We start from the raw sequence: 288,358 nt of genomic DNA, 5'->3' as shown, positions 1-288,358 counted from the left end.
CTCTGTTGCATTCTGTTTCTTCAAAACAACTATAGCAGATGTCAGTACCCCATCACTGTATATCCCCCTATCGTTACCACATCAGTGCATATCTGCCTAGCTTCTAACTGTCAACATCTGAATTTCTTTGTATCAGTTTCCAGAACCCACTCTGCTACCCATGTGGCAGGTTAGACATGTCTGACAATGTTTTCACGGGAACAATGATTGATAGCTCCCTTGCCATTGGATGGAGTAACTCTGAAGTATGTGTTCTAGATTGGTTTCCAGAGCTTCCAGTGGTAGTAATCTCCACTTGTCCACAGTGGTAACCTGGTAACCGACTTGATGATAAATCCTTGACTGGCTGCTTTGCCTTCCCTGTTTCATTTACTTATGTCTTCACTGGTGTTTCTTTCACTTCTTAAAGAAATTGTTTACACTCAAATCCTTGCCTTTCAAGGTCGACTTCAAGGGGAACTCTAAATAAGATATGTCTTCCAGTTCACGAATTCTCTCTTTAGCTGATCTAATCTGCTGTTTAACTTTTCATTGAGTTTCTAATTTCAGTTATTTCATTTTCATTTCTAGAAGTTTTATTTGGTTTCTTTATTAAGCTGCTTGGCGAACTTTGATAGTCTCTGAGTCTCAATTAATCTTTCAATTTCTCTTTATCCATCTCTTTTTTAAATTGAACATTGTTATTTTATAGTCACTATTTGATAATCCAACATCATCATTCTGATAATGTTGTCTTTGCCATTCTTTGTGGTTTGTTGTTTCTGTCAACTCTTACTCATCGTGGTTTCTTTCCTGTTGCTTTTAGTGACTTTTGATTGTTTTATTTGTAAGACTTATTCAAGGCCTGGTTTAAGAATTCATTCCTTCAGGGGCGCCTGGGTGGCACAGCAGTTAAGCGTCTGCCTTCGGCTCAGGGCGTGATCCTGGCGTTATGGGATCGAGCCCCACATCAGGCTCCTCTGCTGGGAGCCTGCTTCTTCCTCTCCCACTCCCCCTGCTGTGTTCCCTCTCTCGCTGGCTGTCTCTATCTCTGTCAAATAAATAAATAAAATCTTAAAAAAAAAAAAAAGAATTCATTCCTTCAGATAAGATGTGCATTTGGGTCTGCTAGGTGGCTGAGGACACTGTCTCCCTGAGACTACTTTAAATTCCATTTTTGGCTTGAGGTTTTCTCAGTTATACAGGCTGTTTGAATTCTGACTGAAACCCCCTTAAGGGGGATTTATGGTTAGGAATTCTTAGGGGTGAATTCTCCCTTCCTTTTCTTTTCTCATTTCTTTTCTTTTCTCACTTCCTTTCTTTTCCCTCCCTTTCCTTTCCCTTCCCTCCCTCCCTCTTTCCCTTCCTTCTTTCCTTCCTCCTTCTTTTCTTTCTTTCCTTCCTTCCTTCCTTCCTTCCTTCCTTCCTTCCTTCCTTCCTTCCTTTTCCTTCTTGCTTCAGCTTCACCTAGACCCAAGATTGAGGTAATAATGTATGCTACTGACACCCGCTGTGGGGAAGTTCTTTATAGGTTATCCACTTAGAAAAGGATGTTTACCCTCATGGATACCAGCTTTGAAATATGAACATCTTTAATTCAGCCTCCCACTCTGGTAAGGCCATGGGCTTTATCTTCTTAGCTCCCAAAAGCAGTCCCTAGCTTCACACTATTTACTTTTCTGATTTGAGTTTCCTCATTTTTCTGGCCTCCAGAGATACTATTACTTTCTCGCTAGCTCATTCATGTGTTTAAAACATTTTTATTAGGACTCTGGGTGGCTCAGTTGGTTAAGTGTCTGCCTTTGGCTCAGGTCATGATCTCAGGGTCCTGAGATCCAGCCCCCACGGGCTCCCTGCTCAGGTCATGATCCTGGCATCCTGTGATCAAGTTGCGCATTGGGCTCCTTGCTCAGCAGGGAGCCTGCTTCTCCCTCTGCCTGCCACTCCCCCGGCTTGTGCTCTCTCTCTGACAAATAAATAAACAAAATCTTAAAAAAATTAAAAATTTTTTTTTTGTATTCAACCATTTTTAGGGTATTGTGTTGGGAGAGTTTTCTCTAAACACTTGATCTACGATGTTGCCACTTAAGGCTCCAATGTTGTTTTGCAACAATGGGATGTATTCAACTCCTTCCTTCTCTTTCTCTCTTTTATATGTTGAACATTTTTATTTTGTATTGTATATTTGACAATTCCAATATCCATTCCTTCAACAAGTACTGAATGGTCTTGACCATGTGCTAGGTACTCTCCTAGGGCTTCAGTGTGAATGGATCAGACAAGATCACCACTCTTGTGGGCTCACATCCCAGAGAAGAGTGTAAGCTCAGGACCTCACAGCTAGTATCCCATTGTTCTAAGGGCAATTTTGCGATGTATAATGTAAACAATTGTAGAAGGGTGAGAAGTACAGTAGGCAGTGTTTTGTCTTTGGTTGCTGATATCTGCAAGTCAAATAGGGAGAAATTGTGGTATATTAATTTTCTACTTGGAAATGTTAATGATTGTATCTGGGTCTGAAGATGCAAGGTAAACAGCAGATACATGTGGATAAGTTGATTTTTGTGTCTATAAAGAGGAGAAGGAAGATTGGGACTCTCATTCATGAAGCTTTGTGTAAGGTGCTTAGTATATATGTTCTCATTTAATTCTGACCCCTCCCAAATAAATTCCATGTAATAGATATTATCTTTATTTTAAGATAAACTGTAGTATGGTTATCTCCTATTTTTTTCTTCTATTCTATTCTTCTATTCTATTCTTCTATTCTTCAATAGCAATAGATAATTTTGCTGGGCACCTTAGTGTCAGTCTAAAGATGACATTTTCTGTACTCCCCTGTAATTAAATGTGGCCATCACTAAGTTCTGGCCAGTGGGATTTAGAGTGGGTATCAGGTGGCAGCTCATGGCAAACTTCCTAAGAGACAGTTGGTGTATATCTTTTACTCCTGCTACGTATCTGTTCTTCTATCCTGCTACTTAGAATGTGCATACTGCTTAGGACCACAATGGTGAGGCTACACCCTCAAACATATTGAGAATGGATGGCGTTAGGTCCCTGAGGACTTTTCAGCCAGACCTCCATACCATCCTTGGACTGCATATCTCTGGAATTCCTATACTAGAGAAGAATAAACTTCTATCCTGTTAAGGTCTACTACTATTTTTTTTTTTTTAAAGCTTTGTCATGCTCCGGGTTTTTGTTTTTGTTTTTTAAGATTTTATTTATTTATTTGACAGAGAAAGAGACAGCGAGAGAGGGAACACAAGCAGGGAGAGTGGGAGAGGAAGAAGCAGGCTTCCCACTGGGCAGGGAGCCTGATGCGGGACTCCACCCCAGGACCCTGGGATCATGACCTGAGCCGAAGGCAGATGCCCAGTGACTGAGCCACCCACGCGCCCCAGGTCTACTACTACTTATTAAAAAAATTTCCTCCTAAAATCTGCAGTCAAATCTAATCCTAACTATATATTAAGGCTCAGAAAGATTTTGTAACTTGCCCAAGGTATTATGTCTGGTAAGAGGCAAAGAGTTGAACCTAGTGCTTTACATTTATGTAATAATGACTAGGTGAATATTTGGTATAAGGGAACTGGTGTATTTTATAAAGCAAGTCAACTTACTTAGTTGGTTCTTAGGGCTCCTTTAATCCCCTCCCACCTACTTTACCCACCTATCGAACATTCCCCCCCAGTTTGTGACATATGGATCTTCATTTAGGCTGGCCTCCTTACATCCCTTATTCATACTGGTCTAGCTTATGCTTCTAGGCTCACTCTGAAGCACTAGGAGTTCAAGCATGAAAAAATCATGGAAAAACAGGAATATTTCAAGCAAGAGAGACAGAGCTAGAGCTTGGATTTAAAGATAAACAGGAAATACACATGAATGGAGGGGCCGCAGGAGAAAAGACGTGGTTACTCTATCAATTTCCCATCTGAGGCGGGTCCCTAGGCAAGCTATTATGTCTCTCAGTAGTTAAATTTTATGTGCTAGGGAGACCACTTCAACATTATGAAAGAGACTGAATGCGCCACTCCTTTAATAGTAATGAAACCTTTCAAGACTTAAATTTGTCTTCAGTAAGCCATTTTAAATGTTATAAAGACAGTATAGATTATTGCTGTAGGATATCCTAAAGTTCGCCCTTACAATTAATTGCTTGCTAAAATGGACAACAGAGCAGTGCTGATATGAATTGCTTATTTAAAAATAGTTTTTTCGGGATGCCTGGGTGGCTCGGTCAGTTAAGTGTCTGCCTTTGGCTCAGGTCATGTCCCGCATCGGGCTCCTTGCTCATCAGGGAGCCTGCTTCTCCCTCTGTCTGCTGCTCCCCCTGCTTGTGCTCTCTCTCTCTCTGACAAATGAATAAATAAAATCTTTAAAAAAAAATAAAAATAATTTTTCATACCTTATTTCATTTGTATCTATGGTTCTTGTTTTTGGCTTTAAATACTACTACAGACACTGATAACTGAAGCTTTGGCTAACTTTTTGAAATGTAAGGAATTACTTTTGGAAGGAGCATTTAAAAAATTGGCTATTTCTCCTGAGATGCCTTCTTAAAGAACTGATTTTTAGAGAGTGATAACCTGAGAGTAACTGTGTATGTCAGATAGGGCTGAAATCTGAAATCTGACTCTGCTGTGTGCCTATGGTTGAAACTGTAAGTGGGTAGATGCCCCTGTCTGTCTAGAATGGTGGGTAGTGGATGGGGTGACTCTGAAAGTCTTACTGTCTTTGAAAACATGCATAATCTAAGAATTGGCTGTCTGATGGCCACTGTTCTATGCTGATGATGCTTTGGGGCTTGTAAAGAACGGAAGCCTCAGTGAAATAACTGTTGTTAATTCAAGTCATTGCTGGACAAATATCTGTTGGCAGGTATTTAACACAAGGGTGTAGTTTTTAAAAAAATGTTAATCTGAGCAAAATGATATTGGTCTCTTTGTTGCAGGACTTTTCAGGTTCCTTGATACAGTGATATTGTGAGTCTTTAAGAGGAGAGCAGAATAGGCAGCATTCCAAACTTTGATTCCAAGACCTGTAGCTAAGTGAGCATCTCACAAAAAGAATGCCCTATGGAAAACCCTTGGGTCACACTGATCCGGGTGATACAGAAGTTGCGGGCTGTGTTGTAATGAGCATTCAGGGGCTGTGTGACCACACTATCAATAATCTGACCTGTGGGACAGGAAGATTATCGGGCACAGAATCATTTCACTTTTCAGCCCAGATAATCCATAGAGATCTTGGTCCAAGGACTATGGTCATTTTATAGGTCAAGGAACTGAGGCCCAGAGAGGTTGAGAAGCTTGTTCGGGGTTGTACCCTAGTTAGTGGGGAGCTGATAATAGCACCTCAGTCCTCTGATTCTCAGAGCCTTCCCTACTGCCTCAGTAAGTGTGGTGGATTGTGAGTTCAGCTAGTGGAGTAGACATTGGTGAGTGAGCAGGGGGGATGGGCTGGATCAATGTTTGGGGGGATATCTCCATTCCTTCAATCATGTCTTGGGTGGCATAGTACAAATTTATCACCATTCTGGTCACCTGGATCTGGATGAACTCTAGTTTGTCAATTTCCTCTTAAAACATGGAGCCCAGATCTAGTTCTGATTTTTCCAGTGTGCTTTGACCATTGCAGTGTATACTGGGATATCTTTATTCTTAGATCACTGCTGGTAAACTATTCTTGAGTTAATGAAGGCCAAGAACAAGAAAATTATTGTTCCAGGATCCATGCATCACTTTGGCTCATATTAAGCTTGTGGTTAACCCTAGATCTGTTTGATATTACTTACTGTCTAGTCAAGTTTTCTCTTAAGTTAAATTAATCGAGTAGGATTAGTTTTTCAAATGTAAGTGTAGGTTTTTACATTAACCCTGTTTTATTTCATCTTGGTAGTTTTGGCCCAGTACTTTTGACTATCAGGATTAATTTTGAATCTTGACTCATTTGTTCTTCCAGCTCTTTCTTCTAGTATGGCAATAGTGGCAGATGTAGTATGCAAGCTTCTGATTTCTTTATTTCTCAACCCGGCTATGTTTCTCTGTAAGAGGAAGGAGTGGGAACTGAGTAACATTTACTTACTATCTATTATTTGCCAGGTACTATGCCCAGTACATTATTCGTATTTTATTATTTAATCCTCATAATAACCACATATGATCATAATTTCCTCTTCTGTATAAGAATGAAAATTCTCATCTCAAAGAGTTTTGGAGAATAAATGAGATTATTTATTTATTTAACTTACATAATAAAAACAGTATGTACTTATTATAGTGCCTGGCAGATAGGAGGCTCTTGGTATCCATTAGTTGTCTTTACTTCTGTCCCTCTTCCTTCATCTCTTCTTTGAACAGACAGGGGCAAGGACAGAAAACTATGATATTCCATTAAAGAGCCCTCTCTTGATGCCACAGAACCACCAGTCAGCTCCTACTAGTCTTGTTAGTCAGTTTTCATACCATGGGAATACTATTTATTGCTGCATTACAAATTACCCCCAAACTTAACAGCTTGAAACAAGACACTTCTGTTCTCCCTGCCCCATAGTTTCTGTGGGTCAGGAATCCAAGCATAGCTTACCTGGGTCCTTTGCTTTAGGATTTCTTACAGGGCTGCAATCAAGGTGTTGATTTCCAACCTGAAAGACTGACTGGGAAGGCATTTTTTCAAGCTCACTGATGTGGTTAATGACATGAATCAGTTTCTGGAGGGTTGTTGGATTGAGGGCCTCAGTTTCTTGCTGGCCATCAGGGGGAGGTCACCCTCAGTACTTGGGCATGTGCGCCTCTCCAGCTTGCTTCCTCAGAGCAAGCATGTGGGAAGAATTAGAGAGTGTGAATCAGGCAGAAGTTACAGTCTTTTATAACCTAATTTCAGAAGTGACATCCCATTACTTTTGCTGTGTTCTATTTATTGGAAGTGAGTCATTAAATCCAGCCCCCACATAAGTGGAAGGAATTACACAAGGGAGTGAAAATCAGTAGGCAGGGCCACTGAAGGCCATGTCAGCAGCTGCCTGTTACCACATGTCATAATCTTTATCAGGCAGACCTGGGATAGAAATCCAGGTTTCTTTTTTCTTTTCTTCTTTTTTTTTTTTAATGTGTCTTTCTCTTTATTTATTTATTTTTATAATAATATTTTTTATTATATTATGTTAGTCACCATACAGTACATCCCTGGTTTTTGATGTAAAGTTCCATGATTCATTAGTTGTGTATAAATCCAGGTTTCTGAGTCCTTCTCTTTCCCGAAAAATCTACCCCGGAGGAATCTTGAGTGTTGGTTTTTTTTTTTTAATTTTTAATTTTAATTTTATTTTTTTGATGTAAAGTTCAATGGTTCATTAGTTGCGTATAACACCCAGTGCACCATGCAATACGTGCCCTCCTTACTACCCATCACCAGCCTATCCCATTCCCCCCGCCAAAGCCCTCAGTTTGTTTCTCAGAGTCCATAGTCTCTCATGCTTCTTTCCCCCTTCTGATTACCCCCCTTTCTTTATCCCTTTCTTCTTGGTTTTAGTCGTAACTGTGAGCTGATTATGTAGCCATGTTTTCCTCCTGGCTTTGTTCTGGAAACAGAGCAGTTTCGTTGTAACCAGATTGGCATGGTGAGCTGGGGGACTTTCTTCACGTTTACTTGTCCTTGATCCCCTCCCTCTTATTCCTTCAAGGCATATTTCATCCTCTCAAGACCTCAAGTCCTTGGGTCACCTGGGTGGCTCAGTCGGTTAAGCATCTGCCTTCAGCTCGGTTCATGATCTCAGTGTCCTGGGATGGAGTCCCACATCAGGCTCCCTGCTCAACGGGGAGTCTGCTTCTCCCTTTTCCTCGGCCTCTCTCCCCACTTTATAAGCTCTGTGAAATCAGGGCCTATGTCTTATCCACCTTCATATCTCTGTGCCTAACATTTTGTGGAGTTCAATAAATATTTGTCAAATCAGTGAATCAATTATTATTAGCCCCCAACCATATACATAATAATAGGTGAAGAATAACAGTAATGAAAGGTACTTTCATCAGATATTGGAGTGTCTAGCAACTGAAGTCATCCTTGGCTTCTTCCTTTCTCTCATACTTGGTATTATGCCATTAGCAAGTCCTGTTGGCTCTAACTTCCAAATAACCTATTTCACTGAATCTAGGATGACATTGATTATAAGACATAGTATTATGTTGCAAGATATTATATATATAATAGTGTTACATATTGTGTATATTATATATTATATTGTACATGATATATATCGACTATAGTATTACAGTACTACTAAGAGAAAATGTTGCTAATGAAACTATGGCATGCCACTGACTATAGAATGCATCTTGATTGCATGGGTATAAAACATGAAAAAATGAACATCTTAGAATTGCTTAAATATGTACACAATACTTTTGAACACTTCCCACCATTTCCATGGCTACTACTCTTGCCTGAAGCGATGCATGTCTCATGTAGAATGTGCAGTAGTCTTGTCACTGGTTTCTCCAGAGACTGTTCTTCATAGAGCAGCCAGAGGAATTATTTATTTGTTTACTTGCTTACTTATTTTTAAATTTTTTAAAGAGGAAATCTTATTTTATTTTATTTGTTTATTTTTTTGTAATAATTTTTTAATATGTTAGTCACCATACAGTGCATCCCTAGTTTTTGATGTAAAGTTCCATGATTCATTACTTGCATATAACACCCAGTGCACCATGCAATACGTGCCCTCCTTAATACCCATCACAGGCCTATTCCATTCCCCCCCCCCCCCCCGATGCCCTCAGTTTGTTTCCCAGAGTCCATAGTCTCTCATGGCTCATAGAAGTTGCACTTCTATACACGAACAATGAGACTGAAGAAAGAGAAATTAGGGAGTCCATTCCATTTACAATAGTGCCAAAAATCATACATTATCTCAGAATTAACTTAACCGGAGACGTAAAGGATCTATATTCTAGAAACTACAAATCACTCTTGAAAGACATTGAAGAAGACACAAAAAGATGGAAAATATTCCATGCTCATGGATCGGAAGAATTAACATAGTTAAAATGTCTATGCTACGCAGAGCAATCTACACTTTCAATGCCATCCCAATCAAAATACCAATGACATTTTTCAAAGAACTGGAACAAACAGCCCTTAAATTTGTGTGGAACCAGAAAAGGCCCCAAATCGCCAAGGAATTGTTGAAAAGGAAAAACAAAGCTGGGGGCATCACAATGCCGGATTTCGAGCTGTACTACAAAGCTGTGATCACAAAGACAGTATGGTACTGGCACAAAAATAGACACATAGACCAATGGAACAGAATAGAGAACCCAGAAATGGACCCTCGGCTCTTTGGGCAACTAATCTTTGACAAAGCAGGAAAAAACATCCAGTGGAAAAAAGACAGTCTCTTCAATAAATGGTGCTGGGAAAATTGGACAGCTACATGCAAAAGAATGAAACTTGGGGCGCCTGGGTGGCACAGTCATTAGGCGTCTGCCTTCGGCTCAGGGCGTGGTCCCGGCGTTCTGGGATCAAGCCCCACATCAGGCTCCTCCGCTAGGAGCCTGCTTCTTCCTCTCCCACTCCCCCTGCTTGTGTTCCCTCTCTCGCTGGCTGTCTCTGTCAAATAAATAAATAGAATCTTTAAAAAAAAATGAATGAAACTTGACCACTCTCTCACACCATACACAAAGATAAACTCCAAATGGATGAAAGACCTCAATGTGAGACAGGAATCCATCAAAATCCTAGAGGAGAACATAGGCCACAGCAACTTTTTTCATGACACATCTCCAAAGGCAAGAGAAACAAAAGAAAAAATGAACTTGTGGGACTTCATCAAGATAAAAAGCTTCTGCACAGCCAAGGAAACAGTCAAAAAAACTAAGAGGCAGCCCACGGAATGGGAAAAGATATTTGCAAATGACACTACAGATAAAAGATTAGTATCCAAGATCTACAAAGAACTTCTCAAACTCAATACACGGGAAACAAATAAATCAAAAAATGGGCAGGAGATATGAACAGACACTTTTCCAATGAAGACATACAAATGGCTAACAGACACATGAAAAAAATGTTCAAAATCATTAGCCATCAGGGAAATTCAAATCAAAACCACATTGAGATACCACCTTACGCCAGTTAGAATGGCAAAAATTGACAAGGCAGGAAACAACAAATGTTGGAGAGGATGTGGAGAAAGGGGATCCCTCCTACATTGTTGGTGGGAATGCAAGTTGGTACAGCTACTTTGGAAAACAGTGTGGAGGTCCCTTAAAAAGTTAAAAATTGAGCTACCCTATGATCCAGCCATTGCACTAGTGGGTATTTATCCCAAAGATACAGACATAGTGAAGAGAAGGGCCATATGCACCCCAATGTTCATAGCAGCATTGTCCACAATAGCTAAATTGTGGAAGGAGCCGAGATGCCCTTCAACAGATGACTGGATTAAGAAGATGTGGTCCACATATACAATGGAATATTACTCAGCCATCAAAAAGAATGATTTCTCAACATTTGCTGCAACATGGATGGGACTGAAGAAGATAATGCTAAGCGAAATAAGTCAAGCAGAGAAAGACAATTATCATATGGTTTCACTCATTTATGGAACATAAGAAGTAGGAAGATCGGTAGGAGAAGAAAGGGAAGAAGAAAGGGGGGTAAACAGAAGGGGGAATGAGCCATGAGAGACTGTGGACTCTGGGAAACAAACTGAGGGCGTCAGAGGGGAGGGGGGGTGGGGGAATGGAATAGGCCCGTGATGGGTAGTAAGGAGGGCACGTATTGCATGGTGCACTGGGTGTTATACGCAAGTAATGAATCATGGAACTTTACATCAAAAACTAGGGATGTACTGTATGGTGACTAACATAATATAATAAAAAAATATTATTAAAAAAAGAAAAAAGAAAAGAAAAAAGACAGCTCAGGTATGCCAAGACTGGCCCCATGGTTTTTGCTACGACTATCACAACTGCATTTTTGCAAGCTGCCTTCATGGGCCAGCTCCATCTTTTCCTTTCTGCTTGATGCCTTGCATTGAGTTCCCACTAGTACTGCCCTGAAACTCTGGCAAGTGGGACTCTCGCACTGGCTTTTTTGGTTTAGAGGGCTCCACTCCGGTCCTCCTTTGCTCCTTCTCCCCCTCACAGAGTAAGGAGTCCTTGGGATCAAGAGGATATAACCACCTGTAATGTGTATTTCTTACTTCGGGCACACATTTTTGGTACATGAGACTTCAGAATTTCCTACCCAAGGCTGGTGGCCTCTTTCTTGGTTCTTTTGTCACTAGGGTGGAGGATGCTGACTTTGCGTGCACATGTGGGCCAAGGATGGCCAAGGTGCTGATTGTTTCAAGGCTAGATGGAGCTTTCATGTGTGGCCTGGGTTGTCTCTATGTGTGTGCTCTAGGCTGCTTGTGGTATAGGAAGGGACTAGGGGTGGAAAGAGAAGGAGGAGAGGGCCACTTTCAGGCATGGATTTCTGGGAATCTGAAGATTCTGAATTTAAGTATATTTGTTACGGTGGAAGTATAGTTGTTTTCACTAATGATGTTGGTTTGAAATATGACTTTTGTAAAAAAAAAAGATTTTATTTATTTGAGAGAAAGAGAGAGAGAGTAAGCACGCAGGGCAGGAAGGGCAGAGGGAGAGAATCTTCAAGCAGACTCACTGTTGAGCACAGAGCCGGATGTGGGGCTCAGTTCCACGACCCTGAGACCAAGATCTGAGCCAAAATCAAGAGACGCTTAACGAAATGAGTCACCCAGGCGCCCCTGATGTATTTTTAAACATTTACATGTATGGTATATGTGGACTTCCATTTGTACTCTTGGCCAAGGCTCTTATAAATATTAAGGGGTGAGCTTGGTTCCACCATTGTATTAATAGTGCTGCTGCCTTAGACTTATGTCTGTATGGCCTCACTGACTCAAGATGAAGTGTTTGCAGTTTTTTTTAGAAATAGAAAATCAAGAAATTAAGCAGAATTTTTAGATAAATGAAGTCTTATCTGGAACCTCAGCATGTAAATATAGAGACGTAGGATTATTCTGGCTGCAACAAGAATAAAAGCTCAGAACTCTGTTGACTCAGGGCCTTCTACCTCCATCCCCTCCCACCCTCAGGGTGGCCTTGAGGCTTTGGAATGCCAGTACTTCACAGACAGTTTGAAAATTTTGGTTTCTTCATACTGGTGTTGGGCACACTTAACGTTCTGTGAACCTACCTTGAAACACTAGTACATAATCAAACAAGTGTGGGAAAAGCAAGGCACTCTTAGACCTCTTTGGCAATCACAGTGCACAGAAACGTGAAATTTCTTCCCCTACCCCAGCTTGTTGGGATATAACATTGTGTAGGTGTCAGGTGTATGAGATGATGGTTTGATCTACATATATATTGTGAAATGATGACCAGAGTAATGTTAGTTAACACATCCATCACTTCACATAGTTATCTATTTTTGGTGTGTGTGTGTGTGTGTGTGTGTGTGTGTGTGGTGAGAACTTTTAAGACCTACTCTTTTAGCAACTTCCAAGTATACCGTACGGTATTGTTAACTATAGTCACCATGCTGTAATTTGGATCTCCAGAACTTACTCATCTTGTAAGTGGAGTTTGTACCCTTTGACCACCTTCACCCACGTCCCCCACCCCACTGCCCCTGGCAACCATCAATCTACTCTCTGTTTCTAGGAGTTTGTTTGTTTTTTTAGCTTCCAGGTATAAGAAGATCTGTCTTTCTCTGACTTATCTCACTTAGCACGATGCCCTCAAGGTTCATTCATGTTATAACAAATGGCAGGATTTCCTTCCTTTTGAAAATATTTCATTGGAGGTCATGTACAGCAGAGCGATTTGACGTATGTATATATTGCAAAATAACCACAGTAAGGTTAGTTAACACATCTATTACTTCACATAGTTATCTTTTTTTTTTGTGGAAAACTCTACAATCTACTTGCTTAGCAACTTTCAAATATATATATTTGAAATATATGTATATATATGTATTTTATTTATCCTTGTTATTTATCTATATATATTTATTATGTTATTATATTATTATATAATATATTATAACATATATTATTATATATGTTATTTATCTATCTATATATTTGAAATATATATGTATATGTATATGTATATACATACATGTATATATGTATATATATATGTATTTATTTATCCTTGTTATTTATCTATTCATCCATCAACAGACGACACTTAGGTTGTTTCCATATATTGGCTATTCGTGAATAATGTTATAGTGAATATGGGCATGCAGATATCTCCTTGAGATAATGATTTTGTTTCCTTTGGATATATACCCAGAAGTAGATTGCTGGAACATATGGTAAATCTATTTTTAATTTTTTGAGGAACCTCCATCCTATTTTTCATAGTGACTGTACCAATTTACATTCTCACCAACAGTGTACAAAGGTTTCCTTTTTCCATATCCTCGCCAACACATTATCTCTTGTCTTTTTGATAATAACCATTCTAACAGGTGTGAGGTGGTATCTCATTGTGGTGTGTGCTAATGTATACTAATCTGATGATGAGTGATATTGAAACCTTTTCGTGTACCTGTTGGCTATTTGTATATCTTCTCTGGAGAACTGTCTGTTCAGGTCCTTTGCCCATTTTAAAATCAGATTATTATTATTATTTTTGCATTAATGTGTTATGTGAGTTCCTTCTATATATTGGATATTAGCCCCCTATCAAATATATGGTTTGCAAATATTTCCTCCCATTCCATAGGCTGTCTCTTCATTTTGTTGACTGTTTCTTTTGTTGTGCAGAAGCTTTTTAGTTTTATGTCGTCCTAGTTGTTCATTTTTGCTTTTGTTGCTTGTACTTTTGGTATCAAATTAGAAAATCATTGTCAAGACCAATGTCAAGGAGCTTACTCCCTGTGTTTTCTTGTAGGAGTTTTACTGTTTCAGGCCTTATATTTAAGTCATTCAATTTGAGTTAATTTTTGTAAATGGTGTAAGATATAGTGGTCCAGTTTTGTTCTTTTGAGTGCAAATATCCAATTTTCCCAACACTATTTATTGGAGACCATTTTTTCCCATGAATATTCTTGGATCTCTTGTCAAATATTAGTTGGCTGTATATTAGTGGGTTTATTTCTGGGCTTCTAATTATGTTCTCTTTGTCTAGGTTTTTATTTTATGCCAGCATCATACTGTTTGGACTACTATAGCATTTAGTATAGCTTGACGTCAGGAAGCGTGATGATGTCTCTGCTTTGTTCTTTTTCTTAGGATTGCTTTGGGGACTTTTGTGGTTCCATACAAATTTTAGGATGTTTCTTTCTATTTCTGTGAAAAATGCTGTTGGAATTTTGATACAGATTGCCCTGAATCTATAGATGGCTTTGAGTAATAGAGGCATTTTAACAACACTAATTCTTCTGATTTATGAATACAGGATATCTTTCTATTCATTTGTGTCTTAGTTTCTTTCATCAAAGTCTTAATAGTTTTCAGTGTAGAGATCTTTTACCTCCTTGGTTAAATATATTCCCAGGTATTTTATTCTTTCAATGCTATTGAAAATGGGATTGTTTCCTTAATTTCTTTTTCTGATAGTTCATCATTAGTGTAGAGAAGTGCCAAATGATGTTGTTTTTTGTGGGGGGAGGGGGAGAGGAAGAGGAAGAGAGAGAATTTTAGGCAGTCTCCACGCTCAGCATAGAGCCCCACATGGGTTCAATGTGGAGCTCAATCTCACGTCTCTGAGATCATGACCTGAGCTTAAATCAAGAGTTGAATGCTTAACCGACTGAGCCACCCAGGAGCCCCACAACTGATTTTTGTATGTTGATTTTATATCCTACAACTTTACTAAATTCATTTATTAGTTCTACCAGACTTTTTTTTGGGTGGGGTCTTTAGGGTTTTCTGTATGTAAAATGTCATCTGTAAAATAGACAATTTTATATCGTATCTGATTTGGATGCTTTTGATTTACTTTTCTTGCCTAGTTGCTCTGTCTAGGACTTCCAATACTATGTTGAATAAAAATGGCAAGTGTGGGTAACCTTATCTCATTTCTGATCTTAGAAGAAAAACTTACAGCCTTTCACCTTTGAGTATAATGTTAGCTATGGGCTTGCCAAATATGGCCTTATTATGTTGAAGTAGATTTATTCTATACCCAATTTGTTGAGAATTTTTATTATGAAAGAATGTTGAATTTTGTCAGTGTTTTTTCTGCATGTATTGAGATGATAATATGATTTTTATCTTTCTACTAATGTGATGTACCACGTTGTCTTAGAACTGAATCCCACCTGATCCTGGTGTATGATCCTTTTAATATGCTATTTAACTCAGTTTGCTATTATTTTGTTGAAAATTTTTGCATTCATATTCATCAGAGATATTGGTCTGTAGTTTTCTTATCTGGCTTTGGTGTCAAGGTAATGCTGGACTTGTAAAGTGGGTTTGAGAGTATTCCCTCCTCTTCACTTTTTGGGAGAGTTTGAGAAGGATTGGTGTTGATTCTTCTTTAAATATCTGGTAGAACTTGCCAGTGAAACCATCTGGGCCTGGGCTTTTCTTTGTTGGGAGGATTTTGGTTCCTGATGCAGTCTTCTTACTTGTTATTGGTCTGTTTAGATTTTCTGTTTCTTCATGATTCAGTCTTGGTAGCTTGTGTGTTTCTAGGAATTTATCCATTTCTAGGTTCATGATAGTTTCTTATAATCCTTTGTATTTCTGTGGTATCTGTTGCAATGCCTCCTCTTTCACTTATAATTTTATTTATTTGAGGCTTTTCTCATTTTTTTTTGGCTTAGTCTAGCTAAAGTTTTGCCAGTTTGTTTATTTTCCAAAGAACCAGCTCTTAGTTTTGTTAGTATTTCTTTTTTAAAAAATTTTTTATTATGTTATGTCACCATACAGTACATCATTAGTTTTTGATGCAGTGTTCCATGATTCATTGTTTGTGTATAAGACCCTGTGCTTCATGCATTATGTGCCCTCCTTAATACCCATCAGTGGCCTATCCCAATCCCCCACCCCCCGCCCCTCTGAAGCCCTCAGTTTGTTTCCCAGAGTCCATAGTCTCTCATGGTTCATTCCCCCTTCTCTTTACTCTCCCTTCATTCTTCCCTTCCTTCTCCTACTGATCTTCCTACTATTTCTTATGTTCCATAAATGAGTGAAACCATATTTGTTAGTATTTCCTATTCTCTCTTTTATTTATTTCTGCTCTAATGTTTATTATTTATTTCTTTATGCTGACTTTGGGATTAGTTTGTTCTTCTTTTTCTGGTTCCTTGAGGTGCAGTGTTAGGTTGTTTATGTGAAATCTTTCTTTCTTCTTGTTCTATGCATTTATAGCTATAAACTTTCGTCTTAGGACTTCTCTTGCTGCACCCCATAAGGTTTGGTATGCATTGCCATTTTCATTTGTCTCATTCAGCTCAGCTTGGGGTACTGGATAGGTCAGTTGATAGCACCTGCTGGCAGGCGGGCTTATTATTAGGATCTCTGGTTGTGCAAAGCCATTGCATGAGCTCTGAGGTTGGAGGAAGAGGGTGTTGCTGGCTGGGCTTCATGTTGAAGGAGGTGGGCTTCCTTGTCAGGTGGGGCTGCTGGCTGTTTTGTGAACAGGTAGGGCCACTAGCTGGGCTCTGCAGTCATCTCTGGTCAGGCAGGGTTGCAGGTTGTGTTCACTGTCAGGGCAGTTCCACTGACTGGACTGCGTAATTGGACAGGACTGTGGGCTAGTGCTCCGCAGTTGCTCCTGGTAAGATGGCCTCAGGTTGGGCTTTGTGGCCTCAGGCTGTGCTCTGTGATCAGATGGGGCCACAGGTTATATCCTGAAGTTGGGCTGGGCTGCTGGCTGAGCTTTATTGTCCAGTAGGCTGTTGGCTGTGCTTTGCTGTTGGGAGGGATTGTTGGTTGGGCTATCCAGTTGGGCAGGCCCTCTGGCTCTATCCTGAAGTTGGGTGGGACTGGAGACTGTGCTTCACAGTGGGCAGGGTTACTGTCTAGAGCTCCCTTGTTGGGTTGGGCTGCAGATTATGCTCCAGGATTGGGCACAGTCATAGGCTGGGCTGCCTGCCTAGGCAAGGCCGCAGGTTGTGTTCGGCAATTGCGCAGGGCTGTACTCTCAGCTCTGCTGTTGTAGGCTGGCCTCCGAGGCTGCTCAGGATGACTGTTCAGGTTTCTTCATTATGTGGGGCTGGAGGCTATGCTCAACAGTTTTGTGGGTCTGCTGGCTTGGCTCTCCTCCTGAATGGGCTGTAAGTTGTGCTCCAAGTCTTCCAGGCATCTGTGGCCATACTTCCTGGCGGGATGGGATTAAAGGTTATGCTCAGCCATTGGGCAAGGCAGTGAATTTGTTCCCCTCCTCAGACAGGGACTTAGAATTAGGTCCACACTGGTATAGCCTGTTGGCTTGGGATCCAAATTTGGCAGAACAGACAGCCAAGCTTCCTGCCTAGATGGGGGCCACTGGCTCAGGTCTGCACATAGGCAGAACCACTGGCCAGTCTTTGGGCGCTGCTTCGAGCAAGAACTTGGTCTACCAAGATTTGAATGCTGGTGCTATAAGCCCCACCTCCTGCTCCATCTCTATCTGATCCCCAGTGGTTTACCTTGTTTAATCCAGAGTTTTTAAGATTTTATTTTTAAGATGTAATCACATCTTACCAGGAAACTCTTCTCACAGAGGCCCTTTTAATATCTGTGTAATCCACTTTGAGAATTGTTGTCTAAGATGATTCCCTAATGTGAAACAGAGCTAGAACCCCTATAGTCTATTCACTTGTGTTCTTTACGGAAATTTGGTAATCATAAATGATTAATATAAAATTTATATTTAAAGGAATGTAGCCTTTATAGAAATATTGTGGTAAATTTCTCATTACATTAAAACTTATTTATTGTCACTACATTAATTTTGTATTACATATTTTAATAATGTATTTAAAATTGTTGGCACCTGGGTGGCTCAGTCGTTAAGCGTCTGCCTTCGGCTCAGGTCATGATCCCAGGGTTCTGGGATCGAGCCCTGCATTGGGCTCCCTGCTCAGCGGGAAACCTGCTTCTCCCTCTCCCACTCCCCCTGCTTCTGTTCCCTCTCTCACTGTGTCTCTCTCTGTCCAGTAAATAAATAAAATCTTAAAGAAAATAAAATTGTATTTTGCTCTAAGGAGAAATGTTTAACTGTCACTCATTTATTCAGGGTATAAAAGGTCCTAAGCCTTATTCACAACTCTTGACTTATTCTTGCCACTATGTTCTGTTGCTAGAGTTAAATGTCTCTGCGGCAGATTCTAATGACAATAGCAAAAGATTCTAATCTTGTGTTCTGATACTCTTAGGCTGCCAAACTTTCTGAATATTTTTTGGGTGTATGAGAACTAATTTTCTATTCAAACAACTGCTGTCTGCTTCCTTCAGCTTGGCATTAATTTGGAAGGTAGAGAGTTTCGAGCACACAGTGTTTAGATTGGCTGTGGGGTGGGTCTCTCATGATGATCTCTTTCAGATAGAAAATTCTTAGTCACCAGAATCCTTGTCATACCAGCAGCGATGTTATTCATTAATTTCATTTCATGCTTACATCAAACGCAATGGGATTCTTCTGTTCCAGCTGTTCTCTACTGCTAATGTCTACTTTAGTATTTGATTTTTAATCTCACCAATGCTTTGTGGACAGACTGCCTTTTTTTTTCCTCTCTCTCTCAAGTTTTAAAAGGATTCTAGACAGATCAGGAAAAAGAAGTATAGTTGTTGTTTTTTGGTTTATTTTTCATACGTTCCCAAGAATATGACATCGTGGGCCATAATCAGTTCTGCAAGGGCTCTGACCTGCTTCCTGTAGATGCCTCTGGCCCATTCTCTAGTGCCCCACCCTGGGGATTCTCTGTTGGTGGTGCAGCATGGGTTGCCATGGAAACCCAGTGGGCACTCACACACATGCAACCTGTAAATGTTGGGGCATGAACACTGGTGGGATGAACTTTGATCAGTTGGCATTGGGTAGATACAATTTTTTTCTCTCTACTGACAGTTCTAAAACATATTTCATATGGTTTGTCAGACGGTCCTTTAGGACCAAGAAGTCGATTGTCAACAGTGGAGGCCAGCTTGATGACGTATATTTGTAATGGCTCTTCCTCCTGGCCTGCTGTGCTGACTCATATCTTTTCCATGGTTTCATATATCTTCCTGAAGGACTGACACACGAGTCTTTGTCTCCAGCTCTGCTTTCAGGGGAACCCATGTTAAGATAGTGACCAAGTTATAGTTTTGGTTACCATATTTCACAAAAATATGGGTTAATAAAAACAATAATCATTTTATGACTCTGAGTTTATTTCTGAAATAAGTTTAGAGAGCTATACACATTGAATCGAATTTATTTTTACATTTAACATTTTTACTTTTAAACAAGTAGGAACTACCTCAAAGCTGTATCCATTAGCTCTTTCTTCCATGCCTGGTCTTTAAGATGATTCTGAGGATATACGTTTAAGACATTTGGTAAAACTCAGATTCAGTGAATGACCCCAAGCATGTGGATCCTGGTACCAGACTCACTGGGTGCTGTCACAGGCTTTCTTTCCAGGGTCACTTGTTTTCCAGTTTATGGTGATGCCATCTACTGACCAGCATAAATTATAGTCAGATATCTCTCAACATTTATTCTCTTTGGCTGGGCTTTTGTTTTTTATATCTTACAGAAATAGTAAAAGAGGCTAAAGAATAGATGAATAATGAAATAAGGGTGAAGAAAAAAATGAGGGTAAAAAAATAATACCAAATATATGCCATAGGTCTTGGGCAGTGGCTATAAGGACGTTTCGGTTGTATGTGTGCTTCCTGGTAGCCAAAGCAAAAGTATAAATAGGATAAATAATGATAGTCAAAGTGTCCATATTTTTTTTTTTTTTTTACCTTCTTTCCAGGAGATTCATCTGTCTCTACCAAGATCTAAGAAAAATTTCTCTGGACGTTCCATGGAAAAGGTGAGAATTGTATGATCAGTCAATTAACACTCTCCATGACATGCCTGCAGTACAGACAGAAAGGATTTTATAGGACTGTATCTTTTAACAAGAATCTTTCAATGTTGCCTATTTAGCTCTCTGATGGTCACATTCACTGTGTAAGTGGAGGGCACCTCATCTTTGAAGCTATCTTCCACAAATGTGGTTTTCCCAAATGAACTTTTGATGAGAATTGAGCTAGACTGGAGTTTGCGCTGGGAGGACACGTTAGGTCTAATTGGGCACATCACTTAAATATACGTCTCTTAATGTGATAAGAGCTTAACTTCTCTCTGCTGTTTTAAGTTTCGGGGTGAAAAATAAGTGATTTGTTCAACAATGAAACGGGACCACATTGTCTGGACAACAGAGAGTCCTTTATCCCTTTTAGTATCTCTCACATTCAGATAGACTGCCCCTCTGGGACCATGTGGATGAGCTTGCTCTTGTGTTTAGTTGAATATTATATGTTCTCTGTCTTTGTGACGTATCTGTGGGGATCGGGTTGTCAAACAGGATCCCTACCTAAAATATTTCCTCACTGTTTCTCAGAGGCTTGGGTAGTGTGGTTGGTGGGGATCCTCCCTGATGACAGGGCAGTCATTAGAGGAGTTGTCTGGTGGAAATCTGTGCTCTGACGCTGTGTTGCCAAGTGCAGCCTGGAGGAGTGGGTGGGATGCAGGGAGCATGGAGACATATGTTGCACTCCTGGGTTGGTAATGATTTCCATTTTATCAGGAGTGTCACAGTCATTTCTCACAATATCTGTGTGAGGGGAGGTGATGTCAGGCCTGTTTTACAGATAAGTTGTTGACAGATATTTATATCGAAGGAGACTTCTGAAGTCAAACTTCTCATTGAGAAAATTTTTAAAAATTTTCCAAGATAGCCCTTTTCTACACTTTTATCTGTGGTTTTAAAACTTTTCAAGACTAACTTAAATCTCAAATTTTCTGTAAAGTTTTTCCTGACCTCTTCTGATTGAGCATAATTTTCTTCCTTCAGGAGAAAGAAGCTTCATGCAAACCTTTATTTTAGAGTGCATTGTAGTTATTTGCTATTGTGAGATCCTTAAGGTCAGGGGCTAAACCTTTTTCATCTCTGTAAGACTGTTGCTTTGCATGACATTTGAACATAGAGTTCCTTAATGTGACCTTCCCCTAGTGATTAATTTATTCTGGAACTTTCCTTTTCCTGGAAGGGATTACCATATATATGAGGTCCCATTTTAGAAACCACAGTTATTTTTTGATAGACAATAAAAACCAGATTTGACCTTCTTTAACCTTTTAGAAAACCAAGAAATTTCACTGCTCATATGAGAACCCCAGAGGAATCCTAATGAAGTCATGTGTTTGCAATGGGAAAGGTAGACAGTTCCATAGAGCTCTTCCCTGTCTTGACTGATACCTTAAAAGTAGATATAACTAAGATACAAATATTGTGTTTCTAAAGAGTATTGCTTTGTTGTGCCGAATCACTGCATATGGTTAAGTGCTGGAGGTCATGAAGAGCTATAGTAGTTGCAGAGTAGTCCCTGTGCAGACACTAAATGGACCTTACTATAAGCAGTATTCCAGTTATCAGCTTGCCTGTGCCAAGCAGTAAAGATTACCTTTATTGAGGATTAAAGCTATTTACCATAAGTCTTTGGTTTGGAATAGCTATGTCCATCTCCTCTCCCCTCTACCAACTGAGTAGAGTGTATAGCATTACGATGACCTGAAAGTTGATGGTAGGATTAGTAGGTGAAAATGGTTAGGATCTTTCAGATTGGAAAATTTGGGCGGATTAAGTGGCTAGTCATTGTTAGAAAATAAAAGACTGAGATAAGAGAAGCAATTTCCATAAAGAAAGATGGAAAAAGGCATTCTAGCTCAGCTCAGTTGTACCTATTCTTAGACTGTTACCTTGAGTTCTGAGACTGCTGGAAATAATTTAAGAGATTCTCAAAATCAGGGCCATGTTTTCTTCACCTTTGCATCCCTGAGATTAAGCAGAGATTATCAAGCAGGTGGTAGACATTGTGAAAGATGTATGCAATGGTACAACAGAAAGTCTTGGGATTTGGATCAAACAGATCCATGTTTAAGTCTTGGTTCTACCACTTATCATCTGTGTGTTCTCGGGAAAATTACTTAACTTACCTGATCTTCAGTTACCTTGTATATAGAAATGAGGATAGCACATATTGCATAGGTGTATATGAAAATTGAACGAGATCTTGTCTGTAATGTGCCAACATAGAAAAAGCACTCAATAAATGATAATTTATTTGATGAGTACACCTTTTAATGAAGATTTTATTTATTTATTTGACAGAGAGAGAGAGTGAGCACAAGCAGGGGGAACGGCAGGCAGAGGGAGAGGGAGAAGCTGGCTCCCCATGGAGCAAGGAGCCTGATGCGGGGCTCGATCCCAGAACCCTGGGATTATGACCAGAGCTGAAGGCAGATGCTTAACTGACTGAGCCACCCAGGTGCCCCAATGAGTAAATTTTTGATGAGTAAAAATAGAGGTCAGTGCCTCAGTTCTTCCATATGTGTGAAATGTTCTTTTGTATATTTTTTTGTGAGGGATAAAGTAATAATAAAAAATGTCTGCACAGGACCTAGAATAGCTGAAACAATTTCAAAAGATGAAGAATAAGGTGGGAGGAATCACTATACCTATTTTTAATACATATTAAGTATCTATTATAATTAAGGCAGTGTGCTTTGGTGAAAAGATAAATATATAGATCAATGGAATAGAATAGAGAACCCAGAGTTAGGCCCACACAGATATGCCCAACTAATTTTAAAATTATTTTTAAAAGATTTTTAATTGTGGCAAAAACTCATAAGATTTACCACCTTAAATATTTTTAGGTATATAGTCCAGTAGTGTTAAGTACATTCATATTGTACGACAGATCTCCAGAACTTTTCCTGCCCAAATAATTTTTGACAAAGATGCAAAAGCAATTCATGGGAGGAAAGTTAGCCTTTTCAACCAATGGTACTAGAGCAATTGGACATTCATAGGCAAAAAAATAAACTTGACCTAAACCTCACACCTTATAATTAACTCAAAATGGATCATGGACTTAAATGTAAAATGTTTAAGTATTAAATTTTCAGTTAAAAAATAGGAGAAACTCTTTGGGATGTAAGACTAGATGAGGATTCCATATATTTAACACCCAAAAACATGATATATGAAAGGAAAAATTGATAAATTGACCTCATAAGAATTAAGAACTTTGGAAGACCCTGTGAAGAGGATTAAAAGTTATAGGCGGGCAACTTTTTACTAGACACGTCTCCGGAAACAAGGGAAACAAAAGCAAAAATGAACTATTGGGACTTCATCAAGATGAAAAGCTTCTGCATGGCAAAGCCAAAAGGCAAACTACAGAATGGGAGAAGATATTCGCAAATGACATATCAAATAAAGGGTTAGCATTCAAAATCTATAAAGAACTTGTCAAACTCATCACCCAAAAACCAAATAATCCAGTTAAGAAATGGGCAGAAGACATGAATAGACGTTTTTCTAAAGAAGGCATCCAGATGGCTAAGAGACGCATGAAAAGATGCTCAGCATCACTCATCATCAGGAAAATACAAATCAAAACCACAATGAGTTATCACCTCACACCTGTCAGAATGGCTAAAATTAACAACACAGGAAACAGCAGGTATTGGCAAGGGTGCAGAGAAAGGGCAACCCTCTTACACTGTTGGTGGGAATACAAACGGGTGCAGCCACTCTGGAAAACAGTATGGAGGTTCCTCAAAAGGTTAAACATAGAACTACCCTACAACACAGCAACTGCTGTACTAGGTATTTACCCAAAGGATGCAAAATACTGATTTGAAGGGGCACATGCACTCTGATGTTTATAGCAGCATTATCAACATAGCCAAACTATGGAAAGAGCCCAAACATCCATCAACTCTTTTTTTTTTTTTAAAGATTTATTTATTTATTTGACAGAGAGAGAGCCAGCGAGAGAGGGAACACAAGCAGGGGGAGTAGGAGAGGAAGAAGCAGGCTCCCAGTAGAGCAGGGAGCCTGATGTGGGGCTCGATCCCAGGACCCTGGGATCACGCCCTGGGCCAAAGGCAGACGCTTAACGACTGAGCCACCCAGGTGTCCCCCAAACATCCATCAACTGATAAATGGATAAAGAAGTAATATATATATATATATATATATATATATATATATATATATATATATATATGTATGTATATGTATATGTATATAAAGTGATGGAATATTACTCAGCCTTAAAAAGGAAGAAAATCTTGCCATTTGCTATGATGTGAATGGATGTAGAGTGTATTATGCAAAGTGAAATAAGTCAGTCAGAGAAAGACAAATACTGTATGATTTCACTCATATGTGGAATTTAAGAAACAAAACAGATGAAATAGGGGAAGGAAAAAAAAAAGAGAGGGAGGCAAACCATAAGAGACTCTAAAGGATAGAGAACAAACTGCAGGTTGATGGAGGATGAGGTGAGTGGGGGATAGGCTAAGTGGGTGATCGGTATTAAGGAGAGCCCTTGTTGTGATGAGTACTGGGTGTTGTATGTAAGTGATGAATCACTAAATTCTACTTATTCCTAGAACCAATTTTACACTATCTGTTAACTAACTACAATTTAAATAAAAACTTAAAAGAAATAAAAGCCATAGGTTGGGGAAAATATATGCTAACAGTGTATCTCACAAAGACTAGTATCTAGAATATACGTAAAGACCCTCAAATGTCAACTGGAAAAAACGCACACGATCCAATAGAAAATGGGCAAATGACATGAACAGGCATTTCACTGAAGAACACCTGGCAAACATGCACATGAAAAATGTGACGCGGGGCGCCTGGGTGGCACAGCGGTTAAGCGTCTGCCTTCGGCTCAGGGCGTGATCCCGGCGATCTGGGATCGAGCCCCACATCAGGCTCTTCTGCTATGAGCCTGTTTCTTCCTCTCCCACTCCCCCTGCTTGTGTTCCCTCTCTCGCTGGCTGTCTCTATCTCTGTTGAATAAATAAATAAAATCTTTAAAAAAAAAAAAAAAAAAAAAAAAAAAAAAAGAAAAATGTGACGAGCACCATTAACCATTAGGAAATGCAAATTAAAACCACAAGAAGATACTACTACACACCTATTAGAATGGCAAAATAAAGAGTAGTGTGAAGAGCAAATGTGGATGAGGATGCAGAGAAACTGGATCACTCGTACATTGCAGATAGGGATGTAAAATGGACAGCCACTCTGGAAAAGCATATGGCAGTTTCACACAAAACTATACAAGCATTTGCCATATGGCCCAGCAATTGCACTCTTGGGTATTTTTCCCAGAGAAAGGAAAACTTATGTTCACACGCAAACAAGTGTTTATAGCAGCTTTATTTGTAATAGCCCCAAACTGGAACCAACTCATATATCCTTAAGTGGGTGAACGGTTAGGCAAACTGTGGTTCTCCATACCTTGGATTGGTACTCAGCAGTAAAAAGGAATGAACCACTGATACACTCAACAACTTGGATGAATCTTAAGGGAATTATGCTGAGTGATAAAAAGCCAATCTCAAAATGTTACAAACTGTATCGTTTCATTTAGATAATATTCCTTAAAATGACAAAGTTATAGAGATGGAAAACAGATTACATGTTGCCAGGAGTTAGGGAGAGGGGAGGAGGTATGGTAGTTGTAACTATAAGATGGTAGTGTAAGAGAGTCTTGTGATGGAACTCTGCTGAGTCTTGATTGTGATGTTTGTCCACAAATCTACACATGTGGTAAAATTGCAGGAACTAAACACACACATGCACAGACATAAAACAAATAGTGCGTGCAAAACTGCTGCAATCTGAATAAAGTCAGTGGATTATATCAATAGCAATTTCCTGGTTATGATATTGTACTATAGCTATTTAAGATGCAACCTTTGGGGGAAACCAGGTGGAGGGGATGTGGAATCTCTCTGTATCATTTCTTAGACTTGCATTGGAATCTACAGTGATCTCAAAACAAAAAATAAAAAAATAAAAATAAAAATAAAAGGTCTGAGCTAGGTTGTAAACTCCTCTACAAATAGAATGCAGATTTAGTGGAATCCCATTTTGGCTGGGCTTAATAGTCAATAAGCAGTTGGGTTTCAGAGTTGCAGGGTTTGAGAAGATTCCGGAATTCACTGTCTAGTTGGGAAGAAATCTGCATCTTCTAGAGCACTGCTGAGCAATAGACCTTTCTGTGATGCTGAAAATGTTCTGTATCTGCACTGTCCACTATTGTAGTCATCGTAGACATGTGCCTAATGTAACCGAGAAACAGAATTTTCAATTTTGTTTAATTTTATTATTTTATTTTTTGAGTGATATTCCTTATTTTTTAAAAGATTTTATTTATTTATTTGAGAAAGAGAGAGACAGAGCACAAGCTACAGGCAGAGGGAGAAGCAGGCTCTTTGCTGAGCAAGGAGCCCGTGCGGGACTTGATCCCAGGACCCTGGGATCATGACCCTAGCTGAAGGCAAATGCTTAACCGACTGAGCCACCCAGGCGTCCCATCAATTTTACTTAATTTTATTTATTTATTTATTTATTTATTTATTTATTTATTTATTTATTTTTAAAGATTTTATTTATTTATTTGACAGAGAGAGACAGCCAGCGAGAGAGGGAACACAGCAGGGGGAGTGGGAGAGGAAGAAGCAGGCTCCCAGCGGAGGAGCCTGATGTGGGGCTCCATCCCAGAACGCCGGGACCACGCCCTGAGCCGAAGGCAGACGCTTAACTGCTGTGCCACCCAGGCGCCCCACTTAATTTTAAATAATTAAAATTTACACTTACATGACACATGTGGCTAGTGCTACTGTACTGGATAGTGTAATTTTGGAGAAATGGTAGGTTCCAAAAATAGGAGGAAGTTTTTAGAGCACAGGCAGCTCAAGGGAGTTAATACAAACCATGTTTTGTCTTTGAAACATGACAAGTTTAGATCAGAAAAAGACATTTTTGTTTAGACTTTTGGAAGTCATTGAGTCAGATGGCTTTAAAGGAAAACAGACCTGGAGTGGAAAGGTGGACGTAAGAAACATTACTTTTCCTGTGACCTAGGACAGTGGCTGTTCACTGGGGTTGGGCATCATGGTAAACTCTGGAGGAGAGCTGAAAGACCATCTGAACATAAATTATATGTAGGCAATTCTGGTCAAAACTGAATAGCATGTAACTTTGAATTCCCTGGTCGGTACATCCCATGTGTCCTGAGATTCTTTACTTCTACAGGATTAAGGAGTCTGGTGCATAGAAAGGATTCTGGTCTGCCGGTCACCCAAATCTGAATTCCCGGTGCTTGGTGACTCAGGCCCTAACCATGAGATTCTGGGCCCTTCTCTGGGCCTCAGTAAGAAGGTTTCACTAGTGACTTTTAAGTTTCTTTCCAATTCTCAGGTTTTATTTCTTTTTCTTTATATAGCATGCACACTTTAATCCATCAAATCTGAGAATCATCTGTTTGGGGAATGTTTCAATGGGTGAGGTGCTGAACAATGACTATGAATTTTAGATGCAGAAATGCTTCTCCCCATCCCACTCCATTTCAAAGTGATGAAAGTGGAATTTATACTACTAATAAAAAAATCAGAGAGAAATCTTGTTTGGGGTCTTATCTGGATTGCGATACCATGAATGCAATATTTGATTATTTTTTAAAATTATAAGATTGGAAAAACTCAATGATCCAGGGATGATTTATGGTAAAAGATGACTTTTTCCTCCAGTACCTTTGAGGGTCTTGGTTTCACAGAGAAGTGTTAAGCTTACTGGAAAGTTTGCATATGTGGGACATATTTAGGTTCCTGGGATAAGAAACTCTGTTCCTGTGTCTCTAAATGCCTCTGGGGTAGCTCTAAACAAGTTCTCTCAGGGTCTGTAAGACTTGACAGCATGAAGAGACATCTTATAATTTCTGCTGGCTTTGAAGGTGACATTTCTGGGATTTGGTTTTCTAAGGAGAATGCTTTCAAAAGAGAATGAGTGCATAAGCTTCTTTCCCCCAAGGATCCAGAGGACATAATCGTCAGTTTCCTGTGAAAGGCACAGTGGGGCTGAGGCTTTTCCCACTCAAGGTGAACTCAAGGCCCCCAGCCTCCAGGCTGACTTGTTCAAGGTCCCTCTGCTCTCTTGACTAATTAGACTGCCTCTCTTGAGTTAGAAGTCTGGGCATTTAACAAATAAGATGGTGAGCAGATGGAGAAGACTGAACTCTTTGATGGAATTAAGTCCCAGAGATCCCCAAGGAGAGTTTTGGTGAGAGAGCCTTTGGTTGTCACTCAGGAGTTAGCAGATTCCAGTTGGAAAATTTCATGGCTAAAAATCCTTACTCAATGGGAGGCTGTAAGCACAGCAATCTGTTCTAGATCAACAGAGCAGGGAGCAAATTGATTTCACATGTGCTGCTTGATTTGCGTTCTTACCCCTCCCCTGACATGTAGTTTGGTCGCCCCAGGAGCTGAGTGCATGGATAGCTGAGGGTCCTCATGTTAGTGTAATATCACACATAGCTTCATGTAGATTTAGGGTTTTATTTTAGACTTTGGCAAAGACAACTTGTAGGTTCAATATAACATGTTAGGTCAAACTTTTACCCCATTCAACTGCTCTACCAACAAAAACGGATGCCTTTAAGTGAAGAGAATTAACTATTCAGATTAGCAAAAGACACATGGGATTTGGCCTTATGTTTCCAGCTGTGGTTTTGTGGGTTTTTTTTTTTTTTTTTTTTTTGGTTTTGGTTGTTTTTTTTGTGAAGAGCAAAGGTCAGGTGAGACATTGCTGCTTTGTCATTCCTATCTTGGACTCTGAAGTTCTCTTTCTTTTGGCTTGAATCACGTGTGTGCATGTATGCATGAATGTGTGCGTGTGTGCGTATGCCCGTGCGTGTGTGTGTGTGTGTGTGTGTGTGTGTGTGTGTGTGGTGTTGGTGGGAGACAGAGACTAAGAGGGGATCTCTCTGTGTTTTTCTCTCTGAGCTTGCTGGCTTCCATCTCCTGATCTATTGATTTCTTCAGGCCAGTTTTTTTCTTGGCCAGTGTATTATTTCTGTCCAGTAATTGATCTTTAGACGACACAGGGAATAAAACCATGTTATGAAGGAATCCAGTTATTTTAATGGTGCAAAAGCCTTTTTAAGATCTGACTTGCTTTCATTAAGTCATTTTACAGGTTATGAAGAAAGCGTAGATTTTTTTGGAGGGGGATACCCTCAAGTTGTGTTCTTTTTTTTTTTTTTAAGATTTTATTTATTTGAGAGAGAGTGAGCGAGAGAGAGAGAGCACGAGCAGGGGCAGAGGGCGGGGGACAAGTATACTCCCTGCTGATCAGGGAGCCCAACGTGGGACTCAGTCCTGGGAACCCGGGATCATGACCTGAGCCAAAGGCAGATGGTTAACCTACTGAGCCACCCAGGCGCCCCTCAAGTTGTGTTCTAATAATGAATTTTTATGCTGAAAATGGCCAGCAGCGATGTGCCATTGTGAATTGTGGGCCTATGCACATTTTCCACCGGTTATTCTTTTATGTAACTGTCACACATTTTTTATTGTGTCACTGGAATAAAGCTATGTGAATGTAGGGACCACATATTCAGCTCAAGCTATTAATTTTCATTGCTATTGACCTCCTTAATTAATTACCATTTTAAGAAGTGAACTTTCTCCTGTCCATTTTTAATCTCACAGAGAATTGCTGATGGAGTTTTAGGAAAATTTGCTCAGTTCTTTGGGAGATATCCAAATGCAAAAGCAGAAAAAGTGTTTGTCAGCCATTCAAAAAATTATTCAGATTCTCTGTTGTACTCAGAAACCTTGAAAATAGATCAATTTACATATGACATTTATTATAGCTATTTATAGTTTGATTTACAAAATATGCTCAGCATGCAAACTTGCTAGATGCATACTGAATGAATGAATACTTAAAGGAATTTTTAACTAAAGAGAAAAGTTCAAGCTGAACTCTTGCTTAGCCAGGCTTGGTTGAAACGTTTGTGTTCTTGGATATGTCTTGTCTACAAAAAAGATAAATGAATATGCCTTTATTAAACTAAAGTATTATATATTAAAGGATTAAAATATAGGGTTTTTTTTACCTTTAATTCTATTACTTCCCTTATTAAATTCTAATTTAGAGTAGGTGACACCAGGCACTGCAGGAAATACAAGAAAAGTATAAGACATAACCTCTTTGTTTGGAATCCTACAGTTTAGTTAGGGAGATGCGGCTAGCATGTGTGAAGCCATTGTCGCTGTCAGCAAGACAGTATGTAATTAGAGGGTACATTGTGATGTATGGATTGTAATTACCCAAGAACTTCAGAGAAAAGAGGGAAGAATGTAGATTGGGATAATCAGAGAAGAGTTAGTGTACAGTTGTTCCAACTTGAACAATTTAAAATTTAAGCTTTTTTAGGTTCATTTGGGTCTTCAAAAAATAAAATCTATTCCATATTTCCTTTGGTTGAATCCCCTTCTAGAACTCCATTTAGGTATATGTTCATACTTCTTATTTTATCCTCTGCCTCTAATCTCCTGATACTTTCATCCTTTTTTGTCTCTTCGAGATTCATGTTGAGCAATTTCCTCAGATCTATCTTTGTGTACATCAATTCTGGCTTTTTTCTATGTTGACTCTGCTATTTAATGCATTTGCTGAATTTTATAATTTCAATGGCTATATATATTTTTTATTCCTAGAAATTTTACTTATTTGTATTCAGTGCATCTTCTTTCTGAGTTTTCTTTCCTGATTTTAATTTTTAAACAATATACCGCTCTTAAGCTTTTTGCATATCTTCTTTTATGTCTTTAACCATTTAAAAAATTTACTTCTTTGTTTTGTCCTTAGCCATTTTAAACACTTTATTTTCTAGTCTTATTCAGATTGTTTAATTATCTGAATTTATTGAAGATCTAATCCTATGGTTTATTATGCCCATTGTGGATAGATTTGTATTTATAAAATATTGCTCATTTTCCAATTAGTAGGCTCAAGTGTATCTTCATTGGTACTTTACCTGTGGACTCCTGTGTGGCCGGGTTTGGAAACATAGCCTTTCAGAGTTTTTTGACACTAGTATTCCACGATATTAACAACCTGGGACATATTTTTATGTTGATTTCTTGGATTGAGGGGTTAGCACACGATGTGGCTGGTATAAACTCAAACCAAATATCTGTGTATGGCCTAGACCCAGATCTATGCATTTATAGGAGAAGCTATTTTTTCCACTCAAGGTTAGTTCTGGAAAAAACAACCTTTTTAAAGGTGTTTTCTGTGCTTCTGGTTGGCTTGTTTTTTTCCCTAATCCTCCTTTCATGAGAGTTCATCTTTAAACAGGCCTCGGTTGAAGCAGAGCCTGAATTCTAATTCCAACACAGACAAAAACATCGAAACCCCTAGGGTACCCAGAACAACTGTGTTCCCCTTCCTCCGCCCTCACAGAGTGATGCCAACTGGGAGTCCCGGCTTACCTCTCTGGTTTTCAGGAGCTTCTTGTTTCTGGAAACGGAGAATTTTGTTTTCTTGCAAACTCACCTACCCTTTGAAGGAATGCTTGTAATATTTTATGCAGCATTGTAGAAGAAAGATTTGCAGGATTTTTTCCCCCTCAGAAACAGAAATCCTTAATTCCTTACTAATTCTCCTCATAAGGGACATTCCAAATCTTGTTAACCTTTTGAGCATCATGACTGCAGTTAACCCTTTGCTTTCTAACATTATCAATAAATCTCTCTTTTGGGGGCATCCTTCTGTCTCCCAGAAATAAGCAAGGATCTCCTCCATTTGGAAAAAGTTTTTGTTTGACTGCCTTTTCTTTTTCTGTTAATTCTTTTCTGCTTTTTACAGTTGAAGCTATTAATAGAGTTCCATTAATGTATTGCGATTTGGGGCACCTGGGTGGCGTAATTGGTTAAGCATCTGACTCTTGGTTTTGGCTCAGGGAGTGATATCAGGGTCATGAGATCTAGAGCCCTGTGTTAGGCTCCACGCTCAACGTGGCGTCTGCTTAAGACTCTCCCTCCCTCCCTCTGTCCTCCCCTCCTCCACTCCCCCTGCTCTGCTCACTCTCTCTGTCTCTCAAATAAATAAATCTTTAAAAAAAATATATTGCGATTTGTATTGTCTGATTATCAGCTCATTTCTGAATGTCTTATGATACAATTTTCATCTCTGTCATGGTACTGACACTGTTCTCTCTACTGTCACCTGGGACAACATACATGTTACACCCAGCAGGCTTTTCTCCTCTGCCAGACCTCACACTCTTTTGCTTCTCTGGGGTTTTTGTGTTGACCATCTCCTGCTTTAAACTTTATTTCTTTGAGCTTCATGCCGTAATATTGTTCTGATTCTCCTCTGTCCTCCTCTTAGGTATCTAGCCCCTTCTTCTGGGACTTCTTCTTTGAATTCTTCTTCTCATCCGTTAAATAGGGGTGGCTTTTCTTCTCTGGATTCTACGGTGTTCTTTCATTACATTATCTTTATTCCCATGTCATTTTTTTTTTTTTGCAGATGATTCACAAATCTCTACCTTTAACCTACAATTCTTATTTTTCAGTTGTCTCTCAAATACTTTCCCCTGACTGTCCTGTTGACATGTGAAAATCATTGAATTTAAAATAAAACTCATGCTCTCCCCATCCCCAATAACCTTGTAATGTACCTAATTCTGTCTGGGTTTTTGTCTCCTGTGCTTAAAAATGATTAGAAAAATTTTTTTCCAATTTCTCTCTGATTTATCCCTGATTTGCCAATCTTTTTATATCTCTCCCTGTGTGTATCACTCTGAATTATTTGTCTTCTACATGGTTTGTCTACCCATACACTCACTTTTCTAGAATTCATTCCACACACCAGGTTGAGAATTGTCTATTTAACTCACCAATGCCATGCCATTACCCAGCTTAAAAACCTTCAGTGATTACAAATATTAACAGGATTAACCCCAAACTCCTTATTCTGGTGATTAAAAAAAAAAAAAAAAAAAAGCCTGGAGAATCCAGTGCTGTTGTGCTGGGCCTGACTTTTGCTCTATGACTCAGTAGTTTTGTGAACATGGGGAAATCACTGGTCACCAGGTAAAAGGTCTCTTTCCTCTAAAATGAAGTACTAGCAAAAGAAAAATAACCAAAAGAGACTTTTCCAAAGGAGGAGAACCAGATGGCCAATAAAAGATGAATAGATGTTCAATCACAATGAGATATGACTATACACCACCAGGACAGATCAAAGAAAAAAGATAGACAATACCCTCTTTGGACAAGGATGTGTGTGCAGCAACAGGAATTTCTGTATACTGCTGGTCCGCGAACAAGCAATTCTATTCGTAGATATAGACACCACAGAAATGTTTGCATATATTCACCAAAGGGCATGTATAAGCATGTTCACAACAGTACTACACAAATTAGCCAAAGACTTGAAATTACCCGCAGATCATGGGATGGGGTAAATAACTTGTGACACGAATGGAAAAACATAGATGAATCTCAGAAACTCGATCTCAGCAGCCAGACACGTAAGAGTACCTGCCATATGATTTCATTTCTAGAATGTGCAAAAACAGGGAAAACTCATCTGTGCTGTGGTTACCCTTGGGGTAGGATACCAGCTGGAAAGAGCACAAGTTGGTTCTGTGGTATTGGTAAGGTCTTTTCCTTGGTTCTGTGTCTGGATACACAGATGTGTTCAGTTTGTGAAAATTTTTTGAGCCGCATACCTACGCTATGTGCACTCCTGGTATGTATATTATCCTTAAATAAAAGATTTTAAAATGATGACTCAGGGGAGCTGTGAACAATGGCAGCAATGAGGTAAACAACCTCCCCAAGTCTCTTCCCCAAATGATGTGAAATAATTTTATATCAACAAAAATTTGATGAAAACCACTTCTCAACATTAACGTAAATAATAAACTGTAAAGTAAGTGTGAGTAAAAAGAGAAAAGTCAATGAGTCTCTGTGCTGTGGCCCATGCGGTCCCTTCTTACACCGTGGGTTTTCATGGTGAGGCAGATGGAGAGAGGCCTTAGGGCCCACAGGAGGGACTCTAGTGGAGGGACCTGTGGGTGAGTTGAAGTGACCACCAGAAAGATTGCATATACCCTAAATCTGAAAATCCTAAAAAGGTAACCAGACAGATCAGAGCATAATAGCAGAGAAGGCATTTCAAAGTATTCAGTCCTTAAAGGACCAGAAAGACTAAAAAAAAAAAAAAAAAAAAAAAAAGGACCAGACATACAATTTAAAGGGATAGACTCTATTTTAAAGGAAAAACCTGAGATGGCTGTCTGGCTCAGTTGGTTAAGCATCTGCCTTCAGCTCAGGTCAGGATCCCAGGGTTCTGGGATCGAGTCCTGCCTCGGGCTCCTTGCTCAGTGGGGAGCCTGCTGCTTCCCCCCTTTGAAAAATAAACAAATAAAATCTTAAAAATAAAGGAAAAACCTGATTTCAAAGCATTGTGGGGGGGGAAAAGCTTCTGGGGGGAGAAAAGGCAAAAAAAGAAGGAAGAATCACCCTTTGGAAATCAAGTGGTAAAGGGCAAAAGATGAAAAAGGGAGAAATTTTGTGTCCTATAAGACAAAAGAGAATAAAAAACTGGAAGCCTCACCACTAAAACAGTCCGACAAAACCCCACTAAAGTACTTGGACATTTCTAAGTTGAAAAGGAATTAGACTAGGAATTTTCTGAAATGCTGCAATACCATAAAAATGAACAAAAGGGAAGTTTACAGAGAAATATTTCAGAAAATCAGGAAATGAATTTGCATGCAAATCAATGGAAGAAAATTCCCCTCCTGAAAAACAGCCATGAAGCAGAAGAAAATTGTAAGTCTATGCTCCCATAATGAATGAAATATACTGAAACAAACATTTGGTGATATAAAAACCACTTTAAATCTGAAACCCAAAAACTAAAAGCAGAAATGGACCAAAAAGGAAAAAAAAAAAGAAAAAAGAGTGAGTAAAGAAAAAAAAGGAGAGACAGATAAAAAGAAAAAAGAGTTAATTAAACTCAGGAAAGAAATGGAAGAAAAAAATTATCTCAGAAATGAAGAATAAATTACAAGATGCACAAGGGAAAATGGACCAAAAGAACACTTCATTAAAGGCAAGGAAACAACCAAGGGAATAGTAATGAGTAAAGAAAAAAGTAAAAAGGCTCAGAAAGTTGTAGAAATGGAAAACAGGCAAATGGAAGACAGGCAAGTTATCTGAGGCCCTGAGGAAGAAAATTATAACAATGGAACAAATCTAATATTTAAAATTATAATCCAAGAAAACTTCCAGAAGTAGAAAAAGACCTAAATCAACACACGAAAGGACTCATCTGGCAAAATTAACCCAGAACTATCAATTCTCAGACACAGCCTGGTCCAACTAATAGTTCTCAGAAATAAAGATAAAATCCTCAAGGTCTCTCTCTAGACAAAAAGATCAAATTACTTACAAAGACAAAAGAATTAGAGTAGCATCAGACTTTTTTTTTTTCCTAAAGATTTTATTTGTTTACCAGAGAGAGAGAGAGAGAGAGAGAGAACACAAGTGAGGGTGGGAGGCGGAGGGGGGAGGCAGAGGAAGAGGGAGAAGCAGACTCCCCACCTAGCAGGGAGCTCAGGTACTCAGGGCCTGAGCTTGATCCCAGGACCCTGAGATCACTACCTGAGCTGAAGGAGATGTTCAACTGACTGACCACCCAGGCAGGCACCCCAAAACTAGCACAGACTTTCAAAACCAACATACAAAGCAAGGCAACAATGGATATTTCTGTATTGCTATATACATCTCTTTCAGCTTTGTGCTGGGATGCAGTTAAAGTTGCTTAGAATACTTTGATCCTTTCCAATCTTGCCTTTATAATTTGCTAGGTGGGTCTGGAGCAGTGTTTAGGGCAGGGCTGGTTAATTTCCCACTACTGAGGCTAGATCTTTCTGAGAACTCTCCCTAGTTTGTCCCCAGGGAGTTTGTCTGGCTTGGCTGGTGGGGACAGGCTCTACCCTCTGCTCTGTATGAGCGCTTCCTCCCCTAATCTTTTGGATGATCCTTTTTCTTGTCTTGGGTGGTTGTTCATTATGCATGCACTGATCAGTACTCTGCCAAACAGTTGGGGGGACCCTCTGCAGACTTCTGGGGTTCTCTCTCTGTGCAGCTCTCTCTGCTCTAGCATTCTATCCAATGAACTCCAGCTGCTTTGATCCCCCAAACTCTAGCCTGTCTCAACGCAGAGCATCCCCTGGCTCTGCGTCAGTTACCCCTCCCCAGGCTTTGGCCTGGAAATCCTCTCAAGGCAGTAAGCCCAGACAATTGTAGGGCTCACCTCATTTGTTTCTTGTTTCTTGGAGATCTCTGTCATTCATTGTCTGATGTCCAGTGTCTTGAAAACCATTGTTTCTTGTATTGTTTCAATGTTAATTTTCTGACTTTGGGAATTATACTATGGCTATGTAAGATGTTAACATCAGGGAAAGCTAGGTGAAGGTACACAGAAATTTTCTGTGCCACTTTTGCAACTTTCTGTAAGTCTAAATTTGAGATAAAAAATTAAAAATATTTAAAAGTGAGGGGCTTCACTTAAATCTTTTAAAGTTATTTAAAGCACTTAGATTCTTTTTATCTTTTTAACTCTATTTCATATTATTCTTTCATCAAGTCTTATAATCGAGCATTATGTTTTTAAATTTCTATCTCTACTCATGCTTTCAGAAGAATGCCATTCTTTTCTTTTTTTAGAAAAATGCCATTCTTAATATAATTTTCCCTTCTGCATATTCTGTCTGTACCTTCTCACCTTAGACCCAACTCAAACATCACCTGAGCTACGGGGTCTTAAATCCCAGTAAGAAGAGATTTAACTTCGTGTAAACACTAGAAATGCTTTGCTTATATCATAATGTGGAATGTAAGACTGTAATTTAAATCTGTAAAAGGGGTTCATAAATGAATAATCCCTCTAGTCACCTCTTTTTATGCTTGTTAGGTGTGTAGTTAAGTGACTGAGCCCTAACTGAATCTTGAGGATGGATTAGATTTGGAAGGCTAGAGAGAAGGAAAGGAGAGATCTCATGTAAGGATATTATCATGGGCAAAGGCCTGGTACAGAAATAAGCATGGCAGAAGCAGGCATAAGGAATGCTGAGGAGAGGACTCTATTGGTTATATTCCCATCTCTTGAGAAGGAATTTTAGAAAGGAAATTCTGATTTGGAACAGGAGCAGAGAGATTTTGGATTTATTGGTTATGTAACCTTGGAAAGCCACTTAGTTGTCTCCGAGCCTCAATGTTCTCGTCTGTAAAACATAAATAATAGAGCATACTTCCCAGGATATTTGTGAAAAACAATGTTTAAAATATGAGTTAAAGTACTTTGGCAACTAACTGTACTATGATACATGGTTTATTTTTCTTAACTTCTGGTTTTATATCTAGAATAAAATGTATGCAAAATGATTTGCTTAAAAAATGAGTAAGCTGTTGAGTCTTGTTTGAAGATAGTTATTTTCTTGGAGTATCTGATTACAGCAAAGTGCTTGCAAAGATTAAAATTCTCTTTTCTCTGCTTCTTGTCTTCTTTAGTAAATGAAGAGCTAAGAAATCATATCACTCTAGAATACTTGATATTAACCACTCCCCTGACCTAGGACAACAAGTATAAGCATCTTGAAAATACTTAGTGTTTCTCTTGGGGCAGTAATTCAATTTTGGGTCATAGAGTGTAGTCTTTTTTAGAAGGGTGGGTGAGGTCTCCCCTAGAGTTATCAAAGGTAGGGGTATGACAAGTAGCCTCCCTATCCAGGGACATGGAATGCAGTAGAGCTCTCTGTGTTTTGTGGGTTAAAAAGAAAACCTGCCCAATACTTATGATAAATCCTTGGGAATCAAGTTGGAAAATGGAGGCCCTGGAATCAGCTGGGATACCAAGATGGCTGTGGATGTAGATCACAAGAGCTGAGCGTAAAGAGCCCCCATCTGCGGACCAGAGATGAGGTCTCTGGCCAATCCAGCCCTCAGACTATAGGGTTATTTTCTGTTGAAGAGCTGTGCTATTTGCCTTATGCTGGATTTTTTTTTTTAAGATTTTTATTTATTTGACAGAGAGAGACACAGGAAGAGGGGGAACACAAGCAGGGGAGTGGGAGAGGAAGAAGCAGACTCCCAGCAGAGCAGGGAGCCCAATGCGGGGCTCAATCCCAGGACCCTGGGATCTTGACCTGAGCCGAAGGCAGATGCTTAATGACTGAGCCACCCAGGTGCCCCTTATGCTGGAATTTGAATCAGAGAGGAATCATCACCAAGTAGATTAGCATCCCCAGTGGCCATGAAGAATCCGTCTTCATCAGTGACAACTGTGGCAGCAAGAAGCAATGGCGTCAGTTCATTGGATTGTGCCCATTCTTTTCTTGCCTGCCTCTGTAGCTAGACTATTTCCTCCACCCCCAAAAGTTTTGGGATGGCATAAATCCAGTGATGTGCTGATAAATGTTTAACAACTGGCTCTGTGGAAAGAAAAAGCCCTTATTTATAACATTGCCCATCTTCATGGTGTAAATATTCCCACCAATGTGGATTTCAAGGTACCAATATGGTGTCACTTAACATGCTGTTAGGAAGGGATGTGACACAGTCCACGGTTATGTAGTATTTCCACCATAAGCAGAAATAATCTCAAAAGCATTTATGTAACAGTGAAATGTAGTACAATAATTAGGAATTGATGAGTTTTGAATATTTATTACATTTGTTTTCAATATACAGTTGACCCTCGAACAACACATGGGTTAGGGGCACTATCCTCTTTCCCCCACCCCATGCAGTTGAAAATCCACATATAACTTTTGAATCCCCCAAACTTAATTACCAGTAGCCTACTGCTGACCAGAAGCCTTACTGATAACATAAACAGTTGATTAATACGTATTCGTATTACATACAAATGTATATTACATACTGTATTCTTCTAACCAAGTAAGCTAGAGGAAAGAATATGTTATTAAGAATATTGTAAGGAAGAAAAAATACATTTATCATTTATAGTACTGTACTGCATTTATCAGAAAAAAATCCACACGTAAGTGGCTCTGTGCAGTTCAGACCTGTGTTGTTCAAGGCTCAATTGTCCTTTACTTCTTAATTTACATAATTTAATTTTGAATAATGGCTGTATTTGACAACAGCCTTGAAAAACTCTTGAAAACGTAACAGTTCGCCCTCATGAGCTGATGAGAGCTAGCTCTCGCATTTCACTGGATAAATACACGAGGATTTGGGATGCAAGGGACCTCAAAGTTGAAATAATGGGCTTGAGGTAAAATTGGAAAAATGACAGGTAAAATCGCTTTTGTATCCTGGGTTTATATTCATAAAGGTTGCACAGTACTGGGTCCCAAAGCCCCCAAACCTGAGACAAAATAGTGAAAAAAGGACATGGCTTTGAAGATTTAATGACCCCAGAAGTCTAGATGTGCTTTTTCTTAAGTTCAGAATGTTCAGAATCCCTGAGCTTTTAGACAGAGTTGGATCGTTTCCCTCATTGGAATGAGGTCTCTTTATTATCGGAGTTGCTATCCTGTTTATTCAGACTGTTTTTCTGTGAAGGAGACATGGCAGTGCATATTTTTGTTATGGCTAATGTCATTGCTTCCTTAGGACAGGGGCCAGAGAGATAAATTAGCTGATTTGACTGAGCTGGAGCCAGTGACGTATCCGCTCAAACCCATGTGGTTCTGTTCAGTCCTTCTTTCATTCACTCAGCAAAGATCAAGAGCCCCTACTATGTGCCAAGAATTGTATTAGCATCAGAAATATAAAAATAAACAAGATGTGAATTGTGCCTCACAGGTGTTGGCAGTGTCCCATGCAACCTCCATTCACCTTGTATGGGAATGAGCACCCCAAAGAAGCAGATGTGAAGCGATGGAAATGTTTTCACAGAAAAGGATCTTGGTTTGGGTCGCCATTGTGGTCCCGTTAGAGCATTGTGTTTTAAACATCGGGATTGAAATGTCCTGCTGTCTTCAATAGCAAACTTCCCTTCATTCTATCATAGTGACTCTTCTTAAAATGCTACCCTTACACCTCTGTTGGAGTATTTGGAGCAAGTATGAATTAAGTTTTTAGAGGTTAGCCAACCAGGTCATGGAGAAGTAAGGCAAACGGGGGAAGGAGGCCAAGGATGAGGGTTCTGTCTGGAGCAGGGAGCTAAGTCTGGGAAAGGCGGGTCCAGACCAGGTGGTGTTTGGGAGCCTTGGATAGTTATGGACCATAGGAGGGTGCCAGAGGTGTGTGAAGTGGATGGGGAGAAAGAATGGGGAGACTGGTAATAAATCTGCCCATTTCTCATTGTTTGCCTAACCCAGGGTCTGCTTTTGGTTCATCAGTGCGATATGATGCACTGATTAAGATCTGCTTTGAAACTTAGGAGATGTGTTCAGAGCCCTGAGTTTTTATTTAAGAAACTTCATGGCCTCTGCCAAATCATGCACCTCTTTGAACCTTTATTTCTTCATCCATAAAATGGGAGTGATAGCAGCAAAGGATTACTGTAAGAATTAAATGAGGGTGCCTCTATAAGGTACCTAGTATGGTGCCTAATTCACACTATAAGCTCAATAAATGTTTGTTTTATTTCTCTCTAGACATCCAAAAGGACAAGCATTGGGGCATAGGAAGTAGTCTCGAATTCTCCACCTACATAGATAGTACCATCTAGCAGCTATCCACGTAAGTAATTATATGTCTGAAATCAACTGTTCACTTGGCTAGGATTGCTGCTCAGTCAAGTGGCTATTAGCAGAAATGTGTTACCTGCTATTGCTTCTACTGAAAAGGACATCTTGATTGTGGTGCCTGTGAGTTTCCTGATTAAATAAACCGAAGTGATTATTGTCATTAAACTGCTCCTCTTGTGCTCTATTATCATGGGCATAAGATGTAGGGAATCAGATTTGGACTGAATATAACATAGCAGAGATTTTCTAATTATTACTGTTCTCTGAAAGTACAGTGCACTGAATTAAGTTGAGGGTCCTGGTTGTCTTCAAGAACTTGGGTTTCCACTTAGCCAAAATGGAACAGAAAGTTCATCCAAATTACTTTCTGACTATGATGTTTCTTAGGTGGATAATTTGGGATTTATTAAATCCACAGGAGGAGAGTCTAGCTATCTTTTGGAAAGGTCTTCCTGTCAAGTAAAAATTATTATAAATAGCCAATTTTCAGCCAGCAAGTAATATTTTTGGAATGCTTATGAAGAATCTATGTTGTCATCTTTGAAATGTGTGAACTTGGTAAAAAAAAAAAAAGCATTTCTTTAAGTGTTAAGAAAAATTTCTGATGTTTCAATAACTTAGTCATGGCTAAACATTTTTGACTTTGCTTCTGATTTACTTTACTTCTGGTTTCACCCAGAAAGTAGGAATAAGAAGCTTTGATTCTCTATCAAAGTTCTATGGTGTCCAGTATAAGGAATCAGGAGAAGATAGTGGGAAGATAGTGGACTTGGGATCAGGAGTTTTGAAGTTATGTCTTGGTGCAATCTTTGGCAAGTCTTTCAATGTGGCTATCTCATTTGTAAATATTACCTACTTACTAAATAATAATGAAGATTGCTCTACTGTCTTACCCAGTAGGATCACTGTCTGATCAAAGGGGCAAATCTATATGGAAAAACTCTGTAAATTGGCTTGAGCTGTACAAATGGTGGTTCTGCCATGACTTCAGCCTCACACTTCAATAAATTAGCAACTAAACAAATATTATCTTCCAGTCATGCCCCAGGCAGATGGTTTGGTTTTATCTCTCCTGTTTTATTGATTTATATTCTTTTTTAAAAAATTAAAAGCAATTAAAAATTTTTATTTATTTGAGAAAGAGAGAACACAAATGGGGGTGTGGAGGGGCAGAGGGAGAGGGAGAAACAGGCTCCCTGCTGAGTGCAGAGCCCATTGTGGGCTCGATGCGAGGCTCAATTCCAGGACCCTGAGATCATGACCTGAGCTGAAGTTAGGCACTTAATGAACTGAGCCACCTAGGTGCCCCTGGATTGAGTACTTTTTTTTTTTTTTTTTAATGATTCCACTATTGGATTGTTAGTTATACCTCTTTTTCATTTTTTAGTGGTTGATGTAGAACTTTGAAAACACCTATTAATTTATTATGGTCTACCTCTAAATAACATTATGCCACTTCTCATTTAGTATAAGAACCTCACAACAGTGTATGTTTGTTTTTTCTCTCCCATCCTTTGTGTTATTTTTTGTCATACATTTTACTTCTACATATGCTATGAACTCCACAATATATTGGTACAATCAATTTTAACAAGACTAAAAATAAGAAAAACTACTTTTACATATATTTTGATTTTATCAATTTCATTGCTGTCCATTTCATTTAGTGGATCCAGATTTCCATCTTTTCTCATCCTCCATTTTTCTGTAGAAGTTCTTTTAACTTTTTTTTTGAGAGAGAGAGAGAGAGAGGGCATGCAGGGGGTTGAAGGGAAGGGCAGAGGGAGAGGCAGAGAGAGAATCTTAAGCAGGTTCCATGTCCAGCACAGAGCCTGATGTGGGGCTCAGTTCCATGACCCTGAGATCATGACCTGAGCCAAAATCAAGAGTCCAAGGCTTAACTGAGCCACCTAGGCACCCCGTTTTAACTCTTCTTTTAATGCAGGTCTTCTTGTAATGGATTCTTTCAGATTTCGGCTTTTTGAAGTGTTTTTATTTTGCCTTTATTTATAAAAAGATATTTTTGCTGGGTGTTGAATTCTAGGTTGACATTTTTCTTTTGGCATTTTAAAAATGTTACTCCATTGTCTTCTGTCTTACATGATTTTTGATCAAAAGACCACTGTAATTTTAAGCTTTGAATTTTTATATGTAATATTTCTTTTTCCTCTAGCTGCCTTCAAGATTTTCTGTTTATTTTTGATTTCAGCAGTTTGAACATGATGGGTCTAGGGATATATGCATGCGTGTGTGTGTGTGTGTGTGTGTGTGTGTGTGTGTGTATGTGTATTTATCCTGCCTGTGTTTCTCTGAGCTTCTTAGATCTGGTGTTGTCTTTCAGGATTTATGAAATATTATCTGCCCGTAATCTCTTCAAATATTTCTTCTGTAGTGTTCTTTCTCTCTTTTCCTTCTGGAATTTCAAATATATGTATATTAGGCTGTTTGATATTCTACCACAGTTTTTTAATGCTCTGCTCTGTTTTTTTACCTTATTGTATATATTTGTGTGTGTGTTTTTGTTTTGTTTTTAGGTGGGGGGTGGGGAGAGGCAGAAGGAGAGGGAGAGAGAGAGAATCTTAAGCAAGCTCCACATTCAACATGGAGCTCATGCCAGGCTTGATCACGACCCTGAGATCATGACCTTAGCCAAAATCAAGAGTTCAATGCTTAACTGAGTGAGCCACTCAGGTGCCCCTCCTTTATTGTGTTTTAATTTGGATAATTTCTTTTGGCTTATCTTCAAATTTACTTATTCTTTCCTAAGCTATGTCCCATTTCAAGAATTTTTTTGTTTTCAAATTTATTTTGAAATTTTTATTTCAGGTATTTCAAATTTCAGATCTATTGAAAGTAACGTTAACAACAAAGTCTAAACTCAACTCAAATCATACTTTTTATTTCTAGCTTTTCTACTGGACTCTTTTTTGTAGTTTTCATTGCTCTGCTGAGAGCAATGAAAGAGAGTTTCCATCTCTTCATGCATTTTCCTTATTTTATTAGATTATTTAACATATTAATCCTTGCTATTTTTAAGACAGTAATAGGACTAACATCCAGATCACCCCTGGGTCTTGTTATGTTGATTGCTTTATCCCTTGATAGTGGTTTGCTTTGTCTTGTTATTTCGTGTGTCCCATTTTTTGATTGACTGCCAGACATTATGTGTAGAAAAATAGTGAGTCCGAGATAACTAGTATTTATGTTCTGAAATGAGCATGCCTTTTCTTATTTCATGCTGCTAGTTTGGAGGCTTGAACTGGTGCTGTCAGTAGCTAAGCTGAGTTTAGGCTTTGTCGTCACTGTAGTTAACTTCAGTAAACAGTACACTTCCAATTACTTCAGTGGTGGATTGCCTTACCTTGTGCTTAATATGGGACTTGGCCTACTGAGGGTTTTCCTCAGTTTATGCTTCACTTTCAACTTTTAGTAGGCCCTACACATTTGCATCACAGATAGGGTCTCTTTTCATACTCTGGCCCTTTTCCCCTCAGATATAGACTGTTGTTACTTGTTATTTGGTGTGAAGCTTGTGGTGGTGGTGGCAAGGAAGGTTCTTCATTCTCTTGGTTCAGCTTTAGTGTTAAGCAGGCTCTGTGCCCTGTCCCTTTCCCATTGCAGCCAAACTGTGCCTTATATCTGTGGGAGCTCTTGTATGAGACATATCCCCTCCCCCCTTCAGTGATAAGAGAATACTACTTTGTATCAATGCAGGATCCTGGGCTAGAGAGGGTTTCTTATTCCTCCCACAGTAGCAGAAAGCTTTTGGTTCCTTTTCTCTTGAGAAGCAGGGATCTTTGCCAGGGTTCTGAGAGTGGGAGGGTTTCCTGCCTTTCTCCCAGCAGCTTTAGGGTTTTGTTTCTCATGGAATAAGAATCTAGTAAATGGGTGAGGCTTTGTTCATAACCAGAACATTGGCACCACTGAAGGGCACTCACTCAAGTTTCCTGTTCTGCCCTGAATCTTCCTCAAGTGTACCTGGGAAAGGTTCATGAAAAAGAACTGGTGAGTGGGTATAGATTCTGCTTGTATATGGGGTTCCAGGAATTCCATACTATTTCATTAACCCACACTTGACCTTTAAGAATTTGTTAAAATTTTAGCTGTTTTTTTTTTTAACCCACTTTACAGCAGCTGTCTCTTCCTTTCCTGCTCTGCCAAAAGGGAAACAGTTTGTGAATTCTGTCTGTCCTTGGAGGGGTTTATTACTCATTGGAATTTCATTCACTTGGTTGCTTTGTATTCTTAGCTCTCTGATGGGCTCAAGGAAAGTTATAATTGTATAGATTGTTTGGCTTTTCATCCTTGTTAGGGTGGGACCAATGTTCTCTTGTGGCTTTCTATATTCTTTTTTTTTTTTTTAAAGATTATTTATTTATTTGACAGAGAGACAGCCAGTGAGAGAGGGAACACTAGCAGGGGGAGCGGGAGAGGAGGAAGCAGGCTCCCAGCGGAAGAGCCTGATGTGGGGCTCGATCCCAGATCGCCAGGATCACGCCCTGAGCCGAAGGCAGATGCTTAATGACTGCGCTACCCAGGCGCCCCGTGGCTTTCTATATTCTAAGTGGAAGTGGAACTCCAGGAGACTTTAGTACAGGAAATATTTATAGGAACGCATGTAGAATATATGAAAGTACAAGAGATAATACAGCACTTTGGGCATAGTGATTGCAGAGCACTCTTACCACCCTATTATAGATTGAATTGTGTCTCTCAAAAAGATATGTTGAAGTCCTAATCCTTGGTTCTTATGAATGTGATCTTATTTGGACAGATCACCATTGCAGATGTAACCAAGTCAGGGTGAGGTCACTAAGGTGGGCTCTAATCCAATATGACTGGTGTTCTTATTAAAAAAAGAAAAGAAAAGAAAAGAGACAGAAAGAGACACAGAGAGAATACCATGTGACAACAAAGGGGGAGAATGAAGTGATAGATGTATCTACAAACCAAGGAATGCCAAGGATTGCCAGCAAACACCAGAAGCTAGAGACGGTTAAAGAAGGATCCTCATAGACGCATCAGGGAGATCATGATCCAGCTAACACCTTCATTTCAAACTTCTAGTCTCTAGGACTATGAGACAAATATTTGTTCTTCTAAGTTACTCAATTTACCGTAGTATGTTACGGCAGCTCTAGGAAGCTAATACACACCCTTAGGCCTGAAGGAGCAAGGGAGGGAGACAAAAAGCTGTGTAGAGCTGTAAACCTAGGGTGACACCCACACAGAATGGACCCCAGAGATAAATACCCTCATCTCTGTTTCTTCTATCCCTTTATCCTGCTGGGGCTCCCTTTGACTAAACTCAACTGGAAGCCAGAGGGCAAAGGGAGCTAGTTTAGGTAGTCCATAAAAGTCAGCCTCCTGGGGTAGAGAACAGAGTGGGGAGTCTGGATAGGAAATATGAATAGCTGAAGAGAGATAGCCATTCCAGTAGGGCTTTGTACAACAGACAATGTAACTTTATATGTATGTTTTGGGTAGGTGGCGTGGGGTCATTGGAAAGATCACAGAGTTATAGCAGGTCTGTGGTTTTGTCCCAGCTCTGCTCTGACTGACTGTGACCTTGAATATTTCACTTAACTTTTCTGATTCTCTATTTTCTCATCTGTAGGCAGGGGTTAGACCTGATGACCTTTGTGGTCCCTTCTCGGCCTTGTGTTGGGTGTATGGGAATGAATGCTCTTATATCAGACAAAAAGAGGTCTAAAATAAATTTTTTGAGATTTAGAACTTGAGGCTTTTATGATTTTGAGCCAGGTTCAGTGATGAAAACTATCAGTGCTGCTGCTGCTAATTGTACCATTACTTGACTTGTTTATAAAATAAAGAAAATGTTTTCAGGGCTCCTGGCTTAGTTGGTTGGGCGTCCAACTCTTGATTTTGGCTCAGGTGCTGATCTCAGGGTCATGAGATCGAGCCCTGCATTGGACTGCATGCTTAGTGGGGAGCTTGCTTGAGACTTTCCCTCTGCCCCCCTGCACCCCACTCATGTGCATGCTCTTTCTCTCAAATAAATAAATAAAATCTTAAAAAAATGTTTTCATGTCTACATTCTCTTTTTAATGTAGCAAGAGATTCTGTGAAAATTTTGTTGCTTAGGGGTTAAAATTCTTTGTGTCTGTGTGTTTGCAGTGCAAGTAGTCTAAGAGAAAAGTTGCATTTCTTATCCATACCATTTGCTTTTGTCAGGAAACTCACCACTTTATCACTTAGTATTATTATTATTATTTACAGTCGTTTCAGTTATTTGTTCAGCAGAGAGAGAGAGAGAGCAAGAGCGCGCACACTTGACCTTCTCTATTCTCTCATCACTAAGGAGCCAAAGAGATGCTTATTGATTTTCTTTTGGCCTTCGAAGTCAAAGGTGAAATGTGCTTTACACTCTCTGTTCTTCCACATGGGTCACAGAATTCTTGGTATGGTGATGTCCCCAGGGATCCTGATATCATTGATCCAGATGCTAGACTTGGCTTTGAGCAAACACAAAGGCTAATGATTCAGTATTGTTACACATCATAGACAAACCAGATGGAATTAGTTTTCAGATTTCCCGGTGTCTGCAAGGTGAGATTTTTTTCCCCTTGTGTGAGGCCCAGCTTAATTCATAGCTCCTTAACAAAGCCTTCTTATCACACAAATCCACTGTTATCATTTTTCTTCCACTCTCAAAATAGTCTCAGTTAACAGTTCATCACAGAAGACCTTCTGATGTCAATTTATTTCTCAAGGAAAGAATCAGGAGAAATCCCAATATGCTGACATGGGGAAGATTACACTTGTTTAAGGACAAACAAAACAACTAAATTCATGACAGACACATACTGGCGAGAGTATATGACTATGTGCTTTGTTTTGCATAGGTATAACAGGACTGTAACACATGGATGTAAAGTGGGTGACTGAGGAGTCAGAAATAACTTTGTAGGAAGCAATAGGGCAGGTGATGTTGGCACAGGGCAGGGGAAAAGCGTGAGAGAAAGGACGGAAACAAAGAGAAGGAGGGAAGTTAGTATTGTTTTATGCAAGTTCACTCTTTTTAACTTAGCTTGCCTCTTGGGAACTTGGTGATGGCTCATCTGATATGGAGTAGTGAATTGTCAACTATGTGTATGTCAGTGGGAAGGAGGCACTGAGGCAGAGGGAAACACAAGATTCAGAGAAACCACCTCATGGCAGTAGAGAGAGCCTATCCATTGGGGACGGTTTTGTATTTGCCTCCACAAAGCGTATTTGGAATGTTAGGAGAAAGTCTATTGCCGTACCACCCCGAATGTGCCCCATCTCATCTGGAATATCAGGAGAAGGGAGGAAGTCCCAGGTAACCTGGGATCCATGCACCAAGGGTGTCTTTGCATAGAACTCTATTTTCATGTATTGGTTTCTTTTGTAATCCTATGTATTTTAAGAACACTATACCACCAAAGAAGTAGAAAGAAAGGTTAAGAATCCCTGAATCAGGAAAATAACTTAATAAAGAAGTACCTAGGTGACTGACGTCAGTGCATTTATTACATCCCACGTCAGCAGATGAACTGAGGCCAGAATCAGCAAGCTGCACATGATTCAAGGTCATCATGTAGGCAAAGTGAAGAGCTGGTAAAGGTTGAGTGGCCCAGGCACACACTCAATATGTGAGATATGCGCCATATATATTTTTTGTTACTTGAACTTGGTAAGGTTTCCTGGTAAGAGGAACTGTTCTATCTAGTAAAGCTTGATACCTACTTCCTTTCTCGCACCGAAATAAACTCAAGAAGGATCAAATGTTGAAATGTAAAAATATGGATAGACACAAACACTAGAATACAGCTTTTATGAATTTAAAAACGAGTGGCTATGGCTCTTCTAAACACGATATGAAACTTAGAAACACAAGGAAAAGAATAAGCAGATTACTTACGTAAATATAAAGAATTCTACTTGAAAAAAAAATACTGTAAAGAAAGGCAAAAGACAGCCTAGAAAAGAAATAACAGCAACACTTGTAACAATAGGACTCATTTCCCATAATACCCAAAGAGCTCCTAAAAACAGAAAAGACAACAAAAATTCAGAGAAAAATGGGCATCAGCCATAAAGAGAGAGATCACATTGGAAGGATGAAAAGAGACTCATGGTCACCGAAATGAACTACAAAATAAATGGACAGATGTTCATTTTACCTCCACTGGATTGGCAAAGATTAAAATGTTTGATACTCTCCTCAGCTGGCAAAGATCTACATGCAAACAGATATCCTTGTACACTGTTGTTTGTGGGAGAACAAATTGGTACAAGTGTTTGAAGATAAATTTGGCAATATCTATAAAAACCTAGAATGCTCACTTCCTTTGACTCACCATCTCTACTTTTATGAATTTATTTCACAGATAAACTCACAGAAATATGCAAAGTTATATGTACAGGATGTTCCTTGCTGCTTTCTAATAATAACAGCAACAAACACATAGACAATAAGAAATAGCCTAACGCCCATCAAAAGGTGGCAGTGTGCATTCATTATGGTACGTTAATACAATGGTTTGCAGCTATAAAATGAAGTAGAGATATATGTATTAATATGGAAATCTGTCCAACATATATGAAATAAAAAAACAAGTTGCAGAATAGTATGTATAGAATGATCCTATTTGTGTTAAAAAAAAAACATTCAGAATATTCCCGGCACATGAAGCTGTTGGCAGTGATTACTTTGGTGGTGTAGACTAGTGAGTTGAGATGCCGTGTGGGAGGAGGGTGGGGGAAGATTGGAGAATTGCAGAATCTCCCCACCCACTCCCACTTTATAGCTTTCTCTGCTGTTTGATTTTCAAAATTTAAATTTATAAAATATTTTGAAAAACATTCCTAAGTGTTTCATAAGAAGGGATCACTTACCAAGAGGACAACGAATGCCTCTCATAGAGTAGATATTCCCATTTGTGTGATGTTGAAAGGTTGGAGAGGGACCTATGAAGGGAAGGTTGGTGGCTTTGGGTAATGCCTTTAGATCCCCCTCGCCGCTTGCATTTTTGGAGAAGGATAGGCTGGTGTTTAAGAGGGCAGTCTCTTGACATCACTGAGGCTTTGATAGAATCTCAGCTCTGCTATTTATTCGCTTTTTCATCTGGTCAAGTTACTTCACCTTTCATGGAGGAAATAATAGAGCCTGCCTGAAGGATGCATGTAAAACAGATAGCAAAGTACGTTGCACTATTTGGGTTAATTCAGTGGAAAACTGTGAAGAATTTTGGCATGTTATAATTTTCAAGGTGTTTTTACTAGCATTATCATATTTGATTCCCAAAACAGTCCAGTAAAGTAGGTAAAGAAGGTATTCATCCTTCTTTTTTTCCAGGTAAAAAGAGAATATGGAAAGGGGACTTGTCTGAGTTATGGAGGTAATATCAGGAACATACCGCAGATTCCTGACTCCTATTTCAGACCCTTTCCTGTACGTCTCAAGGCCTAGAGACCATTATGGGGCAGCATGAAATAAAGAGAATGAGAAATTTCATGTGGCTAGAAGCCAGAACAGCCTTCATACGGTATGGGTGGGATGGTCTCCTATACAGGCCATTACCAGTTTCCCCTCAGCTTTGTGCACTGTGGGAAATCAGACAGATGAACACGTCGAATGGGAAACAGGTAGGCATCTTGCGTCTTGTTTCAGTGTGCCATTCTGTGACTTTCCCAGACACGGGTTGTTTCCTTCTGGTTTCAGGGGCATTTGATTTAACTGTATTTGTGTTGAGTGAAAATTGCCACGTCCCCAGCACCAACATCCACTCTGGACTCAGACATGTATTTCTTTGGCTTAGTGTTATCGACTAGTTCGGGAGTGGGCAGTGCTCTAGACTGCGTGTTTATGTCCCCTCCAAATTTCTGTGTTGAAGCCTAACCCCCAGTTTGGTGGGATTAGAAGGCAGGGCTCTTAGGAGGTGGTTTGGTCACAAGGATGGAGCCCTCATAAACAGGATTAATGCCCTTATAAAAAAGAACCCAGGGAGCTCCCCTGCCCTTCCACTGCGTGAGGTTGTAACGAGAAGTTGGCTCTCCATGAACCAGGAAGCACCCTCCCACCCGATGCCGAATCTGCTGGCAACTTGATCCTGGACTTCCCAACTGTCAGAACTGTGAGAAATACATTTGTTTTGTTTTGTAAGTCACTCATCCTATGGTATTTTTTGTTACAGCGTCCTGAACTCAGGCAGCATAAGAGAACTTTAGAATTGTTTTTTGGAGATAGGACTGTAGCCAAAGGAGTGTATACAGAATTGGGGAAAATGTCAGTGACTTTTAGGCAGTGGTAAAATTTGTTACCTAGGGAAAAAAAGAGTAAGAACTTGGGGATGTATCATGCTTTAATAAGAGTCTTTGAGACAGATCTACCTGACTCTTCCTGAGCAGAGGGGGGAAAAAGCCTCTATTTTCAGAGTGAAAGGAAAGGAGAAAAGGCTGAATTAGCTTCTCATTCCATCTAACCATCCTTTAAACAGCTTTGTCAAGCATCTGGAAGTTGACATAACGTTGATCCATTCAATCTGGTTCTAAATTGTTCTATTAAATGCCAGACAACTTTTGTCACAGAAGCTATCCCCCCTCCTTCAGAATGATTGTCTATAATTAAGGAGGAAACCAGAAAATAATGATAGGGTTCTCTTTTGCTTTTCTAATGGCTTTCTTATTAAGTATGTCTGAAAAAGCTACTGAGATGTTGATTTCCCACGTAACCAAAAGAAGTCAGCCATTATATAATTATTTCTTTTTAAAGACTACAAAGAGAAGTGTATGAGAAGTGCTTTCAATGGGCTAAAGACACCATGAAGCACAAAGGGGAAAAAAATCCTTTCCTAAAAAAAAAAAAGCAGTGAATAAATTAGTTATTAAAAAATGTCTTTGCTGACAACCTTGAGGTGCCGATGCCCATCACCCATGGTGTGGTTGTTGAAACTGTGCTTGTGGTGGGAAGGGGAGGTCAGGAAGGAGGCACACAGAAGAGGGCAGTGGGGCTGTGGGTAGGATAACAGTATTCATGCTTTTTAGTGAAGCCGTCACTTATAGAAAGAGTCCTCGCTTATATTTTCTCTACTGGAGGAGACCGAAGTGTTCACAGGCTGAGACTTGATTCAGATCCCTGGTGATGTCATTGCCGCTTGTCACATTTGTTGGGAAGGAGTAAATACCCACATTCTCATCTACCAACTTATTACTATACTGGGTGCTTGAGGGATTGGGATAAATGGGGGGCAGAGTGGGCTTCCTTCCCCGATCACTGCCACCTTCTTTTCCCCCACCCCTCCTCTCAAACAGAAGAAAGAGAGAGACTGTTAGTATGGCTACCCATTGAAATGGAAGGCGGCCGATAGTAGCAAGAACAAGGTTTGCTCGTCTTATAGATGTTTTCTTCTGGAAAATCTGAAGGGTAGAGATGCCTATCTAACCCACAGGTTCCTTTCGCCCAAGGCCATGTGTTATGAACGGCTGGGATTCATTCCCAGGTTCTGCCGTAAATTCCTCTCTGCTGTTGTGGGCTTCTCTTCTTTAGATCCCTTTCCCTTGGACCCCATTACGGGCCTTTCAGGTTGGTCATGATGCCGTGCCAAGAAAAGGAGAGTTGATCCAAGAGAGCTTTTGTGCTAAGTCCAGCATAAAATGGATCCTTTTCTACAGTAGGTCCAGTTTAATCTTGGGGTCCGTTTTGTCATTTACTCATATAGGAGTTGCTCCTGTTTGGGTTGATGAGTAGGATAGGGCAAGGGACTGGCTTCTAGAAGTGAATAGTGTGTGGCCTGTGATTATCTTGAAACATCTGCTTAGCATCTTGGATCATATTATAGTGGAAAGAGTCTGGACTGGAAGCCCTAGATTCCACTCCTAGTACTGTAACCATATTACCCCCTTAAATCTCAATTTCTTTGTTCACAAAATGGGGTGGGGGAAGGGTAAATTATTTAGTACTTAAGATTCCTTGCATTTAAAAGTAGTTCACATGAATCAGCTGTATGAATCACACAATAATGGGTTATTAGAATCAGGAGAATATTTAGAGATCATCGGAAATCCCATGATCCAACTTCCTGTGAAGAAAGTTCTCTTCTGTGTAATATCCCTGACAGGTGCTCATCCGGGTCAGTTTGAGTGTTCCTGGGACTAGGAGCACATTGCCTCACAAGCGAGGCATTTCAATGGTTTTTCTTTTTGTTGTTGTTGTTGTTTTGTTTTTGTTTTTGTTTTGAGGGAGAGAGAGAGAGAGAGACCACATGTATATGGGGAGGGGCAGAGGAAGAGGGAGAGAGAGAATCTTAAGCAGGCTCCATGCTGGGTGGATGTGGGGCCTGATCTCACGATCCTGAGATCATGACCTGAGCCAAAATCTAGAGTCAGATGCTTAACTGAGTGAGCCACCCAGGTGCTCCTCTATTTTTTTTTTTAAGATTTTATTTATTTATTTGTCAGAGAGAGAGAGAGAGAAAAGAGAGAGACAGAGAGCACAAGCAGGGGCAGCAGCAAGCAGAGGGAGATGCAGGTTCCCCACTGAGCAAGGAGCCGGATGCGGGGCTCCATCCCAGGATCCCAGGATCATGACCTGAGCGGAAGGCAGACACTTAACTGACTAAGCCACCCAGGCACGCCTCCTCAATTTTTTTTTTAATAGCTCTATCACATAGCAAAATGTGCAGTCCTGCTACAGTCACTTATTGGTCTAATTCTTGCTATTCCAAGAGTTCCATTTTGATAGTTGATTTTATGTGTCAGCTTGGCTAGGCCCAGATACCCAGATATTTGGTCCAATATCATCTAGATGTTGCTGTGAAGGAATTTTTTTTTTTTTTAGGTGAGATTAACATTTAGATGAGTAGACTATGAGTAAAGCAGATGACCCCCCTATAGTGTGGGTGGGCCTCTTCCAATCAGTTGAAGGCTAAAGAAAATATGGGTTGAGGTCACATCTGCCTGCAGACTGTCTTCAGACTCAAGCTACAACATCAAGTCTCTCTCAGGTCTGCAACTTGCTAGCCTACTCTGCAGTTTTTGGACTTGTCAGCCTCCACAATCATATAAACCTTAAGAAGGCACAGTATGTAGCCAATGGTTATCTTGAAACATCTCTCTCTATATATATGTGTCTCCATATATATACAGACCATATATATATATGTATACACACACACACACACACACACACACACACACACACACACATATCTCTCTCCATATATATATGTTCTGTTTCTCTGGAGAATCCTGTGTAGTACACCCAATATGTGAGACCTTCAAATATTTGAAGAGGGCCTTCATGTCATGCCATATTAAGTTGGGTCCTGAGAATGGGTAGGTAATTTGATGGACTTCTTTCTGGGCAAATAAGAGCATACTTACCTCTGGATTCAGGAGGGGTCGAGACAAAACGCCAAGAGATTAAAGAGAAAAGAAAGAACTGGAAGTACAGAAGGTGTTAGCACAGAGCTTTGCACCTATTCGATCCTCCTTTAAAATGAGAATTGTTTCAATTACTAAAGGAAGCAGCGGGCCGGGGAAGACAATCGTCCCCACCAGCGTCCTCTAACATTTGTAGAGCTTGTTGGGCTATCACAATATTTGCTTTCACGCTTGGGAGATAATTGGCACTTAGCTGTCACAGCAGCAGCAGCAGGGGGAAAAAAGCCACGAGGAAGAGGGTAGGTCTGGTTCTCATCTGCGAGATCCGGCGCATGCCTATGTGAGTGAAAAATGACAGCTCCGGGATGGCTCAGAGCCTGGACATGTGTTATCACCCTATTCCATGGCTGCGCTTTCTTCCTTAAGCATGAATGAGGTGACTGAGGGGGAACTGGAAAAGCTTTGCTGTGTGGGAGCCAAGGCCGTCTGATTCTTTGTATGCGAGCTTATGGTGGAGCGCGTGTACCCACAATGGGGATGGTGGCTATTTTTGCTGATGCTTCCACGGTGGGCTCCCCCTGCCCTGGTTGTGTCTCTGGTAGCAGCACGTGGAGAATATGACAGAAAAACATCAGATAACAATCTCACAAAGTCCACAGCCCAAGCACAACTGTTTGGAGTTTTTTTCCTTTTTATCCACCTGCAGATATACTTTAGTGTAATTACAATCAGTGGATGAATGGAATTTTGTATTGTATATTTTTTTCGCTTAGCATTCTATGATAAACATGTTCTTACATTGCTTCTCTTCATCAGTCCTATTTTATCGCTGTGGTATTATGGTGCCTCAGGGCCGATGTGCTATGGTGTCGCTAACCATTCCTCATTGTTAAACATGTCCAGTACTTGTTATAACAAAGCCCTACAATGGATATCTTTTTGTGTGTAGCTTTTTTCCTCTTTTGAAAAACTTCCTTCAGCAATTCCGGAGAATGAGTCAAGAGATGTGAATATTTTAATGTCTTGATACACAGTTGACCCTTACACAACACAGATTTGAACTGTGCAGGTCCGATTCCATGCACATGTCTTCCGAATATACAGGACAGTCCTGTAAATGTATTTTCCTTTCTTTATGATTTTCTTATTAGCATGTTCTTTGCTCTGACTTACTCTATTGTAAGAATACAGTAATATAATACATATAACATATAAAATACGTGTGAATCGGCTGTTTACGTTCTCAGTAAGGCTTCCGGTTAATAGTAGGCTGTTAGTAGTTAATTTTGGGGGGGGTCAGAAGTATGTGGATTTTCGACTTTCACACCCCTCATCCATATGCTGTTTAAGGCTCAAGTAAATATTGCTAATCGTCTCCTGAAAGGATTTGGATTGGTATAAATTACAAAAGCAATATGCAAATATATCATTTCTGCCAGAACATTGCCAGATTGAGTATTAATTATAATGAATATAGAGTAAAATTCTAGTATGGTTTTCTTTTTTTTTACTAACAACGGTAACCATTTTCCATATATTACTTATTGATTATATTTCTTCTTGTGTGTATTATCTGTGCCTGCTGGGGTTTTTTTGGGGTGTTGATTTTTACAGATTAATTTAAATGCCCTCTTTACATATCAGTCATAATTGGTAGAAATATTTCTCTAGTGCATTATTTTTAATTTTATCTTTATTCTTTCTTTCTGTGTTATAGAAGTTAAATTTTTTTCTTATTCTTAGTGAGCTTTCAAATTTTTTATTGTCTTATTAAGAAAAACCCTTTAATCAATCCTGTGTTGTCTCGAACTTGTTTTTTTGTTTGTTTGTTTTTATCTGTGACTTGAAGTTGGTGAAATGTTGCCTAACTTTTGAGAACATTTTGAAACTCAAGTTCAGTTCCGGTTCACAATGGTTCTGATGATCTCACACTCAACCAACCAACCAACAAAAAACTTCAAAAATAAACTTTGGCTCATTTTATTATTCAGTATACGCAATTAAAAGTTTAGTTTCTGAACGATTGAAGTGAGGTTCATTCCTATTTTTTTGTTACACAGAGTGCTTGAAGTCCTCGAATCGTTTTAGTATCTTTCATATGTGCTCTATATGTATCCTCCACGAGAGGAAACTATCCTTGAAGACAGAGTTTCTGTGCTCCATGTACTTGGTGGTGAGCCCCAGCTTAAGCAATTTCCAGCTGTATTGCCTGGGATGCCCTTCAACCTGGTTACTGTCTGGGTCAACACCTGTCCCTGGCCCTGAAGCAACCTTTGCATTAGGGCTTCCATTCTGGCCAGTTGGTTTGTGTCTTGCCTCCCTCCCACATGGCACCTGTAAGGTTGGACAGGTACTCTGTCCCAACTTGGTGGGCTCCTCTGCTCTTCTGGGCTAAGGCCAAGAGTTTGCTTTTCCCAAGAACGGCTATGGTTAATTTGCAAGTGGACTCCAGAATGGAAGGTTGGAAGACAGTGCCCTATGGTGTATTCTGCTCACAGTGTCTTGTTTGTAAGTGTGTCACTCATCTGTTGACAATCTGGAGATCCTTTCATGTCTTAGCCTGCAGACTTTCTCAGAACCCTATGGTAGCAGGACAGACATGTAGCCCAGACATGTAGCCCAGAGAGCAGGATCCCCAAAAGGCTCTGTAGTTCAAGTTAAAATGTTCAGAGACTATAGTAAGCAGGTCCCAGCCCAGGTTGGAGTTAGTACCTACCTTCTCGTGGATGAAGACAAAAATTCTGGATTCTCTGGGGTAAAATTACTCATCAATGGGCAGGTGCTGAGCCATGTATGTATCTTTTCTTTTTCTTTCTTTCTTTCTTTCTTTCTTTCTTTCTTTCTTTCTTTCTTTCTTTCTTTCTTTCTTTCTTTCTTTCTCTCCTTCCTTCCTTCCTTCCTTCCTTCCTTCCTTCCTTCGGTAAGCTCTACGTCCAATGTGGGGCTTGAACTCATGACTCTGAGATCAAGAGTTGCATGTTCTACTGACTGAGCCCGCCAGGCACCCCTGAGTCATGGTTCTTGATTGAGTGGGAAATGGGGAAGGGGAACATCTAGATGAAGCAAAATTCAAGGCCCTGGAGGGAGTAGGTTTCTACAATCAGGGGTGAGGCTGTAAATCGAAGCTCAGATACATGGTCTGGGTTTAGAAAGACTCCGACTTCCAGCAGGGAATTGGAAATCAGTAAGAACCCAAGATCTTGACAAAAGTAGAGTCAGTTAAGCGGGAAGCCCACTGGATAGGGTAGAAGGACAAATTGGTGCTCATAGAGGCTCACCCAAGAACTCTGGATAGCAGGGCTAAAACTGCCTGCTTGGGTTCTTGCCCTTTTTCTCTGCCCAGGCTGTCTCTCTTGCTGATCTGCCCCACTGGATTTTTTGGCGAGGACTCAGACTCAGACTCCTAGGCGAGCATTTTAGTTCTGGTCTTCTTAGAGGAGTTGTCAACTCCTGCCTTTCTTTCCAGACTGGATATGTGCCCTGTCTATGCACTCCTGCACTACTCTGTGCAGATTCCTAACATTGCTTTTACCACGTTTTTTATCATCATCACCATCATCATCATCATCACCATGTCTCAGTTTTCAAGATAATAATTAACTATGAAGTATTTGTTACAGAATAAAGCAGAAAAATAATATAGCATATATCCACGTACCTCTCATCCAGATTTAACAAATGTTAATATTCTTTTAAGTAGGTTTTATAAAGAAGCAAAACATTACAGATACAGCTAAAGTCTCACCTCTCCATCACATCCCTTCCCTCTCTTTCTGGACAGAGATCAGCACAAAATGATTCACCATTTTAGGATATGAGTCTCTGGAGTGCGTGTTCTTAGAGGAAGCACCATACCTTATTCATCTTGAATTCGTAGCTAATAGTAGCGCCTCATGTGAGCTAGAGATACATAAATATTCAAACAATGAAAGAATGAATGAATGGCAGAGAGTGTTTATTATTATTATTATTATAGTTACTATTTTTATTATTTTATCCTTCACTGTACCTAATAGGGGCTCTATAAATGTTCGATGAGTTGCAGAATAAAAAAAATCTTGGTCTCTTATTGAGGATAATTTTCCGTTCTTTCTCGTGTTCCTTTCTCCTTTGTGTTGACTAATAGCACGCATCTACCTCTCGCTCTTACAAAGAGATAATGTTTGAACTTTGTAGATATGTGACACAGAAACATGATCTACTCTGAGGAGCTTACAATGTACATAAAGACCAACTTGATTTCCTCAGAATTAATTTCAGGTGCAAAAGAGAAAGGAGAGAAAAGAAGAATATGCGTGAAGGCATGTGAGGTATCAAGGAAGAAATCAACTAAATTAAGAAATCAACTAAATCATTAGAAACTACCTGCATTTAAGCTGAGTGGAAAATACTCCAGCCTACCATTTCACATAATCTCTTACCAGAAAATGCCAGCCCCATTAACGTGACACACACAGATATGGAAGCATACACACACAAACACACACACTCTCTTCGATTTTGTCTCTCTTTTTTGTGTGGGGCTCCATGAAATCTCTGGGGAGACTTCTATGGACTGGGATGTATCATGTAGAAAAACCAGACTTTTAGCTCTTATTATAGGAAGCTTCTCATGATATGTTAACACAACCAATCATATGAGATGCACATTTTTCTACGGGATACTGGCAGTTTCTTCCATGCTTCCAATGTCTTCTTAACTACCTTTTTTTTTTTTTTTTGATTGAAGGATATTGATGTTTCCATACAGATTTGGAGCAAAGGCTTGGTTTTACTCATTTTCCCCTCTGAATGAGTGATGTTTTTCAAAATGAACAAACAGAACAGCAAATTATTATCCCATTAAGTGCTTAAAATTATAGACTGCTGAGCCAAACGTGCTATCCACTCCTTTCTCTGGATACAGTCTAACGAGCCAGCTACAAATTCCAGATGATCAATTTGCCTACCTGTAATGGTAATTTACAAAACCCAGGGTTTTGCTTCAAAGTCATTGAGAGGCAGTCTTGAATGATAAGCTATGCCTCAAGCACTCTTTGGCAAAAAGCCTTTTACTGGGGCTCTTGCATTTTTCATGATTTTGATGTTCAGCCCCAGCAGTTCTTGATATTAGAAAGGAGACTCCTCTATTGTTGGTTCCATCACCACATTGACCATTAGTACAGTGTCTCCCTATATGAAATGCAGTTGGTGTCTGGTACCTTTTTCACAATATGAGTGGCCATGAGGGATGCATGATCATATCCATTAACTCATTTATTAATTAATTCACTCAACATTTAGTGAGCATCCACTGTGTCCTAGGCACTGTGCCGAGTACTAAGGATTAGAAGTTGAATAAGAAGCAGTCACTGCCCTCACGGAGCTCACAGTCTAGCAGGAAAGAGAGACACATAAAAAGAGAAGGCAATGCAATGGCCTCTAATAGAAACAGGGACAAGGTGCTACTATTAGAACTATATTGATCGAGCAGCTTCTGAAGAACATAAGGAGCCCTTCTAACAACCATGTTTCCTCCATTCTTGCAGTCCACGGTGTTGCGAATTGTTGGCTTCAAAGGTAAGCGAACACCCATTCATGATGGACAGAGTCTTCAGGAATTCCAGTTCCCCAGTGTTCCCTCCATGCTCTTCCACATAGTATACTCCAAATGAATTGGATTTACTCATTGTCCCCAAATACACATTGTCCTGCCTTCTTTCTGCTTATGTTCTCTCCTCTCCTTCCTTGGGATGCATCCTCCCTCTTGCTTTATTTAGAAATCTGAGATACTTCAAGGCCAGGCCCACTTTGCTCTGAGCCCCTGAAGCACTTGGAACTATGAAGCATAGAGTATAAAGCCTAGGGCATGCAACTGTGCTCCACGGTTTAAGTCCATTGGAGTCTCCACAGTAGACCGTGAGCTCCCCAGGGGCCCTTAGTTCCAAGGATGGCATGAAGTGCGTGATGCAATTTACAGAAGAGGAACATTTTGATATCAAGGAGAGAAAATTCAATTCAGAGTTTCCTTCCTGAGCTGTTATCAGGAAGTCCCCTAGATTCACAGTTTGAATTTCATCACCCTTAAAGTGAGGAATATTTACAAGCCTAATTATAAAATCTCATTGTCTGGAGACATGACCTGAAGGGATATCAAAAAGCTTGCTTTCTGTGTTCTGATTTTTTAAGGACATAAATATTCCAATTAATTGTATGCCACGCCAGAAAAAATAAAAGCCTCGAGTTACATAAGGGAGAGTGCCTCCAAACAGGGGTTTTGACTCACAGATCTAAAGTTGCATGCATTGCCTTGGAAGTCACTTGTCACTAGCCTGACCTGTGCAGCTGTAGCATGAGAGTCATTCTATCAGCTAAGAGGGATTCTCTTCCTGAGACTTGGTCGATAGAGGCAGGATCCTTCATCCTTTAGATCCTGATGTGATCTTGATTAGGATTTGCTGCGGTCATGCAGTCCAGGTCCCTGATATCTAGTAACCTCACAGGCATTTGGTTACCTTCCTCTGAGTTGGCATTTTCATAGTTAGTGTAGTAATGATGTTTGATAAATTATAATGAGACTACACATGGTTTTTAGCTCAGAGTCTTACAATTTCACAGGGGGAAAAGACAAGAAAAACACGTTTCAAAGGCATGAGAACAAAAAAACCAGATACTAAAAATTCCATTCAGCTTTGATGCTCTGCACTTTGGTCTTGGCTGAGCCAGATGGTCACTCAAGTCAGTGCGGTCTGGGTGCCTGGAACATCGGCCAGGGACCATCTCCATTTTGTCCTATAATGCTGTTAGATCCACAGAAAGTTCTAGTTTTGAGGAAACCAAAAGGATCATAGCACAGTAATGGGTTCAAGCTGGTATTGTGTTGAAGAAATCCCTTGGCTGATTTTATTGGCATGTATCAGGCATATCCAAGAGTAGATATAGGTGAGCTAGATATCTGGATGTTAGCAGGCATGATGGGTGGTGATGCTGACCATTTTAGGTTTAGATTATCTCATAATAAGATCTTGGGATGGTGGTCCTGATCCAAGGGGGAGACATCTGTAAGGTTAGATCAAAAGTCCACGATGTAAAGGCTCAAAGCATGGGGTCCAGGATCCTAGGTTAGGAGGTTAAGGATTAGAATTTGAGTTGATAGCTAGAAAGAACCTTCTACAGCTTCACAGAGTGGTGAACTTTAGCAGGGTTTTGGAAGAAAGAAGGAATATCTTTATCAAGAGGATGGACACATGTGAAGCAAAGGAGAATGGCCAGTGGTTCCCATCCTGCTAAGTGGGAAGACTGGTCCCAGTGCTGCTTTGTTCTGGGGAAATCTGAAACATCAGCCCTGGGGCCTCAGGGACGACCTGGAAGTCAACAGATCAGGATGACATTGCCATGCTAGTAATTGGGCATTTACTTCTCATTTCAAAACCACTGTTGGGGATTATTTATTTGTCTTCCTTGGCAGTCAGCAAGAGTTGGCAACCCCCTTGGCATGGCATAGTCATGAGGCAGTCTTGAAAAATCTGTTACATTTAAAAAATTGCATTTGAAATTCTGAGATATTTTAATCAGTTTAGGATCAATCCACCTCAGAAAAAGAGGATGCAAATTTGAAAACCATGCCATCAAAGCTCTTTAAAAGCTAATTACGCTATAGGCAAGGAAATGGTTGGGCAGTGACCGTTAGAATGAATCATGACATGAGATGAAATACAAAACAAATCCATACCGGTTTTATTGGATTGGAAGTAAGAGACAGAGACAGGATGAAAATGTACCCAAATCTGATTAGGGAAATAAACCCTCAGACAGAGCAACGATGGATGGTGTGAGCTGATTAACCTGAGCCCCTTTGGGAGGGAGATACCCTCAGACAATGCACCACTAGGTTTCAGAGCTGGAGAGAGTTCAGACATTTCATCCAGCCATGCTCATTTGTACAACGGAGAAAAATGAGGCTCAAAGGAATAAACAACCTGACAAAGGTCCTCCCAGCTAATGAGGGATAGAGTTTGAACTTGAACCCACATCTTTTGACTGTTAAAGGGTTTTGAGGCAATTTGATGAATCACAGTGCTTAGCCCATTGATAGACCTGACTGTAAGAAGTCCTCAATAAATATGTCAGGCTATGCGTCAGTTTTCCTTGCCATCTAAGTCCCTTTGTCACCTTGTGAAACACTTGGATTGCCAGTAGGAGAGCAGCTAATACCATGTACCATCCTGTGCCCTTTACTCTTTTGGGGTGTGACAGGACCCTGAGCTGGCTCTTGGTTCCCTTAGTTTTCAGAGAAAGCTCTCCATTTTCAAACTGACTCATTTGACTTGATTCTATGTGCCTCTGCCTTGCGGGGCACCCAGTGGGCTTGCAGCTGCCGTCAGCTCAGAGAGCAGATGTGGAAAACTGGGCAGCACTGTCCCTCCTTACTCTCACCTGGGCTCACGTTGCTTCTCCAGGAATGATCAAGCTACCATGTTCCTATAACCTCCAGCCGGGGAGCCTTCAGGCATGTTTGTCTCTCTGCGTCCTTTATTTTGTGTGTGGAATCACTGTTAAATTCAGATTCTTCTTAAACTAGGCATTGGCATCCCAAATACCCCTCGTTCTACTTCTTCGGCCACTATCTTAGATCAGGAATGAATTGTTTCCTAAGCAACCTCCATCACCACGGATAAAATAATTTTCTCTGCCATGGATCTGGCCATAGCATCTTTTTCATTAGGCTTGAATATGGGTTTCCACTCCCTTTTGGATCAAGTGTAAGATTTTATCACACCCATTTTTTTTCCTGTCACCTTTTATATTGAATTTCAATCTCTTCCAGTCTTAGAAATATGAATCTATGGAAACACTTGGGACTCACAGGGAGTAAAATGTGGGCATGTTAATATCAAAGCAGGCTCAACCCACAGTGGCTGGTGAATTTCTTTTCTAGTCCAGGAGCCTGGAATATAATTCTGTGGGGTTTTTTTGACATTTCTTAAAAAGGACCTCTAGAAAGTGAAAAGTAGTTAGCTTTCTATTTATGGCACCTTATCTTTGTTTTGATAAAAAATGCCTTATTTAAAAAAGATTTAAAGTAGCACTTTACTCTCCATGCAGTCTGGTTTTTTTTTTTTTTTTTTTTTTTTGTAGCTGTAGATGCCTTTAGATTTCTGGAAGCTTTTTAGTCTCCAGACATGTATGTTGGAATGTGAAATGGCTAAGCCTTTCCCAAGATGACACGTCTTTAATTATAATGGTCAAAATGAAAATTCTGAGGTTTTGGCTTCTGGTTGAAGATGAAGGAGTGGGTGCAGAACTATTGGTAGTTGTCCGTGTAGTGGGCGGGCAGCAACTGGAGGTGAGGACACCCAGCACACACGATATACTCGGGGGAGGTTTGGGATGCCACACAGCCCTGGCCCCGATTTTTTAAAAAGATTTTATTTATTTATTTGAGAGAGAGAGAGAGCAGGAGCAGGGGAAAGGACAGAGGGAGAGGGACAAGCAGACTCCCCACTAAACAGGAAGCCCGACTCAGGGCTCAATCCCAGGACCCTGGGATCATGAACTGAGCCAAAGGCAGACACTTAACTGACTGAGCCACCCAGGTGTCCCAGCCCTGGCCCAAATTTTGCTTTTCCCTTTCATGTCTCTGCAATGCTATCTCATTCCTTAATTCAGACAGTATTAAAGATCATTGGATTCTGTATTTGGTGCTAGGGATTGAAAATTGAATAATATCCTACCTTACACTGTGAACACAAATCAATTTTAGATGGTTTGCAGATTGAGTTGTGAAAGATAATGCAGCTTTTACCTGGTAACTGTTTTGTGATCTTACAGTAGGGAGTTTTTTTCCTTCCAAGATTTTATTTAAATTCAAGTTAGTTAACATATAGCGTAATATTAGTTTCTGGAGTAGAATTTAGTGATTCATCACTTACATACAACACCCATCCCAACAAGTGCCCTTCTTAATGCCAGTCACCCACTTAGCCCATCCCCCACCCCCCGTCCATCTCCCCTCCAGTAAACCCTCAGTTTGTTCTCTATAGTTAAGAGTCTCTTATGGTTTGCCTCCCTCTCTGTTTTTATCTTATTTTCTTTTTCCTTCCTTTCCCCTATGTTCATCTGTTTTTGTTTTTTGAAATTCCACATATGAGTGAAATTGTATGGTATTTGTCTTTCTCTGACTGACTTATTTTGCTTAGCATAATACACTCTAGCTCCGTCTATGTCATTGGAAATGGCAAGATTTCATTCGTTTTAATGGTTGAGTAATAGTCCACTGTGTGTGTGTGTGTGTGTGTGTGTGTGTGTGTGTGTGTACCACATCTTCTTTTTTTAAAGATCTTATTTATTTATTGCAGAGAGAGATAGCACATGAGTGGGGGGAAGGGGAAGAGGGGGAGGGAGAAGCAGACTCCTCGCTGAGCAGGGAGCCCAACTCAGGGCTCGATCCCAGGACTCCGAGATCATGACCTGAGCAGATGCTTAACTGACTGAGCTACCTGGTTGCCCCCACATTTTTATCCATTCATCAGTCGATGGACGTTTGGGCTCTTTCCATAATTTGGCTATTATTAATAATGCTGCTGTAAACGTTGGAATGCATGTGCCCCTCTGAATCAGCATTTTTGTATCCTTTGAGTAAATACCTAGTAGCGCAAGTGCTGGGTCATAGAGTAGTTCTATTTTTAACTTTTTGAGGAACCTCCATACTGTTTCCCAGAGTGGCCGTACCAGTTTACATTCCCACCAACAGTGTAAGAGGGTTCCCCTTTTTCCACATCCTTGCCAACATTTGTTTTTCCTGAGTTGTTCATTTTAGCCATTCCAACAGGTGCAGGGTGGTATCACTTTGTGGTTTTGATTCATATTTCCCTGATGATGAGTGATGTTGAACATTTTTTATGTGTCTGTTGGCCATTTGTAGGTCTTCTTTGGAGAAATGTCTGTTCATGTCTTCTGTCCATTTCTTAACTGGATTATTTATTTTTTGAGTGTTGAGTTTGATAAGGTCTTTATAGATTTTGGATACTAACCCTTTATCTGATATGTCATTTGCAAATATCTTCTCCCATGTGGGTTGCCTTTTAGTTTGTTGATTGTTTCCTTTGTTGTGCAGAAGCTTTTTATCTTGATGAAGTCCCAATAGTTCGTTTTTGCTTTTGTTTCCTCTGTCTGTGGTGATGTAGCTAGTAAGAAGTTGCTATGGCCAAGGTCAAAGAGGTTGCTGCCTGTGTTCTCCTCTAGGATTTTGATGGTTTCCTCTCTCACATTTAGGTCTTTCATCCATTTTGAATTTATTTTTGTGTCTGGTGTGAGAAAGTGGTCTAGTTTCATTCTTCTGCACATTGCTGTCCAATTACCCACACCATTTGTTGAGGAGACTGTCTAGAGTAGGCAAAGATTTTTAAAAAATTATCTATTTATTTCAGAGAGAGAGAGAGAGAGACAGTATGAGTGGGAGGGGCAGAAAGGAAGGGAAAGAGAATCCAAACAGACTCCACATTGAGTGCAGAACCTGATGTGGGGCTCAATCCCAGGACCCTGAGATCATGACCTGAGCTGGTGGGGCTCAATCCCAGGACCCTGAGATCATGACCTGAGCTGAAACCAAGAGTTGAAGACTTAATCTACTGCACCACTCAGGTGCCCCTAGGCATAGACTTTTTAAAAATAATTCACAAAAAGGAAAAATAATAGATAAAGTGATAAAAAAAGACTCTATTAAGAAATTCTATTCACGAAAAGACACCATAAAGAAAGCAAAAAGATAGGTGAAACAGATATTTGCCATACATATATCCCCCTAAGGACTCATATTCAGAATTTATAAAGAGCTCTTATAAACCAATAAGAAAAAAGACAGAAATGCAATAGAAAAATCTGCAAAGTACTTGTATGGGGAATTCACAAAACAGGATATCTAAAAAGCTAATAAATGTGGGAAAATTTGCTCGTCATTAGTCATTAGGGAAAAGTCTATTAAAACCACAATGAAATACTAACACATATACACCAAAATGGCTAAAATGAAACAGACAAAATATTTAAAATTGGTAAGGATGTAGAGCAGCTAGCACTCTCATACAATGTTTCTAGGAGCATACTTTGGAAATTGTTTTGGAAAACTGCTTAATGCTATCAACTGAAAAAACACTGAACTCCGATCCAGAATTTTCAATCCTAGGTAGATTGAACTCTTACACCCAACAGATGATCCATTGTAAGGGTCTGTTGTAAGGCATTGTAAGGGTTGAATGAGGAGTAACTAGGGAGAAAAGGAATGCAGATGGAAAGTGCAGACTATTCTTTTGGCTGTTCAGGTGGGAGAGATGGCATAGCAAGAGGTCAACTCGAGGTTAAGGGAGAGCTTTTGTAAGAGAGAGATGATCAAGAATAGGGGTTAAAATATAGGAGAGATGATAATTAATTTATGAATTCAATCCCCATTTGAGAAGAGATTTTTTTAAAGATTTTATTTATTTATTTGAGGGAGGGAAGGAGAGAGAGAGAGAGAGAGATAACCAAAGGGGTGAAGGGGCAGAGGGGGAGGAGAAGCAGACTCCCCGCTGAGCAGGGAGCCCGATGCAGGACTTGATCCCAGGACCCTGGGATCATGACCTGAGCTAAAGGCAGACTCTTTTTTTTTTTTTAAGATTTATTTATTTATGTATTTGACAGAGAGACAGCCAGCGAGAGAGGGAACACAAGCAGGGGGAGTGGGAGAGGAAGAAGCAGGCTCCCACTGGAGGAGCCCAATGCGGGGCTCGATCCCAGGACTCTGGGATCACGCCCTGAACCGAAGGCAGACACTTAATGACTGTGCCACCCAGGCGCCCCTAAAGGCAGATTCTTAACACACTGAGCCACCCAGGCATCCCCACAAGAAGAGAATTTAAGTTACCCCCTCCCACCCTAATTTAGGAAAGAATGTAAGAATTAACGTAGGCGTGGGTATGCTATCTGCGTGTTGCTGAGTGGAGGGAGTTTTCTATGGATAGCTTCTACTTTCTTGGTGAAATAAGATGCTAGTTAATTTGGAAAGTGAGATGGAAGAGGAGTTAAGTTGGGGACTGAACTTTTAGAACCGTATCATGGGAATGGGGGAAAGAGGTGGTCAGGAAGAGTAAGACTGGTAAGTGGCATCCAGGACTCAGCTGCAGTGGGAGAACATACACTTTCAGGGCTGTCAGCTGACATTCCTCCATGTCTTCCTCAAGGACCCACAGAGAGAAATTCAAGTGAGCTGTGCTTGTTGGCAGAAGGAGTTGAAGACGTGATTTCTGGGAATGAGGTGGGATAAGAAGGGATGAGTAGTGAGAGAGGGGTGGACTGGTGGAAAAGAGAGCAGTCGAGAAACCGAAGGTCTTGATGGGATGTAGTAACGAGGAGAGAGCCAGACCTGAGGGAGTGAACTGGCTGGAAGGAATGGTGGTTTTGCTCAGACAGAGGCATTTTGGCCTTTGTTTTCCTACAGTGATGAGGTCCCCTATGGCTGTGATAATGGGTGACTGATATAAGGGCTGTTCTCTTAGACATCAAGACCAGCAGGACGATGGTGGCAGCAGGACAGGAGAGGAAGACCAGGAGAAGGACGCTAATGTTCCCAGTGGAATTAGGGCTAGCGACCAGGTGGCCGGGGAAGAGGGTGCAAGAGAGGCTCAGTGCAAGTGGGAAGCAGGGGGTCTGGAGGAGGGAGTATTTTTACATGTGGATAAAAGAGGAAAGTCTTGAAGAGGTGTAAGGAGAAGGAATAAAGCAGAATCTATTGCTAACCACGTGCATGAAGAGATTCAGAAAAAAGAAGAGGCTGCATTTGAGAGGATTCTTGTCCCCAAGAATTCTCCAGAGCGATCCTGTAACCATGCTGGCAGCACCCAGCATCAGAAGAAGGCGTTGCACTACTAAAAATAGGTTACTCGGTGCAGTTCACAGAGCAGTGGGCAAGAAAAACAGTACACAAAGGAAAGTCACACTAGGCTGTAAGCTCCGTGAAGGCAGGGACCGTGCTTTATCTCCTGTCCACTGCAGTGCCTGGGGTGCACATATGAATGTTTGTGTGTGTGTGTTTACATATGTGTATATGTAGATACACATACATGACTGGGTGTATATACGTCTGTACGTGATTATACACCTATCATACATGTCTCATTTGAATTTCTAAACATCACATACATTGTCTAAGTATTGAACCCCCTTTAGAGGTACGGAAACTGAGGCTTAGGTAGGTTAAGTATTTTGTACGAGTTTGGAAAGAGGGGTAGGACTAGAATTTGAACCTGGGTCTTCTGACTCAACTAAGGTAAAAGCACTAAAAAAGGTGGAATGCATACATTCAGAAGAAATACATTGCTTTAGTGGGTTCTGTTTTATGTGGGCTTGGACCTTGTTACTTTTTAGACTACACTGCAAGATATTTTAAAGTGGTCTTAAAGTGAAAAAAAACCCCTCCAGAACAAAACCCAAAACCTATCAGCCCATATTTTTTTCTCTTCTTGATAGCTCTATGGATATTTGCACTTGACTGTGAGGAAGTGAGAGAAATCAGTTTCCCCCTGACCTATCATAAATTTACTGACCTGAGGCTGCTATAGAGTGATATGAACACTTAAACCATACTGCGATCATTACAAATTAATAGGGCCACTTTGCCACTTTCCGACATACAAAAGTGGTTCAATTTGAATTAATCATTGTGATATTAATAATAAGAAAAGTTCTGTGAGGTGCTCTCTTTTGAGCACATCCTGTATAAAGGGCTTCGATTTTCAGGGAAATGACATCTTTTCCTCCAAGAACCCCAGAGTGCATTGCCGCTTGGTTCTGAATATTTTGTGAAATGGTTCACAAGCTGACAGGGATACCTGGTACCGTGTTCACTCAAATCCCTTCCCTGAATCTATTGGAGATTTTATTGCCCCTTGGAAACCCTGACATTCTGCAAATTGTATGGTGAACCCTTAATGATTTCTGAAACAAGAATGAGGTAATCTTCACAGCCATTTAAAATATTACAAAGTTCAAGGGGGCATTTATGGTTTCCTTAATCACAGACTGAATTGACTTTTTCAGTTAATCATTTAAGCAACAAATTGCATATATTATATATATTATCACACAGGAATCTGGTTTTTGCGTTCCTTCTAGGTGCTTTGGGTATCTGTCAGGAAGGCAGGAAAGTCAGACCAGATGGCATGGATTATTATTGGAAGCAGATCATTGATTCATGCGTGCCTTTCTCCTTTTCCCCTTCCTCTACTCCGTCTTCGGTTCTATCAGCAAAAACAGTAATTGGCTATATGGAAAAAAAGGGAAATTGACTCTCTTGGAATGGCTGCCTGAGTAGATGACCATATGTGTGCTTTGTTCTGGGCTTGGACTGAAAATAATTAGCTTTTGTCTATAGCGTGATGGAGGTGCAGATAAGAAGAGGATTTGAATGTACCTTTGTGGGTTAGAATTTCTGCGTTAAGCCTCTGAGGCTTGGATGGTTTAGGAGTCCCCCCCCCCACCATCGGAAATGTCTTTATGAATAGGAAGTATTTGTTCATCAGGTCATTTTGGTCTTTGTACAATTTTGGAAGGCAGAAGTAGGAACATACCTGTGTGGCACCCGGTCCAGGTGGTTTTGGATAATAATAACGATGATGTGAATAAAAACAGTGAGAGGTCACACTTTCTGAGCACTAACCTGAGTGTGAGAGGCCTGGGGTTTTCAGATGATTGTCGAGGCAAGGCAATGACATTGCTTTATGAGGTGGGGTTCTGTGTCCACCAGTCCAGCCCTGCTGCATTTGTAGCTGTAGGAGTTGCTTTCATAGTCCTCTTTGCAAATACTCCAAACACTTTCACTCACAAAACTTGCAAAACCTGGTCATTAGGGAAAGGTTGTAGAGTCAGCAGAGTCAGGAGTTGGTGTGCCGAGCTTGCCTGCGGTAACCGTCATGGCCTCAGGGCACTGTTTGCTAGGGTTGCTTGGCTTGAGCCGGGAGGGAGGGGTGTGTGGAGGGCTTCCTCACTATGTTCAACATTTCCTCACTATGTGCACTGGTTTCACTTCAACAGGCAAGTGAAATGGAAATTTCATGAAAGCGTCTAAGGAATCGAATCCCCCCATTCCTTGGGGTCTGAATATAATTTGAATAATCGAGGTGGGGTGAGGGTAGGGGGACAAGACTAAGAAAATACCCAAGCAATTGCCTCCTCTCCCCTCTCCACTTCGCTTTCTTAATAGAAAGCTGACTTGTGATGGGTTCTTTTAGTAACCCTCCTCCTTTGGTCCTCCTCTCCCACCCCCAGACTAACGTTCTTTTCCAACCGTGAACCATCTGTGTGCGTAGGAGCTGCAGTGCCATCACGAGATGATGGTGGGGAACCAAACGTCCTCTCCCCTCCACCAGAAGACACTTCATATGAACAGCTCTGCAGGGCCCTACGTCCTTTTCCTCCCTGGTTGGTACCATTTGCCGCAAAGAGGACATGAAGGCAACAATTGTCGTTCCAGCTGCTCACTGTGGCCACTCTTAGTAGAATCAACCAACTCCCCATATTAGAATGAGTTTATCTCCCTGGAGAATCGGCCCGTGTTGGGGCAGCCATATGTGTTCTTTTGTGTTTTGTTTTTTTGTTTTGTTTTTTGAATTGTCAAGGCCTGAGCCTCTCATTCCCATGCGTCTGATCTGAAAGCAGGCCTCTCCGAGTGGGTGGTGGCTGCGGGGGAGATATTTGCATTTCTGACCTGCTGCATGCCTTTGCTGAATGAAATTCATATAATTACTACACACCATGACTTCCTCTGGAGTTGTATCCGTTCTGGTTGGCTTTTTTTCTTCCTCCACTTCATCAGCATCCAATTAATTAACGGTTGCCATAGCGACTGTTGCCATGACAGCATAAAATTCTCCCCAAGGGCTTCTCATTCATATTCTAATGAAATACAGGCGGAGAGCTGGGTGGCTGGAAAAAGTGGTCGGGAGAATCCAAGAAAAATGGAAGAGGAAAGAGGAAAAGTCGGCTTTCTCTTGAAGTCTTCCCTTCTCTGGCTTCAGCCTCAGACTGCTTTACCTTAGGAAGCGTATCTTTATTTTTCTTTATACTTTTCCCTAATTTATATTTTTTTTCCTATTTTTCCTCCCGATTTTTAATGCCTGGCTGTTCCTGGGGCCAGAAGTAAGTATTATTGGGTAACATGGGCTTTTCCTGCCTTAGGGCCAGGGTCTTCTTTTTTTTTTTTTTCTTTTTTCTGGTTCGGAAAGTGAGGGGCACATCGATTGTTTAGCCTGGCAGGTCTGCTGGTGGGATTTCTAATGGACTCTTCGTAGATCACTTAAAGGAAGTGGGGCTTTGTCACTTACACTGGCAACTTCCTCCTCTCAAGAGAGGATCATATCTGTCACCTGCCCACATAAAATTTCCCAGAAAGTAATAGTTCTAACAAGATTTCTTCACTGCCCTTGCAAATCTGCCCACTGATTACATACCTCTGTTTGATATCACACTGTATTCATTCACTCTTTAGTTTCTTAGGGCTAAAAATCTTCGCCCACCACCTTCTCCTCACAGGTGTGCCTCATTCATTGGCCTGAGGTCCTCAGCACCCATGCTGTAGCCTCAGGTCCCCTCATCTTGCTTGCTTTCTTGCCTCTAGGCCCTACCCCCTACAACACATTCTCCATACAGCTGTCTCTTTCTAAATCACAGTCTTTTTTGACTGTTTCCTTGGCTGTGCAGAAGCTTTTTATCTTGATGAAGTCCCACAAGTTCATTTTATCTTTTGTTTCTCTTGCCTTTGGAGATGTGTCATGAAAAAGGTTGCTGTGGCCGATGTCGTAGATGTTGCTGCCTATGCTCTCCTTTAGGATTTTGATGGATTCCTGTCTCACGTCGAGGTCTTTCATCCATTTGGAGTTTATCTTTGTGTATGGTGTGAGAGAGTGGTCAAGTTTCATTCTTTTGCATGTAGCTGTCCAAAAATTGAGCTACCCTATGATCCAGCCATTGCACTACTGGGTATCTACCCCAAAGATACAGATGTAGTGAAGAGAAGGGCCATATGCATCCCAATGTTCATAGCAGCATTGTCCACAATAGCTAAATCGTGGAAGGAGCTGAGATACCCTTCAACGGATGACTGGATTAAGAAGCTGTGGTCCATTTATACAATGGAATATTACTCAGCTATCAAAAAGAACGATTTCTCAACATTTGCTGCAACATGGACGGCACTGGAGGAGATAATGCTAAGTGAAATAAGTCAAGCAGAGAAAGACAATTATCATATGGTTTCTCTCATCTATGGAACATAAGAACTAGGAAGATCAGTAGGAGAAGAAAGGGATAAAGAAAGGGGGTAATCAGAAGGGGGAATGAAGCATGAAAGACTATGGACTCTGAGAAACAAACTGAGGGCTTCAGAGGGGAGGGGAGTGGGGGAATGGGATAGGCTGGTGTTGGGTAGTAAGGAGGGCACGTATTGCATGGTGCACTGGGTGTTATACGCAACTAATGAATCATTGAACTTTACATCAGAAACCAGGGATGTTCTGTATGGTGACTAACATAATATAATTAAAAATATATGATTATAAAAAAAATAAATAAATCACAGTCTTTACTCTCACCCTTTCAGTGTGTGTCCGGATCGCCTGTGAAATATGCAGATCCCTGGGCACCCCTCCCAGTGGTGATGATCCAGAGTGAGTCCAGGGCATATAAGTCCAGGGTAGAGCCAAGGACCTGCTTTTCTAACAAACATTCTAGGTTATTCCAGTGTAGACAATCCATGGACCCCATCATGAGAAACACCAGCCCAAAGGTGAAGTGTGAATTCTTAGCAAGGCATCGAAAGCCCACGACAATTTGATACCAGTCTGTTTCTACCTTTTTAACTTCTCTTCTAGGAATGATCCTTCCTCAGATTTTCCACCCCCGTATCCCTGGGGTTCTAACCATATCAGATTCTTCGTTTTTCCCCCATGCATGCTGTACACAACTCAAGCTCAGAGACTTTGCTCAAACTGCCTTTGCCTGAAGTGACCTTGCTCTTGAAGGGGATCAGAATATGCCACCTGAAAATAGGCCACTTTGGTATAAAGATTATTTTGGCTCAAGGCAATGAAGTAACGGCAGATACAGAAGGAATTATCTGTCCTCCCCCCTCTGCCTAAAAGCAGAGCAGAAATTTCCCTTTATGATGTTTCCCCTCCTCTCTCCTACATCAGGAAGAAGAGAATGACTCAATCACCAGAGATGACTAGACTCATATCACTGGAGATAAGATTTAGTAATATTTCATTTAAATTTAATTTTTAAGATTTAATTTAAGATTGTAGGAAGATTTAGTAATGCTTGTCATGCAGACTTGAGTCTTACTTACAAACCTTGCTAAATGACCCTTATGTTCCATTAGATTTTCTCATATATTTACCTTCCCACAATTTACTGCCCTTAGAAGCTCAACCCGCTTTGTCTTGTCTTGTCATTTCTCCAGAATATATTGTCCTTTGTTAACATGGTATATAAGTTTGCAGGCCTAAGCACCCCTTGGGGCCTCCTTTCTTTTCATGAGGCTCCCCCCATGTGCATAGGAAATAAACCTTTCTCTTATTAACCTGTCTTTTGTTGGTTTAATTCACAAGCTACTGAAAATAGAGGGTGGAGGAAAGTTTTTCCTCTCTTACACTCTCTGTGACCCTGGTCAGACTCCTCAGTCCAATGTTACTTCCTTCTCAAAGCTTCTTTTCTCTTCCAGATAGAGTCACCCGTTCTTTGTGCCCCATAGCACTTTATGAGGCCTATGCTTATACTTACCACATTTGAATGTTCTCTTTAAGGGTTGTATCCTTTGCTCCTTGAAGTTTCCTGCTGATGAAAGAAAACAAGTAATTACTCAGCATCTACTAAATACTGGTCCTGATGTCAGTTAACTCTTCTCCCCATAAGCTGCTTTTTAATCAAAAACAACAAAACAGCAGAACTACCTGAATTGAGTCTCCATTCTGGGCAGTGTGCCAAGGGATATACTCCATGTTCTCATTACATAGTCACAGTAAATTTATGAAACAAACCGCCATTAGGATTCCCTTGTTTGTTTGTTTTTTGTTTGTTTTTTGGTTTTTTTTTGGTAAAGATTTTATTTATTTGAGAGAAAGAGAGAGAGCACAAGTCGGGGGGTTGGGGGGAGGAGATGAGGGCAGAGGGAGAGGGAGAAGCAGGCTCCCCATTGATCAGAGAGCTGGATGCAGGGCTCCATCCCAGGACCCTGGGATCATGACCTGAGTAGAAGGCAGATACTTAACCAACTGAGCCACCTAGGTGCCCCAGGATTCCCTTGTTTTACCAGTAAGGAAAGGCCAATAACTTCCCCAAAGTAGACAGCTAGTAAATGGCACAGTTGGGATTTATTCAAATTAGTCTGATTCCAGCTGGCCGGGTTATTGACTTTAAGGTGGAGGAACTTGGCTGAGGGTACCCAGCTGCAGAACGGGACAGCCAGGCCAGCGGGATTCCAAAGCTTGGTGATAGATACCCTTCACACTTTGAACCTCGAGCTTTTCCTGTAGTTCTTGACAAATGGCTCTTTGTATTGAAGTGGGCCTGTTGGGTACTAACATGATTCTTATTTTAAGGCTCAGAGACGTGACTTATCCAGGGTGCTGTAGTTAGAAACTGGCTGAGCAGAAAGGAACACAGGTGTTCACACACTAAAGTGAAATTTCTGCTAAGTCACAGTTGCCACCACAATACAATGGGTACTTGGAATAATGTGGGATACTGACCACCACTTATGATATTCTCTCAAGGGAAAAATAGATCCTGGGGTTATCATTAATTTTTTTAGACCATTTAGTGAACATTGGGCTATGTGGGGCCTGTGAAACAGACATGCATCTCAGGGAGCTGCCATATTTTTGTGCCCATCATTGGCAGCATTTGAATCCAGATCCAAGCAGGTATCTGCAAAGTAGTTATGATCTTCAGAATTAGGAGACTTTAGTCAAGTGTTTGCTACTTAGTCTGTAAAAGACCATTTGGAAGAGGATTCAACAGCACCCAGCAGCTGATGAAGGAAGGAGATATTTTCTCACCTAATTTCCACACATGGTTTCCACAACCTCACCTTCAAACCCTTTGCCAAACACAGTCTGCCTGCAGAGAAACAACAACAACAACAACAACAACAAATGTTCTTAATCCCATGTGTTCTATTTAGAAAAGCATCTGGGTGACAGCATCTGTCTCTCAAGCATCTGAAGTCAGCAGGACTTCACATCCTTGGTACCCATTTTTGCTTTTGTCCCCTGCCCCATGGTAATGCTCCTAACCCAGCCTGGAATAGCTGCTGGCCTGTGGCTAGAGTTTCGTTCTGCCTGGGCTTTTGGGGGATGGGCGGCTGTTGGCTCTTTTTCAAGGTAAAGGCTGCACTGGGAGGTCACTGGCTGCTGAGGAGAGAGACGGCCCTGTGCGGGTGATGGAGCTCTATTGATTTCCACCTTGCCCAGCTGTATCACGCCGATACACCTGCTGCCGGCTGCCAGTGTGATAACATATCCTTCTCAGGCGCCAGGGGAAGATGGTGTGAACAATTCATCTCCTGGATGACTCATCAGGCCCCTGCTTCCCGATCCACTCCTGCCTTCCCCCCACTCCTCCCACCCCACAATGTTATTAGCAGGAATAGCAAGGCATCCGATTTTGAAGAGGTGGAGGTCAGAGGGTGAAATTATTAACCTCCACGTCAATTCTAATTAATGCAGCAAGCCACCTGGATATTTAGTGACTGGAAATGAAATCAATTTGAGTTTTAAAATTTAATTTACATACAGCTGGTATGATAAATCAGTGACCCATTGCTAGGTAACTCACTTCTCTGTAGTTAAGGGAAGAATTTCTGTCCTCATTGTTATCTGGGTATTTTGCAAATTCAGAAATTAATCTAGAGCTGTCAGCCTCCCCAGAAAGGGCATGCTGGTGTAATGGCTTTGAAAAATTTAACTCACTACAGCTTGGATATGACGAGGAAATGTAATTTCTTTATTTTGTTTATAGCTGTTTTAGTTTAATTCATGATTCCCCCTTTCCCTACCCCATAGTGGAAAAAAATAACTAAATGTCTAATTTGGTTTGAGCGAATGTCTGATTTGAGTATTTAAACAGAGCCTTCAAGGAAGGCTCAGTCTTTCTAGGAAAAAATGCTTTGAATCTCAGATTGCCTCCATTCTCCTACTGCTTCTTTTCCTAAAATGGCATCTGGTGTATGGGAGGCATCCGGTGGATGGGGGAGGGACTGTGGTTCTTATGACCTCAGCTGCGAGGGGAGGAGCTGGGATTCTCAGTTATGGGGGCTGCGGAGTCAGGTCGAGTCAGGTTGTTGCCTCTTTATACTGGTTCCTGCCTGCTTAGGGCATTCTGCAGCTAGTGTGCCTGGTGTAACCTGGGCTGGTCAAGGGCCCCTCCTCTGGCTAACCTCTGACCCCCGCTGCTGTAGTCATCAAACATAGGTCCCTGACAGGCCCCTGGCCATCAACTCTGTATCAGTGCCAGGCTGGAGGGAAGGTGGCTTGGAAAAGTGAAATCTGAGGGCTCTCCTTGTTTCCTCCTTGTTTCATGGCCATACTGTTGCTGCCTGATCCTAGGTTGGTACAGGCAGCTTGGGAGTTGTTCTTTAACCAGAAATCTCTATGGGGCCAGGGGCCAGACCTTTTACTCTGTTAGGTTCACTTACTTAATGCTGAAGCTCAAAATGGGGAATGGGGCACACGGGCCCGACAGCTTTGCTCTCCTCACGTCCTCTTCCAACAACCTCCAGGCTGGAAAAGGGATGGATCTCTCCTGTATGATGGTCTCCTTCTTCCCTGGGGTGGCAAGCATTCTGGCCTTCCTGCCACGGTGAAGGGGGCATATAGTCTAAGCGACCATTGGGTTTTTATGCATTAGTGTCATCTGGGCTGGGTCCTTGATAATTTTAAGTGGGGGAAGGGTACAAAGGAGGTAAGGGGATAGTGGCAGAATTGGCAACATTTTTTAAAGACAAAAGCCTGGCCTTAAAGCTAAGGCTGTTTAACGTGGTTTCTGAATGCCATAAATTGATAATTAATCTTGCCATTCTTTTTGTATTCTTTCTGTAAAAATTCTGCCTTTTCAGGTAGATGGGAGTCTCTGGGTGCCTTTGGTAATTCTAGGGCGATGGCAACATATTCAGAAATCCGGAAGAAAAAACCACATGACTTTAAACAAAATTTAACCTTCATTACAGTAGTACTGTGTGAGGTTTTGTGACATGTTCTCATCTGACATAGTTCATAGAATGGGGACCCTTAATAGCATTTCAGAAGCATCAACAGCAACTTGTACATGTCAGTGCATATGTGTGTGTGCATATGTGTGTGTGAGAGAGAGAGAGGGAAGGGGAGAGAATATGAGTGAGAGGGAAAGAGAGGGAGGGAGAGAGAGGAATGGAGAGGGAGGGATGAAGAGGGAGGGAGAAAGAGGGAGTGAGACAGAGGGAGAGAGGGGGAGAGAGGGAGAGGAAGAGAGGGAGGGAGACAGAGGGAGAGAGAGAGGGAGGGAGAAGGAGAAGACAGGTGGGCAGTTATGGACTGAGTAGTATGGCAAAGGACATCAAAGATAAAAAAAATCCCGGATTAAACTTACAAATAGAACCTAAAAATTAAAATATTTAAGAAGGTACAAATAGGCAAGCGAGATTAATACAGCCGCAAATTAATATAGGAGTTCCGAGGGAACACAGGACAAAGAGGTAATTGGAGTTAGACATTTTTCACCAGAGAAGGACTTCCTAAAAGAGGCGAATTTGTGCTCAGACTTGAAGGTGGTTATTTAAACATAGAGAAACAAGTCGGGCTGTAAACACAAGGATTAGATGAAGGGCGCTAAAGTTCCCGAGAAGGAGATGGGACTGGAGAGATCAGTGAAGGGAACAGTTTTGTGAGAACAGAATCGTCTGAGGAATGAGGAGACCCCCCTCAAACCGGTCCGGATGAGCTGTGTGACCTTGGTTAAGCTCCCTGACCCCTGCAGCCTGGGTTCTTCGGCAGGTGCAAGAGGGGCTAGAGGGTTTCTCAGGTCCCTTCTGGTGTGGCCGGCTCTCACTTCCATTGCAGAGGGAGCCTGATCCAGGTTTCAAGCTGTGGTGGAAAGCGATGACAAAGTTGTTGACATGGGTCCTTCCAGCCACTGTAGGTGGAATACATTGGAGCCCAGGGGAGCCGCGACCCAGGCAGGCAATGATGTAGACATTGTCTAATGGCCTAAATGGTGGCCCCCCAAAAGCAATATGTAGGTCGCATCCCTGGAACCTGTGAATGTTTCCTTAGCTGGCAAAATAGGACTTTATAGATGGGATTAAGTTAGGGATCGTGAGATGGGGAGATTATCCTAGAGCAGCTGGGTGGGCCCTAAATGCAGTCACAAATACTCCCCTAAGAGAGAGGCAAAGAAAGTTTTGAGGCAGAAGAGGAGACAGTGTGGCCCAGAGAGACTAGAGTGATGTTGGCCACAGGCTAAGGCATGCATGGAGTTATCAGTAGCTGGAAGGGGCAAGGAGGGATTCTCTGAGGGAGACTCTGCAGGGACCATGGCCCTGCTGACGTCTTGACTTTGGACTTCAAGCTTCTGGAACTGTGAGACAATACATTTCTGTTTTAAGCCTCCTACTTTGTGGTAATTTGTTACATTAGCCACAAGAAACTAATACATATGGATTAGAGGGGAAATAGAAAAGGAAGTGAGGGCTTAGGAGATATTTTCTCTGATACCTCCTTATGGAGGATCTGTGAGAGGGAAAGACAGTAATCGGAAATGACTGCAACGTTGTGAGCCACAAGGGTGAGGTGTTCATGAGAGTGTCTATTTTTGACAGGGAATGTTCTATGCTTCTTACACATGTGATCTCATTTCATCATCCTGGGGTTACATATTTTTGTCCCCAATTATAAAAGTAAGCGAAGTGTTACTTACCTCGTAGTCGCAGACACACACATAGAGGAAAACAGTCGTAGAGCTAGAAGGTTTATGATGAACAAAACCTCAGACCCTACCCCACCCTCCCAACCTCCAGTCCTACTTCAGAGTTACTTTCAAATCTACGGTCAGGTTTTTATTTTGTTTTTGGTACTTATTGTCACCTATTGCTCTTTTATCATTTATTGATTTTAGACCTTATCTACTGATTTTCTCTTTTGATTCTTAGGGATTTCCTTCTCTTCCAACCTCTCCTCTGTCTGTGTCCCCATCCCTTCCAGTATGGTTGAGGTGACAGGATGTCATCTCGGAAATTTGGATCAAGTCACCATAGTAGACTCTCAAAGGAAGTGACTGATCGCTGGACAGCTGACTCTGAAACCCATAAAATGGACAGAAAGTTGAATGGTGTGAGCATGTTGTGAAGAGGTTTTCTTCAGGGAAAGTTGTGCTGACTCCCCAGCAGGGGTGTCCAATCTTATCTTAAGCCTGTGAGGGGGCGTCTCTCAGGATTGTCGGACAGGCTCCCTGGGGTCCCCTTCAGCAAGGGCCAAGTGGGCTTGTGTGGGTGACTCCCCTGTGGACATCTGGAGGCTGAGAAATGGGCTCACTGATTTGATGGGAGAAACTTGCTTCTGGTTGAGATGGGCCTATACTCTAAGAGTCTGACAGGACAGAAGACTACTGTCTGTGGAGGGCACCATGGCGAACCAGAGGCTGACAAAGGAATAAATGAATACATGCCGTTGTTGTGGAAGTTGCCGTCTGACCAGCAGGGAAGTCTACAAAGAACCAGTGAATGTACCCTTGAGAAAGAAGAGGAACCATCTCAAAACTATTCCTTCAGGTATGAACCTTCTGCTATCCCTTCCCTCTTCCTCCCTCCCAATTGCAAGGAAGAGATGAGTGACAGAGGGAAAGCTGATCACGCCTCCCCTCTGGTGGCAGGGGCCTTTTTCAACTGGCCCTACCTGAGGAAGAGAGACTATTTACCTCTAAATCAGCGAGGGAGATTTGATTATTACGTGGGCATTCTGATTATGAAATGGGAACTGTGTTTGACATAATGTCTTTAGGACTGAACATCATAATGTCTTTAGGACTGAACATCAGCAGGAAAATCTCGGGCCCTACTGGGGCTTTCATCCAGGGTCAAGGGAAACTTTCCTCACTGAATGCAGTTTTAATACTTAAAAAAAAAATTGTGCCTTTTGAGGTAATTGTAGATTCACATGTCGTTGTAAGAAATCATGCAGGAAAAAAAAGAAATTATACAGAGAGATTCTTTGTACCTTTTGCCTGGTTCCTCCCCAGGGTAGCCTCTTGCAAAATAATAGTACAGTATCGGGGCAGGACTGTGACATTGATGCAGACCATTTGCAACAGCACAAGGATTCTACCTGGTGTCATTTTAGCACAGATAAGAAGTTCTTTCCTTTTACTGCTGATTATATATTCCATGGTATGGATATACCACAGTTTGTTTAAACCATTCACCTGTTGGAGGACATCTGGGCTGTTGTGCATTTTGGGCTATTACAAATAGTGTAGCTGTCAATATTTGTGTCCATGTTTTTGTGTGAACCTGTCTACATTTCTCTGGGATAAATGCCCAGGAGTGTAATTCCTAGGTCATATGGTGGTTGCATGTTTAGTTTTTTGAGAAATTGCTAAATTTTTTCCAGAGTGGCTGAGCAGTTTACATTTCCATCAGCAGTGTATGAGTGACCCAGTTTCTCTGTAAAGATGTTTTAAAGAGATGGGGGGAGATAAAAATAAAGTTGCATTTTGATGGCGTCTTCTGGGGGATGCCACTCTGGCCTGGGTCAGTAGCCAGTTTGACATGCCCAACCGGTGCCAAGTCCGCAGGGTCTGCAGCGGGTCTGACGGGGGTCTGGTGCGGTGGTACTGGAAATTGGCCAGAACTGACCACCAATCCCCTTGGTGGGAGAGCTTCGAGAGAGCCCTGCTGTCTCTCAGGGATCTTTCACATCCATTGGTCAGGGCCATGGTGGTATCTGGGATTTGGGCTACTTTTCTCATGGTGGAAACCAGATTCTCTTTTTTTGTTTGAGCGTAGTAGTTACTATTAAAAGCTGCAGTCACACGGCAGGCTGGAAGTGGTGATTCAGGGAAACTTTCACATTCCCCTCCCTGAGTGGAGCCAGATGGAGGAGTTATGTCGGTGTGGAGAGGAAAGAGAGGGGCTCGGATCAAAGCCAGGAAGGAGGATGTTTCTGAAAGGAAGCCTGTGCGAGTCAGTGGAAGCTTCAGTCGCTGGGGTGGCGGGATGGGGGGGGGGGTGCCTTCTAGCCCAGCGTAGCGGCTGTTATAAAGCTCAGCTATGAGTCTGCAAGGCTTTTATGCTTAAGCCTGGAGCCGAATGCTTCGGTCCAATCCCAGCTTGATCCCTTACTAACTGTATAATCTTAGCCGAGCTTATTCTAACCGCTCCAAGTCTCAGGAATCTCCTCTGTGACATGGGGATATAATAGAACCCCCCACGTTTATTATGAGGACAAAGGGAGACAAAATATGTAAAGTCCTTAGAACAGTGGTTTCAGACTTGGCGGCACATACCTGGACATGTTTAAAGAACATTGGTGCCTGGGTCCCATTTCCAGAGATTGGGATCATTACAATTGGCCAATCGTGCAGATTGTAATGAAGTCCTTAGGTGATGTACCGAGTTGAACTAGGTCCCCTCCCAAATTGGTGCCCTTCCTGGAACCTCAGGCTGTGATCTTATTTGTAACTAATGTCATTGCAGATGTAATTAGTTAAGATGAGGTTATACTGGTGTAGGGTGAGCCCTTAATCCAATATGACCTTAATCCAATAAGAAGAGAAGAGGCACAGAGACAGACATAGCGCAGAGACAGAACAATGTGAAGAGACATGGGGACAGCAGCACGTCACGTAGGAGGCAGAGTTGGCGCAGTGCATCTATGAGCCAAGAAATGCCAAAGATTACCAACAACCCCCGGAAGCTAGGGGGACAGCATGGAACAGACCCTCCGTCAGAGCCCTCCAGAAGGACACTTTGATGTTGGACTCACTGTTCTCCAAACTGGGAGACAATACTATTTCTGTTTTTAGCCATCCAGTTTATGGATACTTTGTTACAGCAGACCTGGGAAATAAATATGTGTTATTATAAGGCACAGCCACCACTGTTGCTCACAGCTGTAGATGGTGCAGGAAGTGCTCAGTTCGAATCAGCTTTTGTCATCGCCTTGAAGCAGTTAGGCTTAGCCACGTTCAGGAGTCCGCCAACCCTCAGAAAAGCATCCTGGGGAGTACCTGGTGCTGTTTGAGGGAAAGAGTTTTTCCGAGTTTTTCCCGCGCAACCCTGTTCTCTGAGGAGGGGCTAGGGTAGCACATCAAGGGGAAACAGTAGATTTGACCACTGGGAGGCGAACACAGAACATTCTGTCTGCCCTGCACTGCATGTTCATGACAGTCTGGTAGAGCACGGGCTCCGTGTCACTTTGGGTTATAAAAACTTGGGAAGCTCTGTAGTCTGCAGTCCCTCCTTTGAGGAATCATAGTGCACATTGGAATTTTCAAGGCTCTGGGAAGTCCCGCCGTAAAGAGACCTTTTTCACTTTCCTTATCCCAGAATTTTCCAAACTTATTGGACCACAGGAGGCCCCAGCTGATTTTTATATAACTTGTACTATCCCAGCAGAATCAGTGCTTGTGACTCTCACTTGGGAAATCCAGATTGAGGCCACACCGTCACAACGTGCCTAGAGGGAAAACCTAGAGGAAAATGATCCCTTCATTTTGTCACGAGGCAGGGCTCCGCATGGTGTGGGGCGTGGAGCTCACAGATGTTTGTGGTTCAAGGGCCCAGGGGCCGGGTCGCACACAGAGGTTAGCTGTGCCCATGGTGGCTGCTGTCTAGAATAAGAATCACTTTCCCCTGCCGTGAAAGGGGCTCTCGGTCAGGTTTTAGGTCAGGATGCCAGCACCCAGTCAAGCTGTCAGCCTTGAAAATAGTGGACACATGCAAGCTGGGCGCATGAAGCATGGTTTTCAAAGAGTAGCATTGTTTGGTCTTCAGGAGGTTGAGGGAGGACTTAGCTACAGGCGAGTGGGAGGCGGGATGATATCAGCGGTCCTTCCTCCTCGTGGAGGGCAGAATGAGAGAAAGTGGAGTAGAGACGTCTTGTGAGACGTAAGGAGGAGTTTCCCAATAATTAGCACAACACTGAAGTGGTGGAGTTATTACCCGGAGCCAGGTCCCTCACTCTAAATCCTGTGTTCTTTCCATTGTGGGATGCTGGTAGGGATGAACCCCAGCTTATAGACTCAAACATGTAAGGAATGCAGCTCTTTTCTATAGCTCAACTCTTTCAGATCCCCATTGTGACAGAGTGGCAGAAACTTGATTTTAGTCCCTTTAAGGGTTGTTCTTACCCTTGGGGTTATACCCACTTCCAGCGCTAGGGTACCATATAAGGAAGTAGAGCAGAGCTGTGGTCCTTAGTGTCTTTTGTCTGTGTAGGTGTCCTGTGGGGTATCTATCTTCCTGTCTGGTCCTTTGTCATCTGTTCATAACGATTGTCTCTGTAACCATGGCCACTTTAGCTTTGGTGGCTGTACATGTGTGCCAGGTGAGGGCGTGGGGCTCTGACAGGCTTTCTCTGCTCTTGTTAGTTTCAATAACTTGCATAGTCATCTTCTCTCTGGTATCTTGCAACCTCCCTAAGACTCACCAAGAGGCAGGGTATAGGGTCTTGCTCTCCTTTCCCTCCAGGGCATCAACTTTTGGAAACTCAAACCAAAAAGGTAACCTTCCTTCCTTGTGTTCCACTCTGTCATATCCTCTCCCTGGGTAAATGAAACAGAAGAGCCAAGGGAGGAGAGGGAGGAAGAAAAAACTCTTAAGACTCTGGGAACTATTGGACTATTGGAAGGAAAACACCCATCACTGAATACATGAGTAACAGTTTACTTCCAGAGCTCTCGCCCATTCAGTGGGCTCTGGAGGAAGGATGCAGAGTCTCCTCTTTCCCTACATGTGTAGGTGGACAATTTCTGGGGCTCTGGGTCTCTACAGTGTATAAGTATTGAGGTGGGGGCAATTGACTTTCAGTTTTTAGAATTAAAAGACTTCCCAAGCTAGGATGACTGACTGTTCTGGTTTGTCTGGGATTGAGGGGTTTCCCGGGATGTGGGACTTTCATTGGTAAAATTGGTATAATCCAAAGCAAACTGGGTCTATGGGTCACTGTACAAGACCCTTTGATTGTTTTCTGCTGGGATTAAGATTCTGCCTCTGTGTTTCTCCGGTCTGTCATGCCTTCTCTCTGCTGTCCCTTTAATATGGTAGGGACAATCATTCATGTATTGAGTGCTTGTTAAGAATCAAGCACTTTGTCTCCTGGATTAGTCCGACTTCCTTCTTCTGATGGCTATAGGATTCACCTTTCAGGGTGAGTGTCATGGTTTAGAGCTGATCCACTGGGAGCCTTGAAGGCCCTCCCTATATCATTGCTCATTATCACCAACTTGCTATCACATCTCATCTGTTTTTACTCAAATAATTATTAATTTCTGCGTCTGCTCATACTCATGCCAAGGGATGGCCTTCCAATTAACCACTGAATATGGGAAGGAGACAGATTTCTGTATCAGTGGATGAGTTGTCAGTACTGACAAGCAGCAGGGAGCTCATGAAGTATGTGTGTGCATGTGTGTACACTTGGATGAGTGGGTGAGTGGGTGTAGGAAAGAGAGAAAGGAAGGTGGGAATTCAGTAGAGAAGACCATCTGTTCCTTGTCGCCAATTTTAACTCTTTCTCCCCTTCCTCCAGCCTTTGCATACTTTCCTGGTTACCATTGTCTGAATGTAGACTTTCAGTATTAGATGTTTCTGACTTACTGAGCTGTCAAAAAGAAAAAGTGACTCCTGTTCCCATTCTCCTTTAAGATACCTAGCCAATAGCTGGGACGATAGAAGTCCTACAATTGAAGGAAATCAGGATTCTGTTACATTTTCACACTGATTTCCCATGCTCCTTTTCTTGGTTTATAGCTTTGAGAAAGTCAGTTGACCTCTTTGATCATTAATTGTTTTGCAATGAAACAATAAAACCTCTCTGATCATTAATTGTTTTGCAATAAAACAATAAAACCTCTCTACCCATAGTAAGGGTAGAGACCCCAGACATATTGACATATTTTCAAAATATACTTTCGATGATACTGATTGTAGAATCTTTATTATACCATTCCTCTGCTCAAAGGCCTGTAACAGGTACTAGGAAAGCCCCATATCCTAATAGAATAAAATTTAAACTACTTAATATGTCAGTCCATGACCTATAAATTCTGGACTCTGAAAGCCTGAGCTGTTTATCATCTATTGCCTTATTTGACCCTCTAGCATATATTAATTAGACTTTAGTTACTTTTAATGAGTATTTGTCTTACTTTTTAATTTATTTAGAAATTTCTTGACAGATGGGCTTCTTCTTACCATTAAAAAAATAAAATCTCCAACACCCAGCAACTGTTTTGTACCTAGTAAGTACTCAATAAATGTTATGTTAAATTCAAAGTGTATTTGGGATATACAAATATTTTTAAAAATACAAATAGCTTATGAATTTAAAAAAATTACCCTGGACATATTCCCAATCTTAGGAGGAAATTCATTATTTCACCAGCAAAAATTATGTTAGCTGTGGGTTTTTCATAGATTCCTCCTTTGCTTAGAGTGTTTATTAGGAATGCATGTTAGATTTTGTCAAATGTTTTTTCTGTACCAATTGAGATGATAATATGATTTTTCCCCCTTTATTCTGTTAATGTGGTGAATTAAATAGATTGATTTTCGATTGTTGAGCCAGTCCTGCATTTCTGGGATAAACTGTACTTTGTCAATCTCTATTATCCTTTTTATATATATCATAAATTGTATTAGTCTGTAATGTTCTTTTCTAGTTTTGGGATCAGGCTTCTGCTGGCTTCATAAAATGAATTGGGAAGGGTAGCTTCAGATTTATAAAAAAGCTGCAAGGTTATAACAGGGAATAGCCATATACTCTGTGCCCATTTTCCCCTCTTGTTACCCACTTACATCACTGTGGTATATTTGTCATAACTAATGAACCAACATAGGTATATTATTATTATTAACTAATGTCTGTTCTTTGTTCAGATTTCCTTAGTTTTTAACTAAAGCCTGTTTTCTGTTTCAGGATCCCAACCAGATGACTACATAACATTTGATTGTCATGTCTCCTTAGGCTCTTCTAGGCTGTGACAGTTTCTCAGATGTTCCTTTAGCTATTGTTTGTTTTATATTTTATTGATTTCTGCTCTTAATTTGTTATTTCTCCTTTTTTAAAGTTTTTTTGAGTATATTTTTATCATTTTAGCTTCTTTTTTTCTTTTTTTTTAAAGATTTTATTTATTTATTTGACAGAGAGAGACAGCCAGCGAGAGAGGGAACACAAGCAGGGGGAGTGGGAGAGGAAGAAGCAGGCTCCCAGCGGAGGAGCCTGATGTGGGGCTCGATCCCAGAACGCCAGGATCACGCCCTGAGCCGAAGGCAGATGCTTAATGACTGAGCCACCCAGGCGCCCCAATCATTTTAGCTTCTTAAAGTGGAAATTAGGTAGCTGATTTTTAGACTTTTTATTTTCTAATATCAACATTTAAAACTATAATTTCCCTCTAAGCCTTCCTTTAGCTCTATTCCACAAATTCTGATTTATTATTATTATTATTTAGTTAGAAATATTTTTCTGGCATTATTTGTGAACTCTTCTTTGGCCCATAGATTATTTAGGAGTGTGCTGCTTAATTTATGAATAGTTGGGAGATTTTCTAGCTATGTTTTTGTTATGATTTTCTAATTTAAAGTGACCAGGGTGTATATTTCTGTCTATTTTAAATTAAAATTTTTTATGATGAAGGATATGGGCTAGCTGGGTGAATGTTCTGTGTACTTGAAAGAATATGTATTCTGCATTTCTCTGGCATAGCATTCTATAAATGTCAGTATGCCATTTGGTTTGATATAGTTGTTCCGATCTAAAGTCTTGTTGTGTTTTATCTAGTTCTATCAATTTACTGACACGGGAGTGTCAGAATCTCCAACCGTGATTGTGAATTGGTCATTTCTGTCTTTAGTTCTGCCAATTTTACTTCATGTATTTTGAAGCTCTGTCATCAGGAGCATGTAATTTAGGGTTAGTTATGTCTTCTTGATGAATTCACTCTTTATCATTCAGAAATAACCATCGTTATCTCTGATGATGTTCTTTGTCTTGAAGTCTACTTCATGTGATATTAACATAGCCACATCTGTTTGCTTATGCTTTCACTCATTCAACCTTTCATTTTCTACTTCTTTCTATTTTTATTATTTAAAATGTGTCTCTTGTAAATAGTATACGGTCAGGTTTTGCTTTTTTAATCCATTCTGCGAGTTCCCTTATACTACCCTCCCTTCCCTATTTTTAACATCTGGAACTGGCGTGGCATTTGTTACAATCAATGAGTCAATATTGATATGTTGTATTAACTGACCATAGTTTTCATTAGGACTCTCTCTTGGTGTTGTATATTCTATGAGTTTTGACAAATGTATAATGATAATGTGTATCATTATAAGTAACGTGTGGAATAGTTTCAATAGTTTCACTCCCCTAAAAATTCCATGTGCTACACCTATTCATCCCTCTCTCCCTCCTCCAAACCCTTCACAACCACATTTTCCTGTTGCCATAGCTTTGCCTTTTCCAAAATGCCACAAAGATGGACTTATTCAGTACGTAGCCTTTCGTTATATTGGCTTCTCTCACTTAGTAGCATAGGTTTAAGTTTTTTTACATGTGTTTTCGTAGCTTGATAGCTCATTTCTTTTTATCACTGAATAATATTCCATTATTAGTGTATGGATGTTCCACAGTATGTTTATGTTTATCCATTCACCTACTGAAGTGTACCTTGGTTTCTTCCAAGTTGTGGTAATTATGAATAAAGCTACTATAAATATTTGTACAGGTTTTTGTATGGAGATAAGTTTTCAACTCCTTTGGGTAAATATCAAGGAGCACAACTGCTGAGTCACATGGTAAAAGTGTGTTTAATTTTGTAGGAAACTGCCAAACTCTTTTCCAAAGTGGCTGTACTAGGTTGCATTCTCACCAACCATGAATGAGGGTTCCTGTTCCACATCCTTGCCAGCATTTGGTGCGGTCAGTATTTTGGGTTTTAACCATTCTAATAGGTGCTTATCTAACAGATACATCATTGCTTTGATTTGGAAACTTACTCCCTAGCAATATATGATGTCGAACATCTTTTTATGTTTATTTGCCATCTGTCTGTCTTCTTTGGTAACGCGTCTGTTTAGATCATTGGCTCATTTTAAAATTGGCTCGCTTGTTTCCTTATTGTTGAGTTGTAAGAATTCTTTGCATGTTTTGGATGAGTTCTTTATCAGATATATGTTTTGCAACAATTTTCTCCAAATGTGTGGCTTGTCTTTTTGTTCTCTTAATAGTGTCTTTTACAAAGCAGAAATTTTCAATTTTGATGAAATCAACTTATCAATTTCTTTCTTTCATGGATCATGCTTGTGGTGAAGAGTAAAAATCCATCACCAAATCCAAAGTCACCTACATTTCCTCCTATGCTATCTTCTAGGAATTTTATAGTTCTGCATTTCACATTTAGGTCTGATCAATTTTGAGTTAAGTTTTGTGATGGGTATAAGGTCTGTGTCTAGATTTATTTATTTTTTCGTGTGAATGTCCAGTTTTTCCATCACCGTTTGTTGAAAAGACTATCTTTTCTCCATTGGGTTGCCTTTGCTCCTTTTTTGAAGTTGACTGTTATTTGTGTGGGACTATTCCTGGGTTCTCTTTTCGGTTCTATTGATTGATTTCTATTCCTTCAGCAATACCACATTGCCTTGATTACTGTAGCTTTAGAGTAACTCTTGAAGTTGGAGAATGTCAGTCCTCCAACTTTGTTCTTCTCTTTTAATACTGTGTTGGCTATTATGACTTACTTACCTTTCCATATGAACGTTAGAATCAGGTTGTCAATCTCCACAAAATAACTTGCGGCCATTTTAATTTAAATTATGTTGAATCTACAGATCAATTTGGAAAGAGCTGACGTCTTGACAGTATTGAGTCTTCCTATCCATGCACCTGGACTATTTCTCCATTTGTTTTGTTTTTTTAATTTGTTTATCAGAGTTTTATAGTATTCCTCATATAGATCTTGTACATATTTTGTTGGCTTTTATCTAAGTATTTCAGTTTTTGATGCTAATATAAATGATTTTTTAAATAATTTTAAATCCCACTTATTCAGTGTTGTATATAGGAGGGTCATTAACTGTTATATGTTAACCTTATATCTTGCAACCTTTCTATAATCAATTATTAGTTCCATGAGATTTTTTATTGTTGCTGTTGTTTAATTTTCCACATAAACAATCATGTCATCTGTGAATAAAGGCAGTTTTATTACTAATGTCCAAATCTGTGTATCTTTTATTTCTTTTTCTAGTCTCATTGCATTAGGTAGTATGATGTTGAACAAGTAACAGTGGGCATCCTGTCTTACTCCTGATCTTATTGGGAAAGCATGTCGTATGCTGTTAGTTACAGGTTTTTATAGATGTTCTTTATCAGGTTAAGGAAGTTACTCCTCTATTCCTAGTTTGCTGAGAGTTTTCATCATGAATGGGTGTCGGGTTTTGTCAAATAATTTTTCTGCATATATTGATTTGATCATATGATATTTTCCCTTTAACCTACTGATGTGCTGGATTATATTAATTGACTTTTTCCTCCTTTATTGATTTATAATTGACATATAACATTGTGTAAGTTTAAGGTATACAGCATAGTGATTTTATTTATTTATTTATTTATATTTTTATTTTTTAAAGATTTCATTTATTTATTTGAGAGAGATAGAGAGAGAGAATGAGCAGGGGGGAGGAGCAGAGAGAGAGAGAGAGAGAGAGAGAGTGTCAGCCTCCCTGCTGAGCATAGAGCTGATGTGAGGCTCAATCCCAGGACCCAGAAATCATAACCTGAGCCAAAGGTAGTCACTTAACCAACTGAGTCACCCAGGCACCCCTGCAACGTAGGGATTTTTATATATGCATATGATGGAGAATGATTACCACAATAAGGTTAGTTAACACAGCCATTACCTCATCTAGTTACAATTTCTTTTGTGTGGTAAGAACTTTAAAATGTACTCTGTTAGCAACTTTCAAGTATACAATACAGTAATAATATAGTCAGCACGTGGTATATTGTATCCCTAGAACTTATTCATCTTATGACTGAAAATTTGTATTCTTTGACTTCCTTGAGCCATTTTCCTTACTCCATACCCACTGCCCCAGCAACCGCCAATCTGTCCTGTTTCTACAAGTTTGTTGTTTTTCAGATTCTACATATTAGTGAGATCATATAGTATTTGTTTTTCTCTGTCTGACTTATTTCATTCAGCAGAATGCTCTGAGGTTGCAAATGGCAGGATTTCTTCCTTTTTATGGCTGAATAATATTCCATTTTACATTAATTGATTTTTGAATGATTAGCCTGCTTGACGTATCTAGGAAAAGTCCCATGTGGGTATGGTGTATGATTATTTTTATATATTTTTGGATTTGATATGCTAATATTTTGTTGAGAATTTTCACAACTATGATTATTGATCTATAGATTTCCTTTCTTATAATGTCTTTGGTTTTGGTATTAGGGTAATGTTGCCCTCAACAGATTGAGTTAGAAAGCATTGCTTCTATATGTTTTGGAAGTGATGTGGAGAATTAGTATAATTTCTTTCTTAAATATTTGGTAGAATTTGCCAGTGAACTCATCTGGGGCTGGTGCTTTTTGTTTTGTAAGGTTATTAATTATTGATTCAATTTTTAATAGATATAAGCCTATTCAGATTATTTACCTATCCTAGCGTGAGTCTTGGTAGATTATGTCTTTTAAGGAATTGGCTTATTTCATCTAGGTCATCAAGTATATCAGCACAGAGTTATTAAAAATGGCCCTTTATTGGGGCGCCTGGGGGGCTCAGTCGTTAAGCGTCTGCCTTTGGCTCAGGGCGTGATCCCGGAGTCCTAGGATCGAGCCCCACATCGGGCTCCCTGCTCTCCACTGGGAGCCTGCTTCTTCCTCTCCCACTCCCCCCGCTTGTGTTCCCTCTCTCACTGTCTCTCTCTCTCTGTCAAATAAATAAATAAAATCTTTAAAAAAAAATCTTAAAAAAAAAGGCCCTTTATTGTCTTTTTAATATGCACGAGATCAGTAGTGATGGCTCCTCTATCAGTTTTGATATTAGTTATTTGTGTCTTCTCTCCCTCTCTCTCTCTCTTTTTAGTTAGTTAACCTGGCTAGAGACATTAATTCTCTTGATCATTTAAAAAAACCTTTTGGTTTCATTGATATTCTCTATAGATTTTTTCAATTTTTTTGATTTCTACTCTAATTTTTATTATTTCTTTACTTCTATTTACTTTGGATTTAATCTCCTCTTCTTGTTCTAGTTTTTTAAGGTAGAAGCTTAGATTATTGATTTTAGATCTTTTTTCTTTTTAAATTTATGTGTTCAATGCTATAAATTTCCCCACAGCCTTGCTTTTGCTGCATCATCCCTAATTTTGATAAGTTGTATTTTCAGTTTTTAGTTCAAATATTGTGAATTTCTCCTGAGACTCTTTTTTGGTCCATGTGTTATTTAGAGGTGTGTTGTTTAATTGCCAAGGAATTTGGGATTTTATCGTAATCTTTCTGTTATTCACTTCTAGTTTAATTCTGTTGTGGTCTGAGCATGCTACGTATGATTTTTATTCTTTTAAATTTGTTCATGTTTGTTTTATGGTCTATCTTGTGGTCTGTCTTGATGAATGTTCTGTGAGAACTTGAGAATGTGTGTTCTGTTGTTGGTTGAAGTAGTCTATAGATGTCAATTATATCCAGTTGATTTATGGTGTTGTGCGTTTCAGTTATATCCTTACTGATTTTCTGCCTCCTGGATCTGTCAATTACTGATAGTGGGGTGTTAAAACCTCCAACTATAAAGGGGATTCATCTGTTTCTCCTTGCAATTCTATTAGTTTTGCTTTATATATTTTGAAGTGTTATTGTTATGTGCTTACATTAAGGATCGTGATGTCTGATTGGAGAATTGACCCCTTTATCATGATGTAATGTTCCTCTTTACCTCTAATTTTTCTTGCTCTGAAGTTTGTTTCGTTAGCTACTCCTGTTTTCTTTTTATTGATGTTAACAGGGTATGCTTTTCTCCACCCCTTAGCTTTTAATCTACCTGGGTATTTATATTTAATGTGGATTTCTTGTAGACAACATATATCTGGGTCTTTTTTTTTTTTTTTTAATTCTGACAGCTTCTGTCTTTTAACTGGTATATTTAAACCATTGACATTTAAAGTATTTTGATATAGTTAGATTAAGAACTACCATATTTGTTACTGTTTTCTTCTTGTTACCCTTCTTCTTTTTTTTAATCTGCCACTCCTTTTCTTACATTTTTATTGAGCATTTCATGCTTTCTCTCCTCTCAGCATATCAGTTATACATCTTTAAGTGGTTACTGCTGAGTTTGTAATATCTACAACTTATCTCCATCCTCTTTCAAATAACACTACTGCTTCAGGGGTAGTGCAAATATTTTATAACAGAGTATTCTCAACTCCTCCTAATTTGAAAAAACATGATATTGTATATGCATTCTTTGGTTACTAATGAGGATTAACATTTTTTTTCACTTGTGTTTTTTTCCTTTCTCTCTCTTTTTAGTTATTTGCTGAAATGTAATTTTTTGTTGTTCTTCACAACAAATTATTCAGTTGGAATTATTGTCTTAATGAGAGGTTCAGACCAATCAAATCCAATTAGGTGGGTTTTATATGAAGACTTCTCACTTAGGTTAAGGAAAGAAAGTTGCATAGAAGTACTTGTTGCAAACCTCCTGGTTTCGCTTAGCCTGGTTGGTAATGAATTTATCTCTGTTGGACCTCATGCACTTTGCCTTTCGAAACTCCTGCTTAATGAAGAGTAGAGGCATGTAAGATGTTGGCTGAAGTGATGATTCTTCTGAGTCAAATGATCAGTCCAGGCAGTTCCTGCATCCTTCTGGAATAAGGTTAACACTTTAGACCTGTTGCTAAGGAAGAATCTGGAATGTTCACTTCCAAATGGCCGCTTATAATTGTGACAGCCTCAGGCCTGCTACTTGCCCTTTTAAAATTGAAAGAACAAAGCATTTAAATCTTTTTAAAGAATTCAGAGACTTTTGAGGTCCCAGAGCATTAACTTTGTAATACTATGGCAAGAAAACTCCCTGTGAGGTAAGCACAGTTTTTGGGGCAAGAGGCTGTTTTGGGGCCAGGCCATTTAAGGACGGCTAGCCCTGAGATTTATTTTCTCTTTGCTATAGGGAACCAGTTCACCTGGTTTAGTCAGTTTAGATGTCAACATTGATAAATAAATGACAGTGAGAAATGTCTCATCCTCTAAGATGAATCTAAAAGTTGCTTCTAGAAAATGCAATGAAGATTGCAGCCTTGTTTGAATGACTGTGAGCTAGCAAGGACTCATCACTCCCTTGAGGGCAGAAGGATGGAGAGTTCTGGGAAGCGAGTATACAGGAAGAAGTCAGGGATTAAAGGTTTCATGGGCAGGGAAAGCTAATGAACAAAATAGATGAGTGAGTCCATACGAATCCAGGTCTGCAGTATCCGGTCTCCTTTCTAACTAAACTTGCCAGCTGGGTGTGAATCTCTGTCTAAGGAGCTGTGATCAATATTGGCAGTTTTTGTATACCCACCTGTTCTTTAGGTCGTTCTCTCCCCAGCCTGTCCCCATCCACAATGGTGGTGTGGTCACCCAAAAACCTTTCTGTGGAAGTTCCTTGGCCAGGGCTCATTGTCAGGGAGAAGCTGGAGCCTCACACAGAGTCCCAAAGTCTTTCCCGCCCTAACAGGTTACTGAGCACTTTCAAGATCCTGTTGCCTTCCCAGGTTAATAAATGTAATTTCAGACTCTGAGGAGGGCAGAGGCAAGCCAGTCAAGGTAGGCAGAATTAACTGCATTCTGAGGTGGATATAAATCATTCCGGCATCATGATTCATTTGACATTTTAAGGCTGAGTCAATTCTCTTTGGCTTTGCCCGGGAGCTACTGTGATAGAGAGTGAGGCTGCTGGCTGAGCAGTCATTTCCCTTTAAAGATGGTGAAGGATATGCAGGGGCTTCTAGACTTGGCAAGTAGTAAATGAAGATGAAAACATGATACTCTTCTTTGAGTAGTTTGTAATATACTGGGTGATTAGGCCAAAGATAAATAATAGTGGCAACCCCCCCCCCCCAAACAAACCAACCCAGAATGGCGCTGGCTAGCACTGTCTCCTTACTGTGAAACAGGCATTATACTTACATGTGTTTTCATTATTATGGAGGACGCTGTGATGGTCAGTTTTGTGTGTCAGTTTCACTGGGCTAAGGGTGCCCACGTAGCTGTTAAAACGTTATTTCTGGGTGTGTTTGTGAGGGTGTTGCTTCATTGGCTCCCCTGGTTCTCAGGCCTTGGACTTAGACCGAGTGTTCCCCCTGGTTTTCGTGGCTCCCCAGCTTGAATACAGTGGATTGGAGGACTTCTCAGCCTCCATAACCACATGAGTAAATTCCTAGAATAAATCTCTTGTTTTTAAATCGAGGTATAAGTCCGTATATGCTATTATATTAGTTTCATGTGTACACTTAATGATGTGATATTTGTATATGTTACAAGATGATCCCCACAGTAAGTCCAGTTCACATTCTTCACCATACTCAGTTTCAAATTTTTTTTTTTTTGCAATAAGAACTTTTTTTTTTATTTTAAAGATTTTATTTATTTGAGACAAAGAGAGAGAGAGAACATGAGCAGAGGAGGGGCAGAGGGAAAAACAGGCTCCCCGCAGAGCAGGGAGTCTGACCCAGGGCTCAATCCCCGGACCCCGGGATCCTGACCAGAGTCGAAAGCAGATGCTTAACCGACTGAACCACTCGAGTGCCCCAAGAACTTTTGATATCTACTCTCTTAACAACTTTTAGATATGCAATACAGTGTATTAACTCTAGTCACCATACTGTATATTATATTGCCATGACTTACTGACTTTATAACTGGATGTCTGTACCTTTGGACCCTCTTCACCCATTTTGGCCCCCTTTCATCTCCATCTCTGCACCCTCACCCCATGGGCCCAGCAGCCCATGGTCTGAAGCAGCAATGTCCAGTAGAAATATTATGTAAGCCCCCAATTTAAGGCAAGCATATATTTAAAATTTTTCTAGTAACCACAGTAAGTAAAAGAAAAAGAAACAAGTACAATTCATTTTAATGATGTATTTCATCTAATCGATATACCTAAAATATTATCATTTGAACTTGTAATCAATACAAAAATTATTTATGAGCTATTTCTACATTCCTTGTTTTCAACTAAGTCTTCTAAATCTGATATATATCTTAAAAAAAAAAGATTGTATTTACTTATTTTAGAGAGAGAGTGCAAGAGGGGGAGGGAGAGGGACAAACAGACTCCATGCTGAACTCAAAGCCCAATGTGGAGCTCGATCCCAAGACCCTGAGATTATGACCTGAGCTGAAATCAAGAGTTAGATGCTTAACTGCCTGAGCCACCGAGAAGCCCCTAAATCTGGTCTATATCTTATATTTATAGCACAGTTCAGCTTGGACTAGCACCATTTTAAGTGCTGAACAGACACATGTGATCAGTGGCTGCTGGACTGGACAGTGCAAATCTAGAAGATATCAAGCGTGTTCTCTTGCCTATGTATGCATATTCATTAGATACTCATTCAACAAATGTTTCTTGAGCAACCACTTTGCCAACCACTGTTCTGGGTGTTTGGATACATTGGTTAAGTCCAGAACTTATATTTTACTGAGGGGAGGGGGACAAAAATCATAAATAAATACACAAAAAAATCATTATTAGAGAGTGATACTGATACCAAGAAAACAAAGGAGGGTAAGGGGGAGAGTGAGAGGGCGGGAGGGCTGCTATTCAGATAGAGTAGTCATGGTAGGCATCTCTGGAGAAGTGACATTGGAGGTGAGGTCTGCATATGAGGAAGAAGTGTGTCATGTGGCAATGGAGGGAAACACACTGTAGGCTGAAGGGACAGTGTATAGAGGTGCAGGGGTGGGGAGCATGAGCCGAATCTGAGGGACCCATCAGGGGGCTGGCTAATGCTGTGGTGCCAGGGGAAGCTTCTGTGGTGGGGAGAAGGTGGTGGAGTGCCGCAGTGAGTCTCCAGGCTGTGCTGTGACCATAGGGTCCACAGGACCATAGGGTCTACAGGACTAGGAGGGAAAGGGTGAATTTGGGGATGACTCCAGTGTTGGGAACCAAACAAATGGGGGCATGAAGTCATTCACTGAGATGGGGAGGCGGGTTTAGGGGGAACATCAGAAGTATGAGTGTTTAGGGAGAGAATTGCTGCAAAGGGCACTAGCCAGGGTTTAAGGGAAAAACAGGGTGGAAGTCTAGGCCTAGCTCCTCATTCCTGGCCAGGCCTCTCCCAGATAAGGTTCTCAGATAAAAGACCGGGATGTGTTCAGTGTGAATGTCAGATAATCAAATAGTAATTTCTTAGTATCTGTCTCATGCAATATTGGGGGCCTACTTAATACAAATATCATTTATCTACAATTCAAATGTAACTTGGCATCCTGTATTTTTGTGTGCTAAGCCTGGCAACCCTCCTCCCAGACCTGTTTTTCTGTGTTTTGGAGACTGGAGTGAAGCACGGCAAGCACCCTTTGTGCTGCATCGCATTAATGCCCTATGAGCTGAGGACCGTGGGGGAAACCCCTCTGTGTATCTCTTGTGTATAGAATTCACCGTTTTTAAAGTGCTTTTATTTCCGTGATCCCTTCTGATGCTTCTGTAGGGCTGACATTTCCCCATTTTTTACATAAAGGTGAGGCCTAGAGAGGTCAAATGACTTGCTCAAGACCACACAACAGGTAGGGAGAGGAGCCAGGACGAGTATGCTGGAGACTGTCGTGTGCCTACGCAACCTCATGCTTTCCCTTTCCTACTGGAACTTCGGGGTCATTTATGTTCTGGTCATGTCAGCTCTAGAGGAGAATGTGATAAGTCTGAGCGTGTCCCACAGGGCATTGCCCTGGAGGCTGTTACTGGTCAGGGTAGACTTGTGACCTAAATTGGCTCAACCAGACCAAAGGAAAGGACTTATATGTCATGGTCAGTGGAGATGATTTCCCTCTTGTGCTCTCCATCCAGACATAAATGAGGCCATATACAGAACTCATTGCTACTGGCAGCCATCTAACAATCATTTGGGAAACCAGCCTGGAATGAGGCAGACACAGGGTAGAGCAGAGCAGGGAGACAGAAAGAACCTGGATCTACAATGACATCTTGAGCTGCTGGTCTTTGCCTGGCCTGGAGCCACTCACCTCTGGGCCCCCAGTTATGTAAGATAATAAGTTGCTTAATGGCTTAACCCCTTGGACCCTGGATTTTCTGATGTTTGCCACCCAAATCATTCTGACTGCTGCCATGGAAATTTAGCTCTTCTTCCTCCAGTGCTCTCCCAGCTACACCACCTGGCTGCTACGCACCAAGGGAGCCTAGTGCTCATGGTTTGCACAGAATTATTCAGTACTAGCTTCAAAGATTAGCACAATTTAAAGAGTTTTTGAGTGGGAGGAGGCAGGGGGCAATGTGAGGGCTGATTGGTACTTGTGATTGCTCAGAGGCAAGAGAATTTCCTTTTTTCTTTTTTTTCCTTAAATTTTGTTTTTTTAAAATTTAAATTCAATTAATTAACATATGGTGTATTAGTAGTTTCAGAGGTAGAGTTCAGTGATTCATCAGTTTTATATAATACCCAGTGCTCATTACATCATGTGCCCTCCTTAATGTCCATCACCCATTTACCCCATCCCTCCATCCCCCTCCCCTCCAACACCCCTCAGTTTGTTTCCTATGATTAAGAATCTCTTATGGTTTGTCTCCCTCTATGATTCCATTGTTTTATTTTTCCCCTCCCTTCTCCCACGATCTTCTGTTTTGTTTCTTAAATTCCATGTATAAGTGAGATCATATGGTAATTGTCTGTCTCTGATTGACTTATTTTGCTTAGCATAATACCCTTTAGTTCCATCCATATCATTGCAAATGGCAAGATTTCATTTTTTTGATGGCTGAGTAATATTCCATTGTGTGTGTGTGTGTGTGTGTGTGTGTGTGTGTATACATACATGTATCTATATCTATATCTATATATCTACACATACTGCATCTTCTTTATCCATCTGTTCATCTGTCGTTGGACATCTGAGCTCTTTCCATAGTTTGGCTATTGTGGATATTGCTGCTTTTAAACATTGGGGGGCAGGTGCCCCTTCAAATCAGTACTTTTGTATCTTTGGGGTAAATACCTAGTAATGCAGTTGCTGAGTTGTACATAGGGTAGCTCTATTTTCAACTTTTTGAGGATTTTCCATACTGTTTTCGAGAGTGGCTGTAACCAGCTTGCATTCCCACCAATAGTATAAGAGGGTTCCCCTTTCTCTACATCCTCACCAATATCTGTATTTTCCTGACTTGTTAATTTTAGCCATTCTGACTGGTGTGAGGTGGTATCTCATTGTGGTTTTGATTTGTATTTCCCTGATGCTGAGTGATGTTGAGCACTTTTTCATGTGTCTGTTGGCCATTTGGATGTCTTCATTACAGAAATGTCTGTTCATGTGTTCTGCTCACTTCTTGATTGGATTATTTGTTCTTTGGGTGTTGAGTTTGGTAAGTTCTTTATAGATTTTGGACACTAGCCCTTTATCTGATATGTCATTTGCAAATATCTTCTCCCATTCTGTCAGTAGTCTTTTGGTTTTGTTGACTGTTTCCTTTGCTGTGCAAAAGCTTTTTATCTTTTTTGTAATTTATTTTTTATTATGTTAGTCACCATACAGTACCTCATTAGTTTTTGATGTAGTGTTCCATGATGCATTGTTTGCGTATAACACCCAGTGCTCCATGCAATACGTCCCTCCTTAATACCTGTCACCAGGCTAACCCATCCCCCCAAACTTGATGAAGTCTCAACAGTTCATTTTTGCCTTTGTTTTCCTTGCCTTTGGAGACGTGTCTAGCAAGAAGTTGCTGTGGCAGAGGCCACAGAGGTTGCTGCCTGTGTCCTTCTCCTGGATTTGGATGGATTCCTGTCTCACATTTAGGTCTTTCATCCATTTTGAGTCTGTTTTTGTGTGTCGTGTAAGGAAGTGGTCCACTTTCATTCTTCTGCATGTGGCCATCCAGTTTTCCCAACAGCTTTTTTTGAAGAGACTGTCTTTTTTTCCATTGGATATTCTTTCCTGCTTTGTCAAAGATCAATTGACCATAGAGTTGAGGGTCCATTTTTGAAATCTGTATTCTTTTTTTTTTTAAATGATTTTTTATTATATTATGTTAGTCACCATACAGTACATCCCCGGTTTCCGATGTAAGGCTCGATGATTCATTAGTTGTGTATAACACCCAGTGCACCATGTAATACGTGCCCTCCTTACTACCCATCACCGGTCTATCCCATTCCCCCACCCCCCTCCCCTCTGAAGTCCTCAGTTTGTTTCTCATAGTCCATAGTCTCTCATGTTTCATTCCCCCTTCTGATTACCCCCCCTTTCTTTATCCCTTTCTTCCCCTACCGATCATCCTAGTTCTTATGTTCCATAGATGAGAGAAATCATATGATAGTTGTCTTTCTCTGCTTGACTTATGAAATCTGTATTCTGTTCCACTGATCTGTGTGTCTGTTTTTGTGCCAGTACCATGCTGTCTTGATGATTATAGCTTTGTAATAGAGCTTGAAGTCCAGCATTGTGATGCCACCAGTTCTGGTTTTCTTTTTCAACATTCCTTTGGCTATTTGGGGTCTTTTCTGGTTCTGTACAAATTTTAGGATTATTTCTTCCAGTTCTGTGAAAAAAGTGGATGGTATTTTGATAGGGATTGTATTGAATGTATAGATTGCTCTGGGTAGCATAGACATTTTAACAATATTTGTTCTCCCAATCCATGAGCAGGGAACGTTTTTTTCATTTCTTTGTGTCTTTCTCAGTTTCTTTCACGAGTGTTCTATAGTTTTCAGAGTACAGATCCTTGAGGCAAGAGCATTTTAACACTTACGAGCCAGGAGAGCTGGGGAGGTGACACTCAGGATGATTGTTGAGCCTCCTTTCAGGAGTTGCAGATGATCTGAGGACCACCTGGGAATCCTGAAAGAGGAAGTGATGGGACAGAAGTGAAGGCATGAGAAATGCTTCTGGCTCATATGTTTTGGGAAGAGCAAGCATACTTTATCCTTTCAGACGCCTAGGAAAGTTTCAAAAAGCAAATGGAGAATGGATACTCTTGAGATCACTCCCTATTGGTGGGTGGTCATGCAAGTAATTGCCTGGAAGGAATAAGTCCTCTTTCTGTTTGTACAAAGATATACTCTCCAGCTCTCTCAGTGTTTGCATAGAGCAGAGTTTCGATGATGTCCGATATCCACACAGATCCTTCATTTCCTTTCAGGTGCCTTTGAACTGTTGCCCAGCATGCAATGGGGCTGTCTTTCAGAAAGGACAAGGGTTTTTGTTTGGTGCTTGGTTGGGTTGGGTTGGGTTGGGTTGGGTTGGGGAGAAGGCAGGGCAGATGGGACTGAAGCCTAAGGCTCTGGGCTCTGTAGGACTCCTTTCTAAGGCTACCATGGGCTTCATGTCAGGGTCTGGGATGGTAAAGTTGATGATTAAATCATCAGAGTTGGGTTGCACCTTGTACTGGTTGTCTAGGAGCTGCTATAGCAAATCTCCTCAAACTTGTGGCTTAAAACAACAGAAATGTATTCTCTCAAGGTCTGGAGGCCAGTATTCTTTTTTTTTTTTTTTTTTTAAAGATTTTATTTATTTATTTGACATAGAGAGACAGCCAGCGAGAGAGGGAACACAAGCAGGGGGAGTGGGAGAGGAAGAAGCAGGCTCCTAGTGGAGGAGCCTGATATGGGGCTCAAACCCAGAACGCTGGGATCACACCCTGAGCTGAAGGCAGACACTTAACCACTGCGCTACCCAGGCGCCCCTGGAGGCCAGTATTCTGAAATCGGGGTATCTGAAAGCAGGGCCAGACTCCCTAGGGAGGCTCTGGGGAGTTCTTTTCCTTGCCTCTTCCAGTCACTGGTCACTGTGGGTGTTCCTTGACTTATGACCACATCCATCCCGTCTCTGCCCCCTTTTCCACAGAAGCCTCTCTTTTATCTGCATAATCTCTCTCCGCCTCACTCTTACAGGGACAGTGTCACTGGATTTGGGGCCCATCCAGATAATCCAGGATGATCTCACCTCGAGATCCCTAACTTAATTATATCTGCAGAAACCCTTTCCTAAAAAAGTTCACATTCACAGTTTGCAGGATTTGGACAGATTTTTTTTGAGGGGCTACACTTCCACTTGCTGCAGGCCCCTTTTGAAACTATCAAGTGATACCATTTAAATTCTTTGAGTCTCAACACTCTCACCTGTGAAATGGGTTTACAGTCACTGACTTTCTTGTCTCACAGGTTTGTTGAGATCCAGCCCTTCACCTGAGTGAATGACAAGGGGATGGAAAGACAGGATGGGGTGGGATGAGGGAATGGCCTCTGTTATTTGGGTAGCCGTAGGGTGGAGGGAGCAGGAGGGATTGGAAGACAAGGAAAATGTGGTGTAGCTCATCTTATGAGGGAAGGAACGCTTCAGAAGAAGCAGCTGGGGCAGGGGATTGCGGGCGGGGTGAGGCGGGTCATGCCCAGACACATGTGTACACATCTGTTCTCTCCTGGCTCCTCGGCCAGGAGCACCTTCACTGCTCACTCTAAAGAAGGATAGTCAAGAGAAACTGAGGAGCTGGGCGAGGGATGGCAAGAAGGAGGAGGGAAAAGGGAAAATAAGGGAGAAAGTACTATTTTTTCTCTGGTTACCTGTGAGGCTAAAAATGGGACACTTCTGTTCTGCCTTGGAATTTTTTTTAACCACAAAAGGAGAAAAAAGAGCCCTCAGCTAACGGCTGTGATGATCTTTTTGAGAGGAAAGTGTCCTGGGACACTTGGATATCCCTGGGAGCAAGAAGCAGGCAGAAGTGAGGTTTTCTCAGGTAACACTCCCTGCAGTTGAAAGAAGGTGTAGGCAGGGGATTTTACCAGCAACAAAGCCCAAGAAACAAACCAGAGTCTCTCTGAATACCAGGAAAGAAAGGGAAAGTAATGTTTATTGATTGTTGACTCTGTGGGAGGGCTTTTCACATGTCATCTTGCCTCATGACAATCTCAGAAAAGTTTTTTTTCAAATAGATGACAAAACTCAGGCTCAGATGAAGAAATTCAGGGACTTGCCTGAGGTCACCTGACAAAATCCATCTACTCTAGGGTTCCCACTCGAGTCTGTCTGCCGTTGAAGTTTATGTTCTACCTACTCCCACCAGCTGCCCTTGAGGACGAGACAGGTGTTGTCACCAACCGGTGCTTACATATGGCATATTTTTACCTCTTGCCGGCACTTTTGTTTTCTCTCATATTTAAAATGTAAATTTCAAACATCCGTGCCTAGTAAAATTCTGTTATTTGACTATAATTTTTTGTTTCATGGTAAAGGACAATTGGCAGACCAAGCCAAATATTCATATTATTTCAAGTGAATAAGGTAATCCTAAGTGTCTCCCCAGACACAGCGCCTTTGGGGGCATCCAGCTTGATGGCAAAGTGCATCTTGCAGATTCAACCTTGTAATGTACTTGCAAATGTCATAGCCCTGGGAGCTCTGGCCTAGTCTTCTGTCTCTTCATAATCTTATCTTTGAGGGCAGGGCCAAGAACATGACCTAAAATTCTGCATTAAGGATGAACAGTAGCACCATAGAAACATGAATGGTTCCATTCAAAAACAACTTTTCCACACCAATGACGTGTTTCAAGGGAGTGAATTATCTACCTGAGTAAAGGACCAGAAAAAAAAAAAAGAAGAAGAAAAGGAAAGGAAAAGAAAAAGAAAAGAAAAAAAAAAAGTATTCTTATTCCAGGTCTAGGATAATCAGCTGGCTGAGTCACACAGTCTGTCAATGTTGCTGGACCTTAAGTGGTGTCACATTTTAATCTTCTCGTTGGAATTTCAAAGGTTTAGAAAGAAATGCTTCCGTTCCTTTCAGAGCGCCAGCGTGGGTGAGGACTCACGTGCCGCCCTGACTCCCTAGGCTTGTACCAGACAGCCTCCAGAGGTTTGACATGAGGACCAAGTAAGCCTCTGAGGATAGATCTGAACTGGACAAGAAAAAGGACGGCAGTAAGAATGGCAGCATTGACAACCATATTCCCACATGTTGGTTATGTGCCGGGCTACGGGGTGGCACCCTTATCTGAGACCCCCGGCCTCTTCCTCCAATGTGACATCCAAGCGGTATGGGATCTGAAGGGTTGAGAGTGGAGACTAGATACAGACTGCGGGGCTCAAAGTCAAGCTCAGAAGAAGGGGCATAATAACAGCAGCTAGGGTTTTGAAGATTCCATGAGTCAGTAGGTGAAAAGCATTTACAGTGTCTGGCGCATTTTAAGTCCCATACAAGTGTTGGTGCTTATTCTCCTATACACAAATGACGTTAAGGGTCAGAGGGGTTAACCAAGTCGTATCACCTAGGCTCGTCCACCTAGGCCCTTTCTCTTTGCACCAGACTGCTTTCCTTTTCTTTTGTGTCTGGGTCTCTAGAATGGGATGTACCCACATCCAGCAGGAGCTCGCTGCACGGCAGAGCTTCCCATTCTGAGGCTGGTGGGGCGTGAATTCCGTTCTCCCGGTGAGAAGCGGGCAGGGCTGTCCCATGAGGCCCTGTCTGTCCACCCACAGCCCCACGGGTTTCACCTGCTACAGGCAATTCTTAGTTTTGAGGATCTGACCGGAGAAGAAAGTTTCTGGGAGAGTGATTTGGTTTGTTATTCAATGGTCTTGGCAGAGAAGGATGGTTTTTTTGGGTTACCGACTCTGATCTGATGTTGAGCTGTTCTCTCCCAGGTCCTCAGGCTGCGCTGCCCTGCCCGGCCTGACCCTAGTGGTTGTGGAGTGAGGGTCAAGCTGCCCATCCGATCCTTGTTCTGGCTCGCGGAACCCGTATGCTCTTGACTCATTTGCCGATTCTCCTCGAGTCTCTTCAGTAGCATTATGGTGTCAAACTAGATCATCCATAAGCTACCTGGTCGCTCTAAATTGCCATAATTCGAAGACCAATTAATAATTGGATTAACTTTGGGACGGCGTATGATCACCAGAAAAACATTTTGCTTTCCACTGGAAATCTGCCAAGCTCAGTGAGGAACTTGTCTGAGGTTCCTGGGAATGTCTGGGGGAAACAGTCCTAAGGAGTCCAGAGCGGAGGGTTCTGTTTTTAGGGGATGCTTATAACAGCCACTAACTGACTGTAGCCTTCACTTTCAGCCGAAGTGTTACAAATAGAACAGGGAGAAAGTATGGGTAGATTACAAAGAATCCAGTCCAATTGACTCATGAGTAACTTGGGGGAGCGGTGGGTAGTCAGGTCATTTCACATTTTAAGCACAAATTAATTTACGCTTGTGACCATTCTTGAGAATTTTGGGGGCAAAAATGCCATAGCATGTTATAGCTGGAAATGAACTCAAATATGCTAAAAATGAGTGTGGTCTTATTGAAAACTCCTAGGATTTTGGATTGATTTTGTACGAAGGACCAGAATAGATGAAACAGTCCTGAATATTTGTGTAGCAGTGACAGTAATCCAGGGGCAGATACAGATGTTTTCACGGACTCCATGTAGTATTGTGAAAGAAGACTCTAGAAGTGTCATCCAGATCTTGCTCTGCCTCCTTGAAATGCATAGCCATCTCGATGCAGGGTTAACTATGGGCCTATAGCTTTATGCGATGCTTCTTCCAAACTCTCTGCCAACATCCTTCTCAAGAAATCTGGTAGGAGAAAGTTTTGTTGTTGTTCTGTCTGTATAGCCCTTTCTTCCTAAAATGAGTGGATCCTGTAACTGGGAGCTTTGGTTTGCTGATCCCTGGACAAAGAGTTATGTGGGTTTGCAGGTAGCAGCTGGAAGAAAGGGGTGAGAGAGGGAGACCTAGAGGAAGATTTTGGAGCGGAGAGGCTGGAGCCCTGGGGATGAGAGCTGAAAGAGAAGAAAAAGAGACCCACTGACGGAAGGCTGGGGAGAAATCAAATGTTAAATGGAGGTTTGAGGAGTTTGGTGAATGTGATATAAACCCTCCACTACCTTCCCCAGGAAATCCTCAGTTAATTATAACTCACACTGTTGTTGAGATGGGACTAGATTCTTTCTGGAGAGTGGAAAGTTTGGGTGAACCTTGCACCAAGACGAGCAGACAAAACTGACATGAGAGTTACGGGTGGGTTTCTGTGGATCACGACTGCTGCTCAAACCGGAGGATCTTGTGTAATACATATACACACACACACATGCACACAGAGCTGCATGGGCACTCACAGAGTGTGTTGGGGGTGTGTGTTTGGTGCACTAACCGTAGCCATCTACGGCACACACACAACTGGATAGGTCTCTGCAGCCATGCATCTGGTGTGCTCACGTTACTTCCCGGCTTTGTCCCATCGTTTTTACCTTCCTCCCTGCTTCCTTACTTTTTATTTTATTGGGACGTTCACTACTTTACAACCGGTTCCTGATCTTTCTGCTTGGAGCTGGTATAACTAGGTGCACATCAGCCATTCCGACCGCGTCCTACAGGTGCAATAGCCAGTGTCATAGTGGACAGCTATTACCCTGTGTCCAGTGGTACCCAGACTGCTCAGATCACTTTCCTTCCAGCTGTATTGCAGTTGGAAAAAGGGTGTGATTAACAACACACATCGACCAAAGGACCGTGACAACTAGTGCTTCCTGATGTCCCAGGTGCGGACGCTTGTTGCCCTGGTTCACGCCCCTCTGCTGGGAGGGGAGGTCCTCACTGGTGCTGCTGTCTGTGGTCTTAAGGATCCTGAAGCCTGGCCTCCTTAGCTTCCTTTAAAGTGTGACTAAGGCACCTTGATCAGATAAAAGCTATTTTTGCTCTGGCTCTGCCAAACTAGATTCCATCTCAGATTACATTAAAGAAACTGCCTTCTTTCTTCTTCCTTTGTTGCTAAGAAATAGCTTTTCCTTTCAGATTGATTTTTTTTTTTTTCTCAAAGAAGAAGCCCCAACCTACACAACGCTTGGTAATACATGAATGTCAGAGCTGTTGGTTTTTTAAATTTTTTTTAATTTCAATTTTTTTTTTTGAGAGAGAATATAAGCAGGGAAGGGGAGGGGCAGAGGGAGAGAGAGAGAATCTTAAGCCCGCTGTATGCCTAGCATGGAGCCCGAAGTGGGGCTCAATCTCACAACCCTGAGATCATGACCTGAACTGAAATCATGAGTTGGTCGCTTAATCTACGGAGCCGCCCAGGTGCCCCTGTTCGTTCATTTGTTTGTTTAAATGGCAGGTTCTATCTTCTACCAGGAATGAGAAACTGCTTTTTTGTAGTTAGTGGTTTTTAGAAAATACCTTGGAATGGATCTTCACTTTTTCTCTTTTTATTCTGTTATTAAAATAAAAATTAAAAAAAATAAATAAAATGAGCCAGAGATCTGCAGCTCCTATTAGAAGCATAAAGCGACCCTCCAAGCATCTTCAGGGGTCCACAGGGCCTGTCTTTTAACTCAACACCCAAGTGCTATTTTAGAACAAAGGAGACTTCTTCTCTTTGGCAAAACACTGATCTACTCCTCAGTTTTTCCAATTATGGGCTGAGCTTCCCCCTGCCCATGAGCCAGCTAATCAGACTTTCATTAGTCTTGCTATCGCATGCCTAGGGCTCCCAGCTGAATGCCGGCGTCTGTGGGGAGAGGAGGGCATGCTTTCACTGGAGCCTGCTTCCAGCTCTCATCAATGAGTCAGAAACTGGTTTAGGCTGCTCACCTGCTGTGGGACAAAATGCATTAAGTGCCTGCCCTTCCAGATCCTGTGCGGACGTGCGTGCGTGCGCGCGCGCGCGCGTGTGTGTGTGTGTGTGTGTGTGTGTGTGATTCCCAGTGTGATGGGGAGCTGGGCTGCAGAGCCAGCTGGGAGCAGCTAATACAGGCTGCATATGTTGGTCTCACACAGGCTCTGTGGGTCGTTCATGCCTTGCCTCTCCCAGCAGTGCTGGATTCTACACCTAGGGCTGTTCTCAGCTGCTGTGGCCCTGGGGATCAGAGTAGGCTTAGTTTTGTGACAAAACTAATTCTCAAAATTATATTGTTGCTGCAAGAGTTGTTATATGAAGGCTGGGCTTGGGGAAGCTGGTGTGTGGGTAGAAATACACCCTTTTTTTCTTGGTAGTGGACATGGCCTGGTACTGAGGAAACTTCCTGATCTCTGCAGACTAGGCTGGCTCCAGCCTGTTCCCTTAGCCAGCTCTGCCTACCTAGATCCCAGCATTTGTGACCTGTGAGGAGCAGAGGCTGGGGCTCATCATCTTCAGAGCCCTTGGGAAGCAATAACTCAGGCTTTGCTGGATGTTGGTGAAGAGGGGGAAGACAACTAGGTTATTCGGTTTGCTGACTCAAGATATGAACACTAATTCTCTAATTGATTTGGACAAACTCATTCAAATGCATGTGTACTTCCTGATATTTTCTTGCTCTCATACAGATCCTAGTTTTCTTCCAGGACTCTGTTCTCTTCCTTCTTGGCCAGAACCCTGGGACCCTGAGCCCCACTCTAGTTCCCAGGGCTCTGGGCTTTTCTAGGAGAGTCTAGCTTCCATTGACAGGGGAAAGCAGGCTCCTGGTGTGAGGGAGGGCCTGGGAGATGTGCCAGCGTATCTGGACTCGGAACTTGGGCTAACCTCCCCTACAGAGCCACCTGAGAGAGGTACTTCATGTGTGGCATGATCAGGTTGTCAGTTAGACAACTAAACATGTGTGTGTTTTATATGTTCTTTGGGAAACTGTGCTGATTGCCCAAGAATTGAAACATAAATGGAAACACCTAAAAAGGGCCTGAACTCATGGAAAATACTGATAATTCCAATATTATTATTTTTTTAAAGCCCAGCGAAGCCTAAGTTTTATAAAATATACAAGCTTTTCTTTGGCGTGTTCTGAACATTATAGTGGCACATTATATTGACTAACAGCTGACGCAAGGAGAGAACAACAACAACAAAAGAAGTGGTGGTGGGTGAATGATAGGCTCTCAGCAGCAGCAATTATGCAGGGCACAAAGAGCCTGCCGGCACAGCTCTGTCGTGGAGGGAGGGAAAGTGTGGAAACAAAGAACAGGGAGCTTCTCTGCAGAGGGTTGTGTCTACATGGCCAGATGACCCTGCATAGGAGGGTAATCATGAAAACTGGGCCCACGGAGACCTGGGACCTTTGCAATTTCTTTTTCAAAAGCAATTTCAATTTATAGAGCAATTCCTATTTTAACAGTGTCTCGGGTGAAACCAGGCTCTCAGATTTTGAAATCTTGATGAGTAGAAACTAGGAAAACGGTTTGAAAGCTCAGTGAAAGCATCAATTTACTTTTGACAGACATGGTTGTTTCCTGGCAGCCTCTGTGTGGGCCCCGGAGTTAACCCAGGTCAAAGCAGGTAGCCACTGTCTGAAGGGAGAGCTGGGTGTCCGTCAGATGTGGACGCCTTACACCAAGATACAATAATCTGCTTGGTAATGTTTATCTTGGGGCATAGTTGAGGTAGATCTGGGCCTTAGTGAATGTGTGACTTTTTGGTAGGCGACAAAGGGAGCAGAAAGATGGGACACATTTCTCTCTTAGGAACCATAGCAGACTAGAAACTCAGCAGGAAGGGACCCCATCTAAGGCTGTTCTGACACCCTTTGGTTGCAGTTGTCTTCCGAGTGCTTATATTCTATTCCTCTTCTCCCAGCCCCAAAACCTTCAGTCAAGTCTTGGCCACATTTTCCATCTGGTATGAGCAGTTGCTGTGGGGAGTCAAGGGAAAGGTGCTGTCTATTCATGGGACCATGAGTTGAGGAGAGAGCAGCCGAGGTGACTCAGAACTGAAGGCTGGAGTTTCAGAGAGGAGGTCACTGTATGGGGCTCAGCAGTCGGTCTTGGGGGCGAGGTCTTGGAAGAACATAAGAGAATTCTTGGTGGTGATGGGGGATGTCTCAGGAATACCTGGGAAGGGAAACTGGGTGAAACACTGAACTTTATACAGTGATGGGGTGGATGTTGGGAGCCAGTGAACTTTGTGATATTTACAGGCACATGACTTCACAGTCTGATAGAGTCTCTGGGACTTCTCAACTGATGATGAGTATCCCACGGTTTCTGAGGGCCAGGCTTGATTATCTAAGACTATCAGAACAACTTCATTCTTTTCAAGTTTTTGCACTTGCTTTGAGTTTGATTGCCATGGACTCTGCCTCAGGGTCTGTTCTGGTCTGTTCTAGTGTGTTGAGAAACCTCTCCTGGGTCTTATTTAGATGGATGACTGATGGAATAGAGTCTGATCACTGCGTGGCATGTTGATTAGTTAACTCATTTCCAACCACTGCCTCTGTCATAATCACCATGTCAGAGCAGGAGAGGGTGATTTTTATAGATGGTGCAGAAACACCTAATGTAAATTAATAATTTTAAAATAGCTCGTGTATATTGAACTTCTGCTTTATGCTGGGCATTGTGCTAAGGGATTTTTAAAAAGCATGATCTTATTTAGTCTTTACTAAGATCCTATTTAGTTGAGACTACATTATCATTGAAAAAAAAAATGAGGCTAAGGAGATTTAGGTACCTGGCTCAAGGTCACAGAGGTGATAAATGGCAGAGCTGGGACTCAGGCCTGGAGCTGCTGAATGCTGGACTTGACAGTGCTGGGAGGGCTGGTGTGTTGCCAGTGCCGGATTATACAGGGAGAGTACAAGCATTGGCTGTGTATCTGGGAAGTCAACAGAGGGTGTTAGAAATCATACACTAACTAGCCTTGGGAGCTGGAGAGTCAGGTGATGGCAGCAGCACCATTAGAAAGGCTACAAAGGAAGAGAAACAGAACCTGCTAAAATATAGGACTGAGTCAGCCACTGTATTTGTGTCACATTAAGATAAAATTATAGTCTGATCCACACCTTGGAGGCACAGGATGTGACAAAGTTGGAAGCACAACATAAGTTTACAAGATTCACTGTTTTGGGCTGGTTTTTTCCTTTCAATTAGTCTCTCACCTTCTTCTCATCCAGTGGTCCAGGGTCCCCACTTCCTCATCTTGGATCCCAGTAATTTCTTTTCCACTCCACCCTGGTCTCTGCCTCATTCCCTAGTAAAAGTGATCTGCATGAAGTCCATCTCAAAAACAAGGCAAACCTCCAAGGGGGCTGGTGAAGAGGAGGAATTCAGAAGTTCAAGACCACTGTCCAGTTCCTTAGAGTAAGGAGGAGTGAGAAACCTTCCAGGTCAACCACATCATCTCCACCTAAAGGCCAAGGCTCCCTTATCTACCAGCAATTTCAAAGACCTGAGGCTGAACTATCTCATGTCATTATTTTTTCATTTTCCCAGAAGAGAGTGAAAAATGAATGCTATCTATCTACCACATGGGAAGATAAAAATGACTCTAGAATAGGTTGTTTATTAAAAAATATTAATGTTTATCACCTGAATCCTCACTGCAGGCGCCCCAGGGAAGAAACCCAGAAAGAAGTGTTACATGAGTGTAAGCAATCCTGCATTAGCATCTTGACATCCTGGTGGTTTATGCAACACTAGATTTTTTAGGATTCAGGGACTGGAAAAATGAAATATGGAAGAACAGACTCAAATGGAAATTACTCATATTGATTATGTACGTGCACGCACATACACGTCTTTATTTAATTCTTGGAAAGCATGTTGGTAATGAATGACATCTGAGACTGTAACTGCAGTGTTTGGTATTCTCAGGCTGATTAAATTTCACCTGCCTTCATGGGTCCCACTGAGTTCTTTAGTGGCCTCAGTCACTAGGTGGTCTCTCAAAAGCCACAGTAGCCAGAGGGTTGAAATTTTTGTATCTTCAGATACCTACAGGGTCCTACAGGCCACATGGGAAGTCATTTTAAGAAATCTGTGGTGCCAAGGATGTCTAGTTTGGTTCATTTTTACCTCCCAGGGCAATGGTGGCACCTGCTACATGAGGGCTGAGTCTGCCCAGATCTAGAGAGCCCAGTAGAAATCTACCCAGATTTGTTTTTAAAAAACAGCTCACCCACACAAAGAATGAAATCCAACCAAGAGCTGTAATACCAGCAGAAGACCTAATGTATCAGTTAGAAAATTCAGATTAGCAGGACATCATACACCTGAGTAGCCTGATTAAACGGATCAGCGTATGAACGCACATTTCTTCATCAGTTCTATTGGTGTATCCTTAGTTCTGACCAGCTGTATGTTCTCCTCAGCTTGTACTGGGCCTCAGCAGCTGACAGTTTCTTTTTTTCTTAACACATCTACTCTTTTTTAAAAAAAGATTTTATTTATTTATTTATTTATTTGACAGAGATAGAGCGAGAGAGCACAAGCAGGTGGAGCGTTAGAGGGAGAGGGAGAAGCAGGCCCCCCACTGAGCAGGGAGTCCGATGTGGGGCTCAATCCCAGGACCCTGGGATCATGACCTGAGATGAAGGCAGAAGCTTAACCGACTGAGCCACCCAGGCACCCCAACACATCTACTCTTAATTTAGAAAAATTAAGCCTTCCACAGTTAGCTTCATCCCTCCCTTCAGTGTGAAGCCTTCCTGGCCCTCCTGGCAATCTGTCACACGCTCCCAAATGCTGCCACTGAGTGTGCCTTTATGGGGTGTATTAATTGTTCAGCTATGGGTCTCCCCACTTCCCCATCCCTCCTAGACTGTGGGCTCCTCAAGGGCAGGACTGAGTTTTACCTTCATATCTCCAGCATGTAGTACTTTACCTGGAACATGAGCCCCTCAGTAAACATTTGTTGAACAAATAGTGGAAAATAGTGGATGAACTTTCTACACATAACACTTTACCTGGAACATTATTTGTTGAACCAATAATGGGAAATAATGAGTGAACTTTCTACTTTTGTCTCTGTCAAAATTATACAACACTAATTGGTTTTTTAAGGGGATATATTTATTTTACCCTGTACCTGCTACACTCTATCAGTCTAAAGATACCAAAATCATTCATCAGATATGTTCTGTTAGAACGTCATTTCCAGAATTAGCCTTAGGCTCTGTCCGCTTGAGTGGATGTGACCTTCCTACAAGACAGAAACAACTGAATTTATTTCAAGTGAATTGGGAATAGGCAGAAGAGAATGAATCCGTGCAGTATAAGCCAATGATTAAAGTAAAAGGTGGATTTGCAACTACTCTTAGGGCCCTTTAGATGAAAATTTCAGTGCAGATTCTAGTTGCTTTTAGCATTATCTTAAGAGACGCTTGAATCAACCTTCCCAAGGTTGAGTTGTTACTTTGTCTGTCCTTTGCCAGCCTCCACTGGAATATATTTTGATTCTAGATCCATTTTATAAACTTCAGTTTAACAAACCACCTGAAGTTGTTCTGAAGTACTTCTAGAGACCATACTTTTGGGCCCCTTAAACTTTAATTGGTGGAAGACAAAACTCAAGATGAGCAAAGCTAAATACTTGGGAGTTTTCAGTGAGAGAGCATTTACCATTGGCAGCAATTACAAATACCCCAAATCCAAATCAGAGCTGTTAGGGGTCCAGCTGAATAGTTCAGAAATAATCCCTGCTTCACACTTTGATTTTTAGGGTCACAGAGCAGGGGCAGCAGACACAGTTGTACCTCTACAGTTGTATGTTTGTTGCTGACTGTCCAATTCCCGCATGAGAGGTCATGGAGACCGGAAATGGCATGTTCCGTCCCTGAGCCCTGCAGGGCTAGAAGTAGTGAGCAACCCCTAAGCTTGATGTCTGAGGTCAGCTGCCCCTAGCCTCCTACTGGATTTCTGCTCCGGTTCGTGGTATCTTAGTTTTTTCTTTTTTATTGAAATGTAATTGATTCATAAGTTGAAGATGTACAATGTGTCAATTTGTTGCATTTTTATATTGCAATATGATTACCACAGTCCTGTTAGCTAACACCTCTATTGTGTCACATAGCTGTTATTTCTTTTTTGTGGTGAGAACACTTAAGATCCAATGTCTTAGCAGCTTTGAAGTTTATAAGACAGTGCTGTTGTTGACTATAATCCTATGCTGTGCATTAGGTCTGCAGAACTTATATATCTTCTAGTGGCAAGTTTGGACCCTTTAACAATATTTTCCCAATTCCCACTCAACCCTTGGTAACCACCATTATACTCTCTGTGCCTATGAGTTAGGGTTTTTTAGATTCCATCATGCAGATTTTGTCTTTGTCTGTCTTATCTCTCTTACAGTAATGCCCTCAAGGTCCATCCATGTTGTTGCAAATATCTTTCTTTGTCATGGCTGACTAATATTTCATTATAGATGAATAGACTGATAGATAGATATCACACTTCTTTATCCATTCATCTGTCCCAGTATTGCCTTGATTGTGGAGCCAACCCTAACGCACTTGCTAAGACCTTGACATTCTTCTTGTTCTAGATGTCTAGACTTGACCCTGACCCTCTCTCCACTGCCTGGAGTTCTGCATCCAAGAAGGTGGACTCTCGTTGTTCCTGGAGCTTGCTGTCTACTTGGTTGCTAGTAGAGGGACTGCTCAGAATCTGCAACGTTGGGGAGACTTGATACTTGCTTACCTGATATCCATGTTGTCACATTGCCGTGAACACTGTAGCTGGGTTGGGAGTTGCTCTTTTCAGGGGTCAGTCACAAAGTTGGATCAGCTCTTACACAAACCTCTGCAATCCTGTCTCTGCTGTGTGTCATCCTCAGTAAGTCTTGCAACCGTGTCCGCGCACTTCATGATAACAGCTCTCTGTTTGAGTTGGTGAAACCAATGATTAAATGAGATGTTTTGATGATGTACACTTTTCAGTGAGCTCTATCCCCCACCATCATTTTTCTTGTCACCATGAAGAACTTAAATTTTCTTTCTTTTTTTAAAAATTCTGGTTAACCATTTTGCTAGTTGTTGCAAAGACGGACAAAGGAATCTGCTGTTCTGCTCTAAAATTACCTGGAAAATGAAATGGAAGCCAAGTTGGCTGGTTTTTTTCTTGGTAAAGTTTTAATTCTTATACTTTTGTTATGGCCCCAATGAATGATCCATCTGAAATAAAGAAGGGCTGGAAGTTCAGGACAAGGGAGGAAAATGGGGGGTGGAAGTGAAATGTGGTCAACGCTAGACTTAATTTGCCTGGCAGAAGAGCCATAGCTGTGGGTGACGTGGGCAGAAGGATTTTTAAAAGAAAGCAAACAAGTGGAGACACCATTTGGGAGATTAAATTTGGTCTTGTTTGTTTTGTGTGCAAAATGAGATTGTGTGGGAAACAGAGACATTATCCATGAAGAATGCTAAGGTAATTCATGTTGCTTCTTTCCATCAATTACATTCTGTGAGCTCGGAGTAGAATTGCGTTCCATTGAGTTACAGCCAGTCTCTATAGAAAGGACTCTCTCGAGTAATTTCATAGCCCGCACTGACAAAGATATAGCTCATACCGTGTTGCCTTTTGTGCGGGCTTTAAAGAAAACAAACCATGTACCATTTCATAGTTGTTTTTTTTTTTTAAGTTTGACCAAGGAAAGGAAAAATACATTTCTCCTTCCCACTAAATTATAAAACCCATAGACTTCAGCGGGGGATGGCAAAATCAGGCTTCCCGGCCTTGCAGAAAAAAGGCGGCTCATGCAGACCAGAGTTTTCTCACATGACAAACGACAGGATTGAACTCCATCACTTCCAAGTTTAATTTCCACTTCGCAGAGTCTCAGAACCTCTGATTCTAGGTTTATTTTTTCCCCGGGAATGTGACTACTGACTGAAAATAGAAAAGTTCCTCTGGAGACTTTTCTTTAGCTGAGAATCCCTCTGCTGCAGATAGCTGCCACGGTTTTCTGGCCCACGGGCTTCCTCCGTGTGATATGGCAGAAGAGATGGAGACGAGGAGCGGAAGGAAGAGTGCCATTTAAAGGTTTGCGCTTAGTAGAGGACCCCCCTGGCGGGGGGAGGCAAGATGGTAGACAGTCAGAAAAGAGCCCACACATCTGTGTGGCTGAGGACCGGAGCCAGGGCACAGATCTGTGAGGTCAAACAGGGAGAAAGCACCCCAAGGAAGAGGGGTAGTGAAGGGCACTAGAAACTCCCACCAACGAGGCCAAGGGGCCAGTAGCCTAGGAAGGACGTTGACTGGGGAGGCAGTGTGCCGTTTTGCCTTCGTCACCCCAGTTCTGTGTGGTGCCAGGCGTCCGCCCTGTGGGCTGGCAGGAGGCCATTACTGAGTCCGCTCCCTGTGGAGTCGCAGGGGATGTGGATCGTTCTCCTGGCTCAACTGATGTCCACCAAAGGGCAGAGCATTCTGTTTGAAGTCATGGGATGGGTCTGAGGCTGCCGATTTCACTGATCAGTGAGCTGGTGGCATTCGCCACCCTCTGTCCCTCAGGCACGTCTGTTTCCAAACGAAACTTGCACATTTCCTTCTCTGTCAGGGTATTTAAAATCTTTATAGAACCCAGGCACTCTAACTTTTGGGTTCTTTCAACATATTATAATAATTCATAATTTGCTTATGAAATCGGCTACCCATTTAATTTACATCTGGCCATGACTTCTCAGTCATCAGCTGGCAGACTTGGGAATTCTTCTGCAGGGAGAAAAATCTAATGTAACATGCTGATTGTTTTCAGAGGTCATAACATTTTATGGATAATCAATTTAACAAGGGAGGAAGTTGACATACCGTTGTTTTACTGAGTTTTTACCAGTTTTTTTTAATGTTCTTTAGCTCGTCAATGCCCTCAACCGAAGTTCACCAGGAATGTACCTGTCTCTGAACAAATCAGGTTTATTAGTTGTGGCAGTGAGGGAGAATATACACCATGGGGAACCATGGGGCATCTCAATAGAAGGTGATAGAAAGGAGCTTTCATAGGATTTGGGCTAGTATTAGGGGATTTGGAAGAGAGTTCAGGGAAGCGGGGCTTTGCTCTGGATTGGGTGTTTTCAGGAAGTGGTGTCATTCCGATTGGCTACCTTTATAAACCTTATCTAGAAGGAGGGCATATTAATGGAGGCTAATGTAATAATTAGAGGAGCCTGGATCCCATTGTGGCCAGGACAGGGGGATGTTGGGTATGTTTTGGCTTGGACAATGTTCATGTATTATCTGTGTTTTGACATTATTATGGAGTGGTCTTGTTTTGTCTGATTCACGCTGCTTACACAGTGGCCTTGTCTGATGCTGGTGTTTTGTGAAATTGTTTATGTTCAACTGGAGGACATCAAGATTCTCATATGGGTTCTTGAATGGGCTTCTCTTACACACAGCCTCTGTGACCCTTTCCACAAATGAGGAGGGTTTGGAACACTGCAGGGAGAACAGGTGGCCACCAGGGGTGCCCTGTTGTGTGCACACCCAGGAGGGGACGAGAAGAGTAAGTTTTCCATGTGCTGGGGAGAGGCGCAGCCCAGGCTGCAGCCTGGTACATCTGGAGGGAGTGGAAGGTGGTTTAATGGAAGCTAGATATAGCTAAGCCCTTTAGAACACCAGGAAAAACTTTTTTGGCATTCTTGTCTTTTGTTTGGAAAAAGAGCAAAAATCCAACATGTTTCTCCATGTCATAAATCATGTCTAGAACATCATTACAGCATGATCTTTGGTTCTGGGTTTTCATTCTCTTTTTTTTCCCTCTCACTTAGAACTTTTAGAAACTACACTGTTTATGCCACTTTTTATCACTTGTCCTCTCCTCCACTTTTTGTTTTGAGACTTTTCAAGCCTTCAGAACAGTTGAAAGAATGAACGTAGAGTACTCTTCACCCGGATTCACCAAGAAGTTGACATTTTGCTACATCTTCTCTTTTTCTGCCAAATCATTTGAAAGTAAGTTTTGGACATTATGACATTTTGCCCCTAAATACTTCGGCATATGTCTCCTAAGGACAGGGCCACATTCTCCTACATAACTGCAATACTGTGTATGCAGGTGTGAACGTGTGTGTGTGTGTGTGTGTGTGTGTGTGTGTGTGTGTGTGTGTGTGGTATAAAGATCTTTCTTCTGAGCCATTTGAGGATAAACTGCCCCATCTTTCTTCTGAGCCATTTGAGGATAAACTGCCCCATCTTTCTTCTGAGCCATTTGAGGATAAACTGCCCCATCACCCCTGAATATTTTAATGTGGGTCTCTGACAAATAAGAGTGTTCTCTGCAGACCCACAACGTAATCACCAACACCAGGATATTAAAAACAATCTACTACTACCGTCAAATACCCAGATCCCATTCACATTTCTCTAGTTGTCCCAATTATGTGCTTTATAGCAAAAGAATCTAGTCCCAAATTGTTGTTACTCGGTTGTCATGTGTCTTCAGTTCCTTCAGTTTGTGACAGTTCCTCACTCTTTCCTTGACTTTCATGACTTTGAGACTTTGGAAGTTTATAGGCAGGTTATTTTGTAGGATGTTCCTCAATGGGATTGTCTCATGTTCCCTCCTGATTAGGTGCTCAGAAGTGATGCAGGACTCTCCTGGTTGGATGCTGTCACGTGGGGCATCATTTCAATTTATCCCAGTCACTTTGGTTATTTGGTTAGTTTGGTGTTGGCCAGGCTTCTCAAATTTAGATATATTCTTTCCTCTTTTGTAATTAAAATGTTTTTGTGTGTGCTGGGGGAGAGATACTTTGAAGCTATTTAAATATCTTATTCTTCATCAAACTTGCAATTTCTTCTTTCTTCCTTTATTTATATTGGCATAGACTCATGCATTCTTATTTTTTCCACAGGATCTAATCCGTTATTATCCTAACTTACTCGATACTCAAATTGTCCAGGATTTGGCCCACAGAAGCTCCTGCAAGCTGGTTTCTGGATCCTTTTTGATGTGTTTCCCTCTTCTTTGAGCCCCTCCTTCCTTTCCTGCAGAGGAAGATGCTCCTGTATTGTCTTACCTGCCCACCCTTGGAATCAGCCATTTTTTTCCAAAGAGCCTGTGTTCCTTTTTAGTGAAGAATGGCATTTAAACGTCAAAATCTGGGTGCTGTGTGCTTAATGTTATTAGTGAGTCACTGCTTCTAGGCCCTCTCAGTGGACACAACTAGGGAGTAAAAGTATGCATAGATAATACATATGAATATATAGGTACATGCATTATATTTCTGCATCTATATGTATGTACATACTAATTTTTAAAAATCACCAATTCATACTGTAACCTCTATTTCAACCCAACACCGCAGAATTCGTTCTAGCTTTCTGCTCTTCCATATTTGTAAGTCCCTTCTCCGACCATGAGAAATCTGGTTCTCATTTTCCTTAATATATTTTCCAATTTTATTAAGCTCCCATTGTAACCAGTCTGCTATACTGCTATTGCCACCTGCCTCTGGGGGGGGGGTGCCCTCTGGCCCCAGTTAGGCTCTAATGTCTTAGGCTTGGTTGCTTCTTCCCTTTGCTTGGGCTCCAATAAACCCGGATTTACCATGTTACTATGTGGATATCCTCACTATTTCCAGGCTCTGACTCCCTGCCCTGGGCCACTCCTTTGCCTGACTTGGGCTCGCATGCCCTGTGCCAGAGTATCTTCCTCATCCCATTTGGGTAAATGTGGCTTATAGATAGTAGGCTGGCTTCCTGGGCTGGCTACTTTAGAAAATAGGTTGGTTTCCTGAGCTGGTTGCAGCAGGTTGTGGGTCAGAGTTCTATTTTTATATATTGTCTGGTCATTTTTTTATTTGGATATTCAGTTTTTCAGTAAATTAACACCTAATGAGTCTTCTCCTCACTCCCCCTTTGTGTTAGTCTGACCTCTCCAGAGAAACAGAACCAATAGAATGTATATACATATAGAAAGAGATTTATTTTAAGGAATTGGCTTACACGATTATGGAGTCCATAATCTTAGGGTGGGCCAACAGACTGGAGACCCAGGGGAGCTGATGTTATAGTTCGAGTCTGAAGGCCATCTGCTGTAGAATCAGAAAATCTAGTGTTACAGATGAAATTCAAAGGTAGTCTGCTGGAGAATTCTCTTTTGCTTGGGAAATATTTAGCTCTTCTTCTTCTTCTTTTTTTTTTCTATTCAGGCCTTCAACTGATTGAATGAGGCCCACCCGCATTTTGGGGGGCAATCTGCTTTACTCAAAGTCCATGATTTTAATGTTAATCTCAGCCAAAACGCCCTCATAGAAACATCCAGAATAATGTTTGACCAAATATCTGGGCACCTTGTGGCCCAGCCAAGTTGACACAAAATTAACCATCACCATTCCCCCATCTAGTTTCCTAGAGATGTGTGGATCCCAAGGTCTGCCAGTGACTCTTCATCTCCCTCAAGCTTCTCTTCAAGCTTCTGTCTCTGCTTCATGTCTATGCAACAAAGCAATATAAGTTCTAGAGACTTCTTGGCTTCTCTAGATGCTCATGCAGAGTCACCTCTGTGTTTGTGGCTGGACTTGTGAGTGGAGATGCCTTCCATAGGCCCGTCATTCCAACCGAATGTGGGGAGAAGGCACAAATCCATTGTTACAGGGAAGAACAAGTTTTCCAAATGGGGGGGGGTGATATTATACATGCTTCTTTCATGTTTACTTGTCTTTGAGCCAAATGGCCGCATTTCATCTGTCTGGGAAGGTCTGAGCCAATCGTGACGGCAGTGAGGTAAGCAGTTTAGAAAACTGACAGGATCTCTCAGGAGCCTTTGACTTGGGGTGAGGGTCTCCCAGTGGCCCTGGGGATCAAAGGCTCTGACTCACTGGAGCTGACAGGGCAAAGATTGAGCACCTCAAAGCAGGCTGGCAGCTGTGTTGGATTAGCATATCATCTACCGGGAGATCACCCCATTTAAAAATCATTCTTTGAAGTCTCTCAGGGTTTTTTTTATTCTCCTTGTCAGTCAAGAATGTAAAACGTAGAGGCTTACCAGTAGTATGCAAAGCAGATTGAAAATGTGATTGCTCTTCTCTCTCTCCTAGTACAATCCAGTCTGTATCGTCATCTCATCTGATTTAAGGAAGCATCTCGTTGAGCTGAAAGTGAAACTCTCCATTCCTCCTCCCTCCCTCCCTTCCTCTCTCCCTTTTTTTCTTCCTCTATTTCTTCACTCACATCTCCCCATCTAAAAGTTATTTATTAAGCACTATGCCAGTCACTGGGGATAAAGATGAATGAGGACCTGTCCTTGATTCTGAGATGATCACCTTCTAGCGAGGGTGACAGAAATAAAAACAAACCTTCATAATGGGCTGTGGTGAAAACTGTGACTCAGAAGGACCAGTTCGAGGGGGGAACCGAGGCAGGAATTTCAAGGAAGGTCATATTCTGCAGATTCAGAAGAGATGAGTTGGAGTTTTCTAGGCACACACAGGGCTGGAGGTGGAGAGAGTGTCTCAGGGAGAGGTGACAACATGGTGATACAAAGAAATAGGACTCCTAGGTGAATCAAGACAATTTCTGCCCTGGGTCTGTGCTGTGGGCTCTTCTATAGCATCCAAGACCTGCCCCAGTCAAGCGAGCATTTTCTTTCTCTTTTCCATTTTCACGGACCCCACTCTCCACTCTTCCATTGCTTTACCAACACTCGGGGTGTTGTCTTTGTCCTCTGAAGTGTCTTTCTGATGTGTGACAGCCTCTCTCCATGGGCACGCTGACCTTGGCCTTGTCCACCTTTCCATCTTTCACTCAGGGTTCAGGACCGTGAGCAATCCTGCTGAATTCTTGCAACCCAAAAAGAGCTGTAGCAAGAGCCAGCTCACCATCCCAGCTTGAAATGAAATATCGAGCAGTGATTCACCATTACTCAGAAACTTGTCAGTTCATAAATTTAAAGCAACTCCATTTCCTCTGCTTTTGAACAAACAAAACTGGGTGGTGCATATATGAGAACCGTGGATCGGGATATGAAGTGTATCCATGCACAGGTTTATTTCCCATTAGTCCAGTGAGGGAATGCGTAGGCGTTTGTGTACCTATGTAAAATAGGCAGGCTGACGTCCTTTGGGGGGGAAGTAGGAGTGTGAAAATGTGGCTGCGTTGCCAATAATATGGGAGGAGGATGAAAATAGCAGATGGAAGTTGTGATTAGGGCCAACAGAAATAGGAAACCGCTGCTAGGTCATCTGCCTGGTACCCAGCACTGGCCTATTAGCTGTCATTAGCCCTTATCCAGGAAACAATTTACATCCGTTGAAATCCTTATAAAATTGGATTTCTGCCCACACACCCATCATCCTGCTTTTTCTTGTGGATTAAAGAAAGAGTGGCCCTTTGAACTGCTTCTTTCCGTGGGCAGAAAGTGCTAGCCTCTGGCCTAGAAGTGGTCAGGTCACCCCTCCTCACAATAATACGACCATGGGGTTATATTATCACAGGTTGGAAGAGACTTTAAAAGTGTATCCTGTCTCGTCTCATGCCCAGCGGACTCCATCCTCCCCCCCAAACTGGGAGGTTGTAAAGTTGCCATTGGAATGTAACAACTTCCCCAAGAAATCCTTTCCAGGGACTGCATAACCTCCAGGTTGAGAATTTCTTAGTGTGTTTCCTTTGGTTAATTCCCACTCTTGAATTTGGCTCTAAGAGGCATATATAACTGGGTGTCATGGGATGCAGCTTTCAATGAGCCTTCTGGACCAGGGGTATGACTCATCTGAGGCAGGTCGCCATGTTGGGTGACCCCGTTCCTCAGTTCCCCTTGGCTTCTGTCTCCTTCTAAGCTCCTGTGGGTCAGTCTGAATCCTCTTCCTTCTGCTCAGATAATTTGAATCTTGATTTTTCCTTTTTAAGAGTAATGTGGTCCAACAGAAGAAACACCAGATGTGGGCCAGGAAGCCTGGCTTGGGGCGGTGCTCCTGCCTCTTACAGAATGTGTGCTCCGGACCTGCTTACCTAACGACCTAACAACTCTGAGCTCCAGCTTCTGTCTGTCTCTCCCTTCTGCCTTTTCCTTCCTTACTGAGTTGTTCCAAGGCTGTAAAAACATGTCATGAGGAGTGCTGAGAACTCTTATAAGTGCACCATGAAAGACATTTAAAGAGGTTTACCTGCCTTTCTACACCAAAGTTTAAAACTCAAGGTCTTTTTTCCAACACTATTTGACACAAAAATCTGTTTGGTGTCCCCACTTCAAAATCGGACACAGAATCGTGATGAAGATTTAGCACCTTCTCCTCCCTCTCCATTTTTACTCACCTTTTAAGGGTCGCCCGCTCAAATAAAGGCTTTCTTTTATATTCATCCTATAGTAGTCTCCTTCCTGATCAACACTCACAGGACATGGTAGTCCTTACCACGTATTTTAGCACCTGGTTGTTTCCTGCTGGTGTTATTCAAAAGTGGTCTTAGATTTTTAGTTTTCTCTCCTCAATTAGAGAGTGTAGCTCCAGACTTCACTTCCATCAAACCGCTTATCCCATTACGCTGAACTTTTATGTTTGGGTTTTATTTCCCTGCTAGCCTGCAAGTGCTTGAGGGCAGGACGGATGGGTCATATTCATTTTTATAGCTCTGGTTCCCGGGACATAGTACTTGTCAATAAGTGTTTGTTGAAATGAGCTAGTAAACTTCATTGTGATCTTGTCCTAGCAGCGTGTGGGGTAGGTAGCGGAAGCCGTATACGTGCATGCCACTTAAATAGGATCATACACCTTCTCTTTTGAACTTCTGGTTACTTTGCACACACAGATGTGGCAGGCAGAGTTACTGTTCCTGGAGACCGCTGCACTGTCTGCCTCCGCTGAGATTCTGATATGCCCCGCCCCACCTTCCCGTGTGATCTCTTAGACTCAGAATGATACAGCTGGGAGGGTCTGTGGATGACACTCCTGGGCTGCCCCAATTTCATTCTCCCTTTCTTCCCAGGTAATAGAATTTCTCACGGGTCCCATGTTCTTCCAGCCATCCTGGCAGCCAGTTGTGGCTATGTGCCCAGGTTCTCAGTCATGAGTGTAACCTCCTTAAAGAGAAAGAGTGTGCCAAAAACTAGGGATGTACTGTATGGTGACTAACATAATATAATAAAAAAATATTATAAAAAAAAAAAAAGAGAAAGAGTGTGGCCTCCACTTCCCTTTTTGTCATTCCAGTGGAGGAGGGCAAACCTCTAGGAATGGCAGAGCAGTAAAACAGGTACCAGGGACCTGAGCCCCTGCGTCATCATGGAGCAGAGCCACTATACCCAGCTTTTGGGTGGGAGACAATGTTGAAGCATTGTTACCGTGGGTCTGTCTCAGCAGCCAGGGCTATGCCCACCTAAGCAGGGGCCATGGGGACGCTTCAGTCTTAGCTCTTGCCTTAGAGATGAGGACGTGGAGATCCAGAGTGGCCAGCCTGTTTACACAGTGCAGTGGTGTGGGGTCCCTGACTCTAAAACTCCAGCCCGGGCTCCAATCCTGACTGAGCAGCACACACTCAAGTGTGAGCCTCCTGAGTGCCCCTCCAGTGAGGGCAGGGAGGACAGGTCTCTAAGATCTTGCCAATTACGATCCCGAAGATAAGCAAGGACAGTAAGTAAGTAGGGACAGCGTCACTGAACAATACCCTCTTTCTGGGATGGGCAGAGTGAATGGAAATCCAGGGCCTAGCACAGCCATGGAGAGCTCAGCCCCAACACCATCTATTTTAATAGGGTCAGGACTAGGCACCAGGCAGCTGGGAGTGTAGGAACACAGATGACTCAACCTATGTACAGGCTAGGGATGGGCCTTAGAGAGAAGCAAAAATAGATCATATTTCTTCTTTTAGGAGAAAAGTAGGATTTTGAACCACATTGAATTTTGGAACGTAACTGAGCAGAGAGGCTGGCAGGGGCGGAGTTCTCACCGTTAGGGGAGGGACGAGGGGAGAAGGAAGCTCCATGCTGAGGCCTGGGCCCCAAGAACTCCCCTCCAATGCTGTTTGTGCCTTCTGTGCCTGTGCCTATCTACTTGTTATGCAATTATGCCACGAGGCAGTGTTTTCACCAGCGTATGTCTCAATGGAAGATCCTGTGATTAGGCTTTTTTATAAATCGTGAATTCTGTATACGAAGTAGGGAGATGTCCCATGATGACATTATGTAACGAAGGCAGGCTACGTGCTTTTAAAACTAAAAATATTCAGGGTGGGACAACCAGCTGGCCAGACAAAAAGTCAGTGTAGTCTCTGAGAGGAGCTGTGGCAGCCCCATCATCAACCCAGGGACTCAGGTGAGATCATCTGACTTCTCTGGGCCCGGGGCTCCTGTCCACGGGGTCTCCAGCATGGGGCCTTTTCTGTAGCTGTTGCCTTGAGAGTGCTTTTCGAGCCAGTGTAGCAGCTAAAACAGAGGGGCTTACACAGCAGGGCAAGCTGGTATTTGCTGTGACCAAAGAAAAAAGCTTCTAGAACTGGAAAGAAACTAATAATTCACCAATTAATCCCACCCCACCCCCCACCCGCCCTTTTAACATAGAAAAGCTCAGGCTAAGGGAAATAACATTTTCAAGTTCCTAAAGCAGGTCAGTAGAAAGTCAAGAAAGCCAAGAGCTCCGCTGCCCAGCATGGTTTTCACACTGCCCCAAATGCAAATAGGATCTTGGCCATCAGCTTTATAATCACCTAAAACTCAGTTTAGGATTTCTTTATCCTTAAAAGGAGCAAACACATATGGTAATCTGTATTGAAACTGAAACAGAAGAGTAGCAGTCACTTATACACCTGGAGAACGTACCCCTTAAAGGGTTATGATTTCATGCCCTGACTGGTTGTGGGTAAGCTCTGTGGAGTTGAAGCCAAGTAGTACTGACCCAGGAATTGAACAATGGGGTGGAGTGAATAGACTCTCTTGAGTATATCTTTTTTTTTTTGCTTTAGGTTTGTCTAATTTTTATTTTTATTTATTTTATTATTTTTTTAAATGTTTTTTATTATATTATGTTAATCACCATACAGTACATCCCTGGTTTCTGATGTAAAGTTCGATGATTCATTAGTTGCGTATTACACCCAGTGCACCATGCAATACGTGCCCTCCTTAATACCCATCACCAGTCTATCCCATTCCCCCACCCCCCTCCCCTCTGAAGCCCTTAGTTTGTTTCTCAGAGTCTCTTGAGTGTATCTTGAAGGAGAGTAACTTTGCTTTAATTAGAATGATGAATTGTGTGCACACAGCTGCACGTACACACACACACACACACACACACACACACACACTGTTCATTAGTAAACTATGGAGATCCCTCCATGTCCAGGCCAGTGGGTTAGAAATGAGAGCATAGTCATTAAAGAGAAAGGTGAATGGCTATAGGGAGGCTTAGTTTTAGTAATGAAAAGGGTTTTTAGTTCTATAAACTCAGGGACTTGAAGCATTATAGTTCTCTGGTATCTCACGAAGCCCTCATGCTGGACTAGGGATGGGTGCTGGTTCGAAAGAGAGGGATGCTGTGGAGAGTAGGAGGGAATGTGTTGAAGAGAAAAAGGTCTCAGCAAGCTGGAGAAGAAAGAACTTTTGGGTCAGTCAGGCAAAGAAAGCTTGGACTGGGCATTGCTTGGGTATTTTGCCTGGGATGGAAGAATCCAAATTAGTGTAGTCTCAGTTGGCCTTTTCCACAAAGCTGGATAAAATTGGATTCTCTCTTCTTTTGTGGAGACGTGGACTTGGTAATCCATACACAGTATATGTCCTCAGTCTATATGCCGGTCACCTGTGATAAAATGGGTTGGTTATACACAGACCAGGTCTAGAAGTCTGCTGCTGCCATGATGACTTTAATAAATATACATACATATTATCGCGGTGAAACATACGTAACATAAAATTTGTCATTTTAACCATATCTGTGTGTACACTTCAGTGACATTAAGTACATTCACCGTGTTGTGCAATCATTATCATGATTTCTTTCCAAAGCTTCGTAATCATCTCGGATAGAAACTTTGTACCTATTAAAAAAAACACTCCATTTTTTCCTCTCCCCAGCCCCTGGTAAACTTTAATATACTTCCTATCTTTATGAATTTTGCTATTCCAGATATTTCATATAAGTGGAATTGTACAATATTTGTTCTTTTTTGTCTGGCTTATTTCACTTAGCATAATGTTTTAAAGGCTCACTCGTGTTGTACCATGTATCAGAAATGTATTTCTTTTTATGGCTATATAATTTGCCACTGTATGTTTAGACAACATTTTGTTTATCCATTCATCTGTTGACGGACATTTGAGTTGTTTCCACTTTTGGCTATTGTGGATAATGCTACAATGAACATTGGTGTATCGTGTTTGTTTGAGTCTCTGTTTTCTGTTCTTTTGGGTATATATCCAGAAGTAGAATTCCGGGATCATATGTCAATTCTTTGTTTAGCTTTTTGAGGAACTGACAAACTGTTTTCCACAGTGGCTTCACTATTTTGCATTCCTACCAGCAATACACAAGTGTAGGGTAGCTTATTTCTATTATTTATGTAGGTATTGGAAAGGAGATGGTTAGAAAAACAGAAACCACTCTATATGTGCTGTAGATAAGGGGTTTAAAATTAAATTGGGATCTTACTGATAAGTTGGAAGATTTAGGGGAGTGGAGGTCAGAGATGCTGCACCTTGAGAGTTGTCCCCAAAAGTCAGAGAGGTTGACACTGAGGGTCTCATCCTGAAGCTCTAAAGCAGCCAGCTCTCGAAAGCTTGCCTGGCACTCCTGAGACGCCCCAAGAAACTCCCACCAAATGTCCCAGTCTGCAATGGTGAAGAACTTACCAGGAGCCTGCGGGGAATCTCTCATCTGTCCATACACGTAGCGGTCACTGTTCCTGAAGACTGATGGCTCCCCAATCTCATGAGAGTTCGTCTCCTTGGAAACCTAACCCAGAATTATCCAGAGAAGAAGATCTTGGGGAGCATGGTTGCCGTTCTTAGAAGGGAGAGGTTGTGGTGCCAGCCGACAGCAGATAGACCAGCACAATTTACATTCTTCTTTGTTGCAGAAAGGATTATAGATAGTTTACAAAGATGTGGGAAGTTTGACCAATGGACACAAATTCATATTTGAGCAAATGCAGACAAAAAGACAGGAGGGGGGAGTAAAAATGGAGCCAGAAATAAGGCTAAGCACGGCATCAGCAATCATCTACATGTTTACCACAGAGTTCACATTGTCCTCAAGATAAAAATTGCTTGGGAGTGTTGAGCAATGTTCTTAAGGTACTAAGGTCAGATGAGAACCTCTCTCAGGGGACAGGAATTCTTCCCCTGAGGAGATCAAGAACAGGCCATAGTCATGGGGTGGCTTGTGAGTAGTAGCCCTTAGCTGTGCCCCGAAGTACATCATGGGGGTCATAGGTGCTGCTAATTTACCTCCTGTTATGGATGGAATTGCACCAGCCTGCCCCACCCTCTCCGTACATATGCTGAAGTCCTAACACCCAGTGCCTCAGAATGGGACTGTGTTTGGAGATTCGGTCTTTAAAGAGGTGATTAAGTTAAAATGAGATCATGAGGGTGGGCTAGACTGGTGTCCTTATGGGGAGAGGAAATTATGACACAGACAACTACAGAAAACATCATATGAAGGCACAGGAAGAAGATGGCCATCTACAAGCTGTGGAGAGATCCCTTGGAAGAAACCAGCCCAGTGGGCACCTTGATCTCAGATGTCCAGCCTCCAGAATTATGGGCAAATAAGTCTCTGTTGTTAAGCCACCAAGTTTATGGTACGTTGTTTTGGCAGCTCTATCTAAAATTGGCATCCTTTGATGAGGTGAGGTTGTGCTCAGGATTCGTTGGGATACCTTGTCTTTAGCTCCGAACTTGACAAATGTTTACTGGGCATAGAACTATGCAGGCCTCTGTGCAAGGCCTACAGGGAATACAAACATGAAGAAGAGTGTAGATACAGAGGATGTGCTGTGTGAGCAAAGACGGGGAAGAGATTCATTGCAGCAGGGGGAACAGGGAGGTCTTCAGAGAGGTGGTAATCATTTAACTTGAATCTTAAAAGAGAATGAGAAGGGCTTTCCTAAGTGCGCGTGCGGGCGCGCGCGCGTGCGTGCGTGTGTGTGTTTGGGGGCAGAGAGTAACTGTGGGGATAAACCTCTCAATTTCTCAGGAATCACACTCCAGATGGCTCTGTGGGCAGGCAGTGCTGAGGTTAGGCTGGCCCGTCAATGTTCCTGCTGAGTGGGAAAGACTTGAGGATCAGAAACGTACTTACTTCAAGCTTACTGTTAAAACTCTGTCTTGCCTTGGATGACACGATTATGTCCTCTGTGTCTTAAAACAGTGATGGAGGTGCAAACAGGGAAACTGGCAGGAGAAGCTTCAGAAGCATTTAGTCATGTCCCTCATTCGGGAAACTTCCCTCTGCTCCTCAGTGACTGTGGGAATTCCTTTTGGCCTCTCTTGCCAAAACTGAGTGATGAACAAAAGGGGCTGGGAGTTTCTAGGTTAAGCTGGGATAGCCAAACTCACGTACACAGCATCAGAGAACCTCTTTAAGGACTTTAAGTGGTTGTGCAGGTACCGAGCTGTGTGGGCACAGGGCTGTGTGGACATGGGGCTGTGTGGACATGGGGCTGTGTGGACACGGGGCTGTGTGGACACGGGGCTGTGTGGACACGGGGCTGGGTGGACATGGGGCTGTGTGGGCACAGGAAGTGGTTGTGCAGGTACCGGGCTGCGTGGACACCAGGCTGTGTGGGCACAGGGCTGTGTGGACACCAGGGCTGTGTCGACACCAGGGCTGTGTGGGCACCAGGGCTGTGTGGACATCGGGCCGTGTGGGCACCAGGGATGTGTGGACACTGGGCTGTGTGGGCGCCGGGCCGTGTGGGCACCAGGGCTGTGTGGACACCAGGGCTGTGTGGGCACCAGGGATGTGTGGACACCAGGGCTGTGTGGGCACCAAGGATGTGTGGACACTGGGCCATGTGGGAGCCGGGCCATGTGGGCACCAGGCTGTGTGGACACCGGGCTGTGTGGACACCGGGCTGTGTCTGCACAAGGGCTGTGTGGGCACCAGGGCTATGTGGACACCAGGCTGTGTGGGCATGAGGGCTGTGTGGGCAGCAGGGCCGTGTGGACACTGGGCTGTGTGGGCACCGAGCTGTACGGACACCAGGGCTGTGTGGATACTGGGGTTGTGTGGACACTGGGCTGTATGGACACTGGGCTGAGGCTGGTCTGAGACTAGGCTTTAGCCTCTCCACTTCAGAGGTCCAGCTCTGAAGGTGAGCACAGGCCTTTGGAGTCCAGGTGTCCTCCTCCACCCTGAGTCCCACCCCTTCTGGCACTGCCACCAACTCAGTGCCTCTTGTAAACAGAAACCGTTGTAGAGACTTGTGCATGGGGAGATGGCTGAAGACATGGTTGAGGTGGGGTTTGTTTAGCTGTAGTCACAGAGAAAGCCAAGACAAGCTCCCCTGCGTTCCAAAGCGCTTCAGCGGTGCTGGTCCTTGACAGATCCCCTGTGGGTTGAATGAATCAATCTAGAACACTCTGACAGAGCGTCCTGAGCACCAGGAAGAGCCGCAGGAAGGGTGGCTGATGTGGCAGTGACACAGGGGGGATATCTCATTCCAGTCACCGTGCCCCAGAGAAGAGAGGCCAGGGCTCACATCCACCTCTCTGCCCAACAGCTGTGCAGCCACGTAGCTCGCTCTGAGAATGGAAATGAGGCTTCCTGACAGGAAAACAAAGGGCTGGAGAACGTGTCTGAGGCTCCTCCCAGCTCTGAGGAACCAGGGGTCTATGGACTATACTCATGTTTCTTTAGAGCAATTAACTCCTAGTTCACTTTGATTTGGCCCCTGAGGGATGATACGGATTATTCAGGAGGGTCTGAGGGTATGCCAAATGAGAGAGAGAGGGGAGGGAAAAAAAGAGGGATGGGGAGAGGGGACAGGAAAGGGAGAGGAAGAAAAAACATCCAGTGTTCCAAAAAAAAAAAAAAAAGTGCAGTGTTCCTAATGAATGGGGTTCATCTGGGTTGGGCAGTTTGATTGATGGAGCTCTGGGATGATTGGTCAAATTTGCCTCATTCAATCTTCATCAGTTGCTGATTTTCTCTGATTTGAGAGCGCTATTTGCACATATGCACTACGGATCCCAGGGAGACCCCAAGGAGAGAGCTCAGATGGCGCGATACAAATTCATTCCCAACACCAGAGAAGCAGCTCCATGTTTGTGCCTGCACAGTCCTGAGTGAGTGGCACTATCTCGGTAGGAGTGGTAGCTTCTAGTTAGCGAACAGTCGTCATGAGCCAGACTTGTTTTTAGCTCTTTAACAGGATTACCTCATTTAATCCTCATGGCAACCGTATAAACTAGGTACAATTATTATCCCCAATTTAGACCTAACTTGGGCAAGTAACTTATCTAAAGTCACTTAGCTAATAAGTAATGACAGCTGAATCCAGGTTGGCCTGACCCCAGAGCTCACACTAGTTATCTACAATAAACTACGGGCTCCGTAAACAAGAACCATTGTTTCCCCAGTGCCAAGCCCAAGTGCTCTTTGAATGAATGAATGAATGAATGAATGATGGAAGGGCAGTGAAGCCGATGATTGTAAGGCTGGTAAGAAAATCTGTATCCTGTCCCAAGAATCAAATCTCCCTAATAGGTTTCCAAGGCAAGCTCCAAAAAGAGAGAGGGTGTTTTTTTTTTCAGCAAAACCCACGCACCACTGCAGTTTTTAATTGTTCTTGCTGGAGTCACAAGGGGCCTTGGCTGACACACAGCTCCCTTGTGACTGAGCTCAGCATCCTTAAGTTTCTTAGAGGAACCGACCTTGAGACTCTTGGGGACACCATGGTCCTCTTCCCAGCCCATCCTCACTGTGACCTGCATCCCTGATGTGTCCTCAAATATACTCAAAGGAAACACATTTTGGAAGAAAGGTTGTAACAGAGCCCAGGACCCCATTTTGCTCTTGGCGTGTCCCCAAGGACACTCTGCATAAGTTAGAAATGTGACTTCCAGGGCACCTGGGTGGCTCAGCTGGGGAAGTGTCTGCCTTTGGCTCAGGTCATGATCCTGGGGTCCTGGGATCGAATCCTGAATCCGGCTCCCTGCTCGTTGGGGAGTCCGCTTCTCCCTCTACCCCTACCCCCTGCTTGTGCTCTTGCTCCCTCTCTCTCAGAAAAATAAATCTTAAAAGAAAAAAAAGAAATGTGATTTCCAGTTGACTTCATAGGATGCTTGTTTTGAGAGAGTTATCATTCTTATCTGTTTGCCGCATCTTTCTTTGTAGAAGGCTCTGCTTTTCTAAAATTTTTGTATTTTCCCTAGCATTTTGTGTTTTGGTAATTGACTTACAAGAATAGTTCTCTAACATAAATCAACAATGAAAAGCAAATTACCTCTGCCCGCATCCTTCCATTCCTTTTTCCTCTCAAACGGTATTTTCTGTATGATGACGAACCCAGACTGACGTAATTTGTCAATCGATCGCCACGATGTACATTAGAAAATGCGTTCTGCAGGCCCCCGCGTACAGCCCTCTGTGTGCGCCGCATTGCTTTAGAAAACCTATTAGTGGAACAGAAATATCTAGAGCCCAGCCCGGCCTTTTTTGCTGAGAATATTAGAACTGGTGATAATTACTTTATTAATCATAAGGGGTAACAGCAGTGCTTATGTCACGGCCGCCATAAAATAAGTGCTTTTATGGCAAATGTAGTTAAAGAGAAATGACTGATTGGATTGATGGTACTCAGCAGTTGAAAAAAAAAAGGGAATTGTGCAATTTCTTTCTTTAGTGAAATGTTCGTTAAATGTGTACCGCAAAGAGCTATTTGTAATGATTTCCTAGCGGGTCCATGTCCTAGGAGAATTTGTTTTAAAGTACAAATTAAAGCTTAAATTAGCCTTTATTAAAAAAATAGATATATATAGTGCATCAACATTTGATCTCTTGAGAGAATGGGGAGAGAGAGAGAGATGTAGTCAGGCTGAAGGGAAGGATCTGGTAGCAGGAAGCTGGAGGCGATGTTTACCTTTGGGGTTCAGGTAGAGCCCGTTGGCACTTGCCAGTTGTGAGGGCAGAATTTTGGAGGTTATGGTCCTGACTGAAGACCCAACTCAGCCATGCTCCAAAGGCAGGGAAACCACAATGACCAAGGACATGAATTAGGGCAATGTTTACATTTCCATTGTTAAAGCAAATCTTGGATTTTCACGTTCGATATTTTGTTTCCTTAAAGTCCCTCTTGTATATGAGTAAATAAAAATAATCTTGAGTTTCCACGAGTCTGTTTGGCTTTCATCTACCTAGAATAAAACAATAACAAGAAGAAGAAAAGAATAAGGATCCATCAGCGTTTTCCTTTCTATTACTGATGAAAGCAGTGTGTGTGTGTGTGTGTGTGTGTGTGCGTGTGTGTGTGTTAGTTTGGAAGGAAGAAAACATTTGTTGAGTGCTGACTGCATTTCGCACGCTTTATACAGACTCTCTCACTTAATACTCAAAACAGCCCTGCGTTTTAGATAGTAACGTCATCCCGTATTTCCATGCCAGAACCTAGACTCCATGTTCTCTCTCTAAGTAGTTCAGTGAGTGGCAGATCTGCTAATTCTGACTCAGAGCTGCCAGATTGCCCTACACCAGGTTGTTTGCAACTAAAACACAAGACAAAATTACTGATTACCGAGTGCTGGACAGTTACATCAACAGAATGGTGAGGGATGTGTTATTCTCCCCACTTTATGGGTAGATACTCAAGCCAGCAGCTGGTGAGTGATTTCAAACCCAAGTCTGTTCGCAGGAATTCCGGGCCATTTCTAGACATTCCAAGGAACTTATTCCACCAAACAACTACCGGTTCTAGGAACATTCTCTTTGTGTTAAATCCCTCTTGGCTAAAAGTGAAATTCATCTGCTTTTGCTTTGCCTTCTGTGATCAGTAGAAAAATCTCACCACCGTCCTTTGGGTAACCCCATTCCCAAAGTATCAAATCTTCCAATTGTCCTTCAGCAGATGAAGGGATTCTAACTCACAATGTTTTCTCTTGTGGAGATAGTGTTACTCGTTACTCGTACCGCCCAGAATTAACACAGAGAAACCAGGCAAAAGAAACTACTTCATAAAACAGAGCCTGTCACCTTTTAGGTCACAGCTGGGCTAGTTTTGTTTCAAACAGACAGAATTGGAATCGAGGACCCGGCTGAGGTGAAGACTTGGCATTGAGTGGGTGCCTAACAGATGCGGGCTCTCACCTCCCTTGGCAGAAGCCCCGAGAGGTTCCCGTAGGAGGCAGTGATGGAAGTTCTGACAAGCAGGTGGTCTTTGGAAGATCCGGTAATAGATCTTAGGGATGGGGGTTCTGGAGGAGGACTGCAGGCACGGAGCGAGGCAAAATGGTCAAGATAGGAATTTAGCAATCACAGTAGGGTACAGCATAGTTCAGAAAGAACAAGATCCAGAGGGCACATTCAAGCAAGGATTGATATCTTATGCTACTGAGCCTTTGGGCACTTAAATTCCTTAATGGACATGATAGGTCCCATGGCTGGGACTAAATCTGGGTCAGGGCCAGCTATACAATTTTATGGTGCAAAATGAAAATGCAGGGCCCTTGTTAAAAAAACTGGAAAAGAGTTCTGTTAAAGGTACTAAAATATAAAACTCTTCCCTTTCTTTCTGGTATCTCTATTATGTTGACTTTTTATTTGCTAATTAATATCATACTCCCACGGACATGGGATGCTTTGCAAGGTCAATATAAATTCTCCTAAGTACCAGGAACCCTGTTACTTAGCAGCATGGCCCACCAACTTCCAGGCTGCCTTCCTGCCAGCCACCACATCACAGTGTCATGGAAACCGATATCCTCTTCCCCCAGGCCCAAAGCCCCAACTCACTGAGGACAGGCATCTCCAAAGGGATTGCAATTTCCATGCCAGGAAGTGTTTGGTCCTAGGCTGGTGGTAGGTGAGAGGCTCACACCTGCCCGATTGTCCACTGCCAGGATGGGGACAGCTGCCACCATGCTCTGCCCTGAGACACAACCCTGAACCTCCCAGCACCCCTGCTTGTGCCTAGGCCTCCTCTGGGTGCAAGGAGTGGTGACAGAATGAGGGCCTCCATCCCTGTCTCCCAGCCTAAGTGCCTTGGTTGCCACCCTAGGCAGAGGGCAGCAGAATGGGGAAAGGTGGGGGGGTGGGGTCAGGGCACCAGGACCTGCAGGCAGCTAAGAACCCATTCCAGGGAGGCAGGGAGGTGGTGGAAGGTGGGACCAGTGTGTGAGCCGAGGCTCCAAGTTCCCTGTGCATGTTCCGCTCTCCCATGGGACTTCAATTACAAAACAGAAATTAAAGATCAAATGAAGCATTTCAGGACAGTGGCCTTAGAGCCTGAAGCCCCGAGCCCGGGGCCCTGGACAGTACACTGACCACACATGCCCATGAAGCCAGCCCTGACCCGAGGCGGGGCCTCAGGAGCCCAGGCGTAGGTTCTGGAAAATGATAGAGCGGTAACACCAGATGGGTCGTGGCAGTTTGAAGTTTTAATTAAACATTTCTATTTATATGTGCCTGTTTTAAGTGTTCCATGGCCTTTAGCTAATCTGGTGTGTCATCCTTGTCCAGGTTTTGTTTCTGTCTTGTCACTGGTATGTCACTATTTAGTTATCTGACCTAGGACAGATATTAATATGTCTGGTTCTTAGTTCCTATTTCTAGATGGTTCTCCTAACTCAGAAGTTTATAAAACCTCATGTTGGATAGTGAGACTAATGGCATAATTTGGGCGTAGTTCTACCTGCCCGTCAGTCTGTCTGTCCCCCTTCTGTCTGAACAAAGGAGTTGCCAGTGTTGCCAAATACATCGCTCACCATCTGTGAAACTGCTTTTTAGATGATGTTTCAGGAAAGGGAGACCCCTGTGCCCAGGTATTGATTAATAGGAGAGGAAAAAAATGGCCTTGACCCACCTCTTATCAGGAATTGACCTTTCTTTCCAGCAAGCAGCAGAAACTTCAGGGGGCTCTGGAAGCTATTTCAGCACTCTGGGCACAAAGAACCCCAGGGCTGGGAGGGGTGGCCGAAGAGTGTGTGTATGCAGGGAACAGCAGAAGAACAGAGCATCCGAGGGGCCTACCGCCCCCCCCCCCCCCGGCTGTGTGACCACAGGCCAGTCCTTTTCCCCCTCTGGGCCCCACTCTTCGTCTTTAAAATGAAGAGATTGGACTAGGTCATCTCCAGGGCTCCTTCTGTCTCAACAATTCAAGCTCTTGTGGCTGTGAATCTTCAACTTCCATCTCCCCACAGGCCTCCAGTTAGATCATTTGGGGTAGATCACAGGCTTCCCGCATCTCTGGGGCCTCATCCCACAGAGCAGCTCAGAGCACATTTCTCAGCTGGTTGGAGAGAGGAGAGGTACCGAGGCACTCCTCAGCCTGCGTGTGCCCTTCCTCAGCTGGAAGGGCCGGGTGTGTGGGGAAACCCGGGGGCGGCTAGGCGCATCTTTGCCTGTGCTGACAACGGCCAGCGGCGAGAAATCATCTGTTAGGCCCCATCAGCGTGAGTGCGTGTGAGTGAGGAATGGAGCCAGTGACGCGGAGCCTGCAGGGACCCCCACCCACGAGCAGCCTTCTGAAGAGACTGGCCCCGCGTCTCTTGCCCCTGCAGGCAAGGTTGTTCTGCAGAATGTTGCTGAGTTCATTATTGGAACAATACAAAGAAGCCAGCAGTTAATTATATACTGAGGAAGCTCCTTCACATCAGCCTCTACTCAGCTCTCTTTTTCATGCCCTCTGAAAAGACGTAATCATCCATTATAGTCATCACCAGCTTTGTTACTTTTTGTGCCTCTAATTGGCACTTTTCTTTTAGACAATGAGGTATAGTGGAAAATATGCCCATCGAGGAGCTGGGGCCTGGTGTTCTCGTTCTGGGTCTATTAATACTTCAGTGTGTAACCCTGAGCCAGTCCCTTTACCCCTTTGGGTCTCAGCCGTCCGATCAAACCAGGGGGTTGGAGCAGACCTAGCTAAGTAAGCTCTGCTCCTGTTGGGTATTCTGTTATTTTCTCCCCTGATGTGCCCAGCAGTATGCTGGTTATTGTGGGAGATCTGGAAAAGAAAGTGTGTGTGCTTGTCTTGGCCCTGAGAAAGCTCTCAGAGTTGGGGAGGCCAGATGGAAACAGAGGAGTACATCGTTGTGCGGTACTCCAAGGGAGACAGGAGTTTACAGAGAGGAAAAGTTGGCGTTTGAGCTGGAGCAAGAGTGAGGGGGTCATCCTGGTGAGAGCAGAGGCTGTTGGGAGCAGGAGGCTGAAAGGAAGGGAGAAGTCAGACTAACAAGGATCCCAAAAAACACAAGGGAGTTTGGACTTCATGGAGGGACCGAAGTAAACATTTGACTCCCTAGAAGAGGTAACAGTTAGGAATGCATTTGGCTGTACCAACCACCATGGTCTAAACACATTGGTCTAGATTTTTCTATTTAACAAGACATCAGGAGGTGGCAGGTGCTGTTCTTGGTTTAGCAGTTAGGTGATGTCAGGGTTATTCCTGTGATTCTTTTGGCTTTTTCCTCATGGTTGCAAGAGAGCTGCTGCAGCTCCTGCTCATGTCTCCATATAAGGCCAAAAAGAGTGAATGTAGGGACAATGGTAGCAGCTGGGTCTTTCCCTTTTTATCACCAAAAAAACTTTTGAATAAGCCCCCAAGCCTAGGCCCCTCCCTGAAAGAAAAGAAAACTAGACTTTCATTTTTGTCTTCAGGGCCAATTTTGATCGCTTGACTCTCCTAGCTGCTGGGAGGTTTTCTAACTTTCATAGCAGCCATTCCCAACCACACTCTCAATTGCAGCCTCTTCCTATACATTCTGCATTGGTTTTGGGGGGGGGATATTTTGGGTAGTTAACTGCAGACAAGTGAAGCAACTTCTCATCTTTGTACCTCAATTACTTGACACCGTGCTGGGTTCACATGATACTTCATTCATGGCTATGGATGTGAAATGAGCTGGGATGGTTGTGCCGGTGAATTCCCTGCCTCTATGACTTTTCTCGACGAACCAAATGTCTGATGTGTTGATTGGAATTTGTTTTATTACTCTGGCCCTATGCCAGCACGTGTCACAGAAGCCATTAAAAATATATTCTTAGGTGTGTACTTATAAAACTTTATTGTCTTAATTCACTTATTACCACGCATTGGAAGCTTGAGCCCTGCAGCGCAGTCTTAGCTATGCTGCCACGTCTGCCTGCTGCCGGTGAACTGGGTGACAGGTGCAGTGACTGTCCCGGGCTCCATACAGCCTCAGTCAATAGCAGGTGATTGTTTGCAGTGGCTTTTGCCCTCTCCTGAATGACTATAACCAAAGTCATAGTTTGGTCAAATAACTGACTTGGTTTCATCCATAAATTTGCTCTATCTCAGATGACCTGATGCGAGTAAAGGTCAGGAAACCCTCTGGATTCTTGCTTCTGGACAAGTTGATTTGTGAACCTTTTCTTTCCCCTGATGCTTTTTGCCCTTTGTCTTTACCAGTTTTTGTGGTATAAAACTGATCATTTTAACCGACCATGACTGCAGGCTGAATTCTTCCCTGTGAACCTAGGATTTTGTAATAGGGGGTCAAAATGCATTGCTGGTGTAATTCCTCCCCCCGCTCCCCTCCTTGGTCTGGAAGAGTAGCTTTTCTTGTGGTGGAGTCATGATGAGGTCTGTGTTCAGCGCTCCAATATTGCAGATGCCTTTCCGAACACTGTAATGGACCATTTACAGCCTTGAGGTTTGGCCTGTTTCTCAGTGAATTAAATATTTTCTCCATTTGTGAGCTGAATCTTTACTCCCAATTTCCCCCCCATCTATCCAGCACTAAAATACATGTTTCTTTATGCCTGGAGCCTTATGGAATGTTATTACAGTAGGCAAAGATTATTCACACATTTTAATATGCATATTAATCTCACTGTGATCTGGAACTGGTCCCTGCAGAGTGGTGCCTCATTAAAGAACATTTTAACCTGATATGCTTTCTAAATTGATGGCCCAGCTACGGCAACTGCCCCACCACTGCTGCCTGTGTCCATGCTAGAAGCGTCAGCAAACATGGCACAGTGGTGGGTTTCTGAGGGGGAGGAAAATCTTGTGAGGAAATCTTGTGAGGAAAATCTTGTGAGGAAAATCTTGTGAAGAAATCTTGTGAGGAAAATCTTGTGAGATTGGGTTGTTTACAGAGCAGAGTTTGGATGCCCTGGGGTGGGGGCTGTCATGGCAGCCTCCTATATTGCTGACTGCTGACTGGAGATGGCAGGAGAAGAGGGAAGAGGTGGGTGGGGGGAGCAGAAACACACCGCCCCACGCATTCATATATATCCTCTCGCCTCACACTGGATATATTCTTGCCTAACAATGAAGCTAGTCGGATGCCACCCCAGCACAGAATTCCAAGTTCCTTTGTGCGAGGGGACAATGATTTGGGCTAGCTGGGATGAACCCACAGCTGAACTGCGGCAGGAACAGTTCCCGTGTCTCTCAGTGGATTGAGGAAAACACTTACAGTTTCATGAATGGGATTCATTTGCCTGCTTCATCAGGTGGTGCCGCGGGGCAAACTGGAAAATCCCCAAGTCTGATGGTCTCCCGATATGTGTTTCTGCCTTTGCAGTCAGTCCAAGGGGGTCCTGGGTGGGGACCTGATGGAAACCCCTCCCCTTTGCTCCCCTGCTCTCACAGACCACACAGGCAAAGACAAAGCTTTCATGGTTGGCCCTCCTTGATCTTAAAATTTTCAAAATGTCCTTATGCAAAGAGCCCAGAGCCTGCATGTTTTAACCCCCAAGTGGCAGAGTCTTATTTCCACAGTTGGAGTTGGGTCTTCACATCTGTATAAAATAGTTTCCACTAGATGTTGAGGACGAGGCATGATATCATTTAAAATGGGTTTTACCCTCCATCCAGAATTGTTATGCTTTTTTTTGTTGTTGTTTATGAAAGGGGAGGTAGATGTATCCCTGTATCCAATATGATTAGTCCTTTGTTGGAAAATTTGTAAATGAATGACTCTTGAGTCCAGTGGATGCCATTCGGTATGCACTTGTCTTATTTCTCTAAGATAATAACATGTCGGTCTCCCTCGTCAGCCCCCACCCACAGCAGTCAAGGTGAATAGCGCTCAGTAGGTTTGTACTATTCTTTGCATCTCTACAGTGCTCCTAGGGCGGTAAGTGTGTGGGTACCAATTTAACAAGTCTACAGTTTTGAAGGAATAGGAGATAAGGAGGAGAGAATGAAAACTTATCAAGCCCCTCTGTTGTGCCAGGCTTCACATGCCTTTTTATTTATTAAGATGTGGTGATATCATCCCCACTTTAGAACCGAAGACACCACAGCTCAGGCAGATGTGGTGATGTTCTCCGGTGGAGACAGAGCTGGGTCTGCTTGAATACCCACTCTGCACACGATACTTAACCCCATGTTGCCTAAAAAATAAAGCCTTTATTAATTCAGTGATTTAGTTCATTCATATACACCAGTTTCTATTATGTAAACTCTTGTGCCTTAGATCCTGACATTTTATTGGGATCGTTTATAAAGGGCATCCTACAAATACTGAAACAAAATTTAAACACTCAAAGTTTGAAAGTTTATTCATAGTCTTTAGCTCCTGAGAACCTTCTGGGACTCTTAGCTCATCCCATTTCTTACTGTGGCTGGGAGATTCTACAGGTGGCAGAAATCAGGGCACCCCAGGCCCTGTTGATTTCAGGCCCCACAAACCTGTACCTGCTTCTTCAGAGGCATTGGCTTAAGAACAAGTGCTTCACTGGATTTGCCTAATGGTGGTATTGAGGGTACAGGCAGGGAGGCTGGGAGGGGGACTGGGACAGAGCTACGTGGGTGGAGTAGGCGTGGACTGGTGCTCACCTGCTGCTCCCTCCCCAGGCTCGGGTTCCTCTTTCCAGTCCTTGGACTGGGCCTGCCCCTCACTCTATCTGGCGCATATACCCGTTCACTCTGGCTCAACCTTCCCCAAGCCACAGCACATGGAGAGATTATATCTGATTAAGTGACATCATGGACTCAGCCGCCATCAGCTGATACAATCAGTAATGAATTAGGCATCAGCAGTCTGGTTAATGATAACATTAGGTTGACGTTGAGAACAGACCTTTCTCCTGTACTATTTTAGTCCTCAGTGATCTTTAGAGGGACGAGCCCCAGACTTTTAGCTGTAACACATCTAGATTTATCCTCCTCCTTGTGTGTACTCTCAGTGGAGCACCCTTGGAGGCACAGGCCAATAGAAGGATGGCTCTCGGTGTGGCCAAGTTTGACTGTCAGAGAGGTGTGGGGTAAATACTATTCATATGTGCTGGATGCTGCTTGATGGAGCTGAGTGAGGGACGCCATATGGCCAGGCTGTCATCATTGATCACAGCAGCTGTGGTAGAAATAAAAAGGTATCTCTGTGCACAGAGATGTGGGGGAGGGGCATTTGACATATGTTATGGAACTCTTTGGGGGAATAAAGAAAGAGAAATGGAGTAAAAATGTGGGTTAACTCCGTCTTTGTCCCACCTGGCCCTCCGAGAGCAGAATAGGAGTCTCACAACTGGCCTTCCCCTTTCTTTATGATTGTGGTCACTCTGCTTTTTCAAAATGAGGAGTAGACTCTAGCCCCTGTGGTTTTCACATTGACTTTGGTGGGGACACCATTTGCACGCGAGGTTGTCAGGCCTTTATTTGGTGGAAGAGCCATGGAAGGCAGGGACAGTGACAGCGGTTGCAGGGGAGAGACTGCAGTCCACGCCTTGGAGTGCTCAGGGTCTCTGAGGCTCCGGGGACAAGGGCTTGAGGCAGTCTCACCTCTAAGGGGAGGCCAGGACTCAGGGCAAGTCGTACTGTGGGATCTCCACATTCCTCAGAATTGTTTGCACGTAGTTGGAATCTGGATAAAACGAGCTGCCTTATACAGGAAAAATAAAGCTGTCATAAAAAGCCACGTGTAGCCAGAGAATGTGTGTGGAGAGAGGAGGTGGGGATTTCTTGCCTGAGAGCCAGCTCCGGGCCCACCTGCATTGCCTTGGCAACGGGGATCGGGTAGAATTTATAGGCTCATTCCTATGTTAGTACCTTAGGTCTTTTAAAATACCTACTGGCTCCTCTACCCACCCACCCCTTCCCAGAACCATTGCACAGGACTCTGGGAAATGCTTCTACAGTCAGGGAATGCACGGTGGGGTTTAGGGGCTAGAGAGCAGCTTTCCAATGTTTTGCTTTGGCCCCTGGAATGCCAGTTCAAGGGCTGAGATGGAAAAGCAATACTTTCAAATGTTACTGTTGGAATCCCCTTCATTACCCTGAAGCATGACCATGCAAAGGGCCTTCTGAACAGCTTGGTGAAGTAGAGGGGAATCAGGGAGTCAGATGTAGTGTCCACTCTGCACTGTTTAACGGTGCCAGTTTGGGTGAGTCTCCCTGTCACAGGTCTCCTCGAACGTGGGCACTGGACTATCTGGCCCCAGAGGGCCTTTCAGCTCCAGTATTTCGTGTGTCCTGATTGGGCTTCTCCTTGGCTAATCATGGCAGGTTTAAGAGCACGGCACCTGTCCCACTTCCCGTTGCCAAGAACTTGCAGAACCAAGCTAAGCAAGCTGCCTTGTCAGCGCCAATGAACAGGAGTCGGGAGCCAGGACGCCAACCAAACTTGATGCCAAAAAACAGAAAAAACTGAACCAAGTGCTCAGCTCCCAAATTACATTTTAAAAAACTGAACTTAGAAACCAAGAACCAAATGTGTATTTTTAAAAATAAAACAAGCCAATTTTGAACTAGTTAGAACCAGAACCAGTTCTTTATATTTTTGAAAAGTATTTAATTTGAACACCAAAATATCCTCTGGACTGAATCAAACAGATATTTCCATCAGTTTTGGTCTCTGGTTAAAAACAGACAAGCGAGCATGCAAGCATACAGATTTAAAAAAGCTCTCTGACATTTAGGATGAGATTTTGTTTGGGAAAAAATCAGAAAAAGGAGATTTTAGTACACGTTGGTCATGCAAACCTTCTATAACCAAGTGGGAAAATATCGATCACCTTCACTATTCAAATTATCATGGACCTACCATGGTTCACATCTCAGTTTTTAGGTCACAATTTGCAGTCACTTGTATAGCTCTTCCTTTTTGGTTCACATCATTATTTTTGGAAGATTTAGGTGACTACCAACTACATAGCACATGCACTGATGGGGATTTTCTAGGATTTTCTGAGGAACTTGTTTGTCCAAAGCTCAGATGGCCTTTGCTCTGGAAGCTGGTCCCTGTGACTTGCGGGGTGGTAAGAAAACTAGCCGGCGGCTCTAGTATATGTGGTCTGGAGCTCATACCCCATGCAGTCTGGGATATCTTACCAATGAGATGGATTTCATGAATGAACCTCTTCTTAACTAATGACATGGGAACCATGCTGCTGGAAGTGAGCAAATCCCTGGATCCCAATAATTTGGCTCATTGCTGAGTGGGCTGGTTTGTTTGGGTGGTTCTTCTGAATGTCAGGGAACCATTGGTGTCCGGAGTCTTTTTGTTCGAATGTTTCCTCTGGCTATGATTTTATTGGACCTTCTTATCTCCAGTTTATCCCTAGTAAGAACATTCAGTCTTGGGGCTTGGCAAGCTCCTTAACTAAGGGGCACGTTTTTTGGGAGAAGAAAACATCACCTTCTATTCTATGTTTCATCACAGTGCTTGGCTAAGAAGTTGACATGGAGCCTTGATGAGAAGATGGATATAATTGCTGGGCTTGGTCTCCAAAGTGACCATTTCTCTAGGAAGCTCTCTTTGACCGACCCCAAGTCTGAGCAAGGACCCTTCCTCCGTTACACCTTGTCCTTTTCCCAGCACAGCACTAAGTAGGCAACTCTTGATTCCTCCATCTTCTTCACGTGGCTGAACCCCATGACCCAAAGAGTTGGGTCTGGCTTGTTTACTGCTGTGTTCTCGGGCCTTCACATGGGGCATGGCAGAGAGAAGGTTCTCTCACAGGATGTGAGCTTATTAGAGAGCTGTGTCATGAGATTGTTATACTTTGAGTAATGGAGTCTCTTATTATTGGTCCCATTTTAACGATGTCAGCATTCATGGTTAATAAGAATAGCTCACATTCTTTGAGCTCTTGATTACATATAGCAGCATTGTATGTGAATGATTTCTTTAAGTTCATTTTTTCTTCTATCGAGTTATACATGCACATAGATATAAAAATCAAATTATCTTCCACAGTTTGTTAGGAAAAACATCAGTCCCTAAAATATTCCATTCCTCAGAGGCAGCCATTTTCAATACTTTCAACAAATTTTTGAGTATTAACATCCATATCTTTTTTTAAAAAAGATTTTATCTATTTGAGGGAGAGAGAGTGAGCACAAGGGGGGCAGGTGGGGGGGAAGGGCAGAGGGAAAGGGAGAAGCAGGCTCCCCTCTGAGCAGGGAGTCTGATGCAGGGCTCAATCCCAGGACCCTGGGGTCATGATCTAAGCCAAAGGTAGACGCTTAGCCAACTGAGCCACCCAGGTGCCCCTTAATCTCCATATCTTTACAAAATGTGCTTGTATTGCTACTTAATTGAGCCGAACTTCTTACCTCTGCAAACTGATTTGCTATCAAGACACATACACACACACACACACACCCTACACCCCTCTTTGCACCTCACATTCTTGCAATATGGTTATATTGTAGTTTTGATTACTATGATAGTCATCATTTTCAATTTATGAATATATAAGTGCTGTACGCAACAGAGCCATGTAGTAAACCGTGATTACTTTCCCTTGCTGCACAGGTTTTCCGTTTTCCTGGAGTTCATAATTCGCTTGGGTTTGTGTGTGTGTGTGTGTATGCATGTGTGCCCTGACTAATCTGTGACTTACCCTAAGTCAAGCTCAGACTCTCTTCCAGCTGCAAATCTCTCAATCCTTTCAAGCACATCACGTATTCCATTAATGACACCTTTTGAAAAAATTAAATCTCTTTCCTTTGTCTTATTTTGTAAGGTAGGAAATAAGAAGATGAATTTTAGGGGTTTTTTTCCTAAATAGTTTTGGCCATTAGGCCAAAAAAACCCCCATAAAAATAAAGTTAAAAAAATAAGTATATTTATATATATTTATATCATTATATAAAATTATTTTATATATATATATATATATATATATATATATATATATATATATATATATATATATATATAGGTCCTTAGATGTATATTTCCAGATAAGAGTTGCTCTAAGTTCAGATATTATTCCTTCACTGTTGATACTTTTTTTGTTGTCTACCACCCTCTAACAGCTGCTAGAACTTTCCAGGGTAAGACCTCTCTGCAAAACACTTGTGGAAAAATAAGTCTTACAAATTATAAGCATAAAAGCAGATGTACCATGGATCCACCGTGGTTCACCGTCCTATCCTGCCTACCTGCTTTACTCTCCTATTGGCCCACATATACCTCGTCTTTTCATTCTAAATAAGTCAGAGCTAAACTGAGAATTAAAATCCTTTAATATACGTATCACATTTGAAGTCCTTGCTACCGCTGGCAAGGACTGCCATTTTGGCATGGGCTTTGATTCTAGAAAGTAAAATGACATATTCCTTTACCTCAAGTGCCACTTTCTATCCAAAATGTAAAGATTACACCAGGAACCCTGATATCTCCAAAGTAAGGATTAAATGCACTTTGGTTTAGGTTTTGGGGAGGCCCAGGGACATTCCTAGTGATGCTTAACCCAGTGGGATCATCAGGGCTAGAACAGAGAGAAAAAGCAAACGAGTATAGGAGGCCTGTGTCAGTAAGGCATGTCTTTGATATTGAGGTCTTTCTCCTCGTCCCTAGACTACCTGTGCCAGTAAGGAGCCAGATGTGCCCTTTTGCTTCTGAATTGGCTAGATCATTGCTCATAAGATGAGCAACTTAGATTTCAAGACTGGCATCTGGCTGCATTGCCATCCTACTCCCATTTTCCCCTCTCTCCCTCCCTTCCTCCTCCTCCCCTTTTTTCTTTCTTCTCTTTCTTTCTTCTCTTTCCTCTCTTTTCTTTCTTCTCTTTCCTCTCTTTTCTTTTTCTTTCTTTCTTTTCCTTCTTTCTTTCTTTCTTTCTTTCTTTCTTTCTTTCTTTCTTTCTTTCTTTCTTTCTTTCTTCTCTTTCTCTCTTCCTTCCCTTCCCTTTTTTCTTTTGTTTTTTCTTTTCTCTTCTCTTTCTTCTTTTTCTCCTTTTCCTCTCTGCCCTACCCTGCTTCTCCTCCTCCTCCTGTTCCTCCTTGTCTCTGTCTCTCTCTTCCTTTTACCTAAGAAGGGTTGGGCATGAAGGTAAAATTATAATCTTGGTTCAAATCCCTGCCTGGCTGGGTGTAGGACTTTGAGAAGTCTACACAGGCCTCCTGACCATTTCTTCATCTATAATATGGGGTAATAAGACAACCTAGTAGTTATTAGGATTGCACAAAATTACACATGAGAAGTGCTTAAGGTTTGGGATATGCTAACTGCAGAATAAATGGCTTCATAATAATGGTGATAATATCTTCAAAATGTCACCTCCCCAATTCAGCGCTGCTTGTAAGAGGTACCAGCACTCTAGGAAATTTTGGCAATGCTTATACTATGGCTCCAACTTTCAGGTCTTGGAAATATTTGAATGGCATAAAATATTAGTTTGATTAAGGGAATATTTTCATCCAGCTTTATTCTGGTTTAATTATTTTAGTAAATACACAGATTTTATTTGGGCTTATATTCTGGATTTATTAGAAATGTAAGATCAGGGTTTGGTTTGGGCTTTTCATTCTGGTGTCTTAGTTATCATCTTGAATTCAAAGCCTGGGGGGGTACATGTGGCTCTGATGGGAATCCTAGCCTTCTGTCTTGGGCCAGAACAGAACATCCAGGACTTCTGAAATAACGGCTCTCTGCCTCCTCTAACAAGATACTGCCCAGGTGAAGTGGCTCAAAAAGGATTTGATGAGTCTGTCACCTAATCATGCAATGTCTTTATTACCTGGAAAACAGCAGCTCATGCGCCTATTTCAAAAAAGCCTCTTATTGTGGTTTCTGTTTGCAGGATTGCATCTAGTGCTCACCCGCCTGTGTGAGTGGCAGCAGGAGCTGGACGAAGGTGATGAGGAGGAAGTGTTTTTCAGGCTTTTATCTAGAGTGGCACCTCTCCGCTTAGCCTCTCAGGGGCTGTGTGTTGTCTGAGGTCCTGAATCTGGGGACTCTGTGGGCTTTTATCTCAATGAAGCACTCAAGTCTTAATTAGAGAGAGGTGAGTGTTGTCAAGGCAACCTCCTTTTGATTCATTCATGGAATGGAAGTTGGACTATAGAAGAAAGAGCCAGAAATAATGGCTGAACTGGAACTACCCACATCTAGCTAGTTCAGTAAATCCAGGCACATAAATGAAAGGAAACCAGGATGAGAATATATATAACCAGGCGTGGTTGGGATCTGCTATTTCTTCTATGGGTTTGATCCGAAGAAATAGTTTGGCAAAGAGAATATTTTAATGTCCCACTTCACTCTGCAGTGTCACAAATTGCCACTGTTGCTATGACAGTTTGCAGAAGACACTCCATCTAAGTCTCTTTCTGTGTAAAATCCTGCACATGTAATAGCTGTCTCTTCCCAGAAGAATTTAATGGCCTCTGTTGGGTGCACTCCCCGATGCGTTCTGTGCCCACATGTTACTTACTTACTTACACGCTCAGTCATTCATTCAACAGATATTTACTGGGTATCTACTACGTGCCAGGCTCTGTGCTCTCATGAAGCTTACATTTAACAGATATTTGCTGTTGAATGCAGTTCCGGCATCACGCACGGCCAGCACAGGCAGAAAGGATGAATGGGTACCTGGAGGGCACTAAAGAACATGTGTGGGGGAGGCAGCCTCCCAAGAGAGAAGCTTCTGAGGCATCGTGACCCTTCACTGAACAGCCCAACAGAAACCCTGTTATTCTCCCATGATGTACCTGTCACACGACCCCTTCTCTTGAGCCAGGACTTCTACCTTGGGCCGGGTCTTTATCAACGTATGGACAGGTTGTTGAACGAGCCTCCTATTGGGTCTTCCTAGCTCCCGGCTTTATCCCACTTAATTCGTCCTGTGCCGTCTTGACCAACAAATTGTCCTTAAACACGATTTCCCTGAGAAACAGTAGCAGCTCAAATCTGGACCGTTCAGCTTAACTTTCAAATTTCATCATATGTCTTGCTCCAGGCAACACATCTGACTTTCTTCCCCTACTTCAGTTGCCATCCTGAGAGTCTCATTTCCTCACTGTGTCCAAGGGGACGTCGCAGATCTTGATCATGTAGTCCAGCCTCCTCGGGCTTTTCCACTTACGTTGCTGGCTTTGTGCCACCCTGCTGGCTCCTACCCTCCCCTTAAGACCCAGGCAAGCCTCCCACTTTTAGCTGAGACTGCTAGTTATTCTCGAACATTCATTCTCTCCTCCTCTTTAGTAAAACAAGTTTAGTTGAGAATACGACTACCCAGAACAAAGACCATGTGTCCCAGTCTCTCTTGTAGCAGGGCTTGGACAAATGAGCAATCCATTCATGAGCAGGTTTGCACAACCTGTGGATCACATTCTTAAAGGAAAGGGCATGCTCTTTCCCTGCTCCTCTCTGTGGCTGGGGTGTGGCCAGGGTGTGAGCTGTCTGAGTGGATGGATATAGAACCACAAGGAGAGGAGTCTTGGTTCCCAACAGCATGAGCTGTCATTTGAGCTCTGTGTCATATCAACCCTGGATGCTTACAGTTAGACACAGGAGAGAGAAATAACTTCTGGTTTGTTTAAGCTTTTTGAAATTTGGGTGTCTGTTACAGCAGCAGAACTATACACGCCCTCCAAGAAGCTTTCCTGGCTCTTCCTTCTTTAAAGTCTCACCATGACCACCAAGACTGGTTCATATTCATTTTCACTTTATTCTCTTACTCATTTTCTCTTGCCAGCACGTTGCCTGAGGACAGGCACCACAAATTAGACCTGGACACAGTTTGACATGGTGAAAGAACACTGAACTGGAGATTAGAAGACCTAGGTTCTAGCCTTTCCTGATTAGTAGTATATATTTGGGTGCGTTTTTTCTTTTCTTTTCTTTTTTTTTTTTTTGATTTTTAAAAAATGTTTTTCTTTGTAATGAGAAGTTATTTAATTCTCAGTTTGTTTACATACAGTGCAATATTAGTTTCAGGTGTGGAATTTAGTGATTCATCACTTAGCTATAACACCCAGTGCTCATCACAAGTGCCCTCCTTAATCCCCATCACTCATTTAACCCATCCCCCCATGTACCTCCCCTCCAGGACCATCAGTTTGTTCTCTGTAGTTAAGAGTCTGTTTCTTGGTTTGCTTCTCTTTATTTCCTCCCATGTTCATTTGTTTTGTTTCTTAAATTCCACATATGAGTGAGATCATACAATATTTGTCTTTCTTTGACTGACTTATTTTGCTTAGCATAATACACTCTAACTCTATCCACATCGTTGCAAATGGCAAGATTTCATTCTTTTTGATGGCTGAGTAATATTCCATTGCATCCCATCTTATTTATTCATTCATTCATCAGTCGACACTTGGGCTCTTTACATAATTTGCTATTGTTGATAATGCTCCTATAAACATCGGGGTTCACGTGCCCCTTTGAGTCAGTACTTTTGTATCTTTTGGGTAAGTACCTATTAGTGCAATTGCTGGATTACAGGGTAGTTCTATTTTTAACTTTTTGAGGAACCTCCATACTGTTTCCAGAGTGGCTGTGCCAGTTGGCATTCCCACCAATAGTGTAAGAGGGTTCCCCTTTCTTTGCATCCTCACCAATACCTGTTGTTTCCTGTGTTGTTAATTTTAGCTGTTCTGACAGGTGTGAGCTGATATCTCATTGTAGTTTTGATTTGCATTTCCCTGATGATGAGTGATGCTGAGCATCTTTTCATGTGTCTGTTGGCCATCTGTATGTCTTCTTTGGAAAAATGTCTTTTCTTGTCTTCTGCCCATTTTTTAACTGGATTATTTGTTTTTTGGGTGTTTAGTATTATAAATTATTTTTGTATTTTGGATACTAATCTTTTATCAGATATGTCATTTGCAAATATCTTCTCCCGTTCTGTAATTTTGTTGATTGTTTCCTTCACTGTGCAGAAACTTTTTTTTGGTAAAGATTTTATTCATTTATTAGAGAGAGAATGAGAGAGAGAGCGAGCACAGGGTGTTGGGGGGGAGGTCAGAGGGAGAAGCAGACTCCTGCTGAACAGGGAGCCCGATGTGGATCTCGATCCTGGACTGCTTAACCGACTGAGCCACCCAGGTGTCCCGTGCAGAAACTTTTTATTTGATGAAGTCCCAATAGTTTAATTTTGCTTCTCTTTCCCTTGACTTAGGAGACATATCTAGTAGGAAGTTGTTATGGCTAGTGTCAGAGAGGTTGCTGCCTGTGTTCTCCTCTAAGATTTTAATGATTTCCTGTCTCATATTTAGGTCTTTAATCCATCTTGAATTTATTTTGTGTATGGTTTAAGAGATTGGTCCAGTTTCATTCTTTTACCTGTTCCTGTCCAGTTTTCCCAATACCATTTGTTGAAGAGGCTGTCTTGTTTTCATTGGATATTCTTTCCTGCTTTGTCAAAGATTGGTTGACCACATAGTTGTGAGTCTATTTCTGGGTTTTCTGTTCCATTGATCTATGTGTCAGTCTTTGTGCCAGTACCATAGTGTCTTTGTAATATGGCTTGAAGTCTGGAATTGTGATGCCTCCAGTTTTGGTTTTCTTTTTCAACATTCCTTTGGCTATTCAGGGTCTTTTGTGGTTCCAAACAAATTTTAGGGTTGTCTGTTTTACTTCTGTGAAAAATGCCGGTGGCATTTTGATAAGGATTGCATTAAATGTGTAGATTGCTTTGGGTAATACAGACATTTTAACAGTATTTGTTCTTCCAATCCATGAGCATGGAATGTTTCTCTTCATTGTGTCATCTTCAATTTCTTTCATCAGTGTTTTATAGTTTTCAGAGTACAAATCTTTTACGTCTTTGGTTGGGTTTATTCCTAGGTATCCTATGATTTTTGGTGCAATTGTAAATGGCATTGATTCCTTGATTTCTCTTTATGCTGCTTCATTATTGGTGTATAGAAATGCAACAGATTTCTGTGTGTTGATTTTATATTCTGCGACTTTACTGAATTCATGTATCAGTTCTAGCAATTATTTGGTAGAGTGTTTCAGGTTTTCTGTATAGAGTATCATGTCACCTGCAAATAGTGAAAGTTAGACTTCTTCCTTGCCCATTTTGGATGCTTTTTATTTCTTCGTGTTGTCTGATTGCTGAGGCTAGGACTTCCAGTACTATGTTAAATAAAAGTGGTGAGAGTGGACATCCCTGTTTGTTCTTGACCTCCTGTTCTCCAGTTTGTCCGCATTGAGGATGATATTAGCTGTGGCTTTTTCGGATATGGCCTTTATTATGTTGAGATGTGTTCCCTTTAACTCTACTTCATTGAGGGTTTTTACATGAATGGCTGTTGTACTTTGTCAAATGCTTTCTTTGCATCTATTGAAAAAATTATATTGTTCTTTTCTTTTATTAATGTGCTGTATCACACTGATTGATGTGCAAATATTGAACCACCCTTGCAGCCCAGGAATAAATCCAGGTGCACTTTTTTTTTTTAAGATTTTATTTATTTTTATTTTAGAGAGAGAGAGTGAAAGAGAGAGAGCATGAACAAGGGAGGAACAGAGGGAGAGAGAGTGGGAGATCATCTCCAGCAGACTTCACGCTGAGCACAGAGCCCAACACAGAGCTCAATCCCAGGACCCTGAAATCATGACCTTCACTGAAATCAAGAGTTGGTCACTCAACTGACTCCAACACCCAGGCGCCCCTGGCTGCACTTCTTAATCTTTCTGAGCCTCAGTGTTCTCAACTGCTTCAGGGGAATACGTGTATCTTCCATGAGAGGAGAGGTGAAAATATTCTCTAAACCACAAAGTCGTATACAACACTGAGATCGTAGAATTGTTCTACTTCAACATTGATTGCTATGCTGTGTACACAGTGGTGACTCAAGGTGATGATGGGATTCAGGACCAGTTCCGATGGTGTCCATGGACAGTTGTCCACTAATACCCAGTGGTCCAGGGTAAACTGACCTGTTAGTAGATTACCACTTATTTGAATAACTATGGAACACTTTGTAATAGGACTATGATTTTTAATAATTAATGAGAAACCTTAGCAATGTGGGACAAGTTGACTTATCTCAACATCTGCCCTGTGGATAAGAAGTCAAATTAGAGACCCATCATTTACCGTGTAGATTCCTTTTGACAAGTTACTGACCTGATATTGTAGAGCACTGTACATGGATTCATGGATATTTGGGAGGTGTGGATTTATAGAGAACAACCCTGTGTGCATGTCTACCCACCATTAACTAAGCACCTTAAACATTTCTCCTCTACAGAGAAGCAAACGCCCACCTTTGTTGCACCTGTCCAAGGGTTAAGAGAAGTCTTATTCTTTCAAGCCCTTCCACAGCAGTTATCCCCAGTGAACTAGGATTTTTATGTGGCCTTTCACAATAATTAGAAATTTAATTAACCTCCCAGCTTTGATCAGAGCCGTGTTTTCTCATTACCTTTCCCTATGCCTGTTTCTGAGTCAAGAGCTATTTCTGAGCCTCCCCTTTCCAATTATAAAGTACTGTTTATGCTTAATTTAGCCTGGCACAGCTGTAAAGAAAGCAACTCTCCTGCTCAACAGCCTCCAATGACTCCCTGCTGACCACTGAATTAAGTACAAACTCCTTAGCCTGGCTTTTGGGCTTTCTACAGCCTGGCCCCAGAACATCCTTCTAATCTCATCTCTTCTCCTCCCATACTTGAACTTTATGACTTGATGTTTCTCAACAGGCCCCTGTCTTCCTGCCTTGGGGTCTCTTTGCTGCTGCTCCTTCTGCCTGAACAATTGGCCACTCACATCATACACCTGCCTCTGTAGAAATGTCCCTCCTCCAGAAAGTCTTTTCTGCTGGTTCTTTCCCCACCCCAATCACCAGGGGTTGTGATCATTCCCCTTCTGAATTTGCCCAGAAATTTATACCTTTCTTATCATCGTATCTTGTAGGATGGTTATTGTGCGTTCATCTTAGTCTCTATGTTTGCATTATAGATTTTAAAGGCAGGAAATATCTTACCCATCTTTGTAAACTTTGGCACTTAAATAGCATGTTAATAACAACGACCACCATTTCTGAGTTTCTATTTCATGCTAGATGCCTTAAATAAACTCAACTCAAATTCTCATATTCACCGTGCAAAATTAGGAAGCCAATCTCAGACAGGTTAAGTGACTCCCCCAAATCCACAACCAGGGAGCCCATATGGGATAGTGTTATGTGAGAGGCTGGGCACACCTACACCACACTTGGCAGAAACAGATATCTGTTATTCCTATTGACCATGCTTTTGAGAATGTGGGGCAACATTTCCAATGGAGAATGATGGCACATGTGTTTCTGAACCTTTGGTCAAGGATAAGGACTGATCCTCAGTAATAACCATGACCTGGATGTTTTCACCAGGTCTCCCTCATTGCTGATGTTTTGCCAAGTAGTCTCCTATCACGCTGGAGTCAGGACATACTTGCCTAATGAAGTGTCCCAGAGTATTTGAGCTCTGTTCACATCATTGGTCACCTTGCCTCAATTCTTTGGCAGCTTATTTGAGCAGTTTTAGAAATTGGGGCTCCACCCTGGAGCTCCCTTAAGTCTCTGGGATGACTTCTTTACCCTCTACCCTGGGAAAGAGAGAAGATGCTTACAATCCTAACTCAGCATGCCATGGTCATAACCCCCTGAAAAGCCACTAGGAAGGAGGAGGAAGAGTGTTGAGCTCAGCTCAGGGCTACTTGCTCAGGAAATGTCTGCATGAATGAAGGGAGCTAGGGAAGAGAACTCTGAAGCACACACAGGCCAGACTCAGTCACCCAATGATCAGAGGAGGTGTGGGGACTGTGTGGGCTTATAGAGGTGTAGAGGGAGGGAATGATGTGTCAAGCCTGTTTGACCAACGGCTGTATATTCTTATTCCACAGCATCACCCCTTCCTAGGTAAAAATGTGCCTTCTTTGCATCAGGGGAATAGAGAAATTGAAATTGCCTTTGGGGTGACCTACTTTCCCCACCTCTTATGCCCAGCTTTATTATTTATAGTGTCTTACCACCCACTTATCCACTCCCCCCATTTCTGTTAACCAGAGTGGGATCACGATGGGTCTCAGATGCCGCAAGTGACCCAAAGTAAACTTTTGGCATCTCTGTGTTTTTCCAAATTATCTAGTGGCTGGTGAGTCACTCGGAGCTGATTGTGATCCTGCTGCTGAACAGACCTGGCTGCAAGGTCAAGGGCTCCTGCAGTGGGTGGTCATGATCTTCTCAGGAATCATCTGGGACTGACGTAGAACCAGTGAGAACTTCCCTTTTTAGGTCAACTCTGAAGTGGTTTTAGCCCAGCACCTTCCTGGAGGATGGGGCCAGAATCCAGTCCTCACAGACCGTGATGTCAGCACTTGTCTTCACCATCCTCTCAACTGTTCTTCTCTCCTTCCATTCTACGCCCCTTCTTCCTTTGTGTCTTCTATTTCCGTTTCTCTTTGGCATCATCTCCCATCTTCCCATATGTTCCGTGCCTCCATTTTGCCGCCCCTCAAACCTTTCTTTCCTCCCATATTTCTGTTTCCTCACCTGCATTTCAGTTCTGTGCACCCCGTGCTTCCCATGCAGTGTGCCAAGCCTAGGTTGGTTGTGCGGGACACTAAAAGAGAAAATATGGTCTCTGCCTTGAAGGAACTACAAACCAGTGGAGAAAAAAAATAGTGCTTTATGAAATGTGTGAAAATGGAAGCCAGTAGAGATCTTATTTCTTCTTCTCTCTCCATCTTCTGCCCTTGCGCCATCTTAGGATTCAAAGATGTTTTCCCACTCAGACGTGGGCAGGGAAGGCGTTGGCACTCTGCAGCATCATTTCCTGATATTGTGGGTGGGCTTTCTGTTACCAGAGAGGCTGGTCCCAAATTTGCCGCCTATTTCCTTTTGAGTTAAGAGAAATGTATTTGTAATAGCAGTATATGATTATCACAGAAAGTTTTGAAAATGCAGGAAAGAATAAAACAAGTGAAAATAATTCATAATTCTATGTCCTAGAGATAACCACTGGTACCATTTTCGTATACCGTTTTCCATGGAGGTTTTTCACTCTTGTGTATATTCTTGTTTTTACACAGTGGGGATTATACTCTGCGTGCAATTTTGTGTTCTACCTTTTTCACTTAACATAACGTTGTGAGCAATTCCCCATATCATTAAAATAATATTTGCAAACGTCATATACTAAACTATGGATGTACTATGATTCGTTGAACTGTTCTCCCATTGTTGATGGCTTAGGTTGTTTTTAAATTTGTGTCATTCTGAATAACACCTCAAAGAACTTTTTGGTATGTAATTTCTTGCCTCAAGCACTAATTTCTTCTTTGGGAAACATTTCTAGAAGGGAAATTACTGAGCCACAAATGGGGACTTTAAAGATACGTGATTGCTTTCTCCCAAAAATGAGTCTCTACATATTTCTACTTACAGTGTATAAGAATACCTGTGCCAGTAACAGGTAGTTCTCCCTAACAGGAATATTATAATTCTTTAAAACATTTGCTAATTTGAAAGGAGAAAGGATAGCTTTCTACAATATTAATTCCTAGTCCTTTAATTACAAATGAGGAGCACCTATGTCTATTTCCTTAACCATCTAGATTTCTTCCTTTATTAGATGTCATCTATATATTTTCATTTATTTATAAAATGAAAATTTAGTACTTATTTTTTAAATAATAAATTTCTATTATCTACATATTTTTATTTTGAGATTTTCATTCATTCATATATCCATGTGTTCATTTATGAGTAATAATGAAGTGCCTACTGTGTGCCAGGCACTGCTCTACCTGGACTCTGGGAGTACTGTAGTGAACAAAACAGAGAGGTGGTGGGAGGAGGACATATAGCTAGAGAGAAGAAAAGCAAGGAAGGAGTAAGGGAGTACTGGGGAATACAGTTGAAAATCAGATGGTCAGATAAGTGTAATGAAATGACTTCTTACAGATCTGAGGGAAATTAACAAATCAGCCCGCTAGGAATTTAGAGAAAGAGTTATAGGCAGGAGGTACAGCAAGTGCAAAGTCCCAAGGCAGAAACATGTCTAACATGTTAGAGGAGAAACGAAGAGGCTGGTGTGTCTCCAACAGAGTAAGAAAGGAGGAAAGTAGTTGAAGATGAAGTCAGAGAGGTAAAGGGATTCAGGTTATGAGGATTCTTTTAAATGACTCTGATGACTTTGGCATTTTCCTCAGAGTGAGCTGGAAAACTTTTGGAAGTGCATTAGTCAGCCATTCCTGCCTAATGCTGCATAACACACAATTTCAAATTTTCAATGGGATATAAGAACAAACTTTATTTTTCACTCATGAGTCTGTGGATCTGTTGTGGAGGCTCTTCTTCAGGCTACAGATTAGATTCTTGACTGCTTTGATTGCCTCTTCAATCTGAGACAGTGGCTGCCAAGTGTAGTCTTCTTTGGCAGATAGCAGAAATACAAGAGGGAAAGCCAAAGCAGCAAACATGCTTCAAAACTGCTCACGTCATATATGCTACATTCCACAGGCCAAAGTAAGTCATTTGACCCAGCACGGTATCAGTGGACAAGGAAGTAACACAGCCTACGATAGGAGGTTTTCGACTATAGGCATGAACTGATTTATATGCTAAAAAGATCACTTCTAACACCTGTACAGATCACGGCTAGCTTAAACTACCGTTATTAATAATGTCTCTTCAGATGCAATATCTTACATTCTCTGGTCTTAAATACTTTAAAAACAGATTTTTAATAGACCAGAAATTACATAATGGATCCTATCACCATTAACACCTTTTCCTACTCTCTATCCATAAAAGCAGAACCCTGGGGAGGAAGAAGTGGACAGAATCATTGCAATCATGAGTGGGAAGTGCTGTGGAGAGAGATAATGCTTTTCCACTTAAAATCACTTTTATGTTTTTACTTTTATTTTAATTTTTTTAATTTTTTTTAGAGTGAGTGGGGCAGAGGGAGAGGGAGAGAGAGAATCTTAAACAGGCCCCACACCCAGCATGGAGCTGGATGCAGGACTCGATCCCATGACCCTGAGATCATGACCTGAGCCGAAATCAAGAGTTGGACACTCAACTGACTGAGCCACCCAGGTGCCCCTTAAAATCATTTTTAAAAAGTAGTGGCCCCTGTCTCCCAGTTGGAAATTTGTTTATGCAATAGGATGGCTGATCTGCCCCTTCTGCTTATTTGGGGAGAAGGAGAGTTTGTCAGTTGACATTATGTTTGGCTAGAAGTAACAAAAACCCAGCTATCAGGGACTGAAGCAAACAAGGGATTTGTCTCAGGCAAAAAACTTTCGGGTACAGGCAATCTGGGGTTCACAATGACATCAATATCCCAGCCTCTTTCTGTCTTTTCACTTAACTATGGCCTCAGGCTTTCATCCTCCTAATTACAAGATGGCCGCACTGGACAAAATGTCTGCATTCCAGGCAGGATGAGTGGAAAAAGGAAAATAGACTAAAGGAGATATACCAGCTCAGTCTATTGCCTTAAAAAGCATTCCCAGGATCCCTTTCCTAACAGCTCCTTATTAGAGCAGTGAGGGGGTGTTGTGAGTGACTCTCGGGTAGCCAGTCTGCAGTGTCCACAAGAACAGAGAAGTGGAGAGAGATGATAGACCAGAGAGGACGTGCGTGAAACAGTGGGCACTCACTGTTTGGCACGGCAGAGATGACTGAACCTCCCAGGGGGAGTGGGTGCCATGGCTGACAATCTTGCTGTAAACTTCTTGCCTAATGAAGGGTCCAGGACTGGTCCTGCCATCTGTGACATAGTCAGGAGTTACTCAATTTCATATTTCCTTAGAAAAACAAATTTTAATAGACTATTTTCTAGAGTAGTTTTAGGTTCAGAGCAGAGGGTATAGAGAGTTCTCATATACCTCCTCCTGTCCCCCTCACCTTCACCTCTCCCCACTATCAACATCCCCCACCACAGAGGTACATTTGTTACGACTGATGAATGTACATTACACATCATTATCACCCAGCCCATAGTTTACATCAGGGTTCATTCCTGGTGTTGTACTGAGACTCTCCTCAACCATACTCCAGTTGGGTTCCTCTGAACCCACTTCTTGACCAGGCTTTGATGTTGACTCTTGTCCCGACTTTGCCAGGTCTGCACCCCTAATCTTATCAAGAATCCTGCTAAGTCAGTTTAGTAAGAACCCCCCACCCTTGATATTTGATCACTCTTGATATCTGAGCAAATTCCTCTTCTCCCGCAGCTGATATCTGATCACCACGGTGTGCCTTCATAAAAAATCCTGTTAAGCCAGTTTAACAAGAATCTCCCTACCCTCGATGTCTCCTCTTAGTGATTGTCCATCCACTGACCCCTCACTCTGCTCATTGGCTATAAAGCCCCAGCTGCCTTTGTTGTATTTGGGAGTTGAGCCTGATCTCTCTCCCCTATTATGATAGTGTTGATTCTATTGCAATAATCCTGGATTAAGTTTTCCTTACTGTTTTAACAAGTGTTAGAATAATTTGTTCTGTAACAGTACGTTTTATGGGTTTTGACAAAGGTATAATGACATGTATCCACCTTTATACCATCACACAGAAGAGTTTCACTGCCCTAAAAATCCTCTGTGCTCTGCCTCTTCATCCTTCCCTCCCCCGGCAACCACTGAATACTTCTTTTTGATTAACTCCACATCTTCCAAGATGTCTTGGTTCTGGACTTGCAGTGGGAGTTAAGGGGGCCTGTGATCATACTTTGCCCCAGAAAGTGAATGGGCAGGGAGGGTGCTGTGTGTTGCCTGTGCTGTGAGTGAGGCCAGCAGTGGAGAGGGGAATGACGATGCCATCAGAACTGTGATCTCAGGAAGGTTGAGGGCCCCAGAGACCATGGGGAGAGCCTGGATGAGAGGGCCAGAGTGGGAGAAAGCAAGGCATCTGTTCCTGAGCCCGGGTGACACAGAGCTGGCAAACTCAGGCAGAGCTGAGACAGTCGAGGGGTGGAGACTTAAGAGCAATATCTAGTAAGAGCTGGCCTAGTTTCTTTATGTAAACGTAACCAATTACACCAAAACCATTTTTTTGAGCAATCCTATCGTTCCCTACTGATTATCGATACCACCTTTTAAACTGATTGTATTTTATGCAAGATTTACTTGTAGCATGTTTATTTACTTCAGTCGACCTCTCAGTTTCTAGGGCCAATACCATGGCGGTTTACATATTAACTTTATTTATTTATTTATTTATTGTAGCTCCAAGAACCCAAGACACATATTATAACTTTAAAATGGGTTTTAATGTCTGATGGGAATAGTGTCCCCTCATTGCTTTTATCAAAATTTTCTTCTATGATATCCTTACCCATTTATTTTTGCAGATGAACTTCAGAACTGCTTTGTTGCCAAAGAATACCCTTTGGTATTTTAATTGTAATTGGGGAAGAATCGCCATCTTTAAAATGTTCAGTTCTCCTTTTTACAAACCACTGTATCACATTCGTTGATTGAAGATGAACAGTCTGTTGGTAGGGTTTGGAGACTAAGGTTCTAACTCTTGGGAGTCTATGTGACAAGGGAGGGTCAGCAAATGGAAATATTCAGAAAAACAACAGGTTTTCTCTCTGCTGTTTTTCTTCTCTAGCACTAACTCCTCAGATAGCTTGCCCTCCTCTTCTTAATATTTTCCCCACAGCCATCCTCTGTTCCTACCAAGCCCTCTGTACACACAGTGCAGGAATGAAAGGAAGCCTAAAGAAAGATAGCTCTTGTTAATTAAAACAGATCATTGTGTAATTAGGTAAGTAAAGGGTGTAACACTCCATTCTTTACGGTTTGCACCATTATGTCCCCTAGACTGGTGGCTTTCTCTGAAAGCAGAAGTTTGTCGTGAAACTGGTGGGTCTCTTGGATCTGTCCTGGTCATGATCACAGATGTTGGGAATCATCCTATTGTTGGATGATTCCTCTTCCAGAAGTCTGGAATGTAACACTGCCTCATCTCTGCTGTGGCTGTTGTTTGGCCTGGAGAATGGGAGCTGGGCCCTTGAACTGGAAGATGAGAATTCTGGCTGGTACAACTATTAGCATCCAGGCTTAGATTTCATCCTGAGGTGGCTGGTGGCAAACGGTAGAAGCTGTGAGACACTGTAGCTTTGTGGGTTGCTACATTACCATAAGCCTGTGCCTTCGTCATACCTGCTCCCTCTCACTGGTTTCTTCCTGATCGATTTTCCATATGATTCCAGTGAATATTAACAGCCCCTACATCACATTTTCCTTTGGTTATAGACTTCCTGGCCCTTTAGGAGCCATAGATTTCCGAGTTTTACTAGGGGACCTCTGGCCTCTTTGCTTAGCATGAAATTGTAGCTCCTGGATGAAGTTTCCATTGCTTGGATCAAGGAAGCAGACAGAGGTACATGCACTCCTGAGCAGAGGGAGGCGGCACCCTTGCACAGAAGGTACTTCCTAAAAAGGGGCATAAACCCAAAGATGAGGGCATAAGCTCTCCCGCTGTCAGGCCTGAGATGTAGAATCATGAAAGAAGAGTCCAGCATAGCTCGAATCAAGGTGTCATGGCATACCTGCTGTAGGACAGTGGGAGGGAAGACGAGAGCTCCGAACAGTTAGGGTCCAGCTTCTATAACTTGAGCCCAGCTAGCATGGGTGCGGCTATAATTTCACCACTTGCGGAAGCTGGTAAGGAGAAAAACACTCCACCAACTCTGATTTTAAAATCATCAAGCCTTTCCACCTGCCAAGTAGCTGTGTTTCTGAAGGAGTGTTTCAGGTAGAAGTTAGGAAGCAGCTTGGTAGAAGATCTCGGGCTACTCTTAACCTAACCATGCCTGAGAGTCCCAAACAAATCACATACATAGTCACAATATACACTCACACATACACAGTATATCCCCACAGCAATCCTTTCTTCTGTTTGCTCAATACTGTGACTCTTCGTTATAGCTTGGGATCTTTACCGTGTTCTCTGATTATAATAGCTGACATTGATTGATAGTAATAGCTGGCATCGATTAATACTTCAAAATCTTCTCAGGAACCTAGTAGGTTAGGTTTTATCACAGGATTACCTGTTTCCATAAAGAAAGAAATGCACAGGGGAGCCTGGGTGGCTCAGTCGGTTGGGTGTCTGCCTTCGGCTCAGGTCATGATCTTGGGGTCCTGGGATGGAACCCAGCATCGCATCAGGCTCCTTGCTCAGTGGGGAGCCTGCTTCTCCTTCTCCCTCTGCCTACTGCTCCTCCTGCTCGTGCTTTCTCTCTCTGTCAATAAATAAATAATCTTAAAAAAAGAAGAGAAAAGAAAAGAAATGCACAGTGAGGTGAGTCAACTTGCCAGTGGCCCAGTAAGAGCTGTACCGGTGCTCAGACCCCAGACCCCTTACTCTTAACTTCTCCAGTCCTATCTTCTCTAGTGATTTCACGTCTGTCACATTTGAGCCTGTGTATTTCAAAGGTCTCTCCTGTGGAAAGGCAGAGGGAAATGACCACTTCTGGAGTTCTGGGTGTTCACATTCTTGCTCCTCGTCCCAAGCTGTCTCCCCTTCCCCAACTCGTGAAGACTGTGCTTGGTCTGAGCAGGCTGGGGCATTCCAGCCTTATCTAAAAGCCGCCTGCTATGCTCTTTGTGGGCAGACCTGAACAATGCCTGCAGGCTGAGATGACACCTCATTTATCCAGAGATAGGAGGGTGCTGAGGCTTGACATCCTTATTTGCCATCATGAAGAGTATACGAAAGGGGAAAAGAAGAAAGTTGATTGATTGCTGAGAATCTTAGATTGACGAGCATTGAGTGCGGGCTGCAGGAGGCACTGGGCAATTCAGGCACTTGCCCCTTTCCATCAATTCCGCCTTCCCTTCCTGGGTTTTAAAAGCTCCTTAAATAAATAGAACACACCTCCTATCTATAACAAAGGAAGAACAATTTTCCGTAATGTCAGGACCTCCATTCTATTGTTTTAGTTGTGGTAAAATACATATAAACATAACATTTGCCATTTGAAACATTTTTAAGTATACGATTCAGTAACTGAATTGTTGTGTTCACAGTGTTGTGTGGCCATCGCTCATATCCATCTCCAAAACCGTTCATCATTCCAAACAGAAGCTCTACCTATTTAACTTCTCATTCCCTCCTCCTGCCAGCTCCTGGTAGTCTCTAGCCTATTTTCTATCTCTGAAGTTGCCCATTCTAGGAACCTCATATAAAAGGGTTTATATAATATTTGTCCTTTTGTATCTGACATTTAATTTAGCTTAACGGCTTTGAGGCTCATCTGTATGGTAGCAGGTGTCCCAGCTTCATTCCTTTTTAAGGCTGAATAATATTCCATTGTATGCATATGCTGCATATTGTTTATCTGTTCATCTGTTGGTAGATATGTGGGTGTTTTCATCTTTCGGCTATTGTGGACAATGCTGCCACGCACATGGGTGTCTGAGTCCCCCCTTTCAGTTTTTTGAGTCTATACTTATGAGTGAAATTGCTGGGTCATACAGTAATTCTATGTTTTGATTTTTTGAGGAACTGCCAAAGTGTTTTACGTAGTGGCTGCACCATTTTACCGTCCCACCAACAATGTGTAAATGTCCCAGCTTCTCCACATCTTCACCAACACTTATAATTTTCCTTCGTTGTTGTTGTCTTAAAAAATAAAGGTTGTCTTAATAGGTAAGAAGTGCTATCTCCCTGTGGTCTTGATTTGCTTTTTCCTGATGATTCGTGGTGTTGAGTATCTTTTCATGTGCTTATTGGCCATTTGTGTATCTTCTTTGGAGAAATGTCTCTTAAGTCCCTTGCTCATTTTCGAATTGGGTTGTATGTGGGTTTTTTGCGGGGGGGATTCAGGAATTCTTTATATATTTCTGCATATTAATCCCTTATCAGATAAATGATTTGCAAATATTTTTTCCCATTCTGTATGTTACCTTTTGACTCTCTGTATAGTGTTCTTTGACATACAGAAGATTTTCATTTTGATGAAGTCATTTATTTTTTCTTTTGCTGCCTGTGCTTTTGGTGTCATATCTAAGAATTCATTGCCAATGCAATATCATGAGGTTTTACCCTAGGCTTTCTTCTAAGAGTTTTGTAGTTTTGGTTCTTTGTTCCATTTTGAGTTAGTTTTCATATATGGTATAAGGTAAGAGCCCAAATTCATTCTTTTACATGCGGATATCCAGTTTTCTTAGCATGATTTGTGGAAAAGACTCTCTTTTCCCCGTGGAATGGTCCTAGCATCCATGTGGAAAAGCAAATGACCATATAAGCAAGAGCTTCATTTCTATTTTTGAGCCTCAGTTGGTTTGGAGGAATTAGTCTCTGATAGTGCTGAAAAAGTTACTACTTAGGGGCGCCTGGGTGGCATAGCGGTTGAGCGTCTGCCTTTGGCTCAGGGCGTGGTCCCAGCGTTATGGGATAGAGCCCCACATCAGGCTCCTCTGCTATGAGCCTGCTTCTTCCTCTCCCACTCCCCCTGCTTGTGTTCCCTCTCTCGCTGGCTGTCTCTATCTCTGTCGAATAAATAAATAAAATCTTTAAAAAAAAAAGAAAAGAAAAAGTTACTACTTAGCTAGAACAGCAAGTAGATTTTCTTGGGTAATACTGTTTTTTAGTCTATTTAATATTCTGAGTGAGATTATCTCTAACAAATTTTTATCCATGTGTTACTGATATTTACCTGTTGATGGGGTTATCACTTTCCTGAACATGTGAGTTTTAAATCCTTTATCGCCCTGTAAGGTAAACTGTGACTTTTCTAAATAATCCTGAAATTCTCAAATGAGCACTTGGAGGGGTCACAAATGAGAACTTTTGGAAATTTGTGGAGTTGGACTGTGGAGGAGATGGAGGCATCGAGCAGCTAACATCTTGGTCTTATGGGAGTTGGCACCAATGGCTGCTGGAAGTGTAATTTCTATGACATTAATGTCATGGTGACTCCACATGCCTTTATTCCTTGGGGGTATCTTTTGGTTATCCAAAAACCCATCTTTATTACACTTAAAAGTTTTCAGATTTTTTTCAAAGGTACTGTCTCATATGGTTTTCATAACCATCCAATGAAGTCAGTTAAATAAATATTTTTAAAATTAAACCCTGAAATACAGGGAAGTTGAGTGATCATGCTCAAAGCTCACAGCCAGTCAGTGTCCACAGGCCTGGGACATGAGCCCTGACTCCTGATCCTGAGGATTTCCTTTTACAGTGAAGAGCCAGAGTATGGCACGTGCTCTTCTAACTTAAATTGTTTCTAGAAACAGAATATTGGTGGATTACACACAGTCTTCTCTTTCTTGATCATGGAAAGCTAAATGTCAGGCAGGATGATAAAGATGTACCCTCTAATGACTGAGTGCAGTTTTTCTCAGTACATTCCTGTTATACACAGCAGGTCAAGAGCTACTGGAAAAACTTTAGCCACGGAGAAGGAAAGACCTCGGGTTCTGAGAGACCTTCTGCCCACAGGGAGAATTCTGGTTTTACAGGGAGATGGCAGGCAGTGGGACGGACAGTTATTCTCATGAATCATATCAAATGCCTAAGGCAGAACGTTCCCCATTTAGAACAACCCCGTCATTTCCAAGATGAACAACCCAACGTCCAGGGAAGGAGATGATTTCCTCCTGGTGAAGCTGCTGGATTGAGGCAGAGTTGGACTAGTGCCCTGTCCTGCTGGTCCTCACCCAGAACCCTCACTAGAGTATATTCCTGCTTCATAGCCACCTTCTCTGGCATCTTCCTTCCCGCAAATGTGTTGTCATTATTTTTAGACACCAGGATGAATCCCCTTGAAGAAAAAAAATATGAACATAGACTTGCTCACCAAATTGTCCTGGAATTTTTTTCATGAAAGGAAATACTTGGAATCTTGGGCAGAATGAGTTTAGTGCAAACAGAAGAAAAAACTGCCCATTGTATAACAGGCCATCTAATATGATTAATATATAAATATAATATCAAAATCAGAAGGAACCCAAGAAAACCTAATATTGATTAATTACTTAATTGATACATTTAATTTTATTATTATTGGACCATTTTTTTATTGAATGTTAGTGTGTGCCAGGCATAGTGATTGGTGCTGCAAGATACAAGGATGAGCAATAATAAATATGGTTTCATCGTCATTAAGCTTATAGCTTGATGGGAATCACAGACATCAGCCAGCTGAACACATAATAAAATGTAAAATTCCTGCTCTGGTAGGTTCTATGGGGGAGAAGGATTTGGTGCTGTGAGGGAATTTAGCAGAAGAGAGCTCCCTGAATTTGTGGGTCTATCCTGTGGTAGAATGGAGCTGGGGAAGGTCAAGGAGTTGAAAGACCAGTGTAGTTGGACTTCAGAGAGTGGGGGGACCATGGTGTGAAATGAGGCTGTGGCGTGGGTAAGAGATAGAGTGCACAAAGATTTTTTTTTATTGATGATAAGGATTTGCTCTTTTTCTTAAGAGCCTTTAGAAACCATTGAAAGACTAGGATGGGGCAAGGAGAAGACATGATGGAAGCCGTCAGCAGGTTAACATTTTGAAAATATCTATCTGCCTGCAGTGTGCAGGATGGGCTGGAAGAAGGTAAGAGTGGGTGCAAGGAGACCACATGAGCACCTGCAGAAGTGGCCCCGTCGGGGTGTGATGGTGGGATGTGTGGCTCTAGAAGGGAAGCGGATGTATTTGAGAGATGTTTAGGAGGTAAAAGAAACTAGATTTGGTAATGGATGAAATGTGAAGAGTGAGGGAAAGAGAAGCATCAAGAATGACTCAGGGTCTCTTGAAGTGCACAACCGGAGTGACGGCAACATCATTTGCTGGTGTAGACATTGGAAGACTAAGTCCGATGTAGGGAAGAAGATTTGGTCTTAGATCTCAAAGTAAATTTGAGGCGCTTAAAATTACAAAGTAAATTTGTAAGTAGAGGTGGACATATGGTACAGGCCTGGAACTCAAAGGAGAATATTAACCGGAAATATGCAGTTTGGAGTTTATTTACAAATAAGTGGTTATTGAAGCCATGAGCATGGACAAGATAGAAGGTACAGAAAGAAAAAAGAGGAAGATCTAGGATGGCATCTTTTGTAATAGAAATCTTTGGTGGCCTGGATAGAGAAGATGAGCAGCTGAAGGAGGCAGAGAAGGAGCAGCCAGAGAGGAAGGAGGAACCATGAGAATGGAGGAAAGCAGTGGCCTTCTGAGTCAAACCCTGCTAAGATATGTGTATACATATCTTACAAGGTGAGGACTGAAAAGATTCATTGGATTTAATGACATAAAGATCACTGAACAGGCTTGGCTAAAGGGGCATCAGTGGGGAGCTGGGAGGGGAACTCAACCAGGAGTGAGGTGAGGAATGAGCAGGAGGTGATGGAAATGTGTGAGAGTGGTGCCAGTGGTCAGTTCCTGGACTGTGTCCTGGGCTGGGAGGTAGGAACAGGTCGCAGAGAAACCTATTAGTTACAGTGTGACCACTGCCAACCACTCAACCCTTCCCTGCCTCAGTTTCCTTCATCAGTGCCATGGGTCATCGCCAGAACCAATGAGAGATGGAAGAGCTTTGGAAGTCAAAGCTCAAGTTATTCTTTTGATTCACTGACCTCTAAATGCCAATTAAAGTATATTCATTCCTATGCCCCTGCCTTGTTTTTGTTTTGTTTTATATTACAGAGGGATTTGTCCACTTTTCAGATTTGGTTAAAAAAATGGAAAGTTCCTACCTGTCTTCCCTTTGAGCTTGGTCTAGGAGATGATGTCAAATGTCCTATGTTTCAGCTGGGAGCTTATCTATTTATTGTGAAGAACTGTATTCTTTGAATAATCCTGAGGCTTATGTGGAAGAGGAGAGAATGCTGGTCTGTTATTCGTTTGTTTGTTTGTTTATTTATTTATTTATTTTCAGTTAGGCAGCATAACTACATCATCAGTTTTTGATGTAGAGGTCAATGACATATTTTTATTTATTTATTTTAACAATCATTAGGTGTACTAGAGAGGATTATCTTTCAACAAGTATGACACAACTGAAGGAGGTGTCAAAAAAATCCTTTACAGTTTTAGAAGTACTGGCAATGTAATTCATCCTGTATGTTTAATGGTAAATATAATAAGCCTATATTTACCTTTTAATTTCTCTATTTACTTAATTTCCCAGATTGCCATAGTGGTGAGTAACTGCATATTAAGAGACAAAAATGGAGGCTGTGGACACACGCCAGTTGTCTCATATTAGCTGGCCCATAATATAAAAATTCTTGCCAGTACCCAAAACCTTACAGTGGTCTCCCTCGGAGGAATGGTTCCACTAAAAAATGCAAAGGCTGTAGTGATACTACAGACCAGACAATGGGTACCTAGTCTTTTCATCTTAAAGATACTTTTAGGTCCCAATTCAGTGGTACGGTAGACAGAGAGTCCTATGAGAAGTACCTCTAGTAGCTATGACTGATTGAAGTCCTGGTGCCTTGGAGTAGTGACAGAGATTGGGCTAGGCCTGGTCCCTAAAAATCTCCCACTCCATCCTCCATTCTCCCACCCCCCCCTTTTTTTTTTACTGTCTATGTGGTTGTGAATGAAGAACTCTCGGGTGTTAGGGGTTCAGCCTAGATCCCTAAGTCACTACTCAGTAGGGAGCCTCCAGGAGGAACATTCTCACTGGACTGTTGCGTGCACCAGAAATAGATTTTTGTTGTGGCAAGTCATAGAAATTCTTGAGTTGTTTGTCATAGTATTTTGCCTACCCTGAGTGATACACAGTGAATCTTTTTTTTTTTTTTTTTAAGATTTTTTATTCATCCATTTGAGAGAGAGAGTGAGAGAGAGTGCACGAGCAGGGGCAGGGGCAGAGGGAGAAACAGACTCCCCACTGGACAGGGAGCCCACTATGGCGCTGCATCCCAGGACCCCAGGACCCCAGGATCATGGCCTGAGCTAAAGGCAGATGCTTAACCAACTGAGCCACCCAGGCGCCCCCACAGCGAATCTTTAATACAATGTGAGCTGTGCTACGGGTGAAATTTATATAAAGTGTCATAAGAAGAAACAAAGGCCCAGTTAATTCTACCTGGGACGTTTAGGGAAGGGCAGAGAGAGGAGATGGTATTTAAGCAGAGTCTTGGCAAACGAAGAAGAGTTTGCCAAGTGGGAAGGATGGGGAGGCAGTTTAAATAAGTGTATTTCCAACGGGCTCAGGATGGAAATACATCCTGAGTTCAGAGTGTGTGGCCAAGCTTGTCTATGGGATTTCTGTAGGAAGTGGTTGAAGAAGATGGTGAGGAGGCCAGAGCTCGCTCTTTAGGGCTGAGTCAGCTCGGTTCTTCCAGAAAGCAATGAGGAGCTATCAAGATTTTCAAGTGGGAAGTATGCGTTAGAAGGATACTCTGGCAATCATGTGAGGTATGGATGAAGGTAGTGTTGAGGTTGGGAGACCATCTAGAAGGTCGCTTCAGGAATCTAGGGAAGACTCATACAAGATATTGTTCATAAAACACATAGTGCCCGGCACTGAGAAATGTTAGTGTCCTTTGGTTCTTCTTCCCTGGATGAGGGAAGTAACCTTGGGAGTGTAGAGAAGGTGGAGAAGGTGAGTATACAAAAGAGGCATTTTGAAGCTATAAATACTTGATGAACAAATATTGAATAAGCAATGCAGTATCTTCTGGGCATGCCGAGTGTCTTCCTGTTAACTGCCCCCCTGGTGGGACTCAGCTTTACCAAATAACTTTGCCCCATGTCTTCTCCTCCCACCAAAAGCTCTTTGAGATGCAGGCATTCACCAGAGACCAATGCAATGAGCTGCTGCTTTGCGATGGAAGCCAGAACCAAGATGGGCATTGAGCACGTAGGCCAAGTGTCCTCAGGGTTCAGAGCCTCGAGGTTGATTTATCAGCTGGATCCACTAATCAGAGGTCGCCTGGTACTGTGGGTAGGAGGGACGGCTTCTCTAGAAGCCTTGTATGCTGTTCACCTTTAGAGACACTTCCTTACAGAGTTAGAGAGGGTCAGTCGGTAATACAGATACCTCAAATGAGGAACACGGGGTCACATATCCTGAGTTACTCGGATGGCAGTCAGTTCAGCCTCTGGAAGAGATTCACCCGTTTGCTCATAGTATCTAGACTCTTGCTGGAAGGCCTTACCTCCACAGTGAGGGTAGGGATTGGTGGTGCAGTGGGTTGGTAGTGAGGACTGGATGGGAAAGAACAAAGGTATAGTTGGCTAAAAAAAACAGGCCTCTTCAGGCAATTATAAGAGAGTGGATAATAACATGATGAAATTGATAGGAATTTGGTGTGATGAGAGGCAGAGAGACCCTCCGATGGATTTGGTGGTCCGTCTAGGCTTGGTAGGTTCACAGATTTCGTCAAGTCTATTCCAAAGCCTCTAAGTGGGACTGCATTTACAACCAGACAACCATCCCCAGGAGGAAGCTGTCTGCTCTTTCTAAAAATATCTTGAGATTTCGTTAACACATTGTCCCTTTTAATATACACCACGGTCTTACTACCACTCTAGGGAAGTTTGTGGTTTTTTTTCTTTTCTTCTTTTGTCTAATCTAATTCCTTACAGCTGCATTTTCTTCTGTTTTTCCTTGTAGTTCAGTGACTATAAAGAGACACTACCCGGCCACCCAGCCAGCATTCCTTTGTGGCTGACAACGGCACTTGTGAAAAGCCACATGCATTAGAAGCAGGCACAGATTGTCTGAGGATCCTGTGCCGCGGAGACTCTGATTGAAATTGCACATAGTCACTAACGTTGTACCTATTCGAAGGGGGCTGGAAGAGGGGTGGGTAAGAAGAAGCCTCAGCATCATTTTCCAACAGGCACACGGGAGCTATAAATGCCCACCGAGCCGCAGTGACAGCGCGGGTGGCTGGGAGCCGTGTGGGTGCGGGCGCACTCTGCCTGGGCCAGCTCCCTGCCTCCTCCTTGGCAGTACCGAGTGCTGGAGTATTGAATTTATACCACGGGAGCCCGAGGTTCCTGTTTCCCTTCTGCACCCCTGGTTTCTGGAAGGGACAGTAGCCTCCGCTCTAACAACAATGAACGGAGCTGTTCTCGTTGGCCGATGTGGCTTGGTTATGGCCTGGGGCTGGTGAATTGGGGGAACGGAGTGGAGTCACTGTGACTGAATCCTACTTTGTTTTACAGAAGCCTTTCATATAGTCGGGGGCTAGAAAAGGAACTCTGAAACACGTGCGCTGGCTCCAACATCTTACAGATGAGAAAACACAGATAGAGTCACACAAAGTCACCTGGAGATAAGAGTTATCAGGGATCATTTGCTTGCACATAAGAGAAACCCACCTGGGCAAGGTGAGGGTTAAGGCAGGAAGGATAAGGTCAGGAAGTGCAAGAGGGCTTCAGAAGGGGCTGGAACCAGGATCTTAAAATCTTTAGAAACCGAGGTTTCTCATTCTCATTCTCTCTCTCTCTCTCTTTCCCCGTGGTCTCTCATATTTGCCTCTCTGCTCATCTGTTTCTAAATGCTTTTTCTCAGCAGCTGACTTCTCCCTGAGCATGGTGGGAGATGCCAGCCCTCTGCCCCATGTGCCTCCCAAGTCCATGCCCAACAGAGATGTCTGGTGGCCTTGGCTCCAAGGACAGCTTTCTGGAAGTGAAGATCTGACTGCCCGGCGTGGCTCAGGGGTTTCTCCCTAGTCCAGTTAACTGTGGTCAACAGAACAGATACACAATTGGGGTCACATCCAGGCTTTATACAATTTGGGGGCCCACTTTAAGAATTGTAGAGAATTAGGTACCAAAGTGAGTATTTATTTAAAATGAGAAACCACAATAAGTTCCTGGAATCTTGAAGGAAGGTTGATTTCACCCTCCCTCCCCCACCCTTTTGAGATCCTCAGGCTCTTCAGGAATCTCGCCCAAGTCAATGGCAAACCCTCTTTGGCTTCTCTGGAATAAACTGTTTTCTTTTAAAGAAAGCCGTCTTACCTGTTCCTGTCCCTTCCCAGAACCTTGTGTGCATGCTTGATTTGTTCACCAGCTGCGGGTGGAGCCCGTGGTGCATGACAGTGGGCAGAAATCATTGCAAGGGGAGGGCCAGAGGGTAGAGATGTCCTTTGCAGTCCAGTTCTGACGTTGCCTCACAATCTGGGGCCTTGGGCCAGAGTGCTGTGTCTTTCAGCAATGTAGGCATCACGCTTGTGCAAGGGGAAGGCTAGAAGTGGCAGAGCCAGAGTACACGGCTGGCTGGCAGTCTGCCACAGCAGTTTCCTAAACTCTGCTATGAACAACATTTCCCAGAGTTGTGCGACACGCACCTACGCATCCCTACAAAATAGCCCTAGCAATGACCCACTTGGTACCAAAATTCGAAACACAAAATTTTGCCCTCCTTGGCTAGTTCTCACCATAGCCAGGGAAACTCCAGATCCCCACTGGCCTGACTGGTGGTGGGGTCCGGGTGAAAAGCCAGGGCTCTAGATCACAGACTCGGGGTCTGCCTCGAGGCTCTGCCACTTCTCAGCTCTGGGGCCGTGGACAAATTAAATACAGTGAGTGTTCAATAAATCCTAGCTAATTCGTCATTACTCTTACTGCTCTAGTCCTCTTGTCTCCGTCAGGGGCTAACCTACCTTTGTGGCTGTAGTTCTCCCTCTGGCTGCTGTTGGGGCACTTCTGGCTCTGAGGTCCATCTTTTGACTTCAGTCCTCTTTCCACCTCAGCTTGTCCTTAGTTATTTATTTGACATGGGAAATCTGATTGCTTTCTCACAAAACTCATCACTGACCTTCCCCATAGCTACTTAATGTCTTTTGCTGGAAAATTCCTTTAGCACTGTTTTGAATGAGAAATCCAGAGATGAACTAGCTATCGAGCACTCATGGATGAATGGGCCCATCTAAAATATCTCAAGGAATACAGTCATTGTAGCAACCAGCTGACCGAGGTGTCTGAAACTAATCCAAGGTCCCCTGGGGATTTTTACTTGTCTTTTGGTGAGATTTGCAGACAGGGCCTACTCCAAATATTTCTGAGTCTGTTGTTTGATGCTATTTTGAGTTCTCTCACATGTGGAGTTTATTCCTGTATTTAGCTCTTACACCAGCACCCAGGAGTATTTGAAAATGTTTGCAATTGACCAACTGTAGCGTGTTAACAAATCCTTGCATGTGCTTCCCAAAGCACTTAAATCCAGCTGACTCCCCAGCTCCGTCCTCATTTCCATAATTTCCAGCCTGGGCTGTGCTGACCACACCTTTTGCAAAACTTTGACCAAAGAACAAACCCAGTTCAGGATCACCAGATCCCACAGACAGAGGCAGGCCTCTATTAGTGGGTGGGCCACAAAAATAAAATGTGGATGCCAGAAAGTGAGCTCTCAGAAAAAAATTTTAATTGGAGGGACACGGCAGAAATGTACATGATTTAAAGCATTGCCCAGAGTGTGAGGAATGTGGAATTTTTTACCCAAACCTTGTCCTTCTATGCTGATGAACGGCTACCTCTTGCCAAGCAACACAGTGGCGGTGGGTCTGACTTCCTTGTGTCTGAGCATGAACGAAAAGAAGCACATCAAGCCCCCACTCACCCTTCTTTTCTAACTGATCAAACAAAGCCTTCTGACTCAGCATTCTCCCAGGTTCAGGAAAGGAGAAACAATTGCCCACGCAGGAACAGGGGAGGGTGGGCAGTACCTTACAGCGATGCTCTCCATAATACGAGAATGCTCTCTGGTGCTCCCAAACGCTGTAAGATCCAGCCCAGGTTAAGGACTTTGTTAGCAACAGATTGCCAAAGCCTTTCCTTCTTTCATTTCTTCTGCCTGCTTACAGCAAGCCACGCAAAAAGAACTTCTTTCTCCTTCTGCCCACAGATTCCTGTCTCAAAAGCCTTTCCAAGAAATAATCCAATTTTGTTTCCAATGTAGGGGCTTTCATTCTCAGTCCTTTGTACTGTTTATCTTGGTAATTTCTTTCCAGTTTTAGATTTTTTTTTTTCTTCTGCCCAGAGTTAAGCACATGGCTTGCAATGAGAGGAAGGCTGCCCTGGTGACGTGAAGTAGACTACTGTCTTAGTGCCGTGACCAAGCCAAATGGGTTCTGGGCCTAGCTTTTTGTAAGCATCCTCAGCAGAGGAAGATATAGTTGTTCTGGTTTAAGAGGCAAATTTTCCACAGTTGGAGTGATTAATCACCTCTTAGCTGTGAAAAATAACGGGGATAAGATGCAGACTTTTTAGGGAGCTGAAGGACTGAATTATTTATTAGCAGGTGAGGTGGAAGCATGGGAAACATGACTATATCTCCTTGGTGTGTCTGTGAAACATAAAGTTACAGCTACCTCTGCAAAAATAAACCAGGAAAACATTATACTAAATGCGGTTACGTTAGCACCCCAGTTATTAGCTTCTTTCACAAACAATCCAGGCAAACTCAGGTTTTCTCAGTTTCTTTTAAAATATTTTATATATTTGAAATGTCACCCAACAGAATTTGCAAACAAAGCATAGACCCAAATGGCAAAATGCTTAAACATGAATCCTAAAAAGTCAGTACAATGATGCAACACTCACAGAATAGAAGCTTGAACTATGACTACTTTACAGCTTAAGGTAGTGGCTTGTTACACAAACAAAATCTGTCTTCAGTTTGTTCTATTAAAAACGGCAGATAGGTCAATAGTAAACTTTCCAGATCGTCAAGCTGGCTCAAATACATTTTGTCAGAATGGAGAATATCTTGGCAAGGCTGAGAACACAGAGGCCAATGATCCCGGCAAGTTGAGGAGGAACATGGAGAGAGATTTCAAGTCTGTCTGTTCTGGTCTGTGAGAGAAGCATCTGCCCATGAATTTGATCAAAGACTGACATTCAGAGAGCAAATTGTTCCTCTTCCTGTGCTTTTCCTGGGGAGTCATTTCCGGACATCACCATATGCCTCCGTCTCTGCATCTAAATGGCCATCAGGTTCTGCGGAACCCACCTTTCAGTAGCTCTGGAATTTTCCCCAGTCCTTTCCTCCTCACCTGCCATGGCCTCACACCTGGCCTGTGGCCTCTGCTTCTTAGCTTGCTGGACCAGCTGCACCCCCCCCCCCCCCCCCCGCATTCCCAGCTACTAACAACGCTGCTCTTAATCTATCCTTGCTCTAGCCAAACAGAGCTTTCTGGAATAAAAAAGTGCGTGCCACTTGACTGCTTAAAAACCTTCAGTGGGCTCTGGTTCTTGTAAAGATGGATTAAGCACACATCACTCTGTGTCTCCCACTGATGGCAGCTAAAATCCCTGGAGAAAATGCATGGAGTAGTTCCTGGAGGACACAGCAAAGTAAAATGATAGCGAGCAGATTGGGGAAAAGAAAACAGAACTTCAAGTACCACAGAACTGGTAGCAGATGCAGTCACAGGAAGAACACAACAGAACGGGGTAATTAAAGCCCTGGATTTCTAGCCAGTGGATCAGGAAAGGGGGTGCCTGGGAGCTGCAAAGTTCCACGGAGATGCAAGCATTGATCCCATAAGGTTATGTATGAACTCCTGGCTCAGCCCCAAGCTGCGCGTGCACAGGTCTGACCCCTGACTGCTGGACACAAGAAGTTAACAAGAATTTGGCGGCTGAAGAGATTAGACAAACCTGCACTGAAAGTTGCCCAGCAAGAAATTCTTGCTGGCTCGACAGACAAGGGATTGTTGAAAAGAGGTATATCTAAAATTTAATTGGAAGCTTTTTGCCATTTTTAATGGGACAGATTTAAAAACCATTAACAAACCATGACTTCAGGTGGTGGCAAAACCCCTTTACCAGCCACCAACCTTCTGTAAAAGCTTCTACCACTCCAAGTCCAAGAGTGAGACAGGAAAGTGATGAAAAGCAGGTGATATCCTTGTGGCAAAGATGGTGAACTATCCAGTAAAAACTCCGTCTCCTACCATAGCACAGAGCTGTTGCTGGTAAGCAGTTGCCCAACCAAGAGTATACGTCTCAGTTCCTCTTGCATCGAGGTGGGACCATATGGTTGGCTGGTTTTCACCAAGGGGCTGGGAGCAAAAATGATGCGTGTCAATTCCCAGAGGGCAGCTAAGAAACAGGTGTACCTTCCCTGTTCCACTTTCCCATCTTCCAGCTGGATGTAAAAGTTTCCCTGAACCCGGAGGAAGGGAGGAGTCCGTGAGCATCACATGGAGAAAAGCTGCCTGCCAGCCAGAAACAACCACATTAGACTACTACTTGAGAGAAAAAGAAATCCTAAGCTATAGATTTTTTTGTCATAACAGGAGCATTACCCTAAGCATAACACTTCCACATTTGGGTGTGGGAATATATGACATGTGGAGCTAAGGGTTCCTTACAAGCCAGAAAGAGACTTTAAGACAAAGAACCTTGGAAATATGCAGAAACTGACGTGGGTGTAGGGCTGCCCGCTGAACATGGCCTAGGGGGCTGAAGCTAATTTTGTGTAAATCTCCATGGACAGGGTGGCCTCAGCTGATATCTAGTTCTGCTCTTATGCATTTTGACAGCAAGATGCACCACTTTGCATTCCAAAGCTGGCTTAATAGCAGGGGTACAGAAAGACTCTCTCCAGTGGTGTTTGGAGTCAAAGATACCCTGCCATGAATGCTGGTGTAAAATAAAAGATCTTTTCATAAGGTAAGTCATGTCCAGTGTGTCCATTTTGCTAAGCTTTGATTTTTTTCTTCAAAGATTCATTTAGTGTGAGGGAGGGAAAGAGAGAGCATGAGCCATGGGGGTGAAGGGGCAGAGGGAGAGGGAGAAGCAGACTCCCCACTGAGGGGTTCCATCCCAGGACCCTCAGATCATGACCTGAGCCAAAGGCAGATGCTTAATCAACTGAGCCACCCCGGTGTCCCATAAGCTTAGATTTTTATGTGCCACTTTCTTAAAGGGAAGCTCACCAAAAATGGGCAAAAATCCCATTTTAAAAACAAATATAACTAAACCTTCCTTCCTCTCAAACTTCAACCCCAAGAACCCAGCGCAGGGATGGACCCAGGGAGATCACAGCCTTGTCTTTCGCAGCTGGCTTTTATGAAGTGCCATCTGAGGGCTTCCTCCTCTTTGCCTTTTATGACTGATGTCTACTTAGTGAATTAATTTTGATGCGGGTGCGGTAGACCAGTCCACTCCCGTGCTCATCCAAGAAGGACTAACCGCTGGTTCCAGAGGTTTGTATGGGACATGGACCTCACGTGGCCCAGGACTAGAGGACAGGCACTGACCTGGGAACAGAGTAGGGAATGGGTGAGGCCATGATGCTGGCGGCCCTCAGAAGACCTCCCCTCACACAGGGACGCACACGGGCTGCCCGGAAATGGGCCTGCCTGCGCTGCACCTGCAGGCCCAGGACGCCGGGCTCCCTCCCAGGCCTGTGCTCCGACGGGGTGGCACATGGCCCGGAACATACCCAGAAACAATAGAGCCTTTGTGTACTTTCAGTTCCGGAATGTATTCTCAATGTTAATTAACCTCTAACTGCCCACTAGACAGCCTCACCTGAAGAATTATATCCATGGGCCCAAGAACCCCCGTCCCTCCATTGCTAAAGAGGCACATTTCTTCCCTTGTAGTGTGACAGGAGCTCTCTCTCTCCCTTTCTTACTCTCTCTCTCCCTCCCCCCCGCGGTGAACCTTTATGCAAGCCTATTCCTTCAGCGTCTCGTTTTCCTTTCCCCTGTGACTCTCCCGTCTGGAGTGTCTCTGCCTAGGCCGTCGAGCCCCCTCAGGCCTTGGTGTCCTCCTTGCTTATTCTGGACCCTACTCCCCTGTCCACTCCATTCCAACTCTGTGCTCCTGATTTCTAAAATGTTAAGTTGTTGACTATGCTCTGTGGTCCACAAGCTGGAGCAGAGCTTACTGTCGAGACATACATATGTTCTTAATAATAGGAACTAGTGAATTTTCAGAATTCTTTTTTTTGTGTTATATGTTTCATGGCGAGTGGCTCAGATATAGTGCTAATAAATAAATTGCCCCTTCACAGCCAGCCATACCCTTGTGGTGGTAGTAGGTTCTGGTGGTTGGAAGGACACTGAGTGGGAAAGACAGAATGATACTTCCTTCTCCACAGTGGGGTTGAAAGGAAGAGCTCACCTGTGGCCTCTCCTTCCTGTTGGCCTCTTGCCTGCTGCTTGGGCCCCGACCCTCTACTCTGATCATAGGAACAGCTTCTGCAAGTTCCCTCAAGCCAAGCCAACCCTAGGTACTGATCTTGACTCAGTCCTGTTGGTAGGAGAGCAACCGTGCCTGCTTAGGTTCCTGGGACACCTGTGAGCGCATCTCGCCCACCAGGGGCAGCCTATAAACCACAAGGCAGCTGCCAGAGCTGGTGCCTTTGGCAGCTGATAAACTAGGGTTCAAATCCCTGTTTTGCCTCTCACTGTCCTCACTAGCTGTGTAACCTGGAAAGCCACTTACCCTCTCTGGGCTCCAGTTTCTTCCTCCGTTCAATGGGATAATCTGGGCCACCCACCCACCACAGCGCTTTGTGCATTACTGGTGGGTAGGAAATGTTTTTATTTTCTGTTTCCACTGCAACCACAGCCCCTCCTCCTGCCCAACCACCCCCCTGCCCTACCCTGGATATGTGGCCTGGGCCACAAATATTCCTTTTCCTTTCCTCTCTTGGGGCTGGAGTGGATTGGCTATTATGATTGTATGGTTCATTAGCAGGCAAATGGACAGGTGATACTTTCTGCTGACAAAATAAACAGCTAGAAAAGGCAAATATAAGGGCTTAGCACCAGGGTGAGGCAGCTGAGTGGGGCCTGGGGGAAGGAAACTAGTTTGAATATAACCTGAACCAAAGGGGTGTGCCTGACATAGGCACCGTCTGATGGCTTGCCCAACGCTGACACCGGGGGAGGTTTAATGGGGACGGTCGAACAAGAAAACATTTTGTACCGGGGACCCTTTCCAGATAGTGTAGGCTGGGTAGGGGAGGGACTTTAGGGACTGGGTATACATAGGCAGATGGTGGTTTAAAAAGTGAGTCTAGATACCAGAAAACACATTTAAGAGAGGGATATTGTACAAACTTCTCTGATTTGCTTGCTGGGTTTTTCAAGCACCCTTCTCTCAAAAGTAAGAATCGTTCAACTTCGCCCTTTGAAGCCTGGAGGAGCAGCAGGGTCTTTGATAGGACATGCTAAGCTAACCCAGGGTGCTAGCTCTGCCCACTGTGACGCTGGTGGGACCAGCTCCCGCTCAGAGCCTCTTTCCTCTGGAGCAGAGACTCTGGCTCCCATTCCCTTTCTCTGCCTGGATCCCATCTTCCCGGGCCCACATCAGTGACCCTGCATATCTGACCACCTGCTTTGTGCCTGCCCGCCATGGAGATGCCCCTCTTCTGTTTCACAGGACACACAGGGGAACAGATGGATGGGGCCTGCCCAAAGGCCAGGGACAGCTGTCCCAGCTGCCTTGTCTTGTGCATGTCCCAGCACCTGACATTGACTCTCTGAGCTTCAGGGGTGGGGGAAGAGGGGGGAGAACGGGTGGCAGGAAGACCCCGCAGTAACAGTGGCCAGACTGAATGTCTTGCCAACTGCCTCCTTTCCGTTCGGTTGTAGAGACTGACTTCCTTGTCTGCTGAGCCAGGAAGTAGGGGTGTGAGACCACGGGACGAGGTGTGAGGTCAGGGACAATCTTAGACAAACAGAAAGTCTACTGTCCCAACTCTTCCAGTGGTTTGGTCATTTGTTTTTCTTGCCACAATCCTATCAGGAATGTCCCAGGTTATTTGTATGTGTGGATGTGGCCCAGGAGACCCAGGGCCCCAGAGTTCACTAACTCAAGCAGGGCAGGCACACCCCAGCGAGGAACTGTTGAAATAAAACACTTGCTTTGCCCAGCCCTTTCTCTCCTAACGTCCTCCCAGGGCCAGGCAGCTCCTTGCTGGTCACAGTTACCATTGTCCACAAGTGCCCCTGGCCTGGGGCAGCCATCCAGGAATCTGAGCGGAATGAATAGACGCACAGCATTGGTGTCTGGCTTAGCTCCCAACAGCAAGATCTCTGGAAATCCATTCTGGTTGGCGAGCTTCTTAATGTTTGCTTCGGGGCCTGGTGGGTTCCAACGGCAGTTTTCCTGGAGGCCTTCTCCATCCCCAGCCCTCTGCTCCTCTCAGCACCCCTCCTCTGGCCTCAGAGGTTTGGGTGAGGTATCACTCCCTGGGGCCTCCTGGCTGGCGGGGGTTGGGGGAGTTCTCCTCTCACCTGATGTTTCTGAGGCTGCAGCTGCTTTTAGAGTTTCTCCAGCAGACGCTGTGCTGGGTGGAAGCAATGCTTCTCCTTCCCTGAAGCACACTCGAGTCCTAGGCCACCAAACCAAATGTCTGTGGGGGAAGCACTCTTTCGTTAGGGCTCCCTCCAGCCTTTTCCCACTTTTTCTCTCCTCCTCCCTTCTTTCTGCTTGAGCTTTCTGGCACAAGTCTCTGAGTGGATGGCCCAAGAAGGAATTGAAGGACATTGGTCTTTGCTCTTGCATCACTGTCCCTCCCTCAGACTCAGGGCCAGTGTCCCAGGACCAAGCTGAGGCTCATTGACTCTTCAGTCCCTGTAGGGGAAGTGTCTTTCCTGTTTGGTACCTTGTCCCAGAGGTTGAGGACATCTATAACTTCCCAGACACCGGAGGCTCTTTAGATCCTATGGAAATAAAACTATAGCTAAGCTATCCCCGTGCACCAAGTTCTCAGTCCTTACAGGAAAAACTATCAGCAGTCTTGGTTAGAGAAGTTTCTTGACTCCTTCGGAAAGTAGAAAATGTTTCCCTTCTGAATGAAAAAAAAGTTATTTCCAAATGTAGGATTGTTGTGCAACTTTTTCTCCTCTCTCTTCTTCTGTTATGTTAAGAGGGATAGGTAGCCAGAAAGATAAGCAAAACAAGCAGAATAAGGCTCCGCTTTGGTTAGCTCTATCAGCTGATGGATCACACGGTGATCACAGTGTACTTAAACCGGGACCCCGAAAGGTAGAGGGCAGCTGGCTGGAAATTCCAGAGTCATCCTTAAAGCCTTGGATGCCATAAGTGTTCAAGTGAGCTAGGAAGGCACTTTTTTTTTTTTAAGATTTTATTTATTCATTTGACAGAGATAGAGACAGCCAGCGAGAGAGGGAACACAAGCAGGGGGAGTGGGAGAGGAAGAAGCAGGCTCACAGCAGAGGAGCCTGATGTGGGGCTCGAACCCAGAATGCCGGGATCACGCCCTGAGCCGAAGGCAGACGCTTAACCACTGTGCCACCCAGGTGCCCCAGGAAGGCACATTTTAATCAGACCAGATGGAAAACTTAAGAGACTAAGTGTAAGGGTTGGTAAGACAGGTAAATTGTTCTTATGTGCTTATTTAAAAACAACTCATTCTGCTTATGTTGTTTCAATATACTCTTTAGTGGCACAATTAATTCCACTGTTTTTAAGACGTTATGTTTCAATATCTTAATTTTGTTTGTGGAAGTCTAATTGGATAGAAAAGCAAGTGATTCTTTTCTTCCCTTCACTACACCAGAACTGCCACGTAAGCCACGTGGTCACCAGCAAGGCACTGCCTACGTGGCGCTGGTAGGTCCCAACGGCAGGCAGAGTACCTGAGAGGAAATTGGCGGTTGCTAACAGATGCAGACTATGTGACTCATCTCCAATGAATAGCATCAGCATTATTTGGTTTTGCACTATCAGTGTGGTCGGTGAGATGAAAATGACTTTTCTCTCCTGCTTGGTTTTATCTCCCAGCAATTAATATCTTATGAGAACAAAATGAACCCAAAGATAGCTGGTATTTATTGACTCTTTATTATATATCCGGAGTGTGTTAGTCACTTTCAGGTAGTATCTCATTTAACTGTTCAAGGCCACTGTGCTGTGAGCAGTATCATCTCAGTGTTGCAAAAAAGTGAGACTCAGAAACTGTGACGTCATTGCCAAGGTCAGAAAGCAGACAAAGGGTGGGGCTCGGATTCTGACCCCCATCTGGCCAGACTCCAGAACCAGGCAGAGTCTCTTCTACAAGCGAGGGAGAATTTTTAGGTTGTGCTTAAATCAAAAGCTGTTCTTGGCCTGCCATAGTTTCTGATAGGTACTTCTTAATCAACATTGTGCCTTTTTTTTTTTTTTACCATTTGATAAGGTGATTATGTTTCCTCCCACATTTAAAAGGTGATCGAAGCAGGTTGGAACCGTTTCTGTCAAAGGAACATCTAAGATGTTAAACAGTTTGGTTGTCTTCCCAGTGGTTTAGTGATCCTGTGAAAAATGTTTTTCTTGATGCCCTCAAGGTACAGGTCTCATTTTTTCACTGCTGTGAGGCTTCTTCTGTAAGCCAAGTTTTTGTAGCATGGGCGATATACAATATACCCAGCTTTTGCCAATTGTTTTTTAAAAATGATCTTTTGCTTCTGTGATGGCTAATACAATGTGTCCACTTGGCTAAACCACGGTACCAAGTTTTTGGTCAAACACAAGTCTAGATTATTGTCGAAGGTATTTTTTTGGATGTGATTGACAAATCCGTAAACTTTGAGAAAGCTTCCAAGCAGTTGAAGAATTTAAGCGAAAAAGACCGAGGTCCCCTGAGGAAGAAGGAATTTGGATCCAGACTACATTCCATGTAGAGCTACAACATCAACTCTTCCCTCGGTCTCCGGTCTGCTGGCCTGCCCTGCAGATTTCAGACTTGCCAGCCTCATAATCACATGAGTCAACTCCTTAAAATACACCTCTCTCTATTCATCCACATTCTATTGGCTCTTGTCCTCTGGAGAGCCCTAGTACAGCCTCGAGTAAAGAATGTGTTAAACACACACACACACACACACACACACACACACACAGAGCTCATTTCTTTGTGTCTAAGCAATAATATTTTGGGTTCAACTATCCATAGATTACTGATGATTCTAAAAGTTATTTACTTACTGGTCTTTGCCAAGGGAAATGAAAAAATAATTTTTTTAAGCCATTGTAGCAACTTTTAGGTAGTAGATTCTTTGTGAAAAAGGTATTTCAAAATGTGTTCTCTCAGGAATTGGAAGTCACATTCAAAGGGAAAATTTGCAAAGCTCTTTTCTCCATGTTGACAATATTTGGATTAGAACCAAATAAGAATTCTAATGATTAGCTAAAACTCAAAGCCCCAAATTACAGTATAGCAAATTTTCAAAAGGGAGCCCTATCTCCCAGTATTTGATGATTATATATATATTTATATATATATATATATATATATATATATATATATATATACAGTGCCTCAGCAGTAAATCTACTGAGTATATGAATTCATAAATAGATTTTCCACAATGGAAAGAAATAGACAAATAGTGGGTTCTGGAAAAGGGGACTCCATGAAGGGAAGAGTAAGAACCCAAAGTTAGTGATTGTGGTATGTGTGGTCTACCTGGGTTTCCTTTGGAGCCTAGGCTGTCATATCCCTTTTGATTAGGATTACTGATAAGCCACATATCACCAATGCGGAGCCTAAACAATGTCCTTCCCAAGTAGCATCTCAAAACAAAACAGCAGGAGGTCTAAACCTCCCAGATTAGCAGGAGACCCAGCACGCACCACCCCATTCTTAGAACTCCCTCCAATGGCATATTCTAGAATTCTCGGATTGTGCACATGTCCAAAGATGCATACTAATTATTCTCACTTTGTTGCTGGTGCCCAGAACTCTGTTGCAGCTTTAGAAGGTCCTGCTGCCCTAGTCTTAGAAGAGATGTGGCTTGTTCCCTTTCACTCACTGGCAGCTATCCTGACCTCTCCTTGCGGCTTCTGGATCTGCAACACCATGTGTGATGGTTGGCTAAGGATGAGCCTCACAAACGTGTGAGCTCCAAGGTTCTACCTCTTTAGGGTCATAGCCCTTGCCTTTCACTCACTCGGCCAGTTCCTGGGGTGGTAAGCCTACCTCCGTGATGACTCACTGTTGGGGACAGATTCAGGTGCTGGGGGTCTTCAACCCCAGAACCACCATTCCTCTTCAATGTTGGGCCTTCAATATTCATATGCCCTGTCTCCTTTTCCTCCACATGGTGAATTATTTATTTTCACACAATTATTGATGCATAACTGACAACCACAAAATGTTGGTGACATCTAACACCGGCATTTATTTATTGCTCTTGAGTCTACAAACCAGCTATGGTTTGACTGATGTAAGCTGGCTCCTCTGGGCTTGGCTCCAGGTTGGTTTCAGGCCTACTCCACATGACTGTTGTTCTTTTGGAGCCAGTAAACCACCAAGAACATGGTCTTCTCACAGAGAAGTGCAAGATGCAAGCCCAAGTGGGCAATCATATTTCCAGCTTGCCAACATTCCATTGATCAAAGCAAGTCACATGCCCACGCCCACAGCAACGCCAAAGGAAAGTATGTTACTCATGTGAAGGGTAGGGAGTGAATCTTGCCTGAACAGAATTCAAACCAGCACATTACCACACAGCCTTTCCTCATTTCTGCCTTTGTGACTGTTACCCCACAGTGTCTGGCAATCTCAGTAATTTTGAATAGAAAAAGAAGGAGGGATCTCAGGCTCTCTTCCCAGGAGTCTGCTCTTCTCCTGGGTATAACCTAGGAGATTATTGTGTCTGACCACTCCCCAGCAAATTCTAAGCTCCTTAATACCAACACCGCTATAGGTTACAATCTATGACTCACCAACTGCCTACCTACTCTGAAGTTCAGGCCCGGTTCAGCAAAGGTCATGCATGACAAAGGAATATGAATCAAAAGAGGTATTGTCTTGATGGGTCCAAGCTCTTCTTCTTTATTTGAGCAGAGTCTCAAAATACCCACAATTATTTTACCACTTTGCTGCTCACCCACCCAAAGTATTTTTATTTGTTTGCCAGTTAATTAATATGGAGTTGAATTAATTTTAAAGGAATAAAAATTATGACAACTTAACCAGGATCATTATCTGACTATTTGCCAGCCATGATGTTTGGAGAGTTGACCCATGTAAAAGATGATTTTTAAACTGTGTAACATTATTATATTTAATTTTCTGTGATTAAGCTAGGGATTAATGAGTACATATTTATTCTCTGTAGTCACCAAGAGTATATCACTGATTTAATTTAAATTTGGAAAGATTGAGCAGACTAGGACATTACTTAGGTGCTTGACTACAACAATTCATTTGGCTTAGTTAATTTTGAAGACTGATAATTTGCTGGTAAATAATTAGATCATTTATACAAGTCTGTTTTTCTGTGTGGTAAATTTGATAAGTAAATTGTAATATCATTAGCCAGTAAGTTAATCATATGTGATACATTACCAAATCTACTCCTTTATCATTTGGGATGACATCCCCCCATAAGTGTGGGTGGTAGTACTGAGAAAGGCCGGAAAAGATTGGATGGCATGAGGTGGTAGGGAGTGGGGGGCAGCCCTACCTCGTTTCTTTCCTAACTGCCAAATCAAGATTCAGTGAGTGCTCAGTTTTGGGGGCTTTCACCTCCACACGAGGCCGGCGGCGCGTGCCATGGTGGTAAAATCGTAACTCTGGTGTTGGAGACTGGGATGTTGTTCTCATGACTTGGCTTCTTATCTCTTTGTTTTAAGTGAGTCACATAGCCTAGCCAATCCCTAATATATCTGAAGTGAGGTAGTATATCTGAAAATATTTTGGAAAAAGTAAGGGGCTCTGCAGGTGCTCATTTTTGTCATTCTTGAGATTAAGGTCCACAGAAGTTTTTCTTCAATTACGGTTTTCAAAGGAATGAATGCACTTGTTTCTCTTCTTTTTGATAGTAATATTTAAATGGGAATCAGAGGACGCTTGTGGTAGTTTATTAGTATCAAAGCCCCCCCCCCCCCACACACACTCCCTGCTTGTTTATGTGAAATATATTTTGGTTCTGGTTCATTCTTCCTTCAGTCTTGGATGACAGAGTTTAGTTTCTTTAATAACACAAACATAAATAGTTTCATGCCTCCATAGAAGGCCCCACACTCAATTTTCGCATGTTGATTTCTCCAGTTACCATGAGGAGTGAAGGTTCAAGTTGTCAGACCAACCTTGACTCAACTACTTGAGTGGGGGGCTGACCTCAGGGCCATGTCACCCACAGTTTGACTGGCCAGAACAAGACTTTGATGTCAAACCTCTCCTGTGGTTTGACAGTTGCACCTTCCATTCACCCTCAGGAGTACTTCTAGGAATTGGGCCTCCCCTATACCTTGGTTTTCAAATCTGAGCCTGTGCTTAGGCTTCTGCTTTGGTCTGAAACCCAAGTTAGGAGCTCCTCTCAGTGCCCTTCCTCAGAGACTGAAGTCCTGTCTGTGGGCTGGTCTAGGTCACCTGTGAGTTGACCTGTAAAGTACTGTATATCCACTCTTCCACACTTAGAAAGATATTATTTAAGGGGTGGTGTTAGATTTTCTCTTAGGGAGGGAAATATCTTTTACGGGAAAAGTCCTTGTAGAGGGAGTAGATGGTAAAAAGGGGAGAGAAAAATGTCACCAGGAGCCTAGGATACAAAAGAGTGTAGGTAAGCTGGTCCATATAAGACACTGGTGGGGTGGTGGGCAGAGGAGAGAAGGGGCCACTGCTAAACCTCTGGGCAGTGTGCACATTGACCAGGAACCCCAGAGGCAGGGGACTTCATGTTCTTTTTCATGCAGTGTATGAGATTGCCCTCAAATCAAAACTGTGAAGTTTACTGCACAGATAACAGAGATCAAGGAAGGACCGAGCTTTACTTACAGAGGCAACACCACATGTATCCTTGAGGTTCTGAGCAGCAACAGATGGCCCATTCAAACTAGGTAATAAAGGAGAGTTTAGCAAAGGGAGTAGGCAGAGTGAAGGGAAACCAACCCAGGATGGTGGTGTCCCCTGGGACCAGCAGCAGTGGGGAGCGGTTTCCACCCCAAAGGCCTGAAGGGATAAAGGGAGGGAGTAATTCCTAGAACCAGAAGGTTGTAGCTGTCACTCTAGGTTAGAAGCCCCTGGGAGAGGGCTCCCAGGAGGAGGGGGAATAATTGCCCTTAGCTCATCCTTCTCTCACCCTCTGATGTCCTGCTAACCCCTCCCATTGGCCAAACCCAACTGGAAGCCAAAGGATAAGGGAGCCCATTGATGTGCCATGCACGTCAAATACGCAGGACAAGGGACAGATGGAGAAGTATCGGACATTGGTCCGGAGGGCCTGTTAAAGACTACCTAGCATGCCAAGGCAACAGGGGCCCTGGGAACCCGAGAGCCTCTTAGGAATTCCCCACGATATTTGGGATGGCTTTCTTGTTCTACACGATAGTGTTCAAACCAAAATTACTTAGTTCCCGTGGGGATGGAAAACCCCAGGTGAGCTTAGATTATGAAAGTGTTAAAACTCCAATTTCCCATCTATTGGCTCCTTAAGGCACACCATTTCTTCTTGAAACCCCTGCTTCTGAGAGTTTTCTTGAGCTGTGTGGCTGGGGTTTTCTCTACCCCTTGGTCTCCATGCCACATTGGGCCTTCATTACCAGTCAGACCCACCTCCAATACTGATCCTTAGAAGTTGGTACATCTAGTGTCTTATCCTCGTCCTTAGCCTCTGAACCTTGTTATGGCTGAACAGCCAGATGTTCCTGACAGGTCCTAAGATATGACCTTCTGGGTCTCTCATAAACTATCCATCCAGCCCCTGGACCATATCCATCTGTATCACCCATCTAGATGCCTGTTTTTCTTTCCAGTTCTATGGCCTGTATTTATATACTAAATAAATATGCCTGCACCTGTCCTACCCCTACCTATGAGAAGCATAGGGAAGACATTGCATCTGGCAATAACCTTCAGTGGCACACAGGCTTTCCCATGCAAGTGGGGATTTTAAAGTTGATTTCGTTGCCATTAATGTTTTTAAAGAACTCAGACGTTCATGTTCCATCACTAGTTTGCTTTGTAGAAACCTAAGGGGAGGTGATTTTCTATTTTCATAAGAAATAAGTTATTTTGAATGAGGATAATTGTCATCCAAAATTTCTCTTTGGGGTTAATTATTGAAGTTACTCATTTCCCTCTGCCCACAAAAAGCCTACTCTAACCCTTCCTCCCCCCCCCCACTCCTATCTGAGCAAACTGAATGCTGTTGATTTCACCTTGGCATTGTTGAGCAGAACCACAACGGTGTTTTGCTTGAAGCTTGTCTGTTCTGGCATCAGCTTACATAAGCAGAAAAACCTGCATTAAAAACACAATCCAAAGGCAAATGGCGGGCACTTGCTTCTAATAGGGATGTGGTGGGAGGCTCCGGAGCTTGGACTCTTGAGGACTGAAGAGCCTGGCTTCACTGCTTACGACCTGGGTGGCCGGAGGAAATTCAGCTGTAAATGGGAGGCTAATATCTCGTGAGCAGGTTTGTTGTGGGGCCAAATGGTCCAGTGTGTGTGCATGACACCTGTAAGTGGCTGTAATGAGGAGGCTGCCCAATATGTATCTTTGTCTACAAATATACAAAATCTCTTCAAAGGCCCATGAGGAGAGACAGACTTTCCACACTATTTCTTGAGGAAGCTCACACTGTTGGCCATTCCAGATCCTCGGAAATGAATTGGGAAGCCTCCTGTTGTTCATTTCCTGCAAATGCATGGAATGTTCCCTGTGTCTCCTGTGCACTTCCATGACTCCCTGATTTTCCTCAGGAGGTCCTGACAGGCTGAAATGCCCTTTACCAGACCTGTGTGCTTGACCAACTCCAACTTTGACCTTCATGGTTTCGCTTTCATATCTCTTTATCGCAGCTTCCCCTGACAGCTCTGGGAAGAACTCAAGACTCCTTCCTTTTCCGGTGACCCCTCCCATACCCCCCGCCAGAGGTCAAGCACTGGTAAAGGTGCCTGTGTTCCCTGGCCGACTGAGGAGCAGGGACCACCCCTGATTCGGTCTCTATCGTCAGCGCTTGACCCAGGTCTGGCAAAGGATAGGTGCTCAGTGGATGCGTGTTGAATTAATGAGTGAGTGAGCCAGTAGACACGTGAATGAATGAACAATTCTTTCCCTGAGATTAACATAGAATGAAGTCTGACTTGCAAGTAGGAAAGGGAAATGCATAGTTGCTTTGGGATTAGATGGATAGCAGAGATAAACCCTGATTCATTTGAAATAGGATGCAGGGATATTCACAGAATGATCGCAGCCAGACACAGAGGTTGTTTGTGTGTGTGTGTGTGTGTGTGTGTGGGCCTGCACGTGTGTGCTGGGGGTGTGGGATAGCTCCCATCACGTGGCTTTTTTCAAGCCACAACATCTCCATAAATCAATGAGGAAGACTCAGTCTCCTTCCTTTGGTGACAAAGAGCAGCATGGTGTCTGTTAGCACTGCAACCATTTCCTGTCCCTCAGTGAAAAGACGGGTTCTGGGGGGTGAGGCTGCCTGACGTTGGAAGGTTGGAGGTGACCTGGCTCCAGCTCCATTCTTTTCAAAAGGCTTTAGGCAAATGTCTAAAGATATTTCTAGATGGTGTCTAAGCTAAACAATATGAATTAATAAATTAATTCGGAAGATTATGGTTACATTTGCCATGGAGATGCTAATGATTTACTTTAACTACATCTGCTTTCTTTAGGCACAGTTATCACTACTGGTGAGGGATAATGCACTGGAATTTTACAGACATATGCCAAGTTTATGGATTATTTCATTCTAGAATTACAGGCACTTAAATGCTTTTACATGTTAGTATTTAAACATACACACACATAGAAATCACTACTTAAATCTACAAATGGCTGTTTTTTCACTATATATACGATACAGTTATTTAAACTGTGAATTATGATTCATAATTGTGAATCGGGGGGCAGCATGGAATCATAGTAAATGGTTCAGTGTATATTATTTCAGAAATTCTCAAACTTTCCAGATCCCCACAGCCTGCCTTTCCCACTAACCTCCCATCCCAACACACACACACACACACACACACACACACACAAAACCCCTGTATCTGGCTGCAATCAGTCTGTGAATATCCCTGCATCCTATTTAAATGAATCAGGGTTTATCTCTGTCACCCACCTAATCCCAAAGCAGCTCACTCAGGAGGCACTTTTCTCTCTTGAAATAGGGAGAGAGTTAGCGGTCTGTGATCTGGCCAAGAAGTACTTGGGGCATTCAGAAATCAGGTAATGGGATTTTTTGAAATAGGTCTGTGCAGAGAGAATAGATGTGTTTGGAAGTTAACTGATGGGCCTAGAATGTGAGAACTGGGCAATTAGTTACTTCCTATTTGGATCTCTGGCCTATAAACTCACCTATACATTTTTTCCCAGCCAGAACGAATCCATTGCTGTGTGTATAAGGTTTCAGTGCCCCTTGCAAACGCCACGGCTCGCCTGGCACAGAGCACAAGAGCTCATCTCAAGTTCCTGGGAAGGACCCTGGCTTGCCTTTGGCCTCGGGGAGCTCCCGTGGCCCCCACCTCTGGTAACTGGCAACTGCCTCTGGACATTTCTCATCTAAATCCAAGTCAAGAATGGAACTGGCCATGGAGAAAGATTCCTATGATTGTTAAAGTTCTCGATAACTCTTCTCTTACTCTTTGGGGCATTGGAAGCAGCCTAGGGAGACTCAAAACCAGGAGCCCACTGAGGAAATACAGGCATATCCCTGAAGAGCCCACTGGGACTCAGCCTCCACCTGGGAAGCTTCAGGTACCATCTGGTGGCCCATCCACACTTGGGATCTTCCCCTTGGGCTACTGTCGGCCCTGGGTGCCCAGTGTCAGGGCTACTGCTCCACGCAAGGCCACAGGGGCTGTGCACAGAGAAGCCTCCCCGCACTTGTGCACTGTGGTGGCCCCCAGAGAGGCAGTGCTTCTGCCCAGCCCTGAGGGAGCTGAGAACTACACGCCAGCATGCACCTTCCCTCTGCCAGGAACACATCCTGTATCCCCAACCCCCACACACTTGAGGCCAGGGCGCTAAGTGAAGTAGCCCCTCTGTGGTCCTTCCCACTGTGACCCAGTCCGTAGGGCCCTATGAAGCCTCCAGAATGGAGACTTAAAGCCAGCAGGCATGGAAGAATCACAAGTCAAGATTGAGTGAGCAGCCCAGTTTGGAAATTTTGTGACTGAGGCCCAGGGAAGGGACAAGAAAGATCAGCTTATGTTAGGCAATTTGAGTTGGGAACACATGTGGTCAAAGAGAGAGTTAGGATAACGACCTGGTGGAATGAAGACCTGTCAACAAGAAAAAGACATGTCATTGTAGGCTCTTAATTATATGGTGGTCCTTCTTCATCTGACCTTGCACCTCAGGACTTGGACCTATGGCTTCTCCATGAGGTTCTGGCAAAAGAAACCAGAATGGGCTCCCACCTGCTTCTGGAAGCACTTTAGCTCTTCTTGGCAGCATGTTGCCTTTTAAAAGAATGCTGTGCACTCTTGAGTGAATCACAAGTCACAGGCTTGGAAAGTGCCACCTTACAGATCATTTGCCCCAACTCCCCATCTGAATATTGAAGCCCTTTTTGCTTGCTAAGTGATCCTTCAGTCTGTGGTTGAAGGCATTCCTTCCTTGTCTCATCTCATTCAACCCCTCACCTAACAGCTCCTTATATTGAACTGCAATCTGTCTTGTTACAGCTTCCAACTGTTGGTCACAGTGCTATCTGCCTCTAGGAACCAGACAGAAGTCTAATGCCTCTTCTTCCTGGTCAACAAACATTTATTGAGAGTCTATTATATGCTGAGACAAGGAATATAAGTCATGGTCTCTGTCCTCAGAGAGCCTACAGTCCTGTGGGAGGAAATTAATGTAAACTTCTACCATATTAGAAACATGTAGAAATTTGCACACTATGGTATAAAAGCACAGAGGATGGGACCTTAACTAATCTGGACAGGGAGTCTTCTAAACTTTGAAGACAACCCATGCCTTCCCATAGCCTCCCTGGTCATTCCTTTCCTCTTGTGCTATGGCTTAAGACCTATCAGCATTCTTTCACCCTCTTCTGAGCCCCGTCCTGTTGGTCTGTATCCCCTTAAAAAAAGGGTGCCCAGAGAACCAGATTCAGCCCACTGGTTATACTCTAACCAGGGCGGAAGAGAGTATGCCAATGTGTTCATTCTAAATTCTATTAAGTCCATGTACTGAATTTCTGCTTAGCACCACAGTACCTGAACCCTCTGGGCACTTTTCACGAGGAACCACTACTTAACGATATCCGCCTCCCCCTGTGTTTCTGCCATTGACCTTTGGGCCCAGGGTCAGGGTCTAACTTTTATCCCTATTAGATATTTTCTTGTTATATGCATCTCTTCATTTCATCTTGTCAAGATTAGGATGATCTTATGATCGGGGTGATATTATGGCATGATTCTGTCTTCGAAATATTAGCTGTAATTTATGGAAAGATTACAGGAGCTTGCCTTTTCTATTTTTATCAACGCCAGCAGGTCTTCAACTTTTTTCTACCCCAGTATCTGAGGGGTATGATACTCTCCCACCAAAGCACTGGCTGATTACTCAAAGCATGGGTGTGTAGGGGGGTGAGGAGCAGGCCTACTTAAATATTAGGGTGCGGGACATGTGTAAGTTGAAGGCCCACCACCTTCTTCTCTGACCTCCACTCGTAATTCTGGTTAGCCATTCGGAGTCACTAATTACTGATTACGTCAAAAATACAATGTATGTGACCACTTCAGTGCAGAGGGGCCTCCATCTACTGATCATGTGGAGAATGTCTATGTATGTGTGTATGTATGTTCACCAAGTAATTGATTCATCGTCTTGGCTGCAAGGTTATCATGAGACAGCTTGTTAAGTGCTTTGTTAACACACACATCACGCACACACACACACACGCTCCACCCTTCTCTACAATTCCTTCATGCAGAATTCAGAATTCAGTACTGATAACTGCTTTTGAAATTGAGCATTTAAAATACCCAGAAGATGTACAAATTTGGAAAGAGACCCGAGCCCTCCCATTAGCTCCATATCCCAACACCGCACCTTGCTCTTTCCACAGCCAAACCAGCGTGTGTAGGTAATTATATAACTTCAACGTAATAAAATAGATTTCCATATTAGACTTATTTTACCTTATGTATACATTTCCTTGAGACTTTTTCTGGCTTGGTTTATTACTTCTGTTTCTTTTCGTCTATTATATGGTAGCCTTTTTCATTTCCTCTGAAAAGTCAATAAAAATGTAATTACAAAAAAGTTCTGGGAGAGAAGGCTATCATCCATTTCATTGTCTGGGTTGTTTAAGAAACGTTTATTTGTGGACCGGGAATTTCTTATTTGCATTGGCTCTGCCTTTGTGTATATATCCAACTGTAAAGCATAAATCCCTTTCCTGAGCTGGTGAGCAGAGGCCTTTGAAATAAGAGCTGAACAGGTGGCCAGGGTGCCTGAAATTAACCCTTTCAGACAGTGGGTTTGCTCTCTGCTGCCCGCAGTGCCACAACAGTATGTATCACATCATTTATGAAAAACAAATGATGATCCAGTATTATAAAGATAAGCTGGGGCACCTGGATGGCTCAGTCAGTTAAGTGTCTGACTCTTGATATTGGCTCGGTCATGATCTCAGGGTCCTGGGATGGAGTCCCCAGTTGGGCTCCCTGCTCAGTGGGGAGTTTGCTTCTCCCTCTGCCCCTCCCCCCTGCTTGTGCTCTCTCTCTCTCTCTCTCTCTCTCTCAAATAAATAAACTCTTAAAAAAAAACATGCCACATATTTTTTTTTGAAAGGGAAAACAAAAACCCAAGAAGGAGGCTCATTAACCAGATAAATATTTTTTCATTATCTACTGCATTTGAAATAACATCATGGGCCTGAACGCCACTGGAATTAGCGGTACTGTGGATGATGTGCTCAATTAAAAAAAAAATATCCTTGAGGAATTTGAAATCTGGTTAAGAAAATCATGATATTAAAAAAAGTTTTCCATTTATAAAGATGACATATGTTTATTATGGGAAACTTGGAAAATATATAAAAATATAAGCAAGAAAATTTAAATCACCCATATGCTACCACCCAGAGATGATCACCATTAACATTTGGTACAGTTGCTTTTTTTTTTTTTAATATGTATGTGTTCAAATTTCTTTTCACAAAGCCAGGATCATATTATACACATTTAAATGTGCCTTTTCATCTACTCTGCTGATAACATGTCCCAAAGTCATGAAATATTGTTTAAAATTATCTGGTTAATATGGAGTGTTCCATCATTTCCATGCACAATAATTAATTGAACAGATCCTTTTTGTGCATTATGTGGATGGAAACCACTGACTGTTACAAATAATATTCAGTGTCTATATCTCTCTGCACACATTTTTGGGCATATCTATAAAAATTTCCCTAAGAGAATCTCCTAGACGTAGGCTTTAATGGACCCCAAAATATAAATATATTAAAGGATTAGAAAACCACACATGCAAGGTTAGAGCCCCTATGTTTCTTCTCTTCAAAAAAGCTGTAGGAATTTATACACACACCAATAGGAGCCCTATTTATTGCATCTCTACCCAGTCCTGGGTGTTATTTTTTTAAAAACGTTTGCTGATTTGGTGGTTAAAAATACCATGTTTCAATTCTTGTTTCTTTGCTTAGTAGAGAGGTTGATATGGTTTCTTACTAATTGGTCATTTCTGTTTCTTCTTTTGTAAATTGCGTATTTCTGTCTTTACCCCCTGTTCTCATTGGGGGGGCTCATGGTTTTCTTATTGATTTTAAAAGGTCTGTATATACAAATCCTGTTATCCCTTTTTGTGTTGTATAGATTGCAGATATTTCATCTAATTTATGTCTTTTAAAAGCTTTTGTTTCAAGCTTATAGAAATTTTCCATTTTTGTGTAATTAGTACTATTGGCTCTTTTCCTCTGGGATTCCTTCTCCTCTTTTGTGTTGTTAATGTCTTTCCCACCCCAAGGTTGGCTGAATTTTAATTTATTTTGTTCTGTTATTGGTTTTCATTCTCTCTTAAGCATCTAACTCTTTAGTGTATTTGAAATGTTTCTATGGCATTGTACAAAGAGTAAAGTGTGGTTTTATCTTCATTCCAAGTGATTCACCCAGTTTGTCATCATCAGCCTTAATTTCTTCTCCCAGCTACATTTGAAACAGTATCTTAATCACAAATTAAATTCATACATTAAATTCATATAGTTAGGCTTGTGTTTGGTTTTTTCTTTTCTGTTCCACTGATCTGCCAGTCTACTAAAAATCAGTCTGCTTTATTTTTTTAGCCAAATATTCTAATATCTGGCCTATGAGCCCATGTTCCCATAATTCTTGTGTTTCAGAACTGTCTTGCTTGGTCTACCATATTGTCTTCCAAATAAACTTTAAATTATTTTGTTAATATACTCCATTTGTAATTCAATTAAAATTTCAATAAATCTCTAAGGTGACTTGGGAAGAATTGAATAAAACTTTGAGAGCCTCTCAGATGAGATTGACAGACTAAACACATATCCATTTTTACTTTTGATGCCTCAATAAATGATGGTAGAGCCATAGAAAAGTTAGAGCCATGTAATGGAAAGGGGAATCCAAGGACATGAAATTGCACTAAATTCCCGGAGGATGGGAAGCCGAAGGAGGCTACAGCCCGCACCGTGTGTCAAGCATGGAGGTGACATGGCCCAGAGAAACCCTGGGCTGCAACAGGGCAAATACGTCGGAGGGTGGAGTGAGAAGCGGGGCTGAAAATAGGGAAGTAGCTGGAGTTTGCATGTGGACCAGATGGCTCCTATGTCCTCCCCAAAACTCCACAGGCAGATGAGCCCAAGGCCAGACACTCATGCCTGGGAGCAATAGGAGCCTCTTTTCTTATGGATTGTCTGGGGAAACCAGTGTGGCCCTGTGGGGGCCAGCAGATTGTTTCTGAAATGCAGTTCTGTTTCTCATGGTGACTCTTGTCCAAGTGTTATCTTCAGGTCTCTTTTGAGGGTTATATTCTACTTCTTTGTTGCAGAATCCTTTCCTTGACTAACTTTGGTTTTTCTTTTTTCTCCATGAAGAAGGTGAGTAAGCATTCTCCATCTGCTTACTGTTAGACACTCCTTTCAGTTCTTATGTAGAGAGATGGTTGATAGAAATTTGTACTATTACCAGCTCTTACTCTTTCTAGTAAGAGTTTCTGCTGATGTCTCCCCACTAACTTCTCCAAGGCTCCTCTCTGACTTGTGAGGGAAAGATGTGACGCCGTCTTTTTTTTTGGTTTGGCTCTATACCTGCACTATGTCTGATGGATACACCAACGACATCGTAAGCATATATAGTTTCTGGGATGTAAATAACATCTATTCCTAGGTTCCAGTCCCAATAGAAATTTCTCGTTATTTCTGTATTCCTTTTTTTCATCTTATTGGCACGTAGAAAGCAGACTGTCAGACATCTGGGCTTATTTCTTCTTTTCTGGCATTGTGAGATCATTATTTTTTATTTATGCATATCCTCAAATTATGTGACAATTTCCAAATGAATAAGAAAGGTCACTGTGAGCCAGGATGGACACAGGGCATCACAAGCTAAATAACATTTGAATGAAAACTGGAAGGATGGATGGGATTCAGATGAGTAGAGCAGATCATGGAGGAGATTCCTGAGCTGTACAAAAGCATAGAAATACAGAGAACAACAAAGAGAAAGGTTTTGCTTCTCAGAGGGCTCATAGAGGGCATTATGGTGGATTAGGTTGGAAAGACGGGTAGGGACCCGATGATCATGGGTCCTGAACACCAAGGAAGAGAGACTGTTGTATGTTCTATAAACCACAATGAGGAGAGATTTCACTTGTTGAAAGACGTGTTCCGGAAAGACTGGGAGCAATCCCCAAAAGGAAGAACCTGTCTTACCGCTGTTAGGGAGGGCCAGATCAGGGCACCTGCTGGAGAGCTGGCCCCTGAACATTGTGATGTCTGTCGTCAATTCCCTAAAATGACATTTAAAGCCAGTGCACAAACACGGAGAGCAAGACAGAAAAACAGAGACCTTTTAGACAGAAGACGAAGCATTTAAGGAATATGTGGTGGATAAAAGAAAGTGTTATGTCTCGATCTCAAGAATTCTGCCACTGGTTTGGGGACGAAGGGGATGTCGCTTACAGAGCAGCAGGGAGCATGTTGACCCAGGGTTCGGAGGCAGAAGGAGGGGCAGATGGCAATCACAGATATCCCCACCAAAGGGGAGAGGAGAGGGAGCAATGAAGGGAATTGTGACTGCACCAAGGCAAGGGATCCGTGTGACAGGAGTCCTGAGACTCCACGGGCAGCCTTGACGCCACAAACAATTTCTCAAGGAAGTGATGGAGCAAAGTGGCATCATTGATCAACCCTGCCCACATTAGCCTGAGGCTTGGCTTATGTTCAGGGTAAATAGAAACATGAGAACCCAGTATTGCTATTTCGGTTTGCTTTTATTTAGTTTATTAAGTCAGCTGTAAAAACTAAAATCACAAAGTAAAAGGAATAGTCACACCTCAAGGGGATAATTCTGCTGTTTTCCTGTATCTGAAGAGTGACCTTTAGCAGTAAGCATGTGCCTGAGTAATACAAGCACTTTTTCTTTAAAAAATAAAAAAGCATACGGGTGTTTTTCTTATCACATGCATAATATATGCTCACTGTGGAAAGTACAGTTAAATAAAAATCATACTATTTTTACCACCCTCAAATATTAGCATATTGGTATATTTCATTCTTTATAAATATGTGTGTATACACATATAAATATATATAAACAAAATATAAAAATATATGAAAACATAAGTATATATACACTGACAGATGAACACTATACAAATAGGATTCCAGGGTCGCCTAGGTAGCTAAGTCAGCTGAGCGTCTGACTCTTACTTTTGGCTCAGGTCCTGATCTCAGGGTCGTGGGATCGAGCCCCGCTTCAGGCTCTGGGGCTCTGCACTGAGTGGGGAGTCAGCTTAATCTCTCTCCCTCTCCCCTCCTCCCTCCCCCTCTCTCTAAATATAAATAAATAAATCTTTTTAAAAAATTTTTAAAAATATAGGATTCTAGTGCACATTCTGTTTGGTAATCTGAAGCGGTATATTCCAGAAGCTAAGGGTATGATCTCTCGTTGGCAAACTAATAAAAACAAAATGTATTTTTTTTGTAAAAACCCTTTTCTGCAAAGATGATCATGACTGTATTCTAAAGTATACCAGTTATTGGGGGTGAGAGAGGCGAGTGGAAGTTCTCACGCTGTATGGAGAGTGGTTTCCCATTTCCTGCTCACGGCATGCAGAGGCTGCGGAAAGCCACACAGGGGTCTTGTGTTCACAGCCACCTGTTGGAAACCACTCCTCTTGAGATGTGAGGAAAAAGGATGAGGTGATCAGAGTGGGCCCAGTGCAGGGCCTGGAGCAATAGGCATCCACAGTAGGGGGAGGGCAACAAACCTGTGGTTGCTTTAAAATATTTGAAGTACAGATGAGTCACTTAGGGAAGAACACAGGAATTCATTCTCATTTACTCTACCATCATGGATCAGTTTTCCAATTAATGACCTGCACCTGGAGTGCATTCATTCACTCAACAAATGGCAGGTGCTCTTCTAGGAGCTGGTGCCACTGTAACAAGTGGAAAAGTGTCTTACCCTCCTTGGGTTTAGCTTCTTGTAAGGGAGGTAGCTAACTGGAAAAAAAAAAAAAGAATTAAATTAAATTAATTAAAAAATTGGAATAAATAAATATTTTTAAAAAGGAATAAGTAAATTAAAAAAATAATAAATAAATATTTGGTATGTCAGATGGTCAAGAGCATAATGGAAAAAATTAAGTAGAGAAGGGGATTATGGGTGCCGGTAGTGAGGGGTAATGTTTTAAATACTGAGCGTCAGGAAGAGCCTCCCCGAGAATGTCAATTTGAGCAAAGCCCCGAGGGAGGGGAAGGAGTGAGTCATGACACCATCTGGCAAGAGATGTCGTGGGCAGAGGGAAGGGCAGGGGCAAAGGTCCTGAGGCAGGAACGTGCCTGGAGCATTCAAAGGGCAGAAAAGCATGCCAGAACCAGAGAGAAAGGAAGAGGGGTGCAGGTGATAAAATCAAAGAGAAAACACGGAAGGCAGACTGGGCAAGGTCTTGTCAGCTACTGAGTGATTTGGGAAAGCCCAGAAAGATTTTGGACAGGGGAGTCCAGGATCTGACACAGGGTGGCCCTGGGAGCTGTGTGAGAGCTGGGGTACACGTAAGAAACAGGTACACAGCAGGCTGGTGAGGGTTGGGAGTGCCAGGGATTATCACAGAGAGGAGCCACTGAGGAAGCTGGGTCTCCAGGGATGAGGGCAAAGGCACAGGGTCTGGTCTTGCCAGCCCGTGTGGAAATTCTCCCTCACTTCCAGCCAGGCTAGAGCTCTGTACAGCCATGCACAAAACAGGTGCTCAGGAAGTCTTGTCAATGAATGGGGGACCAATAGGACAATAAGCAGGATCCTGGTGACAGAGTTCATGGTCAGGGCCATGTCAGGCAGGTGCTGGAAGGAGCAGTTTGGTGTCCTCACCCTAGGAGAGAAACCAGGAGCAGGGCAGAGAGCAGACACAGGCACCAAGCTCCTTGTGTGGGAAGGAGGGCTGGCAGCCTGCAAAGCCTGTGTGTCGGTAAAGGGCAGAGCCTTTGTCTCCTCTGGGGTCTGAGCGTCTCTTCTGATCATCTGCCCAGTATGCAGGCTTCGTTCTGTCATCTGCACCCCTGGGGACAGTTTCTTCAATACTCATTGTAGTTTACTTCTGTTTAATCCAGTTTCAGAGCTGTTAGGAGAAGCACAGTGTAATTAGTTGAGCTCTCAGCTTTTGCCTTTCATCAGCTACGTTTGCGAAGATGATTTTGCAATTTTTTTTCTATTGCTTAATATTGGCTTTCCCCTCCAATTCTTCCCCACTTTCCAAATAGCTATATAGTTATGTGTATACTCTAAGGTTTGCTGAAAAGCAAGCAGAAATGAGAAAGGAGAGGGAGGAAGGATCAGCGAGGGCATGTTGCAGTTGGAAAATGTGCAGCCTTGATTCCATTCTAAATTGCGTGCAGATCCATTGTATAAGCCAAGTCCCCTTTCTGTAAAATGGAAAAATAATATCTGCTTGTAATGAAACACAGAGAGGTCTCATAAATACCCAGATAGCAGCCCCTCCCTGCCTTACTGTTAAGCAAGTCTGTTTTCCATGCTACTGGTTATTCATTTTGAGGCCTTCCTGTGGGCCCATAGTTTTGTCCAGGAAAGAAGGATGGACCCCCAAACACATTCCCCACTTCGGACAAAACCACAACTGACAGCCGCTCTGTGATTACTATTGTTACGTGTTCTTAATCAGGTCTGTATTGGTTTGCTGGGGCCACCATAACAAAATGCCACAGGCTGAGTAGCTTCCACAACAGAAATTTATTTTCTCACAGTTCTGAAGGCTGGAAGTCCAAGATCAAGGTATTGGCAGGGTTGGTTTCTTCTGAGGCCTCTCTCCTTGGCTTGTGGACAGCTGTCTTCTCCCTGTGTCTTCACATCATTTTACTTCTGTGCACGCACATGTGCCCTGTGTCCAGATCTCCTCTTCTTGTAAGGAGCCCAGTCATATTGGATGAGTGCCCGCCCTAAAGATCTCATTTTAATGTCATTGGCTCTAAAGACCTTACTCCAAATACAGTTACATTCTGAGGTACTGGAGGTTAGGACTTGAACATACGAATTTGGGGGGAGACACCATTCAGCCCATAACAAGGCCTAATCATTCATTTGACAAGCATTTACTGAGCACTTAGCTAGTAGGGTGCTAGACAGTTAGCTTAGCTGGTCAGGGCACTGTCAAGGTCATATTGTCATGTTAAAGGGGCAGCTGGTTTAGATTCCATGCATATCCTTGCCCAACAACAGACAAGAGCGTGGAGGCAATGGGGGAGTGCTTCCATCACTATTGTTGAAACAGGCCCATGCAATGGGAGCACCAGGAAGAAAGACAGATATGCTTCAGCTAGCAGAATGCTATGGGGCACAGGCCCGTGGTGTCCAGAGATAAAGGCTTTCCTCTTTGGGCACACTCTACTGGCCTTGGGCTCAGAATAGACTTGAGGAATATGGTGTATGGACCTTAAAGTGAAGGGGCGATTAGAATCTTTGGATGGTGTTAGCGATGACAGAGTTCAGTCCTGGCAGTGACTCAGCCGTGGCCGTATGGTTAGCAGCTGTTGATCAAGGGATGTGGGGTGGTGAGTGAGGGGGCAGTGTCTGACCGTGGGTGGACTAACTGAGGGGACACCCCAGACACTCAGCAGTGGAAGAGTAGAGCACTAACCTAGAAGCAGAAGCAGCTGAACAGTGAAACAACATTGGACACAGACATGGGCTTTATTTTTATATATGTTCTACTTTTCATATTTATTATATGATTTTATCCTCCCAACAGACTTGTTGAGTGAGTAGGGCAGGTACTATTAATCCTGTAAGTTAAATTAGGCAGTGAGGCCCAGAGTGGTCAAATGACTGGCTAAGGCCACACACCTAATTAAACAGAGAGCTGTTTCCTGATTCCCTTTCCTGAGCTCACCCCCCTTGTAGCACTGAGACTGGCTGTGGGGTTTGTCAGCAGTGATTTTTAAAGGAGCTCATCCTGTCATTTTCGGCTTTTGGGGGGGGGGGAAGTAATTTTTACTGGGTCTGAACCTTGCCCAACTGCCCATCATATGTTAAGGGACATCCCACACGGGTCAACCAAAGGTGCCTCTTATCCTTGAACATGACTAATGCCTGAGTCATGGCAAATCAAAAGGAATCCTGGCTCCCCCCCCCCCCACCGCCCTCCTTAATGCCTAAAGGATAAAAACACTCTCCACTCTCTTTCCCCTGGGTCACACCCTTGGCCTTCCTTGGAGAGACTTAAACTCTCTCCCAGTAAAAGATAAACTAGGCTTTCCAATCTAACTCCAAAGCACAGCCGTCCTTAAAACACCAGACCTGAGGCAGGTCTGCCCCTCTCCTCTGCCCTGCTCCATAGCTCCCATCATTCTCATGGAACCAACAGCCTTGACTGGTAACTGTCCCTTGACCTTTCTAGGTTCCTTGATAGGCTATGTGTTTCTCATGGGCAGGGGGCAGTCCCCCTTGGTCACCAGGTCACCCCCACAGTGATCACAGTGCTCAGGACTACTTGCTGCAGAATGGGAAGAGGAAAACAAAAGAGTTAATGAGGGTTTAAAGACCTTCACGCCTACCTGTCAAAAGTTCCATTCCTAGATTGTCAGAAGAAAGTGCGGGTTGCGGGTGGAATTGATCACTTTTTGCTGGAGCTGGTCCCTGGTGGTTCCATTGTGACTATATGCCCGAGGAAGCTGGGCCAAAAGGGTGAGTGGTGATAGGCAAACAAGGACCCCAATGGTCACTTACCTGGAAGAAAGTGATGGAGGGGGCTGGAGACAAGAGGGATCATTTCCGTGACCTTGGAGGATAAGTGATGGGGACAAATGAAATGGAGTTCCCGTGGAAGTGTGGTAATGGCTATTGATCATGATGCAGGCTAAGAGGGTTGGGTCAGGCCTGCCATGGCTCATCTTGGCAGCCGCTCACGGGTGTGACCCGTGCAGTTCAGAATTTGAGTTTTGAAACTGAACCATTATAAAAAGCCTGGGAGAACCGAAGTGAAACATGCAGATGTAAATTCGAAGAAATCAAAAAATGTGATAACCTTTTGCTCAGACCCTAAGGCAAATAGCATGCAAAGAAGATATTAATATGTGTGGTGATTGCTGCCATGTCCTGACTCTGAAATAGAAGCTGGCCCAGCCCATCTCGCACATGGCTAATTCATCCAACCAGTCATAAAATGTGACAGTAAAGCACTTTGCACACATAAAATGTTCCACGACCAATCCTCACTACTACTTCCCATCATTTAGGGTCTGAAAATAAATGCCTACCATTTATAATAATTTTATGTGACTTTGATGACTAGTGGCTCTTACCAAATAGGAAAGGAGAAACTGGGCTATGTGTGGCCGCCACGCACTGCCTTGTAGCTGAAACTGCCTCCCTGTAATAAATTTGTTTGTGTTCCTCACATTGAGAAACAGCGTTCGCAGATTGGGAAGGTTCTGAAGGTAGATAAATGCTTTACTCACACTCTTTTCCTTAGACTGTCACCTAGTAGGGGGGCGCCTGGGTGGCTCAGTCATTAAGCGGCTGCCTTCGGCTCAGGGCGTGATCCCAGCGTTCTGGGATCGAGCCCCACATCAGGCTCCTCTGCTGGGAGCCTGCTTCTTCCTCTCCCACTCCCCCTGCCTTTGTTCCTTCTCTCGCTGGCTGTCTCTCTCTGTCGAATAAATAAATAAAATCTTAAAAAAAAAAAAAAAAAGGCCGTCACTTAGTAGGTAATGTGTTTTCATCAAATGAATCAATGATTACCCGTGGTTCAAGATGAATTTAAATTACAAGCTTCCAGGTAAGTAGAGTGGAAGCCTCAAATATTGTCTCCACCCTGCACATTGCTTTATGACTAGGGCAGCTCATTGGCATTGTTAGAGAACTCATCCAAATTATTTCAGCACTGTGAATTTCTCTAAATGTGAGGACTGTCCGGTTTGAATCTTTCCCTCTCACACACCATAGTACTCTTCGTGGTCACGGTTCAATACGCCATTTTCTTGGAAAATGTCAGTACTAGTTCATTGGCCAGATCAGGGTCCTCTTCGTTCCCCTCTCAATTAAAAAAAAAAAAAAATCCCGGGGCGCCTGGGTGGCACAGCGGTTAGGCGTCTGCCTTCGGCTCAGGGCGTGATCCCGGCGTTATGGGATCGAGCCCCACATCAGGCTCCTCCACTGTGAGCCTGCTTCTTCCTCTCCCACTCCCCCTGCTGTGTTCCCTCTCTCGCTGGCTGTCTCTATCTCTGTTAAATAAATAAATAAAATCTTTAAAAAAAAAAAAATCCCAGTCTGCCCTGCATACTCTGGATATCAGGTCCCTCATCTCTAAAGAGTAGGGGCTGGTCCAAATGTCCTCTAGCAACTTAAAACTCTATGATTCTATTAGCAAACCCTCAGTCTAGTGCCTGACAATGGAATAGATTCACTTTGAAGAAAAAAAAAAACTGGATGGGGAAGGAGCTGCTGAGCAGCCTCAACCATTTAATAACTGCGCTTGACAATGCAGTTCACCTGGTGCTCCTTCCTGAATCATAGCCTCCAATATGCTGCGTTCCCCTGACAGCTGGGGCACCAGTTGGTGAGTTGAGGCAAGATACACATTTTGCAACCACTCTGTCTCACCCACGCAGGAAACCATTCACCTTCTGCTGACCTAGCAACCAGATCAGAAGCTCAACCGAGAAACCAGGGATGGTGAGGACAGACAGAGGGGAAAAGAACAAGATTGCTTCATGCAGGGCCATTGTCTACATTGATTCTCAGTCCCTCAGTGAGACCCCTCCCCCCCATGCTGTCGCCTAAGAAGACAGAGCTGATATTTAGCAGCGAGACGATTTGTTTTAATCCCTGAAATGATTGCACGTTACCAAAATTCGACTTGTAACAGCTTGACAGGATCAGAAGACAGTTCAACAAATGCTGTGCTGTCCATCACGAGACTAGTCTGGAGGAGGGGGCAGAATGTGGAAATGCTGCATGCTCTTACCGGGACGAAAGTCCAGAGCCAGTTACAGTTCTTCATTTTGAATTTAAGATAAAAAAAGAAGATGAGGTTGACACCATGAAATATTAACATCGAGCACCAGCCAACAGGTTCATAAAAATTAAGTAGTCCTTTTACCTTCTGCCTCCTCTGAGTGGCTTCTCATTTGGACTCAAACCAGATCTTGTCATTATCCAATCAATGTCGCCCGTGGCCATCACAGATACTTGGAAATGCCTCTGATGTGCGTTCCAGCAGTTCCCATTCATCTCTTTTTCCTCCGAATTTCTGACAAAATAGATGTTCACTTCCACAGAAGCCTTAGATTTGTACAACAAGAGCATTGGGCTTATGTCCATCTGGCTTGAATTGGGTGCCGTGGTAACATTTTAATGAGATTTGCTCATTGTAAACCTTAATTTATAGGACTAACCAAAGCCTGCTTCAGTCCAGGTAACATTTGCTGACATCATGAATTTGGGGAAATACAGTTACAGAGGGGGCATTGAGGGAACATTCAAAGACTGCAGATCTCTGAAGTGTTTGGTTTATTGGAAAACAATGTAGAAAAAAGAATCATTAAAAAAAAAGAGCTCTATAATAGCAAGTAGACAAGACAGGATGGTGTTGAGGGAAGGAGGGAGGGTGAAAGAGACACTAGGTTTTCCCTCTTTATTACTTTCTCCCTCCTCAGGGCCAAACTAGGAGGCATCATTATGGCTTGGCTCCTTAGATATACCCCTGTGTCCTCTACCACTTTGTCGGTACATTCAAATGCCCTCGGTTGATTCAAGTCGAGTACGTTTGGAGTGTCAGGGTGCTACCACTTTATAAGGTTTGGTGACTGGCAGATGTGACTCGTTCGAGATACCTTCCAGGGGGAGGACTCTTGTGTCAAACCTTGTCTGCCACAGCCAACTGGACATGCTGAAGCCCTTGGCGTCTCCCCTCTTCCCGGTCTAGGAGCATTCATCTGGAATGTATGTGAGAAGCGCAGAACAATAAGTTCTGACATCATTTGCTGGCCTGGGCCCCTAGAGTGAGCTTTGGCAATGGTGCGCCCATTGGACTTGAGTCTTCCTCCAGCCTGTTTGATTGGGTTTCTCCTCCAATTCCAGTTTTACACTCCACTCATCTTCCCATTGAGTTTGAAGCCCTGTTCTGAACCCTGGAAGATGAGGATGCGGCCCAAGGAACCCAGGCCCCGCTTGCCTGGCTCACCCTTCAGGGGGCATGCAGTCCCCCACAGATGATTGAGGCTCAGGCATTTGTCTCCAATTTGATGCTCTTTCTGCTGCATCCTGAGCTTCTGAGGACCATAGTCTCTTGGAAAGAAAGTCCCCTAGCCTAGTCTATCTTCAGAGAAGACAAACTTCAACCTGTTTTTAATGCCTCGAGGACACCTGTGTCAAATATTTGAAGTCCTTGGAAGAGAGTATAAACGCAGGATTGGGATGTATCTTGGTGATCGTTTTAATTTGCTAACCCCCCCCCCCCCAGTTCGTCAGCAGGTAATCACTGAGGCTTATGAATAGGAAAATGCTTGGAGGTTTTGGAGAGGACGTCACTGTGTTTCAGACATGGCCTGTGAGCGGGGGCAATGGCGTGGTGTTGAGTGGAGGATAAAGGACAATGCTTGAAAAGGCCAAGATAAGGGGAGAGGATCCTTAAAAACAAAGCACAAGGTCATGCGGTCCCATTGCCCTTCTCATCCCTGCTCCGCCCTGGCGTAGCTTCACAGACTTAGTACTTAGACTTAGGAGTTGCAAGTTGACCATATGCACCCCGATGTTCATAGTAGCATTGTCCACAATAGCCGAACTGTGGAAGAAGCCGAAGGGGAAAAAATGAAGGGGAGTAAACAGAGGGAAATGAACCACGAGAGACTATGGACTCTGAAACAAATTGAGGGTTGTTTTTGGGGGGCGGAGATGGGCTAGGCCGGTGATAGGTATTAAGGAGGGCACGTATTGCATGGAGCACTGGGTGTTTTACACAAACAATGAATCATGGAACACTACATCAAAAACTAATGATGTACTGTATGGTGACTAACATATCATAATTGAAAAGAAAAAAAGGAATTGCAAGTTGGGCACAAGACGCCTCTCACGTCAGACCCCAGTCACAAGCTCCAGGGTTCCCAGGCCACCCACACTTCTGACCAGCTGGCTACAAACCTGGGGGCTTTCCACTACCACCACAGTTCAGTCACTTACGAGACTGTCAGGAAAGTGCTCTCCTTCTAATCTCCTCTAGTTTTATTCTACAAAGGAAGACCAGCCAAATGAAAAGTTGCCTATGATAAAGTCTGGAGGGGTCCCAAACATGAGGCATTGGAGGTCTATGGGGATGTGTCCTCTGTTGGACGCATGTACGTATGATCAGCAACAGGGAAAGCTCAGCGGAGCCTCTGTGTCCAGAATATTTATGGGGGTTTTATTATGTAGGTACAATTGATCTAGTCACTGGTCTTATGATTGAAGTCAGGCTCTGGGTTCTCCTCCACCCCCTGCCCTAATCCTCAAATCACATGGGTGGTCTTTCCAGCATGGCCAGACACTGTCCTGAAACTATCTAGGAGCTTACCAGGAGTCCCCTCATTAGCAGACGCTCCGGCGCGGTCCCAGAGGCCCACCGTGGGTAACAGACACTCCTCTCATAGGGAAGTTCCCTACCAGGAACCCTGGCAAAGACCAGACACCTTCTTCATCGTCCTACGTTTCTCCTCTCGCTGGAAGCCTGAAAGCCTGGGAAGCAAAACCCCTGGCTCAGTCATCAACTCTCATCCCTAATTATTTACAAGTGGGCTTCCTTTAATAAAGCTTGAATTAAGACTTAAGAACAGAGGCAAAAACCACATTTATTTTACAAATTTGCTTTACCGTGGGATTCCTTTTAGCTCAAATTCCTCAAGGCATTTCAAATCTAGTAACTCCACTGTATTGTGTGTTTGCTGTGAGCCCGTCCTGCACACGGAGAGCCAGGGGCTGGAAATAGACTGCCTCCAGTTGCCGTCCCATACCCGTTGCTTCTTAGGAGTGGGACCTGGCAGGGCTGCCTGAGGCTGTGTGGTCCTGGGCAAACATTTCTGCAGGGCCTCATCTCTATACACAAATGTGAGTCGTCTAGAAGCATGTTGTCGTGTGGAAGAGCTACCTGCTGGCCAGTGCCTGCGCGGTGGGACATCCTCTTGAATCTGGGCCTGTCCCCAGGCTCTGGGACAACCCTGTAGGCACAAGTCTCTGAGCAACTTGTGCTTCTGGTCTCCCCCAGCAAGGGTGTTAAATTAAAAGGTGGAAAGAAATGAAGACTAAGGGCCCCTGCTGGTCCCAGTGCCCCTCAAATATGGGAGGGTCTAAGGCCTGGAGCCCAGCAGGTCTCTGCTGTTCCCCCACCTCCACCCCCAGGTTGTCAGAGCCTGAGGCTGTTGCTGGACACTGAGTAAGTTAAGTTACTTCATCTCTCTGCGGCTCGGTTTTCTCACCTGTAAGATGAGAGTAATGATAGAGCCAATATTAATAATAATTAATAGTAACCTCTTAGGGTAAGGAGAAGGACAAAATGATTGACCATGTGTAAAGTTTTCTGAGAGTGGAGCCTAGCACAAAATAAATTCTCTTCCGATGTTAACTCAGTCTTTGTTGTTGCTTTTCACTTTTAAGTAATCTATACAACTCTAAAATACTTGTTATTTTTATTCACATTTTCCTGATGAGGAAATTGAGATTTTAGGGAATTAAAATAATTTGTCCAAGGCCACGCAAATATTTGTGGAGTGTCTGAGCCAAAATTTGAATCCGGTTTAGCCTAACTCTGGGACCTGCCCATTGTACTGTATGCTCCGTTGCCTTCTATTTGCTCAAAACTTGAATTTATGATACATTCTTAAAAATCATAGGTAATTCATAAAGCTACATTTGCATGGTCTGCTATCAGTACAGGGCATTCTTTCTGGAATGCGGGCTGCGGGTAGCTACAGACTGTGGCTGCTAGAGAATTTTCTAGAAGCAGATGCTGAGTAGCAGAGTGCAGCCTGTAATGCCAGGTCATTAGCAGGCATGTAAACTACAATTACTTCTCAACCCAGCACCCAGTCCCACAGCCTGCCTTCTTTCAGGAACCAACTGAGCTTTAGTCAACCTTTCCTCAATGGCTCCTCCAAGCACTGGAGGCTCCTCTCTGCTCTCCAAATCCTCAGGAATGTTTTAAACATGCCTTTCTTCCGCTTTGGCTTTGAGAGAGAGGTGTTCAAAAAAGAGCCTCTAGCCAACCTGCAGTTTAGGGAGGAATCACTTAGCAGCATGCTGATGGGCAGGGTTGAAAAAGAAATAGATAATTCCAGAAGTGGCCTGAAGGCAGCTTCAGGAGGAGAAAAGGCACTTTAAGTTCCATATAGAAGAGAAACCCAGTTGGAAGTTACAGGAATTCACCAAAGTGAGATGAGTCATGGAAGGCGGAATGATCCATTTGGGTTAGGGCCTCGTGCAAAGTTAAGAATATCTGCGCCGGGTATAGATTCTGACATCACGTTTGGAGATCTGGATCAGGAAGTTTGGAGAGAAAGGCAGGGAAAGGAAGTCACACCCACTGCACCCAGAAGCAAGTTTCCCAACCAGGGAACCTCCTTGCTGGAATTATTGCAGTTGCACCAATGTCAAGGGCATTGCCAGTAAGTTCAAAAATTCAGTTGTAGCACCGCAGCTATGATTCTGACATGGGTGGCCAGGCATAAGAAGGTACTGTTGACATTGCTTTGTGACTTTGCGGGATTTTTGCAGAGCAAAATAGTTGCAAATGGTCCCACAAGATGGAATGATTCCCCTTTGGAAAATTGAATGTGATAACAACCCACGAAAATCCACCTATTCAAGCCTTCAGATGATTGGGCTCAGATTAGTCGAGATTGTCACCATTTAGGATAAGTATAATTTAGTGTTTTTATTTTTGATTCAGAGGTGGTCAGAGAGACCTTTTCAAAGAGGCAGGAAATGAGGCTGGTGAGAGCAACTGTGCAACTGTGAATGGAAATGTCAGGATGCTGGGAGGCAGGGCAGGGGAAACAGCGCTGAGCCAAGAGTAGCAGCAGGTAATTTCAAAAGGCGAAGGCCAGCTGATTTCCCTCTGTGGGGATGGGAGAAAGCTTTTCAGCAGACCAGAGGCTCTGCAGCTCACACTTCCAGAGGCTCAGCCAGGGTCACCCTGGCCAACTGGAGGCAAGATGGAGACGGGTCGCGAAATAGCTTCACTGCTGAGTAGCTGCGTCCATGCTTGCAATCAAGTCATGAGTTCTGGATGTTTTCCACCACTCCCTTTACTCAAAATTACGGGGCTAGCTATAAGTGACATTTCTCTTCAGGGTTCTTTGCCCTTTCTTTCTTGGTCCCTATCCTGGACACTGGGCTCTCCCACTTACAAAGGCTTCCATTTAGGGAGTTGATTTAATTAATAGATAAGATCTATTAATTTATACTTGTTTTGTTGGTTTAAAATACTGCCTTTCCATCCCCAGTGTATCTTTGTTGTCATTGTTAATAATAACCAGGTAGAGAAGACAATGCTTCTATCAGGAGGGAATTTGGGGGAGCCTTCTCTCCCCCTTCAGACCTCTCTACGTTAGAGCACTAATTGTGGATTTGAAGGCAGGAAGCTCGACTTCTAGTCTCTTGCCACAAGGATGGATGCTCTGTGACCTTGGGCAAGTCACTTCACCTCTCAAAGTCTTGTTTTCTTTATCTAAAAGTAGGGCGATGGGATGATCTCTAAAAATCCCTTTAAAAGTCTTCCAGTGCTACCTGTGAGTTATGGGTAATGCCAAGTGTGTTAACATGGCTTTGGTCCAACTTCACAGAACAGCCCGAGGGGTGAGCAGTTACTGTGCCCGTGGGTCTGAAGGAGATCTGGGGCAGGGCTGATGAACGGGGCAGGGGAAGCCAATGAGAAATATTACAGAACCCCCACTCTGGCCTGAATTGCCCAGGAATGCGATTGGAAGCGAAGGTTGTAGACATCACAGACATTAATGTAAGCAAACTTTTTGTCTTCGCTCATCATGTACCCTGAGAGGTAGCTGTGCTCAACGCGGGCCTACACTGGGAAACTAGAGATAAAAGACTATGAAAATGAATAGTATTTCAAAAATATTCTCCGAAACGAAGCCCACTCCTCATCTCAGCACTCTAGAAATAATACTTTGCTGCTCTAGTGACTACAGATTTCACACCAGGAATCATCCTGCTCGAGGAGTACTTTTCCTGGTTCCTATTGGGATTTTTTCAATAGTCTGTGATGAAAAGTCTTGACAGCTGCTGTTTACATTGTGGGTGGGGAGAGGTGAACCGAAGTGGAATTGTTTGTGTTTCTTCTGTCTTCCCATCAGATAGCAGTTACCTTCAGCTGAACCCTCTACCAGCTCAAGGACCTCCGCTTCAACCAAAACTCACTCAGGCCCTGAATGAAGGCCCACGTGGAAGGCCCAGGGAAACTTTGAGCTAAGGAGGAAGGAGGGCACAGGTTGAGTTTCCTGGCACCTAGAACACCATCTTTGGTCCTTCGCTGGGTTCAAAGCCCTTGCTTTGACCTGGGAATTCAGCACAATTTGAACCATGGTCGTGCCTTCTACTAGTTATTATACAAGACAAGTCCAACAACCAGGGCTGGTCTCCCCACTTGGCAAAGGGCCCACATCCAAACCAGTCACTGGATGCCTCCTCCAGGGTGTTATGAGATCCAGGCAGAGTCTCCTGAGAGGAGAATGTTCTAAGCTCAGGCCAGGGGAGTGGACTTATTCCCTAGTGTTGGGCGTTGCCCACGTGACTTGCCATCTCATTTTCTCTGTTTTTGCTAGTAGAGTCCTCCAGTGTGTGGTCCTGGAAAGACCTTCCTATTCTGCGTGCACAGCCAATGAGCCATGCAGCACTTTTAGGGCCCCAAATAGAAAGTCCGCAGGCACGCTGCAACCTGAGGGGCCATTTTGTGCTTGAGAAGAGCCTGCTTGCTCGGATGCTGTGGGGGTGGGCTTCTCGAAGACCAGACACCTGCCAGGGGTGGGCCTCCAGGAGAGTAGTGCTGACCCTCAGCGCACAGGGCATACGATTCTAAGTTACCACTCTGATAGTTCTAGTAATCATTTCAAATCTGCCAACTGCAGCATGATTGCTAAGCCCTGGTTTCCGCCCCCTGGCCCAATACGACAAGAAACGTTCATTGCTTTCTAAGATTAAAGAAGCTAAATACACTAATTTTAGGATTTCTGAGGGTCAGAGAGGTACTTGGATATTAACATCAGACCAGGCTATTAAGAGGAGAGGAGAAAAAGCTTTAAACAAGCAAACAAAAGCCTTTTTCCTGCTCTGTTAATCCACCCTGAGATTTGATGACTCATGTTGTGTTGCCTTGGTAACCATGACAGAAGGAGAGAGAGAGAGAGAGAGTATGTGTGTGTGTGCGTATGTGTTGTTGGGGAATCCTTTCGCACCTCCATCCCGTGCTTTATCCTGTGAGTGCTGAGAGCTGACCTTGCTTGTGCGGCCCCAGCCCGTCTGCACCTGTAATCATTCGGCTGTCACGTGGTCTGACCACGGGCTGCTTGTCATTGATCATTTTCTCTGGGTGAGCAGTTTTGATGGATGGGGTATCCGTCAGTTTGCCCAAGGGCATCTAGAACGTGATTAGAGGCTCTGGGAGCCTTTCACAGTCCTCTCCCCTTCTCTCCTGATGGGAACTGCCGCTTGTCCCATCAAATGAGGCTGCTACAGCCTCAGGGTGGTTTTGGTTCTTGGAAAGTCTGGTCTGTCCTCCCAGTCAGTGTGGCCCTGGGTTATGACAGCCAGGTGGGCACATTTGAGCAAGAATAACAGAGGCTGCCTGTCTCAGCACAGCACTCCCCGCCAGGGAAGGGTGGGCAGATTGACGTGTGGGCTCCTAGCCTGTCTTCTCGGTCTCTGAATCCAAAGAGAAACTCCTCTGATCTCTGGCTTGCTCCGGAATGCCAGCTACAGAGAAACAGCTACAAATGGCTTCACGTAGACTCTCTCTGTGAAGCAGAATTTACAGTCATGGTTAAACGTTCAGGTGAAATCACAGTACAGCAAACCCTTTCACACACATAATGCCTCAGCAAGCCTATTCTATACTCCAGGAAGACCTCTGGATCCAGCGAAGCCTCTGCAATTAACGATCCTGTGCAATGACCATTTTCTGTGGTTCTAGTCCAGTAACTGTTGCCGATACCATACAAAGCTCTGTACAATGAGATTCGTCAAAGGATGACTCATTTGTATCCAAGAATAAGTGGTGTTATTAAGAGCCAGCTTGGAGTTGTCAAGAAACTGAACACTTACAAGGAGGGTGAGCTTGAGCAAATCTCTAACTCAATGAACCTCAGTTTACTTATTTTTAACAATAAAGATAGTAATAACTTTCAGGGTCCCAGTGAGAGTTCGGGTGTGGGAAAGTGCTTTGTGATCTGAGACGTGACATTCCAGCAGAGGTGAATACCATTGGTTTAGACTCGATGTGAATCCCTCCCAGCACAAGTACATCAGAACACTGGACCTTGGCATTGTTTTGTCATGAGACTTGCAGTGTTTTCCATTGACCCTAACAAAACAAGTTTCAGATTTTTATACAAGAATCCCACACTTTATACTTAAGGTATGCAATTTCTAGTCCTTTGGTGTCACGCAAACAGGAGAATGAAGTTGCAAGGGGCAAAGGAGATGGAATAATGACACCTTTTGCAAGCTGTTACTGATCAGGCAGTAGAGTGTAAAGGTTAAGTGCAGGGGCTTGCACTCAGACGCACCTGTTGGCTTCCCTACTTCCTAGTCTGACATTAGGCAAACCACTTACTTCTTTAGTTCTCCGCTTTGTCCTCATAAAATGACTTCTGTAAATGAGCCACAATGACTCATGAGTTTCTTGTGACACTGAAGTAAGCCAACTCACACACTTAACCCTCTAAATGGTACACAGTAAGTGCTCAAAAGTGTTAGTTATGAATAGTTTCTATAATCTGTTTATATTGCCTAATCACTTAACGTTTCTTTAAATATGGAACTTAAAATTCACTCAGTTCTGATTTCATTTTGCTGTAGGTTGAAAGTATTAGAACACACACACAATATCATTTCTGACTTTGAAGTTGTAGTACTTAATATACATGTAATAATAATATAGTTGACCCTTGAGCAATGTGGGACTTAGGGGTTGCTGACCCCCAACACAGTCAAAAATCTGTGTATAACTTTTGATTCCCCAAAAACGTAACTACTAATAGCCTGCTGTTGACTGGAAGCCTTACAGAGAACATAAATATTTAATTAACACATATTTTATATATGTACTATATACTCTAGTATTTATATATATAATATAATATAATAAGTGTGTTTATATATAAAAATGTATGTTTATATACATAATTATATATAATTATAATAAAATGTATGTTATACATTATGTTATATATAATACATATTATATATACGTAACATACATATATATGTATATGTAACATATAATGTATATTATATACTCTATATGTATACATAATTACACATAATTATGTATAATGTATATACATTATGTATAATTATATATATAAAATAATCTAGAGAAAAAATGTTATTAAGAAAATCATAATACATTTATAGTTCTGTACCATAGAAAATCCATGTATAAGTGAGCCTGTGCAGTTCAAACCATGTTGTTTGGGGGTCAACTCTAATGCGTTAGGCATCTACCACAGTGCCTAGCACACAATGAATATTCTAGAATCTGTCACAGTTTGATGAAGACATGCTGTAAAATGTCTATAATATCAGTGTGATGGTTAATTTTATGTGTCAACTTGACTGGGCCATGGGGTGCCCAGATATTTGGTCAAATATTATTCTGGGTGTTTCTGTGAGGATGTTTTTGGATGGGATTCACATTTAAATAGAAGACTATGTGAAGCAGATTGCCCTTCCTAATGTGGGCGAGCCTCATCCAATCAGTTAAAGGCCTGCGTGGTACAGAAAAAGCTGACCTCCCCATAAGTAAGGGAGAATCTCCTCCTGCCTGACTGCCGGGGACATTAGCTTTTTTCTACTTTTGGACTTGAACTGAAACATTGGCATTTCTTGGGTCTTGAGCCTGATGGCCTTTACATGGAAATTAGATCATCAGCTCTCCTGGTTCTCAGGCCTTCAGATTCAGACCAGAACTAAACTGTCTGCTCTCCTGGGTCACCAACTTGCCAACTCACCCTACAGATCTTGAGACTTGCCCACCTCCATAATCATGTGAGCCAATTTCTTATAATAAATATCTCTCTTTCAATCTTTCTACACACACACACACACACACACATTTTACATAAATAAACATACAAATATATATATATATCCTATTTTATATATATATATATAAAATCTAAATATGTGTAAATCCTCTCTTTCTCTCTCTCTAAATCCTATTGGTTCTGTTTCTCTGGAGAACACTGACTACTATAACAAGGCTCAGGAATTTGAATTGACATCGATGAGCACTGTGGAGCCATTGATGATTACTGAGCAGCGGAGTTCCTAATAATATCTGGGCTTTAGGAAGACAATTCTAGAACAGTCTGCAGAATAGATTGAGTGGCAGGATGTCTGGCTGCAGGAAGGTTATGGCTATAATGCCAGAAACAGAATTATGGGAGCAAGAATAGAGAATGGGATTCATTGAGAAACATGACAAAGGTGAGACCCACAGGAAGGACTTTGAACTGACTGGAGCTGGGGCCAGAAGAGAGGAAGGAGTGAAGATGAGGTTTCTAGGCAAGTACTATGGAAAGATGATGCTGGTGTGGAAATGGGGAGTCAGGGAGCGAATGCTGGGAATGGGAAGGCCACATGTTTATTTGGACTGTTGCGTTTGGGGGTGGGATTGGTAGAGGTGTATTAACATGGAAGTACTTATGGAGCTCAGAAGAGAGGGCAGAGCTTGAAGTCAGGTAAAGGGAGCCTGTGCCTCAGGATTATTGCTAATGCCGTTGGGTTCTCTGTCCATATCCAGGACAGGCAGGAGAAGGCGCTCGGGGGAAAGAGTGGTCAGAGAGGCCTAAGAAAGGGGAGGGTAGAGCATCACAGAGATCAAAAGGTGTGGGCATTTAGACAAGGATGAACAGGTCAAGCAGTCGCTTGCTATGAGTCCGGGAGGAGAGAGCCAAGGCTGCTGGATTTGTAATGAGGAGGCCCCCAGGAACCCTGAGGTAAACTCTTTAAAAAAAAAAAAAAAGCAAGGATGGGCAAGGGGTGGGAAGGGGTCCTGGGTCCAGATATTCATCACTTTTCCAGAGGTGACTGAACATACAATGGCTATAGGTACCAGCAGCTCAGAGCAGGCCTAAGGCTTGCCAAGGGCAATGCCCTCCCTTCTGGAAGCCACGCGTGCAGGTGGCCGAGTAATGCGAGGAGCAGGAGTCAGGAGACACGGTCCTAACAAGCCGTGTGCCTGGGGCAGTTTTCATCTTTATGTTCAGGTTCTTGGATCTAAACTGAAATGGCCGATCCCGGTGGTCTCTAAGGCGCTATAATCGAACAAGACTATTGTACACTTAATCTCCTCCCTGTTGTACGAACAAAATTCAATTGATTAAAAAAGAAACACAGCAAAAACAAAACCCCACCACATCCCTTAACAGATTTTCCTCTCTGGTTTCCTACCCCAGCTTAAGTCACATCTGGTCTTGGCGAAGTCACCATGCTGCTCTGTTGCAAAATCTTTCAAGACAGAGGAGGGAGAGGGGAGAGGAATGACAATGTGGCTCTTTCCTTTTCTTCTAGCGATTTCATTTGGAGGAAAGTCTGTTGTGATTTGTGGGGGGAGGGGAGAATAATGTTCATTTGAGCCTCATCTCCCTGTAATTCCGCGGGTCATCTAGAGGAGGCATTTTTCCCGTATTTCGCAGTTGATAGAGCTGAGGCCAGAGAGGTTTCATGACCTCTGTACACTCACCCGATTAATTAAGCATTCACGGAGCACCTTCTAGGCCCCACTTCCAGGGGAGCAAAGATGACTAAGGCATTAACTAGCTGTGTGATCTGGAGTAAACGACTTCACCAATCTGGCTTCAGTATCATCCTCTTTAAAAAGAGGGCGATTCCGCGCTGCCATTCCCTAGGGTCTTACATCTCACACGTGTTCCGATTCCGTGCCTAGGTATCATCATACTCCTGCTCTATTACATGAGAACACTGGAGCCTTTGCCTGGGCTCTGAATAGGTCTAGGACGTGTGAGCCCCTAGATGCAGAGATTTGGGGCAAAAGATGGAGGCACCTGTTTTCTCGGGCACATGTCGTTAGAGAGTTGGCTTTGGAAATGATTTCGAGATCATGGAGAGGAGGGAGGCATAGGAAAGGATATTAGAATTCCCACCAGATTGTTTACGGGGGGGATTATTTTAAAGCCAGCACCACCTTCAGCCCAGCGTGCTTACTGTTTGGAACATTCTTTAACATATTTTCAGCCTACATCTCCCACACGGGACAGCGGGTCATTGTTCAGTTTCCCCAATCTGTCCTTGCTATTTTAATCCTTATAGTTGTGAATGTTCAATAGCAGAGGACAAACCAGATTAAAAAGATAAAATGATCAGTGTCAATACAGATGTGCCCATTTGTATGCAAGTTGATGAACTTGATTGGCTGTGAATCCGTTAGAATATTCTGTAGAGTACCTTGCCAGGGTAGGAGAGGGCTCAGAGCATGGGCTGTAGAACCAGATGGTAGGGCTTCTAATCAGGCTCTGACACTCTCTAGGTATGCATGGAGGTGATGGCTTAGCCTCTTCGTGCCTCGGTTTCCTACCTGTAGAATGGAGAAAATAATAGTACCTGCTTCACAGGGTTTTTTTGAGAACGAAATGTTATAATTCATGTAAAGTGCTTAGAGCAGTGCCTGGCACACAGTAAAAACTTAAAATATGAACTGCTAATCAGTTCTCGTTATTTATAGGCAATTAGCTCAGTCTCACACAATGTCTCCACATTGGCTCTTGGAGGGTCCGTAATTCTGATTGTAATTCAACCTTCCTTAGAGTAACCAGACAGCTTGACATCAATTTCCTTACACATTTCAGAGACCACCGGGCAACTAGTTATTATCTCTTTTTATTAATGAAACACTTGGAATGAAAAATTAAGTACCAGTTTGTTCCAGGTTCTTTTGTACCTCCGTAACTCAGATGGTGGTAGAATCCAGAACTTTCATGACCTAGCTCATCTTATTGTCAGATCATGCTGGCTGCAGGTGCAGGGGGAATTTCTCATCATGGTCAAAGGATCCTGTTCTACGCCTTGAAACACAGCTGGTCTTTTCAGCTAAAGGGCCACATCGGGAGACTCCAGTCTGCTTTCCCTAAAAGTCTCCTTATATTTGAAGTTCTCATGACACTCTCCTGGGTCCGGGTGGTCCCTTTGCCCTCAGTCTCCAAGTTCACAGTCAGCTGGGCCAGTGCAGATTCTTGGGAGGCCTGGGGCAGAGGATGAGACCATGTTCCTTCCTCTCTCTGGCCAAGGTAGGCCCCTACAAAATCACTGCTGCCCTTGCAAGCTAGGGGTTGGAGGGTTGTTAAAAACTGTATTATTTTTTTCTTCACTCAAAATATTCTTGGGGTGCTGACTCTTGATTTTGGAGCAGGTCATGATCTCAGGGTCCTAGGATCAAGTCCCCCATGGGGCTCTGCATTCAGCAGGGAGTCTGTTCAAGGATTCTCTCTCCCTCTCACTCTGCCCTTCCCCTGACTCCCAGGTGCTCACTCTCTCTCTCAAATAAAATTTTAAAAAACCGTAAAAAAAAATTCTTTATAAAGAAATAAGTTTAGATTATTCAGATAAACAAAAAGAAACAAAAATTCACCTGTAACGCTATAAATGTATTTACTACTCATAAGTACCTGTCAGGTTCAAAAGGACTAACAAAAGTGAAGAATCGAAAAATTCGGTATTGTGAAGAGTCGTCATCGGGCCTAGAGGTGACGAAAGAGTCCAAGATTTTAACCATTCACTTCAATTCATCCAACCTTTCCCCCCCCCCCTTAACTCCCAACAAAAGGAATTAAAATTGGAAAAGATGTAGGAGGACTTGCTGGCTATTTTCAACACAGAAAACACTGCACTTAAAATTTATTGCATGAAGGACAGAAGGGTAAATTCCACAGGGGAAAGAGCTTGGGATTGGTTCGTGACTATGTCACACCAGAAACCCTGATCACTGTGACTGCGTCACACAGGAAGCTGTGATGGCAGAGAACAGAACCAAGTTCACCGGGGATCAGGGTAAAGCCACATCCCCGTCTGGAAGGTATTAGGCTGAAACACGAGCTAACATGAGGGAAATAGTATGTTTGGATTGTAGCAAAGCCTTCGATAAACTTTCCTCATGTCAAATTAGGTGGATTAATTCATTAAATGATCACAAATCAAAGGCTCTAATTCAGGGATAGAGGCCCACGTGCGGGAGCTCTCTGCAGGTACTTGCTGTACTTGGAGGCTGGCCCTGTCTTTCTTTAACACATCCAGCCAGGATTTAAATGGGGGAGGGAGGGAAGGAAGGCCAGTGGGCAGATCTGCATGTGACAGAAAGCCTGTGAGGGACACTGCATAAACTGAATCCAAAAATATCTTAATCGGAATGGAAGGACTAAGTCAATAAGAAGGAGTTTAGAAGGAATAAAGGTTGAGCACTGCGCTCTAATCCAAACGGCTACGATTTTAGCAGGGCTGCAGGAGATGTAGCTGGGTGCAGTGCGGTGGGATACACTTAGCATGGGTGCTCGGTGGGAGCCAGCGGGCTGAGGGAAATGAACGCATGGGGGGCTGAAGCTCCTCTCAGTGCGGTCCCCCTGAGACATGGGCGATCTTTACCCTCAGCTACTCTGACCTCAGCCCTCAGCTGCTGGGCACACCTAGGCTATGGGGTGAGGCTCTGGGTTGTGCACCTGTAGTGCTCCCCACACCACCCATTCAGACATGAAGAGGGAAAGAAGAAAAGAGGGAAGGAAGTGAAGGGAGGGAGAGATTGTGTGAGGGAGAAAAAGAGACCGAGAAAGGGAAAGAGACATTGAGAGGATAGAGATGGGTCTACAAACCCAAGTCCAGATCTAGGTACCCACGCCCTGCACGGCTGAAGGCCCCAGGCCCACCTTACACAGGCAGTTCCCAAAAGAACGGGTACGAGGATGACTCGTGCGCCTGCCATTCCAAGCCCCACCGGAACTCCTTCCCGAGTGCCTTGGAAGCTAGGGAATGAGGCCCACAAGTAAAATACACCCAGTAAGTGTCAGGGTCTCACCGGTGAGATCGGCTATGAGAGAGGAGCAGAAGCTCCTTCTCTGCGAAGAATGAGATGAGGGGGAGAAGGGACAAAAGACAAACAGAAAGTGAAGAATCTAAGTTTGTTCAAAAAGACAAACAAAAGTGAAGAATCTAAGTTTGTTCAAAAAGACAAACAAAAGTGAAGAATCTAAAAATTCGGTATTGTGAAGAGTCCTCACCCGGCCTAGAGGTGACGAAAGAATCCAAGATTTTAGCCACTGGTTTACATTCATCTGTCTTTCTTTTTTTCCTCCCCTTCAACTCCCAACAAAAGGAATTTGAATTGGAAAAGATGTAGGAGGACTTACTGGCTATTTTCAATACAGAAAACACTGCACTTAAAACACAGCTCACGTTATAATATTCGAAGGGCTCTGATGTAGAAGAGTCTGCTTGTCCGTAATGCCTCCAAAGGAGGGCAGTAATAGGAAGAGAAACATGCTATAAAATACATTGCAGCATTTGATCAAGTGGAAATTTCTAGTGGACGAAAGTCAAAAGAAAAGAGGTGGGTTGCCTCTTGACTAAGATCCCAGTCCCTACAGAGGTTTCGCCCAAGCAGGGCTACCACTTCATGTAGAGGGGGTTCAATTCTAATGGTCATCTAAAAATTAATAATGAAATAGGCACCTCTCAAAATAGTGGGCATTCTGCCTGTGGTGTTTTCTTTTTCTTTTTTCTTTTTTTTAAAGATTTTATTTATTTATTTGACAGAGAGAGAGACAGCCAGCAAGAGAGGGGGGAGTGGGAGAGGATATTTCAACCGAAATATCTGCTGTACAAGGATGTGGAGAAAGGGAACCATTGTGCACTGTGGGTGGGAATGCAAACTGGTGTAGCCACTATGGAAAACAGTATGGAGGTTCCTTAAAATATTAAAAGTAGAACTACCCTATGATCCAGCGATCCCACTTCTGGGTATACATCCAAAGGAGATGAAAACAGGATATCGAAGGGATATCTGCACTCCCATGTTCATTGCAGCATTTTCACAATAGCCAAGACATGGAAACAACATAAGTGTCTGTCAGTGGATGAAAAGAAGTCACACACACACACACACACACACACACACACACACAGTGTAATATTGTTCAGCTTTGAGAAAGAAGGAAATCCTGCCATTTGCAACAACATGGAAGGATCTTGAGGGCATAATGTGAAGTGAAACAAGCCAGACAGTGAAAGACAAACACTGCATGGTATCACTTATATATGGAATCTAAAAACAGTCCGACTCAGAAACAGTAGAAATGTGGTTGAATGGGCTGGGGATTGGGGGAAATAGGGAGAGGTTGGTAAACGGTACAGACCTTCAGCTATATGATAAATAAAGTCTGAGGATCTAATGTATAACATGGTGACTATAGTTGATAATCCTTACTCTATAACTGAAATCTGCAAAAAGAGTAGAACTTAAATATTCTCACCGAAATGAAAAAAAATGTAAATATGTGAGGTGGGGGATGTGTTAATTAACTTAATAGGGGGACTCTTTTCACAATGTCTACGTACCACAGTGTACGCTTTCAATATCTTGCAATTGTCAAATTGTCTTATTGTCAGGTATCTTACAGTTTATTAATTATACCTCAATAAAGCTGAAAAAATATCTGTCATAAAATTTTCAAGTTGCCCAAATACCTAGTTCATGACAGTAATCACAGGGAATCCTTAAAGGGGGCTGGACGGAAGATTGGTTTTAGGGTTGGCATTAATCATCTGTGAGGGGATCAGTTCAAAGGATCATCCAGCACATAGTATGTTCTAAGTACAGGGCTAGATGATGAAGGAAATAAAGTGGTATAAGGCCCAGCCAATAACCCCAAAGGATCTTAAGGCTACTGGGGACATTGGGAATTGAGAGGTCAAACCCCACCCCCGTGTTTCTAATATGGTAATACTGAGGAATTACTTGCCAGAGGACAGAGAGTTAGAGGAAGAGGTGGGAAGAGAATCTGGGATTAGATATGAGGGGACAGGAAATAGAGAGTCACAGGGAATTAAGAGGTGGGCCAGGGGTGAGGGCTGACATCAGCGGCCCTGGTTCATGGACAGGTTAGGGCCAGCAGGCCCGATTCTAACTTTGCGAGGAAAGCATATCACATCCATCCTCTCTCCTGCTGGTGCCAAGGCCTTGGTCCTTTGGGGCAACGGCTGATGGGGGCATTGAACCCTCTTTCTGCACGTCCCACTCCCTTTGAGAAAGCTGAGGCGAGAGAGAGGGTGAGCCTGTGTCTGCAACTTGGCTTGTACCAACGGTCCTCGCCTCTTCTGTGCTTGGCTGTGCGAGGCCATCTCACGTTCCATTTAGCAAGCCAGGAGCGCTCTTCGATTTGGTAGATGATAGCATAAGTCATCTGGCCTGTTGAAGGTGTGTGAAATTCCATCCGATTCAGAGATTCTTTCATGACTTCCTCCAGAACTGTCTGCCTCATTGTGTCTCCAAAAATAAAAAGAGCAAGGGTTAGATCCCTATTCCTCTCCTATTCCTTGGGGGATGCTGTGATTGGGTGATGGCTTTACCAGCAAAATACTGAGGCAAGCAGTACCCCCCCTTTTAAAATAAATTTGAGATGTACTTCCTTTTTTCTTTTTTTTTTTTTTTAATTAACATATAATGTATTATTTCTCTCAGGGGCCCAACTCTATGATTCATTAGTCTTACACAACACCAGCTCTCACCACAACACATGCCCTCCCCAATGTTCCCTTTTAATCAGAATCTAGAAAAGGCAGCACCTCACTATGGAGCATGAGTAATGTTAGTTATCAGTTCATTGTTTTCCATCTTCTCATTTGTCCATTAGTTTTTAGAAGGCAGCGACTGTGTCTAATTCAGCTTTGGATCTCCGGTTTTTAGCCTCCAACAATTTTTTATAGTTGGACTGTGCCTGTAGGGACTGTGGAGTCCCTGACTCGCTTGTTCCCAGCTCTGTCCACATTTCAGCTATCATAGAAGGAGGGACATAATGTCACAGAAATGTATCATTTCAGTTCCCCTTGGCCCGAAATTGTGTGTACAAGATGAGAACCTGCAGAAAAAGTAGAGAGAGCATGAGGAATTTCGAAAAACCAAGGAAGTGGATAAGAAAAGGAAGGATTCAGGAGAAGATGAGGGTATAGGTCAAAGAGGCTAGGACCAGCCAAAAGAAGTAGCAGCGTTCTCAACACGCAGTGCCATGAGCTATTAAGGAACTCTGTAGCACACGCACGTACACACACACACACACACACACACACACAGAGAAGGGGTACATGCAGTAGTGTGCCGCAGCAGGCTTGAACAGACTTGCAAGAGCTGATTGTTAGATTTTCAGGAATTTCGCGAGTCTGTTGACATCATGTTGGTAGCTTGAAATCGTATATGATGGGAGTATTTCTACCGCAGAAATTGGCAAAGGCTACAAACCAGGACTCTGCCCACCCAGAGCCCATTGTCAAGCATTTCCCAGCATCCCACTAAGTATACGCCCTCAATCTCTGGTTGCAGGAGGAATGGATGAAAGCATTAAGTACCAGTCTCTGTATCCTCCCAAATGTCTCATCTGTCCTCAGTCGTAAGTCTTGTGCATTCTGACCCGGAGGCGGGACTGCGAAGCTCTAGCTCCTCCCCCTGCCCAGTGGGTTGCTGACCTTCTCAGTATTCGGGGATTTGATTGGCTGACTCATCAGAGGCTCGCCCTGGCACCAGAGTGGAAGGATGGTGGCCAGTCAAAACATACACTGTGGAAAAGGTCAGCCAGGCACAAAGGGGCTCTTATTGGTTACGAGACGCTGTAGATTAGGTATCCAGTTGCATTCCCGTAATGACGTTTTGAAGGGGGAATGACACAAGAACGCACCCTGAGGTCATCTCATAGAATGCCGAATGCTTTTTAACTGAATTAGAACGAGCCCCGGAGGACAGGCCCCAGCCCACACGGTCAGGGTGCTGGCGGGGGAAACGCCCCGACATGGCTGAGATGAAAGGCCCTTCTCCACAGCTCTGAGGAATTTCTCAGTGTAGCCCCGTCCCCCTCTGCCTAACCATGGTGTTGTCGGCAAAGTCTTCTCGGGGATCCTGCCTGAGAAAAAGAGGCTTCGAGATTGTAGCAGCTGCTTTCTGCACGTCCACAGGGCAGGAACCCACCTTTCCCACTGCTGGGGGCCATGGACCACGTCACTGGCTCCCAACTCTTCTCTTGGGGCGAGGACTGGGAGGGGGGCATGCTGGTGGAGAGGGCAGGAAGATCCAGGGAGAATGCCCACTTTGGAGTCCATTCCTTCATTACAAGCTGCTGGGGACCGTCTAGGGACGCCTCCTTAGCTGAACCTCGATTGAAGCACGACTGCTTGAATAGGGCCGGGAGAAGGAGGACCGTCTTCCATGTTAACACTGTAATTGATTCAGGACAGCAGGGATGTGCCAGGTAAGGACAGGAGCAGGGCAAACTAAAGAAGCAAGACAGACAGACTAGAAAGAAGAAGGGAGCAGCCTATCGTCTCTCCAGGGAGGGAAGAAGAAATATTTGAGTGGTATCTATCCACTTACTGGCACTGGTGTTTTCTGAACCTCCACGATTTCAAGCACTCATGATTTTTGCCACCTCTCCCTTCCACCTGTTTCATTATTTATTTATATTTGTCTTTAAAATAACTCATTTTTCAAAAAAACACATCAGCCTCATGTTAAAAATAGTAGTTATATTATAATATAATATATTATATTATATCAAATCATGGATTTGATATGCCACTTCTATTTTTTTTCTAATACACATTACTATAAACACATGACTATTAGAATAGACTCTTCATTCATCTGCCCCTAAAGTCACCGGGCCGGCCACTGTACTGCACCTTGATGGGAATCCAGTCTCCCTGGACACAGACATCACTCAGAATGAAGCCATACGGGCTTTGGATTTCCGTCATTCATCACTGCCTCCCCCTCACTCACTTGTCAAAGCTCTCATTTGGCATCAGACACATTTTTTCGCTCTTGAAAGCCCTCAAGCGCAACGTGAATGGGAATTAGAACGTCTGTTCTCTGTTAGATCAGGGGTCGGTTTGGGGCGGTTTGCTTCATTATTAGGAATGGAGTCATTGTCCATCTAATGTAATACAAGGTGCTCCCCTTAAAACAGTCTTTTGTGGAGATTATTCTAGAGTAAGACATTTCCCTCCATCTAAAGCATTTTGTGTCAAGAATAAAGATCAATAAAATTAAGGAAGAAAAATGCCGAGAAGTAATATGTGTTTTCATGTCATCTTTCTTTCTTTGTCTGTGTTTTGGCCTTTGCCTCTTTTTTTGTGCCAGATCTCTCATATGTTCCTCTTTTTTTTTTTTTTTAAGATTTTATCCATTTATTTGAGAGAGAGAGAGAGAATGAAAGAGAGAGAGCATGAGTGGGGGAAGGGGAAGAAGAGAGGGAGAAGCAGGCTCCCCACTGAGCAGGGAGTCCAATGCAGGGCTCAATCCCAGGACCCCGGGATCATGACTTGAGGGGAAGGCAGAGGCTTAACGGACTGCGCCACCCTGGCCCCGCTATGTTTTTAACTCTTGATCCTTTTTTTGTTCTGCCTTCTCTATTCCAACCCCAAATTATAAATCTGGTTTTCATTTAAAAAAATATAATAATAAAGCACATTTCCTTGTTAGAAGCTTAAGCCCGATATGCATTTTTGTTGGCAGTACAAAGGACTTTTGGAAGGGGGTTTTACGAAACATTTCCTAAACGAACACTGTCCAATAGCTCTTGATGGTGGGTCTGGCTGCTTGATTGGATTATATTTCCACTAGGGGGCACTCTTCCCTTTGTGTGTCAAAAATTCTACTACAGTAGTAACAATAGAAATGTGGGTTCCTTTTTGGAAATAAGTGCTACTGAACACAAATTTGGGGAAGAGAACATGAAGGATATGAAGCCGCTTGCAAAGAAAACACTTAGTTTTTTTTTGTTTTTGTTTTTGTTTTTTTAAGATTTTATTTATTTATTCGACAGAGATAGAGACGGCCAGCGAGAGAGGGAACACAAGCAGGGGGAGTGGGAGAGGAAGAAGCAGGCTCATAGCAGAGGAGCCTGATGTGGGGCTCGATCCCAGATCGCCGGGATCACGCCCTGAGCCGAAGGCAGACGCCCTACCGCTGTGCCACCCAGGCGCCCCAGAAAACACTTAGTTTTAGCAGCAAATTCGCCCCATCGTAGACGTAATATTAACAGTGGAGCTGAGGGTAGCTGTGATGTTCTTAATGAAGTGTCTTTCACGAGATCCTTTTCTACTCCAGTGATCAACTAGCAAATTTATTTCCCTAAATTTAAACCAGAGCCAAGGGATCCCTCTCAACAATATCCCAAAGTACTGCCCGGACCAATGATCTTTGTAAGATTAATCGCAGGTTTGTTTTCATTTGTTTTCAGCAGGTGAGATCTTAGCCAATACTTTCTCCTGACCCCACAGGGCAGGGACCCTGGCACAGGAAGTTGGAGAGTTTTGTCTTGACCATACAGCTCTTAGTGGGGGCAACAGGAACATCTTCTGAGACAGTGTCTCAAATGTTTTCCATCCTTATCCTCAGTCTTCCATGCAAGTCCCCTCCTCCAGCTTTCAATGGTATCTTTGGTCAACAGGATTTTGTCTTTTTCTGACCTGACAGGGCTCACTATAACTGAAGCCTTGAAATATTTTACTAAGGACATTGGGTTACAGCAATTTACAGATGCCTGAGGTTATTACAAACTTTTCTTTAATAACCAAGATCCTAAATTCTAATTGATGACTTTCTTGGGCCCTGGAAAAATAAGTCATAGTGAATAGGATATAATACAGACGAATGAGCGGGACCATCCCAGCATCCAAGGAGTCAGGTTTTAGTCCTAGCCCCACCTTCAAGAATGAGTTACTTTGGGACAAATTGCTTAATTTCCTGACCTTCGTTTCCTTTTCTGTAAGATCTAGCTAGTGGCAGAGCACTGTTTAGTGAGCCAGAGACTTTATTTGAATTGTCCTACTCCTCAACATAGCCCTCTGCGGTACAGTTATCACCCTACTTTACAGAAAAGGTAACTGAGACTCAGAGAGGCCAAGTAATTTGCCCAAGATCCTGGAAATTGGGCCTGGATCTCCTTGGTTTGGGAGGCTTTAGTTAAGCCCAGAAAGAGGTCTTCACTCAATAAATATGCACTCAGAAGCTTCTGTGTGCCCAGCAGGTTCCGCTCGCTCTAAAACGTGACATGCTCATTTCCAACCCCACAAAGAATGTGAAAAGGAAATGCTTCAAGGAAAATGGTATGATACTTGAGCGGCAGCGCGGTGTTCTCAGGGGACATTGAGTTCGCGTCCCCTCTCTCCCACGCACTGTCCGTGATTTTAAGCAGGTCACATCACCTCTTGGGGTTGTTTCCTGAAGTGAAACGAGGGATTGAGAGAAACTCCAGCCTTAGGCCCTCTGGTGCTCTGTTCCTGGCGGTCCGGCCTGAAATCGGAATGCCTTCTCCCGGCCCCAGGTACGGCCCAGGATCTCCAGGTCTCATTCGCCCTATTCCCAATCTTTCCAGTCCGGAGTTGGGGATTATTTTCTTCCTTCCTCCTGCCCCCTCGTTTCCTTACTGGGGAGGCCCTGTCCTGCGGCTCCAATGCGCGGGGCTCTGGTTCCTACGGTGCAGCCGGCAAAGCAGAGGCGAGGAATCGAATCCTGCGCGGCCTGCTCAGGAATTCAGGGACACCGGCTCGTGGCCTGTGTTCCCCACGGCGGAGCCAGGCGTGCCAGAACAGAATTCTGAACCCGCCCAGTTTAATCAAGTAAGACAATGGAGCTTCCGGGCGGCGTCCCATCGAGGCTCTGAAGATCCCGCCGCTGCTGTCACCCTTTTCATCAAAATGATTGAAAATGTGTTTCTAAACAGACTTGAGGGGCCCCGTCTAAACCACACTGCTGTGTTGGCCTTAATGTCCCGGTTGCAAGTGCCTCAGCTTCTGGTCCATAGTTGCTTCTCAATAGAGGTTTGTTTCTACTGCCCATAACCACAACTGCATGAATAAACAGAACAGAAGTTCCTATTTCATGAGAGAGAAAAGAAGCCGCTCATTCACACCAAGAGAGAATGAAAATTGCTCTTGTCCAGCAGCTTTACAAATCCTGCTTTCCTTTTCTGCTGGAAATGAAGCCAAGTTTAAAAGCTTATCTTGGGGGTGCCTGGGGGGCTCAGTCCTTAAGCGTCTGCCTTCGGCTGAGATCATGATCCCAGGGTCCTGGGATTGAGCCCCGCATGGGGCTCCCTGCTCAGCGGGGGGCTTGCTTGTCCCTCTGCCTGCAGCGCCCCCTGCTTGTGCTCTCTCTCTCTCTCTCCGACAAATAAATAAACTCTTTAATTAATTAATTAATTAATTAATTAATTAAAGCTTATCTTGGTTTGACTTTCTTCCCCCCCACCGCCCCGTGCTCCCAAACAAAATAGAATAGTTGTTTAGCATGAAAATTCATAGAAGCCTGTGTCAACTGGTTAAACACACACACACACACACACACACACACACACACACCTTAATATCCTCATTATATAAAATCTCAATCACCAAAAATTGACAAGAAAAAAATTCCAAGGCTCCAATAGACAATTGAGCAAAAGATATAAACAGATGATTCATAAAGCAGGAAATGCAAATGACAAAAAAATCATATGAAAAAATATTCAACATGCAAATAATAAAAGAAGTCCAAACTGCAACGACAATGAGATACTGTGGCTGTTCATCAAATTAGGGTTTAAAAAAAAAATTACGGCAAAGCCAGTCCTTGGTTTTGGGTAACGGGTTTCTGGAAAATATGTATGAAATCCAAATATATTAAAAAAAAAAAAAACCCTCACAATGCTTTAAGGGACAACTATGAGCTGAGAGCTAATATTGTTGAGCTCTCTGAGAACAGAACCTTCCTTTGAGTTCCCTCGCTGCCATCACACTCTGCCTCCCCCCTACCCCTGGAACACTGCCATCTGTGAAGAGGACCTCAGGATCCAGAGGCCCAGTCCTAGGTTTAGCTGTGAAGCCTGTGCAAACCCACCATTCTCTTTATTTTTTAAGCTCCCCTTTGGTAAAAAGTTGTATCCAGATTCTTAAAGTCCATGATTCTCCCACAATGTTGTTTTTCTTTGCCTTGAACTCTGAGGTCTTCATTAATAAACAGGCAGAACCGGGACGCCTGGGTGGCTCATTCGGTTAAGCGTCTGCCTTCGGCTCAGATCATGACTCCAGGGGCCTGGGGTTGAGTCCCGCACGGGGCTCCCTGCTCAGCGGGGAGCCTGCTTCTCCCTCTCCCTGCTGCTCCCCCTACTCGTGCTCTCGCTCTCTCTGACAAATAAATAAATAAAATCTTTTTTAAAAATGCAGATCCATAATGAGAATTAGACCTAGGTGTCCTTAAAGGCATCCAATCCCTATAGTGACTTTGCAGTGGAAGAGTGAGGTTCACAACATCCTGAAGGGTTGGGGGGGGCCTTAGCTCTTTGCACTGTAAATGTTTTTCTTTGGAAAATATCCACGTGGCACCTGCTAGCTGCCCTTGTTAAAAGACTTACATACTTGACCACTGGGCTTTGTGGGTGAGAACTATGGCCTCCCAAGTGTGTAACGCAGAATGATCCACTTGGGTGGAAGAAAAATGTATTTGGATTTCTGCTCTCTACCTCGTCTTGTCCTTTTTTAATTTCCAGTGTTAATACTCTTATAATGTAAAGGTTAGTATAGCAGTTTATTGGAGAAGTATGATCAAAATTGTTTTGCTGGGAGGATATTGTTACCAAAAAGCTTGCAGACAACTGGAGTGGAAAGGGGCGATAATGTGTCTGATTCTTTGCAATTTGGGAAGTAGGGCCTTTAGAGTTAAGGGAGGAAGTGAGGCAGAGTCACACTGGTCACAGAGTGACCAGCAGAGCTCATGGTAGAGGGCAGAGAATGCACTGATACTGAAGCAACTAGAATGTTCAGCTGAATCACAAGGACATGTTGGCTGGGAGAGGGTCGAAAAATTTTAAAGGCCATCTTGCCAGAAATGCCCATTTGTGGTTTCTCAGGTCATGTTCAAACACCACAGGCCCAGGAGTCCAGGAATTACCTCACGGTGGCATGCCAAGCCAAGCGTTTCATTGAGATGGTGCCAGTTGGGAGTCAATGGTTGGGAAGCCAAAACCAGCTAAGGGGTGTGGAAATGAAAATACCCAAGCAATCTAGCCGAGATCCAAGCCCAGGCAAGTGACCTAGAGTGGGTAGCAGGATCTTCAGGTGAAAGCACACGTCACCAGCGGCCTGGAAGCTGATCCATGTCAGATAGAGATGTGCATGGTGGAGAAGGGAGAGTCAGAAGCTGATATTTGGAATGCTCTTAAGGAGTCGTGGCCCCACGGAGCTAGGTATTAGGGAAGATCCCATGGCATGATCCTGAGCCTCATTTATATTTGTTTTGCCTAAGGACCACAAACTCTGGATAATCTGATAACGAGTTCATGCCTTTATTCCTAGGAGAACCGTGGGGACACAGCTATAGATACATCAGCTCAAATTTATAATTTCCGCAGGCTAGGAAACTCCAGATCACTTTCCAATTATTCCTGAGGGTCCCCACAACTCCCCTCCTGTGGATAGTGTAAGTACTGTTATGTGCTACTGCTGTGGCCTCCTGGTGGGAATTCAGTACCCCAAACCCATCTTGGGAGAGACCACCATTCCACTTTCAGTATCTCTTAATGGAGATGAAGTGTGCAGCGGGAAGGGTTGAACTTCACCCTTAAGGATAGTGTGCATGCACAAAAAGTTGGCGGCCAAGTGGAAATCCAACTGTCAGCATTATTAATGGGGGGTGGTGGTGTCAGTTAACCTCTGATGTCTAGGGAGGGCTGTCTGGGGAAGCTGGAGCGGAGAAGTTGGCTTGGTCCTCAGGACAAAGGGGACTCCTTCCGCTTCTCTAATTGCAGATGCTGAGCCTGCCTGTCCATCTGGACGGTAGCCTACCTGAGCACAGGGGCAGTGCCTGGGCTGGGTGCAGAGCCCAGCACTCTGCTGTGGATGTAGGAACCTGCTAGATGCTGACTAAGTCACAACTCATTCCAGTGTCAAGCTGAAGCTCTCACATCTGCTCTAGCACACTAGAATTTGAAGGAAGAGATGAATTGAATTTAGAGCTGATTTCCTTTAAAAATATTTATAGGAACTATAGGCATACCTTGTTTCATTGCACTTTGCAGATACTGCATTTTTTCCAAATCAAAGGTCTGTGGCAAAGCTGCATTAAGCAAGTCTATTGGCATTATTTTTCCAACAGCATTGTCTCATTTCATGTCTCTGCGTCACATTTTGGTAATTCTTGCAATCTATTAAACTTTTTCATAATGATTCTATTTGTCATGGTGACAAAGACACTGTGATCAGTGATCTTCGGGGTTCTTTGAGGTTTTTACTAACACAGCATCCATTTTAGAGCCTATGGATCAAGCAGTCATTTTGACTTTTAGGTCTTATTATTTAAGAAATACACTGAGGAGCCCTCATAGCCAGCCTCAAGAGTGAGGGACTGAGTGCACCCGTCTCGCAGACACATCCAGCCTGGGCGCTGCTCCCTTCCATGGGCCTAGGGTGAGGTTGTGGCCCAGAGATTGTCCACTGGTTCCTCTCTCCTCCCTTCAGCCTTCCCCCGCCCCCTGCATGACCCCAGCCTGAAGGTGGCTGAGCTAAGTCTCCAAGAGCAATAGTTCCAGCCCCCACTCCAAGCGATGAATTCATCTTAGTAGTTTTAGAATAGGCCTTCCTTATGGTTTGTACTTGGAGACTAAGGACACTTCAAAGAGGAAAATAGCATAGTTCACCTATAGCCAGCTTGACAGCATAATTTTTAGGAATCAAGAGTCAACATTAGGTTATTTCTTAAAATTAAGCCTTGAAAGTCCACTTGGGTGTGACATAGCCATGTGCACACTTGAACGTGGAAATGGTCTTCTCCCATCAAACAGATCTCCCTCTTCAGCTAAATCAACAGAAGTGGTTGGAAGAAGTAGGGACCCCCCTGTCTGACCAAATTCAGTCTTTTCGAGCAAGGAGTAAAACTATACGAGGGTGGCCTGACCGCCCCTTTCTGCTCACACCACCCCTGAGCAGCCCCCTCCAGGACGGCCGCTCACAGGCAGGTCATGCCCTGCACAAGGGCACAAGACAGTGAGTGAGAGCTGAAATCCTGCCAGGCTCCACTCGTCAAGCTGGGTTTATTGGTGTTTGTCTGTGTCTCTGACTCTGAAGATGTGGCTCCTTTTTTCTAAGCTGTAACAAGACACCTGCTAGGGGCTGGGGGCAGTTCTCACCATCTCACTACCATATCCCAGTCCTCCCTCAGATGGATTGAAGAGTCTCAAGAACAGATTAGATTTACTGTAAAAGATGGAATATTTGACCCAAATTGAAATTAATTTCATAGGAAAAGCTCAAAACGTTACTATGGGTATGAACTATGTTGATATTTGTATTCGTACATACATATAGTTATGTGGATACACATTTCTATGTATCAGAAGTGAGCACAAATTAAACTTAGTAAACGTTTAAAATAAAACTATTTTGGGTATCAGGGAAAAAAAAAAACACTTTGTAAGGCTAGAGCTGCCATCGTGATTCCTTGAGGGATCTGGGCAAAGTAGATTGAAAACTTTCTGGAAGGATTCATCATTCTACATGCTATTGAGAACATTATTGATTCATGGGAAGAGGTCAAAATATCAACACGAACAGGAGTTTGGAAGAGGTGGATTCCAACCTCACGGCTGACTTCCAGCGGTTCATGACTTCAGTGGAGGGAGTAGCTGCAGATGTGGTGGAAACAACAAGGGAACTAGAATGAGATGAAGATGGGACTGAATTGCGGCAATCTTACGATAAACTCGAAAGGATGAGGGTTGCCTCTTATGGATGAGCCAAGAAAGTGGTTTATTGAGATGAAATCTACTCCTGGTGAAGAGGCTGTAAAGACTGTTAAAATGACAACAAAGGATTTAGAATATGACATAAACTCACCTGACAAGGCAGCAGCGGGGTTTGAGAGGATTGACTCCAATTTTGGAAGAACTTCTACTGTGGGTAAAATGCTATTAAACAGCATCACATGCTACAGAGAGATCACTCATGAAAGGAAAAGTTAATCAATGAGTCAGACTTCATTGTCATCTTATTTTAGGAAATGACCACGGCCACCTCACCTTCAGCAACCCCCACCCTGATGGGTCAGCCGCCATCAACATCAAGGTAGGACCCTCCACCAGCAAAAAGATTATGAGTCACTAAAAGCTCAGACGATGGTTGGCATTTTTTAGCCATCAAGTTTTTTAAATAAAGATATGTACATCATCATTTTAGATATAATGCTATTGCACACCTAATAGACTACAGTATAGTGTAAGCCTAACTTTTATATGCACTGGGAAACCAAAAAACTTCACTGGGCTTGCTTTATTGCAGTGGTCTGGAACCAAGCCCACAATATCTCTGAGGAATGCCGATGTAAAATTTCCTAATTGTCTGGAAATGTTCATTTTGTTCAGTTTTGCTTTCTTTTGTTTTGTTTTTGTTAAATTCTATTTTAAGATCATTGTAATTGTAATGCCAGTGTAAGAAATACAGAGAGACCTTTGTACCTCTCCCCAGTCCCCCCAGTGGTAACACCTTGCCAAACAATCACAGTATTTCATTCCAGAGCATTGACATTGATACCATCAAGATACAGGAGATTTCTACCACCATACGGGTCCCTCATGGTTCCCTTTATAGGCACATCCTCTTCCATCCTGCCCCCGCCCCTTCTTTAATCCCTGCAACCACTGTCTCCACATCTATAATTTTTCATTTCAAAAACATTATCTAACTTACAGCTAGTAAACAAGTAAGTCCTAGAGACCTAATGCACAGTATAGTGAATATAGACAACAACATTGAATTATATTTTTCAAACCTGTTTTAGAGACTAGACCTGAATTATTCCCACTACCGAAAAGAAATGATAATTATGTGATATGAGAGAGGTACTATTACTTCAATGTCGATCATACTACAATATATAAATGTGTCACATCAACATATTTACCACTTAAATTTATACAATGTTCTTTGTCAAATACATTTCAATTAAAAATGCAAAAAAGAGAATGTTATATAAATGGTGTTACATGGCATATAACACTCCGGGATCGCCTTTTTTCTAAAGCATCACTCTCTCAAGATTCGTCCAGGTTGTTGTGTGTACCGATAGTTGGTTCATTTTCATTGCTGGATAGTATTCCCCCGTGTGGGCGCAGCACAGTTTAACTCTTCACCTGTGGAAGGACACTTGGGTTATTTCCAGTTTTGGACTAGTGCAGAGACGCTATAAACAGTGTATAGGTTTTCATGTAAACATAAGTTTTCACTTCTCTAGGCTAAATGCCCAGGAGGGTGATTTGGGGGTTGTATGGTAATCTCATGCTTAGTTTTTAGAGAAGCTGCCAGCCCATTTTCAAGAGTGGCTACACCATTTTACATTCCCACCCACATCGTACGAGTGATCCTTGGCACCTTTTGGTTTTGTCCTTATTGTTTTAGCCGTTCTGATAGGACGGTAAGCGCCATGAGGACAGAAACAATGCCCACTAGATTAGCCACCATAGCTGACCTATTGTAGGTTGTCCTTGTGTCCTTCTAGCTACCTCTGTTGAACTGAAATTGAACGGAGGAGTCTGTGATCTTGTAGTGCATGCGTTTACATAACTATTTGAAGGTACCAGTCTTGAATAGGTTATCATTCCTATAAGGATTCTTAGTCTTTTCTACATTTTCTTTTCAGTCTGAGATAAAATCTTCAACTCTTTTCTCACTTACTTTAGACTCGTACACACCATCTTCGGCTTTGCTCAGAACGTAACTCCCCTAACTTCCTTCATGGCCGTGAACTACAGCCACGGACTTGAGTTCTTGTAACTTCAACAGCCCAAGTAAGAACTGGATTCCAGAGGGAGAGCCTTAGCCCTGCCTGCCCGTCTTCTTTCTCTTCTTCTTGTTTTTGTGGATCTGCTAATGATGTGGCCTAAGGAGGCAGCGTATGGCTGTGGCTTTGAGGCTTCATGCTACTCGTTATTTCTTTGGGTTCTCCCATTTGGAAAGATAATGCATTTTTCCTTCTGATTAGGCAGTTCTGTTACTATCTGCCCCTGGAGACCTTAACTCTTGGAACAGATATTTTGGAGTGACCATTAAGCCTTTGGGAGCGGGGGGGACTATTGAGCTATTCTAATCCACCACTCTGGTTTCCATCAGATATTCCTCTTCTTGCACAATTATGTCTTCATTGTAGCACAGCACCAGGCATTTATGAATACTTGGTTAATGAATAGCGAACAAGTAAATGGCGTGAATATATGATGAATAAATGACTGGGACTCAATGAATTAATGCCTAAGTGAAGTAATAGCTCAAGTGAATGAATCACACGCCATGAATGAATGCACCTGCTTATTGTAGCTTCCAATTTCTGTGTTAGAGGAGAAATCATTTCAGGTCCAGAGGGTGCTTTCTGGATCATACTAGACAAGATTACCAAACAAGCAACTGCTCACTTGGGCATCTCTTCCCTGCCAGGCACCGGGCACGGCATTTTTACGACAATTGGCTTCTTTATGAACCCTTTACTGAAAGTGTCCTTTGAAGAATAGGTCTGTACCTTGAATAAAATGCATCAACAAACAACAACAACACATTTTGAATAACCAATTTCCAGGCCAGGCTTTATAAATCTCATACTCTGAATGAGGCAGAGCCTGGTACATGCCAGGCCTTTTACCAGGCTCTGGACGTGGAGTGATGAATAGGTTAAACAATGGCTCTGACCTTGTGGAACTTATATTCTAGGGAAGGAGACAAACCCAAGAGAATAAATAGTCATAGTTTGTGATGAATACCAGGAAAGAGTCGAAAAGGGTGCTGGAATCCACAATAATAGGGCACCTACTTTAGATTGCATGGTCTCCGAGGAGGAAAACTTTACACTGAAAAGTTCTGTTTTCAAATGGGTCCCAGGGGCACCGTATTTAACCTTTAAAAGTTCCACATCAGTGGCACTTGTTAGACTTAACTTTACACATCTTCCGCTCACAATGATCCCACTGGACACCAGTCCACACTCTGCAGAGGGTGCTGGGCTTTCAAAATGTGTTCACCCTGCTTTATTGCATTTCTGCCTTTTCCTCTTGAGAAACAGCCCATGAGTTTTACATACACTTCCCTGGGGGGATAATTCGGCTCGTTGTTAATGGGAAGCTTCCCTTGAAAGACGGCTTGATATTGAGTAACTGCCACCTATTGACTTCTTGTGTAAAATGTTAATTATGAATTAATTTGGGAACGACTTTTCAATCTACATAGATACAAAGAAAAACACAGAGATCATGGGCTTTGTACCCTGAGTGCAGCAATGGATTTGTTCATAATGTAAGCAGTCAGACAAATCAAAGGAACTGACCAAGTGGGCCCAACGGGTATTGGGTCTCTCAATTCAAATATGTTATTTTTCCCTTTCCTTGATTCTGCCTCTGGCCTGGGATCTAGTGAACTTAATGCCTACGCTCAGAAAGATGTTTGTACTGTCTCTGTCCATTTAGTGTGCTTAAAGAAAAGAGAGAATGGCTACTCAGAGTCGAGATGGATAGCACAAGCGTAAAGCCAGTGTTGAATTTTTTTGGTTGGATTAAGTCGTTCAAAATAAATCACAAAACTATAAATATCTGCAAATTGTCTTTTTGCTACATGTTTAGCTGATGGGCTAAATAACCAGGGAAATATCTGATCATATGTGTACAGAGATACTATTGACAAACTATTTGTGTCAGCATAGAGGTTTGCCCTTGGGCTAAGAGCCAAAAATAATGCTTGCCCTGGGAAAAACAATCTTAAAGCTCATTAATTATGCCTAAAATTTACATTTTTATTTTGATTTCAAGCCTTGATTGCAGTCTATTAATAAATGAAAATGTGCTTGCATTTTTAAGTACCTCTGGATTTCACAAGCTTTGTTTTCAAAGAGGGCGAAGCTCAGCCAACACTTTAATTTACTAAGATAATAGTTGGGGGAAAAGTCTTTATTAAATAAAGAAATTATCTTTGAAGAAATAGTTGGAGTTGAATAAATGTACTTAATGCTTACCGAGCCTTTTTTCTCTTTTCCTTTTTAATTTAATTTACGTTTTTATAAAAACAAAAGAGTTTTTTTTAAAAATCAAAAAACATTACAAAGCTTATAAAGCAAAAAGCAGTGCATTACTCCCAACACTCCCCACTCCTGAGTCACTATGTCCTAACTTTGTCCTGAATTTCTATCGGTATTTTGCAGTAACACAGTATTTTCAATTTCTTTAAATTTTAGGAATTATCTATTGAATTTACTATAAAGACTTCCTTTCCAGTGTTTATAGTTTTCTTCTCTTATTCCTGGCTTATTTCACTGGTTAGGACTCCCTCTAGGGTGTTGAAAGGACTTTTCCTTGTTCTTGCTCTTAGGGGTAAAATTACATTCATTCCTTCATCATGAAATATAATGTTAATTGTAGGACTTTGTAGATTCCTTTTATCAAGCCGAGGAAGTTCCACTCTATTCCTAGTTTGCTGAACTGTGTCTGTCTGTCTGTCTGTTTGTTTAATCACGAATGGGTATTGGATTTTGTCAATTTTTCTCCTGTATCTATTGAGATGATCATATGGTTTTTCTATTTTAGTCTGTTGATACGGTGGATTATGTTGATTAATTTTAGAATGTTATACTAACCATTGGGCCATCACGTATGATTCTTTTAAAACATTCTGGATTCGGGCTATTAATATTCTGAAAGAATTTTCTATGTCTATGTTCATATAGTGCTAGTCTTTGGTTTTCTTTCATGTAATAGCTTTGCCAGGTTCTGGGGTTAGGATTATACTGGCCTCATAAACTGTTGGGGAATATTCTCCTGTCTCCTCTAATTTCTGAAATAATTTGTGTCAGATTGGTACTATTTCTTCTGTAACTGTTTGATAGAATTTACCAGTGAAGTCACTTGAGTCCAGAGGTTGTCTGTGAGGAGTTGTTTCATTATAAATCCAATTTCTTTAATAGCCATAGAATTCTTCATAGTTTTTATTTCTTCTAGCATTCCTTTGGGAGGCTGTGGTTTTCAAGAAATTTGTTATTTTCATCTAATTACTGAAATTATTGGTAGAAAATTATTCCTAATATCAACTTATGCGCCTTTAAATATCCTCTTTTCCATTCCTGATATTGCTAATTTTTCACTCTTTTTTTTCTTGATTAGTCTAGCTTTGAGTTTGTCAACTGTATTAACTGAAAACAAAACTACTCACTTTGTTGATTTTTCTCTATTGTCTATTTTCTATCTTGTTGATTTCTGCATATTATTTCCCCTCTTCTCCTTTCTTTGGGCTTAATTTGTTCTTTTTATTCTTTTTTTTTATGATGGGAGCTCAGAACACTGAGTTTACATTTCTCTCATATAAGCATCTAAAGCTATACATTTTTTTAAAACACTGCTTTAGGTGCACCCCACAAATTTCATTATATTGGGTTTCCATCATATTAACTTCCCAATTTTCTTTTTTATTTATTTTTGGCGCCCAGGTTCTTTTGAAGTGTGTTATTTTGTTTCCAAACAATTGGGGATTTTTCCAGGCATTTTTCATTATTGATTTCTAGTTTAGTTATTTTGTGGTTAGAGAACAGACTTGGATGGTTTGAATCTCTTCCGTTTACTGAGGTATGTTTAATGGCCCTACATCACGTCTATCTTGGGCAAGGTTCCAGGTGCATTTGAATATAATGCATATTCTCCTATTGGGCAGAGTGTTTTGTAAATGTCAATTAGGTCAGGTTGGTTGATGTTGCTGTTCAGCTTTTCTCTATCCTAACTGATTTTCTGTCTACTTATTCTATCACTTTTTGAGAGATGGGTGTTAAAATCTCTGATTGTAGTTAAGGGTTAGTCTGCTCCCCCTTTAAGTCAAAGTTGTGTTAGTTTTTGTTTCACACGCACTGAAGCTCTGTCAGGAGGCGTATAAACATTGAGGAGTGGTATGTTATCTTGACAGATTCACTTCTGACTCATTATAATATGATTTTTTTAAATCCCTGGGTAATAATGCTTTGCTTTGAAATCTATTGCATCTGATATTAATATGTACACTCCAGCTCTCTTTCGATTGGGGTGAGTAGTGTATCTCTTTTCAGCCTTTTACTATTAGCCTATGTGAGTCTTGTATTTACAGTGGATTTCTCATTTCCCATCCCCAGCCTTCCGCAGCTGCTGCCTTACCCTTAGGGAAGAGAGTTTCTCTCAGCTCCCGCATGGCCTTCTGCTGGGGATCCTCAGGTTTCTACTCTATTAGGGCAGCCCACTCATGACCATTCATTGTTAACAGCTCAGCTGGCTTTTTCCTCCTTTTGTTTGTGGTGGGTTATGTCTCCTGATGTTCTACCAGGAACAAAAGCGAGCATAAGTCTCTTCAGTCCTGTAAAGGTCTCATTACTTTCTGGATTTTAGTTCATTCAGATTTCCTTGTATTCTCAGCCTTCAAATGTGTTCAGTAAAACTGTGGCTTTGGAGCTTATCCAACTTATTTCATTGTTAGATCTCTTACAACTTTCTACATCCTAACCGGAAGTCAAATCCTGAATTGTTTTTACGGAAGGAGGAAACCAAGTTCTCTTACTTCCCACTGTCCTGACAGTTCTCCCTGTTCTTACATTCATCCCTCCTTCTGTCTTTACGACATAGGTCTATCCATCAATTTTTGTTGATTGAACTGATATGTATGCTCACGCACATCATTTTTACTATATAACCTTTGTTCATTACTGAACCCCAATTACTTCCTTTGACACTTTTCTTTTTACCCTCCTGGACTTAATGGTTCAGTAAGTGAAAAGCAAGAGCCCAGATTTTCATAGGATCTTATGAACTCATTATCAGAAATGCAAAAACCTACTTAATCTTGTATTTTCTACACGTGAAACACATCAAGAATCCTATTGGTTCCTTTCCTTCTGGAGCCCTCTCTGCTGTTCTGCTCTAGAATGGTTGCACCTTGTCCAGTGCACAGCTGACAGCTGAGGACTTCAGTTCATCTCTTCCCACACTGAATCTTTTTTTTTTTTTTTTAAGATTTTATTTATTTATTTGACAGAGAGACAGCCAGCGAGAGAGGGAACAAGCAGGGGAGTGGGAGAGGAAGAAACAGGCTCCCAGCGGAGGAGCCTGATGCGGGGCTCGATCCCAGGACCCTGGGATCACGCCCTGAGCTGAAGGCAGATGCTTAACGACTGAGCCACCCAGGCACCCCCACACTGAAACTTTTGCCTCCGTTTTTTGTCTTCCTTTCTTTTGGTTCATTCTCTTGTTTTGGTGTGGCACAGCCTCAGTAGCCGCCTGAGAAACAGAGCGTGGGAGGTACATTTTTTAAGTCTTGCATATTTGAAAATGTTGGCTGATAGCTTGGCTGACTATAGAATTCTAATTTAGAAATCAGTTTGTCTCTGAATGTTGAAGAAATGTCTTCTTTGCTCCCTAGCATTGCTAGAAATATTACTAAGGAAAAGCCCCATTCTATGCCAAGACCTATTTTTCCATTTTCCTGTTTTGAATCTTTTAGGATCCTCTTTATCTGCAAATTTCTGAAGTTTCATCATGAAATGCCCTGGTGAACTGTTTCCATGGGAGTTTTAATCCGGAAACCCGTATCTTTCAGTTCTGGATTTCTTCTTTTATTATTTTCTTCGTACTTTTCTCTTTTAATTTTTTCTGTTCTTTCTGTAGCACTCTTTATATTTGGTTGTTGGACCAGCTTTTCTCTTTTCATTTTCCTTCTTTTATATCTTTTGGTCTTTTTGATCTACTTGCTGGGAGTTTTCATCAATTTTGTCTTCCAAATCTTCTCTTTCTTTCTCTTTTTAAATTTTGTTATGTTATTTTTTATATTAAAAAATAATTTTAAAGTATTTTTTCCTTTTTAAAAAAATATTTTATTTATTTATTTGAGAGAGAGAGAGAGCACGAGTGGGAGGGAGGGAGGGAGGGCGGGCCAAAGGGAGAAGCAGACTCCTCACTTAGCAGAGAGCCCAACATGGGGCTGGATCCCAGGACCCTGAGATCATGACCTGAGCCAAAGTCAGATGCTTAACCAACCGAGCCACCCAGGCACCTCTACTTTTTCCTTTTTAATGGATGAAATATTTTATTTCTTTAAGGATATCTTAGGATCTTTTTTCAATTCCTTTGAAGTTTTGCTCTGCTTTTTTTTTTTTTTTTCTCTTAAAATTGCCTCCTTTATTCCAAGTTCTGTTTTTCTGATTTAAATATTTTGGTCTTTTTCAGGTAAGAGATTTTGTCAAGTGTCTGGTTGTTCTTAGCTGTTGATTCATAATTAGAATAAGGCATAAAAATACTGTATGGGTGTGGCTTGCTAACCAGTGGTTTTACTCTCAGGCATCCCTGCCCATTTCTTAAGGGATTGTAGACTTGTCAATATCTCTGCATATTTCCTCTCAGGTGTGTTGGCCCAGAGAAGAAAATATCTAATCTCCTACCTGGTGTGGATATAGACCTGGCTGCCAGCATCTGGGAACTGATCAAGGGAGGTGGGTGGTGGAGGGACTTGGGGTTGAGTGTCTCACCACTCAGTATAGGGACTTTGGGCTGACCCTTTGTCTTACCCCTTTCCTTATACTTCCTCTCAGCTGTCCTGATGACCCCAAGTTCAGAGTCTTTCTGGATCAGTTCCTTGGGAGGATGCACCTCCATCACCTGCTGGGTTGGGGAAGGGGATACTACCTGAATACACAGGGTAAGTGAGTGGGTCTGGAGGCCTAACTTTAAACCAGTCATTTTCATATCTATCCATGTCTCACACTGCCTTTCAGAACTCACCTGTGCCTCTAGTTCTTAAGTTCTCTTGGGTTCTAATGAGAATATTACCTTGTTTTTCATAGCTGTGTTTTACAGAATATATATCCGAACTTTGTCATTTCTATAGAGCCTCCCACCTTCCCTGAAGTGACAAGTGTTTTATTTTCTAAATACTTGCCCCAACTCTATATCCCAGTTGTGTAAATCTCCTCACCATATGTTCAAAACATTTGATGTTTCATAAATTTTCACATTTTGTTTTTGGAAAAAAACCTCTGTCTGGAGCAATTTGATCTGCTTGGATCCCAACTGGCTGCCCTCCAAGCCTGCTGCATAACTGTTGTGTTGGGATATTCTCGCCATCATCTTGGGAATTTTCTTCATGTGTTTTCTGTTGGCTTCTCTTTTACCCGGATTCCATTGTTTTCAGGTCACTGATTTACTCATTTTGATGGAGTGCTAATTCCTAGTTTGTTTGGTTTTTTTTTCACTTTTATGTTCCAAACTTTCTATTAGGTTGTATGTTTTCCTATTTTTAACCTTTACAAGTTGTTCTTGATATTCCTTTTCTTGAGAAAGACAATTTCATTCTGATTGTTTAAAAGATGCTTTTCTTCTGCCTGCATAATTTTTTCTGCTATGTTAGTCTTTGAATTTCATATTAGAGGCCCTCTTTAAATGTGTGGGACTCCTCAGCTGCCCACTCAACACTAAAAGCTGATTGGAAGCTCCGTGCTTGGGAGTGGGTGTTACCAAGCTCAGATGTCAGAATCTTTAGGACTATTTTTGAGTTGGTCGCTTTCCGCAGAGAAGGTAGGAGGGTAAGTCATCTAAGGAAGGCTCTCAATATTTGTGTCTAAAGTTTTATTAATCTCTCTATTTCAAGAAGGTACCCATTCCTTCAACTGTAGCTGATACTCTTGGTCAACAGCCCTGTGTCTTACCTCTTGATAGAATAATCAGTTGGTTTTCTTGATTCATGAACTCTTCCACCTTTAAAAAATTTCCATGCTCATAGGCTTATGCTGTTTTAAACATCTTTTTACTACTGCTTTAGTGAGACTTTGGCAGGAAATGGATGATATGATATCATATATGATTTTTTTCAACTACAATTATATGTCATTTTATTATTTTTTATTGAGTTTTTTATTTTAATTCCAGTTAGTTAACGTACAGTGGTATGTTAGTTTCAGGTGTACAATATAGGGATTCAACACTTCCGTATGACACCCAGTGCTCCTCTCAAGTGCATTCCTTCATCCCCATTACCTATTTCACCCATCCCTCTATCCTTCTCCCCTCTAGTAACCATCAGTTTGTTCTCGATAGTTAAGAGTCTGTTTCTTGATTTGTCTCTTACTTTTCTCCCTTTTCTCTTGTGTTTTGTTTCTTAACGTCCACATGTGAGTGAAATCTTATGGTATTTGTCTTTTTCTGACTGACTTATTTCATTTCGCATTATACTCATTATATGTTGTTTTAACTAAAATTCAACAACTGGATTAAAGTCTTTGTAGTGACACACCCCAAAATAATAATAGCTTGTTAAGTGCCCATTCTGTTCTGGGCAATGTGCTAAGTCCTTTAGCATTCATTGAGCTGATTTAGTCTTCACAATAGCCTTATGGAGGAGGTGACGGAATGATCAGCGTGATATTAGCATGACTTTGGTTTTGTGGCTGAAGAACTAGATAAAAGTGTAGGGAATGTGTAGCACCCAACCAAAGGACTTGTGCCCTGTCAAATAGGATGGCTAAGATAAAAAAATAAAAATAAAATGGAAAGCAGAATTTGAGCGGACAGTAAAGAAATTATTGTGAAGATTAACAGATTATTGAAAGAAGTCAGACCCAACTGTGTAGGTGAGTGCAGATGGAGTAATCAGATGATGGTGTACCTTGCCCTCAGAAGACCAACCTACTTGAAGAGCAGAGTAAAACCAACTAAAACCAACTAACATACAACCTAATAGAAAGTTCAGAACATAAATAGAATCCTTTATTATTGCAACCATAGCAATGAATTCATGTGTTTGCTGGGGAGAGCCTTCCTGGATATACAAAACCAACAGATTTCTTTTCCTGGTCTTTAATCTCTAGTCATTGGTCTTTATTTGCTCAAGATAGTAACCTCAGTTCTCGCTTAAGAGAACTACAATTTGTCTGGGACTCGTGCTCATGAAGCCAAGAATCTTTTAATTCCAGGAAGGCTGAGAATTGAGTTTGAAGGGGAGGAAATGAATAAAATCCATAGTACCATTACCTTCCTATTGGGTTTAAGAAAATTGAAATCTTTGTGAGTTTATTGTTTACAATGTTTATGATAACTTGAAATTCACAAGTTTATGATAACTTGAAAATAAATTTACAAGAATTGAGTTCTTGGAAAGATTTTGGCTAACAAGGCAGACATTTGAAGGGCTTAAAAAGAAGACTCAAAATATATTAAATTTATAAATAGAGTTTAAGGTGTTTAATTAAGTTGTAAATGATGCTGATTGAAGAATTTTTGTCTGTTCAACTTGAGCTGATTAAACATTAATCAAAGGTCATCTTAAAAGTTGATTGTTGAAATTTTCTATATTGAGATATAATAGTATGATAAATTTAAGTTAAATTCAAGGACTAAGGAAAGGTAGGTTTTCAAATATGTATCATAAATTAACTATTAATTAAAATTTCAAATAGCAAAAGGTAGCCTTTTCTGAACCTGAGAAGTTGCCCTTATCTTAACAAACAAAACCCCTCACACTGGCCCAGAAGACCCAGAAGAGAAAACTAAGACTCAGAAAAGTTAGTAATTTGTTCAAGATCACAGAACTCGCTGGTACATTTGCTTGCTTCCAAAGCCAGTGTATTTAACCATTGAAATTATGCTATACCACCTCAAAATACACTTCTTGGATGTGCATACTTTCAAAATGCCATTTGAGATGGTTGCAATTTAGTGTATTGCTGAAAGTTTTAGACTCCATTGTGAAAAGAAAAGTCCAAGCAATCCCAGGGATGACTTTGTGTGTGTTTTGCTGATATTGAATATTAAACATTCTTTAGGTAGTTATTGTTGGAAATTAGCTTATTATTGAAATTTGAAGTAACACATGGAAAGTGTAATGAGAGCACTTGGGGAACATGATCCAGTTAAAAATTTAATGCAGATTAATGTAAGAACAGTCAGAAGAACAATTAGAATATTCATTAACTGTTTGTATTTATGCTTCTACCCCTGAACCTTAATATTTAAGTAAAATCTCCTTCTTTGATTACAGCAGCAATAAATGAAAGTGTATTTGCAATTCCCAAGTAGATTTAAATTTGTGAGTCTTGATCTTACACCAGGGAGCCTGAGTCAATAGCCCCTTTTATGGATTAAAAACTACTCTGAGGGAGCCTAGTTAGGAAAAGAGAATGGTCTTTCAGTTCTCATAGATACAGGTTCCAGGACTGGGTTGTTTTTTGTTGTTGTTGCTGTTTGAGCTGTGTGATCCTGGGTGAGGTATTAACCTCTTGGGCTCAGTCTTTGTGAAATGGATATAATAGTGCCTAGCCTTCAGAACCACACGGCCTGCAGATGATCTGATAAATCATTTATTTCAGGGCTTGGAACAGGTAGGGGACACCATAAATGACAGCTATTATTACCATTACTATTGTCTTCAAGAAGAAAACCTTAACTAAGGCAATTAACTAGACAACCAGAAGAAAATATAAAACTAAAGCAATGCATTGATCTGTACACGGTGGTGGATGCGTGTGTGTGTAAGTGTATGTGTGTTTGTGGTATTGTTATTATTGGTTAGAGAAAAAGAAACCTACTGTATCCATTACCATTCAAGAGGAGCAGGCATACATGTGGGTGAGAGTGTAAGAGCTTGATAAATTTGAGTGTAGACCTTCATTTGTTCCATTGTAACAGACCAGACGCTGTGTTTCAGACACTGGGTTCAGCACCTCGGATCTAAAAACAATAAGCCATAAGGACTGTCCTAAGTTCCTGACCTGGAGGAATTCGTAATCCAGGAGCCAACACATGTATATTCATAAATAAATCAGATGCAAAGCAGCACATGCAATGATGAAGGTGGTGTGTAACACTTCCCTGGAGGGACAGACACCTGAACTGAGAGAGGAGAATGAATAGGAATGAACTAAGCAGAGAGAGGCGGAGCGCGCATTCCAGGTGAAGCAAGAGCAAAGAAAGATGGGGTGCCTGGGTGGCTCAGTCAGTTGGTTAAGCGTCTGCCTTCCGCTCAGGTCATGATCCCAGGGTCCTGGGATAGAGTCTTGCATTGGGCTCCTTGCTCACCAGGGAGCCTGCTTCTCCCTCTGCCTGCCGCTCCCCTTGCTTCTGCACTCTCTCTCTCTCTATCTCTCTCTCTCCCAAATGAATAAATAAAACCTTAAAAAAAAAAAAAAGAGCAAAGAAAGACACAGAGGAACAAAAACATGGCATACAAGCTAGAAGCTTCAAGCAATTTGTATTGCTCAAGAATAGGGCAAGGGTGAGAAATGGAGGTAGTGGTGTCTGTCCTTTTAAGAAGCATGAATTTTACCTTGGAAATACTAGAGTTTGAGCAAACAGGAGTGATTAGTCCCTTTTTAGGACTTTCTTCTACAACAAATACATATTTGTACAAGGATATTTGTTATAGCATTCTGTGTAACATCAAGAGATTGAGAACAGCCTACTTTTTGGCTAGAAATAGGTATGTAACCTATGGAACATTCCGACTATTACATATCAGGCAGTCATTGAAAGAACACAGTACCTTCATAAGAAATAAAATGAAAAGATACCCAAGATATATTGTTAAATGAAAAAAAAAAATGGAAGAAAAACATGTATGGTGTGATTCATTTGTTTAAGGAGACAACAACACAGAATGCTTTCTTTCCGTTCTGCTTGTCTTTGTGTGTGTCGCTCCACTCTTACTTTTTCCTCTTCTTACTGGCTGCATTTGCTTCTCTACTCATCAAAGCAAGATGTGTGGCCACCAAATTTAACAAATTTTACAGCTTATATCTCCAGCCATAGAGAGGGGTCAACAAGAAACTTAGAGCCTGAGTCCAAAACTCTAGGGAAATATTCTCAATGGGAACCAATTAACTGTGGCCTGGGAAAATGGCAGCTCCTGGAAGGGGGCCAGACTTTATTTAGGGAGTTGGAGGAAGGGCAATTCTTAGAAGAAAGGGGAAGAGATGGGTACTGCATAGAAAAGGCGAAAATACTACAGAGACTTTCCCTATATATATATTTATATGGAAAGACTTTCATATATATGTGTGTGTGTATATGTGTGTATATAAATATATATATATATTTCCATTATATATATTTATGTGGAAAGACTCTCATATATGAAAAATATTTTTTTTAAGTAGGCTTCATGCATGGAGCCCAACATGGGGCTTGAATTCACAACCCTGAGATCAAGACTTGGTTGCTCACCTGACTGAGCCACCCAGGCGCTCCCTATATTTTTTAATGGAAAAAATAGAGGTGAAAGGGAGATTGTTGGACCTGTAATTTCAGTGCATCACTCTCAAGTCTGTATAGAGAAGGGATTTAAGAAGACAAAAGTGGTGGAAGGCTCACAGGTGAGGTGTTTGCTTCCAGCCCGAGAGAGTCAGGACTATCCCAGGTCCAAGAGCTGTTTTGTGTGTAAGTTGTCCCTTGCTAGAACACTACCATGAGGCCACCAGCAGCGGGTACTACCATCGGGTAACCCAGACACTAGCCTTGGCTGTGTGGGCGGAGCCTAACCCAGTGAAAGCTGATCCCAGCTCTCCACAGAACACACCAGAGACCGAAAGAGCACTTGTATTTCCTAGAACGGCTGCTGGCAGAAACTCTTAGGTGAGGTTTTCTAGAAACAGGCTCTAAGACACGAGATTTATGTGTGGGAGTGTTTTTAATGAGTTGTTATAGAAACTTGTCTGGTCTTTGCCCCAGATTCCTGGCACAAGGCTTCAGAAACTCATGGAATTTCTGGAGTGTTAGAGGTGTCTTTGTTATGCTAAAGAGGTGACTCTGGAGGGGTCCCTACTTAGCTTTAGGATGGGGGCTGGTCACCAGGAAGGTGGGTCACCCAACTGCATGATTAGGAGGCTGGGATTTTGAGCTAGCCAGACCTCCAGGGAGGAGAGGGGCATTGGAAAATGATTTATTGGCCAATGATTTAACCAACCATGCCAATGTGATGAAACTCCCTAAAAACTCTGGACCCGAAGCTCAGTGGAGCTTCCTGACTGGTAGTCATCCATCATAAATCAGACACCGATGTGCCAGGAGGGTGATGCACCCTGATTTCATGAGGAGAGGGCACAGAAACTCTGTGTTCCTTCCCAGACCTCGCCCCATGCATCTCTTCATTTGGCCCCATGCATCTCTTCATTTGGCTGGTCCTCCTCATGCGTATCCTTTATAATGAAAATGTAATAATAAGGAGAGTGACTTCCTGAGTTCTGGGAGTCATTCTAGGGAATAACCAATACCGAGGAGGTCATGGGCACCCTGAATTTGTGGCCAGCTGGTCAGAAGTGTGGGTGGCCGAGAGACTCCTGAGACCTGCAGCCTGGGGAATGCTCAGTGGGGGAGTCATGTGGAGGATTTGGTTCACAACCTGTTTGGGGGTCTGTGCTAACTCCAGGTGGCTGGCATTAGAATTAAACTGCAGAACACCCAGTTGGTGGTAGACCAGTTGGGGTCTTAAGAGAGTAGGAGGGCTAAGAGAGTGAGGGAGCAGGATTGGGGAGAGGGGGAAGTTGATCCGCGACACTGTTGCAAGAGCTGAGGCCCCAAGGAGCTCTGAAACTTGAATGGGCCTTCAGAGGGATCCTGGATTGAGGCAAGAGGGCTGGCCCTTTGATGCGTACACTTCGATCACCAGGAAGAGGGGCATAATCTTTGGCAGAAGACCAACCTTGGGAAGGGGCTCCGCTGTAAACCATCAGCATCCCACATCCATGGACTCGGGGGGAAATAAGTGCTTTGAGCCTACGGAGAGTTTCAGAGTGGTAACCACAGCCTCCACTGTATACCTGCTCAGTCATATACACCTGCCCACGTACTGAACATTCGTTCTTGGATTATTAAGCATCTACACACAGACAATTTTCCCCCATAGTCTGAATTAAGCCAGCACCTTGCCTTGCTCTCCGTATCAGAGAATGCCAAACTAAACTCTCTTCAGAAAGAATTGTTGCAAGTTTTTCTCAGTTATAAGGCAGCCGTAAGTGTACATAGTCAGCCAAGGCCCAATAAGCTGTTACTCTGGTTGGGCTTGGGAGCGGGGTACAGCGGAGGGGGGTGTGCAGAGACGTTACATAAGGTGGGACTTCAAAGTGAAGTCTGGAGGTAAAATGGGTTGCCAATTTCATGGTTTCCTTCCTCATTATTTTATACATGGATCTTTCCTTTCTGTTACAATCTTGCTGATTTTCCACAGTGCTTAAATTCTGAGTAGTAACCTCATTTTACTTTTTTCACTCTGACAATCTTCATTTTTTAACAAATGCATGTATTCCTTCACACGGTAACTATTGGTGTGTCTGGATTTCTATCCGTTTGCTATAAGAGCCTTTCTTCTTGTTACGTTTTCTTTTCTTCCCTTTCTTACTTGATTCTCTTTTCATCATACTTCTTTTTTCCTACTAGTTGGGAAGGTCTTCACTCTGTTACTGTTTTTACAAAACCATAACTTTGCTTTCCCCTCTCTGACCATTAGCCTGTATTTTAATTTAATTTTTCCTTCTGTGGACCTTAGGTGTACAGAGTTGGGTTAAACCTAATCTTCGGTTCATGTCATACTCTCAGTATTGGTCCTTTGGTGATGCTCTCTAACTTAATCAATTGGTTATTTTTTAATAAGGTAATTAGCACCTGTAAACCTACTCCCGAACACAAATACCAGGATCTTGACTGTATAGCCTCATCTAACCACATTAGTTTTCCCCTCCCCTCTCCTGCCTCCCCTCACTCAAGGTAGCCATCACCTTGAACCCCAGGTTTATCCGTTCCCAGACTTTCCTTTTTGGACAGTTTTATTGCATTTCTGTGTACTCCATATACATATGCATATATAATAGAGTTTCTTTTAACTTTTACAAGAGAATGTTATCCTGCGTATAGTCTTTTTAAAAAGATTTTATTTATTTATTTATTTGAGAATGAGAAAGAGAGAGAGAGAACACAAACAAGGGGAGGGGCAGAGGGAGAGGGAGAGGCAGACTCCCCGCTGAGCAGGGAGCCTGACACAAGGCTCGATCCTACGACCCCGAGATCATGACCTGAGCTGAAGGCAGACACTTAACTGACTGAGCCACACAGGTGCCCCAATCTGCATACAGTCTTTTAAGACTTAACTTCCCAAATAACCGCATATTACTTTGTTCATTTGTTTTGTCTGCTACATAATATCTGTTTATGTGACTATAACAGTTATTCACCTGTTCTCCTATTGATGGCATTTGGGATTGTTCTTATGTTTTTGCTAAATAATGCTGCTATAAGCATTGTCTACACATGTGTCCTATGATGTGCAAGAATTTCCCTTCAATTTTTTTAAAGATTTATTTATTTATTTGAGAGAGCGAGCACGCGTGTGCAAGTGGGGGGAGGGGCAGAGGGAGAGAGAGGCAGAGAAGCAGACTCACCACTGAGTGCACAGCCCAAAAAGGGCTCGATCCCAGGACCCTGACCTGAGATGAAACCAAGAGTCGGAGACTTAACTGACTGAGCCACCCAGGCCCCCCTCTCTTCAATTTAAACCTAGGACAAATTATTGGATCACAGATTGGTTAACATTCAGCTTAGGAGATAAGGCTAAACAGTTTTCTCATTGACACTCCCCTCAACGTTTTAAAATAAAGCCTGTGGATTTACATTTCCTCCCACACTTGGTATTGTCTGACACTTTCTACTGTTAGACAATAGATGGGTGGAAAATCCTATCTCACTGTGGTCTTGATTTTCACTTCTCTGATGTTTAATGATGCTGAGTATCTTCTCACCCCTTTGTTGGTCACATTTCTTCTGACAATGTCTGTTTACGTGTCTTGTCTCCATTTAATTCCTTCTTGCATCGTAGACCTTCCAATTATGATCAGTTTCTTTCAGCCCGAAGGTCCTCCTTCAGCGTTTCCTTTAGAGGGGTACTGCTGGTGGCAAACTCTTGTCCACTTTGTTTCTGGAAATGTCTTTACTTTTGCCCTCATCTGTGAAAGATAGTTTCATCTCGTATAGAACTCTAGATTGGCAGTGATTGTCTTTCTCCACACTGAAGATCTTAGTCCATTGTTTCCAGGCTTCTATTGTTGTCTTGTTGTCGTTGAGAAGTTAGCTATCGGTTTAATCGTTGCTCCTTCAAGACAATCATTTTTTCCTTTGAATGCCTTCAATGTTTTTTCTTTCCTTTGGTCTTATGCATTTTTCTATGAGGTACCTAACTTATTTGTTCCAATCTGCTTTGGATTTTTGGAATTCTTCACCCTATAGTTTACTCTCTCATTGGTTCTGGGAAATTTTCAGTCCCCTCTTTAAATATGACCCCAATCCCCATCCCCAGTCTCTCTTCTCTCTTCCCAGAAGTCTGACTATATAGAAGGTAGCTTTTTTCTTTCCATCCTTCATATCTCAAAACCACTCATATATTATTTTTTTTTAATCTCTTTGTCTTTCTGGCCTGCATTCTGGCTCATTTCTGCTGGCCTATTTTCCAGTTTGCTAGTTTTCTCTTTGGCTGAATCTAATTTATTCTTAAATCTATCTGTTAAATTTTGCATTGTAATTATTATGTTTTTATTTCTAGGAGTTCTATTTGGTTCATTTTCTGAACTGCTTTGTTAGTTTTTGTAGCTTCTATCCCCTGCAGGTACGTACAAGTGTGTCTTTTATTTTTCTAAATATACTAAGCATAACTATTCTTATCTAGTATCTACTAATGTCAATATCTGAAGAGTTTGATAATCTGTTCCTGTAATGTTATGTCTGCTAGTTTTTGCTCCTGGTACCATGCTTCATGGTGTGCACATAGTAATTTTTTTTTTTTTTTTTTTGCTTTGAAATGCTTATTTTCCTTGTAAAATTGTAAGAATTCTCTGAAGGTTAGGATGGAAGTACATTCCTCCAGAAACAATATGTGTAAAATGTATGTGCAGAAATCAATAGACTTTATATAGACAAATAAAACAGATGAGAAGATAGGGTCATCAGAAGATAGGGCCAGTAGATTCTAATAGGAGAAAAATTGACCATTTACAATAGTAATGACCAAGAAAAAAAAATGTTGAGAAGTAAACTTGATAAGAACCTCACAGGCTCAACCGGGGATGTACTGTATGGTGACTAACATAATATAATAAAAAATCATTACAAAAAAAAAAAAAAAAAGAACCTCACAGGCTCTATAGGAAGAAAATATTAAAATACTTTTGAGAAAGTATAAAAGAATTAAACAACAAACCATAATCTATGCTGAGCAGTAAGATGTAGTATCATAAAGATGACATCAACCTTCAGTGAGTAAAAGATCAATGATTTATTAAATGGTATTGAGACAACTGGGTAGGCATTTGGAAAAAAATTAAGTCGATTCTATGCCTCACACTTTGCACCAAAATAAATTCAATATAAATCAAAGGCTTAAATGTAAAAAATGATATTATAAAATTACTATAGGAAGCAAATTGACTTTTTCCCCTTGAAGTGGGAAATCATATAAAAAAATGATATGAAAGCCAGACACTGATGAATTTGACTACATAAAAATAAAGATAAAATTTTCTGCCTGGCAAAACTATTTTAAGTAAAGTAAAAAGACAAATGATTATGTGGGGGGAAAAAATTGCACTTTGTGTCAAAGGACTAACTTCCTGCATATATTAAGAAAACTCTTACAAATAAAAAGAAGATTAACATAACCAAAAGGAAAATGAACAAAAGGACTTAAATACAAAGACACAAGAAGGGAAATACAGATGGCACCTGAACATAAAAATGGATAATCAATTACATTCATAATAAGAGACATTAAAAATGAAATCACACTGATAAGAGAAATAAGAGGAAGTGTCAGGAAGGTGGAATGAAGAGACAAATTATGTATTATTGGTGAGACGGTACATTAATACATCTTTGAATGGCAACTTGGCAGTATCTATCAAATTACAAATGACCTCATTTTGACCCAGAAATAGCAACCCTAGTAATTTATCCCACAGATAAATCCACATATATGAAAGCTGCATATACAATTTTATGTATTGTACCTTGTTAATAGAAAAGTATTGGAAAGAACTTGAGCGCCTGTCAAGAGGAAAGTATTTAAATACATTACAGCTCATATACACAATGGAACGTTCACGCAGCTAGCAAAGAAGAAAGAATAAGGAAATTATGTATTGATATAGACAAATGTTTAAGATTATTTATTAAGGAAAGCAAGATGCAGAGTCGTATGTAGAGTGTGATTCCATTTGTGTAAACACTGGAAAAGAAATATGAGTGAATATTTGCTTTTATGTGCATATATTGTCTCCGGAAGAATCTGGAAGAAGATTATCTCTGGGGAAAAAAAAACCAATGAGAAAAGGGAAACTATGAATCTGAGGGATAGGGCTGTGGGAGGGAGATTTCTTAGTCAATTCCCTATGAAACTTTTCAATTTCAACTGTGACTATGTGACTATGTTACTTATTATAAAATTATGCTAACTTTAAGTTTGCAGGAAAAAAAAAAATCCTTTCTGTGGATTTAAAAGACCTAAAAATATTTCCTATGATGACAAAAAAGATTTCTGACCACTATTGCTGTGTTGATTTTTTGAGAAGAGGGGATATGTGGCCCATTCTAAAGTCTAAAAGTAAACATTGGTTCCTTGGATGATTGAAATACAATTTTTGAGGAGAGTCCTGATATTTGTACTGCTGTCATCTGGTGGCATGGGCACTCAGAAGCCTGGAATAAAACTAATCCTAATTTCTAGAGAGAATTTCTGTAGTGGTGAAAGCAAGGAGCTGAGCTGGTAGGGCTAGGGAGAAAATATTTGGTTGAGAACTCTGGTTTTCTAAATTGGCTAACTCAGTCTTGGACTGTTGGTGTTATTGTCGATTTGATCTCTTGCAATAGTGTTGTTAAAAAAATCCTTTTAAGCATATTGGAAAAGCATTGAGTCATTAAGAGGAATCTTTATAGGAAGAATGTTTAGGGGGTGAGATGCAGTCTGTTCTAAGCTTTCCCATTGTGGTAGCTAGCTTTCAAAGATGGTGCCCAAAGAACTGCATCTCCCAGTGTTCACACCCTTGTGTAGATCCTCCCACATGGGATCTGGGCTGGGCCTGGGACTCACTTAAAATTATGGAACTTGGCAGAAGTGATCTCTGCATGAGCTCTGGACCTAAGCCTTCAGGATGCCTAGTAGCTTCCTTCTTGACACTTTTGGAGCCCTGGAGTTCTACAGGATGCTTGGCTATGCTGCTGGAGAAACCACGTGTACAGACCACCGGGAGTTGCCATGAAGAGGGGAGAGACCCTGAGGCTATATGAAGAGGGGAGAGACCCAACTGTCTCAGCATCCCGGCCAAATCTTCAATCACTCCAGCCCCGGCTTCCATCTGACTGAAACTGCAAGAAGGACCCCAAGGGTGACCAGAAGACATGCCGAGCTGAACGGTCCACCCACAGCACCATTCTGGAAGACGATAAAATGGTTTTATTAAGCCTTTAAGTTCTGGGGTTGTCATGCCATGATAAATAATCAAAACACCCATTTTCACAGAAAAATAATCAGAAATGAGAAAGCACTCTGTTTGTCATGTAGGCATTTGCTGGCGAGGCCATGGGAGCCTTCAAAAGCCCCCTTCTGTCTGACCAAGTTGTCTGACCAACTCCAAAACTGGGGCAGGCTAACAAATGTGAGGACCTGGGGAAAAGCAGTCAAACTGGTTATGGGTTTAAAGGGAAAGGAAAAGAAATTCCAAGTAGCGCACGCGCGCACACACACACACACACACACACACACAGGACATATATATATCATATATAAAGAGATTGATTTTATTTATTTATTTGAGAGAGAGAGAGAGAGAAAACACAAGTGGAGGGAGGGGCAGGGGGAGGGAGAGAGAATCGCAAGCAGACTCCATGGCCAGTGCGGAGCCTGATGCAGGGCTTGATTTCACCAACCTGAGATCATGACCTGAGCTGAAACCAAGAGTTAGATGCTTGACTGACTGAGCCACCCAGGTGCCCTTAAAGAGATTTATTTTAAAGAGTTGGCTCACCTGATTATGGAGGCTTGCAAGTCCAAAATTTACAAGGTAAGCTGACAGACTGGAGACCCAGGACACTGATGGTGCAGTTCAAGCTGTCCACTGCAGAATTTTTTCTTACTTGGGGGAGGTCCAACTTTTGTTCCTTTCAGGCCTTCAGCTGATTGAACAAGACCCGCCCACGTTATGGAGGGAAAGCTGTTTACCCAAAGTCCACCAGTTTAAGTGTTTATCTCCAAAAACACTCTCACGAAAACATCCAGGATAATGTTTGACCAAATATCTGGGCAACATGGCTCAGCCAAATTGACACATAAAATTAGCCATCACCAATAGTTGAAGAAATGGAGGATTGAAGAGGTTCAGCGGTTACCCCAAGTTACAACTCACACAGCTACTGTACCAGTATGGTACTGTAGCAGTTGCTCTCCAGTGAGGGTAGGTAAGGGACTATTATGGAGAGGAGAGGAATCCTGAAGGCAGGAGCATGATCCTGGAGGCAGGAAGCCTGGGTTCCACTCCGTGTTTTGCCACACACCAGCGGTGGGACTGCAGGGAGGCCACTTCAACTTTCAGCTTCTGGCTGCGAATTGGCCCTTGAAGTGTGCTCACATCTGCCCTCTATGCCTCATATAATTGCAGAGATTAAATGAGATAATGTTAAGTAGAGTTCCTGCCACTTCTAACACAATCAGTAAATGCTAACCAATGTTTGCTTTCTAAGATAAGATATCTTGCGAGCAATAAACAGAATAATTCGCAATGCATTGAGATATGTTACCTCTAAGATTCTGTCTTGAGAAAGATGGGCAAATATTTAAAGTGAATTGGCCCTGAGGTAGGCCAACCACTGTCTACATGGTTATATATATATGGATTTTTTCTTTTTCTCTTCAGAGCTGACCTCACTTCTCAACTCCAGAAGCATTTATCCAACTGTCTATTTGACACCTCAACTTGCATGTCTCAAAGATCTCTAACATCTACTATGAGTTCTTGCTTTCCCCAGAGTCATTGTTCTTGCACATCTTCCCCATCTCAGGAGATGGTACCAACCAGGTTCTCGTCTAGAAGCCTAAAAACCTAGATGCCATTCTTGATTTTTCCTTTGCCTCAGGTCCACACCTAACCTGAAGCAGACTTTGTCAATTCAATTTCCAAAATATCTTGAGTTCATCCACTTGTCTCCATCTTTCGTGCCACCATCTTGATCCAGGTCTTCATTTGTTGCTTGCCTAGACAATTGGTACAGTGTGCAGATAGTCTTCCCACACCCAGTTGACTATGGCCATCAAGAGTAACCTTCTTACATTAAATGCAGCATTCATTTGCTTACATCTCTTTAATGGCTCCCCATTCCCTTAGTGTGAAACTTAAGGTCCTGCATGATTAGACTCTGGTCTATTGGTTCAACCACATCTCATGACACCATCTTGCTCAGTAAGCTCCAGGCCTACTGTCTTCTGTTACCTATCCATTCTTCAAACCGGCCAAGCCTGTCTTCCTTCCTTCCTTCCTTCCTTCCTTCCTTCCTTCCTTCCTTCCATCCTTTCCTTTTTTTTTTATGTTATGTTAGTCACCATACAGTACATCATTAGCTTTTGATGTAGTGTTCCATGATTCATTGTTTGCGTATAACACCCAGTGCTCCATGCAATACGTGCCCTTCTTAATACCCTTAACTGGACTAGCCCATCCCCCCATGCCCCACCCCTCTAAAACCCTCAGTTTGTTTCCCAGAGTCCATAGTCTCTCATGGTTCATCTCCCCCTCTGTCTCCCCCCTTCATTCTTCCCTTCCTTCTCCTGCAGATCTCCCTGCTATTCCTTATGTTCCACAAATAAGTGAAACCATATGATAATTGTCCTTCTCTGCTTGACTTATTTCACTTAACATAATCTCCTCCAGTTCCATCCATGTTGCTGCAAATGTTGGGTAATCATTCTTTCCGATGGCTGAATAATATTCCATTGTATATATGGACCACATCTTCTTTATCCAGTCATCTTTCTTTAACCTATTCCTTGTGCCTGGAACTCTCCCTTGCATCACATGACTGCCTCCTGCCAGCAAACAACCTTGTTTCCACTCACATGTCACCCCTCTTAGAGAGGCCTTCACAGCCAGCCCATCTAAAGGAATCCCTTCCTCCAAACACCTCCCCAACACACAGTCTCAGCTACCTGGCTGTTTCCTGCACACCACACCACAACTGACAGCTTTTTAAATCACTTGTCCACTTATTTGTATGGTGTCTTTCTTACTAGAATGACATTTGGTAAGATTAAGGACTATTTCCACCTTGTTGACAATTATATATTCAGTGCACAACAAGGTAATTGGTGCTCAGTAAATATTGAATTAATGAGAAAATGGGGACTTTTTAAAAACAGATGTCAAACTCTACTCTTGAATCAGAAGCTTGGAATCAATACTTCTGTAGCTCTGTGAGCTCCAATCGTTGACTTGTTTGGTTTTGTGAGTGGCTCGCCTCTCTTTCCTGGACGTGTGGGATGGATATAATCGACTTCTATAGATGTGCTCCCAGTCATTCGGGGGCTTATTACAGTTTTTCTAACTCTCGGCTCTTTTTAAATACATGTGGGCAGCTTGCTCTATAAAAGAATTTTCTATTGTGAATCTTTTTTCTTTTCTTTTCTTTTTTTTCTTTTTTGGTAAATGGAATGACTCATTCCCTGATTTCTTCTGGGCTAGCTTAAAGACAGATATACCTGAATTGCATACATTTATATTGACGACCCTTGAAATTAACTCGATTTTGACTATGTGGTGACTCTCAGTGGTCCTAGCCGGCTGACCCGATGCCTTAGGTGTGACCCTTCAGTATTGTTTAACAGGTTCTCAGCAGGGCTTTATTAATCCAGTTCCCAAAACACTCGATGAGCCCAGCCCAAGAATGACATTAGGTTTTCCCCCCAGAGATTCATCTCTCTGTGAACTGAAATGCCACGGAAAGCAAAGAGGCTTTGAAACAAGAAAAAAGAAATACTCGTGATAGTATGAGAGGCTGTATTGATCACTTATGGTTCATTGTCATCGGACTCACTCCAAATCCTTATGCAAATGCACTAACACACCCTTGTATTTCTGCACCCCTGCTAGCCCTCGAATGACAGGTCTATGCCAGCTACATTGTAAGGCTAACCCTTCCTGACACCCCTCCCTCCACTCTGTGGCTGCCTGACCTCCCCTCTGCTGTTCTGACTCTCCCACCAGGTTTGACGCAGGACTTGGCTCTCCAATCAGAATTTTAGACCTTGGCCCCCTACGCAGCTTCTGGCTTCACTCATTCCACATGCTGGCATCCCCCACGGGCAGGGATAAGTAGCACCCACCCCAACTTGTTCCCTCCTTACCACTCCTGCACACTTCGGCCGCCCAGCTGAGGCCCCAGCTGGACAGGCTCCCCCGCCCCCACTCTGTGGAGGCTGGGGAACTGCAGCAGACTTCATTAGAGTCTTTCTTCATGTGGAGAAAGCATAAAAGGAGTGTGCTGTTTTGTGGTGCTTCGGAACTGCTCAGAAAAGAAAGCAAGCTTCAATGTTGGGGAGCAAAATTTCTTGCTTTTAACTTTCTTACTTTGCTTATAAGAGTGCATGTCCTGGACCCAAATCTCCAGCTGTTGCAGACTCTTCCAACCAGGAGGGAAGACTCTTAACATCGATGCCCACCAAATGCTCCATGAGTCCTCTTGGGCATCCAGATAGCACGCTCCCCTTCAACGCCACAGCATTGGCTTCGTTGTTCAACAGATGTTTACTGAGTGCCAACAAGGTGCCAGGCACTGTGCTGGTGACAGTCACAATAGGACACACTCTCTGCCCTCAAGGAGCTCACAGTCTGGTAAGGGACAAATATAACATAGCTCACAATTCCCTAACGATGATACACAATAGGACACACTCTCTGCCCTCAAGGAGCTCACAGTCTGGTAAGGGACAAATATAACATAGCTCACAATTCCCTAACGATGATAGCTGTTAGGAGAGAGACTGCACCAAGAGTTATTGGGACACAGAGGCATCTTTCACGTTGCCTGGGGTAGGTGGTGGGGATCAGGGAAGGCTTCTTGGAGGAAGTGACATCTGAACTGGATCTTGAAGAGTGAGAAAAAATGTTTCAGACAGGAGAAAGCTGACGAAAGAATAGCATTCCTGAGGCAGGGAGGCAGGAGGGTACCGGTGGGTTCCTGGGAAGGTGAAGTCAGTGCTGCTCAAGCTCTAAAGGAGTGAGCAGGAGTGGAAGGACAGGCTAGAATCAGAGTAGAGGTCATACAAGGAGCGGGGGCTTCATGTGTAGGCAGTGAGGGGGAGAGGACTAAGGGATTTTAAGCAGGACACAAGCAGGTCTGGGTTTTAGAAAAACCCCTCAGTCAGCAGTATGGAGAACAGATTAGGTGTGGGGGATGAGGGGGGAAGGCAGAGTGGAGCAGAAAGAGAAGCTGATGCTGGAGGCAGGAAGAACAGCTTGGAGGCCATTGCCTCGGTTCTGTCGAGCGGCAGTGAGAACCCAAGCCAGGCGGTGATATGGAGAGTGATGGAGGGGACAGAGCCCAGAAACAGTCTGCAAGTAGAAATGGAAGGACATGATCATGGTTTTACGTGGGGCGAACAGCAGATGGAGGCACAGAGGATGACGTCATCCCACCTGCCTTTTGTAAATTGCTTTGTGTCTCTCAAGGCACATTGATGTGCGTCATTGTTTCTGTTTGTTTGTTTGCTTGCTTGCATTTTGAAACAATCTCAGAATTACAGATAAATTGCAGATGTGTCTTTTCCCCTAAATCACTTGACTAAGTTGTCAACATGATGTCCCATCAACCCTGAACTATAGTATATTTCTCACATTCGAGGATATTTTCCTACAAAGCCACAATATAACCGCCAAAGTCAGGAAATTAACATGCGTGCATCACCACCATCTAACCCTGAGACCTCAGTCAAGATTTTTCAGGTTTTTCATAATGTCATTCAGAGCAAAAAGGGAGGGACAGTCCAGATATTTCTTGAGAGTCTACTGTTAGCCAGGCATTGCGTTAGGTGAGGAAACATATAAAAGCGAGTGAAATGAGACAGGGTACCTGCTTCCAAGCAGCTTATAAAAGGGAAGGCAGGCATGAATTCACGTAAAATGGCAATTCATGCTGCTAAAAAGGTACATACCACAGGGACTTGGTCTGGCTAACAGTAGACTCTCAAGAAATATCTGTTGAATGCAAGAGTGTAGGAGGAGCCTCTTAACATAGCCGTTAATGTCCCCTCCTCCTGGTATTCATGCTCATGTGTAAATCCTCTCCCTTTGAGTGCAGGCTGGATTTTGCAACTCCCTTCTAATGAACAGAGTAGGACAAAAGCAATGAGCTATGACTTTGAAGACTAGGTTGCAAAAAGACTGACTTTAAGACCAGGATACAAAATAACCATGGCTTCATCTTGCATGCCTTCTCTTGCTCTCTTGCTTGTCATCTTATGAGCTGCTCACATGGCAATGAAATGATGTCTCTGGCCAATAGCCAGTGAGAAATCAAGGCCTGCTAACAACACATGAGTGAACTTAAAAGCAAATCTTCCCTCACTTGAGCCTTCAGATAAGTCTGCAGTTCTGGCCAACCTTCATTGCAACTTGGGGAGACCCTGAGCCAGAGCGCCCAGATTCCTGTCCCATAAAAATCATGAGATAATTAATGCTTAGCCACTATATTTGGGGTAATTTGTTACACAGGAATAAATGACTAATCCAAAGTAAATTGATAAATATGTGTCAGATAGTTTACATATTACTTGCTTCAACCCTTCATTTAAAGATAATATGTTATCCCTGGTTTACAGATGTGGTTGATCAGAGAGACTTGCCCTGGTCAAGGCTAGTATGCGACACAGGCAGATTTGAACTCAGATCTGTCTAGCTCCCAAGGTGACCTCTTTTCAACAAGCCATTCAGTCTCAAATTTGAAGACTCAGTTTTCATTTCACCTGGCCTTTACCAAGGTAGAAGAGGGGACAGGAAATTTCCCACCTGTTCACATTCATATGGTACAAATCATACCCAATCTTTCAAGGTAGTTTTGCTTCACCTTTTTGATGTACCTTTCACAAAGACACTACAAGTTAAATTTTGATCTTTTCCTACCTCCCAGTACCACTTGCTTAGGATCTGGTTTCCTGATTCCTCTGGCTCCTCGAGCTGGGCCACGGTCATTTCTCAGATCCACCGCCTGTGACTCACTACGGAGAATGAGATCCTTTGGGGAGCGGTAACAAAAATTGGACAGTGGTCATGTACCACACATTTGATTTTATTGCTTTGTTCGATAAACTTTTCTTGGTGACCAGCAGAGTCACAGGCTTGGAGAGCTGGCCAGAGAGAGGCAGGACCCAAGCAATGATCCCTTTGCGATGCCACAGTAGAAATGGTAAGTCCAGAGGGTGAGGATTGAAAAATCAGTCTCTTGACCATGTTTCAATACATAAGGCAGAGGCTTCTTTTCCATCTCTTTGCCTAGAGGTCCAATAACAAAAAGGATCCCCAGGAGTGGGAGAAAGAGGGAAATCTGTTCATCTGAGGCGGCTGCCACCAGCATGACAACTTGATGTCTCATGTAAATCTTTCAAATTTGTGCAAAAAATACTCATATATTTTCTGAAAAATGCACATTTGTTTAATACAAAAAGATAATGTCTTCCCCAGATTTTCAAGTACAATTTATGTTCAAAGCAATTCCCTATTTCCTGTGGCTTTATACAACCCCCCCTCCCAACACCCCCTACACACCCACACTCTGATTCATATGTAAGAGTAGGAATTAAGAATATGCATTTTTCATAGCTTAGGTTGCTTTAGAAAGAATGACTTTGTCAATAAAAAAGTCTTTCAGGGACTCTCTGAGCAAAATTTTAAACAAAACCCACTAAACCGTGTCTACCTGTTAAATTACTTAAAATAGAAAATCAATTATCAAGCTCCTGACAAAATTCCAGATTTATGAAGTACAAGGATTGTCCTAGAAAATTTGTTTTTTTTTTTTTTTCTTTTTTTTCTCTCTAAGCTTATTCTCCTCCTGTGGATAGCTCTGTCATTCAGTACCCTCTTGGCACTCGGCTTATTTTCCTTCCTTGATTGCCTCTGAATGTACTGTAATCCTCTTTTCTGGTCACTGTCCCTTTTACTACAGGTAAATCAACTGTATCCAGTCATGGGACAGATGCCGCATGAATAAAGAAAGTTACAATTGCTTTATCTGAGGTTGTCACTCACCTCTTGGGTAGAGAGGCAGACATTTGTAAGAGTCTAAGGGTTGAGACACATCCAGGAAACAGATGGGAAACAAATGAAGCATTGATGGGTGTGCAAATTCCAGTCCTTTGATTTGTGTCTGACTGGCAGTGGGTGGGACAGAGAAATGTGGAGAAATAATGGGGATATGGGTGGGGAAAGGTTTGTAATTATTCACATTCTTCTTTGGGTATGGACTGAAGGAAGGATGTGGGGAGGAGGCATTCATCTTTTGCCTTGTCCTCTGACCTTTTATTAAGTTACTCCATGCCTTAAAGTATAAAATTTTAATCAGGAGGAGAACTGATGGATAATTCTGCAATTATACATCAATTCATTCAACAGATACACATTAACACCTACTTAATTAGGCTTCAAGGGAACTTCATGCCAAAATAACTGAGAACACGAGATCCCACTTTCTTTAGAGAAGGGCTCTGTGCTTTTTTCTGGTTCTAAATCCCCCCATCATGGGCATGGCTGATGGTTAAACTAGTCAAGCAAATTAACACAGGCCCAGAGGATGAAATCAAAGGCAGGGACATGTAAGCATTAAATAGACAATCTTCCTATGCCCTGGGCCTATGGGCAATACTTCACAAGAAATTACAAAAACAAAATAAAACAAAAACCCAACTCATTCTTTATTTTTTTCGTTTATTCACCAAACATTTATTGAACACCTGTTGTGTGCCCAGAGATGAATTAGTGCTGCCCCTGCCTTTTAGGGCTCCCTGTCAACTGAGACACATGCTTGTGCTAATGCCCCTGGCACACCTGATGAGAGGACGTGCCAGGCAAGCAGGAACCAGCTCACCTCATTCCAGAATGCCCAGATTTCTGCCGAGGATGAATTCCACCCCATTCACCTGTCCCTGTTGAACACAATGAAAACTCCCCCAATTTTATATATGTATAAAAGAAGGACTCACATGCCCCCCAGTTTCTATAGCTTCCTTACGGAGTAGAGCGCTCCTCCCCAAGGTTTGGCAAATCCAGTCAGTTATTGGGGAAATCCATGACCAGAAGTGCCAAGAAATTAACCCATTTAGTGCCTCCGAACCCTTAAGTCCAATGGGGAGAAATCTGACATGCAAGCTCTAAGATAAACATCTGAGTAGTCTGCTGGTTGGGTTTTTTTTGTTTTTGTTTTTGTTTTTTAACATTTGTTTTGTAACCTTGTTATAATTCATAAAATGGTGAAGTAAATGCTGTACCCTTGCACTTTAAAAATTTTCAGTTCAGGAGGGGACACGAATAAGTATATTAAAATAGCCATCAAAACCCCGTTTAAATTGTACACCAGACATGTAGAAATGGTGCCTATGAAGGCAAAGGGACCCCTCGGAAAGGTAAGCAATTGGATAAACTTTACCAGCAAAGAGTTCTAAGAAGAGGTGAGCTTAGAACTGGGTTTTGAAAGACTGCAGAGTGTGTGTAAGCAGGCCAGCAGCCCACCTCCCCCGAGCCCCTGTCCGCATCCGGAGAGTGCGGAGGGTGCACACGGGCCGCAGGCGCTGGGGAAGGCTGCGTGCGATAGGGATCCCCCAGTTCCTGTATGTGCCCGGGGCACAGGAGGCATCCGTGAATGTCAGATTCTCCTCCCTGTGTGATTTTATCTATTGATGGTAACACTGATGAAAATAAGGGAGAGTGTACCTCTCAGGCTCTCTGCAGTGAGCACGCATGACTTTTAACATCGAGAAAACTGCAGTCCAGAATTAGAAGAGTGGTTTACTTTGATAGCCCTGGTCTGAAGGAAGCAATAGGTCTGTGGCAGTCACATCCCAGCAGAATGCCAAGTGAGGGCTTTCCAGTCACACAGAAATGTTTCAACCCCATGCTAAGCGCCCTCGGTTGCTAGTTAGACCCACTTCGACAGAAATCGATGCCAGGAATGCTCTGCTCGGTTCACCAGCTGGTCGCTTGCCAAAGACGTGGTAAGGACTGAGGTCTCTGTCATCCGTGCCCCCGCCGAGCATGCCATCACTGCCTTGAGCGGTCAAGGCGCCACTGGGAGACACGGCCCCATCCCAGGCAGGCCCTTTGTATCAGGGCCCGGACACCTGCCGTGGAGGACGCCTTGCCCGGAGGGGTCTCCCTGGCAGGGTGTGCAGCCACAGGCTTGCCCCAGCCAAAAGCGCTGCCTTTCCCAGGACTCAGAGAGCAAACGTCAGCCTGCCCTTCTAGGCTCTGTGAGTGAGAACGTGCTTGGAGCTCGGGCTCTTTCTGCAGGCCGCACTTGCGAACAGCAATAAGATCCTTGGCCGTGAAGTGCTCTCGGTTTAGAGCTAACCTTACCACAGCGCGTTGTTAACACTGTAACCTGCTTGCTGAGACCACCACTCACCCCAGACCTCTTAATTCCCCTGAAGGAATATGAAAAAGTCTGAGAAAGCCATGGTGGCAGCTCTGAGTCCCATCGCAGCTTACTGAGGTCTCCGTATTGTTGGGGGCCAAACTGTGCCCCCATAAAAGATATGTTGAAGTCCTAATTCCCAGTAACTCAGAACGTGACCTTACCTGGAAACCGGGTTTTTACAGAGTTAATCATGTTAAAACGAGCTCATTGGGATGGGCCCTAATCTAATATGACTGGATCCTCGTAAGAAGGAGAAGTTAGGACGTGACAGACATATACAGAGGGGAGTTGGTGTGAGCGGCGCGGGGAGAGGACACCTTCCAGGAAGGATGCTAACATTACTGGAAGCTGGGAGTAGGCCTGGCGTAGACCCTTCCCCAGCATTATGGGGGGGTGGTGTGCAGACACCTCAATTTTGGACTTCAGGTCTCCAGAGCTGTGAGGCAATACATTCCTGCTGTTCGAAGCCACCCAGTTCGTGGTACGTTATTATGGCAGCCCCAAGAAACAAATACGTGTATTCCAGGGCATTTTCTCACTAGAACAGACTGTCCTTGGAAGGACCCAGTCCGATCAGGATATGTCAGTTCCACTAAGACAATTATGGGTAGCAGGCACCCTGGAAAGGCAAGAGGAACCCAAGAAACAGCTTGCTGGAAGAGGGTGCGCTTGGACTGAGGGTGGCCGTGGACAATTCCTGCAGCAGCAGGGACCCGTTTTTTGGTCTCCCCTTCCTGCCCATGCTGTTTTCCATTTGAACAAATACATCTCCATTGTGTGAAACATTTAGTTCCATAATGTTTTCACTTCTGGGCAACCCAGCTCATCCTCACCTCACCTCTGCCTCAGAGAGGCAGACAGGACGTTCCTGTGACACTGGGACAAGCGGGGAAGAGGGGCCCACCCTCCCGCTTTCCCTTGGTTCCTTTGGGATTTGGCTGTTTTCTAGAGGGCCCTGTTAATTGGTGCCGTAGGACAAGGCAGAGTGATTTCCGAAGTACTTTCCTAGAACTGAGAGAGACACAAAAAAACCCCGGAAAAGTGAATTCCAGTGAAATTGCTACACGTTGTGGGGGCTGTGTGCGTTGACATGGCAAGCTGTTATCTGAGTACGGATGGGACTGTTCCTGAATGCAGCATGAATCACTGCAGGTAGGATCAGAGAGCTGATGGTTATATGTGGGGTTCTACACACCTTTGGGACTGCAGTGCTGGGAAGTTTGAGAGTCTAAGGAGAGCCGAGAAAAATCTGCATTAAGAGTCTTCAAAGAATGGGATTTCTTGGTATAGGCATCCGGATTCCTCCCACTCTTTAAAAAACATGCCCTTGCCTTAAAATTATCTGTCATACTAAGAATAACATTGAACCACACTAGAGAAAATAGACAAGTAAAATGAAATAGAAATTAAATCAGCCATAATTCCATTACCTTAGTACAACTTCTCGAACATCGAAAAATAAGGGAATTCAGTAAAATATAACATAACCACATAGTGGAATTGTATTCATTTAAATGGGAATTATAAAGGATTTACATAAATGCTTAGTAGAAATGTTTGCCTAAAAGAATCAGGACATTAAATTCTATGTACAGTATGATCTGGAAAAGGATGTTCAGAAGGAAATACACCAAAAATATACTGGGTCTGTTTTACTATCTTCTTGATAGTTTCTGCATTTTAATAAATATTTCGCAATGCTTTAAAAGTTACCTTCCTCCCAGAGTTCAGAAAATGTTGTTTTATTTCCTTCTTATTTGTCTATCATCCAATTAAGTATTTACTTCCTCAATTCAGCCAGAATGTTTTCAAGAATGCCGTGACCCTCCTCAACCTTTTTTTGAAAGTTGTAAACAGACAGCCATAGAACGTTGAAACTAGACAAGGTTTGGGGAAGCTAACTATTTAACTTGCTACAGAGATGGAAACGGAAACCAAAACCGTTTACCCAGTCAGTGGCAGGGCTGGGACAGCAGGACTACCAGAATATCTGTCCCAACCGTCCATCCTCAGTGTCATGCTGGTCCACATGCCCAGCGAACAACAAATTGGCTTCGCACCCGAGTTAGCGCGGAATAGAATATGCTGCAGAGAAATGCAGACATTGACAAGAAAGACATTATAGGTGACTGAGCCACTGCAACTTGCATTCCTCAAATCAGTTGTTACTTTGTTGTTGTTGTTGTTTCTTCTTCATGTTACAAGTCCTCTGAGATCTACACTCAGGCTCCAGGTGATTGTTTCCTCCTGTCCTGTGCAACGTTTAATCACCACTCAGCACTGGCTGTCTTGACCATAGAGGCTTGTCTCTGCCGATAGTTCTCTACGTGTGGTTTAAATACCCATGGAGGTCTCCGCGACCCTTTTAGGGAACCTACTAGGTCTAAACAATCTTCATAATACGAAGACATTGTTTGCCTTTTTTATTCTCATCTCTGATCGATTTCCAGTATCATCTGCCAGAAGCTGCTGCCTAATGTGTGACTCAAAACAGGCTGAACACAGGAGAGGTTATGAGAACCCAGCTGTGTTCTATTAAACCAGACATAAAAGATTTGCAGAAAGTGGAACAATGCCATTCTTCTCACTACATGTTTTTTGTTTTGGAAAAAACAGCTATTTTTCAGAAAATATGTCATCTATGCTAACTTGGAATGGGTTGGCTATTGTTATTTTGAAGTAAATTATTATGTAAATGTTTTTTTAATTTCTCAGCTTTCGTTTCTAATAGTGTCAATATTAAGAGATGTAACCCACATGACCAAAAGCTCTTTGGGGTCCTCAGTAATTCTGAGGACTGTAAAGAGTCTTAAGACCAAAAATCCTGGGAACTACGGATCTACCCCCAACTGAGGGACCTGGGTCCCACACAGCAATGTTCCCCAGCCCTGCTGCTGCTCTAGGACTGAAGACCCTTGAGCAACTGGCACCCTAAAGAGTGGCGGGTTTGGAAGGAACTTTCTGGATCATGAGATTGGAGTACCTGGTGGAATATCCCAGCAAGATGTCCTTCTTCTGGGTTATAGGGAGAGGAGGCAGGTGTGAAGGGAAGGGATGACGGCCGGTTAGAATGAGCTCTGGCTCCCTGGCATTTGGGAGTTAGGGAAGAAGAATGCAAGGGGAAAATGGATAATTAAGAGAAGAAAGCTATAAGGGGAGTATGCCGCCCTGTGCCCTTCACTCTGCTTTCGGACCTAAAATATCCTCAATCAACCATAAGTCGCTTATCTTACACTGATACCTGATGCAGTTGACTTCAGCATGCTTCACAGCTCATGGAACTCTCTCCCCAAAGCAAGAAATTTAAAAACTCGGGACAGAGCTTGTCATTAGACTATAACAGATAAAACACTAACATGCAACTTCCCGTGGAGAGTTTACACATTGGATGAGGGACATGATGCAGAAGCGCGGCTGCACATTAGAATCACCTGGGGAGCCTAGGCCCTGGGAGTAAGACCAGGCCTCAGGAGGTCTTACTCTCTCCAGAAGCTTCCAACGTACGGCCAAGTTCGAGAACCACAAAACAAGGGAGGTGGAGGTCAAGAACGCAAGCCATGCTGGGAAATGGACAGGGGCTATTATTGCTTGAAGAGCAAAAAAAAGGCGGCGGGGGGTGGGGAGGATATGTGAAGGGGATCCCAGGAAACCAGCAGACAGACTTCACACCTTAGTTCCAGGCCTCACAGGGTCATCTCTCCCTGATACTTCCTGTTCTGAGCAGTTCTCCGGATTCCCCTTCCTCCCAGCTGGCCGTGGCTCAGCCAGTCCCCAGAGGGCACAGCCCTTTGACGATGGAAGGAGAGAGAACTCTGCAGTTTCATTCCAGGTCTTCCAAAGAACAATTTTGGTCATAGATCAGACTGCTAAATCTTTACACATCTGAAAGTTAGACTTTGACGTGCTTGTTTTTCCTCCCCTGTCTGACTCACAGAATGAGTCATATCAACCCTTGTTAATCTGCACTGGACTAAGAGAAGGAAGGGCAGAGGGAGCAGGCTTCCTTTCTTCCACTCTGGGGGAGGGTTGGGTGGAGGCTGACTTCCGAGCTGCCTTCTGGGCCCTCGTCCCAGCTCCGTGTGCCGTCTCCTCCACTTAGCCCCGGGCCTCTGCCCCGTCTCCGGCAGAGCTGATGGTGGGATGTCCGCACACCTGCAGCAGCTGGGATCTGTGGCTGGGGCATCCCCTGATTTCTCTCTGGCATCTCTGTTCCCTGACAAACCTGAGAAAGCTTTTGGGTGAAGAGTACTGTCTGACAAGCTAAGCGTCTTGGCAACACGCAATTCTGGAGCAGGAAAGCCTCTTGAAGTCTTAAGGGAAAATGTAGCCCTCTTAGCTTTTTTTTTTTTTTTCCCCCTCCAGGCAGGGTGACACAGCAAACATCTAGGAGTCATATTTTTTCCTGTCCCCTCACATTTTGAAATTGTCTCGTTTCTGACCCTACCTACCTCTCTCTGTGGCCATTGGAGGTTGTGACCCATGCTGCATTGTACCCGCCCGACGTGCTCAGGTCTGACTTAGGGGAGGAAGAATTCACTAACCCTCCACCCATTCTTTCAACAACCATCTATGGGGCATGCGTGACAGGTACCACGACTCAGGATGAGCCATGTTTCCTGTGTCATGGAGCTCACAGCCTAACGGAGGAACAATACCCACCCAGGGCAGCGTGGGGAGAACACAGCTAGGGGCACCCCGGGGCACTGCAGGTGCACAGAGGAGTGGAGGGAGATCCTGAAGACTGAGCTCACAGATGGGTGGGCCAAGCCTGGGGGTTGGCAGGTGTGGTCAGTAGTTATAAATGCTTGTGATGCTGACCCTCTCAACCCAAAAAGATGGAGAGAGGGCGAAGTCTAAAGGAGCGACCTGCGTAAGGCTAAGGCTACAGGCAGGTGTCCTTGAGGTGCTGTGATATTGAACCCAGAGCCTTCTAGTGCTCTTGCCCTTACTGACTAGGGCACTGTGGGAGGGCTTTGGTGAGGATGTTACTCACCTGCCCCGCCCCCCCCCCCCCCCCCCCCCCGGGGCGGCTGCAGCTGTTCCTGCCTGGGGCTGCTCTGGTGCTCAGACCAGTCAGGAGCCCCCACCCCTGCCAGCCCTATCAACTGGGATCGCTTTGCCATCAGATGACCGCTCAGAAACGATTTCATCTTTTTTGTATTTTGCTCAGCATCCAAGAAAGAGTTCTTTGTGTATTCAGTAAGCGCTCATTGAGGAGCTGCTATTGTGCCAGATGCTGTGCTGGGCTGTGGAGATAAGGGAGTGAATTACCTCCTGAACTTAAATGCAGGCCCACCAGTATAGACTACAGCACAACAGCAGACGTACGGTGAGGACAGAGAGGGAATGACTAATTCTTCCCTGAGAAAACCAGAGAAGGCTTCCTGAAGGAGGTGGTCAGGAACCCAAGCCTGAGAGAGCAACTGGGACAAAATTTCCCTGAACCCTACTCGCTACTTGCCTCCTGCCCTGGTCCTCCGCTGTGTCAGTGACAGCTCAACACCCCCAGAATGGAGCTTGTAAAGTCTGGGGCGGAGCCCATTAAGAAGCAACCTTCATCCCTTTGTTCTCAGAAAGCCGATTATAAATACATTTCAGACCTCTTGGTTTCTCTCAATTCTTCTGAAGTTCAAGTTCAAGATGGCTGCTAGCAAAGGTTCTCTGTTCATGGTCAGGCCCCCAGCTTTGACAAAATAGAAATACTGTCAATATTGGCTCCATTGGCTTTGTCACATAACATAGAGCGAAGCATAAGCATCAATGATCTCAGTGTCTACGTGTTGAAAAGTCAGAGTTCTGGGGGTGGAGGGAGAAAGCAGGAAGCTGCTCAGAAGGAGAGGACAGGGTACCTGGGAGCTGGGGGTGCTGGCAAGGCAAGAGGTGAGATTGCTGTGAGAAACTCAGTGCGGGGACTATTCAGACACACTCAGAAGCTTGAGCATGCAAAGATGGTAAACACAGCTGTAGAGGAGATGCGAATACCTACCGCCCTGTGCTGGGTGTGTCCGCGAGCGCCTGTGTTCTAGTCCCCGTAACTCTAAGATGCAAAGCAAAAGCATAAGGTGGGACACGGAGACCCTGAGCTGATGTTTTGCCTCTCACGCCAGGAGCAGCTGCTGTGGTCACAATACCATCTGCGTAGCCAACCTCTTGAGGGTCAAAAACAGCCCAACGTGTTTGTACAGGAAGTTGTAACTTAGCAAAATATGCACTTTATGGCAAGGGAAAAGTGGGTCTTTTCCCAGTTAAATCCCAGATCATCCTCACCCAATTGTTGGTCTGGCTTTTCCTCATCCTTCTAAATAATCAAGTACTTAATGAAATCTTTTCGGCTCCAAACTAGGTCAGGTCCCTCGTTGTATGCTCCTTAGCACCCTGTCCTATTCCCTTGTGCACTTAGTGCAATTATAATTAGAAAATTAATTGTAATTACTTATTAATTTTGCCTCCCTCTTCTCACTGCTTTATGCCCACTGGCTTATTAATATTATATAATTATTTGCCAAATGAATGAAATGTCATTTCACATCTCAAAGTCTCTATGATATGTAATAGCAAAAATCCAATTTAGAGAGAGGTAGAGAGTAAATTTTCCTCTTATTCTAAGGTCAGATTGCTTTCTTCCTATGTCTGTTTTCAAATCTGAAAGCCCACACGACAAGAGCTAACCAGAGGCTGTGCACTTAACAGGGTGGCTGGGACATTTCTGGATACATAGGTACACTTAATGTATGTGACGACATTTGGTGGCCATGATGACTAAGCCCCTCTTTAGTGCTCATTGAGATTATTATAGATTTCTATTTAGAGTAAATTTAGCCATAATGACAGTAGTGGTCATCGCCATAATAGCTGACTCAAAGAAGCAGCTTTCATCCAGAGAACTGAGGGCTCCCAATGAGCCTGTTGCCTCTGCCCCTACTTCGCACTGCCTAGGTAGGTCCTGGCATACCATCCAGCACCTCCCTTCCCTGCCTTTTACTGGAACCCTCCCTGACTTCTGCAGCCTACATCATCGCACCCTGAGTTTCCAGAGCCCCTCCATGCTTAACCACGCGATCAAGTATTCATCTCTTTTGTCCACCAAATGTGTACCATGCGGCGTCTAAAAGTGCCAGGCGTTGTGTGTTTGTTTGCGTATGTTCTGAACTATATCGTTTCCTGTTACTTCACAGGTGCAAGGTTCAGGGAGGGGGTAGTGGTGGAAACGAGGGCCGTATTTTATGCAGTTTCACTGCCAGTGCCCTGAGAATGGTGTTCGATAACAGAGTTCACAGGTGATGTTACCTTCATTTCATGGCTAATCAATTTAGTGCAGGGGAGACGGGACTGACTCATCCGAACGAAATGAGAGCTGGTATGAAGTGAACCAAAGCAGGGAACAATGGCAAAGAAGAGAATAGGAAGAAAATAACACACAAAGGTTCTCAGGAAGGCGGTTAAAGCTAGAAAATCGTAGCCTTTGAGTTCACACCGCGTTGTTCCCCCGGGGCTACCAAAGGGGAAGTTTCAGCCACTGCGCCTGTGACGACACCAACACCACGGAGGGAGCGATGTGATGAAGTGTGAAAGAGGATGCATTCCAGAGAAAGCAGCATGAGATTGGAAAACAAAAGGAGGGGGGTAACTGTGGGGAATTACATTAGTGCACCATGCCGGTACCGCGCCACCCAGGAGAGCAGAGACAGTGCGCTGCCAGCTAACGAGTATCGACGCACAGCGAACTCTGAGTGGGCGCGCAAGTCCCAAGTTGCTAGAAATGCATTGAATATTCAGCAAGCATTCAGTTTTCCATGAAGCTTGCTGAAATATATTCCTGTTCTCGCTTACTTCCTCATGTGAGCCTGCGTCTTTTCCTTGCCGCCTGAAACGAGCCCAGTTAAGGGACAGGTCAAAACTGGGAATCGTCCTCCCCAGGCAGAGCAACCTGTCCCCTCTACTCACGCTTCCATTCCACTTTTTCCATAAAAGTGGGACCGAGAGAACTGCGAGGATTTCAATTTTCCCTACAGTTGAACTTATCACTGTGTGCTGGAGAGAGTAGAGCATTTGATGTTGACCCCCAGAAAATATCATTGAACCTAGAAATTTTATCATTCTTGTTTGGCTCCTATTCAACCTAAAATATGTTCTCTCTCACCCAGTGAAGTCCCTCCTAGGGCCACACCATAAGCCAGTCACTCAGTGATCAGAGCAGAGAGACAGAAAGCAAAGCCCTGTGACGTACAAGGTGGAAAGAGTCCGGAGATTTGGGGGAGTCGGAGTGGGGGGGCGTATGGAAAGGAGATATTTTTCTGTATCAGAGGCAAAAGAAACCTCTTTAAATTTCAAACAATTATCAATTTAAAAGGCAGATATGTAGAGCTATAGGAGTACAGTTGATGACTCTTTCTTTAAAGTCCAAAGCAAGAGCAGATGGAGAAACAGTTTTCAACATTTGGGATGCTCCAGGCCCTTATGGAAGGAAGAACCCATCCTAGCATGAAGAGACGTGGGGGAAAGTCCTGGAAGGCAAAGAGGGAGAGGGTTGGTGAACCAGGATAACTAAATCTAAATAGGACACACACGGAATAACCCAGGGAGATTCACTATAGTTCTGTCTGCCTCAGAGCCTGCCATTCTCTTAGTAAGGAGTAAATGAGGTTTGTATTAGGACCCTACAAGAGAGTCTCTGTTACTTGCCATTTATACAGTTATTTGCACCCTAATTGTGGAGCACATTGTTTGGGATCTCAGTTTCCCTCTCTGTTAACTTTCTTGTCATCATTAGGAAGTCCCTGTTCCATTTTTTTAACCGCCTCTCTCAAATGACTTCCGTTTCAACTGGATTTATCAGGTATGTGGATGCGGAAGCCAGGCTCCAGAGTGAAGGCTGTAATAACTTACTCCCTAATGTGATGTTGATCACTGAAATGATCATACTTTGTGTGACATTCCTCCATCATGGAGAACACTTATGTTCTTGGAGCACCAAGCCTTGCCCCCTGGTTTCAAACAGAAGGACGAGGTGAGCAGCAGCTGGAAAGGTCATCCAAAAATGGCATATAAATGGCGCATGAGTTGCCCAGCACCCTCCTTACTCAGAGCAGACGTTGCTTATCCATGAGGTGCTGTTTCTTGCCAAGATACTGTCTCATGATCCTTTCCAACATAGCCTCAAGAGATCCATCCTAAATTGATGGGTGTTGGTAGATGGGAGAAGACCCTTTTGCTACCCAACCCTTTCTTGCTTTGTTGTTTTCCAAAAGTCTTCAGAAAAATCATGTTCAGAGAAAAGCGTCAGACGTTATTCTTAATATACCCTTCAGAGTCAAAGTTTAGAGTCTGAATGATACGTGGATACTCAGATATGAGTGAACCAATTACACTGACAGAATCGAAACAATACTGCGAGTATTAGTCATGTTGGACTTTTATGAAATGTACATACATACATATAAAATATACACATATTTTTTAAAACCCTCTGAATTAAATAGCTCTTCCAGGTATAATTAGATGTTCTCCAGTCTGTGAAGAATTCAACTCTGGTTGTCATCTTGGTTCTGGTATCCAGAAGGTGCAGCCCAGAGAGCAGCCCCCAATGCAGTTTGCAAGATGTATTCTTGTCTGAGGGTGCCGCACGCTACACTGCAGCTATGAGTCAGACACCTTAGTGGGAAAGAGATGGTGCTGGTGGGTTGGTAAGGGCCTCCTTTACGGAGGCATGAGTTGGCAGCTCGGCGGAGGAGAGGCTGGCATGAACGTCCTGAAGACACCCTGAGGGGGCAAAGGAAAGGCTTAAAGTCTAGGTCACGAGATGAACGTGTAGCCGACCTTGTTTCCACATCCGTCAACCACCTCGGCAAACCAGCATGGCAACGTGGGCATGAACCTAGCCCCCCACCGCTGCTGTCAAAGTCTTTCAGAGAACTGAGACAGGAAAGAGTTCCAGGAACTCTTAAGAATAGCTTCAAACCCCGAGATCCACACCCAAGTAGCACCATAGCATTTTCATGCTGAAGCCGTCTTTGTTGCTCTAGCTCTCAGCCGGTCTTCTCTTTGCACAGATGAGGAAATGAAAGCCCGGAGAAGCCAGGAAGTTTAGCAAACTTAGACAACAGAACCGGGATTAGGACCCAGGAGACCTGACCCTCGGTTCAGGGACTTTTCCTTTCTTCCTGCCTTTCCACAGACAATGGCCTTGAAAATCCAAGAGCGGGGGACCTCACAGCTCAAGAGGCTCGTGACTGCATCCGCTGGGTCATTCATTGAGCTGTCACCTCGTTGAGGAATCATTCTTTGCGTGGAGGTCCTTCCTGGTGATGCCCTTTAGAGCCTCAGTCGATGTCCGTCATGAATCACTACTACAGGCCAGCATGGTGGCAGATTCGGAGCGAGGTTACAAGGAAACAAATGGGTCAACGCAGAGAAAACTAATAGCGTGCTGACACTTCTGCTTCCTTGAATGAAGGATTAGGGCCTGAATTATTATAGCAGGAAATGCTAAACTGCTATGGAAAGAAAAGATGTGATTACTCACGTCAGTGTTAAAATTGCCATTTTCCACAAAGAGATTAATCACCAGCCATGAACCCTGCTGCACTTTATATAAAGTACTTTCCTCTTCCCCATGAATTTCCCCCGTTGGCAGAAGAATTTCTTATATATAATTAAATAATATTTCTTTCCAGAAATTAAAACCAGAATTGAAGAAACTCCAGTCTAGAGAGTGCCTTCAGTCTAGTCTAGGTTTAGGGGACCTCACGAGGGTTGGGATCTGGGTATGGCGAGAGAGCTGTTTAGGGTACACACTGAAGGAAGAACTCCCTCTCTGGGCCATGCAAGTTCAAGGTTCACTGAGAACGAGTGCCTCCTTCAATGTCATGCCCTAGGCCCCTCACTCCAGTCCTGTCCAGTCCTGTCCCCACCCTTTATTTACTGTTTGACTCGCAAGGATTCTAGATGGGGATGGCAGGAGACAGGGTGGGTCAGGGATGACATGACAGAGGGGGACATTTCAGACAGAGAAGCACGAATGGGGTACATGTTGGGGGACCTGACACTCAAATAACCAGGGTCTTGCTGCATTAGCACTTGGCATCAGGGGTGTAGGGACTTCTGTTCTCTGCAACCAGGAGCTCAAGCCCCAATGGGATGATTGGGCCAGGCTATGGGTGCCTTTAGCTGACGTCTGAGATCTGGGTGGACAGTGGTGAATCAAGGGGAAAATAGGTCTGGGTGGGAAGACAAACAGCCCTGGGAAGTTTGATGAAGTCAGGAATAGCAAAGCCTGAATCCCTGAGGCAGGATCCCAGACACTAAGAACTGAGCTATGACAGTCTGAGAAGGAACAGCAGCCAAATCAGCTCCCTGTCAAGCCAAATGAGTTACAGACATAGGACTTCTTGTTCCCCTCGCCAAGGCAAGCGTAGGGCGGGTGGGAAAGGTGATGAGCTGGGCAGGCCATGGTACTTGGTATTCTTCCTTCTCCATTGTCCTCCTCTCCCTTGTGTTGCTTTCAAAGTGCTTGCCTCAGTCAAGACTGAAACCTTTGTTTAATGTTAGCAAGTACCATGTTTAAAAGGAGTCTCTGTTGGGGCAGCTGTATTCTAGTATCAAGAAGTGAATTTTGGGGGCGCCTGGGTAGCGCAGTCGTTAAAGCGTCTGCCTTCGGCTCAGGGCATGATCCTGGCGATCCGGGATTGAGTCCCACATCAGGCTCTTCTGCTATGAGCCTGCTTCTTCCTCTCCCACTCCCCCTGCTGTGTTCCCTCTCTCGCTGGCTGTCTCTCTGTCACATAAATAAATAAAATCTTTAAAAAAAAAAAAAAAGAAGTGAATTTTGGGTAGGAAGACACTGGGAAAATATGGTAGTCCTGAAAGGTTTTTCACCTGGTATTCACGAATGGGCTTCCGTGTGTCGAGGAGTCTCTTGGAATAACATGCAAAAATTGTGTGGGTTTGCTTATTTTTAGGGAGAAGAGACTTCATTGAAATATGAATTGGGGTCATGGGGAATTATGACCTTAAAATATCCAAATGTCTCATTGATAGATGAGAACTTGAAACACAGAGATGGGGAGAAGCTTTGAACTTCTCAGCAGCAAAGCCCTTGTCTTTCATCAGTGTATCTCCACCACACATTAGTCACTAACGGAACATTTGTAGAGTGGATGGATGGATGGATGAGAGCTCTCTGCTTTCAGTGTCCTTACAGCCTCACCTCATCCCTACCATTTCCCATTGGTCTCTCCAGCTTAGTAAGGGGATGTTGGATGCCAGACAGGTGACCTCAGGAATGGAAGACAGATACATTTAACAGTGATACAGGGAAATGGGGATCCCAGGTCACAGGGGCCTACACTCCAAGAAGCCCTGCCTGGTGCATCTTTCCTTCAGAGACCATCACCTGTTGTTCTCTGATGCCCCTGCCTCTTTTCAATAGAAGAGTGAGCCACGGTGCCCCAGGCTAGTGAAGCTGGCACTTGGCCCTGGTCTTCAAGCTCATCAGTCCTGCCTCCAGCTCTAGGAATGTTCTGTCTTGTTTATTTTCCAAGAGAATAAGAGAGGACAAAGAGTTTCATTTAGAGGAGAGCATCTACCTTCTAACACCTGAAAAATGACCATTTACTGTCAAACCATGACAACCATTTTGCCCTCCACACATCAGTTTTCACCTGGGAGGGACAGTGAGAGCTAGCAACAGTGACCAGCAGTGAGAGAAGTTGCCTTAATGTTACCATTGGCTAATTACTTGATGATGTCTCCCTCTCTCCTTCCTTCCCTCCTTTCCTTCCTTCCTTCTTTCCTTCTTTCCCTCCCTCCTTCCTTCCCTCTTTCCTTTCTTCTTTTCTTTTTCCTTCCCTTCATTCCTTTTCTATTTTCCTCCTTCTTTATCCCACTCTTCTTTTCTTCCTCCCTTCCTCCTTCTTCCCTTACTATGGGACACTGAGCTAAAATGCTAGAGGTACAAAGTTGAGTAAGAGACAATCCCTGCCCTTACAAAACTCTACAGTCTGGCCATGGATGGGGTACAGAGGTACCCACAGGAGAGAGCCGCCTATACTACTTGGAAGGTCAGGGAAGGCCAAGAGGAAGTAATGACTGGAATGAGATTTAAAAGACTGTTGCCAGACAAACACAGGAGGAATGGCGGTGTAGGCAAAGAAGAAAATTGCGGCCTGTGACATGAAATAGTGGGACTTCTGGGGACTACAAGTAACTTCATGTGACTGACTTGAGCCAACTGCATGCCTGCTGTGAAGAAAATGGGTCAAGAAGGTACAGGAAGAGATGACGCTAGGGAGTAAGGGGCCAATGGATATGTACAGCAAAATGATCAATGTTGTTAATCACCACAGTGTGGGGAATGACCACTATCTAGGAGTCTAGGAAAACACCCAGGTTTCTGCTTGAAAGTGGATGATTTTCAGGCAAGATAAGCTATTCCTATTTTCAAAGGCCTACAGTACAGCCCAACGCCATGTGGAACCCCCCACCCTCCACTGTCAATAGTGCATTCTTCCTCACTGGGAAGAGAGAAGAGGAAGAGTTAACATTTGTAAAGCCCTTACAGTAGTGCCTAATTTGTGCTTAGAAATAAAGAAAGGGAACATGTATTTACTGAGCGCCATGTGCCAGGTACCATCATAGGTACCTATTTAATTGCCTCACGACGATCATGAAAGTTAGGTCCAATCTCTTTGTATTATACTTACAGAAACGGAGTATCTTGGAGATAAGTAGCTTGCCCAAGGTTACAAAACTAATAAGTGGCAGAGCTGGATTCAAACCTAGATCCATCCAAGCCCATTTCGTTTCCACTCGGGGTGCCCACCTCGATCATGGGTGGCTAGAATCTTACACATTTCTGCTTCACATCTGGGTGACAGTGAAAGCAGCTGGTCTCTGACCTTCAGGACGAGAGCCCCTTCATACTTGAGGCTGGAGAGCACCCATGAGAGTTAGCACAGTGTCCCATTGTGCTGTGGTACATTGGGTGGTTCGGCTGGTAGTATCCTTAGACCTGCACAACCAGACTCAAGCTCTGGGCCTTAGAATAGTTACTCTTGGAATTTGATGAGAACATGATTCCAACATAACCCAAGTGCCAAAGAGAGGAGCGCTCAAAAGGGAAGTGAGTATTGATGAGGGAAGTAGGAGTTTACCCAAGTTTAAATAGCTTAAGATTAGCAGGATTCTCAAAGGAAACAACCAACAAAACTAAAAGACAACCTACTGAATGGGAGAAGATATTTGCAAATGACATGTCTAATAAGGGTTAGTATCCAAAATATATGAAGAACTTACACAAGTCAACACCAAAACCCCAAATAATCCAATTGAAAAATGTACAGAAGACATAAACAGACATTCCTCCAATAAAAACATACAGATGGCCAACGGACACATGAAAAGATGCTCAGCATCACTCATCATCAGGAAAATGCAAATCAAAACCACAATGAGATATCAGCTCACACCTGTCAGAATGACTAAAATCAAAAACCCCAGAAACAACAAGTGTTGGTGAGGACGTGGAGAAAAAGGAAACTTCATACACTGTTGGTGGGCATTCAAACTGGTGCAGCCACTGTGGAAAACAGTATGGAGTTTCCTCAAAAAGTTAAAAATGGAACTATGCTATGATCCAGCAATTGCACTGCTGGGTATTTACCCAAAGAATATGAAAACACCAATTCGAAGAGATACATGCACCCCTGTGTTTATAGCGGTATTATTTACAATAACCAAAACTAGCGAAGCAACCAAAGCATTTATCAATAGATGAATGGATGAAGAAGTGGAATATTATTCAGTCATTAAAAAGAGAAATCTCGCCATTTGCAGCGATATGGATGGATGTTGAGAGTATAATACTAAGTGAAATAAGCCAGTGAGAGAAGAATGAATAACATATGATTTCACTTACATGTGGAATTTAAGAAACAAAACAAACAGAAGGGAAAAAAGGGGGACAGACCAAAAAACAGACTCTTAACTACAGAGAACAAACAAATGGTTACCATAGGGGAGGTGGCTGAGCGGGAATGCATGAACTAGGGGAAGGAGAGTAAAAGTACACTGATCTTAATGGGCACTGAGTAACACGTGGAAGTGTTGAATCACCATATTGTCCACCTGAAACGAATGCAACACTCTGTGTGAACTACACTGGAATTTTTAAAAACACATTAACATAAAAGACATATTTGCAAGATTCTCAGAGGCTCTCAGGCCCAACCCTTTTTCTCCCAGAAATTTCAAGAAAAAGGGACTTTTATTAGTGATGGAAGAAGAAGGTACATAGGTACTACTTTTAATAATCTTTTACAAAATCCTGGATGTTCTGATATATTTAAGAAGTAAGAGTTACTGATTTAAAAAAAGATCCCAGGAAAAGCCTGTTCTTTCATTAACTAGCTATGTGACTGGAGGCAATTTACTTCCCATACCTCAGTTTACCCATCTGTATAAGATTTGGGCTGGGTAATTTTTTTTAAAGATTTATTTATCTATTTATTTGAGAGAGAGAGAGAGAGCAGGGGGAGGGGCAGAAGGGTAGAGAGAGAGAGAGAGAGAGAATCTTGAGCAGCCTCCGAAGTCTGATGCAGGGCTTGATCTCATGACCCTGAGATCATGACCTGAGCCCAAATCAAGAGTTGGACGCTTAACCCAATGAGCCACCCAGGCGCCCCAGAGCTGGATAATTTTTGAAAAATGCTCAACCTTTAAAATGTTGTGAGTCAATAAAGCAATAAAAATTAAGTTTCTTCTGATAAGTGTATTTCCTTCTTCTGGGCTCCTCTCTCCTGTGAAGACTGCCCCATCACCCCACCCCTCAAGAGCACAGTAGTTCCGATGCTGTGAACCCCCTTCCTTCTCTTGCGTGTCCCCCGGGTTCTACCCATGTTATCTTCCCAAGTGCTTTAAGGCACCAGTTCATTTCCTTCATAGCACCTACCACAGCATGGCATTGCATATTTACCGGCGTGTTCACTTTATACAGACTGTAGCTCCCGCCAGACAGCAAATCCCACGAGAACAGCCACTCTACCTGCTTTGTTTACCAACACATATCCAGAGTCGTAGCACAGTGCCTGGAACATAGAAGACACATGGTTAACGCCTGCTGAATGGGTGAATCAGCCATTTTCCCTTTTTTGAGTGTTACGGTAGATATCATCGATGAAAGACTTATTAGGGGCTAGATTTTGTGCCTGGCGTTTTGCACGCTTTACCCCCACGGACCCCCCATTAAAACCCCGTGCAGCAGGTGCCTTCTATTTTGTTGATGAGGATACTGAAACTCAAAGAGGTCGTGGAGCTGGTACACTCTAGGACCTGGACCTAAACCACATCTGGCTCACCCAGAGCCTGAGCCCGAAACCTCAAAGACTTGGGCTGGACACAAAGTAGGTCTTCAGGAGGTGTTTACAGATTTGAATCCCTTCGTGAAGGACCTAACGGGTGATAGATGGAGGTCAGTACTTCGAACCCACGAGGCTAATATTCCCAACCCCCCATGTGTGAGGTGGATTCTGACATGGTAGATAGACAATCTCTGTCTAACAGTGAAATTCATTCTCATGTCTGTGGAGAGTTGAACAGAGATCCTTTCTTCCACTGTATGAGGGTGTGACTTCAATTTTTTCTCAAAATGCACATTTTTAATTAGAGTACTTTACGTGGGTTGCCAAGCTCCTGAGAATTAAAAGGACACTTGTGCCTGGGCTCGGCTACAGAAACTGATCCCTGGGTAAGTGCATAATAAAAATTACACAGAGAGCAACTGAAATTAAACCCACAGGGAAACCTTTTCACTCAGTTTCAAATACCTAGAAAATGACTTGGCAGCTACAGAATAAAGAGAAAAAACAGAAACAGAAGTCAATGCCAATTTACCTAATTTTAGATGCTTTTTTCTGAGGGAATCCTTCTGAAAATCTAGAGTTGGCAAAGATTTTTGAGATTCTCATGTCTAAGATCCCCTTCTGCAGATGGCGTAGTGAGGCCCAAAGTAGTCATGTCAAGGTCAAAGCAAGGTCAAATCAAGTAGCCATGAGTGGGAATGGAGAGAAGAGAAGAGAAGATATAAGCATGTCCCACAGCTGCCCTCGTGGGCCCTTAAGCACTGGGAGAAATTTGCTGTTGGTAATGAAGACGCGGTGGGGGGTGGGGGCAGGGAAGGGAGGCTTTCTGGCAATGTGGCTCTTGCTTTGTTTTCAGGAAAACTAACATACCAAGAAGAAGATCAGATGTTGAGGAACACAGTCATTTTGTTGTTGTTGTTTGTCTCCAATACTTGATCTGACCAGTTGGGGCCCCTTCCATCACACTTGGACTCCCAACCCTCAGACGCAGTGCTGTCACTTACGGTCCCCTTAAGACTGAGAGGGGCACCAATAAGATCACGAAATCTCTGGGACAGGAATCAGAAAAATGTTCATGTGCTTAAAGAGAGAATGGGCCGTGGGATGTGGGAAGGTAGCATGGTCTGCACTAAAATATGTCATTCAAAGGTCAGAATTGTCTGGTACGTTCAGCACTATGAGGGGAGGGATATGGCATCTGAGGGATCACCAGAGCTATAAGGCTGGGACGTAGATACATTTCGTAGGGTTTCCTGTGAACTGTTTCTCCAAGCTTGATCCCATTCTGTGGTCACCAAACACCCTTCTTATAAATACTTCAGTGACCAGACACCTTGATTCTAGGAATAGAATATGGGCACGTACACAGGGGTGCTGAGAAAGGGTTTGAGCCTCAGGGAAGAAAACAGTTTTGAGGGCCTCAGCAAGGGCAGAGAGCTGACCACCTTCCCAGGAGTCTTCTACTGCTTTGCAACATGTTCAGGCCCAGGTCCCCTTCCCAGCCTGGTGGCCCCTGTAATGTGTGCCCAGCGTCTACCCTTTCACACACGATCATCAGCTCTGTGAGGACAGGAGGAGCATTCCTCACTGGGGCGAGGGGTCACTCTTGTTACAAGTAAGCGAACTGCCATTGTGGCCTTGGGTCCCCCTAAGCCTTCCGGGGTCTGTGGGCCTGCCGCTAGGTGAGGGCCAGGCCCAAAGGCTGTTGATTCTCTGAGGTAACAATGGATCCCCATTCTTCACCCCATGATGCCCCTCCTCCACCTCTCCCTGTGCCTCCCTGGAGTTCCACATTCTTCCCAGAGCTACCCGACGCCCCCCCCCACCCCCCTCACTGGCTGCGCTCTCACAATCTGGGGCCACAAGGATGTCCCTGAACAGAGAACGGGGCTGGTCCTGACTTCATCACCCCCTTTGGTGAGGCTCTGCTTAAGGCTCTTTACTTCTCTCTTGCAGGTCTTTCTGGAAGCCCCGTGTTTCCGGTTTTTCTCCCTCTTGCCTCCGAACCTGCCCCACAGCCCGGATGAAATCATGTAGAGGAACAGGATTTTTAAAAGCACCAAACCTTTTACAGATGTGCTATCCTAATGATAGTTCCACCAGTACGTGCTCCATGTACAGATCTAAAGACCATAAAGACCCCTTTTTCCAACCATTTGCCGTTCAGTAGGCAAATGTCCAAGACAGATGGACAGATGGCAAGAGATCTGAGGGTGACCTGATTTTGGCCGCCTCAGTGTTTTATTACCCCCCAAAAAATATCGATTCACTTCTGTTAACAAATCAGGATCTTTTCTCTTAAATCTAAGTCGCTTTCCTCCTCAATCTTTTAGTAATATGGGAAATGATCAGAATTTAATTCACAAAACATCTTCGTTCACTTGAAGGCAGTTCTAATGGTACCTTCCAATTTGCTTCTCTGTAAACAAACAAAATTCCAATTATCTTGATTCCCATGTATCATTCCTTAAATTTTACTTTGTGTCCCACGTATCACTGTTTTTACTTCGTTAGCTAAAAGTCTGAGCAGCTGCAACAATTTTTCTTTAGTATCAAGCAACACAATTGGAGAATCTCTGTTTTCTTATGGTTCTTCTATTAACAGACCATTGAACAGCTGTTCTGGACTAAAGGTGGGTATATTCACTTGCCTGGAAATTCTCTTTAAATGCTAATTTGAGTGTGATTGTCTTCGTAATCATAGTGATAGGGTATTTATAATATGGCTAAATAAATTCCTCATATAGCTGGGATTCTAGAGGAGAAAACAAGGAATGCGGGACTCTCTCATCTTTCCCACTGACCTTTTTTGAGAAGGTTCCCGGCTGGACACGGTGAGGCCCCAGCCCAGGTGGATCTTCCAGTTTATGTCCTCAGGGTAGACGAACGTACAATGAGACAGTGTTCACGCTGGGGCTGATACTGCTAAGGACAAAACGTGCTTATGTAATAAATCTTGGCAGAAAAGCAAAATAATTCCCTACTCATAAATGCTTTTTCTCAGTCTACGCTCTTCTGTGCCATTCTGAAAAAAATCTGGAAATCCAACCAGCATCCTTTATTTTTAGCCCATCCAAAATTTTACTCACTTGAGGCAAGTGGGCTCAGAGCTATCTTTAGAACCATCAACCAAACACCTTGGAAAGACAGATTATTGGTGCCTGGGCAGTTCTCTAGATGGTTTTTTTTTTAGCTTAGGAGCCCCAAAATATAAATCGGAGGTGAAATGGGAACCTGAAGTCTTGCCCATTGGGTGTCCCCCCTTATCCGCCTCTCAGGTACTTCCGTGCACTCTTAGGGCTCCAAGAAGCAACTGGAAAACCACCGATGTAGGCCAAGTCCTTCATTTTGCAGATGAAAAAACAGAGGCCCACGGGATGAAGTGCCTTGCTCAAAATGCCCCCATATTCGCTGATGGAACCAAGAGGACGACTCAGGTTTCCTGACTTATATTTCTGTCTCCCTTCCATCACACAGCACATAAGATACTATTGTGACAGAAACTACTTCTTTCCTTATTATTAGGCAGAAAATTTCAGCTGAGAAACAGATGACTGGTCGGGGAAGTTTGCCTATTGAAGGCACGAGGAAATCAAATGATTAATCAAAAATAGACAGTAGCTCTTTTCTTTGACTGCAAGGAGAATGAAAATTGCAAGGGGAAAGCCAGCTTAAGAATTAATTCCTACAAGTGACTCCATTATACTTTGCTGTGGTGTGCTATCCTGAAGGGTACCCTATTCCTCACCACCTATGTGACTTAGAGCAAGGCAGTTAACTTCTCTGGGCCTTGGGAGCCCTTGTCCCCTCTGAGAACACAGCAGGGGCACTGTGCGGGCCATTGGGCACCATGACGAGCTGTTGTCTTTTCCAGATAGCATCCAAAATCAGTCCGTCCCTCTTTCCCTCCCTCCTTCCCTCCCTCCTCCCTGCCTTCCTCCCCCCTCCCTTCTTCCCTTGTCTCAGTACTTCTTAGAGAGCCAGAACATCCTTAATCTTATATTATGTGGGAGTTTTGGTAGGTATTTTGTGCATTGAGTAATTGTTTTCCCAACTGGACATTAATGGGGGGGGGGAACGACTGTGTCTTTTTGTATCTTTAGCATGTGTTTTCCTTTTCCTCATCTTCTAAGTGTCGTGTTCCAAGGTGCAGGAACCCAGACCCCTGCAAAGACTCTCCCTCTGGAATTTCCAGAAGCCCTGGGTGGTCTCATATGTGCTTCCATATAATCTTTTCAGCCCTCCTTTTCTCCTTTCTTTGCTCCAGACCTCCCTAGATGGTACCACGTCCATTCGGCACCATCCTACCTGCCCAGCATCACTGGCGTCTCTACTGGGCACTGCCACGCCCTCTGTCGCTGCTCCTAATTAGCTGCAGAAATTGACTAGAGTAGCTGTCTATATGTTCTTCCTTTCTTGGATGTGTGTGTGTGTGTGTGTGCGCATGACTGTGTATTAGTGTGTTTTACAATACCCTCCCCCCCCCCACTACTTACTCAGTCCCCAGGCTACTGGATATCTAGATGGGATTGTGCCTGCACGACACAAGAAATAAACATCACGCAGAGGGGGGAGGCCCTAACCAGAGAGTCTTCAAGTCTTCCCTTTTGAGAGAGCGAGTGCATTTTCATGGGGATGAGAATGTTAGGTAGGCACATACTGTGGTTGCTGCTGTTATCTAAATATTTAATTATTGCAAAAAAGGGTGTCTTCTCGTGGCAGTCTCAGCTTTCCAGTAGTAAGAGAGGGCAAGCTGCGTTGTGCCATCACATGTCTGTTTTGGTTTGCACCTTGTTGCCTATGGTACACGCACCAAAGCACGTCACAGACCAAACTCAGAGTCAAGAGGTAGAGAAATAGTCTCCGCCTCTTGAGAAAGAGTTGCAAAGTCAGTTCCAAGGGTACAGCAATGGAAAGAATTGTGAATGTTCTTGCAAACAGCCATGGAGAGGCACGGCATCAGGAGACTCGACCTTTCCCCAAATCCCTGGCTGACTTCTATCAAAGTCAGAACTTCTATCTTGGTCAGAACTTTGATTTGTCATATGGTCATCCGTAACAGCAAGGGAAGCTGTGAATGTAGTTTACGTGGGCTGTTCCTCCTCCTGGAATAAAACTGTAGTTCTCTGAGCAACAAAGGGTGAGAGAATGGGAATTGGGTTGGTGTGAAATAAGAAGATGTATCTATATATGTATCTGCCTCTGGTTCTTGCTAATATTTGGTCTTTGACCCTGATTCCTGACACAGAATTCCTAAAACCTTGCAATTTCCTGAGTGATAGGAGTGTCACACAGAGATCTTAAATCCCTTGGCATTTCCTGGGTGAGAGGAATGTCTTTTGTTCAAATGAGGCAACTCTTGGTGAGCTCTTACATGGGGTCTGGCCCCTAGAAAGACCAAGGCACGGTTAGAAGGTTGGCACTTTCAGCCCTGTGTCCCATCTTGCAGAGAGGGGAGAGGGGTTTGGAAAATGAATTAATAATCAATCATGCCTACATGATGGAGCGTCCATAAAAATCCCCTAAGTACAGAGTTTGGAGAGCTTCCAAGATGGGTTTGACGTGGAGATGGGTTTGATGAACGCATCTGGGTGTTGGGAGGGTGCTGCACCCCAACTCCATGAGGACAGAAGCTCCTGCACTCGGGACACTTCCAGCCTCCATCCTATAGACTACTTTATCGGGCCGTTCATTTGTCTCCTTTATCGTATTCTTTATTATATAATAAAGCAGTGAACATTCAGGGTTTCCTTGAGTATCGTGACCCATTCTAGCAAGTGATTGAACCAGGGCGGGGGGGCGGGTCATGGGAAACTTCCATTTGTGGAAGTTGTAGGTAACCTGGGGACGTGCTATGCAACTGGTGTCTGAGGTTGGGGACAGTCTTAACCTGGGGGGTCTGTGCTAACCCCAGGCAATTGCAGAATTGGTTGGTGTGGAAAATCTGTACATCTGGTTGCAGAAGCATTCTTCTGTGTGAGTGAGGAAAGGAGCACAGTGTGTTTTTCTAGACAATTGGATATTGGCGGTGCCTGCCACACTTCACATGAGGAGCCGTAATAGAGACACTTCTGTGATCCTGCATTTCCATTCTCTTTTCCGTGGAAGACCGGGTGGTGGACAGACACCATCGCTTCTCCCACTGCTCAATGGCAAAGCCTTTATAACTGTGCCACTCTCCCTGGGGCCTCTGGGATTTGGTCCAGCAGACAGGCTCAGGCATTGCAGATGATTGAGTTCAGTCCCTCTGTCCCCCAACGCACGCAACACACATCACAGGTCTACCTCCCCCTCCCCCAGCTAGTACCCACCACGGCCAAGCGCAGGGCACGTCCTTGGCCGAAGACTGCAGCCGCACTGCAGTGCCGGGCTGTTCACAGCCCAGGCCCTGAGGCTGAGCGTGGCGAGGCCAGCGTGTTATTGTTCATCCCGCTGTGTCATAGTCATGAGATACAAAGCCCAGACAACTAGCAACACACTGTCTCACACGGTCCTTATGACCTAGAGAATCTGTATTCTTTTGTACCAGCCTCCAGCCTCTTTATTGGTGTGCCCTTTTGAAAAATTGAAATGTTCTCGAAGTCTGGAGGCAAACTTCCGAGTGAACTGCATCTGAACTTTTTAAATTCTTTTTTTTTTCTTTCCTCTTGGTGTAATCTCAGTGGAGCCGGAGATGATCATAATTTTCATGAACACAAACTAAAGGTTTTGTTGCCTGTTGAGCAAAGTAGCTTCTTCCTATTGCAAAAGAACTGATTCCTATTCTCATTGTGTCGGCGTCTTCATTAAAATTTCCATTATCCTCTTCCTTCCAGTGCAGTTATAGACGAAATTGTCCTGACCATGTTTCTCAAGCAAAATCGCTCCTGACTCAAAATATATGAAAGGGACATAGGAGGAGAAGAGCCACATTTCCCTAAATATAGATCATCTTGGGTAGGGAAAAAAATTTTTTTTTTTTTGTCCAGGCTTTTATAGTTATTTCAGGTCAGTATTATTAGCTTCATCAGCTGTACCAGGCCCAGAAAAACAAATCTAGACTGGGTCATGGTGGCAGGGGTGGAAGACAGGTAGATGTTACATAAAAATGTTTTGATAATAATGGTGACCTCTTTGCTGGGGGCCTACTCTGAGCCAGATCGTGACCCCAGAACCCTTATCTTACCTGTGCAACCCACAGCACCGCACACACTACAAGCTGGCAGCCAACTGGCCTTCTTGGGGACCTGGGTGGGTAGGCCTGTCCCAGCACAGAGTGCCCGTTCAGGCTGTGTTGTGCTAGGAGACCTTGGCCAAGTACTTTGTGTCCTCTGGGTCTCGGTTTTGTTATATGGAAACCAGCACTCGTCTAGTGCTATGATACCTTCCCTTTCCTCCTGCTTCATAAGGTGTTGAATGAAACTGAAATTGCTCTGTCGGGGCACCTGGGTGGCTCAGTCGGTTAAGCAGCTGCCTTCAGCTCAGGTCATGATATCAGGGTCCTGGGATGGAGCCCCAGATCAGGCACCTTGCTCAGCGGGAAGTCTGCTTCTCCCTCTCCTTCTGTCCCTCCTCCTCCCCCTGCTCATGCTCTCTCTTTCTCTCTCAAAAACAAAACAAAACAAAACAAAAAAACAAAAAAAACCCACTTTTTTTTTAATGCTTTGTGAACTGGAAAACTCTATCCCAACATAAGAAAGATGGATAGCCGAAGATCATAGACAACAGTTGGGATGGGAACCAGCCATCCCCAGCATGACCGAAGTCAAGTTTCTGTCCCTCTCCTCTCCTCGGAATGGTGCCAGCCTTGTGCCCCACACCTCTGTTGGAGCCATATGAAAAAGAAACATCAAGCCCTTTGCCTCATGCTACCATAGCTGTCCCTTCTGAGTGCTGACGCTGAGCCAGGGAAAATCATTCCCAGGTATTACTCACATAATCCTTGAAACAAAACGATTGTTCCTCTTCTAGAGACAAAGACACTGAGGCTCAGAGAAGTTAGGGAATGTGCCATTATCGTAGCACTAGGAAGGAGAGAGCCTGGTTTCCAATCCTGGCTTGCCTCACCTCATAGCCTGTGTTCTTAAGGTAGTTATATTTATTGGGGAAGAGGAAGAAACTATTAGTTTTGGAGGAAGAAACTCAGAAGAGATGAGAGTCCAACTCATCGTAGCCCAACAAGCTAACGCACTTTTCTGCTCTGTCACCCTCTGGAGACAAAGCCCCTGAGGAATTTTTTCCTCTCAGTACCATCTTCATCACAGCCCCGTTTTTGCAAACACTTATTGCTTCTGAAGGGTCAGGCACACATTTTGTGTGTGTATAAATCTACTTAACCCTCATGCCAGCCTATGGGGTGGATACCATTATTATCCCCACTTTAAGGATGACAAAACTCAGGTGCAGAAGGGTTGTGGAATTGGTCTAAGGTATCGTGGCTACTGAGTGACAGAGACAGACCTGAACCCGCACAGTCTGATCTCAGGGCCTTTGCCACTACATTTTGTGCCTAGTAAAAGTTTCAAAAGGATACACCTCAAATGAGTAGCGGCTATCTCTCAGGAATTGGATTTAGGCAGGAAATAGGGAGAGAACAACTTTGACTTTATTTTGTCTACGCTTAAATCCTTTTGAAGATTTTACAGCGCACATACAGATGGATAGTTTTTATAATTTAAAATATAGCTTCAGAGATTTAAATATTTTTGTTCTCTGTACAGCTGGGGCATTAAGTGTACATTAA

This window comes from Ursus arctos, unplaced genomic scaffold, assembly GCF_023065955.2.
Source record: "Ursus arctos isolate Adak ecotype North America unplaced genomic scaffold, UrsArc2.0 scaffold_27, whole genome shotgun sequence".
Classification (NCBI taxonomy): Eukaryota; Metazoa; Chordata; class Mammalia; order Carnivora; family Ursidae; genus Ursus; species Ursus arctos.
Note: the sequence above shows the minus strand (reverse complement) of the source record.